Here is a 244,515-nt window from a genome sequence, read left to right as displayed (position 1 = left end):
AAATATACATCAACAGTAGAATGGATGAATTGTCATGTGATATAGACATACCAAGAAATGCTTTAAAGTAATAAATGAATAATAGCTACATGCAATATCATGGATAATTGAAGCAAGGGCCATTCCACCACTGAACCCCATCCCCAGGGTTTCTTTTATTTATTTATTTTTTAATTTTTAATTTTTTTTCCTTTTTGAGACAGGGTCTTGCTAAGTTGCTGAGACTGGCCTTGAATTTGCAATCCTTGTCCTTCAGCCTCCTGAGTCCATAGGAGCCCCATTTCTTGAAGAGGAGCAGCGCCATCTTGTTAAATGGCTGCTAGCTTTAATTAGAGCAGGAGAAGGTGCTTCTGGCATCCCGGGCTCTGGAGCTGGGTGGCGTTCTGTGCATGTGTCGTCACTTCCTGATGATTCATTAATCTACACTCTTGTGATTTGTGCACTTTCCTGAACATATATTTTACTTCAATAAAAGGAGTTCTTTTAAAAGAAAAGTTTAAAGAGAATGCAAAATCTCTTTGTGTCCTGATATAGAACCACCTCTAAGACATACTCCCATGGTGTCACAGTTCAGTGTGAGAGCTCTGGGGTTGGCCTGCCTGAGTTTCAACCTGGTTCTGCCAATTCCCAGCTTTGTGCTTCAGTCTGCTCATTTTAAAAATGGGGACGATAGCAGCTCTTATCCTTGGAGGCCGTGAGTGCAGCTCTTATCCTTGGAGGCTGTGAGTGAACACAGGCAAAGCCTTCACAGTCATAGCAGAATGGTAGCAAGTGTTCAGGGAATGATTGCTGTTTTCTTTCTATTAAGTGAACAGTGCATAACTGTGCCTAGAGTGGTGCTGTCATTTGTGGGAAATGAGGAGACGTTCCCATTCTTTATGGGTACACGCTATCTGTGAGACCCAGATAAACAAGAAACTAGGAGAAGGTTGCCTGTGGGAAAGCACCTGGGAGGCAGGGAAACGGGAGATGGAGGGAGACGTCCGGCAGCATAGACTGTGGGACCTTTGGATTTATGTACATTGCATCTGGAAGATGGGTGGGGCCGGGGAGCAGAGCACAGGACTATTGCTTTTTATTATTAGCATCCATATTTTTTTTCACCTTGTAAATGAGTTTCTCTGATTAAAATACTAAAAGAAAAGATAAGGTGGGTTGGGGCTGGGGATGTGGCTCAAGCGGTAGCGCGCTCGCCTGGCGTGCGTGCGACCCGGGTTCGATCCTCAGCACCACATACCAACAAAGATGTTGTGTCCGCCGATAACTAAAAAAAAAAATAAATATTAAAAATTCTCTCTCTCTCTCTCTCTCTCTCTCTCTCTCTCTCTCTCTCTCTCCCCCTCTCTCACTCTCTCTTTAAAAAAAAAAAAAAAAAAAGATAAGGTGGGTCAAATTTTAGAAGGCCTTATGAAAACCAGGCAGGGGAAATTCAGATTTAAGACCTGAAAGTGGTACTGAGAATGTTAAGAGATGGATTTTAACATTCAGTAGGAAAGATCTAGAAGATGGAATGTCTGGCTGGAAGATGGGAGAGGTAGAGCAGGAGGTCGTCTGTGGCCTGGGCAAATGTCAAAGACTAAACCGTGTTTCCCCAGGATTCACCTGTTGAAGGTGCACCCCCGGGGGCCTCCCAATGTGGCTGCATTTGCAGATAAGGCCTTTAAGGGTACTTAAGGCTAAGTGAAGTTATTAGGGTGGGTGCTCACCCAGTACAGCTGGTTCCTTACAAGAGGGAGAGACATCGGATGCACCCATAGAAAGACATCCTCGTGAGGACAGACCTCGGAGGCGGCCACCTACAAGCCCAGAAGAGAGGCCACGGGAGAAGCCAAAACCGTTCACACCTTGATGTTGGATATGTCCCTTCCAGAACTGTGAGGAAAGGAATTTCTTTGTTTTAGCTTGCCCCATCTGTGTGTTTCCTCATGGCAGCTGAGAAAACTAATATGAGGGACTCTGAGAAAATGACTTGCTGTGACCAGAGGCAGGGAGCCCGGAAGGGAGGGCTTGAGAGGGGAGACACATGCAAGCTGCAGTGCCAGCCCAACATCCCAAAGTAAGCAAGTTGTGACGAGGTAATAAGGAGTTGGTGGAGGGGGATTGCAGCTTGAGTGAGAAAATAGTAGTGGCCGTTTCTAGCTCAGAGGTACCGGCTGTGGGGGACGGTGTGACCTTGGAGTGAAAGGACAGAGAACCAGAGGGAGTCAGGGCCTATGTAGTAGAGGTGCAGCCAGAGGCATACAGGGCAGTGAAAAGAGAAGGATCTGTTAGCAAATGGGACAGGAGCCAAGGAAATGAGCATCTGAGGTAGAGAGAGAAAAAAAGTTTTTTTTTGTTGTTGTTGTTTTGTTTTTTTGTTTTTGTTTTTGTTTTTTTTTTTTTTTTAGTGCTGAAGAGAAGTTAAGAGAACAAGAAACCAGAAAAAGAATAAAGGGTTTAGCTAAAAAGAGGTTGCTGTTGACCTTTGGGAAAGCAGCTTCAGTGCACCAGGGGATGAAACCAGATTGCCAAGTATGCAGCACATGAGAGCTGGGCGCGGGTCCCTATTGAGAGGGAAACCGGAGGCTGGGGGCAGGGGTGGCCATCCACAAATGTGCTGCACAGCTGAACACAGCCTGGCAGCCCAAGAGGCGGGAAAGACAGATCTCGCAGATGTCCTCTGAGGGTTGGGCAGGAGGGGTGGGAGCCCACAGGTGAACTTAGTTTGGAAAGCAACCTGGGAGCTGGGGTGCAGCCCAGAGACGAGCACCTGCTTAGCATGCATGAGGCCCTGAGTTGATCTCCAGCACCCTAAAAGATGAAAAATAAATAGGCAGGGGAAAGGGTGGATAAGCTCCCAGGGAACTTGGCAGGTGAGAAGCTGGCTGGAAAATGCTGGGACCTAGAAATCAGAACATTCCTAGGAACTTGACATTTAGTCCTGGCATAGGAAAGAAAGTGAGTCCAGAGGGGCTGGAGGAGAGAAAAAAGTCCCCTAGAGGGGTTCACAAGGTCCACGAGAAACCAGGAGGCGCTGTCAAGCGATAGTGATACCCAGTCACCAAGAGAAGCCCGAGCGTCCATAGAACAAAGAATCAAGGACAGACTGGAGAATTTTACAGACTCCATCTTTGCGACCTTACGAAGCTCCTTCCTGAGTCATTTTCTATCATAATCTATTTCTATTTCCAGTGTTCTGGAATTCTAAGCCACAATCTGAAACCAGGAAGATTCTCTGCTCGTGAGATTTTTAGAACAAAATCAACTATTCTCTGCTCTTACTGAAATATTTAAACTGTCTACAAAGGCAAATGGTTAAAATCTTTGGTGAGGAGTATTTGGCTAAGCACCATCAACCATGGCCTCTTTGTAGGATAAGCCTGAAGAAAGAAAACGAAAGTTGGAAGTGAGGATGTGAGTCACTCTGCCACTGGTGAGATGGCTTTGGTCCCGCTGTTCCTCGGCCACTGGATCACAGGCTTCTTCCTTCCACTCCTTCCGCCTGGCTCTTCCTGTTTTACCTGCCTGTTAATGTGCTGCCTGCAGACTCCGACCTGCTGGACCTGCCTGGACCTGTGTGTGCCTCGAAGTTCCCAGTCCTCAGCTGCCTTCTGACACTGGGACTTCCTTCCCACTGACCCCGAGTGCCTGCCTGGCCTCTGGCTAAATATTGCTCTTCTGTCGCTTGACACCTTCCCTTCCCATCAACCTCCACCAGCCCCTGGTTAGCCCTGTTCTGTCCTCACCAGACCACCCCTGTCCTCCAACCATCAAAATCCCAGAATGGCAGTTAAGTGGAGAGCCAAGAGAGAGTACTACCCTGAGAGCCAAGAGGGAGGTGAGGGTGCGGGTTGGGGTGGGGCTGTCTGCAATAGGATTGGCAAACTGACTCTGTAAAGGGGAAGGCAGTAAACCTTCCAGACTTTGCTGGCCTAGCAGTCTCAGTCACAACCCCTGGGCTCTGCTGTCACAGCAGGGGAACACCCTAGATAACTCAAACTAGTGAGCCTAGTGGGATCCCAATAAAACTTTTATTTATGGGTGCTGAGATTTGAATTCCATTTCCCATATCCTGAAATATTATTGTTCTTTTGGTCTTTCTTTCTTCAATCATTTAAAAATGTTAAGACTATTCTTAACTCATGGGCTATAACAGAAAAGGAAATGGGTCAGACTGGACCTATAGGTTACTTACTAATAACTGATCTATGACACTAGGTCCGTGAGAACCACCTGAGCCAGGTTCTCTGGCCCAGTTTTGTTGGCTGGTTGGGCTTGTTTATGAAAAGGAATGCACTCTGCAAAAGCAGTCATTGGAAGCCCTCTCTTGTGGGTTTGGGGTTCTCCCCGGCTGCCCTAACTTTAAGAAGATGAGAATACCAAACAGTGGAGAATAAGAAATGCATGGTATATGATCGCCTGCAGTTTGTCACTTTTCTTTCCACATTAACAAGGAATGAAGAGTCTCCTTTTGGTCAGCTGCTCTCATTCAGCTTATTTCAGCCTCAAATCCGGCAGCATTTCCAGATATTTCACAAAGTAATAGAGAACTATTCTTGGTCTGATTATGCTTTAGGAGCCACTTGTTAGTTCAGAATTGATAACCTAAGATAAATTTTCAAACATGGATTTTTGATTAAGCTTTTCTTATATATAATTTTAATGATTATAGTTACCACTTCTGTAATATCAGGTGGGTTATTTTTAATAATTCTTTTTATTTTTAAAATACTTCTAAATATATTACAGACTTCTATGTAATCCTTACTCACTTTTCCCCAATGTTATCATTTTACATTACCATGGTCCAGCTGCCAAAATAAGAGTCAAGGCTGACACATCACTATGAATTAAAGTCCAGACTTCAGAATTTACCTGTTCTGGATTTTTTATAATAAAATCAGAGCAAGTCATTATAACTGAGCTGCCATTTTCTTTTTCTTTTATTGATTGAACTCAGGGGCACTTGACCACTGAGCCTCATACCCAGCCCTATTTTGTATTTTATTTAGAGACAGGGTCTCACTGAGTTGCTTAGCACCTCACCCTTGCGGAGACTGGCTTTGAACTCCTACCTCAGCCTCCCAAGCCACTGGGTTCATAGGTGTGTGCTACCGCATCTGGCTTAAACAGGTCTTTTCTTTTTTCTTTTGTGGTGCTAGTGATTGAACCCAGGGCCTTGTGCATGAGAGGCAAGCTCTCTATGACTGAACTATATCCCCAGCCCCTGAGCTGCCATTTACTGAAACAGGTATAAATGATTGTAATTACTTTAGTCTCTATATTAAAACAGATGGTAAAACCAGGACATATCTCTTTTAACTATTATTTCCTCCTTTAATTATTTTAATGAATTCATAAGAAAGAAGTTCCTTCAAGATGATTTTATCATTACAAATTTTTACAGAGGCTGAGGATATTGCTTAGTGGCTCAGTGGTAGAGCACTTGCCCAGCAGCCTAGCATGTATGAGGCAAGGCCCTGGGACTCTTTACTTAGATACCTGCAAGCTAATACATACTGTGGAATGGAAATAAAACGACAACTGCTTTATTTCATAAAGCCAACAAGGCCAAAAACAATACATTTATTACTTCTTAATAACATCAGTTTTTTTTCCCACTAAGGTTAAAACTGTAGCTGATACAATGTAACCATATTTGGAGGCTGGATGTGGCTCAAGCGGTAGCGCGCGCTCGCCTGGCATGCGTGCGGCCCGGGTTCGATCCTCAGCACCACATACCAACAAAGATGTTGTGTCCGCCGAGAACTAAAAAATAAATATTAAAAACTCTCTCACTCTCTCTTTAAAAAAAAAAGCAATGTAACCATATTTGGAAACGAAAAAAAAAAGAAAAAAAATTAGACAGGAAACTCTCACTTTAATTCCTTCTTGGGGGAAAAAAACACTTTCATTTTTCAATAAGAAATATTGCTTATTCATGCTCATCTTATAAGCTGCATTTAATGATTTAAATACCCAACTTTCTTGCTCCCAGGAGGCGGTACAAAGGCTTCTGCTTGCTCCCTCCGTTTTCCCTTCCCTTCACTGCATTCCTAAGCCTGCCAAAGTTGTGCCTCTGCATGGCCACTACAGGTTTGAAAAGTGTTCGGGACATTTCTTCAATGGCATACAACCCAAAATGTTGGTTTTTGGTATAGATTACAAATGCAGTTTAATTCTTTCTGCTATTCATCATAATTGTGGCTTAAAGAACCCAGTGCGTATTGTACAAGAAACACTGGGACATTTTTCTCTTAAACTCCAAGGGAACTAGAAGAAGAAGGTTAAGTAGAACAGTTTCTGTAGGCCCAGGCCTGGCATCAGCAGCAACGCCCTAGGTGTGGCTGCGAGCGCTCAATCACGGCTTCCCATTGTAACTGCAGGTTCACGTTATACTTAGAAATCTCCTAATGCTTTGAAAGAGGTTTTTCAAACATAGGTGGCCTGTTCACAGATTTCTCACATTCTTCTTATTTTGACATAATTCAGCACATATGAAGATGGATTCAACAAGCACCAACTTCTTGCCACATTTGTGTGTCTAATACATGTTTTTTTTTCTTCCTGAACCATTTGTAACTCAATGTGACTCTTTTGCTCCTCTGAACTCCTCCCCGCCTCCCAGTTTTAGTTGTGTCTTCTGTGTACTGGTCCCTTTTCCTAACAACTCCGTGTAGCCTTCTTAGGAAAAGAGACTTCCTGTCACTTACGTCTCTCTGGCTGCCACCACCGCCTCCCTGCCTTTCTCACAGCCTCTTTCCCAAAAGGGAAGCCCAGGCTGGCAAAGCCCACAGAACCTGGCTCCTCTTTTTGGCACTGCACACTGTTGCGCACCCTCTTGAAACCGGCTCCCCGGCCAGCGCATCGTGCGCCCTGAGACTCCTGCTTCTCCAGCAGCTCTGCCCAGAACCTCGGCCAGCTCCCCCTCTGCTTACCCTTGAGCCTGGGCATCAAAAGTCCATCTCCAGGGGCTGGGGATGTGGCTCAAGCGGTAGCGCGCTTGCCTGGCATGCGTGCGGCCCGGGTTCGATCCTCAGCACCATATACCAACAAAGATGTTGTGTCCGCCGAAAACTAAAAAATAAATATTAAAAAAAAAAAAAAAGTCCATCTCCATCCTTATCTCAAATCGAGAGCTGGAACATTCTGCACCTTGTGAAAGGAATTCCAGGCATGGGGAGGAGAGGGAGAGAGACTCTTTGATGTGACAGGACCTACTGGAATGTCTTGCTTATGAGGTAGTCCCTCAAGTCTCCACTACAGTTTGTATTTCCTGGTCTTTATGGGTAGCGATTCCAGAGGCTACTCAAAGAAAGGAATGTAGGTATGAAGCACAAATGATCTTGCCTGCAACTGGCTTAGGAAAAGAGGTGGTAGAGAGCAAAGCAGGCCATCTCTCTCCACTGGGAAGCTGTGTCATTTACATGTGAAGAATTCCTCTCAGTTCATGGACAACTCAAAGTTGTCTACACACAACTACTACACTGCCTGTGTGTGACTACTACACACCCATTCCTAGGTCAAATGTACAACATGCACATTGATTTCTGACCGTCATGCTTCATAGAGCAAATTGATCTGTGTTGCTTGCTTGAAACATCTAATCTTTTAAGTATCAAAGAAAAAAGCATGTTCAGCTCCCTGAACTACCTGAATGACAGGTTGAATGTTCCTTAGGAGTCTGTCACTGTGAAGGAGGAACGAAGCCTGAGCCGAGGGACAGTGAACCCTTGAGACACAGAGAAAGAACCAGTGAGCAGTGCTGACCATCAGAAAGAAACCAGGAAGGGAGCAAGCAGAGCCCTCTCAGGTGGTTTCCCTCAATGGAGGTGGACACTTAAGTCAACAAAATGCAGAAAATAAATAAGCTCATTGAGCATTGAGAAGAGATATGTTTCTTATTGGAAATATAAGCTTTAGAAAAGAAATCAGATAAGATTTTTTCCCCTTTTTAAAAAAGTATGATCACCATGTCATTGTCACACCCAAAAAATTTATAAAGAATCCCATTAAAGGTGGCATGTGACTTTAATTCCAGTGACCCAGAGGGCTGGGGCAGAAGATTGCAAATTCAAGGACAGCCTCAGCAACCTATTGAGACCCTCAGCAACTCAGTGAGACCCTGTCTCAAAGTAAAAAATAAAAAGGACAGGGGATGTAGCTCAGTGGTAAAGAGCCCTTGGATTCAATCCCCAGTACCAAAAAAATAAAAATAAAAAAATTATAAAGATTCCTTAACAGCATATAGTATTGCAGGATTTAAAAATCTCCTAATTTATTTTGCTCTGTTTTCTTTTTTCAGTGCCAGGTGCATGCTTGGCTACTGCCAACACCATGGAGCTGTCTCCACAGCAGGTTAAGCAGCTCTGTGAAGGCCAGCATCCTGGGTAGAGCAGGATTGGGCAGACAGCACGTTGATCTAGACTGCCAATATCCTGTCCAATGCAGAGATCAATTTAACTCCCCTGTTGGTGTTCTTCTTCTTCTTATTATTATTATTTTAGAGATGAGGGCCTTCCTATGCTGCCCAAGCTGGCCTCCAGCTCCTAGGCTCAAGCGACCCTCCAGCCTCAGCCTCTCCAGTAGTTAGGACGGTATGTCACAGCTTTGCCAATTTTCAACAAATTTGGGTGTAGCAAGTCCACTTCTAAGGATCCAGCCTGTGGGTGCACTCTGACAGATGGAGAACTGGGCAGGAAAAGGTGCTTACTTACCACGGTGAGCTCCTAGCACTGCACTTCACATCCAGTCCTCACAGAACCTGAGGGTGGCTCTAAACTCACCATTTTATACTTAAGGAAGCTGAGTTTGGTACAGCTAGTCATTTTCCCACAGTCAAAGGGTTAATAAGTGACAGTAGAGGTGACAGACTCAGTCAACCTGGCTCCAATGTCTCTGCTATACAGAAATCCACAGGGGCACTGTTTGTGACAGAGACAGGACAAACCTAAATCACCCCAATTTGGAGACTGGGAAAACAAAGCACAGCACGTCTACACCATGGAACTCAATGCAGCTTGCAAAGAAGGGAACAGAACTACGTATCCTGACATGGAAAGTTCTCCAGAAACCCAGGATGTGAGCAGGAAAAGCAAGGGCCCAGAAAATTGTGCATCCCGTGTCCACAACTGTGTGTGAAAATGGAAGGTACATTTTTATACTCTAATCAGAGAAGGACTGATAATGATGAGAGAATTTTTAAGCACATATCTTTTAGTACTGTTACTGTATTAATATGAATTCTTTTTCAAAAGGTACATGAAATTAAATAGACACACACACATACACAAACATGTATAAAGTGCTTGGAATACAACAATAGTGGCTAACATTTATTGAGCACAATTCTGGATATTTTACATGTGTCATCTCATTGGATATGCAAAAGAACCCTACTAAATAGTATTATTCAGAATGTGGTTGCAAAAAGGAATTGGTCCCACTGAAACAAAGCCCCTTTGAAACTAAAAGCTTCGAAGTGTTTTAGCTCCAAATTTCCTCATGCTGAGAATAGATATTAAGAACACCACCCCGCTTCCCGCCTGGCTGGGGTGGGAGCCAGGGAGACTGAACAGTGACAAGCCCTCTGGCCAACGCGGCTAAGTCTGCAGTCTGCATGTGTATTCCCTGGCTTGTTTCTATAAATCGGAACCATCTCTACAGGACTTAGAGAGAAGCAATCTAGCTGCTTTTCCCCAACTGGATCAAACTGCGTTAAATTCATTTTCCTTTTTATATCATTGGCTTATTTCTTATGCTGGCGGCCAGTCAAATCCAGCCAGCCAGGATCCAGGCAGGGTCCCCTGGCCTGCTGGTAAGAGGAGGTGGCCCAACCAGGAGGCAGAAGCTAAACACTGACTAGCTAGCTTCAGGGCCAGTGCTCCTAACTCCCATCACTATTCTTTTGGATAATTTGTCCAAGGCAGTATTTGTCAACCCACATTGTAGTTAGTTCCCAAGTTCCCTGTTTGTTTTATGAGTTGTTGCCTGCTTGTCCTTTCCTGTTTTTGCATATTTAAAAAAAAAATCTAAATGCATCTCTACGTTTATTCAGTCCACCTGCTGGTTTGAGACCAGGATGCCAACATGTGAAGTCAGAGCTTTAGTTAGGGCGCCGATTTCTCCCTCCCAGGTTGGAGTCATTTTCTAACTCCACCCGCACTTCTGTGCTAACGTGCAAATTACCAATGAAGGGCAGCGATGGGTAGAGCTTGGAGAGGTGCCACAGAGACTCCTGGATGGGTCGATTGGGACGCTTTTGCTCACGGCACTGAGGATGGTTCCAGCGCTGAGTCATCCCCCGTCCCTGTGTCTTCATCTTGTTCCCAAGGACATGAGAGTTCTGCTGCCATTTTGCGAGAGTCATTTCTGCTGCCTTCCACTGATTTACCGCCAGCGGGGCCTCCAGGCCCACCTCTTGTTGAGGGCTCTACAGATCAGACAGAAGGCCTCTCCCAGCGCCTCACTCTTACTCAGATCTCTGCAAACTTCTTGCAGCACGGTGCGGTTGGTTCCAATTGACCGACAGCCCATTTCCAGCTTCTAAGTCCTCAGAGCATATGCACAGACTCCTTCACTGTCCCAGAGAGTATCTCACCTGGTTCTAGGCAGATTGATTAGGACATCTGCCTTCTCACCGATGCCCTCACAAACTCTGGCTTCGATTTGTTTTCTTTGTTAGACTTTGAAGATTACTAAACCTTGCTGTACAGAGACAATAAAGAAAGCGACATTGGTTGTTTTCCTTTCTCTTGTTCTCTCTTAACATTTATGCGGATACCCTCAAAGCAGCAGGGAAGGCTGCTCTTCTGGAGTGGCCTTTTTCTCACCTCCATCCCAATCCCCTCCAGGAGGAGAAGACTAATCTGACTGGCTGGCTTCTGAGGTAGAGTGCGAGGGGTCACTGGAGTGCCAGGGTTGGTGTCCTCTGCGCAGACCGGCCATTTGCTCTTTGGCTCTATTTACATAAACCTCCAGCACACCCTCGCTCCCCCTTGGCCCTGAGCCTAAACTGTGCACTGCAGAGGTGTGCCAGCGAGCCCTGGGGAGGCACTTACAGGAAAGAGGAACTGAACAGCACCTGCTCTGCAGTGCTGTGCCCTTGGGACCTCCCTTCAGACCTCAGGGGAAGCAGGGCTGGGCCCCGCGGGAGGCGGGCTTCTAGACCTTCCAGCCTGTGGTCTGAGCAAGGAAGGACCCACGCTTGGTTTAATGCTGTGCTGTCACCATCTTGAAATTGAAGACTTTCTTAAACAAGGGAACTTGGACTTCCACTTAGATTCTGGGCCCCGCAGATCATGCAGCTGGTCCTCATCCAGCCCTAAAGGCAGTCGATCCCACCATTACTTCTAAATACCTTCAGCCTTTACTGGAAAGGCTCCAACCTGCAGTTCGTTCCTGGCATGAGCTTTCAAACACTGTTCTTGTGGACTGTCACCAACGCTTCCTGCATTCTAGGGAAAGTGTGCTCCCTCCCCCTTTTGTATCAATCCTTTAAAATTCTCGACTCCTAGGGAAACCATGCTCACCTAGGAATCTGAAGGTGCCTCTCTCCTCTCATTGAGATGACCCACAATTTAGGCTGGAGCTTGTTCTTCTAATTGACTGTAACACTTTTGGAATCTTAAATCATAGGATACATCCTGCTGCTTTTTTTTTTGGGGGGGGGGTACCAGAATTGAACTCAGGGGCACTGGACCACTGAGCCACATCCCTAACCCTATCTTGTATTTTATTTAGAGACAGAGTCTCACTGAGTTGCTTAGCACCTCACTAAATTGCCGAGGCTGGCTGTGAACTCCCAATCCTCCTGCCACTGGGATTACAGGCGTGTGCATCCGGCTTATCTTGCTACTTTTTATTGAATGTTTTCCAATCTATTTTTGGAAGAATTTCTTCATATCGAACCCATAAAATCTGAAAAGGGAAAAAAATGCAATGAACAAATGTGTAACACAAATAAGAAATCATGTAACTTCCCCTAATCTCCTTTCATCTGCGGCCCCTGCCTTATTCATTCATAAGTCTGTTTAGCTGTGCCTTGCCTGCCCTAGGGGAGCCCTCGTCATTCACATGGGAGGACATGATGCACACACCCATCTCAAAAGCATTGGGCAGTCTTTCCTGAAAAACAGCCTTTCTTGAAAGGGTAGAAAATGTCTGCACCATCTTTAACAGATTGAGTCCTTGTGATTTCAGCTTACAAATTTGTTAACCATTGAGAGTGAAGACAGCCCTCAGGTGAATCCCAACCAGAGGCTATTGTTATGCTGCCTGAAGGTGAAGAATGATTCTTATTTCTTTTTAAAGGTTGTGACAAAGAACAAACACAAAAGGGTGCCACAGAGGGAGTGAGGGTCAAGTTCATGGCAACTCAGACCCTGTCTCAGAAAAAAAATAAAGGATTGTGGGTGTGTAGCTCAGTGGCTCAGTGCCAGAGTACCCCTGGTTTCAGTCCCCACTACCACCAAAAAGAGAGAGCCTAAAATATTTACTAATAATACTTACAAAAGGAGATTTGCTGAATCCTGTTCTAGGGAACAGTAACACCTTGCCTTCCCTCTCCAATATGAAGTCATAATAGAAAAAGAAAAAAAAAAATACCCTGTGCTTCAGCAAAAGGAACTTGTGGTTTTAAAAATGATTCTATAGGAGAACCATTGATTTGGACTAAGTTCCTGCACAGGCCCCAAAAGATCAAATTAAAAGGGAAACACCAAAGCGAACGTTCCAAACCACCCAGGCCCAGGCAAGTCCAGAGAGAGGGGCAAGTCCCACCCAGGCAGGTTCTGGCTGGCAGGATAAGAAAGTCCCCTCCGCCTTCACCTTCACAAGGAAAGCCGCGGTCACATTCGCTCCTCATTCTGCTTCCTTCAGCTCTTTTCTCCGAGTGCTCCCTACCCGGCTGCAGCGGGGCGCGCTCTGAACCTCCGCTGACTGACTCCCAAGGCTGTCTGACTCCCAAGCTGTTCTCTGCTGAAATTCTATTACATCTATTTGGTCTGAGGTCTTTCTGTTGGCAAGGTCTCCACCTCCACTGCCCTCAGTTGTGTTCCTTCTCCCTCTCTACAGCAGCCATCTCTGCTCCCACCACCTGGAGAGCCTTCCCTGAGCTGTCTGGGAGCCCAGAGTCTGCTCTGAGGAGAGCGGTCCCAGCCATGCTGCTAGGCTGCCCTGCCGGGAAGTAAGGCCACCCAGCTTACAGGGAGGCTGACCCCTCCAAGAGGGTCCCCAGGAAAAGGGCCTGCGGAGATGCTCCCTAAAGCAAATGGTGGCCGACAGGACCACCCGTCAGCTTAGTGAGTAGAAACGCCTGGGTGAACTTGGAGCAGGAGAGCCCCCACCCCAACTTAGGTTGATCACTCAATTTTCAGAGGCCTGTTGGTAATCTTGATTTTAGAAGGCCTGGGGTAGAGAGGGACTGGTGAGCCTCAGGGTGTCTCCATGCTGCACCTGGAGGCCCTGCACATCCTTGCCTCTCACTGGTGTTTCTTGGATCTTCAGGAGACTCATTAAGTACAGGCCTGGCCAGCACCAGCTTTCCTCCCTGGCAGGTAACCTTGCTCCCATTACCTGCACCAGCCTCAAACTTGCCCTGACTAAGCATCCTTCAGGCCTTTGGCTACAGTATAAGCCTATCCTAGTGGTCCCTGAGGGACTGAGAAGACCCCCCTGGGAGCAGGGAATGAAGGTGTCTTGTCCATAGAGATATAAAATCAAAAGCCAGTAGGGCGCAGTGGTGCATACTGCAATCCCAGAGACTGGGGAGGCTGAAGCAGGAGGATGACAGGTTTTGAAAAACCAGCCCCTACCTCAGAGCAAAGCCTGTCCAAGGAACGGACATGACCTTTGTCCTAGGAAAGACCCACAGAGCACTCCTAGGCACATACCCACCCTGCTATAAGTTGTTTATCTACAAATAACAGGAGAGATCTGCTGCCCCAGGTGTCCCTGACTCAGTCAGGCTAGGTGGGGACCCATAGCAATCCCCTTGCAGCCACCAATCAGCATGAGACAGGGAAATACCTGGGATGCCAGATGACCCTCCCAGTAGTTTATGGTGTTGGGAAACCATGTAGTTCAGCAAGAACACCCCTCTTGGCTTAAACCAATCAGTTCAAATGAATCCCCCTCTTGTAGTAACCAATCACCCCTACCCAACTTTTTCCCACCAGTGAGTGTGCTAATCATGTTTTAGAGTTGTTTTATGATTTTCCCGCGGTATGTGATGATTTGCTAAGAGATGCTATGATGTATGTGAAGTCCCTGCCTTCCCCAAAGAGTGTATAAAATTGCTGCATACCCTGGGCTCAGGGCCTCTCAGCGTCACCAGTTGCTGTTTGTGCACGTGGAGGACTGAGCTAGCTCCCAATAAACACCTCTTGGCTGCTTACAACCATCTTGGTCTCTGGTGGTCTTTTGGAGGGTCCCGAATTCGAGCATAACAGTTTGAGGCCAGCCTCAGCAATTTAGTGAGACTCTGTCTCAATCTAAGAAAGGACTGAGGATATGTCTGAGTGGTAGAGTGCTTGCCTCGTATGTATGAGGCCCTGGGTTCAAAAAGTTTAACTCACATAATCATATCTACAAAGTCCAATAATAGAACATATTCACATTTTGTGTTTACTTTCTACAATTTTATTATTTGCTTTCTTTGATTATTTCTGAAAATAATTTTGCTACGTAATGGGAAGAGAGTGTGTGTGTGTTACAAAGTGATCCCCTTTGGGTGTTTTATAAACTAGGAGCTGGCTTCTGGGACCTCACGCCCACCCCAGCCCGCCTGCTTTTAGCTCCAGTGCTTGTCAGGCTCACCCCTCTCTCACCTACTGCCCTCTTCTCTCCCTACCTACTGACTTCTTCCCGCAACAGCCACGCCCTCAAGCCCACTCCCACGACCTGGTCTTCCCCTCAGTGCTGGATCTCCGTCCTGCACTCGCTAACGCCCCTGCACTGCGAGCCTTGTACCCACCGCACTGCCCATCTTCTCCGACCAGATCCCACAGCAACGTCTTACTGATGAAGTCATGGATTCCTTTCTGTGTGCATGAGATCACTTGACTCTTGACGGTGGATCCATGCGTAGTTCTTACAGGGCTTGCTTCCAAGATGCTGCCTCCTGGTTTCCCTGCCTCTCGGGCCCCTCCAACCTCAGGCCTCCGGTGCGGGTCCTTTTTCTTAGCCTGTCTCTTAGTACCATCAATCCTTAGGGTTGGGGTGGAGCCTTCTCATGCCTTCTGCACAATCTCCCAGAGGCAATCTCACTTTCAGGGCAAGGACATCAAGCCCAAAGAAGTGGAGAGTTCTGTCCAAGGTCACATGCTGTGATAGTGTCAGAATTCCTTCTGCTTAAGTCTGTCGGGTGCTTAGACATTGGGCTGGAAGCCAGGGACACAGATGCCAACAGACGCCTTTGTAGCCCGAATGGCCCTTCCCCTCCCTGCCACTCCACCTGGCCCCACCTGTAAGCTTCCACTTACCTTTGATCCTCCGGGAGACTTCCTGACCCTGGGAGGCCTGGCCTGCTCCTCCCCGCAGGGCTGGAGCGGCTCTTCCGGCTCCCTTCCATTCTCACATTGCTGAGATGCCCCTGTTCTGTTCTCCCACTGGGCCTCGCTTTCTTGTAGGTCACAGGATTTTCCTTCTGGTTGAGCTGAGAAGAGCAGAACAGCCACATCACCAGGTCACCAGGAGCCGCAGCAACCCTTTCGTTTCCCCAGGAAGCCCAACAGTCCATCCGCTGAGGGAGGGCAGCAGGACCCAGGCCAGTACCTGCATATGGTGATTACCCAGAAACTGTCCGTTTTAGGAACAGTGAATTCAGGAACTGCTTGACTTTACGTTAAATGTTGGAGAAATGTCATCTTTCCCAGGCAGAGAAAAATAATGCAGGAATGTTATTTTGTTTGGAGGTAGACAAAGGACTAGCTGACTTCTGACTGTCCCTACAATCCCACGACTCCATTTCATTTAACATGGTCCTCATGTGGGGAAACAGACTCCATCTTTCTTTGTCATTAAAATTCTAAAGAACATTATATAGACGTTAATGAAAGTCTAGTTTGCTCATCAGGTGAGAAAAATCTCTGTAGATTGGTAGATGAGTCTTGCAAATTCAAGGTCTGCTTTTTCATTAGATTAGACAGCACTGCCACCTCGTGGGTGCTGAGAGTTCCTCGTGGAGCCGCGTGCCACGGCTATTTCTTGGTAAATTACTGTGAATAAGGTCATTTGCATTCTGAAATTGAATCTAAACAGGGCACTTCAAGGAGAATTCTGTGGCCTGGTATTTACTGTCACTCAGGAATTCGGGCTCACTACTTATAAAGGCAGAGATTTCCCGTAAGAAAAGTTCAAGACTCCTTTGTATTTTTTTTTTTCTTTACAACACAGTCCCAGGAAGGGTGTACGGCAGTACTGTGTCCATGTCCAACACGTGCTTGAATAAATTATTTTCTCTATGTGGTCGCATTATCAAATTGGAACACAGGGTGGCTCTTTTTTCCTTCATTTCTTTCCTCCCTCCCCTCAACACTTTTTTTTTCTTTTTTCCTTTTTTTTTTTTTGTGTGTGTGGTGTTGGGGATTGCGTCCAGGACTGTGCGTGCCAAGCAAACGCTCTACAGCTGAGCTGTATCCCCAGCCCTTATTTACTTTTTTAATTTATAAATATTTCAAGCAGAGAGTGAAGCTGAGAAATGGGTAAACACCTAAATGCCCAGTACCAAGGTCCTACCATTAACATCTTACTGTTTACTTTAAACATCCTTCTCTCCTTCCATCCATCCATCTTGTGTTTAAGCATTTTTTAAAACGCTCCAGATGTGTCTTTCCCTAAGTATTTCAGCATCCCTATCAGTAACAGTTTTTCATTTTTTTGTTTTGCTCTATAAAACATATAATAGATCAAAAGTATAAAGAATATCCACTCAAAATCTCACTCCCATTTACACCTCCCATCCTATCCCCGCCTCTCTAAGCTACCATGTATTTGTTTTGAAGTTGTTTTATTGTTTTGGCACTGGGCTTTGAACGCATGGGTGCTCTACTACTGAGAAACATCTCCTGCCCTTTTTATTTTTTATTTTGAGACAGACTAAGTTGCTCAGGTTGGCCTTGAATTTGTGCTCCTCCTACATCAGCCTCCCAAGTTGCTAGGAGAGACAGGGTGTGCCACCATGCCCAGCAAATAACCATTTTTTATTTTCATTAGTTTTGGAATTAGCCTTTTGGTGTTGCTTTGTTTAAAAAACTAAGCAAATGCATGCACATACTTTTACTTCTTATACAAGGAAGCAAAATACTATCACTCTGCTCTTTTTCATTTGATGATATATCCTATAGGACTTTCTCCAACTCACAGATCTTCTTGATCCTGTTTTTGAGACTCCACAGCACTAGTGTGAAGATCTACTGTGATACATCCCATCCACATCTACTATGGACGTGCTACTAGGCTGTTTTTAATATTTAGATATCATAAATTACCGCACTGAAAAGCCCTGGACATGTTATTTTGGATTTGTGGTGCTATATCTTCAGAGTCAATTCCTGAAGTGGAGTGGCTAGGTCAACTGTCAACTGCATACAATTGTAGAAATGCATTGCCAGATAGTGCCCAATGCTGTTAACATTTTACATCCCATTAACCACATGAAAGTGCTTGTTTTCTTGCAGCCTCACCAGTAGAGTGTTTTATTAGTTTTCTGTTGCTACATAGTAATCGCCATGATCGTAGTGGCTTTAAATGAAGCACATTTCCGTCTCATAGTGTCTGTGCATCTGAGTACAGCTGAGCTGGACCCCGTGCTTAGGTCCTACAAGGCCATAAAGGAGTTGTTGGCCAGGCTTCGTTGTTATGTGAGGACTCTTGGAGATGGATCTGCTTCAGTTTCATGCCATACAAATCACTTCAGATCTTTCCCTAAGGCTTCCTTCTGGGCAGTATTGTGACCTGTGTGTCTAAAAGCAGTGAGCATCCTGCTGTCTTCTATTGAGGAATTTAAGCAAACCATGTGACACTTCTTCATGCAAGATCTTTGCGCAGATTATATTAATGCAGTCTATAATTTTAGCCAAGATAGACAAGAGGTGGGGGACTTTTGTGCTGGACCTCATTGTTTGTAGGTCTCATATCACAGATAAATGGTTCAAAGCAGACATTTGTATTAAAGGCAAAAAGCAGAAGATCTGAAATTTAAAAACTCCAGTTACCTAAGTCAACAGGCTCCAGCATTTAAATAAACCAGTGAACAGACTAAACTAAAACCCCTCTTCATTGGCTTCGAAGACAGAAACCAACTTAGTCATTATGCCATGTCACAATAAAAAAAAATCACACCATATTTTGTCTTCAGGAATAACCAATCAGTTTCATAAATTCTTATTTTGTTTATAAATAGTTTATTTTAAAAGCTTTCTGGTGAGGATGTAGGGAAAAAGGTTCATTCACACATTGCTGATGGGACTGTGAATTGGTGCAACCACCCTGGAAAGTAGTATTGGAGATTCCTCAGAAAACTGGGAATGGAACCATCATTTGACCCAGCTATCCCACTCTTTGGTTTATACCCAAAGTACTTAAAATCAGCATACTACAGTGACACAGCCACATCAATGTTTATAGCAGCTCAACTCACAATAGCCAAACTATGGAACCAACCTAGGTGCCCCTCAACAGATGAATGGATAAAGAAAATGTGGTACATATATATAAAAGAATATTAATCAGCCTTAAAGAAGAATAAAATTATAGTATTTGCAGGTAAATGGATGGAATTAGAGAATATCATGTTAAGTGAAATAAGCCAATTCCAAAAAACTCAAGGCCAAATATTTTCTCTGATAAGCAGATGCTGATCCATACTGGGGCAGTAGAGGAAGGATAGGGAAGAATGAAGGAACTTTGGTTTGTGTAGAGGAGAGTAAGGGGAGGGGCTGTGGGAATTGGAAGGATGGTAGAATGAGACAGACATTATCACCCTATATACATGAATGATTACTGGTGTGACTCTGCACCAGTACAGCCAGAGGAAGGAGAAATTGTGCTCCATTTGTGCACATTGTGTCAAAATGTATTCTGTCATGTATAACTAATTAGAACAAATTAAAAAGAAGCAAAAAAAAAAAAAACCTTTCTGTAAGTCAAGTGACCTTGACTATTTAAGACATAACTGAAAACTGGATAAACAAAAACTACCCAGATAGTTATTCTTGAGGAATTACCATCTTTATTATCATGTGTTTTTCAAGCTGGAGATCGGATGCACATGCAAAGCACATACTCAACCACCCTTACCCCTCTATGGAATTATTTTAAGAAGTGGCACTTAGGGAATGAATGTTTGCTAGAACTTGCTGAATCTTTTCCATCAAGGTTGCCCAAATGAAAAAGTAAAACATACAGAGGGTCACTAGGAGGACTCACAGGACTCAGCACACAATTATACTCATGGCTGGGACTGACTGTACGGACACAGTAAGAGCACATGGTTGGGTCCTAAGGACAAAAGAGGTAGAGGGAGTTGGGGGAACCCACATGCAGGCCCCCCCCCACTCCATGATGTATGGCCCATTGTGTATACATTTTGTAATTCATTGGCATTTTATTTTTGTTTAATATTTGTGTGTGTCTAAAAATAAAAAATGGGAGGCAGATGCAGGAAGGTGGAATGTTCAGGCCAGCCTGGGCAATTTAGTGATATCTTGTCTCAAAATTTAAAATGAAAGAAGGGCTGGGGATGTAGCTCAGTGGTAAAGAGCCCCTGGATTCCACCCCCAGTACTGAGAAAAAAAAACAAACAAAAACAGGGGCTGGGGATGTGGCTCAAGCGGTAGCGCGCTCGCCTGGCAATCGTGCGGCCCGGGTTCGATCCTCAGCACCACATACAAAGATGTTGTGTCCGCCCAAAACTGAAAAATAAATATTAAAAAAAATATTCTCTCAAAAAACAAACAAAAACAGCTGACAGCCAAACCTAAGATACAAAGCTACAAGGAGGTTTCAGATTCTGAAAGGCAGGGCATCTTGAGATTATTTCATGCTGACTTCAACCTGGGAAGTTCATCAGAATCATCTTGCAGTTACAGCTATGCAAACTGTCATCTCCTGTGTTTATAGTCACACAACTCTGGCCCAAATCTACTGGTTTGGGGACAATCTAGAGATGGGACCAGTTGAGAACTGTGGAAGGTCGGGGATTTTCCATATGAGCTAGAAAGCTATTCTGTTATGTTTCATTGATATGGCAGAAGACATGAGATTCCTGGGTCAGAGACAAAGACCTTTATACCCAGAGCAAAAGCAGCAGCCCATGCTTCCTGGTGCAGCCTGTTCCCACTGCAGACGTGATCAGCAGGCACGGGGGTCTGCACATGCCGCAGGGCGCTGAGCTTGAGGACTCATGATGTGACACTGAGGGAAGCTCTTTGCCTTTGCTGGAAGGTGAGACCCCCTTTCCTGAGGTTGCCTGCTACAATGTAGGATCTTACCAACTTAAAAGGTGAGAAATGATCTCTCAATATTGTTTTAACTTGAGCTTCTCTCTTTTAAATGAGATTAAACCCTCTCCCAGGTGTCTAAAGGACATTTGTATTTATTTTTATGAACTCTATTCATACTTTGTTTATTCTCATTTTAGACAGAACACTGAAATCAAAGTGAGTAACAAATTCATTCAAGAAGTAAGTAAAGTGGCCAAGTTGAGATTTTAACCTGGCTGGGCATGGTCATGTACACACACCTGCAATCCCAGTGACTTGGGAGGCTGAGGCAAGAGGATCATGGGTCCAAGGCAAGCTGGGCAACTTAGTGAGACCTTGTCTCAGAATAAAGCTTTAAAACAAGGGGTTGGAGATGTAGCTCAGTGGTAGAGTGCTTACTCAGCATGTGAGCGTGGGAGATTCCCTGGGTTCACTCCCCAGTACCACAGAGGAAAAAAGATTTGAACCTGGGTCTTAGTGACACCTGTGACAAGTTATCAACCTATTGCTTCTCAGCTCCAAATTCATCCTCTTTGCCTGCACTTTGAAGCAGGTCTAGACCTGTCCTCTTTGCTGCTGGCCTGCAGGAGGAGAGGGTTTGCCTGGGGGTTCTGGGGGGGTGATGGTGCTGCATTCCAGCACCAGGTTCTCACCTGCAGCGGCTGGAGGCGGCCTGCACTCTCCCGTCCAGCAGATTTGTCCTGGAATACCTCTAGGGAGACGTGGACTTCTGGCAAGTTCCATGGGTGAAGTATAGGGTTACTTTTATGTAAAAAAAAAAAAAAAAGAATATATATATATATATATATATGTATATATATACATATATATATATATATATACACACACACACACACACACAATTTATAGTTATAGATGGACAGAATGCCCTCACTTTATTTTTATTTGGTCCTAAGGATCGAACCCAGTGCCTCACACATGCCAGGCAAAGTGCTCTGCCACTGAGCCACAGCCCCGTCTCAGAGTACAGGGGTACTTTTGTGCCACTGCTATGCCCCTTCTCCAACAAGGTCTGGATCTCAACTGGTAGTGGGGTCTTCCCTGGATGCCCTACTCCAGGGGCAGGGGCACTGGCTGTTCTTTATGTTGTGTTCCTTAGGTTTTGTTTTTTACTTTCTTGGGTTCTGAGATAGGCCAAAGAGTTTCTTTCTCCCCCACACAAGATGCAGACATCACTGAGCAGGTGAGACAGTGGTGAAGTCCCTGTGGTCTGTATGTGCAGAGCGCCTGGGAAACCTCCCTCTGGACCTTGACAGCAAATCTGGAGCTGAGAGGCAGTAACTGGTAACTGGCACCAGGCTATCACCCAGGTTGTCTAGGGAAAACAGAGACTGTGATCACGGCTGGTTTAGCAGAGTTTATGTGCTGGTTAAAGTGAAACAGCGTACGTCAAACGATTCCCAGAAGACACAGATACTAACGTAGGGTTAACACGGGTTGGCTTTGAGGAGGCTGCTTTCAGCTCTCTGGTGCCCATGCTGTTGACTTTTCTCAAGCTCTAGGCCACTTGAGTTGTTCCTTAGCCCTGCCCTGTTCCCCTCTGGGACATACCTACTTGTTGGCTGAGGCTGGCTCTGGCCTCCAGAGGTAGGCAGCTCCACTTGTAGACCCTCCCAGGGCCTTACAGGAATCACCAGCTCCTTTATTTTCCAGCTTTACCGAGGAGAACTTCCACATGGTAAAATCTGTTTGAAGTGTACAGGTAAATGAACTTTGGCAATTGTGTAGTCTGTAACCACCAGTGCAGTCAAGATAGAGAACAATTTTCAAAAGTTTCCTTGGCCTTAATCTTGTTAATTTATTCTACTTTTGCAGTAGTGGGGACTGAACTCAGGGCTTCAGGCATGCTAGGTATGCATTCTATCACTGAGCTACATCCCCAGATCATTTTTTGAAATTTTATTTTGAGACAGGGCCCTGTTAAGTTATGAGGCTGGGCTCAATTCTGGGATCCTCCTGCCTCAGCCTCCCAAGTAGCTGGGATTACAGGCATGCATCACGATGTGTGGCTTTCATCATTTTTTTTTTCACCCAAAATGACAGCTATGGAGCTGAAATATGTCTTTGGTAAATAACAAACTTCACAGGGTTAATTGTCACTATTTCAAAACCTGAAAATGAAAACACCAATGTAAATAGAAATACAATGGAGGCTGGGATTCAGTGGGGCACAAGGCCTTGGATTTAGTCCCTAGCAGTAAACAAACAAAAAAACCCCAAAACAACAACAAAAATACAATGAGAAGAGGAACTAATGGCTTCAGTTAGAGGTTTATGTTCACAAAGGATTATACCCATCATGTATTTTATTTTTCATTTCCTTGGTACTTTATAATCCTGTTTACTCTTTTATTTTAGCTGACTTATCATCTTCAACATTACTCACTTATATTAACTACTATTAAAATGCTACTCTACAACTCTAAACCCCAATTTTGATAGGGTTGGAATTTAGACCTTTTTTCCTGCTATTATTTATTTTCCCAACCACAGCAGTATCATAGAACACTTACAACTAGGTTAAATGATTTGAATACAACTCAGAGCTGGGCAAGATGGATGGCTTTACAAATTATCCTGCTGAGCCTTTGAATAAGAAAATAATGAAATGTTATTTGTTCTCCACTTTTCAGAACAATAGAGATTATCATGTTAATAGTTAAGCAATTTCCAGCAATCTGGCTGAAAACCTTGGGAATTTAGTTTAGCTACAATAAATAACACATTTTTAAAAGATACATTTACTCTCTGTCACCTCAATTGGTTCTGTTGGTCTTCACCAACAATTCAATTTATCATTCTGCTTTATACTATGCTAAGTGATTTGAGTTTATTTTTCAGTTATACGTTATCCTGATTTTCTTTCTTCCCTCTTTTCACAAACTAATTATAAATGCTATTGAGCAAGATAAGAAGCAGCTCAAGATTATGGGAAAATATGCATGAATTTTTTAAAAAGTTGTATAGCATAAGACTGTATTAAATTTCAGGATTATATATGAGTTAATATCACTGGATAAAATTATGCCTATCAATATCTTTGGTTTCTCTACTAGAAATAAGACTGCAGTATATTTGGCAGTCTAGAGAAACATTCTGATCACATAACTACTTGGAACTTTTTTTCAGACCCCTACAAAATTACTTTCCTTTTAGATTTGTTCTTCAAAATCAACAGGAAACCAGGAGTTTTGAAATGTGGTTTGGAAGTTTGAGGCTAGGACAGTATGTCTCTTCAGAGAGGAATATTTTCGCATCACTTGTGGACTTTAAGCCTAAAGATGGAAAGTCTCAGTTGGCTATTTCCTAGTTGTTTTACTTCCTTTTTTACACATCTTTTAGCTGTGTAAAAAAGGAAGTAAAACATCTATCACACAAGCTGAGAGCATACAGTAGGCTGGTGCTCAGTATGATGGTTTAGAGCAGCTGTGTCCCCTAGGGAAAAATGTGAGACACATTTCTAATTAGAAAAAAAAAAAATCCTGGTAGTCATATTACAAAGAAGAAAAACAAATAAATGAAAATAATTTAATGACTTATATTTGACCTAATGTATAAAAATATCAAAGTTATGAGGCTTTGGGCATGCTGGGCAAGTGCTTTACTACCTAGCACTTTTAGTAAGTCTTTTGAAATCCAGCATGTATTTTACATTCCAACATATTACAATGAAGACTAGACACATTTCAAGTGTTCAACAGCCATATATAGCTAATGGCTTCCTAACTAGACAGCATTGGTATGGGTCTGTTAATTTGTCACATAAACTACTTGATCATTTAGAAGGGATCTAACCTAAACTTGAAATGGTTTTAACAGACTCTAGGGAAATCACAACTTTTTCTCCAAGCAGGTACTGTCTCCTTCAGTATGTCAATTAAAAAAAAAATTAAAATACTGAAACATATAAAGAAAAAAATCACCAGTCCAAAACTAACCAATATGACTAGCAACTACAGACAGCATTTGGATAGGTAGGCTCCCTAAGTCTGGGAAGGGACCAGTTCTCTTGGTGCCACTTTAAGCCTTTAACTACAGTAACTCTAGATCCTATATCTCTGGTTTGCTCACCACTTTCATATGAAGACATTTTTCTTTCTTAGTATTTTATTGTTGTTGTTGTTCTGGAAGAACCACAATGTACTCTGCTTTATGTTTTCCAGTCCAGGCAATCTGAAAATAACTTTTCATATATATTATAAAATGATGGGGCTATGGGAGGTCCCAGTGGTATATGCCTATAATTCAGGAGGCTGAGGCAGGAGGACCTCAAGTTGGAAGCCAGCCTTATCAATTTAGTGAGACGCTGTCTCAAAATAATAAAAAAAGGTTGGGACCACAGCTCAGTGGTAAAGTGCTCCTGGGTTCAATCCCTCCCTGCTGGGGGGGGGGGAGGGAAGGGATGGGCTATGCATGATCCATTTGGGTTCTACATCAGTCAATTCCTATTCCAATGTAGTCATTGCCTACATTCTTTGGCAATGATCCCTACATATGGATGAATGCACAGACTATAAGTCAGGTCACTATTCTGACTGTCTGGCTTACTTACACTCGCCACCGGTTATCAGAATTCTTATTCCAGAAAACTAGCCTTCTGAGTTTTCCAGTCGATGGATGGTTTGGATTTAGATTTTACATATTTCTCCCAAATAAAGCGAGAACCGTACAATTATACCTCGTTCATTTTAACACGTCGAAAAGCAGCCCAGCGCGAGCTGGGCAGGCCCCGCGGCAGGTGCACAGCGGAGGAAGCACTCCTTACAGGGCGGGGGTGCAGAGTGGCCACCTCCTTCCCCCCGAGGGTCCAGGCAGGGTCGGAGGAGAGAGTGGCACTGCAGCGTCCTAGAAGTCGGGGTCAGTGTTGGGATGGAGGACAGGGTCAGCAGGGAGGGTTGGAGGGCAGAATGGGGGGAGGTCGCAGGGAACAGACCGCAACCTGTAACCAGCCGCTGCGTCCCCGCCCAGCGCGGCGCAGGCGGCCGGCCCCCGCGCAGGCGCAGTAGGGACGGGCGGAGGCGAGGCGATTCGCCGGCCGAGGCCCCGCCCCGCCCCGCCCTGCGTCAGGATCACGTGTCGTCCGTGGCGGGTGAGCGAGAAGCCTGGCCTTTCCTTCCCGCGCCACTCGCTGCTGCCGGCGGAGGCCGGCGCCTCAGCCCGCACGCCTGGTGAGAGGCACCCCCGCCACGCCTGCCTGCGCTGGCCGCGAAAACAGCGTTTCCTTCGGGTGAGTGTAGGCAGGGGGGCAGGGTCTGGAGGACAGCCACTGCCGCTCGCGCCACCTGAGGCCCCTCCGACGGCGGAGGGCGGCGAACGTGAGGCTTGGGGCTGTGGGGCGCGCTCGGCAGCCTGGGGTGGGAGAGCGCCCTGCCATTGGCTGGGCCGGTTTTGGCGCGCTCGCATCTGCGCTCCCCATTGGCTGGCGGCGCCGTCCAGGCGCGGTGGGGCGGGGCGCGGCTGGAACCCGCTAGTACCGTGGTGGTGCTGGCGCTGGAGGGGACCGGCTGGGTCCGGGTTCCGGTGGGGCGGGTGCAGCTGGGGGCGGACACCGGGCGGGACGGGGTCACCTTGCTCTGAGCGGGTGGCAGACGGGGGCCCGCGGCGACGGCCTGGCAATCCCGTGCCGCGGTGACCCGGGGTCGCGCTGCCCGGGGACCCGGCCGGGTCCTGGGGTTTAATGACTTTACACACTGGCGAGTCTGAAGCAGAGGGTGGGTGCTGGCCACCCGCGGGGTGGCCGCGACGGACCGGCGGCTCAGCCTCGGGCGAAGGCACCCGAGGGCCTCGCTGGGGCGCGGCTGTCCGAATCCCAGGTCTCGCCGAGAAGCACCTAGGTGACTTGGGCTCCGTGGCCGTCACCCTCTCTCAGCCGCGGGGCCCGGCCCCCGGCCCCCGTCCTGATTTGAGCACCCGGGGCCGCGAGGCAGTAGACGGTAGCAGTGCACCGCTCGGTTAGCCGTCTTACTGCTGCGCCCCTCGTTCCCCAACGCCCCGGGGTAGTAAAGAAGTGTAGTCGAGACCACCGCCCCGAGCAAAGGGATGACCGCAAACGGCGGGAGGACTGCTGGAGGGGTACAGACATGGCGGGGGACTCCGAGTTAGGTACCTCTGCCTCCTGCTCCCTTGCTTTTAGTCCTTCAGGTCTGGGGGGTGGTTAAACATTGCCTGAAAACGTACGTGAATGACCTCATTTTGATATTGTCACCACTAAGTGATGGCCAGTGCCCAGCTTGTTACAGCTTAACTCTGCCTTTGCAACAGCAAAGTTGGGATGCTGTCCTTTAGGGTGGACTTGGACATACCCAAGTATCTGCTTTGCGTTTCCTGAGGTCCATTTCTCAGATGTTTGAGTTCTTTATTTAATCCAGGACACCATCAGTTCAAAATTTATGATTATGAATATTTTTAGCAACAACAACAAAAACAAAATCTGTACTCAATCTCAGGTGCAAACCATGCTCTGTTTCTTACTTACTAGACCCTTGCACATTGCCAGCTGTATAATGAATCCCAGTATGAAGCAGAAACCAGAGGGAGTCCAAGAGAATGTGAAGGTATGTGACAGAATCGCTGTAATGTGCTGTAGAAGGCATGTGGTGAAAAGGTTTGTATTTTGTTTTTGCAGTACTGGGGACTGAAAACAGGGCCTTGCATGTGCTGGGCACATGCCTGTACTGCCCCACTAAGCTGCCTCCCCAGCCCTTTTAAAATTTTTATTTATTTTTTGGTACCAGGGACTGAACCCAGGGACCCTTAACCACTGAGCAACATCCCCAGCCTTTTTTGTATTTTATTTAGAGACAGGGTCTCACTGAGTTGCTCAGGGCCTCACTAAATTGCTGAAGCCGACTTTGAACTCATGATCTTCCTGCCTCAGCCTCTCCCTGTGCTGGGATCACAGGCCTGTGCTACCACACCCAGCTATATTTTTACTTTTGAGTAGGGGCTCACTAGGTTGCCCAGATTGGTTCAGAAACTTCCCTGGGCTCAAATGACTGGCCTGCCTCCCAAGTAAGTAGAACTAGAGGTTCAAAAGGTATTTTTTACCTGATTTAGCCAAACTTAACTTGGCTATAATTTCTGTGAACCTTACTGAAGTTTTAGATAGGATCTCCTAAGTATTTCAATATTTTTGATGCTGCCATGATTAGAATCATTTTCTTAAATTTCATTCTTGGTTTTGTCATTGCTACCAAATAGGAATACAGTAATAAAATTTTTTTTTTGTTTGTTTGTTTTTGTTTTTTTATGTCTATAGTTTAACCTTGCTAACCTCGTTTGGTAGTTCTAATAGTTTTTAATTAGAATCGGTTAGGATTTTCTATATGCAAGATTATTTCTTAGATTTCATGAAATTATTGTATTAAAATCTTGTAAATATCATAAGAATTAGTTTGAGTAGGGGGACTCAAACACAGACTATATTGTATTATTTTGCACATTTTTCTAGAGTGCCTCATATTCATTACTATCTAACCTATTTTTGTAAGACTTTTTGAATCTCTGTATGATGCTCTCATTGTAAATCTTAAGTATTTATTCTTAGTACAATAGGACAGAGTTTGTTTAAAACTTTTTTAATATTTATTTTTAGTTTTAGTTTTATGTGCTGCTGAGGATTGAACTCAGTGCCTCATGCATGCTAGGCGAGCACTGTACCACTGAGCCACAACCCCAGCCCAAGTTTGTTTAATTTTTGAGTTTATAATTTTGACTGGGTCTATTTTGTGATTCTAAATGAATTTATAATTTAGTTAGGGACTGCCACACAGCTGAAACTATATGAGGATTCTGGGAAACATTATATTTTCAGGAAAAAGTATCAGTTTGCAGATTTAAATTAGAGTCAGTAAACTTACATTGATAAGTGAAAGCAAGTGTCTTTTGATAAACTGTTTTCGTTTATTGTGGTTTTCTCAGGAGCCTTATGTTATTTTTCTTGAATAGTATTTGACATTGATAAGCCATGAATTTAATTGTATTAGCTTCCATTTAGGGTGAGACATCTTCCTACTGTACTTTGGGTGTGTTTATTTAAATTTTTTCTTAGGAAGGTTTTCTTTTTTTTTTTTTTTTTAATTTATTTTTTAGTTCTCGGCGGACACAACATCTTTGTTGGTATGTGGTGCTGAGGATCAAACCCGGGCCGCACGCACGCCAGGCGAGCGCGCTACCGCTTGAGCCACATCCCCAGCCCAATTGGGAAGGTTTTCAAATATTCAGATTCAGGGTTCTTGGATTCCTTGCCAGCTGTATGCAAAAATCTGAGTGTGCTTTTGTGTACATTTTATGGGGAGAGAGTTCACAGAACATCAAGTTGCTTTCTAAAAAGGTTGAAACTCAAACATATGAATGAAACTTTCTGACTTTTTCAACTCTTATTCTAGTATATGCTTTGTACCCAGAAAATACTAATGTAGCATATTACCTTTCTTAGACCGGATTTTATAAAGCTTGTATATATCAAAGTTAAATCTTAGAAATGGTGGGGGGGGGGAGAAGGGGGAGAGAGAGAGAGAGAGAAAATAGAATGACTTCCTTTACCCTTTTTAACATGAATAATTTAAATAAATTAATATCTATTATTAAGATTCCAAAACTGTATTTTCTTTTATTTGTGTGGAGACTGTTTACTAATCTATAATCTAAATTATAACTGAAATGTTGGTGTAATATTTGTTTTCACAGTAGCTGGTATTTGTCCTTCAGTTAAATAGTGAGATAATAATCAACAGTAGAACCTTTACCGTGGGAAAGGTGGACTTGGTCTTGTGAAGTACAGTGTGGAGTCTGTAACTTTCTCACGCTGGTGTGGTGTCATGTTCTTTCTAACCTTGTTTGAGTATTCACCATTGTTTGCTATCCCATGGAGGCAATATAACTAATGATTTTTTGCAAAAGTAGAAAGAACTTTCAGATAAGGAAATATACAGAAAGGTATTTGCATATTATAAGGAAGGCCATATTTTTTCCAAAACAATAACATGGCATTTTAGGATATTTTAGCAGCCATAAGCACTCACATTTTAGCTGTCTTCCAAGGAATGGGTTAAGGTTAGGGGTGATGGTTGCAAATATGTTCAATATATTTCTGGGCTGCATGTTTAATATATTCTTTTGTGAACAGGTAAATTTTTTGGCATAGTCATGAGTTAAAGGAGGTCTGAGATGAATCTTTTCATTAGAGGAAAAAGTATTTTGCAGTATGAATAATGAACCTTTTCCTCCAGCTTACCTCTTTTGTGTGTTCATACCATAAATGTTATGCTGTTTAGTTTTATAAAAGTAGAGGACCTATAAGTTTCTAGTTTCTTTTTAGAAGACTTTTTACAAAGAATATAGATATTCCTATTATACTGGAATTTTTCATCTATAGTTTGAATTTCTAATCAGAGCTTAGAAATTTTGTTGTTTGTTTAAATAGATATAATTAGTTGCAAAATGATTATAATAGAATTATATGTTAAAATAAGAAGTTACTTGTTTGTACTTGATTTGGATGATATCCATTCTTGAGAATTTCTTCAAACTTTGTTTTAATCTTGAGAAATTAACTTTCCATTTGATTAAACCAGTGTCTTATATTAATTATATAGCAAGCCAAATATTAGTATGCTTAGTGATTTTTTTTCACATTATAGTAAGACTGACTATATAGAAACTTAATAACTGAATAACCATGTAGCAACTCAGTAACTAGATAATCAATTATCTCAACTTTTAGAATAGTCCTGTTCCAAGAAGAACTCTGAAGATGATTCAGCCTTCTGCAGCTGGATCTCTTGTTGGAAGAGAAAATGAGGTATGTAGTAGGGGTCTAGATAAAGGTGACACTACCTCTGCTTTAAAAACTTTCCCAAGATTTCTTTGTCTGAAACAAATACATTTTTGAAATTTGGAAATATAACAATTACATATTCCCCAGAGTGGTTTCTAATTGTTCAACTTGAGTGGAGAAGTTCAAAATTGCTATGAATACCTGTACTAGAATTAGAATGAAGTAATAAGTTATGAATTTTAGGAGTAATGTTTAATAACTTGGGAATAAGATGTCATGTTCTTTCATTCTTTGTGAGTAAAAGATTAAATCATGGATAAGTGTTTAGGCTTTTTGCAGATTGAGAATACTGCCTTTTCATGGTACTGAATTTAAAGTCAGCATTTTAGCATAATAATAGTACTTTTATCTAAGTCTTAGACCAAGTTGAGTCCAAAATAGCTGTTGCACAACCACAAATGGGATTCTAATTAGAATGAGTTGTACCCCAAGTATGTATAATATGTCAAAAATACACCCTGCTGTCATGTATATCTAAAAAGAACAACAAAATAGCTACTGCAAATAAAATTCCTAAAGTGGTGCTACACGTTTTGGTAAAGTTTTGAATTGTATAATTTTTAAAAAGATTCACAGATGTCAAAGATAAAGGTGTATGAGTGCCCCCCCCCCTTTTGGGGGGGATTGAACCCAGGACCTTGTGCATGTAAGGCAAGCACTTTCCAACTGAGCTATACCTGCAGCCCTTGTATGAATTCCCTTTTTAAAATATTTGGTAAGTGACAAAACCACTTATCTTTTCTGTCCATTGAATCAAAATAAATAAATGTTTCTATTATAGTTGCCTAAAGGCTTATCTAAAAGGAAACATTGGAATGACCAGTTAACATCCAAGACTTCCAGCTCTGGAGATGTTATTGACCCAGAACCAAGTGAAAATAAAAGTCTGGGAGGAGTCACCCAAGAAGCATTTGATCTTATGATTAAAGGTGTGTAAAACAAAGAAAAAACACGGCTTTCTCTTAAATTTATAACATAAGGTAAATAATATTTGTTAATCCTGTTATGGATTCTGCCTATAGCCTTTTAATAGGGATACTATTAGATATTTTACTTGTTTGTCTTTCTTGGGGGTACGTGGGGTACCGGGGATTGAACTCAGGGGCACTTGACCACTGAGCCACATCCCCAGCACTATTTTGTGTTTTATTTAGAGACAAAAGTTTCACTGAGTTGCTTAGCACCTCGCTTTTGCTGAGGCTGGCTTTGAACTCTCAATCCTCCTGTCTCAGCCTCCTGAGCCTCTGGGATTACAGGAATGTGGCAAGGCGCCTGGCCTAATACTTGTTTGTCTTTGACAATTTAAGATTTCTTATGATTGTAAATAATATTGGAAAGATGTATTTGGCAAGATCCAAATGTGGAAGAGATATTAAGGAAGGAGGCAGTAAATAATATGGCATGTCTTACAGTAGAATGCCACAGGCTTTGTGAGATTTGGAAATGGGTGTTTTAGAAGAAAAATATTTACAGAATGAATTTGACTGAAAGAAATTTGAATATTCCACAAGAATATTAAGTAACTGCCATTAGGAGTGTGGTTGAAGAAAAGGAAGAAAGTGAATGAGAAATGTTTTGTAATAAGCACTGTCTTTTAATAGAATGGTGGTCAAATCAGAGGAGGAAGTTAGTGATGTCTTTTTTTCCTTTCTTTTTCTTTTTTCTTTTTTTTTTTTTTGGCATGGGGTCTCACTATGTTGCCTAGGCTGGTCTCAGATGCCTGAGCTCAAGTGATTTTTCAGCCTCTGTAGGGGTAGGGTCACAGGAATGCACCATGCGCTGTGATGTTTGGTTCGCGTTGTGGGAGGTTTTTGTTTTTTCCTTTTTCCCCTATGACACTGGGGTTGAACCCCAGAGGTATTTCACTGCTGAGGTACGTCCCCAGTCCTTTTTTATTTCTTACTTTTGAATTAGTGTCTCTAAATTGCTGATGCCATCTTTAAACTTTTGATCCTCCTGCCTCAGCTTCCCGAGTTGTTGGGGTTACAGTGGTGTGGTGCAGTGCCCAACTGGGGTCTTTACTGCTAATCACAGGTGATTGGATTTCACCTTGATGAGAAGTTGAGGCCAAGAGGAGTAAATTGGCTTGCTCAAGGTCACAGTGACCAGGGGCTCATTCTGGGTTGCCTGGAAGACAGTAAGGAAAAATGTTGCAGATAGAATTTGACTCGGTAAAGTTAGGAAAGGTCAACTGAATGGAAATAAAGAAGCTCGTTAATAGTACTATAGAATAAACCACACAGATTCTCTCTGGGATGTATTATAAGAATTGAAAGAACTGCAAAGAAACCCTGAACTTGGCATAGTCATTTTGGAAAAATTTTTTATGTGTTTTAGGATGGAGGAAATGAGTGAGGTTAGGAGGCAGGATCATAATGTGGTGAATGGAAGGACAAGTGTGGAATGGAGAAGAAGAGGAAGAACTGTTGACTTGGAGTTGGGCCATTAGTGGCTCTGCCACCGAAAGAGCTTAGAAACAAATAACCCCCAGTAGCTTGGTGCATACCGGGCATCCAGTTGCTGGTTGTGGACATTATTCTCATTAAAGCTTCTCGGAGAAATGCTGATTCCAGGACAGTAGGAGGGCTATTACAGAGTGATTCTGGAATATCTTGTGTCAGAAAATAGGGAAGTACTCAAAAGCTGATGGGCATGTTAAAAGAACACAGGAATCAACTTCAGTGGACTAAATTGTAAAAATTTGAGCATCAAAATGGATAATGACAAGAATGGATTATAAAGCATTGAATATAAAAAGGACATTAAAAAAAAGGACATGATTCTGTACCAATAGATTTTCTTTTAAATTGTGGTAAGGAAGTTTGTTTTTTTTTTTTTAAACAGAATAATGGCATGTAGAAGGAATTATATAAATCACTTTTTGTCCACTGTGGAAATAATAGACATGAGCAAGAAATATCAGTGGACTTTGAAATTGGATGCAAAGTATTTGCAGAATAGAGTATTATTAACACAGACTCAAAAACATTCCTGTACAGATTTCTAAGGGGAAAAGGCATCTTTACAAGGGAGAAATCTGGGAGATGGCATCTTACTCACACGATCAGATTATTTTAAAAAATATTTTTGTAGTTGTAGATGAACAGAATGCCTTTATTTTATTTGTTTATTTTTATGTGGTGCTAAGGATGGAACCCAGTGCCTGACAACACATGAGGCAAGTGCTCTGCCACTGAGCTATAGCCCCAGCCCACACACGATCAAATTTAACATCTCGGAGCTGGGGGTATAGCTCAGTTTAGAGTGTTTGTCTAGCATATATAAGGCCCTGGGTTCAATCCCCAGCACCACAAATAATAATAAAAAAAATTAAAAAACTTCATTGTGTATATGGTACCACATTAAAAAAAAAAATTTTAACGTCTCCCATTTTGTAACAGATTGGTTGGTATGTGCTTCCTGATGGTTCTGGAGGTACAGCATACTAACGCAGTATTCCTGCCAAGAAAATGTTTAATGTGAATGAGATCATGGAAACAAATTTGAAATTTTAAAAAGTGTGCAAAATAACTGATGTGGACTTTTCAAAAATGTGGATGTCAGGGCTGGAGGTATATAGGTCAGTGGTAGGGCATGTGCTTAGCACGGGGAAGCTGCATGTTCAATCCCTGGTGCCAGTAACAACCACAAACCCAAATAAAAATTCCCAAACACAAATGTCGTAGACATGTAGAATAACCTAGGTGATATGTGTGTTCATTGATTTCTGTTGTAATTCCTCTGAATGGCTGAAATGAATCCTTGAAATGTTGGGGAAAATAAAACTTAAATTGTTAGATTGATTTTTATTTTGTAAGTTTTTAAGCAATGGTTTTTAAAGTTGCATATAAAACATTTGTTTCAGAAAACCCATCCTCTCAATATTGGAAAGAAGTGGCAGAAAAACGGAGAAAAGCTCTCTATGAAGCACTTAAGGAAAACGAGAAAGTATGTGCTGAGTATGATTTTTTTTTTTTTTTTTTTAAAGAGAGTGAGAGAGGGGAGAGAGAGAGAGAGAGAATTTTTAATATTTATTTCTTGGTTCTCGGCGGACACAACATCTTTGTTGGTATGTGGTGCTGAGGATCGAACCCGGGCCGCACGCATGCCAGACGAGCGCGCTACCGCTTGAGCCACATTCCCAGCCCTGAGTATGATTTTTTTTAATTTTCCAGGATTGTTTACCTTTTGCTGTGTAGCACAATTATCGGGACCAACATAAACTAGCTTTAATGTTGGCCTGAGAAAGTGTGACTAGAGAGGCAGCTGTGGTAACCAGAATTGTCACACAAAATGAATCCTCTTGAGAACCAACTTTATGCTACACGTGTCTGTCAGTTTTACTTCGAGGCATATAATTTGTTTCACAGTAAACCTACGAAATATTGAACTTTATTTGAATTCTCACACAAAATGAATCTCTTGAACCAACTTTATGCTACATGTGTCAGTTTTACTTGGAGGTATATAATTTGTTACACAGTAAATTTCTGAAATACTGAATTTTTATTTGTTATATAGCTTCATAAAGAAATCGAACAAAAGGACAATGAAATTGCCCAACTGAAAAAGGAGAATAAAGCATTGGCAGAAGTAGCAGAGCATGTACAGTATATGGCAGAGTTAATAGAGGTAGGTAATTTAAAGTTCACCTGATCGAGAATCGTCTGTTTTCTTGAAGAGTTAAAGCAATAGTGGGCTCAGGACGTCTTTGTCTCTCTTAACTGCCTTAAAGTATTCTTCCATGCTGGCTCCTGAGTACCAGTTTAAATTGTGCTTTCAAAGCAGTTCGGTCCACTTTGACACTGTTGGTGGTTTTGTAAATTAGTATAACCCCTATAGAAATCAGTATTGAGGTTCCTCAAAAGACTAGGCATGGAACCACAAGACCTAGCTGTCCCACTTGTTAGTATTTATCCCAGAGAACTAAGAGCGGCACACTATAGCAACACAGCCACTTCAGTGTTTATAGCAGCATAATTCACAATAGTCAAATTATGAAATCAGCCCAGATGCCCTCCAGTAGATGAATGGATAAAGAAAATGTGGGTCTGTATACACAATGGAGTTTTATTCAGTTGTAAAGAAAAATGAAATTATGTCATCTTCAGGAAAATGGATGGAACCATTATGTTAAGCAAAAGAAGACAAAATCAGAAAGTCAAAGGTTGGGTGAATATTTCCTGTCACATGGAAGCTAGAGAGGAAGAAGGAAAAGAAAGGTGGGGTGACCGCATGAAAAGCAAATAGAGATCAGTAGAGCAGAGGAAAGGGGTCAGAGAGGGAGGGAGAGGTGCTAGGAGGGATACTGGCCAAATTGTGGTACTATATTTTGTGCATGTACAAATATGGAACAATAAATATCCCACCATACGTACAACTGCATTGCACCAGTAAAAAAAAAAAAAAAAAAAGTGGAGAAAGAAAAATATAGAAAAGAATAAAAAAAATATAACATTGAGGGTCAGCTGTGTCAGCATACTGATAATGACTTGGATTCTAAAGTTTTTATAGCAAATTACTGGTTTATTCCTTAGAGACTGAGTAATGAACCTCTGGATAATTTTGAATCACCGGATAATCAGGAATTTGATTCAGAAGAGGAAACTGGTGAGATTTCTGAAGTAGAAGACTCAGAAACTTCTGGCGCATGTACTGAAGGAGCTGCACCTTCTTCTACAGATGCAGAACCGAGAGATGATATTCAGTAACATTTGATTGTTGAGAAATATGCTGCCAAAAGTTTACCTCACTATAGTTCTTTGTAGCAGAGTTACTACATAATTCAAAAGCTAGAATCAAACTTCCATGTTTGAATCCTGGGACACTATTATTGTATTAAATACAAATACTGTGTATTTTTAATCTATGATATTTTTTGTAATTAGCACATCATTTTCTCAGTTGTCAGATATGACCTGTGTATATATGATAAATAAACTTTGGTTTCCTATTGAACTTTGTATATGTCCGAAGATGATGTGTCTATAGAAAATGTCTCTTTCTATGTTTGCTTTCTTTTCTTTTTTTTTTTTTTTAAGAGAGAGAGAATTTATTAATATTTATTTTTTAGCCTTCGGTGGACACAACATCTTTGTTGGTATGTGGTGCTGAGGATCGAACCCGGGCCGCACGGATGCCAGGCGAGCGCGCTACCGCTTGAGCCACATCCCCAGCCCTCTATGTTTGCTTTCTTAGTGTAGTTTTGTGCTTGTGGTACTGGGGATCTAAGCCAGGGCTTTGCACATGCCAGGCACATGCTTTACACTGAGCTACATCCCAGCCCTTTATATTCTTTGAGACAGAGTTTCACGAAGTTGCTGAGGCTGGCCTCAAACTTGCTGTCCTCCTGCCTCGGCCTCCCATTTTGCTGGGATTATAAGAGTGCACCACCATGCCCAGCTTATTGTTTGCTTTCTATTCTTCTGCCATCTTGGGAGAAAACAAATTTATCCCTGTTTAAACAGATAACCGAGGTCTTAACTCCCAATCCTGATTGTACCTCAGGCTCATTGTAAGCACTGTTGATCTCCACATCCAGACTCAGATATTCTTTTTTTTTCCTCAATTAGCTATAAATGGACAAAATACCTTTATCTATTTATCTTTATGTGGTGCAGAGAATGGAACCCAGTGCCCCACCTCTGCTGGGCTAGTAATCTACCACTGAGCCACAACCTCAGTACCTCAGACATTAGTTTTGGAATGTAGCACAAGATATTTGTAGGGGAAAAAAATAGTGTTTTTGAAAAAAACAAATAGTATTTGTTTGCCAGGTGGATCTGACTAGCTGAGTAAAGGCTTGACTGGCTAGTATGGTCACATTGCTCTTGGAATCAAAGTGTGTGCAGGGGGATCAGGTGAAAGTCCAGTGGAGTGACGAGAGTTTCACGTACTAGTATAGTGTGAAGTCTATAAATATGAAGAGGCATGGGTTGATATTAATGATGAATTTTCCATGTATACCATTTTTTTGAATGAAGAAAAAATAAAGAACAGTATTAAATACACAGCATTGGAGCTGAAAGTAGTCTTGTATAAATTGACAATAAAGAGCGATGTCAAGCTTCAAATAATTGTTCTAGGTAAGTTTCCTTATAGGACTTATTTCCAATATTGAGTAAAGCATGCCTCATAGTGTTATTGTGAGGAGTAAGACCTCTATTATAGTGCTTGAACTAAGGGCTTAGACAATGGAAGCTACTAACAGAATTTCATCCAAGTAGAACTTTCTGGAATAGTAGGAGTATCTATGCTGTCCACTTTGGTAGCCAGTAGTTACTGACACTTGAAATGTGGTCAGTGAATAAGTGGAAGTTTTCATTTTATGTTTTAGCAGCCACATGGGGCCAGTGGTTGCTGGGTTAGGGTTACTGTGTGTTAGGTGTGGGCCACTAGCCAGAGAGCACTAAAGTATAGGAAAATTATTTTTTAAAATAAATTAGGATACTCTAGTTATGGTGAGGGTGAAAATGCTAAGATTGGTGTAGCCTGGCTTAGGATACGGCTCTTGGGTTGATGGACAGTTTTCTTAAGATTCTGCACCATGGACAAGATGAAATTGGAAATGTTAACAGGAAAAATGGAACCTAGTGAGCCCCAAAGCAATGTCTACTGCCTTAAGGCCCTTTCAGCTTTGTCTAGAAAACTCCTTTGAAGATGCCTGGGTTGAGTGTTGGGTTTTCCTAATAGATCAACAACAAATGGGTGTGTTTAAATACCTGTGCTGCAGTGTCCTCTGTGGGATGACTGAGGTGTGTGTGTGGCACATGGACCAGAATAGTTCCCCAGCAGGATCAAGCATTGCACTTCCCTGTAGTGGTAACTTTCTATTTTTTTTTTTTGGGGGGGGGTGGTTCTTTTTTTTTTTTTTTTGTCTTTTTTGGAACTGGGAGTTGCAAATGCAAGGCAGACGCTTTGCCACTGAGCTACATCCCAGCCGGGTAACTTTATTGGTAACATTTTCTATCGGCCTCTCCCTCTCAATGCTAGTTCCTGAGGTCACCTCCCAAGTAAAATTCCTTCTGGGAAAAGCCGAATGCTGGGGAGACATGAATTTTGAAAGGAAAGCAGAGAATTTGCAAAGGTTTTGGCCAATGGTTTTTAAATTCAAGGCTTAGCATAAAAATGCTTCAGGGCCCAACTCTGAATTATTCATCTTAAAGGAGTACCAGAGACCAAAAAAGGAATTTGAATAAAATATTATGGCTAGGCAGCCCTCTGAGTCACTCTACATAAGATGTTGGCCTGAGCTTCCCGGAGCTTTGTCAGAATACAGAACTTCAGCAGTCTGGTTAAACGTGTCAGTGGGGCACAGCTGTTGGTTTTCAACTTAAACCCATTAAAATGACTAGAAACCATAAAAGACAATCCCATATTGAAAACCTGGAGCCAACACATGAAAAAAAAAAAAAGTAACACTGCAGGGAACAGAATAAAACAAAACATAAGAATTGGTAGGCAATTTCATTTCTAGAAATGTATTCTGCAGATACACTAAGGTGAATGACATTTTAGGTTATTCATTACAATTTGGAACTACCAAAGACTAGAAAAAAACTCAATTTCCATCACTATTGGAGTGGTTATATACCCCAGTTGTATAGTGGGATACTCAGAAGCAGCAGGACAAATTGAATATCTGTATGGAAGGCTACTGTGTGTTAAAAAGGACTGAAAAGGGGTTATATGTAACCTTGTAGACTGACAATGTTTGGAAAGACAGCAGCTTTTTTTTCTCTCACTAGTTTTTGCATTTTTTGTTGAAGGCACATATGCTGTTCCATATCTAATGTTTTCTTTCAGGAGTAGGGAGCTCGGTAGCTGTGACACTCCTGGTTTCAGTAGCATGGAGAGACTCACCTGATTGGTGACTTGGGGAAGCATAAACTCGGTATCTTCACCTCAGTGTTCCCCTTCTTCCTGCAGAGTGTGAGGGCTGCATTGCTATTTTCTTCTGCTCCTCTTGATTCAGACACAGACTAAAGTGAAATTATCCATCAAGTGAAGATTGGGCAATAAGTTCCCAAAACTTCTACCTCCCATTCAACCTTAGGGAAGTACTGGAAAATCTGCAAATTCTAACATGAGAATGAGCCATGGGAAGACAAGAGAGTGTACAGGAAACAGGATCCAACATTGGAGGAGTGGTGGGGTTCCTGGAAGTAATATTTGTAGCTGTGTGGCCAACTAGATCTGTGGTAGAGGGTGCTGGACTCTGTAATGGGGGGCTGACTTCAAAAAGAAACCAGCAGGGGCTGGGGATGTGGCTCAAGCGGTAGCGCGCTCGCCTGGCATGCGTGCGGCCCGGGTTCAATCCTCAGCACCACATAAAAGCAAAGATGTGTCTGCCGAAAACTAAAAAATAAATATTAAAATTCTCTCTCTCTCTCTCTCTCTCTCTCTCTCTCTCTCTCTCTCTCTCTCTCTCTCTCTCATCTCTCTTTAAAAGAAAAAAGAAATCAGCAGTGCCGGGTTTCTGTTTTCGTGACTAAAAGACTCAGGTAAACTGGGCTAACTGTCAAAATAACCACACAAGAGAGACAAATACCTTTTCATTGGGGTCGCTGTGATGGCTCCTCTGACCTTAAGGGTCTGCGGAGAGAGAGGGAGAGCGTGTGCTGACCCCTTTTATTGAGGAGAAGCTATTCAAATGAGGCAAGGGTCAGGTTTCAGGGGGCTAAGTCTATCTTCATGATGTCCACTGTGAGCAGGTTGACTGACACCCAGGTAGGCCACACCCAAGGGCATATAGTAAGAGAAGGGGACACACACAAGGCACTTCCATGGAAGATTCTATCTTAACAGGGCGAGGGGTTATATTACATAGGAACAGGTGAGCATAGCTCCAGCCATGGGGCTGTAGGAAGACACAGTCCCTCGAACCCTAGAAGAACGGGACAGTCTAGCAGCATGGGTGGCTGACGCCACATCGCCCAGCAGGGGAGTTAACTTAGTCACATACAAGGTTGGTCTCCCAACACAGCAGGCCACACCTGTCACTCCAGTGACTTGGGAGGCTGAGACAGGAAGTCTGCAAGTTCCAGGGCAGCCTCAGCAACTGTCTCAGAACAACAACAACAAAAAAAAATAGACTGCGGATGTGGCTTAGAGGTGAAGTGTGCTCCTGGGTTCAACCCCCAGTACTGCAAAAAGGAAAAGAAAAGGACTGAGAATTCCCCGTGTGTTGTACAGGAGTGTGGAGGGGGATTAAACAGGCAAGTGGGAGCGACTCAGGGACAGGTGTCCAGAAACTGAAAGTGGGAAGCAGCTCCAGGGAACACGATTGTGCAAGGAATGAAATGTAGTCACACTACACCATGTGACAGCCAGGAAACAGTGAAGTAACCACCATTGTGTGGATTATACTGAGAGGAAGGGGAAAAGTGGAGGTAGGCGAGGGGAGTGTTACGTTCTCCTCTGTCCTCTGAAGTAAAAAGAATGCCTAAAATTGAAAAGCAAAGAATTAGCCATGTGTGTGGATTATTTAGAACTATGGAGGTAAATAGAGAAGAATCAAGTGAAGGAATTCAAACGGTTACCTTTGGACGTGTGCATGAGGAGGGGACTGTCTTACTCTAGAGGCCTTGCATTTGACTTCTTAAGCTGTGTATTACTTTGAGAAAATAAACATTTCAAAAGCGTTAAAAGTGACTCTTGACAGTGATCCAGTCTCTGAGTCGAACTTTTGATTTTCAACCCTTAGTCTACTTCTGTGATCTGAATTCAAGCTTGAGAAACATGCTGTACACAATTCACAAAATCCATAAAGGGCAAAAACACTCGCTGCATAGCAGAGGACAGCAGAAAGTTTCCTGGGACATCCTCCAAATGATGAGCTTCACCTCCCTCCCAGCCTTCCTCCTGTAAGTTCAAGTGAGGTTTTTTATAACCCATCAAAGATGGACGCCCAACACTGTAGCACAGCTCAGTCTGGCAGTACTTACTTCAACCCACGAGAGCTGCAAGTTAAACTACAGGCAGGTATTGTGGAAAAACAAGTAGGCACACTAAATGTGTATATATGCATGTGTGTATATATATATGTTTTTGGTTGTGCTAGATTAATCCAGGACCTTCCAAATTCTAAGTACGTATTCTACCACTGAACTATATTTCCAGCCATAATATTTTTTTGTGATAACATTTGATGAGGCTGGTGTTTTTTACATAGACTAGGGCGAGTGAACATCTTTCTAAGAAGCCTGGAGTCGCCCTAAGTTTGGTTGCCTGTGGGTGTCTGATATCGCTCTTGACAGAACCCAGCGGCCTGCCAAAGGAGTTGAAGGCCTCTCAGTTCTCCACACTTTCAGAGGCCTTCTGTGCAGCAAGATCCACTCTGGTAGCCAGAAAACCACCCCAGCCCAAAACACTGCATCTGAAAACCCTGTATTGCAACGGCCTGAAAGGACCCAGCAGGCCACAGTGCCCCCTACAGGGCACGGCGGGTGAGGATTTGGTAGTGTGGGTGCTTTTGCTTAGTGTCATCTTTCATTTGTAGGGCTGGAAATGGAACCCAGGGCCTTGTGCATGGGCTCACTGTGAAACCGCTCCCCCAGCCCTTAATGTCATCTAAGACCCTCCAATAAACCACTGTTCCTATTACATACATAACCAATGTTTCTCATTTAATTTTTAAGGGGTATTTTTTTACTTCCAATAAATTTATTACCACAGAACACCTAGTATTATGACAACCCAGCATCATTTTTTTCCCCTCAGAGAGAAATCAGTTATGAATTTATGCTCTTAATCAGCTTCAAATTGTTGTAGAAGAAGGTAAAGTTTCATGATTTAATGGTGGACATTGGCTACCACAGGCCTTTGCTTAATAGATGACAAAGATTGTATCCAGCTTTACACTTTTCTAACTGTATACTCCCCATCATATCCAACTTCGCATTTTAACATCTTTATTTCCTAATGAGAGAGGGGACACTCATGCACAAGCTCAAAGAGCCCGATCTACAAGGCTGATCATTTTTTTTTTAAAGAGAGAGTGAGAGAGGAGGGAGGGAGGGAGGGAGAGAGAGAGAGAGAGAGAGAGAGAGAGAGAGAGAGAGAGAGAGAGAGAATTTTTAATATTTATTTTTTAGTTCTCGGCGGACACAACATCTTTGTTGGTATGTGGTGCTGAGGATCGAACCCGGGCCGCATGCATGCGAGGTGGGCGCGCTACCGCTTGAGCCACATCCCCAGCCCAAGGCTGATCGTTTTAAGCAGTATTTCCTTTTCTGAAGTTTCATCAATATGTTTAACTAATAGTATAAAAATTTATGTAGAACTGGGTAACTACAAAAGACAATGCTGAAGAATAATGTATCGACTTTTATTAAGGTTTCCAGGGTAGTACAGTGGCACAGATACTGCACCATGGAACTGAGTTTAGAGAAATCAATTCCTGTGAAAACCTATTAGGAAATACAGCACTTCTGCAAAATTCTCAGGCCATCCAGACCAATTCTCTGTAGCCAACAGTTGCAAATTACATCTTAGACTATTGTAGTCTTTAAGCTCCTTCATGAATGCTAAGTTATTGCACGTCATGACAGACAGAGCATAACACGTCCAAAATTTAACAAGGAGGTCACTATTGATTTCACTTTTGACCGTAGACTGAAGATGGTGTTCCAAAAACTGAGTGAGAATGGGAATAAATTTCAGGTGTCTGGCTTTTCTCTGGCTGACAGGGTTTAAGTAGCACCAACATGCCACGCTCTGGAGCAGCAGAACCTTCACCTTTGGTGACACCTCCTCATTTTGCAACAAGTTAGCTATTTCTTTCATGTACTCAGCTGCAAATCTCCCAGCTGCTGGTCCACCTGTAAAACAAGTATTTGCATTTGCATAAGGGTTTTAGCTACTAACATGCTGGAGTCTTAGTTTCACATTGGAGCAAAGAGAAACCACCACAACGCAACAAAGCTGGGAGCTGACTGGGAGGAGAAGGGTTCTCACGAGTTTTGGGGGGTTTTTTCTTTCTTTCTTTTTTTTTTTTTTTTTGAGTTGCTGGGATTATAGGTGTGTGTGCCACCATGCCCCACTGAATCCACTGATAGAGATCACTAAGGAGAAAATAATTAGTTCTCACTATAGTGGTTCAAAGACAAAAAACAAAGCAAAACCAGAAAAACCCTAATAATTCTATCAAAGGAAATGTTACTTTTTTAAAAAATTTGTTTTAATTTTTTTTTTTTTTTTTTTGGTGCCAGGGATGGAACCCAGGACACTTAACCACTCAGCACATCCTCAGCCATTTTTGATTTTTTTTTTTTAATTTAAAGACAGGGTCTTGCTAATTGCTCAGCATCTCGATAAGTTGCTGAGACTGGCTTTGAACCTCCTGCGCCGCTGGGCTTACAGGTGTGCGCCACGATTCCTGGCTATTACTGAAGAAGTCACCAAATGACAGTGTTCTCACAAACAAGAAGACTGTAAGACGCCTCTTTCGCAGCCATTTAAATCATACCTGTGAAAGCCAGCAGCCCAATTTTCTGGGCAGCCTGGGCTCTCTCTTCAAAGGGTAGAAGCTGATTCTTCAAGATGTTGCCAAGTGCCAGCATTTTTTCTTTGTGAAAAATACTCTCAGCTGAAGACATGTGAACTTCTTCCTCCTCCTCAGCAAAATAACCCTTGATAGTGACCTTCCAGAATTTTCGGAGGCGCTGACACAGCCTCACAAAATAATGGTGCATCCGAACCCAAATTCGTGTGCAGAAAAACTGTTTCTTGGTCATCCTGCAGAAGGGCCAGCAGTGCCCAGTGCCCCACCAGCCTGAGGGGAGCTAATAGTCAAGAACTCCAGCCGTCACCGGGCAACGCCTTAGAATGGAACGTGCCGTCCGAGGAGGCAGCACACAGGATTTCCTCGGGGGCCTTGAGGGCCGACCCAGGGTAACGAGACCAGGTCTACTTCCCTTCTCTGAGGCCCCAAACCTGGCTTGACTTTGGTCCCCAGACGCAGGCTAGACCCCCTGCCCTTGCACCTTCAGGAGTGCAGAGCCCACCTGGAACACCCTGCTGAGGTCTGGCTATTCCACAGGTCTGCTCTCTCCCATTGTTGACTCACAGCATTGCACCCACTCTGCTCTTTGTCACTAACAGGGTCTTGTCTGCATCGTAGACTCATCCTATTTAAAAGAGTACTCCTGGAACTCCCGGCACATTCCCTGCCTGGCTGCACCTATGCCAAACATCCGACTCCTCCCAGTCCCATGGATGGATGCCCTCTCTGTTGTGCAGATTTCTACCAACCTCTGCCTCCCCACAGAGATTCTGAGTGATTTTTCCATCTCAACTGGTCCTTTGATTCATCAAAAACAGGCTGACCTTTTTTTTTCTCATTACAAAAATAAAGCTCTTGACCTCATACACAGCCTCCTGCAGTGACTGCATAGGGCTTGCTTGGCTCCTCTTTACAGCACATTCTTCAAAGAATTGCCCGCCTCACGCCATCTCAAGTTTTCCATTGTCTCTTGGATGGTCTGCAAACAGGATTTAGCTAGGACTCCCCTGATGTTGCCCAAAAAGGCTCTGACGAAGACCTTTACTCTGCTGAACCCAATTCTCTGTCCTCAGCATCAGCATTTGGTTATCCTGGGAACCCTTTTCACCCAGCTTCTGAGACATGCTGTCTTGTTTTTTTCTTTTACTGGCCACTTTCTGTTTCCTTTGCTGGTTCCCCTGGCTATTTTTATGACCTCTAAATATTGGAGTGTTCTAAGGCTCAGTCCTGGGATTCTTCTTCTTCTTTTTCTAACTACATTTCTTACGTGAGATATACCAGTGTATGCTGAAGACTCCCGAGTCTCCGTGTTTTTGTTATTGCTGTTTGTTTATTTATTTATTTTTTTGAGATGGGGTCTTGCTATTGTTGCCCAGACTGGCCTCAACTCCTGGACTCAAGCAATCCTCCTGCCTCAGCCTCCTGAGTAGTTGGGACTGCAGAAGCATACAACCCACCCTGTCTCCAATTTTGTTTTGAATAGAAATTTTCATCTGAGCTTCAGATTCATGTTCAGTCACCAACTTGATATTTCCATTTGGATGTCAAAAACTTTGCAAACTCGTCATGTCTGAAACAGAGTTCCCGGTTCTCTTAGCTTTCCTGGCTTCTCAGAGCCTCTTCCTGGAGGATGGCACTCCATCCCTCCTGTGGCTCAGTCGAACCTGGTGGACTCATTCTTGGCTCCCATCCGTCTCACGGTCATTTTCAACTTATCGTCAAATTCTTGGGCTCTATTTCAAAACATCCCAAACTTGAGACATTCTATCTACAAAATGGATCTTCCTGTTTACTTCAAATGTATTAATATGTGAAAGTTTTTAAAACGGCTTAGAGAACGTTGCTCTCTTCTAGGTTGAAAGAACCCGAGAGCGTGACCACTGATCAAATGTGTGCCCCCTGGGGTGGTATCCGTGTAACTCTTCGGGATAGTGTGCTGTGTGCGCACCATAGAGGATACCATGGGACACCTGGGGGCACGTGGACTTGTGTCGTCCAGGACGGTGGCCACAGCTACACGTGACCATTGAGCATCTGAACGTGACTAGTCTGAGTGGAGAAGTGCTCCAAGTGTAAAATGCACACTGGATTTCAATAATTAGTATAAAAAGATGAAAAATATCTCATTAGTAGTTTTTATGTTGGTTACATTTTGAAATATTTCAGATACATTAGATTAAATAAAATATCCTTCCCCTGGTCTCTGATGTTTTAAAAACGTTACTGGGAAACTCAGAACACCAACATGATCTGAGCACTTGTGCTTCTGTTGGGAATGTTCTCTCCAATTAAAATAACCAGCACGACTCACCCCATTACTCCTCCAGTCATTCCTCGCGGGCAACCCTGTGTGGTTGGGGTCTTTGACCTCATCTTCCCCTGCCTTTATTTTATTCGTGGTAGTGGGAATTGAATTTGTGGCATCCACTGAGCTACATCCCAGAGTGCCCCTGAGTTGCTGAGGCTGGCCTTGAACTTGAGATCCTCCTTCCTCAGGCTCCTGAGCCGTTGGTACTACAGGTGTGCTCTGACCACACCCAGCTAATCACCTTGGCCTGTTTGTTTTCTGTGACAAAAACTGAGATGAACAACTACCGAGGTTTTCGGTCCCGTCAGCTGGCTCCCTTGTTCCGGCTGTGGCCAGGCAGAGCCTCCTGCTAGCTCGCAAGGGCCTGGTGGAGCAGGGCTGCTCAACGAATGGCAGGGGGAGCAAAGCAGAGAGGAAGGCCCCCGGTGACCCACTTCCTTCCACCAGGCCACCTCCTGAAGGCCCCACCACCTCCCAATAGCATAAGCTGGAGGTGGGCCTTCAGTCCAGGAGCCTCAGTGGGGACTCAGAAAGGCTGCCCTTGTAGAAGCAGGGCCTACTTCAGCCCACAAATGCCCCACAGGGAGCTGAAAGCAGGATTAAGCTCAGCATCTCTGCCTTCATCTTGTCCCTGAATCTTTTATGACCTTAAACCTCGTGCCGGGGCCCTGCTCAGCTCTGCACGTAGCCATGTTGGTCATTTAAGGCACACTCATCTAGACACTAATAATGTAAGGTTACAGCCCTGAGCTCATCAGACCCATCTTATTCCCCTGGGATCCTGAGGTCTCCAGCCATCCCCACGTCCAGGATCACAGGCCTGATGGATGAACATCTTGACTGCCAAGTGGATACTGTCCCCTTCAAGTGATAAAGAACTCTGGAGCCACCTCTCGTCACACAACCAGCACTGAGAGGATCATCAACCAAGGCCAATTTGACCAAGACTGTGTAATGAGGCATGCTTCTCACCCTCGGCCCCAATTCTTCATCTGTTAAACCTAAAGCTCCCGTCAACACCCTGAAGACAGGGCTGGGACACTTGGTTTCACTTTGCCTTTCCAATGTGGCCAGTGTTTTAGTCAGTTTTGCATTGTTTGGACCAAAAGACCCAACTGTCCAGGACTGTCACCACGTCATGTGACCAGCATTTTCCTTTCCTGATTGGTGAGGCTCTGTCGGTCACTTCCCATGATCTGGCCACTTCAAAGTGGCTATAGCCGGTGGCCCCGATCTTGAAAGTTGTAGAGATGTTGCCAAATGTGTCTTCATGCATGGGTGTGCCATCCTACCCCACCCCTCTTGATCTTTACTGGTTGGAAATTTCTAAAGAATGAGAGTCCCCTGGATAAAATACCACTCTCTCCCAACAGCCTCTCGTGACATTCCTTGCTCTCCCGTTTGGGGGGCTTGAGGCCGAGGGCACAGGAGCCGTCCTGGGCCTTGAATTAAAGGTAAAGTGTGTGTCTGTGTTTTATTTGATACCTTTGGAAATCCACTCAAGCAACCCTTAGTTTAGCTGCTGGTCGGGGGTGGCACCCAACAAGAACAACTTAGAGGAGGAAAACTTTATTTTGGCTCGCAGTTTCAGAGGTTCAGTCCATTGACTCCATAGCTCTGGGCCCAAGGTGAGGCAGACCATCATGGCAGAAGGATGTGGCAGAAGAAAGCAGCTCAAGACATGGTGGCCAGGAAGCAGAGAGAGCTCCCCTCACCAGGGACAAAATGTATATCCCAAAGGCACACCCACCCCCAGTGACTTCTCTCCTCCAGCCAAACACTATCTGCCTACGGTTACCATTGATGTGGATTAACTGGGTGGTAACTGATGTGGATTGACCCACTGATTAAGTTTTATCTCATACTATAATCATTTCACCTCTGAAAATTCTTGCATTGTCCCACACATGAGCTTTGGGGGGATACCTCATCTCTAAGCCACACTAACCATATTGATTAAAGTTCTTTTCACTACCACCTTTTCTGTTTCGTTTTTGTGGCAAGTGGAAGGACCTGGTTTGTTGGGAACTCTGGTAATAAGCACTGGGGGGACATTTAAGATCCAAACTCTAACACTCTGCCTCTGACCCCCACTAGCTCATATTCATCCCACAATGCAGGATGAACCGCGTCCACCTCTAAGAGCCTCCACAGTCGTAACAGTTCAGCACTGCCAGAAAGTCCACGTTCAAAGTTTCCTTTGAGACTCAAGGCAAATCTTGCTGAGAAACCGTATAAAAATTGAAAGAGCAAGTTACATTACTCCAAGATACAATGGCACAAGATACACATTCCAAAAAGGAGGAAGAGGAGCAGAGAAAGGAGGGATTGGAGTCAAGCAAGACTGAATCCCAGCTGGGCAAACACTGAATGCTCTAGTCCTGCACTCAGTATCTGGGGAGCATGTTGGCATGAGGTTAGCTCCGTTGGGCTTGGGCAGCCCACCCAGTGGCCTTGCTGGCAGCAGCCTACATGGCCTCTCTGTTGAGCTGACTCTGCTTATCGCCTGCACCTTCCCGTGGCAGGCATTCCAGGCTCCTGACATCTCCAACTTCCCAGGGATTCCATTGCAGCTTGGCTGCACACACAGCTTCACGCATTGCCCTCTCACAGGCTATTTGCAGCCCTTGGATGCTGCCCTGTATTGCCTATCCTTTCTCTTAAATCTTGGTGGAAGACTCCATGACCCCACCCTTGCCTTCTGCATGTGTGAAGGACCAGTGTTATGTGGATGATGCCACAGTCCACCACTGGCTGGAGCAGGAGCGAGGCCCACTTTAACAGTGGCTACTGAGGACTTTGACAGCAGAACATGGAGAAATGAATCCCAGGAAAATGATTTTTAGGTGGCCTTGTGCAAGCAGGGCACCCTGGGGCTCTCTTCTCAAGGGAAAGTCTTTGAAAGAGATTACTTTTACAACATGCCACGGCCTTGCCACTTTCTGAGATGACCTCAAACCATCTTTCCTGGTCTCTCAGTGCAGATTACTTGGCCTCTTTTTAATGCCTCTGATCTTTTTAGAAACCATGCCCTCCCTGCAGTGGTTTTAAGTAAGTTCCTTTTCTTGACAAACTGCAAGTTTTTCAAATTTCTATGATATGCTTTTTGTTCCTAATTCTCACAGTAAATTTGGCTAAAATAACCAAATTGGTGCAACTACTATGGAAAACAGTATGGAGATTCTTCAGAAAACTTGGAATGGAAGCACCATTTGAGCCAGCTATCCCACTCCTCAGTCTATACCCAAAGGACTTAAAATCAGCATACTACAGTGACACAGCCACATCAATGTTTATAGCAGCTCAATTCACAATAGCTAGACTATGGAACCAACCTAGGTGTCCCTCAATAGATGAATGGATAAAGAAAATGTGGTGTGTGTGTGTGTATATATATATATATATATATATATATATATATAGTCAATGAAATATAATGTAGCAATATACACAGTATTCTCAAAGGGATAGAGTGTAGCAACAGAATACAGTGTAGCAATAAACCTCTAGGGGAACGCTTGACTCAGTAAAAGCAGTAAATGATATTTGGTGAACACTCCCAGAGTTGACCACTAAAGGACCACTCAGCCCTGAGAACACCACAATTTGGCAAAGAACTTTCACTTTAAAAGGAAATAAATTCTTTTTAAAAGTCTTGCTAACATATAAATACTTAAAATGACATCCAAGTGAGATTTCATACACACATGACTAGAATATTGGACATGTCCAGAATGGAATGATGGCATTGGCTGGTAAGTGGACAAAGTTGGACAATATCATGCTAAATGAAATGAGCCAATCTCCCAAACCAAAGGCCAAATGTTTTCTCTGATATGCGGATGCCAATTCACAATAAGAGAGGGGTGGGCACTAGGGAAGAATAGTTACCTTAGATTAGATAGAGGGGAGTGAAGAGAGGGGATGGGAGAGGATGTGGGGATAGGAAACATAGAGGATGAAACAGACATTATTATCTTCTGTATATATGTGACTGCATGACCAATATGATTCTGCAATATGTACGCTCAGAAAAATGAGAAATTATACCCCATCTATGTATGATATATCAAAGTGCATAAATGCATTCTACTGTCATGTATAGCTAATTAAAACAAATTTAAAAATAAAATAAAAAAGGAATCCAGCAACGCCCATGCCACTGCCTGAATGCTGTGCTGCCTTGAAATTTCCTCTGCCAGGGGGCTGGGGATGTGGCTCAAGCGGTAGCGCGCTCACCTGGCATGCGTGCGGCCCGGGTTTGATCCTCAGCACCACATACCAACAAAGATGTTGTGTCCGCCGAAAACTAAGAAAAATAAAATATTAAAGTTCTCTTTCTCCCTCTCTGTCTCTCTCTTAAAAAAAAAAAAAATTCCTCTGCCAGATTAATTAGTCCACACCTTTAAACGCAGCCTCCCACAAAGACTCAGGGAATGGACAATGTGGATAAGTCTTCTTGTCAGAACATAGCACAAATGGCCGCTAGTCCCGTTCCCAATAGAGCCCTTATTCCATCTGAAACTTCAAGAACACAGCATTTATCGTCTGCATTCCTATCAGTGTTGTGGTCTTCTGAGCCCATCGGAAGGGCTCACAGCATCCCAGACCTTCTCTAGCTCCCCTCTTCAAACGTTTCCAAATTCATCCCACAAACCAGTTCCAAAGGCTCTGAACCACACATTTAGGTATAGTCACAGCCATGACCCCACTTCTCGGTACCAATTTCCTGTGCTAGCTAAGTTTTCATTGCTATAACAAGATACCCTGAGGTGAACAATTTAAAAGGAGAGATTTAGTTTGACGTATAGTTGCAGAGGTATCAGTCCATGGTGAGTTGGCTCCTTTACTTTTGGAAAGAGCATCATCATGGGAAAAGTGTGGTAGAGCAAAGCTGGTCACCTCGTGGTGACCAGGAAGCAGAGACAGAGTAAGGTGCTTGGGTCCCAATATCTCCTTCAAGGGCAGCCCCTTCCCCAGTGACCTGGGCCCACCGGCTAATTGCTCTGCTACCTCTTGATGTGCCACAGACTGGGACCAGGCTGTTAGCACATGAACCTGTGGAGGACATCTAGGTCCAGACCAAAAAGCTGCCCAGGTGCACTTAGAACCTTCTCAAAATCAAAAGCTATGATTTGTTTAATAACCAGTACTCTCTCCAGGAAAACGTCAGAGGTAAAAAATGATCTTGTCTACTTAAGTTGTTTCTCTCATCTACTAAGAAGAGCTGCTACCTTTTGCTGCGTTCAGTTTTGCCATCTTACTTGATGACTTTGTCAAGTAACTGAGGCAATGCAGGTCAACAGTGTAGCAATAAACCTGACTCAGTGCAGCTGTGAATGGTATTTGGTGAACATTCCAGAGGTGAACGTCAGGCCCCTTGTGATGCTGCTGCAGGTGGTTTGTGATGGAGCAGTCATGAATGAAGGCTCCCTCTGCCCTCGAGTTGCTCGTCTGTGGTCAGAGACACTGTGACCCTGACACAGAGCGCCCACACCCCAACCAGCCTTATGACGAATCTGGGGCTACTTTGTAAGTCAAAGTTTTGAGGTACGGGTCTCTGAAAATAGGGTTTGTTGAGCTGTATCGATGGTAACCAAAGGGGCTGGACCAGTGGGACACATTCCTAAGCCTCTGCAACAGGTCAGACAGCAATTGCAAAATGCCCACCAGACCTCAGGGACCAGCGGAATTTATAACAACATTTTGGGAGAAGTAACATAAATCATTTACACGGGCTCTACTGTGACCATTCCGACAGGAGGGCAGGACCCCGGGAACTAGGCAGTCATGGATAGGAGGTTAGTCTATGGAGAGGAGTTGTTGCTGCTTCCTGGTTGGTTGGTTCCCAGAGCAGAATGCAACGTGGCCTTGGAGGTTGACCTTCAGCAAATAGAAAGGGATGTGGAGCACTTGACTGAGCTTGAAGTTCTGATTTAAAAGGGCCTTCTCCTCTCTCCCCTCCTTCCATTCGCCGAAACTCAATTTAGGACATCTCAGAATTCTTATCAAGTTACTTTCCCTATTTATATAGGTGAAGAAAAGCAAGATAAGAAGAGGGTTGAGAATGAGGTGCAGTGTGTAGTGGATACAGCTGAGGAAGGGCATGTGAGAAATCATCTCAGACTCTGTACTGACCAGAGACTAGTAATTACAAAATAACTTTTATTTTAACTTACATGATTGGGTGATGAATACAAATGCCACCAAACTAAAAGCACCCCCTAACCAAAAATAAAATGCAGACGTGAATACAAAAGATGTGGAATTGATCACTCATGCAATATCCAAAAAAATAAAAATGTAAAAACCCAAAACAAAGAAACCCTGTAACATGTGAGACTTGACTTCCTATAGAAAGAACCATTTCAACCATTTAAGGTGGACTATAGACTATGCACACTAACTACAGACTGTACAATGAGTCTTTAAAATGAAGGACATATGCATACATAATATTTATAAATATACAAATATGTACATTATAACTTCACAGTTAAAAGAGCGATTTTGCCCGAAGCCTGGCAAACAAGTTTCACTTTAAAAGGAAATAAATTCTTTTTTAAAAGTCTTGCTAACATGTGAATACTTAAAATGACATCCAAGTGAGATTTCGTACAAGCATGTCCAGAATACTGCTGACATCCAGTTTAAGTCGCACTCACAATGTTGTTCTGATACCTTGGCTACCCCTCCTGTCCCCCTTCACAGGGAGGAAAGTCATTCAGGAACAGCGGCTGAAAGGCCCTGACTCCCTGGGGGGCCTCCTGAAGCCTGATGCTACTGTAGCTGCTTGGCGGGGGTCCTACCTAGTGGTGAGGACTTTTCTAGGGGCACTTGCGATCCTTTAGGGAGTCCTTCTTCCTAATTTCACGTGATTTTTACAGAAGCAGGAATGACTTTTAGTGTCCCTATGGTCCTAACCCATTAAGGATTCCACATTCTTCCACCTTGAAAGAGCATCACAGCTTTTCAAATCCATGACTTTTGGTTTTGATTTGTCTTAGCAGCAAAATACCTATATGGTAAGAGTATTATTTAAAAAAAAAATGGCTCTTGTTAGGAAAAAAATCTGTTGGGCATGGTGGTGTATGCCTGTAGTCCCAGCAATTTAGGAGGCTGAGGCAGGAGGATCACAAGTTTGAGGCCAGCCTGGGCAACTCAGTGAGACCCTGTCTCAATATAAAAAAAAATTAAATGGCTGGGGATGTAGCTCTGGGATGAACCCCAAATGGCCCTGGGTTCAGTCCCACTAAAAAAAAATCCAAAAAACAAAAAACAAATAAAAAAGGCTTAATGAGTTTTTGGGTTTTGAGCATATGGGTATAATCTTACTAAGGTAGTTCTTAGTGATTTAGTTATCTTTTAATTATAATGAGAACACGATTTGGGAATTTTTAGGATGGACAAAAGAAACACAGAGCTTAAAAAAGTAAAATATAAAAATTAGACTCTTACAATGGGTCATTTTGCCACATTCTTCAGGCAAGCATTGTTTGGAGAAATTATTTTTTTGTGTGCTTGTATTTAAAGTAAAATTAGGTAGCTAAAGGACCACTCAACCCTGAGAACACCACAGAGAAAAACTGCAAAGCAGATGATATTTATAGAAATATCGCATGACAATTTCAAGCTTATTGAAATTCCAAAAAAGTACAAAGATGGCTGTTTTAAAATCCCCACTTATTAAGACAAGACGGACTCTTCCTGATATTGCCAGTCACGGTTGATGACGCGGTCAGAGTTCTGCACAGCCCTGTTTTTGTGGCCAAAGGAAAAGCCGAGGGGCTGTGAAACCAGACTGAGACTCCCCTCACATTGCAGGAGGTCTTCAGGTCCTGGACACCGGGTGGAAGGAGCCAGAAGTCGGGACCGTGGCCAGGCAGTGTGACCCGTGGCTAAAAGGCCGTGGCCACCTCAGCTCCATGACGACCTCCAACTTTCACACCGTCTCGCGGAAATTTGTCCAGCTGTTCATAGGCCAGCCGCCCGTCTTCTCCTGGGTGGGACAGTGAACATGAACACCACTGAGACTTTTTACTCATCATTCAAAGAAAATTAATATCACCGTTTAGGGACGGGTTGTTAGGGGTTTTTCTTGCCCCACCCCCCCCAATGCTGAGGATCAAACTCAGGTTTTTGGAAACCCCCATGCAAAATGCATGTTGGACCAAAGGAAGCAACTCTTTGGGGTGGACCCTGGCACGTGTGCATTAGGCTTCCCTGGGGTGTACAGCCAGTGTTGAGACCTGACCTGGGGTGGCCAGGGCCTAGGGCTGGTGTGGGCGGCACGTAAAGAGTGGAAGGAACCAGGAGTGATGGTCATTCTTGGAGATGCTGCTGTGTGTGCAGCTCAGGTGACAGGCTTCAGGGACCCTTGCTTAGCTCACAGTGGAGAGCATGTGGGTATGGTGGAGAGCATGGCTGGCCAGTTTACACTTCCACCTTTCACTTTTTACCTTCATGGTTATTTCAGAACAAAAGGGATAAACTAATAACTCCCTGGGTACATTTTAGAGCGTTAAATACTTTCTATACCTAAAACAGTCATTAGGAATAACTATTTTATTCTTGCTTTTTGTTTGGTACCAGGGCACTTGACCACTAAGCCACATCTACATCCCTATTTTGTATTTTATTTAGAGACAGGATCTCACTGGATTGCTTAGTGCCTCGTTTTTGCTGAGGCTGGCTTTGAACTTGCCATCCTGCCTCAGCTTCCTGAGCCGCTAGGATTACAGGTGTGCACTGCCGCACCCAGCAACTATTTTATTCTTTAAACAAACATGCTGGCTAAGCTTTCTGAGCAATAAATGATATATCCAATAGCGAAATGGTTTTTTGGTTATTTTTTTAACCCTGTAACTGTAAGAAAGAGGTCTAACAGTGAATGGGGTTTTCACGGTGGTTATGAATGACACGAGATTCTCCTTCCCATGATTAACATACTATAGTCAAACTAGGGCAATTTTTTTCTTTTTTTTTCCAGTTGTTTTTAGGGACTGGATTATGTTTGGAGAATTTCAGAGTATAGCTTTTAGATTTTTAGAGTGTTTTTATGGTAAAATTGTTTATAACTATTTTAAAAATATTTTTTAGTTGTCAATGGGCCTTTATTTTATTAATTTATATTCAGTTCTGAGAATCGAACTCAGTGCCTCACCTGTGTTAGGCAAACCTTCTGCCACTGAGCCATCACCCCAGTCCCTGATTCATACATTTTTATGCAGCATTAAGAAAGGCTTTCTCCCCCTCTCAGGACCACCCCAAAGAATAAAATCATGAAACATGTTCAACAGGAACCTCGTGGAGTAAAGGGAAGGGAACAGGGCTCTCTGGGTATCCCAGAATAAAGACATCAGCTCTTTTCTTTGGTGTCAGGGCCAGAGGGCAACTGAGGTGGACCTGGGAGCCAGCACCAGGCCACGATATGTAGGAGGCACCTCTGGTATCTTGGTCAATCACTGCCTTTTGGTGGTTGCCCATCCTGACCCTGCACTGCAACCCAACCTGGATTTCTATAGCCTCTGCTTTATGGTTCGGCATTTGTGTTCTTCATCCCAAATAGGATGTGGACTGACAGACCAAGACAGCCTGGCTCCTGAGAATGATCTTCACTCTGCATCCCGAGAAAGTGAGGGGTTGCCTGGGTGTGGGGTGGATACTGATTTTCCCATACTCCATGGGTCTCAGTAGACAGCAGGTGGGGGAAATTGCTAAAATAGGGCGAATGAAACTCTTCTTTTTAGCTTCCTTTGAGAAAATCAGAAGCAAGCAATTATGGAAAACAAAACAAAGACAAACAACAACTCACCAAGAGACAAGAGGGTTTCTGAGGCCACATTTCTGATTTCTTCCATGTCAGACTGACACAAGGTCACTAGCATTTTGATGCTTTCAGTTGCCTATGGGGGAAATAGTTTAGTGTTCTGGCACTTAATCGGGGGCTCCACGACACATCAGTTTATCACGGTGGGGAACTTGAAAACCTTACTTTGGGGTCCCCAAACTTAGTGGATGGCCAGGATCATTTAGTGAGCTCTCTCAGCTGCTGTGTGCGCAGCTCAAGTGACAGGGCCAGACTCCTCAGGGACCCTCAGGGACAGACTGTCACATGAGTACAATTCCTAGGTGCTACTCCAGACCCACTACACTGGGACTCCCTGGGAGGGAGCCTAGGACGTGTACTTGTGGAAAATCTGGTGACCAGCTAAACTTCTTATTGCCCAGAGCACTCCAGGTCTAGAGTGGAACACGAGTCTCCTGCTTTTCCAGAACAGAATCCATTTTTCCTAGTCATTTCTGCCGTATTCCATTGATTCCAAATGACACTAAGAATTCCTGTGCATATATTACTGAAACAGCCATTGTGCCCAATAAACATGCACAATTATTTTTTGTCAATTAAAAATAAAACTTAAAAAATTCTTATTCAGTTTATGCACTGAAATAAAGAAGGAGAATTAAAGTTTGTGATGGGATGTCTTCTATTTTTTTTTGGTACCAGGGATTGAACTCAGGGGTACTTGACCACTTGCCCACATCCCCAGCCCTATTTTGTATTTATTTAGAGACAGGGTCTCACTGAGTTGCTTAGCATCTTGCAGGTGCTGAGGCTGGCTTTGAACTTGTGATTCTGCTATCTCAGTCTCCCAAGCCACTGGGATTATAGGCGTGTGCCACCATACCCAGCTTCTACTTATTCTGTAAGCAGTTACTGAGTACTCTTGATTTTTAGATTGTCAGAGTGTTTTATGGTAAAAATTGCTTATAACTATTTTAAGAATATTTTTTAGTTGTCAATGGGCCTTTATTTTATTAATTTATATTCAGTTCTGAGAATCGAACCCAGTGCCTCACATGTCACAAAGACAGGTCACAAAGCATGGGAGATTCTACAATGAACTAGACATGGTACTGGTCCAAAGAGTCCGCAGTTGAGTGGACAGACAGACTGTCACACGAGTACTTGTGGTGAGTGACAGGCTGAGTGAGGGTGCTGGGGCAGAGCACCTCAGGCTGAAGAAGGCCAACCTCTTGGGGGAGGTGGCCTCTGAGACTAGGTAGCCAAGTGTGGGGGTGGGTGGGTATGTGTGCCTGGGGCTGGGGAGTGCCTGGGGTGTGGAGAAGGAACTGACTCCAGGCAAGGCTAATAGACTGTGGTAGGTCCAAGTCCAGAGGAGGCCATGGAGGTGTTTGGAGAAGGCCTGTATCTCTTCAAGGAGAATCTTCTGAGCCACATCAGGGGCTTCCGGTTGAATCGTAAATGCATGGCTTAATCTGGGTCTAAGTCTGAGATCTAAGATTGCAGAAGCCCCTGCGAAGCTTTGAGCAGAGCTGTGTTTTGTTGCAATGTTTCTAATGTCACGGCAAGGGTGCCTTGACGCAAGCTCAGGCTGCAGCAGGCAGGGTGGCTCCCATGTAGGTGACTAGTGCAGACAGGTGACTGCAGCAGGGATAGAGCAGAGTGCACAGGGCAGAGCTGGGGTCCACAGGACGGCAGATGAATGGATGGGAGAGGAGGCGGGGCAGGGTCACTGTTGACTCCTGGGCTTTGGGCACGGCTCCCAGGGGCCTGGTAGAGGGCCCACCAAGGCACTGAGACCAGCCGTGGTGGGGTGGATGCAGTTTGAGTGACTTCCTGCTAGAGCTATCTAACAGCCAGCTGGGTAAGAGTCAGGAGGGACCTGGAGGGAAGTACTGGGGGTCATCAGTGCAGATGGCGATGGAAACCCTGGGGTGACCTCCTGGAAGACAACACGCGGCTGAGTCTATGGAGGACTGGGCATGGACTGCAAGTCATGTTTGCCTTTCCTGGAGGAGGACGGGCTCACGAAGTAGTGGAGCTGGTGCAGGGCGCCAGGCTGGGGCAAGCCAGAGGGAGCAGCCGGGGGCCCCTGGGTTCCTGTAGCCCATGGTGACAGATGGGAGACCTGAATGGGGGCCACTTTTTTGAGGACCGTGATCCCCCTAGGTTGTTTCTAGGCTGATTAAAGAACAGAAAAATGAGAAATTTCTGTTTGTTTCCATTAATTTATAAAAACAAGACTCCCAGCAAGCTGGCCAGGGATCCCAGGTCTGTGTGAGCGACAGGTCTGCACCGTCTTGCACAGCGTGCTGCTCGGAGCCCCCTCAGGAGCTGGGGGGGCTGTGGAAAGGCATTTCATCTGGCAGAAAAGACCCTATCTTCTAGGAGAAAAGGGAAAAGGAGAAATCTGGTGCTCCCGGGCATGGGTTCTGCAGGAGCTAGAACAGTGGCCTCTGCTGTGACCTTGGAAACGTGTACGTCCATGACCCCGGCTGGACCTCGGGGTCCTGGTCTTTACCGAAGTGAAGTCTGAACCACAGACATCCAGCTGTGTGTGTCGCAGTGTGGCAGGAGGCTGCCCAAACAAATAGCAGTCCCTGCGGGCTTTGTTTTGGCCACCTGAAAGTCATTTTTTGACCAAGTAACAAGGAAGGCAAACTTTCCCACAGTTGTTTTTCTTCACAGGTCATTAACTTTTCTTTTGAGGAGTTAATCCCTTTCTTCATGTCCCATCAGGCCTGCTGGTCCCTGCCCCCTGCCCCGGTGCCCATCCAAGATTTTAGTAGAGTCTAAGGTGTGGCCTTCTCCTTCTTTTCTCAAGCCCCATTAGTCTTGTTTTGTGATAAAGGCGGGTCAGACACTGAATCCAGCCCACTGAAAGGTCAACTCTCTCCTACTGGGGATTTGGGCTCTTTCATTGTTCATCAACAGCTCAGCTCTCTCCCTCTCTACTAACTTCCTTCCCCTGACACAATTAAGGTTGATTAACTGCTTAATAAAAATAGTTCCTTGGGAAAGGATCTGGGTGGGAATTCAGTGACACATTGACTTTTGAGACTTCTTTGCAAATTTCATTATTCCTTGCTATTTGTACTGCACATTAAAAATTGGTGAAATCACCATATCATCTCTCTGTGGGATAAAATACTTTCCTAATACTGATCCAAAGGCAAACTGATTCTTACAGGTCACAGCAGAACATGATTATTTTTTTGCTACTTGTTCCCTTTAACAAAGTCACATATGAGGGGGAAATAACAACCCACAACTATCAAGCAGCTGCAAGGAGATGAGAGCCCCAGCTGGGGGTGCTGGGGGTGCTGGGGGTGCGGAGGGCTGCTGGTCTTACCTCCAGGCTCCGAAGGGCCAGGCAGGCTGCCTTCTGCAGCTGCAGGTTGGTCTTGGTCAGTGCTTCACAGTAATAGAGCAAGGCCTGGGGGAGAAGAGGGGACACTGTGAGGCATCCCAACCGCATCCCTTAGGAGGTGTGTGACACTCCACTCCCCGAGAGGAACCACAGCACCTACCCAGGTGTTCTGTGCTGCTTCCTAAGGGGAAAAAAAAATCCACTGAAATTCGTGTTGATTAAAAGATCTCTTTAGTCAATAAATTGATCCTCTATATTCTACCAGGTCATGGACTTAGGAACATGAAGTTGAATGATACAAAGTTAGGTTTTTTTTTTTTTTAAGGGAGCAATTCTTTCTCTTTATTCACCAGTTTTCAAAAAAAAATGAGCTGGTTCATTAGCAAACTCCACAGTGACTCTATTTTTAAAAATATATTATTATATTTAAGTTTTTAATTGACACATATTTGAATGGATTTATGGATTTATGGATTTATGGCATAGAGTCCATTAACTCAATGTGTAATGGTCCAATCATCTCCTTGAACATTTGTCATTGCTGTGTACTGGGAAGTTGAGGGCTCTTCCTTTCTAGTTATTTTGCAATAGATCATCGATTGTCATAGACCACAGTCACCCACTGTGCCACAGAACACCAGGACTAATTCTTTCCTGTTTTCTAACCTCTCTGATTCTGGCATTTAAGGGGCCTCAGATCTAGAAACCCCAAGGGTTTGAAGGAACTGTGGGGAAGAGAAGAGTCAGGTTCCAGCAGGGAGCAGAAGAGGCCAAGCCAGCCAGACGGGGAAGAGGGAAGGGACGTCCTATAGGCGCTAGGGTAGGTTTCACAAAGATGATGTCTGAACTGGACCAGAAGGGTTGGCTAGATTTCTGATGGGAAGCTAGGGAGAAAAGGGTGTTCGGGCATGGTGGGAGGACCAAAGAAGGCGGTAAACTCCAGAGACAGTTGGCCCGGATACGGGGCATGGGGGGGGTTGCACATTAGATTCTTTAAAGGGCTGGGGGTGTGGCTCATGGTAGAGTTTGCCTGGCACATGTGAGGCCCTGGGTTCCAGCCCCAGCACTCCCCACCACCCAAAAAATCTTCATGCAAAAATAAATTTTCTTAAATTTACTAAGCTAATTTCTTCCTAAATGGTTTATTAACATGTAGTACTTAATGTTAATTCAAATGGTAAGAAGCACTCTAAGTCAGTGGCCGTGATCTGGCCTCCTACCTTTTCCCTGAAATGCTCGTTCTTGGAGGCTGCTGCCAAGTAGAGTGTCACAGCCTTGCTGACGTCACTGTCGTCTCTGGTTAGGAGCAGAGCCAGAGTCCGGAGCACCTCTTGCTGAGCCAGGAGGCTGCTGGGAGCGAGGTTGCCCACAGCCTGCAGCAGCTTCTCGTCTCTTAGGGACTGCAGGGTGTGCACCATGGAGACTGGAAGGCAGGAAAGAAGGTTGGCTGTGACAGTGCAGTGACCTGTTAGCTAGAAATACACAGGTATCCTGTGCGTCTTTAGTGCAAGTAGAACTCAACAGACTGAACACATGTGGTCACTCTGCAAAGGAGGCGTTTCCAGTTACTGAGAAAAGCACCGATGGATCAAGCAACTGTAGTGAAGAGAGGGGCCACTCATAGGGGAGAAAAGTGACCTTGGAGCTCTTCCTTATAATGGAAGCAAAAATAATGTGTCGATGAATTAAATAGTCAAATGTAAAAATCGACAGTGAAGGAAATACAAGGAAACGTTGTGTACAGTCTTTCTGGAATAGGACAGCAAACCCAGCTGCCCTGCCTTTCACTCAGACCACCTGGCAAACCCTGTCCTAGGTGAACCCCAGTCCACGCTGAGGAAGCAGGACAGTGGAGAAACTCACTGTGTTGATTGGAATATGGGGATAATACCATAAAAAAGGGTTCTGAGTCCCATGTGGGCCGACTGGCCAGGCTCCGAGAGAGCACACCCTGATCCCTAAGGTGGTGCCCAGCAGGAGCCTCCATTAGCCACGGAGATGCCCGCAGGAGGCACCACTGCAGTGGCCCACGAGAGCCGCCTCACCTTGCCTGGCCAGCTGGCACAGGTGGCTCTCCAGGTCGCTCACGCCGTGGCTGGAGAAGTAACTGCAGTACTGGAAAACCGTGACGACTTCCGAGGAGAGGCTGCCGGACAGCAGAGGCTCCGTTCGGTCCAGGATTTGAGAGACCAGGGTTCGAAACACTATTTGAAAGGGAGAGACACAGAGCAGTGGGGGCAGTTTGCTGTCTTTCATTCATTCTCTGATGGTAACGTGTCCATGAGCGAAGTGAAGCATCTCTGATACACTGCGCACCGTCCCGGCACACGGCCAGGTGACCTGCATTCTCACACACCTCCGTGACTGCCGGGCACCGGAGACCTGGGCGGCGCTCAGCACTCTGTGCCTCTTCCCAGGCCGCCGCGACCCACCCCTCCCATCACGGGAACTAGTCACCTGCCTCTGTCTACACCAGTGCTTGAACTTCCTGCAACTGGAGTTATGTGGCACGTACTTGTCGTAACTGGTTTCTTCCACTCAACAAAGCATCTGTGAGATTCACTCAAGTCATTGCTTGTAGCAGCAATATATTCTTTAAAAAGCACTAGGTAATGCCCTGTGATATGGTTATATTATGATTTATCCAATCTCCTGTCCTGGGCACTTGGGTTGTTCCCAACTTTCAGCTCCTGTGAATAGAGCTGCCATGAACTTTCCTCCCAGGGCCTTCCTCTTGGAATGTTCAAGAGTAGAGCTTCTAGACGGTGGCAGAGGAGCACATCAAGTTTTAGTAGAGACTGCTAGTGTTTCCCCAAAGTGGTTGTACCACGTGACACCTTAATGAAAAAAGTGTCCATGGGTTCTACATCTTCAGACGTGAATCAAAAATATCCAGAAAAAAGTTGTAGTGGACATATTCAGACATTTTAATCTTGCCATCGTTCCCTAAGCGATACAGCATGGCAACTCTTCACACGGCAGCCACGTTGTCTGAGGTGTTATAAGGAACCCAGAGTACACGAGGGTGTTCGTGGGTGATAGACAGACACCACGACAGTGGTACCGGAGCAGTCAGTGGGCACCTGCGATTGGGCTGGGAGGGTGGGACAGTCCTGGGACAGTTCCCACAGACACCCTCCTGTTAAAACCTGTTCACCATCTTTTTTCCTTAACCCTGCGTGAGTGGATGAGTTTGCCCTGTGGCCTGTGTGCGCCCTTCTTCAGGCCCAGGCTGCAGGGCAGCTGCAGGGGTCCTTCCACGCCCACTCTCACTCCAAGGGGCAGACCACCTCCCACTGCCTTACCACCTCCCACTGCCCTACCACCTCTGCTGCCCTACCACCTCCCGCTGTCCTACCTGGGTCTGCGAGTCCTGGGTACTCCTTGTTGATAGTCCTGGCAAAGCTGGCCTCCAGCTGCTTGATCACCCTGTCGGCAGAGCTGTGGTACACCCCGGCCGGGCCGCAGCACTTGGTCCAGAAGGACAGCAGAGACAGCTTTTTGTGAAACTCTGGGATGGCTGGAAGAGAAGAGCGGCCCCATCCCAGGGCACACGTTAAATGAAGACAACGGAGTTGGGCCCCTGGGTGGGGCGGGCAGGCGCTGTCAGGGCTCTGTTTTGTTGAGGGGTTTGCAGTTGGGACAGGAGTCCTCTGCAGCTGGCTGGTGGACAAGGACAGGAGGAGGAAGCTTCCTGCCCGGGAGCGAGGACAACAGAAAAACAGGGCTGTTTGCCTTAGTGACAGAGGGCACAGCGGCTCTCCCCTGGGGTCACCCAGGCATCTCATGGCCCCTAGCTTACAGGATCAGGACCCTCACTCCCCAGGTTTCCTGAAAGGCATGGGATGCAGCCATGGTGGCCTCAGCCAGGAGAGTGGACAGCAGCGTGCAGCTGAGTGTGTCACTGCTGTACTGCTGTGTGGCTGAGACAGTGGGATGGAGAGGAGGGGACAGTTGCTTACAGCCTGAATATCTGTCCCTGCTCATGCCTCTCAGGGCCCGTCAAGTGCCCTGCTCCCAGGAGCTACACTTGAGGCAGACACAACAGGGAGAACCCCGCAGAGGCTCAGGCCCGAGGGAGGTTCCAGAAGACTCTGTTGCCTCCTTCTGATGTGAAAGTAGAAACTCTTCCCAGGGCCAGACCACAGGAGCGCGAGGCGCCTCCGCACCTCAGTTCAGCTGCCGAGACTCAGAGCCCGGGCCTGTCCTGCAGGCCTCAGCCCACCTCCGTCTACCTCTGCCCCTGGACAGCGCTATGGGGGACTTGGCCAGCTGCATGGCCAGAGTCCTGGTCATCTGTCTGAAGGGGCTCTCCTGGACCTGCCTGGGGTGATGCTGCTTCTGTTCACACTTGGGCCCACTCCCGAGGGAGGCCCTGCAGAAGACGCCAGTGTGTGGGGGCTGACCGGAGCCCGCAGCCCAGACGCCTCCCTGTTGTGAGGCATAGACCGCTTCCCTGTCTTCCTGACACAGCCGGGAGCAGTGGGCAGTGGGTGGGCAGGGGTGCCCGCGCCCCTGCCAGCAGCGGGGAGAGGCAGGACACAGTGCAGTGCCCCTGGGGACAGAGGCTCACCTTGCACGACAGAGCTCAGGCTCCCTGCCTCCTCGTCACTGACGGCCGCGAGTCTCTCCATCACTTGGGTCTGTCTCGAAAGCTTCTCTAAGAGGTTTCTTGCCACAAAGGGGGTTTTGCTGGAGAAGACAACTTGCTGATAAAATAAACAAAACAGCTGTTTCAGCTCCTGCTCCCAGCGCCTCCTTCCCAGATGCGCTGTGGATGCTGGAGGCACTCACGCAGGGCTGTTGGTCCATCCTGGTGATGTCTCCTCTCCCTGCCAGGCACAACAGCTGTCCAAGTCACACCTGGGTGTGCTACTTTAAACTTTTTTTTTTTATTTTTTATTTTGAGACAGGGTCTTGCTTAGTTGCTGGGGCTGGGTTTGAACTTGAGACCCAAGTCTCTGGGACGACAGGTGTGCCCCAGATGCCTGGCTCACTTTATCAGCAGTAGAGCTGCCAGCTACTGTGCAGCTGCGTTCCCTTCTCTGTATCATAAACCTCCTCCTCTTAGAAACTCAGCTCACTTAGGTGGTGTCTCGGTTTGCGAGCAGAAAAAGATCTGCTTGGCAAAATGCAGTCAATTTTCATAGTGTGGTTTTGTTTTTTTGTTTTCAAGATTGTCTAATAACTGTGATTGCAATCTGAGCTCTCTCACCACGCTTAGTGAGTGCTTCCTGTGGGCCTGGCACCAGCCTCCGCCCCATGTGTGCATGTGTTCACGTTATTTGTCACCACCACCCAATGTGGCAGTCCTATTGATGTCCCCATTTTACTTAAGTGATCTGCCCAGTGTCCTAAAAGTGGTGTTTTTACTCATGTGCCCTCACAAGCACAAGGAGGCATAAGAAGGGAGACATAAGTCACTTGGTGTTGATATCCCTTGCCCTTCTGTGCCTCTCAGGACCTGCTTGGCCACCTGCTAGGCACAGAGGAAGGCAGGACACAAGGACGTGCTCCCAGGCTGTGCCCTCTAGAGCAGTCCCACTCTAAACAAATAGCACTTCAAACCAAAAGTCTAGCAAGCATGTGCTAAAGTCTTTCTTGTTAAATGAGTAAAATAGAAGCATATTTATTTAAAAAAAAACATTTATAGTGAGTATGTTTCTTTGGGAAGGCCCATTTTTATCTCTCTATGATCATATACCAAACAAGTGGACTCACCAATTCAGGAGTGAGTGCAAGTGAGTCAGGTTTGCATTCGCCCCTCCTTCAGTGAGCATATTTATGCCCCCTCTTTGTTTTTCTAGCATGGCTCTTTCCCAAAGAAGACTTGGGTTGATCAGTCTTTGGGGGAAAACCTCTCCTGTGATGGAAGAGAATTCTTATGTCTCTGAAAGTAACTATTTTACCTCTAAGAGGTAAATAGGTGGTTTGCTCTGCATGGTATCAGCATCAGCAAGGACAAAGAGATATGAAAACCATCCCATTCAAAGGGTTGGTAAATAATGAATAGCCACAAGTAAATAAAAACGCTTGTCCATTTTGATCAGAGAAGAATATTACACTTTGTGCCAGGATGGTTTTTGGTATCGTGGTTTGTAACCTCGACACCTAACAGCAGAGATCAAATAGCAGGCTGGCCGAGCTGTAATTGCCAGCCAGCTTCCCAGAGTACGCAAGCTGCCTGTGGCCATGGAAAGTTCTTCATAGGTGTGGAAAACACCATCGTCTCCCTCTCATCCCAGCTGTGGCACTGAGGAGGCCATGCTGCCCCAGGGCCGGGGGCTCCCTGACTCTGACCCTGTTCTGCTGCCAGGCCAGCTCCTGCTCCCAAGACCTCAGCTCCTCTCCTGCCAGCACCCTCGTGGGTGGCCGAGCCCCCCGCCCCTGTCCTACCCTGTTCCACATACATCCAGCAAGCTGGGAGAAGAACAAGAGGGGAAAGAGAAGCCACCAGGCAAGGAAGAAGCGTTTAAGTAGAGGCCTTGGGGCAAAGGTTTGTTGGGGCAGCTGAAAGTCTCCTGGAAAGCATTTCAAAACCTCGGCTCCTCTGCTGCAAACCTGCAGGGGCAGAGTTTGAAATGAGAAGAAAAATCAGCTCTATGCTGCACCAGAATGAGGGCTCAGTGGTGATGAGAGGACCAGAGGAACGTGGCTGCCCACTGCTCGCAGGAGTTGCCAGCTCCAGACCTGGGGTAGGGCAGGTGCAGTCTTCAGCCTTTGCTCTTAGCTCTTGCGGGACATGCCTGTGACATTGGTGTCAATACATGTTCACTAATGCTGGCTTTCCCACTCCCTCTGGATGCAAATACCTTTTCCCTTAATCCCAGTCCCCTCATCTACTGCCAAGGGATTTAGAAGAGCCAACATATGGTATTCTACCTGCTACCTTTTAAGGCCTGGGGATCTGGGTTCTGAGATAGGAAACCTGGGGTGAGGAAGGCAGGGCACGCCATCAGAGTTTTTGAGGTGGTTTATATCAGAGCAGGGTTGTCCTCTTATTCCCAAATTCTCATTTCCCTGCAAAACCAAAGCCGGAGGCCTGCTTTCCTGCCACCTAAGCAGCCTGGCTTCCCACCTGAACGAGCTGGGTGCAGTACTGCAGGTGCCGCACGATGGCGATGTCCAGGCTCTCGTTCCCGGTGGTCAGCGGGAGGGGGCTGCCTGCCACGCTGGTCCCCACGCCTGTGTCTTCGGTCAGTGCCTCACTAAGATGCCCCCTGGCTTCTGGGTGAACCGACCTGTAACTGGTGAAGCAGGGGTGGGTGAGACGTGAGCTGTTTCCGTTTGTGTACAGACCACGAGCCATGTCGGCAGGCTGGCACCAGGCACCAGGCCCCCACTGACTCCTCCTTCCCTTGCCTCCTTTGAAAAGCAGAGGGCCTTTCAGAAGCAACCACTCAGCCTGCTGCTGACCGGCCCAGCGTTAGAGGACCTAGCAAATGCACTGCCCTAGGGTCTCCGTTGCGTCTCCAGCAGCGAGCCATGTGCGAGGTGTCTCCCGAGGTCTTTGAGTAGGGCCCTCACTGTGTGTGTGTCCCACTTTCCTGCTCTGTTGACAGGGCGGTTTGCCAGATTTTCTGGCATTAAGTTGTCCTGTGTATCAGTGGTTTCCCAAGAGTAATGGCATTAAGGAATAATCTGTCACGGCCTCTTCCTGGCCCCAGATCAATTGCTTCTTGAAGACAAGGCAAAAAGAGGGTGGCCAGGAGGAAAGAGGAGACGCTCTACTGGGGACAGAAGCTGGAGGGTGTCCAAGTGCTGGGAGCAAGCTGAGTCCTGCCTCCTGCTCTGTGCAAGCCCCACGTCCCCCGTCTGAGGTCTTAACATGATGGCACTGATGTTGTCCCATTTTATTCTTAAAGTGAATCTGTGCTTGGGAGGATGGAACAGGGAGCCTGCAGAGTGTCCTGGTCACCAACAGGCAGCTTCCGCTTCTCACCTCCTGCTCTTTTCTCAGTGCCCACCATGCAGAGACCCCCACCCAGCTCAGCAGCTTGGAGGGCTCTGCTCTGATTCACATTTGCCTCCAGGGGAAGATGCTCAGCTGTGTCCAGGTGGTTGACACATGGTTCACACACACACACACACACACACACACACACACACACACAGAGTTCTTTTGTAATAATTCTGATAATATCCAGTAAGACTGATTGAGTTAGATACATTTAACCTTAATGTTCTGTAAACTGTACAAAAGCAGTAATGTTTTTGTTATTAAATGCCTCCTTTAGCAAGAAGAAAAATAGTTTAGATGGATGCCTGGCTGTGATGTGTCACATAGCTAACGAGTTACAGAAAAGTTTAGTGAGGAAGTATTACGCCAATTCAGTCAAGCTAGACAATACGCAGAAGCAGAACTTAAATATTACATTCACTCATTAAATTTGCTTTCATTTTATTCCCAGTTTGCTCAAGGAATAAATTCTAGTTCTCACATTGTATTTTTCTTTGTTGTTGTTTTTATCTTAGAAAAAAGAAACCTTCTAGGAACAACAGAACCCCAAAACAATAACACCTCCCACAGAGAGAGCTGTAAAGGCTGAACAGAGAGCTTTGAAGATGTATTTATGTCACATTGTCCCAAAGGCACAATGCACCCCTTCCTGGGGGGAGTGTTTGTGTGTCTTTCTCGGTGACTGAGGGGCAGGTATGCCCATGGGGCTTGTCTGCCTTGGTCTGAAATCACAAGATGCCCCCAGGACCTGGCTCTGAGAACTTGGCTCAGCTGCTCCAGGACGTGCTCCCCCAGCCAGAGTGGATAATGGCAGTTATTGGTTGTGACAGGACCTGGAGGAGCTCAGCCACCTGAAGACTCCCTGGGCTGAAGGGGCAGGCAGAGCAAAGCCCAGCAAAGCCAAGGGCCGGGAAGGAAGAGGCTCCTGGTGGGACCGGTCCGCAGTTCTCAAGCAGTGTACCCAGCTGGCTGGCGAGAACTGCACGGCAGGCTGCAGACCACATGCATACGCAGGACACACACGGGACTCATCCAGCCATCCCCTCACTTCTGGGAGGGAAAGGATCTGTTCTCCCTTAAGCAACCCCGAGGAGGTGAAGCTGTGCTCGACTGGCAAAAGGAGCCAAGTGCCGCGTGGGAGCTGTGCACCGGCCCCCGCGGGTGCACACGGCTCCCTGTCCCACTCACCTGCTCCTCTCGGGCTCGGTGTCTGAGAACACCGAGTCAGCACCGCCGCCACGGCGCGCCTCCTCCCCGTCCTCCTCCTCATCAAGATCAGAGGTGTTGAGGAAGTCAAAGCTTTCTAAAGCGCTTTCCACCGTGAGGCTGAGGCTGGAGGACCGGCTGTGGCTCACCGAGGGCTTGCACTGCAAGGCAGAAGGCACCGGGGACATGAGCACACCTGCAGGGGGGAGCCGGCACCTGCCAGAGGCCACACTTCAGCTCTCCTTTGTCAAGCTTTTATTTTTTATTGGCATTTAAAATCTCCACATTCCAAAAAGAAGTACAACCACAGGTAAAAATGGCACAATATCTGGGGTTTGTTCCAAAATGATCCAGAGAGAAACACACAGGTAGAGGAACGGATAAAACAAGACTGGCCATGAGCTGACCGTTGAGGACCAGTGTGGCTGTGGGGATGGGCACATCCACTTCTGTTTGGAATTTTTATAATAAACATTTTTAGAAATGTCAACCAGAAATTTTTGGGAAACAGAAAGGCTATATTCCCCTCTACCTCGTGCTCATCCCCAAATCATACACAGCCAGCCAGCCCCGTGCAGGGTCACATGCTTCTAGTTCCAGCTGCTCGGGAGGCTGAGGCGGGAGGATCACGTGAGCTCACTAGTTCAAGAACAGCCTGGGGCAACACAGTGAGACCCAGTCTCCAAAAAACTAAACAAATCAAAATCCAGCAGATAAAATTTAAGGGACACCAAGTCAGTGCTGATTCCAATCTCTAATTTCAAGCGACCATGTCTTCAAAGTCCTGAGACCAGAGCTGTCTATCTAAAGTACCTGCTCTCCAGGTAGTCCTGGAGGCAAGTCCCGGAACACAAAGCCACTCTGAGCAGGGAGCCCACACTCAATGGAGAAGGCCTACAGCTGAGGTCACAGGCACAGCGTATGGCTTCTTGAGTACCTGGGGCTGAATGAGTGATATGGGCGCGACGGGAAGCAGCCTCGCTTCCCTGAGCTTGGCCTTGAAAGGAACAAGCCCCACAGCCTCCCCGGCCAGGCCCTGGGACGTGGGGCCTGAGACTGTGTGGCAGGACATGTGCAGAAACATGACCCGAAGATGACGCCAGGGTGACAGCCACAGAGAGAGGACAAGGACGCCCAAGGCTCAAGAGGACGCTGGGGAGAACGGAAGGGGTCAAGTCCTGCCAGGGAGGCACGCTGCGTGTCCTCCACGCTGCTCGCTGGCACTGCTCGATGAGTTCCCAGCACAAGGCAGGAGGGGCCTTGCAGGGCTCTGTCTCGGCACTTAGGAGTACAGGGGAAGCGTCTGTCGCTGCTTTAAATCACAGTTGCTCCACTGGCCCTCAGGGATCTCCGTCCAAGAGGCAGCTTCGTTTAGTTTCTGATCCTCAAGATGTTTTAGCACCCTAGGAATGTGGGGCGGGGGAGAGAGAGCTTTGTCCAGCTGATGCTTTAACTCTGGCTGGGTGCCAAGCCACTTGCCCCAAACCCTCTGGACACCTTCAATCTCAAGGGGAGACAGAGAGCTATTTGGACTCGACCCGCGTCTGGGCTCTTCTTTCCTAAGCTAGCTCTCTGTACAACCTGATCTTGTAGAGGATGGGTAGGTTTAGGTATCATCTATAAAGAAGAAAGGGGTGGTTGAGGATTTCACTAGCAAGTTTTAGAACAAATGGAAAGGAATCCATGAGCTCCCGCCTTTCGGCAGACTAATGGTTGCCGTGCGTACTGTTTCTGGATGGACGGAGCAGCGTCCTGGACTCCTGGAACAGAGCTGCGACCCCCACAGGCTGGCTAAAGGCATTTGCTTAGGTGGGGTCAATTCATGCCTGAGGTCTTTTCTTTCTGTGGGCTGGGCATTGAGCCCAGGACCTCCTAAATACTAGGCAAGTGCTCTTCCACTGAGCTACAGCCAGCCCTGTGTCTTAGCTCTTTGGCTCACAAGGCAGAGCCGGGTCAACTGTGCAGAAAAGATGCTCAGTGCGGGATTGGATCAGCAGCCTCCATGCCCAAGGCCTCAGATGGGGCTTTGAGCTATGAGTACTGAAAGCAGATTCCCATGCCCCTCCCTGTTTCTCAGAGCTATGTCCACAGTGGAGCTAACCTGTCACCAGCATTTGAGGACCTGCAGAGTCAGAGGCTAACTAATCACCTAGGAGAGCACAAGTCCTCTCCAGGGCTGGGTCAGTGGGACTCGACAGAGAGCGATGAGAGGGTCAGGAAAGCCATGGCAGGGCCACATCTGAAAACTGCTGCGGCCGCCTCTTGTGGCCGATTCTCAGCCTGCAGCCTCACTTTTAAGCCTGTCCAACAGGACAGGTCCCCATGGAGTTGCTCTTTCAAGACAAAGGATCCAAGTTCCCTTCTATATGCTCATAAAAATCAGAGTCAGAAAGCAAATAATACAAGCAGTGGCAGTGCGATTCAGGGCACAAATTCAAGCTCTGTCTTCATGTGCGGCATTTTAAAAAATGTTAATCCACATGCCGGGGAAGACGGATCCATTCTGATGTAGCAGAGATGAGGATCTTGTTCTCAGACCTCCCACCCAAGAGGAATCCGTCCCATTACTCTTGGCGGATCACCATGGATGGAGAAAAATCTCTCTGGTGAACTCTGGCCTTCCCTGGCTTCCAGAGTGTGATGGCTGACTAAGTGCTGGTCTGGGGTCCCAACTTGCAGAGGGGAGGTTTCTTCTATCAGGGAGCACCGCTGGGGGACAGGGTGCCGTGGCTCTCACGCTGGGGCTGACCAGCTGGGACCCCCACCAGGGGAGGGCTCCTCTATTTCCTGAGAGGGACCCTGTCCAGTAACATCTGTGAGGTTGTACTGGTCACTGTGCCAGCATTTCACGTTCAGGATTAGAATGATGAGCTCTGGGACTAGAAGGGTTTAGACAGTCTTATGAGTTTTTAAATGAGCTCCTAATCAGTTTAGTGAAATTGATCTGTTGTCAGGGAAATAAAAATGGATATGTCTAAGTGGCATCAATAATCACTGCCATTTACATGATGATTACCTCTTGATCTTGTGACTGGATAGGGCTTAGAAGAAGGAGAAGGAAGAGGTGGAGGGGAGGAGAAGAAGAAAGATATGCTATCTTAACAGACAGTTGGTTGAGGACAGCTCTCTGCAAACCTAATCCAATTTCTCAGAAAAGGCACTTACTTTTAGAATATCATCCAAATGCATGACCTCTTGGTTCAGATCCTGAAACTCCTTGTACTTCTCCTTATGTGGTTCTAGAGCAAGAAACAGCCCACTCAGGGCATCCTCCAAGCTGCCATCCAGGAAGGACTCCCCACTGGCTGAGTCCTCAGAAAGCAGACGCTCTGTGGCTACCGGCCCCTCGGCCGAGGTGAGCCTCTTGACTAGCTGCTTTGTGATATTCCCTTCAAAAGTGTCCAGCTCCACAGGCTTGAGCTCCGAGGCCTCATCCGACTCTTGCAGAAGGGCCTCGGCGACTGCATTCTCAAGGAACAGGTGCTCAGCCCCCAAAGCTGTGGGCGCGGAGGGTTTCCTGGGCTCCGCTGGGTCCTCCTGCAGGGGTGACTTGGGTTCCTGGCCTTCTCCCGAGGAGTTCCTGGAAGATGCCGAGCTGCCGTCATCCCCTCCCTCGTCCTGGGAAGGCGGGCTGGTGTGGCTGAGCTCTGCAGGGGTGATGGTGATTTCTGGATTCGCTGAGCACGAGCTGGAGGGAGACTCAGCAGAGCTGCAGGGGAGGGCACAGTCCCCGTTGGGCAGGTCACAGGAGCTGAGGGAGAGTGGCCTTTGCTCCTCAGCTGTCTTCCCAGTTTCAAAGATGTCATCGGGCAGATTCGCCTGAGGATAAAGACAGCCGTTATTTTCAATACAAATGATGCATCTGGTAGGGTTTGTTTTTAGACAAGATGTAAGGAGTCAACATGAAAGAGCTAGAACTTTCACATTATTGTTTTATTTGTGGTGTGTGTGTGTGTGTGTGTGTGTGTGTGTGTGGCAAAAGAAAACAAGCCTTGCAAACTGCCTAGTTGAATTTAGGTGAAAGTTCACAGTGCCTATTCTTAGGTCTGACATTTTCCACAAGAAGCAGTTAGGATTGGAGTGGGATGGTTGCTTGTGTTCTCAATCCCAGGATCTCACAGTATTTGGCAGCCATACTTTGAGTAAGACTATGAATTTTTTCTTTTCCTCTTGGCATCGACCTTAAAGGACTTCCCAACATTCTTGCTACTTTGCTTCAAGGACGCGATGCTTTGTTCTACTTTGGTTCTCAAAAATTATGTTTTGAAAATCTCTACCCACAAGCCCCAGCCTCTTGAAAATGTTTTATTAATTTAGTAAACATGCCATAAATACTTCAAGGTCAACCATACATTTGCATAGCTTCTCTAGAAATGATTGAACAAGACTAAGAAACAAACACCTATCTTCCATGAGGCACCCCCAGGTTCCCAACGTGTCTAGATGCAAGCAGATGCAGGTTGTGTCCCCGACAGGCTCTGCAGCGGGAAGTGGAAGTCACACTGGTGTTGCACTCGCTAAGCCAGCTTCCCCTAGGCTGCATCTGTGTAGAGCGCCCAAATGCCAAATGCCGCTCTGTGTTTTCTAATTATCTAACTCCTTTATCATGGCTGGTTTTTCTGCATTCCAGATTGGAGTTTTAAATCACCTTTGTGTCCATGAGTTCTGCACATGCAGAGACAACCAAACACTGAAAATACTTGAAAAAAAATATGTATTGAACACATACTTTTCTTCTTGTCTTATTCCCTAAACAGTACAGTGTAAGATCGAGCCTTTGCATAGCATCTGATGTTAGAAGTAACCCAGAGAGGGTTTACAGTGCATGGGGGATGTGTGAAGTTACATGCACATGCTACACTGTATCCTGCGAGGGGCTGGGCATCCCTGTATTTTGGTATCCAAGGGGCTGGGACCTGCTGCAGACACCAGGAATGACTGTAAATGGTCATCATCAGGCCAGTGTCCATTTTACTTATATATAAAATGACAATTCTCATAAAACATTCCAGCAAGCCAAACAGGAGTGGACCCAAGACAGGTCACATCTGCTCGCAGAGGTGTCCGTGCCCCTGCTGCTGCTGGACATGCCTCTGCACATGCACTCAGACCCTCAGCAGGCTCCATGTTCTGGCCTTCACAATTCTTGATGAAGGAGAGGTGTAGTTAATGCCCCCTCCCTGCCCTGGGAGTTCAAGCTGAGCATTTCCAAAGCTGCCTGAATTCTGTCTCCAAGTATCACAGTCCTCACAAGCCCCAAGTAAACGTCATTCTTCTGTTCTTGACTTGGTTGACTTTACCTTGGTTGACAGAATGCAACTGAAGCGTGTGTCATGAGGTAAGTGTCCCAGCAGGGGGAGAGGTGCTGCCCAAGAGAGGACCTGCATCCAGCCTTCAATACAGTGAAGGAGAGGATGGGAGAGGACAGGGACAATGTATGCAAAGATACCAGATCCCGGGACGTGGTAAGTTTGGAGGACAGTGGGTGCAGGGTAAGAGATGGGCCTGGAAGGTGGGCTGGGTGGGATGAGGATGGCTGTTTTGGGGACTTCAGGTGCATCCACAAGGCTACACGAGGCTACTGATCTTTAGTAACCTTGCTCCTGTTTAAACATGCTCTGAAACCCTACTGACCTCCCAAACCCTCCAACCCGTGGCGTCTGAGTGTGCATAAGCATGGCATGGACAGTTAGGTGGGCAGCTGAGTGAGCGCTATTGCTTCTTATGTATGACTCCGTGTACATTTCCCCATACAGTCTTGTGATTTTCCTCTGAAACTCCACCAGAGTTTACCCTCATCCTTTTCATCTGTGCTTTTTGGTTCAATGAATAAGATGCAATTATCACTATGATGACATTGCTATTAGCCTGAAGACTTCATCTTCTTCTCCCTGGACATTCAAAGATGACTTCATGTGTCTGAGAGGAACACAATATTCCATGTATGTACAAGTACACATGTATTCTCTTATGACACCATGTGTCACTCATATAAAGTAAGAAGCCTGCTGTATCCCTGTTTCTTCTACTACAGCATTGAAGAATTAACATGCTACGATAAACCAAGACCCACAACCTCTTTAGATAGACACAGTGCTAGTAAAATCAGTCTAAGTCCTTCAAAGACTTGAAGGCCAGTCTTTGAAAGGCTGATACTTTCTGAAATAAAACCTCCTTTGCTTTTAAGGATAGCTGTGCTTTTAAAAATAAAAATCTGGTTATCATGGATATCTTTGCCACAGTGGAGAAAAATCACAGCACAAAACAGGGCTTATCTAAGGAGAATTCACACAAGTTGCATGCACAGCCAGCCTGGAGAACAACAGGGAGGTGAGAGAAGACACGCAGGAAGGCTGGGGTGGCTCAGGGCCAGAGTCCTAGCTGCAGCCGAGGTCCTGGGTCCAACCCCGGTGACAGAAGAAAAAGAAGGGACATGCAGAAGCATCATGCAATGGGCCCCTGAAGTCACGAAGTCAGGCACATCACCCGGGCAGGCCACACTCACATAGAACTCTAGCACAGCCATGGGGCTCAGGCCGAGGGAGGGCAGGTCCCTGAGAGAGCGGCTGCGGTGCAGCTTGGCAAAGAGAGTGTCCCTGGAGGCGCTCAAGACAGACAGCCACCACGGCCTGTCTGCAGAGGGACGCAGCCGGCTCCTCTGAAGTCAGAGTAGGGTGTAGGGCGGGGTGAGTGGAGAGAATCAGGTTACTGCGTTACCCTAGCTTGCTAGCAGGTGGGCCGAGGCCGGTACCTACGTCCACTTCTCTCAATGACTAATGCTAGAGAACCTTTGGAACGGACTATCCAGTATCGTCCAGCAGTAGGTAAGGACAGGGAGGGAAGGAGAGGAAAGACCAGGGACCACTGTACATGGACCATAGGCAACGGGGGGGTGGCTTCCTCAGCCAGCCCTTGACTAGGAAGACCTTTAAGAATCGTGTGAGTAGGCATTCCTGAGAACCCCAACACCCGCCGCTGGGCATCTCAAGTGCTGGGCACAAGCACGATTCAGACACAACTTCTACTCCAGAGTCACATGGAACTTACAAAGAAGGAGTGGTCTTTGAATGTGGGCGTCTCCGGGGTGCCCTGGCTGTACATGGACATCCTCCTCTGCAGCGCTGCCGTCTTGTTCCCCGCACCACCCGAGGATGGGGTCGTGTCCTCCACGTCAAAGGGACTGCAAAACAACAGGCAGCTGCCCGTTAGTCACTTGTGACCGCAGGACTGCAGGCCAAGAGAGCACCTCTTTGAGGTCACCTCAAACCAGGGCACTGGGCTGGTTTTGGCCAAACTGTTTGTCAGAAAATAAGCCAAGAAGAAAGAAAGTGGAGCAGAGGACGGAATTCAGAGCTCCCTGAGGGACCACAGGTGGTCACAACTGTAAGCACCAGTTCCCTCCTGGCCTAGGTGTGTCTGTGTCCTCGTGACCTAGAAACGTGGACTCACTAAAGCTGGCTCCAGTGTAACCAGATGTTGGGGAAGTTGTGAAAATCCTCGAGCTCTGTCAGGCCAGACCCTGAACAGTTCGAGCCAGGAACAGACTGCTGTTTGATTCTGATGAAAAACTCCAAAACAGAATCCCACCACTTTCAGTCGCTAGAGCCCCCCACGACGGCAGCCTGCTCGCGGGGATGCTGCTGATCATCCTGAGGCCCTAATCATCCAGCAGGATGGCCTGCTCTGTGAGGTCAGTGGCCAGGAGGGCAGAGCTGGGCAAAGGCTGGCTCTGCTTCCTAGAGAGGCAGTGGGGTCTTGGCCATGTCCACCCTGACTCCAACGTGGAAGGGAGGCCCCGAATGTCACTGGGTGGGCCAGTGACATGACATCCAGTGTGGACGGCAGGAGGAGACCCTGGAAAGCCACCTGTGAATTTTACAAGAGCTGCCTCTTGCCTGTGGAAATGCTCTATTTCAGTAAAGGACGCCTAGAGGGCACTTGCAGTCCTCCAGGGCAGCGGGAAGTGAAGTCCGTGGGTAAGAAGGCTAAGCAGGGACCGCCTGAGGGCAAAGCCTCCCTCTCGGGACAGCTTACTGTAGCTCCCAGTGGTTTGCTTGGGAGCCATGATACTTGGTGTCTCTGTTTGCAGGTGGAGAGGGAGGGAAGAGGCAGAGTAAGAGGCTTAAGGTAGGGAGAAGGGGAGGGGAGCAGGCCACGGCCAGCTTATCCACAGGCCCTCACCCAGCAGGTCTGCTGCAGCCCCTCGGTCTGCTCCAACAGGCTCCCTGCCCTGCCGACGTCCACACTGGCCTCCCAGCACCTGCCAGCACACGCTGCCCCAGGACGACAGGAAAAGGGCAACTTACTACCAGGTGATTTCCAGGTTCAGCTTGATGGTTCCGAGGTCGTTGATGTCCACGGCCACCACTTGCGGTCGGGCTGCAAACAGCTCTTTGGTCTCACAGGTCACGCTGCCCACCAGGAGGTGAGTCGCCAGCCCTTTGAGCTCAGTGACCTGGCAGGAAGACAGACAGAGAGAACAGGGAATGGGCTCCCCCTTTTCCTTTTTCTGCACCAGCTGGTGGCTTCTTTCAGAAAGAGACGGTCTGCAACCCGAGGCAGGCATCTCAAAAGCCCATCTCAGGGCTGCTCTGCTCACTTTCTTACAAGGCAGTGTCCTTGTCACAGACTTGTGGGGACAGGAGCCTGTGAGATGGCAGAAGTCTTAGGGAAAGGTCGCCCCTGATGGATCGTCCAACTTGGCACCAGGAAGACCACAAGAGGCAGGGGCAGTACTGACCTTGATGGAAATGAACCCGACGATCAGGGGCAGGAAGACGGTCTCCTCCCCATCCCAGCTCTGTTTGCCGTTGACCTCTATCTTGCCCTTCAGCTTCCACCTCTGCCGGCCGCACTTCATGAAGACCTGGGGGCAGACATGCCAAGGCCTCAGGCTCCACTGCCCGGCTCGCTCCCCAACACCAGGACAGGGCGGGAAGGCCCGCCAGGGCGGCCCCCCATCACCCCAGCCGCCTGTCTTGACCATGACTGGGGAAGGGACATGTTAAAGGGGGCACCTCTGCTTCCCCAAGACGAGGCCTGGAGGGTCTTCAGTAAAGTCCTGGCCCTCGCCCTTGGGTCCCCCCTCATTTCTTCTATGTCAGTAGAACAGCCATGGGACTAGTCCTCCAGGACCCTGATCCTCCAAGAGACCAGAGCCCATCCCTAAAACCTGCCTAGAGACACCTGCCCCTGGGTGACGAAGCAAGCCGGCAAGGCTGTGACCCACACATGCTCTGGGGAGGCTGTGCAGGCTCTCCCTGGTCAGGCAGAGGGCACTGGAGGAGGTGGACAGATCATTACATGAGGTCTCGAGAAGGGGAACACGGGAAAGGACTTTGTACTCCGTGGAGTTGGTGTTTGTATGGACAGGCCTGCGTTTCTATCCTTCTTCAGTCATTACACTTAACAGGTCACGGTCCTGGATTAGGTCTTCAATTAGGGGGAAAAAAGACCTGCTACGAAGTACAATTCTGGGGCATGCGCAGAATCTGAACACAGACTGTATAAGAAGACAAGAGCCAGAGTGAGCCACACTGGGAGCTGTGCACTGCTGTGCGGACCATCCTCCCACTCCCCGGAGGACGCCAGGCGGGAGGGCCAGGCGGGAGGCTGGGCTAAAGGGCCAGGCTGGAGGGCCAGGCGGGAGGCATCCTACTCTAAAGCAACGCAGCTGAATCATAGGGGCTCGAGGGCAGCAGTGATAATTAAGCCACTGTGGCACAAGGTTAAAAGAGGGGAGTCCAGGGAAAGGGCAGGGGGCAGGTCTGGTCTTCGCCCATCTCCAGATCTTCTCATGGGCTTAGAATGTTTCTCCAAATAAAAATAAGAAACACTCCAGAAGCAAAACAATACCACTAGCCCTGGCCCCTCAGGTCTTCAGTCCCCACCTGTGGATCAGAGAATACTCACTTCGTACTGGTCTCCAGGGCAGAGGCGCGCAAAGCCGGCCAGACCTGCAGGCAAGCAGTTAGGACGTGAGGTGCTGAAAGCGTATCCCCGAGGCCCGTGCCGCACACGGAGAGATCCAGGTGCAGTGCCACACTTTGGCAAACCTCAGATAACATTTTGGGGGCCATCTGCAGGGAACAGCTTTTTTGGGAGTCCCATCTATGGTGGCTGGAGGGACATTCCTTGATGGGGGGGTGGGAGAGGGTTTCTGGGGCAGGGACACTGAGTTCTGGGCACCTCGGCAGGTTCCAGGGTCAGGGCATTAGGGCCCGAAAGACACCCTCACTTGTTTGTGTACATGTTCCCATGAAAATAAAGGGTGTCTAGTCTTCCTTCCTGTTGTGAGATGGAGGTTTCTTTGGGCTTCCCAGTTAAGGCTCCAGCCCACCCCTTCCTGTTCCCCCGTCCTTCCCACCCAGCACCCTGATGCCACCATCTACTGCATTATGAAATCGCTGCATTCACACAAACTAGTGATTAAGACCAATCAAACCAGCCCTCCACCTGGCAACAACCTGCACCCGCAGAGGGGAGAGGTGGCCTCCCGGCTTTGGCCATTTCTGAAAGGACCTGCTCCATCTGAGGCCTGGCACACTCTCTATCTGCAGCAGCAAAACCAAATGTCAGCAAGCTACACGGCCCCTCCTGGACGTCCGGGAACGCTGGCTCTGGCCAGTCTCTTTATTCTTCCTATCAATATGTACTGAGAGCTTGCTGTGGGTGAGGGTCTGCACCACGCATCAGGGTAACGATTTGGAAATCAGGAAAGATTTCCCAGATACCCACAGTATGGAACAAAACACGGTTAGAGCAGGCGAGGGCCTGCGAACTGGAAGACGGATTAAAGTGAGGCTCCTTTCTGTGTTACCTATCAGCTAGCCCACCGTAGATAATTCACCTAACCCTGTTTCTTCACCTTTAAAATAGAGATAACAATGTCCACCTTATAAAATTGTTGGTAAGGAAACAGATGGTATCTGGCACACAGTAGGTGCTTAGAATGTGGTAAGGGTTACATACCCATGTATTAAGCACACGATGTATACTATTCATTTAAAAGATGGGCTCTCCCCAGGCACAGTGGTGCATGCCTATAATCCCAGTGGCTTGGGAGGCTGAAGCTGGAGGATTACAAGTTTGAGGACAAGCCTTAGTAACTTAGTGAGACCTGGGCTCAAAATTTAAAAAAATAATAAAAATAAAAAGGGGATGTAGATCAGTGGTAGACCACACCTGGGTTCAATCTTGAGTACAAACAAATATGATCTGCAGCAAATTAATATCCATCAGGGAAGCACACAGCAAAGCAGAAATGACAAAAGATCTTTGCTTTTTTCCTTATTTTGTGTTTTTATGAGAATGCATTCCTTACATAATTAAAATAATAAAAAGAGACAGACTGCCTTTCATCTTCTGTAGGACAGTCCCACGAGGAGAGTGGCAGTGACAGCAAACTTTGTCACAGCAAGGTGGGCCTTGCTCTGCAGGCAGGTGAGGCTGGGCGAGGGGCCTGTGCGTTCTACCACCCTTTTTTCCTTTTTGGGAGGTGCTAGGAATTGGACCCTGGGTCTCAGACATTCTAGGCCAGTGTTCTACCACTGAGCTGTGCTCTCAGCCCCCAGAGTATTTCTGAAAGGCCTACTGTGTGTCAAGCCTGAGTATGGAGCGGGAGAAAGGCGCGTCCCAACCCAGGGCACGGAGCTCAGGGCAGAGGCTGATCAGTAATCCCAGCTCCATCTGATCAGCTGCTCTGGCTTCACTGGGCTGCTTCCTGCCAATCATAAAGCAAAGCCTTTATACTGACAGGGACCCAGAGTCTGAAAATTTTAATCAAGGAACTAAATAAATCCAATAGAAATGGGGAAAAAAATCTTTGTCACTTTTTAACTTTCTGGTTAAAAATATCTGTGATAAAACTTCCAATTAAGGGCTGAAGTTGTGGCTCAGTGGCAGAGTGCTTTGCCTAGCACATGAGAAGCACTGGGTTCAATCCTCAGCACCACATATAAATAAATAAATTAAATAAAGACATTGTGTCCATCTACAACTACAAATTTAAAAAATTCCAATTAAAAATTTAGTACAAATGTTTGCAGTGAAGTTTTAATAAAAGGCAATATTTGTAATTAAAAAATAAGGCAGAATGCAAAGTGTCATGAAGAGTCTTATCTCAACTACATATAAATGTATCCAAAGGAACAAATCTAGAAAAACTGACCAACACTTAGGAATAACTATCTCTGGCAGGTGGAATCAGGGAGAAAGTTAAATATTTGATGACAAATATTTGATTCCTTCCTATTAAATATGTAATTTCTATTTGATTTTCAAAAGATCATGTGATTGGGTTGGGGTTGTGGCCCAGTGGTAGAGCACTAGCCTACCATGTGTGAGGCCCTGGGTTCAATTCTCTGCACCACATATAAATAAATAAAATAAAGCTCTGATGACAACTAAAAAATTTAAAAAAAGAAAGAAAGAAATGATCAAGTGATTAATTATTTTGTAACAAAAGATATAAAAGAGCTACTAACATATTGGTAGTCAACATAACACATGGAAAAGGCTTGTTGGGTATTTATGATCATTTTAACAAAGTTTAGTACTGGGTAGAGCAATTATGTATATTTTTAATTTATGGGATATATTTCTCAATTTTTTTGGGGGGGTATGGGGATTAACTCAGGGGCACTCAACCACTGAGCCACATCCCCAGTCCTATTTTGTATTTTATTTAGAGACAGGGTCTCCCTGAGTTGCTTAGTGCCTGCTTTTACTGAAGCTGGCTTTGAACTCATGATCTTCCTGCCTCAGCCTCCTGAGCTGCTGGGATTACAGGCATGTGCCACCATGCCCCGCTTCTCAATGTTTTAAAAATTATAAGGCACAACTTTCAAGTCGCTGCAGAAATTCAAGAAGACACAAACATCCTGTTTCTGTTTATCCAGTGATTTCTCAGTTGCAGCCTGAGAGGAGATGATTTTGATGAGCTGGTAGAAAACAGCCCTGTGATTCTTAGATCCGTAACACAGAAAAGATGTCCAAATAACTAACGGGTCCCTGCTTCCTCTGCCTCCTCACCTCGACATTTATAGTCTTTGTATTCTGGGTTCTTTTTGCATTCAACATGAATTTAGCCATCTGAAGAACACAGGGATCATGTTACCAGGTGCCTCTCCTTTACCAAGAGCTGGGTAACAAAGTGAGACTCTACAGGACATGGCTCTTCCACCCCACTGATGGGCTGGGGTTAAGACAGCAAGGGCTAGAGAAGCGCTCAAAGAACCTGCTGTTGCCAGCAGCCGTCAGTAGGTGGCAGCAACTGACCAGCTTGTCCAGTGCACCGAGCCAGTGGTCCATTCAGAAGAGCTTTTATTAATAGTTAGAAGGTGGCAAGGCAGTTAGGACTTAACTGAATTAAGAGCAGAATTAAAGAAACCCATTTTCACTAATAATTTAGGGCCCTTAGTCTTTAAAAAACATACTTCTGAAGGAAAGCATAATTGGCTGCCTTTCACAAATCCAAAGCTTGACATGCTAATTCTAATAAAAATCCAAAGTGCTTTTAAAGAAAAGCCTGCAAATGAGTTTGGGACTAATTCATAGCCTGTTTATGTGTGCAACTACAATAAAAGCTTGGTTAAAAAGAAACTGGCCCGCTATGGTTGCTAGATAAAGGTGAGGAAAGGGGAAAATCCTTTGACTTTTTCCCCCTTTCAATATTGCCAGAAATTTCATATCTGAAGACCTTAACTGAGAGGGAGAAAGGTACACAGTGATGACTTCTCTTACGTAATCCAAGTTATTAAGCACTTTCCTGGAGCTGCTTGCAGAGGCGGCGCAGAGACTCGGATTACAGCAAGGACGCAACAGAAAGGAGGCCGTGGCCCTGGCCAGAGCTCCCTGCAGCTCTGCCTGTGGGTGCAGGTGCACTCGAGTGGCAGTGGCAGCACGTGGGCTGTCGGCTCCTGGCACACTCGGGCACGTGGGGCTCCCGTTCCCAGTCAGGAAAGCGGAATGTTTTGTTTCTCCTCCTGCAGTTTGGGGATCACTGTTGCACTCTGGGAAGTTTTCCTCAGGACCACCCTGAGGCCATCTGGCATGAGCCCCGAGGGGTGAGTGGAGGGAGGCCTCGGCCCAGGGGACTTGTGAGCACTGCACCCTCTCCAACCCTCTGCAGCTTCCCCTGCTCCTGACATACTAGCTCTTCACAGCCTCAGTGGAGGGTAGGAGCCACGGGGCGCCGCTGCCCATGGGTGGCCAGAGCTCAGACGTGGATGGGCCAGAACGCCTTCACGGCTTCTCCCGCTTGCACCAGGATCTTCCTCCTCAAGAGTCACCCTTCCTGCCCCTGGAACACTGCCCGTGACTGACGGCGGCTCCGCGTCAGCCTTACTGACTTGCTGACCAGCTCTCCGGAGGCCCACTGGGCCCCAAAGCTGAAGGAGTTAGCCCAGACTTCAGGACACGTGCTTGGAACTTAATTAGCCTGGGGTCATCGGGAAGGAAACCAGTTTTCCCCAAGGAACCTCCATCCTGGTCCCCCATCTCGGAGCTAGGGCTCTCTCCGCAGGGGCATTCCCGGCATTTCAGAATCTGGCCCCAAAGAACTGCCCACGCCTCCCAACAAGCACTCTGCTGCCCAGGTCTTTTTTAAGGCTCCTTCTTCTTCTGTTTTTATTTATTTATTTATTTATTTATTTTTTACTGGGGATTGAACCCCGGGGCATCCTACCAGGGAGCTACAAACTCAGTCTTTCTTATTTTTTATTTTGAGGCAGGTTCTTGCTAAGTTGCTGAGTCTGGCCTTGAGCTTGTGATCCTCCTGCCTCCGCCTCCTAAGTGGCTGGGGTTATAGGCGTGCACCACTATGTCTGTCCTGTCATCTTTTTTTTTTTTTTTTTAATCATTGGTCCCTTTTAGCTGCACATGACAGTAGAATTCATGTTGATAGAACCGTGTCCTGTCATTTTGGAAGCAGCTTCCCTACTTTGGTGAGTGCTACTCCAGTCCTGCTGATTCTAATTCACGGGTGACACTGTGAAGCCTCCTTCCGTCCTCCCCACTCCTCCTGCCTCCCCTCCGGCCTCCCCAGCCATCTGGTCCTGTTATTGGTCCAGCTGGTCCTTTACTCCATTGAATTAAGTGCCCTGGCTCACGTCTCCACTTCCCAGGAGCTCTTGTGGAGCTCAGGCCAGGGACCATCATGAGGTGCCCAGGAAGCACTCTCCACTGTGGGTGTCACGGGGGCCCTGCCCTGGTTGTTAGTGCCTGTTGGGGTGAGGCAGGAGGGGAAGTGGGAAGGGTGTGGTGGGAGGAAGTCAGGGTTGCCAGATCTGAGGGTATCGTGCAACAGCTTCAGTTGGTCGATGCCTGCGTTGGGGTGGTTATTTTTACCAGAACGAGTAACAGAAGAAATCCACCCTGGCAAAGAGCTAGGATTTCTTGGCAGCAGGCGGGGCTTCCCTTGCCCTTTCTGCAGGGAGGGGTGGGTATCTACAGGGCGTTACCCTCCAAAGGCTGCACAGATGTGGCCTCCGGCTTTTATGTTACATTAGGAAAGCAGAGGTGACAGAAGTCCATCCCTGGGAAAGCAGAGTCAGCCTCAGGTCTGAGAGCCTTGGGAGACACCCCTGGGCCGGGCGGGAGCCATGCCCACCTACCTAGCTCTGGTAGCAGCAGGGTGATTCTGGGGCCTCTGGGGTGGAAGGGCCCCAATGCCACCCAGGGCTGTCAACCAGCCCCGAGGACCATGTGGGTGGGTGGGCAGCCCCTCCCTCACTCTCAAGGTGTCTGTGTGGGGTGGGGAACCTCCCCTAGCAGAGACCACCCTTTGAGCAAGAACTACCTCACAGTGTGTGGCTGGGCCGGGGCAGCAGGAGCTAAGAGCCTGGAATTCAGTTTCAAGTTCAACACCGACTGTGTCACTTCTGGGACCAATCACTGAAGCTCCCTGAGCCCTCATTTCCCATGTATGAAATGAAGACATTTTCCCTCTCACCAAAAATGGAGGCTTCAGGTAACAGTGAGTATCGGAAACAGGAGCAGCAGGGCCCACCCTATGCTGGTGCGGCGGGTCCACAGGGATGGCGCTGGCTGCTGACATCAGCATCCCCAAAGTTAAGAACATCCTGTAGGACCCCACCCCAGCGCCACGTGCTCTGGCTTTCTGCAAGGGGCTTTGAACTACTGACTCAGGTGGAGAGCCTGGAAAGTCCCCAGGAAAAGAACAGAACTGAAAACCCGGACAGGTGCAGACGCCCGAGGCTGAACAGGATTCAGGGGTTCTGAAAACAAGTACGCAGCAGCACCACCGGGGAGCTGAGGGCCAGGGTGTACCCACTCAGAGGTCCTCACTCCACCCACAGGGCACAGTGCACCTCCAGAGGTAGGAGATTCCTTTGTAAATGAAGCTCTCCTGTTGAGCACTCTTTAAAGAAGTCTGCCTTCTTAACTTCCCTAATTGCAGAAAGTAGACAAGAGGGTGACTAAATCCCCATTAACAGCCCAGGGATCAAGCTACTTAAAAAGCCCAGGAGAAAACAGAAGGCTAAGCACCAGCCCTGGGCTGCAGTCAAACAGAAATGGGCCTCCTGCCTGGCCACTGAGCTGTGGATCTGCTGACCCCTGGGCCGGTTCCATCTGTAGCCAGACCTCCCTTTTGTTCTGAAGATGCTGTGGTATAAATCAATGATGCTTCTTCTAGAATGGAACTTTCTGGAATGAACGCCACAAAGGCGCGGTCCTCTGTGACTAAACGATGGGTGGTAGTTTACAGACACACGGGAGTAAAGGAGCGGTTCAAACCACACGGCAAGGAGGCCAGCCGGCAAGTCTGGAGTAAGACACTGGCCCAGCGGGGTCTTCTACCAGACCACGGAGGGGAAAGGGGGCATGGGTTCGTTTCAGATTAAAGGAAACCTAAAGGTATACCCACCAACTAATCATGATGCATGGTCCTGATCCTAACCCAAGCAAATTGGCTGTAAGACGACTGGGGAAATTCAATAATGAAATGGATTACCATCGGGCCTGTTGACTTTGTTAGATGTGGTAATGTGACAGGACTCAGCCCACAGCTATAATAAGATGGCCCTATTCTTCAAGACATGCACACTGGAGTACCAGGGCAGCCTGACAGAACTAGGTTTCATTTCATCAAAGGACTTCTGATTCATCAAAGGGAAAACAAACACAAGAAAACAGATCAGGCAAAAGTCTGCTAATTACTAAATCTAGGTGATGGGTGTATGTTTATGAAGGTTCATTGTGATGTTCTCTCCACCTTTGTGTATGTTTGAGGTTCTCGGATAATGAATGTACTTTTTTAAGTCTGAAGGTAAGACTCAGGACCAGAAGCACGGATATGCTAACACTGTGGGTAGGGCTGAGCATGGGCGGCCCTGTCTGTATAAGGAAACAGGAGCATGTGTCTCAGACCTCAAGGACCTCTGCAGAGTACTCTCCCTGATGGGAAAGGATTACCTTTCATCTTGATGGAGAACTCCCCCAGCAGATTCTCCAGCTCCGCTTCCAGGGCACACATATTCTGTGGGGCAGAAAACAGAGGGGCATTAGAGTGGCCTTCTTTCCCAGGCACTCAAAGCAGAAGTCATTTTAATACACAGCAGGCCCTGAATGAATGATGGGAGTGGCACAACACAGCCTTTGAAACATTCTTGCCAAATGTTTAATCTGAGGCTAAGCAGGACATCCAGGCATTGATGAACAAGTCCAATTATACCAAAGACAAATTCAGAATGTGGATATTCTATGAGAACTGGCTTGGACTCTCTCTCTCTCTCTCTCTCTCTCTCTCTCACACACACACACACACACACACACACACACACACACACACACAAAGTATCATGGGGAAACAAATTCTAAAGAGAGGGAAGAGACATAGTATCCAATTGTAATACCTTGACCTTGATTACAACCTGATTTGAAAATTAAGCAAATAAACTAAAGTAGCTATAAAAGGCATCAATGGGCTTAATAGGAGAAACCTGAAAGTGGACAAGATGTTAGATAATTTTACAGGAGGACTGTCAATTTTCTTAGTTGCAATGGAATGTGGTTATGCAGAAGATGCACTGTTACTGTTAAGAGATCCACGGCCCCTGGGTTCAATCCCTAGCACTGCAGAGATGCAGAGAGAGACAGAGAGAGAGAGAGAGAGAGAGAGAGAGAGAGAGAGAGAGAGAGAGAGAGAGACAGAGAGAGAGACAGAGAGACAGAGAGACAGAGAGAGAGAGATGCCATGTGTTAAGTGGCCTGAGTTACCTATTCTACAGCATACATATTTGAAAACATAATGCTGAATACCGTACATAAAGTTTTTACTTATCAATGAAAAAGATTTTTAAGAAGAGATCCATGCTAACATATTTATGAAATGAAATGTCACGATATCTTATTCTCAAGTGACTTGGAAGAAAAACTAATCCCATGAGAGGGAGAGAATACGACAAGACGTTACCCGCGGGAAAACCTAGGTACGGGGTCTGGTATTCAATACACTAATCTTTCAACTTTTCCATAGGTTTAAATTTTTTAAATAAAAACCGGGGGCAAAAAGAGCACAGGAACTCAACTCTGCTTAGGTGGGCGAGGCAGGCCTCCTGCTGCAGTGCCATACCCCCCCAAATGATTCCTGGGTCTGACGAGGGTCCGCTCCTCAGGCTGAGGTTGAGGGAAGCCTGGCAGCAGCATGGACACCAGACATGTGGGTGGGCACATCCCTCCCATCCTAACCCCAGTGTCTGAGGACCTCATCAGAGCAGCCAGGGTCGGATCCTCCACGGTCAAATCCTGGCGTTTGCGGTGGCAAGAGCATACGCCACAGAAATGTCAAGAGAGGCACGCAGCCACCAAGTCCTGGTCGACTCTCTCTAAGGCGGCCTTTCCTCTTGCCGAAACTGAGCCCCACACCTTTGACTCTGAGCAAAGTCACAACCCCATGCCCTGGCACTTGAGCCAGGCTGGGTGTTTCCGAAATGCCCTCTGCGGCTGCGGTAGGTTCTCTGCCTCTGTGCTATGAGCAGCCTCCATTTTGGAACTGCTCTTTTGATTTCAGGGATCTACAGAAACAAGGACTTACGGACCAGGAATGCTTCTGAGCTGGGGGTCTTTACCTCTGGGTCCGTGCACTTGGGTGGGGTGAGTAGGAGGAATCACATCCACTAAACTCGGCCTAAGACATCCATGTCATGCATGTACAAAGAAGCCACAGCAGTACCAGTGGCACCCATGTGTGACCTTGACCCCGAGACAGCAATCACGAGTTGGTGTCACATCATGTCTTACAGATAACTTTAAGAAACCATATATATTTTTTCCTGCCTTGAAATCTTACTAGCTCTTAGTATTAATAGAGAAATAGCACCACACTATACCACACATTTGACTTTTAAAATATTGTGACAACTGTATTGATATATGGAAATAATTATTTCAATGTATAATTTTATTCTTTGAATTCCTGTCCGATTTATGCATTAAAAACATTATTTTGAAAAGGAAAGTTTAGGTAAGAAGTGAACTGTTTTAGACTCTGTGGAGAGGGAAGCATGGTTCAGAAGAGGAGGCAGTGTGCACAAAGCCATCCCAAAGCAGATGCCCAGCCCTGGGGCTTGTCCAACACGCCCTGGTCAGGCCAGGCGATGACTTCATTCATGAAATCGGATCTCTGAATGAAGGCCCAAGGGATAGCGAGAAGTGCAGTTTAATAATTCAGCCACTTCATCAAGGACATTGGTATCAGGTGACCCCAGGAGGGCCTGGCCCCAGAGACTGTCAACCAGGACCTCACAACAGCACACTTCTGTTCACGGCTCTTTATCTTGTCTCCTTGGAGATAAAAGTCCCTCTCACACACAGAGTTTCAGGCAGGAGGACTACTGAGGCGCAGCCCTGACCCCCACAGTAGCCACCTTAGCCACAAGGGCTCTTCAACAGGGTAAAGCTAGGTTGGGCTCTACACTAGAATATTTGGAAGTGCATTTAAGTGACAAAATCAGAGCACGGTGGCCTGTTGATTTTAAACAACCCCACTATTGCCTCACTAGCACGTATCTTCTATTTTCAGGTTGACCATGACACTGACCATAACACTGATCATGGAATGAGTGTGGCTCCCTATTTGCCCAGGGTGGGGTCAGGCCAGGTGGGGCCGGCCAGCAAGCAGGTGAGCGGTACACATACCTCCGTGTACTCCTTGTAGCTCCGGCTGACCTCCGACAGACTCTCCCGGGCGGCTCTGCTGGCGGGGGACACTGCGAAGGCCTGCTTCATTTTGCTGGCGCCGTCCTGGAGACGTCGCTGGATGCAGTAGGCCTCGTAGAGCTCGTCCACCTGCAGAGTGCGAACAGGAAGGCAGACACGTGAATCGCTGTCCGGCCTGGGAGAAGTCACCTGGGTCATCAGGATGAGCCTAAGGTGCTCTGGGTCTCTGTTATTCCTTTCCACAGACACCAGTCACTTGTACTTCTACCACTGTGATCCGTTTTCACTCTGATCCTGCCATCAAGTTACACAACCCTGCCTTTTGGGGTGGGGCTCAGAGAGCTGGTCCGCTGGGACAGGCGCCTCCGTCAGTGCAGCGAAGGCTGGAAGAGGTTTCAGCTTCAATCTGGGGTGAAAACTCTTGTATACACACCTCCTAGCTTATCTGAAGGTGATCTTTACACATCCGCATTTTTTTGAAAAAAGAACTTCAGGCTGTTTATTGATAACAAATTTTTTTGTGATGTCTTAGCTCAATAATTAGAAAAAAAAAATTTATTAAGTGGTTTAAGATAAGAATTTAATTGCTAAAATTCATTAAACCCATGAGAACTGGGAACTCTTGTATACAAATCACACCATAATTTAAAAAATACAATGAAAAAATGAAAATGGACACCCCCTTCTACTCTTACCTCTTAAATTGACTCGTCACGTTCACCAGACACACCTGACAACATCTCATACTTCAAAGGCAGTGACTCTCCATCAGCCTAGGGAGGCTTGACCCCGAGCGTCTACTGGCACAGAGTGGGCGGAGGCCAGGGGTACAGCCACACAGCCCTTCTCACAGAGGACAGCCCTGGACAGATGTCGGAGTGCACCCTCTGGGCTGAGGCTGGAATGCGTCCTAGTTATTCCTGACAATGTCTATAGTCCTGCACTGACTTCAGTCACCAGCACCACCCAGCCACAGTCACCGGGAGTGGTCAGGCAGAGAACAGGACCACCAGGCCTGGGCAGAAACAAGGAAGCCCGCGCTCCCGGCAGGCATGGTCTACTTACGCCATTGGAATTTTCGTTCCGCTATGAACTTTGTTTCCTCTAAGAGGTGGCTGATGCCCTAGATGAGAAGCTGAAATGGGATGGCACCTGTGCTTTACCCTGAAAGGCCACTGTGGGAAGGACCGCGGGTCAGCTCAAGGTCACTCTCTGTTGTTACTGAGTCCAGGGACTCACTCATCTGTGTTGGAGAACTCCTAGACTCGGAATAGACTCCAGTTGGGCTGGGGATCTAGCTCAGCTGGTAAAGTGCTTGCCTCACGTGCACAAAGCCCTGGGTTCAATCTCCAGAACCACACGCCCAAAAGAAGAAATGGCAGCAGTCTTCAGTCGTCCAGGCCAGGGGACTCCTCTCCGACCAGAGGGAACTGGAAGATTCAAGGCTGCTCAGATCTCTTGGTGGGTGATGGACACAGAGCATGGTCACTGTGCTTTAAATCTAAGCTAGGGCTTTCCTGCCGAGACACCCCAGCCCCATTCTGGTTCAGGAGGTTGGGGCTGGGCCAGCAATCTGATAGGTTACATGAACACCAAGGATTGTTCTGATGCGGGAGATCCCCAGACAACTTCTAAAAATGGTGTGTCAGTACCTCTTCTGATATAGCCGGGCAGGTCCCTTCTCATGGATGCCATTGTTTTATTTATTGAGTTTGGCAGAAATAAAAGCAACTTCAGATTTGCCTAGGCAATAAGTATCTTTCAAAGTGGCAGTAGTACTTTATAAAGGCAGTAATACATACATATATATCATATTCAGGTTTCAAGACAAAAAGATCCTTAGGGTCAGCTAGACCGGATATGGGTCCTTCCCCAGCCCCATTTCACTGGGAGGAAAGGCAAGGTCCACACAGCAACAGAGTGAGTGGGAAGGGCCAGAGTCCCAGGCTCTGACTTCTAGTAGGGAGATGTGCTAAGATCCTCCAGGCCTTGCACTGGTAGGAGAGGCTGATGAGCATGGGTGGAAATGGAAATTGCTGGCGGCTTGATATGTCCCCAAAGGGGAAGCTCCTAACTGGCACTGATAATTCCTCAGAGCGTCCAGAACACAGGGTGATTGTCCTGTCCATCACACTAGACCCGGTGCACCACCAGAGAAGTATTTATGGGGTTCAAGGCCAGATGTCAGGGCATAGACAGCCGTCTTTACATAACTGAAAGGTCTTCAGGAAGGAGTTCATGGGATGCCAAGCTGTACGTGGGACCAGAGGGCAAAGTTTTTGCTGGGGCCAGTTTGGGCCACTCTTATCTCAAGGCACACCACATGGAGCCCACAAGTCCTCCACCAGCCGTGTTTGCCACACAGGAAACAGGCCTTCAGGAGAGACCAGGATAACAGCAGAGCCAAACTGTGCTGGGCTCTCAGGCTCTGGGCTTCTATTTCCCCTCCCTGTCTGCTGCTTGTTGTAGGCCTTAATTGCTAATCAGCTCAGGAGTCAATTGGGTAAGAAATTCTCCTTGGACTAGATGTTACACTCAGGCCAAAGGTGTATTGATCAGTAACCGAGAGCAAAGACAAGAGGAACTTCAATTACCTTACTAATGTGAAACTCCAGGCGTCTCATGTATCTCTCGATCGTTTTAATTTGCTGGAATTAAAAGAAGTTTGAAAAAGTCTAGTCAATCACAATTCAATTGATTTAGGTTTGTGTGAATATTTCTTTTTGTTATCTTATGAAGGAAAAAAAACCAGTTGATGCTAAACATTTCCCCTCTCCTATTTTAGTTACTATTTAGAGATGCTTTAATATCAATTTGAAAAATATTTTTCAAAATATCAAATATTGTAAGATGGAGTTGGGTTAATTATTGTGACCCTTGTGTTTAATGTCAGGGAGGGCAAACCATGGACAGTATTGGATTTCTGGCAGAACAGTGTCAAGTTGGACTATATTCAAATATTCTCATAATGCATTCTCTGTGTCCCACACTGGGATTTTCCCCTTCATAGTTTAGCATCTAGGAAGTTGGGAAGCACTTCATGATTTCCACTGGCCGATGGAGGCCACTGTCTGTGCGTGCTCACAGATAATCAGCGCTGCGTGTGTCACCTCTGAGTTGTAGATGTTATTGTTTTCCTACACATTGAATTTAATTGCCCTTAAATATCTTCAGAAAGAATTTGCTGTGATTCAGCATAGAAATAAAATTATTGTGTACGCAGAAAGGTGTGGCCAGAGAGCAATTCCATATATAGCTTAAAGGAAAGAAAGTAAGAAATTCATGTCTAAATAGCCATAAAAAAGAGTTCTGACAGTTAGGACAAGACACAGATTTTAAGTGAAAAGAAAGAACTGTCTAAGTTTAACTGGAGTCATTCATTTTTATTTTCTTAGTGGCACATAAATTAATGTTGCATTTTTTAATCAAAGAAGTCTGAGATATGATCAAGTATGATAGATAATATTTAAAGATGGTTCAGCTGAGGAGCTCCAAACACTTCAGAAGTCCTCAAACTTATCCAAACAGTGGGAGACCCTACCATCCAGCAGCATTTCTATGGAAATGACCTTGAACACTTCGTTGAATCTGCAGATCATGGTGTTTATTTATCACCCTCATTAGACAAAAGCATGAATTTTTCCAAGATTAGAAAAATCCTTGGTTCTGTAAGATTCTACAGCTCTTGGAGTCTCCCGCATGAATATCTAATCAAGGACTCAGTTTTATCTTTCAAAAACACTCCAACACAGAATAACTTACCTTGTCTAAGTCATACAGCACACCCTAAAAAACAAAAGAGTATGTGGATTAAAGTGTATCTTCCTCAAAAATGTTAAACACTAATACAATAGTTTCACCTGCATTTTCACATTATCTGTGAAATATAATGATCAGTCCTGCAAAATTTTACTGAAATTTTGACATTAGCTTTAAAAGAGATAAAAATCCAATTATTTTAAATGTTGGTACTTTAAAGAGTGAATATTTATGTGCCCTCTGTGTTCCCCAAACTGCACCCAGTTCTCTCTGCCCACTGTGGGATTTAAGGTTTTCTCTTGCCTTCAGCATTCCTCTCCCAAGCATTGAGGGTATGTGAATTCATGTCCCTTTTTATAGTTTTTAAAAATGAATGATGTTAGGCTGGGGTGCAGTTCAGCGGTACAGCACTTGCCTAACATGCGGGATCCCTGGGTTTCATCCCCAACACCACAAAAACATTAACAAGAATAAAAAGTGATGTTAACATGAAATGTAGCAGTGGTGTATAGGTTGGAAAGATGCTTGCCTTGCTGTTTGGACAAGTAAAATTGGTACTTAAGAAGCATTCCTGAGGGGGAAGATAATGCTTTTCATTAATTGTTTCTCATGAAAGCTCATTTCCTGTGAGCTCACAACATCACAGTATAATTGGTGCTCCATCCCTGGGTCCTCCAGCTGAAGGCTTTGTGTGGCACAAGAGGCCCTGGCAGGGGCCCCTCCTCCCATTCACCACTGTTCCCTAGGAGGATCATTGGCCGCCATCTTGGATACTCCAGGGCATCCACAAGGGGTGAAGGTCATCCTAGGGGGAGTCCCACATTTGAGGTGATTTACAACACTAGTAGAAAATAAAACCACTTAATCTTGGTAAAGCCTTTGACCTGGGAGCCTTTGAAAAGGACAATTCTCCTAAAAAGGTAAAGGACAAAAGCTTTTCCATGTATCAGCTGCACCTCTGAGGAACCCGTGGTCTTTTCTCAGGTTTTCTGATGCCTTCAAATATTAAGGTATAACAGCGTTTAGCAGTGGACAAAATCTTTTACAATAGTGCAGGCATTAGGAATACCTCTCCAACCAGACGAGCGCTCACAGATTCACTGGGATGCAGGAAGTTCCAGCTCGGGGTTCAGTGGACCAGCCTTCGGACTCCTCTGACTTCTCAACCCAGTCACCCCCTGGAGACTCACTCCTTCCCTGGCACCACTGAGCCATTTTTTCTTTTCAATTGGAGATAAAGTAAATGTTCGAGTTCTTGAATTGTGAATGTGCTAACACTATGCCAGGAAAACTCCAATTTTTCCTTTCCTTATGGTATTTGGGAGGTGGAGGGATTCTGGCGATTTCTCCAGTTCCCTGTTACCACCCTGCTAGGAAAATACTGAGAAGTGTTAAAAATAGACCATTGAAGAAGAAAGTCCTCTTCTTCCTTTCCAGACACACAGGACAATGCAGATGGCACTTTGCCCCTTGGATCTGGTGTTTTTCAACGCTCCTCCCTCCCTATCCAGGACGAAGATGCCAAACCAGAACCCCACGGTGGCAACTTCCACAGGACTGGGTGCACCTACCAGGCGCGAGTTTCTCTTCATGTCTCTGAGCTGAGTCGTTAGCTTGTCCAGCTCCGTCTGGTGAACATCCAGGTATTCACTGCAAAGACAAGACATCAACGTGAACTGTCACTGGTGGATGACTGCTGTGGCCGCTGACCTTTTCCTACTGCCTGAAGGTCAAGAACCTGAACTTTGGCTGGGCGTGGCTCAGTGGTGAGTGCTGGCCTAGCATGCATCAGGCCCTGGGTTCCATCTGCAGCACTGGGGGAAAAATACATCTGGACATGGTGGGTCAGGGGGCGCCGTACTTTCCTGGTCTTTATAAAGCTTTAGCAATTGTATCCCATACTGTCCAGATTATCAGAAAGGAAGGTCCCTGCGTGTCCAACAGTCCAGAAATGAAAAACCCCTAGGGAGGGAAGACTCGGGGAATGGGTCCGGATTCTCAGAATCTTTGTTAAACACAACGCGGACTTGGATGCCTCATCACAGGCCAGGAGGGTCTCACTCTGCGCCAACAGTCCCTGTAATGTGCTTCGGGACGTTGGAAAACCCTTCTGCCACAGTCTCTAGAGTGGATAAGCCTGAGCTCCATGGTTGAGTGGAAAACAACACTAACTGGGGCTATTGCTGATGGATGACCACTCCAGGTCTCCTTCGGCGTGGAGGAGGTGAGCTGCAACAGGCGTCACATCCTCGGGACGCATTCTAGCTTCCCTGATTAGAGTGAAGAATAAAACACCTATTACAGATAGAGCCCTCTGGAAGTGACCTCATAGGCTAGCCTTCCTCCCGATCATGTTAGAAGGGAGAGTGCCTGACCAGGACCGGTCTCTTACCTGAGTCCCTTTTTCAGGGCCCTGTAGACCTCTTCCACCCTTGTAGGCTGGGGCTCTTTGGGAGGGTTGTTGTTTTTGTGTCCTAAATTGTGCATTTTCTTCAATTTGGTCTGGGGTTTCTTGAGAGCTGAGGAATTTTCAATGAAGGAGTTACACCTAGGGAAAGAAAAGAAAACACATTGAGACCCTCGGCCGTCCAAAAGGCTTTGATAAGTTTTTCCATTCGCCTAGGCTTCAGGTGATTGTCATCTGGAGAAGGCAGCTGCCCTTGGTTAGGGACAGAGCTGAGCCTCCTGCATTTATTTCTTGGTATTCAATGGGTTGATTGCAGAAATCTGGAAGTTTGGGGCCAGGCCAAGCTTCCTTGAGGACACCTGCATTTGAGTGCGCTGCTTCAGCAGACCCTCAGGGAGCCTGGGAGAATGGGTGCAGTGGGAAGGATGAACAGGCAGAAGGTACAACAGCAGGTACACTCGTGCACCAGGTCAGACAGCCTCTGCTAAGTGTGGCTGGGACATAATGAAACCCTGTTGATGCACAGCTGTAAGCCTGACAAGCAGCTAATCCCATATGGCTTGAAAGAAAAGCACACACAGCCGTACTGATAGCCTTCTTTAAAGGGTTATTTGTTTTAAATTATATAGCTATAATTATAAAAAGTCAGCAGCTCTATTAACAGCAGACATGGAGTATACAGTGGCAAGACAGACTCCTGGTGACTTCGACCCAGGCTATGGGTGATCAGGGACCAATGACCTGCACTCACTAATCTGCTCCAGGGGGAGAGACAGGAGACTGGAGTCCCCTGCCCCTAGGCTATTACGCTCTTCTGCCACCACTGTCCCAGGCCACCCACATAGGCCCTCAGAGGGGGACTTTATGACATCAGAAGCACTGAGGTCGAACGTGACTACATGCTGCCTCTTTGCTACCTGGGCTTTCTGAATTTGTAGCTGAAAGCTCAGTCCTTCCTTGTCCTGGATGCGAATCCAAAAACAAAAACACGGTTTTGAGAAAAAGGAAAAAGACTGTTATTGCTTTTCTAGCAAAAGAGAAACACAGGAGACTCCTGTCCCAAAGGCCGTGACTCTGCCCATCAGCAGGAACAGGGGGCTTTTATAGAGATGAGTCAGAGAAAAAACGAAATTAGGGAGGAGAGATCAAGAAGAAGATCAGGGAGGAGAAGATCAAGAAGGAGAAGATCAGGGAGGAGAAGATCAGGGAGGAGAAGATCAGGGAGGAGAAAATCAGGGAGGAGAAGATCAGGGAGGAGAAGATCAGGGAGGAGAAGGTTGTGAAAAAGAAAAAAAACATGTACATTTAAAAGCCACAAGAGATATAGCCAAAGCATCAAGTGACCCCTGTTTCAGTTTCAGATGGTCCAGGGAGACCAGGAGACAATTTTCACAGCCTCTGACTGAGTGGCATCTGCTCCCTAGCATCGAGCTGCGAGTCTTCATCTTTATTCACTGCATAACTTCATTCCAAACCTAGTCTCTGAAATTTGAATGTAATGGAAAATGTGCTTCATAGGGGATGGGGAAGGGTGGGGTGTGGAGAGGTCCAGACACGGGCCACCAGCTTGTCCTACATCCTCGGTCCTCTGTGCAGGAGGAATTCCAAAGGATAGGAAAAAATTAGTGGCACTTCATTTGGGATACCTTATCTTTTCTATAGAAAAAAGATTAAACTAGTGTGTGTGTGTGTGTGTGTGTGTGTGTGTGTGTCTTGCAGAGGCTGCCTGCGCAGGCCCACGAGTCAACAAGCCACCTCCCCAGGGAAAACCAATCTGCACTTGCCTGGATCGTCTTTCTTGAAGGCCACTGAACCCCGCGAAGGACTGGCTTCTAATGATCCCATTGGGCCCTCCCGGTGAGAAGGACTGGGATCCTACCAACATGATTTCTGGGCGTCTGGTTGGCAGTCCTGTAAGAAAGACAGAGAACACACGAGGCTCATCAGTCAGGTGAAGTGAGTCCAGAGGGCCATGTCCCTAGGGTCCAAGACATTGGTGTGATTTTTGTCCTGTAGCTTTTTTTTTTTTTTTAAGCCAAAGTGTTTAGCAGTCAGGCTTAAAAAAAAAAAAAGTAGCTACCCACTTACTTAGACCAAAATAAATATAAATTACATGAAATTATCCATAACTTTAGGTTTCTTCAGCAGTTCTTCTCTTACAAGGGCCAATCACACCTTCCCAAATATAAGAACTTCAGCAACACTTAGCCTCCATCCAACAGAGAAAACACACAAATGAGCCGCATGGAAGCCTCCGCTAGGTCCTCCGAAGGTGTGCTCGGCCTGCAGGTGGAATTCCACACTCAGAGGTCACAAGGCTAAACACAAGGCTCCTCCGGAGAGGAACTACTGCAGCTGCTGTCCTGTGCACTCTGAGGATGCCTGAGAGGCAGGACTCTGACGCTGCGGTGGAGGTGCCAAATGAGAAGGTGGAAGGAGCTGCTCACAAAGGAAGCCACAATCCAGGTTAGCTCAGCGGCTCAATCCAGGTTAGGACAGAGAAGCCTGCAGCCCCGCCCCAGCCTCCAGCAGGGCTTCCCTGAGGACACCCACCGCCATAGACCAAGGTGTCCACCGCCCACAGCTGGACAGAGGCCCAAGGTGGTTCTCCCTAGACTGCCCTAGAACGTGAGGTGGTGCTCTCCTTTGCAGGTCAGCAGAGTCACGTACCATGGTCTCACCCTGTGACTTCAGTCCAGAGAGGCTTCAGCTAGCAGGGAAAAGGTGAGACTGTCCAGACTGAAGCCTTCCCCAGGGGACAGACACCAAATCATGTCTGAGTAGCACCAACAATTCCCCCTTAAAGACCCAATGAGAAAGGAAGAAAAGCTAAACAAAAAAAAAAAAAATTCATAAATCATAATAGTAACTGCCCCCCGCCCCGCCCGTGCTGCTGGTTTTAAATCCCTTTCCTCCCTCCTCCCTCCCTGGGAGAAAGCAGTGCTGGGATTTGTGCACATTCCTGCAGCAATGGGTCTGGAAGTGGCCAATTGGCTCCCTCTTTGACCCTGTGGGAGAACATCCTCAGGCCAGCTGAGCAGGGAGGCTGAGTTTGGGGCTTTCTTTTAGAATTTTAAAGGTAATGAAGTCGAAGTATGTAAGAGGTCAACAGCAACAGGTAATGCACGTGTGGTTTAGGCAAAAGCAGGTGCAGAAAGCTCCCTCAGTTATTCCCCGAGCTGGAGGGCACAAAAATAGCCGGAATTCCTTCAATTCCTCCAGGAGACAGGTAGCAGGTGCTGTCTGCTGGTGACAGGGGTCTGCATTTCATTAAGGAGCCTTCCTGGTACAGCTGAGCGTCAAGAAAGACTGTGGCTTGGGTTCCTTTTGGTATTCAATACTTTGTTTTGTTGTGCTGAGGATCAAACCCAGGGCCTTGGGTGTGCTAGGCAAGTTCTCTACCCCTGAGCTGCAACCTCGGCTGTGTCCTCAATAATTTGATATCTATACTGAAGTCTTGATTTGGTAAACTGTATCAGTATTGCACTTATTTTGTAAATTATTGTCCCAATATGTCTATGTATCATGAATATTCTATGATTATAGAAAAAAGATTATTTAAATATTTAACTGTGTCTTCTTATACTTCCTGAAATCACATTTCTTCTTCTTCTTCTTTTTTTTTTTTTTTTTTTGTGGTGCTGGGGATTGAACCCAGGGCCTTGTGCATGTGAGGCAAGCACTCTACCAACTGAGCTACATCCCCAGCCCCTGAAATTATATTTCTTAAGCCAAAATTATATATTTTCTTATCCATTGGATCATAGTGGTTTACTGTGAAACCCCTAGGCATTCTGCTTTAATTAAAACATGGTGTGAACTGGGGATAACTTTTAAAATGTCCCCAGGCGATTCTGATGTTTAGCAAAGTTGTGAAGCCACTGCTTTAGAAGGCTCAATTACACAAAAAGAAAAAAAATACAGAGAGCAAGAGGGAGAGGAAAAAGAAAAAGACACCAAGTTTGTTGAAACTTTAAAACTTCTGGAAATAACAATCTTGTACAATCTATCAAACCCAACTTTTAAAAAATGGCATTCAGTCTTAAACCCTTCTCTGCCAGCTTTGAGCCTCTCGTCAAATGAGAATAAAACACATGTCCAGATGCTTCTCTTCTTCTCTTTCCATCACAGTAAGAAGGGCTCCCAAAGAATAAAAGAAATCCTTGTCCAGACCCTAAGCTGTGAGATGCGCTGGGGAGGGTCACTTCCCAGAAACTCTTCAGCACGTTTACCTGTGGGCAGAGGGCCACAGGGGACGTGGCCATGGTGAGCAGTTTGGTTACTGTTCTGCTTTGTCTTCGTGGTCTTAGAAATGATCAGTATCTAGTGGGAAAGAATTTGGCCAAGAGCTGCTCAGGCTGGACCTCTGTCCCACCAACAGTGTCCCATGGACACAACTGCCTGGGGGGGTGTCAGGTGAGAGTCCACAAGATCCAGAGCCCTGGCTCCTGAGCAGCTGTTCTTTTCCACGTCCCTCCTTCCCCTGCCCTCCCCCAGCGGCAAGCTCTGCGTTCATTTTTCCTGTCTTCCAGACACCCCCCTCCTGGTGCCCTAAGTCCTCAGGCCATCTGACCTCCCAGGAACTCCCACAGCCTGTTCTCAAATCACCCTAGCTACGGTAAGGACTTGACTCGATCATCCACGGCTGGGGTCATCTGCATTTTAATACCAGGTGCACAACCTTCCCAAAACCTCAACCGAAAGACAGGACGAGCAGAAGGCAGTGTCTGCTGGGAGGGTGTAAAGGAGGAATGAAGTTCTGGAGGACAACATGGCATTATCTATTAAACAAGTAAAACACACTTCTTTCGTATCTCCTCTAAAGAAAAGTCCAACTGCACAAGAGGAATACGCAGGGATGCTCATTACAGGCAATGTTTGGAATACTAGGAAAATGGCGGGGGGGGGGGGGGAGGCTGGGGCTGTGGTGTACACCTGTAATCCCAGGGGTTCGGGAGGCTGAGGCAAGAAGATCACAAGTTCAAGGCCAGCCTCAGCAATTTAGCAAGGCCCTAAGTGACTGAGTGAGACTGTGTCTCAAAATAAAATAAAAAGTGCTGGGGATATGACTCAGTGGTTAAGTTCCCCTGTGTTCAATCCCTGGTGCAAAACAAAACAAAACCCAATAATTACAGGAATGGAAGGATGGGATAATACGCAGCATTTTAAAAAAAATATGTTCGCGTAGAAGACACCCAGGACAAACTGCGGAACACAACAGTATGATAGCTGGAGTGTAAACACAAAGCTATACCAAACAATGCATATTCATAGCAAAGTTCTGAAAGTACACAGGCAGATGATCTATGGAGAAGTAAGATTGAGTGGTAGTCAGCAACGTTTTAATATTTTATGCATTCTATTAATTCTGACAGAGCAAATGTATTCATGGGTTATTCATAGATGCAAAAATTCCTTTTGTAAAAAATTGCGGCCACTTGGAGCTGGGAGTGTAGAGGAGAGAGCTCACGTACAAGATCATTATGCTGCCAGCAATTATATTTATATATATGTTTATAAGTCTTGCAGGAGAGAAATATGATTTCCAAGAAATAATATATCAGGTTTTATAAAGTTTGATTACATTATAATAATTCAGGTTCCTCCAGGAAGTCCTTGGGTTTGAGTTATATAACAACTTCATTATTTTAATTTGTAAAATTTTAGCAACTACACCTAATACATATTGCTGAGATCACCAAATACTGCAGCCAATAACAAGAAACTGTATGTAAAACAGCTCATCTTGGGTGGCTGCTACTAAGAACTGTCAGGCTGTGAAACATATTTCCAGTCTATAGCTGTTGACTTCTTTCCTGGTCTTTCTGAAAGCTCCTGCAAAACATTCTATATTTTGTTTTGTTTTTTTTTTTCCAATCCCCATACTGGGGAGTGGACCCAGGAGTGCTCTAGCACTGGGTACATCCCAGCCCTTTTTATTTTTTTATTTTGAGACAGGGTCTCACTAAGTGGCTTTGAACTTGTAACTCAGACTGACTTTGGGATCCTCCTGCCTCAGCCTCCCGAGCAGCTGAGATCACAAGCGGGAGCTACTGCGCTTGACCAGAACATTCCCTTCTGTGTGTTAGAACCCAGCAAGTATTTCAACCTCAGGCAAATGATTTGCTCCTCGCTTGGCTCCTCTGTCACACCAGGCAGCTGCCCACCGCCTGCCATTTCCACACCCAAGAGTAACAACAGGATGTTTCTGCAAAGAACCCCTATCACCTTGGTTGGTGGTGCATCCTGTGATCCAGCAGCTGGAAAGCCTGGGTCGGGAGGATGGCAAGTTTGAGGGCAGACTGGGCAGCTGAGTGAGACCCTGTCTCTGAATAAAATAAAAAGGGGCTGAGGGCACAGCCTAGTGGTAGAGCAGCCCTGGTTTCAATCCCCGTAATGCAAATAAATAAGTAAATAAATAGTTGGGGGGAAAAATGCTACCATTCTGAGCTGAGCCTCAGAAACAGAAGCCTGAAAGCCACAGCTGTTTGTCCTCTTGATTCCGTGAAACCACAGCCTCTTTCCTAGCTACGCAGTGCTAAGTTCCAACCACACACGCGCTAGGGCCTTTGAAATTAAAATGAGAAGCAGGCTTTACATGTTATAAACAGTACTACTTGGGGATGCAGAGAGCCACAGGCTGACCTAAATACCTGTCTGTCCAAAAAGAAGGGGGCTCATCCACCCAGCAGGCAGCTTTGGGCAAGGGGCTTGGGCCTGGAGATGGCAGGCAGGAGAGATCAGGGATCAGGAGATCCCACCTCCTCCCACCAGGTCTCAAGCTGTGACTGGACCTGAAGTAACAGGTAGAATATGACTGTGATCCAGAGGGGGCCACTGCCAGCCACCTGGAGAACCCAGGCATAACCCGACTTTGAAGAATAATTGATAGGACTCCACCCAGGAGGGGGCTGCTCCAGACGGGCCAGGGTGGAATCCGGACGGCAGGCCCCCGAGGGAACAAAGTAGAGACGGGGTGGCAGAATGTCTGGAGAGCCCAGTCCAGGCGCCCCCGCCTCTGCCCCAGGTTTTGCAAGTTGGCACTGGGGTTTATGAGACGCCCCTGAGAGCCGGATTAGTTTGGGTGGCAAGGCTCTCTCTCTGGATTTCCACAGTTCCACTGTGGGATTCACAGGCTTGGTAGGCTAAGGTCAGGGTCCTGATGCCAGCACCTGGCTGGCCTTCAGCACCTCCAGGCTCGAAGCTCCTAACTGACTGGCTCAAAGCGGAAGAGCTGGAGGCAGCCATACCCACAGAGCGACTGGAGGCAGACCTGCCAGTTAGAAAGACGCTCACACTGATGGTAGAGTGAAGAGGCTCCAGGAGGGAAGCAGGGGTGCTGGACTGTTTTCAGCTGCTATAAGCATAAGCATAGAGTCATTCTCCTCTATCAGGAAAATAGAGACAGTAAAAGAAGGCAGGGTGGAGGGGCGAGAAGACCCAGGCCCTTTCAACCCCCCAAAGAACCTCCCCAGGACTATGGTGGGCTTGATGTCTTCAACTCTTCCCTTTCCATGAAAAGACACTCATGAGCTTTCTGCATGCTAGATTTTGTATCTTGCTTTGTCTATTAGGTTATTTTTTAGAGCTATGCAAAAGAGTCTATATATTAGATTTTTTTCTAAACCATTTTTAAAAGGATACTTAGGTCGAGTCCATATTCTGTGTTCCCTTTTGGTAGAAAGAAAGAAAGGAAGGAAGGAAGGAAGGAAGGGAGGGAGGGAGGGAGGGAAAGAAACAAAGAAAGACAACCAGTCTACAGTACATATGTTTTTTTTTTTTTATTTCTGATGTCAAGATATAGTAGATTTGGGGAATTAATCTAATGAAGGATGTGAAGGACCTCTGCAATGAAAGCTAAAGAACACTAAAGAAAGAAATCGAAGATCTTAGAAGAGGGAAAGGCCGTCCATGTTCTAGGTCAGGCAGAGTTAATATTGTCAAAATGGCCATGCTAGTAAACGTGCCATACAGACTCAAGGCAATTCCCATCAAAATTCCAAAGACATGCTCCACAGAACTAGAAAATCACTTCTAAAATTCATTAGGAAAAACAGAGACCCAGAATAGCCCCAGCAATCCTGAGCAAGAAGAGCAAAGCTGGAGGCAACTCAATTCCTCAAATCATATTAGAGAGTCACAGCAACCAAACAGCATGGTATTGACATCCAAGCAGACAAAAAGACCAAGGGAACAGAGCAGAAGACACAGAGACAAACCCATATAAACACAGAGGTGCCAAAAACATGCTGGAGAAAAGACAGTCTTTTCAACAAGTGGTGCTGAGAAAACTGGGAATCCAATGTGGAAGGCTGGACCTCTGTCTCTCACCCTGCACAGAAGTCAACTAAAAGCAGATCAAAGACCTTCGAGTTAGACCAGAGACTCTGCACCCACTAGAAGAAAACATAGTCCCAATACCCCAGCATATCATCACAGGGACCAACTTCCTTAACAAGACTCCTGAAGTGCAAGAAATAAAACTGAAAAATCAATAAGTGGAAGACCATTAAACTGAAAAGCTTCTGTACATCAAATGAAACAATTAAGAGTGTGAAGAGAGGGGCTGGGGCTGGGGGCTCAGCAGTAGAGCGCTCGCCCAGCATGTGAGAGACCCTGGGTTCCATCCTCAGCACCACATCAAAATAAATAACTAAAATAAAGATATTGTGTTCAACTATAACTAAAAAATAAAAAATAAATTAAAAAAAAAAAAAGAGTGTGAAGAGAGAGCCCTGAGAATGGTAGAAGATCTTTGCCCCTGCTCCTCAGGTAGGGCATTAATATCCAGAATATATAGAGAACTCAAAAAACTGAACACCAGAAAAAAAAAAAAAAACACCAACCAAAAGATTTAAAATCAGCATACTTACAGTGATGCAGCCACATCAATGTACATAGCAGCACGATTTATAATAGCCAAGGTATGGAACCAACCCAGGTGCCCTTCAAGAGATGTATAGATAAAGAAAACGTAGTATATATACACAATGGCATATTACTCAGCCATAAAGAATAATGAAATGGTCTCATTTCCTGGTAAGTGGATGGAAGTGGATAAGATCATGCTAAGTGAAATAAGCCAGACCCAGAAAGTCAAAGATTGAATGTTTTCTCTAATATGTGGAAGCTGGTCTAAAATAAGGGGCAAGGGGTGGGGGTGGAGAGAGAGAAAAGAAACAGGGAGGAGGGAATTCCATCAAAATAAAAGATTGGGGCAGTAGAGGAAGGGGATGGTGCAGGGAGAGGGATGGGATAAGGGAAGCTGGACTGAATGTGAACTGACTTTCCAGTGTCATGTAGGAATAGACCACAGCACATGCACACGAAGCACCCAAGGACACCGACTTTCACAAATGTAAATAAGTAGACAGTAGAGGAAAGGGAACAGGAGGAGGGAGGAAGGGAGGGGAGGAGGAGGAATGAGGAAAGAAGAAAAATAAAAAAGATAAAGCAGGTTTGGCCCAGGGCAAGCCTGCAAGGATAAGACCAGGGCTTCTCTCTGGGAAATAAGAGCATTTGTACCTACTGAGCCATAGGACATCAAATGCCATGAAATCAAAAACAAAACAAGAAACACTGAGCTATGACTGCTTTTATCTTCAGGTGTGTTTTTCGGGGCCTGTGCATGTGAGGCAAGCACTCTGTCAGCTGGGCCCTTTATGCTGTTTTACTTTTTTTTTTTTTTTAAGAGAGAGAGAGAGAGAGGGAATTTTAATATTTATTTTTAGTTATCGGCGGACACAGCATCTTTGTTGGTATGTGGTGCTGAGGATGGAACCCGGGCCGCACGCATGCCAGGCGAGCGCGCTACCGCTTGAGCCACATCCCAGCCCCTGTTTTACCTTTTGACTTGACCAAGTCCTCTGATTAAGAACCTAAACAGGGACTGGGAAGGGGCCTTGTGACGATGGAAAGGTCAGTGACATCTGATCTGAGGGACCTTAGTAAGGGTCTTCAGTTTTGGCCAAAGCATTTCCCATGGGAGCAGAATGTCCATTAGAAACCAAGCATTACCAGCGTGACCAAGGTGTTCCACCCCCCGAGCCAGGCCCCACAGATGGTTTTCTGGGGTGGGGTGCTGTGCTGTAGAGAGTAAACAGCTTCAGCCGCGTCCCCATCCTAACCACCCCGGAGGCTGAGGCAGGAGGATGGCAAGCACCTGGCAGCCTGGGTAACTTGGCAAGACCTTATCTCAAGCAAAATAAAAAGGGCTGGGTTTGTAGCTCAGTGGTAAGTGTCCCTGGGTTCAACCCCCAGTATATATATATGTGTGTGTGTGTGTGTGTGTGTGTGTGTGTGTGTGTAAAAGGGCCAACCTGACCATCAGTCCAAGTGCCTGCTGTGGACAGGAGAGAGCAGGCAAAGGGGAGAGAGGACTCTTGGGGGGTGACGAAGTGCCTAAGATTGCATGTGGGGACATTTGCACAACTGTATGACTTTCTTAACTTTATTAAACTGCTATTTTATTAAATGGATACTTGAGTGGATTTATGGCCTATGGGTTTTACATCCATAAGGCTATTTTTTTTTTTAATCACTATGGATTTCTAGAAAAGCCACGACTTCCTCTAAGAGGAAGTGCAGGAAATCAGGAGTTGGAAGGAAAAGCTGAGGCAATCTGGATCCACCAGAGCGGGCCCTTTGTCCCAGCCAGGCCACCTCAGCTGCGGCAGGCAGGCCACTGGGCTCTGAGTCATTTCTCCTGCCGACTTGGGGTCTTTCTCCTCCCTGACAATACCACCTGGTTATGCTCCCCCACATCTTGGTCAAGAGCAGGAGTATAATTCAGTTGTCTGCAGAAAGCATGTGGGCCAGATGCAAATAGCCTGCTCTCTAAATGATGACTTGAGATGAGTCCTAAAAATAGGTGTCCGCTTATTATACGGTCACAAGGTACCTATTACAGAACACTTGACTAATCTTTTGAAAAAAAGAGTAGATGTATTTAAGTCATTGCCTGTTTTTTATGTATGGCTGCTTTAAAATGCATCAAGGCAATGGCAATATTTGCTTCTCAGTTGTCAGTACTGTTTGCTAACCCAACGATAAATGAGACCTTGTGCTGATTGACGGAGATGAGTGTGGTGAATGGATGAGACGATTTACAGAACAGCTAGACACAGCCTGGGTCCTCAGCAAGGGGAAGGAAGAATGAGGCCAGGTTTTCCATCTGGCCTGTTAGGCAAGTACCACGCTCCTGGGCAGATTCTGTACCTGAACGATAAAGGTGGTGATCTCTCCCCATGTAATGGGCGAGCACCGTAGGTTTCAACTGAGATCACAGTGTCATCCGATCTCAGGAGAGAAGCTAACTTGCAGCTTCTCTGGAAAAGGATATTGATGATTTTCCTCCTTTTTTTTTTTTTTAAAGCAGGGATTGAACCTGGGGGTGCTCAACCACTGACCCACATCCCCAGCCCTTTTTATTTATTTATTTTTATTTTGACACAGGGCCTTGCTAAGTTGCTGAGGGCCTTTCTAAGCTACTGAGGCTGGCTTTGAACTTGAGATCCTCCTGCCTCAGCCTCCAGAGCTGCTGGGATTACAGGCATGTGCCAACACACCTGGCTTTTTCTGTGTTTTCTAAGAGCCATCCATGAACCTGTGATTCTTTAGCACATCTTATAAGTGTAAGGCTGCCAGGGTGCTCTGTGTTGGCCAACGTCCAGGAGCACTGAGGCTGAGCTCTGCTTTAGAACGTTAATAAACCAATTGGAGAAGGCAATACAACGGCACATCATGCTGGCAAGGGACAATTTTGGATATAAGAAATAGCAAGAGGTGAAGTTCTAGTAGCATCTGTCTCCACGTGGCCCGTGGAGGGCAGGGTGGCAACAAGGTGGGCTCTGGGGAAGGACAGATCTGGGCCTGGTTCATTTCTGCAGTTCACGGCTGTTTTCTGCATGCTGTTCGATGTCTCTGAATTCTGTTTCCCTCGTTTGGACAAGAAGACTATTCAGAAGATTTTATGAGGTCCCAGGGAGATAATATACACAGACCTGGTATGTAGTAGGTGCTTAACAAAACTATTTGTTAACAGTAATTTAGACTAACAAGAAGTCCTCTCAAAAATGAGAAATGTGGACAGGAATGGCCAGGATGTCTCCCAGGGAAGACAGAACTCCAGCCACCTGAGCGGAGTGGAGGGCCTGTGGGAGCCAGGGGGCTCACAGCCGCATGCTGAAGGTGGCAGTTTTTAGGTAACTACACAACACCGACTGATAAGAAGCAAAAACATGGGTACTTTGGAAGCCCAAATCAAAAGTCAATAAAAAAAATCTTGACTTTGAAATAGTTTAAAGCCTACAGGAAAATTGCAAGAAATGCACCCAAAGCCGTCATCTCTTTGCCCAGCCCATTGTTGGTTGACACCTGCCACGTCTCAGGGTCGTCCCCCTCCACAGACCCATGATTCCTGGGTGCTCTGGGAGTTTGCACAGGCAGCATTCTGCACCCCTCCACTGACAAATCTGAGAATGTGACGCAAACTTCCTCTTAACTAGCTCAACGTGCTTCCTAAGAACGTGGACGTTCACTGACACAGGCACAGTCCAGTGACTGATATCAGGACATGTAACATGAAATGATTCTACTATTCAATGTACAGACCTTATCCAAATCCCAGCAATCACCCCAGTAATATTCTGCATAGGGTCTCCCCGACCCTGATGCCAGGAGCCAATCCAGGACTACAGACTTCCTCCCTCCTCCTGTCTTTAGTCTCTAATCAGCGGTAGTTCCGTGGCCACTCTTGGTCTTGGACATTGACATTGTAATAGAACGCAGGCCAGCTGTTTGTGGGGTGTTCCTTACTTCAGTCTGCCTGATGTTTTCTTGTGATAACATTCACGTTAGGCCTGCTCAGCAGGGACACAAGCATCCTCCAGTGTGTAGGGCCCTGGCTCAGGGTGGCAGTTGTCCCAGACTGGAGATGTCAACTTTGATCCCTTGGTTAAGGGACTGTTGGCTGGTTTCTTTTCTGGTAAATTACTATTGTATTGATTTAGCCTTTGTCATTGATAAGTAGTTGGTAAGGAGGTACTTTGAGGCTTGAACCCAGGAGTTTCAGCATCCATTCATGATTCTTGTCTGAATCAATTATTATGGTGATGGTGGCAGAATGGTGCTCTTTAAATGGTACTCCAGCATCCTTCTTAGGCTAGGAGCTTCCCCTGGGATTTTATCCATTCCTTTGCTTATTTGCTCACTGTCAGTCTGGGCTCCTGGATTCTTGTTTAATCCGCGGGTTATGACCGGTTACTGTCTTGGTAGGAAACAGCTCCCTGTCTCTGGACGCACTCTCTGAGCCGCACAGTGAGACCTCATTTTGTGAACTCCAGCACTTGAGATTACCAGTGGGCAGCACGTGTTCAGGACTCTCTCGTATCATAATCACCCTCCTGAGTGTCTCAGGAAGCTACACCCTTCTTCCACTTTGCTGCTCGGTACAGGGTAAGAGGAAAACAACCCTGGCTCTGGGTCCGGGAGACCCAGGTCCCCCTCCAGCCACCTGTCCTCTCTAAGCCTCTAGTTTTCTTTTCAATAAAATGAGTAATAATTTCCCAAGTCACCACAGTTATTTTGAGGATAAAATAAGACAATGAGTAAAGATTTTGGTGTGGAGTAAATGGTCTTTTCTGGAACTGGAACTTGCATTCTCAGAGCTGTATGACTTTTAACAGTTGAATGGGATGCGCTTATTATAGACCCTACACACGTCCCGGGTGAGAAAACACACAGAGATTCGGTGCAGCGACATTACTGCTCTCCCTTTTCTCAAAGAAATGACAGCAGAGTCCGTGGAAGCTATTTTAAGGGCCTGATGCAGTCATTTGAAGAGTAAAGAGGAAATGTTAATAGCGAATCTATTCATTGGGCCAGTCAATTGTAGGAACTTCGAGATAATTGACACTGTTCCAGCCCTGGGGAAAATGAAAATTCTGTTTCTTCTTCCGTTCTGGTGGATTAAATAAATGCAGGGAGCAGCAGCTGGCCTCGGGATAATTAGAAGAGAAATGATTCAGGACATAAAACTCGCCGACATCTCTCAAGGGGCTGGGTTGATTTTGACTAATGTTGTCATTGCTCATGTTAAAATGCAAAGCCTGGAGAACCGGGTAGACCTCCGTGTGGTGCCCACTGCCCGTCAGAGTGGGCCAGGAGGAGGGCACAGTGCACCAGCGTGAAGGCTGCGGCCGTCTGCCACAGTCAGAGAATTTACCTATTTTTTCCTAAACAAGCAAAACCCATGGATATCAAAAAGGAACGTCTCTTGGGAACACGGTCTTCAGAGACAGCTTGGCTGATCCTGCCGAGGGAAAAATACACCCACCACAAACCCTCATTTTTTTTTTGCTCATCAGACTCAAAACAACACTGATATGCAGGGGAAAATCAGCAACGCAGGTGTGCTTGCACGCAGCGTGTCTGTGCCTGAGCATGGCAGCTCGCTCTCAGCCTATCAGGACGGTGGCTTCTTTATAACAGCACCAAGCGGATACTGAACTTTCTTCTTCTATTGCTCTTTGACTTTACTAAATGGACCATCTTGATTACTTTGCTTTTAAAAAAAATCGTTTGCACCAGACCTGAGCTGCACTTTTGGAAGCCTTAAACAGAGAAGCCACTAGGTTCTGGGAGAACGTCCCCGACACTTGCTGGGAGGTGTGGTCGTGGGCCCGTGGCTGCTCCTCTGCCCACGTGGGTGACTAATGGCAGTTGAGAATGGGGGCCAGGGCGGTAGGGATCAGAACCAAGCCTTGTCAGTGGAGAGGCATGCTGATTTCAAGCCACAGGAAGTAATCTAGAAAGAGCTTTCCAGACAAGGCCTACATGGGCAAACTCATAGATCTTTCAAGGGGCTGACCAACTTCTCTGTCCATCTTAGCAAGTAAACTGACTGATGGAGGGTTGACGGGCAATCCCATGAGGGCGTATGCAGCTAAACACTGATTCGACTGTGGCAGTGCCCCGCACTCCTGGCCTTCCTTTGAGCAGCACCAAGGTATGGCAAGGGATTTGAAGGGAGGCAGGCCTTTCCAACTTGGGTTACACTCATCCTTTCATTCCCGTTGTTATGACAACACTGTTGAAAAGCAGCACTTCAAATGTTTAGCACTTAGCACCTTATTATAGACTTGAAGGTAATATACCAGGATGTATGGCGCTGCCGAGGGACCTCGTGACCCTGGTGGCCACCAGGAGAGGCCAACCGAGACACCCCCGCCCCTTTCTTGGCTTTGGGCCTAGAGCTCTTGAACTTCGTGGCTTTTCCCTCCCCTCAAGAAGGTGAGGGTTCACCCAGGGAAGGGAAGCTTTAAGAACGTATGTGGGAAGATACTTATTATTATTCACAGTCTCTATTCTCTGGCTGCATTCGTAAAAATGAAGTTCTTTCATGGCCTTATGTGTTTCATTTTCTTGATTATAGCCTACGTCACGCAGCTTTTAGGAGCCAGTAAATGATGGTGCGCTCTGATTGATTTCAGGCACTCATTGCAAGCTATTGGAATGATTCACTATGTAAATGCAACTTCTAAGAAAGAAAAACTTCTCAAAACACACAATGATTATGAAAAGGAACAATCGGTAAAAAGCTATTGTAGTTAGCGTGAACCTGAGATGGAGTCGGTAACCAGCTGTGCGGGCGCTATACTGATAAAAACAGAGATGTTTGTTAAGTTTCATGTTGAAATTTCTTTTGGTGTTATACAAATAGGAAGATGTTTCTATTAACTAGTACGCTAGTTGGACATTAGCCCTTTTCAGTCACTATGATTGAATGGGGAGAAAAATTTATCTGTTATATTTAATTCTCTGTCTTGAAAGAAATATGATAGTTTTATCTTGGTCTACTTAAATCTGTGTGTTTTGTTTGCAATCATGTAAATTATTAATGAATAAGGTTGACCAAAAAAAAAAAAAAAAGGAGGGAGGAGGGGAAGAAAACTATAACAGATGATTAACTGGGGACAACCTGGTGAAAGCTATTCTAGCAGAAGTGTGGGGTGGCACTATGTATGCATGTGCCGTCACACGCCGGCAGTTTCAGAGTCGAGTGGCTTCCAGGGGCCTGCACACATGTTCTCTGCCTGGTAATTTTAGAAAATTAAAGGGCTATAACAGGGACAGTGGCTTCATTACTGGTCCTTGCTGCTGCATACCAAGAGGGGCCACACGCATAACATCTGCTCAGTTATTTTTGGTTGCCAAAACCAAATAATTTACCAGCAGAATGCAAAGCAGTTAGGTACAGCTATGTGCAAGCATCTAGATTATCAACAAAGCAGAGTTACATTCTTTTAACACTGTATACCAAAGGTTTTTTAATAGTTTCTTGCTATCCTCTGCTTTGCAAAACAGTAACCAGGCAAAAAAGCCCTTCTAATCCTTAGCTGCAAGCACAATGCAGCCTCAAGAGAGTGAATGTTCGAGCACCCAGCTCTGGGTTCGTCAAGGCATGGCAGACTCCCAGCACCAGGGACAAAAGAATACATTAAAGACTGATTTGTACACCGTGGAAAGCCTGGTGCTTGCATTCCCAGCCCCAAGGCAGGTTGCACTGTGCCCCCAAGGTGCCCACATGGCTCCTCTGATCACACCCCTCTCTCGAAGGCTTGTGGTCAGCTGCCACTCTCCACGCCCACAATCCTCTGCCTGTTCATTGTCCTTAGCCCATCTGCCTGGATGGATCCATTTCTATCGAGCAGGAAATTGAGGGTTTGAGGGACTTTTCCCAGGACTCCTGTGGGGACAGGCTTGCTCCTGGACTACCTTGCTGCCTCGGGGCTGCCCGGGGAAGTACCGTCCTGTACTCCACCCTTCCCTGTGGCCTCACGGACACACTCCATCCTCCAGACCACACCAGAATTGTTTGAAGGACCCTTTCTGATTTCTGGGCTCGCATGTCACTGCACAACACCTGGCCTTCTCTTTAACCCCCCGCCTGGTTCACTGCGGAGAAAGTGGTTTTCACTCACGTTCTTGGGTGAAGCTATAAAGAGCAGAGGAGCTGATCCCTTGGGGAACCTGGGCTGGGACTCCTGATCCAACAAACGCCTCACGTGGGCCTGGGAAGGACAGGAGAAGGCCGGCCAGAGGCAGCACGGGGACCCTGTTTTGATCACGACAAACCAACTGCAAAGTCACACTTGAGCTGCTGGGGATTTTGATATGGATGAGACATTAGGTGACAGGAAGGAAGTCTGACTCTTGGGCTAGGCATGCAGTCGTGTTGGGGTTGTGAAAGAAAACCTCTGCGCCCCCAAGAAGAGCACAGCCGGGAGACGGCAGGAGCTCGGACTGGCTTTCGCTTGCTTCAGGGCCCCAATAACCAAGGGAGAGGCCATCAAGGGAGCTCTTGACAAGTGTTGCCGCTAGACGGCGGCTCCCCGGGGATGGCTGTCCGGTCCACCCTCCTTGGTACCTGTTTGATGTTGTGATAATGTATGGACCGACTGGTCCAGTGCCCGGGCACACAGGCAATCCCCAGTGCCCTGGGAATCAGACTGTCACGCAGCGTAGAGCAGGCCAGTGCCGTCCCAGGGACAGCCTTCGTCTTCATGAGCACATCAGGACACAGTGAGCGAGAGCAGGACGGAATGGAGGACGGAGGCCATCCAAAAGGAGGCCCTGTCGTCCTGAGCATTAGTGCAGGTAAAAGACGGTCAGAGAAGGGAGGTTTGTCCGTGTTCTCTCCAAGGAGAAGCAGACGTGATCTGGCCTGTTAGCTGGATGGGTCTATCTGTCCAGCTACAAGAAGCCACACTGGTGGTCATGTGAGCCAGCTGTGATGACTTCCAGAACCAGCCATCATCCCCTCTGCTCAGGCCAGCATCTATGTAAACACGCGTCCCTCGCCAGGGACCATCTCCCTCAGACATGGACGGGCTGACGGGGGCAGGGAATTATGTTGAGAGGAAGCCTCCAGTTTTGCCTGAATCTTCTGGGAGAAGCTTGTGGGAGTATTCTGGGACTTAGGGGACACAGAGGCCTCAGACTGTCAGGGCCTGAAGAAACAGGCATACTCTGAACACATAGGGAGCACCCGGCCGGGCTCAGGAGCCTGGAGAAAACAGAACAAAGCAAGGATCTCTGTGTAGGGAAGTGGGGTGTGCAGGCCAACAGAGAGGGGCCTTTCTACCACGTGGGGTTCGCTGAGAATTTAGCCCCAGCGAATACTAGGAGCAGGTGACTCATAGAGAGCAAAATCAGCAAAAAGAAAGGCTTGCCTTTTGGTGGCTCCCAGCCATATGCATCTCCACAAGAGTTAGGGGACTCGAATGCCTTCTGCCAGAGGCCACTCCTAACAGAGCGTGCTTACAAGTGGCACTTTTTCAAATGCTTTGACATGGGCTGTGTGTGCATCCTGAAAGTGACCTTGTGCACTAGGTGGCTGAGTCGTCATGAGTCCTGTCTTACAGGTAAGGACACTGGCCTTTTGGCCACCGTTCCAATGACATGGGGGCAGCACTGATCCCGAACCAGGATCTCTATTTCCCAGCGGAGGGCTTGTTCCTCTCCACATTCACTGCCCCTTAGCTGAGGAAGCAGAGCTCCCCAGGTTTTGGTGAGACTCTCCATCCACCTGGAGTGGAGAGTCTTAGTACCCAGAATGCCTTGAGGCCCCCCAGACAACTCAGTCTGTGTAAACCCAGTGCTCACGAGGTCGGCTGGCTGCCCGAGCCGTTACCTCCATGCCCTCCAACCGTCCCCACCGTGACGTGCTGGTGAAGTGTTGACAGACAGTGTAATTATAATGATGTGTCCAGCAGGGCTAGATGGGCAGTCTCTGCTGCTTGGGGAGCAACGTCCTGCACCACATTCTCTTGTGGTTAAATCCACAAAGTCCTGTGCATCCCAGGAACTGGATTATGGGGTTTATTTGAATACAGCTGCTACACTGAAATAAATATTAAACTTGAATCCCGCATCTGCTTCTGGATGAACCTATCAAGAACCCCAGAAAGAGTCTGATGAGACGTACTATCTAATTGAGGGGTCCTCAAACCCACTGCATGTTAAAATTACCTGGGAGCTTTTTTAAAAAGTTGTTTTCTGAGCCCAGAGATGCTTGCTTAGCTGATCTGGAGAGGGACCTGGGCACGGGTACATTTTGTTTATGTTTCTCAGGTTGAATTTTTGTGCATACACACAGGATGCAGCCATCACTGGCACTTCTTGCCTCTCTTTCACATGATATGCAAAAGCCCTGAGTCATTAATGTTTTTTTGTTTGACTTCAAAAGATATCTGAAAAAAGGCTTTGCAAGTCTCTACCAGAGAAAAAAGGCTAAAATCATCTCTCTTGGAACATAAGGATGTCTATGAAAATATTAAGACTTAAAAGAACTTTCCAAGGGTTGCAAAGATTGAAGGAGCCATGTGTGAGGACTGGAATTGTGGTCACCTGTCCTTTCTTCCCGATGCTGCCTGGCAGAACGAGTGCCTGTCACCCCAGACACAGACACCATAGGGTCCAGCTGCTGGGTTCCTGGCCTCTCGGCTCTGTTCCTATTGTGTAGTCTCTCTCCCCTGCGGCTCCGCAACCTCCCCAGACCTCCCTGTCATCTATGAAATGGGGCAAGAAGAGGACCAAACTCAGGTTGCTGTGGAGTCAGGCACATTAATGACACAGGAGCCCAGGACAGTGAGTAAGCCCGCTTATCTCCTTGTTGCAGAGGAGGACAGAGCGTCAGGGCCAGTTTAAGAAGGTCTAGATAGAAACTGCAGCACACCCTTCAGCAGAGAGGAATCAGAGGAGGTTGACTTCACCAGTTCAAAGACATACCCAGGCCCTTGCTTATAAGCATGGGGCTTTCCCGGCGGTCCTGAAAGTTGACTTAGTAAAGCCCATGAGGCTTCTGTTATAGAGACAGGTGATACAGATCTGCAGAGAAAGAGCAGCAGTTGGCTCTTCCAGCTCACACAATGCCGTTGGTATTAAAAATGACAGGCTTCCTGGGGTATTTCCAAGAGCTGGTTTTCCCTGGTGTGATCCCTCAGATGTTAAGCGAATCCCCTCCAGACACTCAGTCACTCTGAGACTTTTCTCTTTTGAAGGATGCCATTCATGCGGCGTGTTTCTCAAACTTCGTGGCAAGACTTTGGAATTTGAAAGCCCAGGGAACATTGACTGTGGGTGTTGAGGATAATCAGATGGGATGAGGAGAATTCCGACTGTGAACTAGGCGATGTCTTTCAAAAATGACACGCATTCGAAGAAGAATGTATCTTGATTCCTAGGAGGGATGGGATTTTTCTCTGCACCAAAAATACTTCCTGCGGCAGGGCGGGCCCATCGTTTCTGAGTCAGCAGTGCGGGTGTTCCGGCCCCGGGAGCAGATGCCCTCCAACTGTTCAGACGGCGTATTCAGGATGAAGAGGGAAGGGACCGCAGCGTGGACAGGTGGCCAGCACAGTCAGCCACTACACCCTGCCCTCCAGAGTGGAATTCCGGATTCCACCGTGTGCCACAATTAATATTCCCAGCAGGAAAGGGCAAGAATCAGACTTACCAGCTCTCTTCGTTGGAACTTTCAGGGTCAAGGCAAACTGTGTAAGAGCACTTGTGTCGGCAGCTGGCTCGCATATATGGTACCTACTTCCTGAGGAAGAGACAATTCCACACCATCACAGCTCAAGTAGGTGACACAGAATCTCAGGGAGGGTCACATCCAGTATCTTTCATCAGGGGTACAGAGAAGTGAGCCTCAGCTGTTGTTTGGGAATTTTATTTAAATCTAGTCCATCCATATCTGAGAGCTCTGATTGTGATGCAAATTAAGGGGAATGATACTTGTGCCCCATAAAGCAAGGGAGGCACACGTCGTGCAAATGGGCTGCCGCTCCAGGTCTCTTCCATGGAGACAGGAGGGTAAATCGCGCGTGTACTAACCACACTTGACACCAGTCATTTTTCTTCAACGGCAGGTGATTATCCTGTGTAGCTCTTCTGCATAAATTAAACCTGCATGAGTTCACAGGGATGGTGTTTTCCTGCATTTGGTAATTAAGGTGAAAATGATCAAGGGATGCTTTACATCTGGGCAGGGATCAGACGACAGTCCTCACAGAACAGAAGCTCTCAGGTTTGTGTCTTCTGCGTCCCCTCCCCTCTGTGGGGTCCTTGGGTCCCTGCCTCCGAGAGAGGCAGAGGCTTGTCTCTGACATGACATGGTTTATCAGACGCCTCGCTCACTCAGAGGAAAGGGCGTCTCATTTCCCAGTGACAGGGCACCTCGGTGGACGCTCTGGTGGCTGACTTGGCTGGAATAACGAACCTTCCTCCTGGATGATGTGGGAGCTTCCCATGGACAACGAGGGTCCAGAAGAACCTCGTTATTGTCTGGGTATCCATGATAATCTCAGCTTGCGTGGGTGGGCAGCCAGGTGAGTTGCTGGACCTCAGGAGCCGGCAGCCACCACCCCGTGAGGTTGGAGAGAGAGCGCGGCCTAGAGGACCAGCTCCTCTTCAGCTGTTGCTGGGGGAACTGATGCTCTGCCTTCAGAGCCCTGTGTGTGGACAGCCTGGACTCTGACGTCACACAGCCTGGGGTTGAAACTCAGCCCTGCGTCCTACTAATGCAGTGAGGCTTCCGCTCTCCCATCTACAAAGTGGAGATGATAGAGGTCATTACCTCGTGTTGCTGGGAGGACTCTGTGGGTCGTCACATGTGCCTGGCGTGTAAGAAGTTCTCCTGAATGCTGGCTCTCATTAGCATGACCAGGGAGCCTTCTTTAGGTTTCACCATGGGAGAGGCTCTGTGTCGACAGGCAATGTGACACGTGTCCATGGCATCTATCTTTAAAAATCGTACTGGCTTCAGACTCCACTGTGTCCAGGAAGCCCCGGTCTCTACCTGCATCAGGACCCCAAGACGTACCTAAAGGGAGATGCCAGGGAAGGCCGTCTTCCTGTTGCTGGACTCCTCTGGGCGGGATTGGGCCGGGTTTATCTTTCCCCCCCGCTGAACTGCAGAGGCGTGAGACCAGCCCCAGAGTGAGGCAATCTGTGACCTTCGACACGTTTTTCCTGCAACCCCTCGGCCTTGATCACTGTCTTCACCTTTACGAAAGCTTCTTGAGTCCAGTCACCCTCGCCGCCTGATGCTTTGGCTATTTTCTTCCCTCAGTGGGGAAAGAGCCATCTTGCAGCAGAGAGCCAAAAAGTCTAAAAACTACATCTGGAAAATATCTTAATGCGAAGAAGCACACATCGAAGTTCTTGAAAAAGAAAATGACCCTCGGAAAAGAAATACCACGTGTCCTTGATGTCCTATTTTAGGCCAAAGATCACTGTGACAAGATTCAAAGGGCAGACTTTTCTGTTTTTGGCCTGAAAAGGGGGCACTTCTTGACCTTTCTTATATCACCAAGGGGCGGGTTTCCATTTGTAAAACCAAGGGTCCACGGAGGGCGTCAGTCAGGTAATAAGAGCACGGCCACATTTCAGGCCTCCTGACAATTTTGGCTTCAAAGAGGCCACTTTAAGATAGAAGGAGGAGGAGGCAGAACAGAGCACCCTGCCTCTCCAGCAGGACCGCGACCGCTGGGGAAGTGGCGAGGGGCACCCACTGGGTGGGAGACGCTGGCGAGGAGCCAGGCACCCCAGTGCCCCTGATTCTGTGCGGTGGTCCTGGGCAGACCAGGTAACTGTCCACTGTGTCGCCTGTGAGGTAGGAACACTGAGTCCCATCCCAGGGTTGCTCTCAGGTTCAAATGGGATGAGGGAGGAGAAAGCTGCTGGGCTCTGCGAGAGCCCACCCAGAGGTGGGGTCCTGTCACCTTCAGGGAAGTGGGTTACACAGCTCTCAACAGACCTCGAATGCAGGCTGAGGAACAGCAGCTGCCAGGCCGTCAGGCAGGCAGCAGGTGCAGGCCGAAGAGGCAGATAGAGAAGGAAGCAGCGTGGGCCTTTAGGAGTGGGCGCTCCCCTCCTCTGTGCCCTGGGCCTCAGGTGCGGTCACTGCGGTCAGTCCAGCTGCTCTTCCTTCTCTCTCTCCATCTCCTCAGTGGGCCCTGACTTGAGGACACTCCCAAAGTAAAGATCTGCAGCACCTGGGCTTACTAACTGAGAGAGCTCTGCTTTCAAAAGGAGTTTGGATTTCTGCCTAGTCAAATGTGGGATCAGCCACTCCTTCTCAATGCTATCAACTCCGCTTTCCTCAAGCCTCCCCCGACAAATCAACCAAGTATGTTTGCTTCTGATACAAAACTTCAGAATGTACTCCTTAGGCCAATATGGGCTTCAGGTTTGGTGACTGTGCAGTGTTATTGGCCTCACAGCGAGGAATTTGACAGGGAGGATACAAGACTGTGGTCTGAATGTTTCTCACATCTGACTGTATGGACCAACCCATACAGGGAGACAAATCATTGTCAAATGCAGAGGCCTGAGGCCAGCTGTGAGTCGGACACTGGAGAGGTCTGGGACAGTTCTGTCTTAGGTCTTTCATCAGCTGGGAGACGTGGAGGAGCAGGGCTGGAGCTGCTGAGGGCCACCTCCTCTCTCTCTTCTCAGGTCCCTGTGGTTGGCTAGCTTGGGCTTCCTCACAGCATGGTGGTCTCAGAACAGTCAGAGCTAACATGGTGAAGCAGCTTCAAGCTTCCAGAGTTACCGCTCCCACGACAGGTAGAAGGTGGGTTGTCTGCTGCCATCTGCCTTCATTACACACTCTGTCTATCAAGACTGTCACTGTTCTGAAGGGGAGGGACATGAACCTCCTTCCCTTCTTGGGTGGAGTGGGAGGGTCGTCTTGTGGGAGGGTTGTGTGGGGTAGCCGATTGCTGAGGTCACCTGTGAAACACACAGTCTGCCCCATGGATGGGCTGTGGCTAAGGGCCCAGCTGCAGACAGTGTGTCTATTCCTGATACTGACATTCATGAATAATCTCTCCTTCATCTCCAGACGGTGGCTTCTAACATGCTAGGTCTGCACCATTCTGACGCCCCCTTCCTCCTACAACCCCTTGGGCCTCAGTGTCTGAACAACACTTGCTGAACTTCCTAAGCGCCTCAGGCATTCACCTCTGCTCTGCCACGTGCCACCATCCCTCAGAGAGGGACAGGTAAGAGTGCTGGGCCTATCCTCCTGAGCTCCCCAAGCTCCTCATCTTCCCGTGGCAGCTGTAAGGGGCGTCGAGAGCACTCAGTGTCATTCTGACCCCACCCAGAAGCCTGCTTCCCAGAATCCCCTGCAGCTAGGATTCCACCTGTGAAGCGGGGCCCATCAGACACAGCTGCACAAGATCAGAGGTGGCACGAGAGGGAGGAGGTACGCATCCGTTTTCTATGGCGGCTGCGGTAAAGGCCCACGAATGCACTGGCTTAAAACACAACAGGCTCACAGTTCTGGAGGAGGGAGGGCGAACCAAGTTTCACTGACCAATTCAGAGGTGTGCTTCCTTCTGGAATCTCCACAGGAAAACCCTCACCTTTGCGGCTTCTGGAGGCCTCCTGCATTCCTTCCCCTGTGGCGCTTCCTCCACCTCCAGGGCCACAGCGTTGCCCCTCCCTGGCTCCTCCTCCTTGGTCCTATGGCTTCTCAGAGTCAGGCTGGGCCCAGGGGGGAACCTAGGGTGCTGTCAAGTCCTGCACTGACCCTCCTGCCAAGCCCTCCGCTCACACAGGGAAGTGTCTTTGTGGGTCCAGGGATTAAGACACGGGCATCCTGGGGGCATTACTTTTCTGCCCCCTGCTTCTCCCATCATCGCTGTCTCCAGCCACCTGCATGGGGCACCTGTGTTTTTCTTTTCTCCCCCTGGCTGGCTGTTTCCCTACCATGGTGGCCGCCCCTCACTCTGGAGCCAGGAGTGTCTTGAATCACAGGCAGCTTCTGGACTGTAGATTGGGTGGTGGGTCCATTGGTAGCCCAGTTCCACCCTGGCCTTCTAAGTCCACCCTCGTGCCTTCAGCCTACAGCGTTTCCTAGGCCTCCCTGACCCAACCATTCTACAGCCATTTCCACTGATCCCTCCTCTGCTGTGTGGATTCTGCTCTGAAGAATCTACGCTGAGGATGAGGCGGTACCCGACAACACTGAGTCTGACTGGACCTTGTAGGGATAGGGATTGTACCAAAGCAAATGCTGCCCGTAGCCTTGTAAGCCAGACACATGGTGTGGCCCCCACCCAGGGGTTGCCACTGGTGGTCATTCTGAAGTCTTCTTGCAGAACTGACCGACCCAGACCTCTGTACTATCAGGGCATCTCAAGGTGGGGATGTACTAACTGGAAGGTAGATGGTCCCAGCAAAGGCCAAGGTCACGTCATCCCAGAACATCACACACAGCAACAGACAGGGAAGTGAAATGCCACACTGGAACTGGCCTCCTGAGGTGGCTCTCACTCCAGGGAACTGTCATTCTCAATCATCCCTCCTCCTAGTAGCAGGAAGTACGGCTGCTCTTTATCTGTGCTGCTTTTGTGTTTCTAGGGTTCTCTTCTCCCTCCTGCCCTCGCTCCCTTCCAAGAGTCCCGGAAGACAAGGACAGAAGGACACAAGCCCAGAGAATGGTGACATTCTTCTAATGTCCCTTGAGAAGGAACAGCTCACTTCCAGAGCTGGCGGTGAGGGCCAGTGGCACCCAAACCCAGAGGTAAGGGACAAGCCCAAGAGGGAGCTGGAGGACCTTCTCCACACCAGGCCGTTTTGGGGTGGCCCTGTTCTGCCCTCACCACCAGCACTCCTGGCTCACAGCCTTCCCCAGGGCCTTCCCTGCCAGGCACGCCTCCGCCCCGTCCTGACCTTTCCCACCTGCAATCTCGCTCCCACCAACCTCTGAAGTCTGCCCAGGAGGGCGGCCTGCAAGCTCTGCGGGTGCAGGACAAGCTAAACAGAGCTTGGCACCCTCAGGGAGCGCCCTTTCCTCCTGGCCCTCCTGCCTGCCCCGGCCCCTTCCCTTCCACTCATCCACAACGTCAGGCACATGAGAGGAAGTCACCACTGGTCCACCCACAGCAGTCGCTTCCCCTGACCTTCCTCAGCTGTTTTTTTCTAGGGTCATTGTGTGTCCTCTTACCCAAACCTTCTGAGTGAAGGAGTCGCCAGGAATGATCACGCCGCAACAACAGGTGCATGGTGGGCTTGGGTGTGGCATGAGTGACTCCCAGGGCCCCTGGGGATCCTAGGTTTGGTCTCCAGGGTGGCACTATTGGGAGATAGTGGGCCCTCTGGGAGGCAGGGCCAAAAGGGCCTTGGTCAGTTGGTGGCCTGGTCTCTGAGGGGATTGTGGGACACCTGTCTCTCCCTGTACTTGGTCCAAGAGGTAATCACTTGTTAGCTTCTGCAGGAGTTCCAACTATTTGCGGTGATGGTGTTAAGAGGTGGCCCTCACCAAGCCGGCAAAATGCCACTTAGACTTTCAGCCTCCAAAACAGTGAGCTAAATAAACCTTTATTTCCTAAGTAGCCTGTGTCAGGTATTTTGTTATAGTGACAAAAAGCACACATGGGATAAACCAGGCTTGTGGTCACCCATAACATATTGTCCTGCATTGGTCCCTTATTCTCCCCTGTCAGACTGCACTCCCTGGAAGGCATAATCAATATCTTACACATTAATATTGAATGAGAATCTACTTAGACCAGATCCCAAAATAGTTGCTCAGTGCACACATGCTTAAACTGAAAATAAAAAAGAGTGATATTCGCTTAAATTACATAACACTGCAGGCTTAGACTCAAAATGCGCCCCAGGATTTAAAATGATTGTTAAGTGGTTCATTATATTTTAGAATGCAAAACAATCTGAAAAACGCTCCCTTTGTTTAAGACACCTCCCTCCCTGGTCCGGCTGCGACTTCATTTTGATCTTATAGAAAACAACACAGAAATATTGCACCTTATTTGCTTTCACTGTTGAAACAAATCTAATTTCCTGTTTCATTAGCGTAATGAAGGTGTGAAAGCATTCCTCTCCCCCACGCAGTGCTCCTTGGTGTCACGTAAACAATACACAATAAAGTAAACCAAAGCAACTTCTCCAAGTCTATAGGGTTCTGGATTTCCTTTGAGGGAGGGCAGTGCAGCAGAGAGCCACGTGTCAAATGGCCTTTCCTAGGTGGCCTGCCACACTCAGGAGAACATGTGTTACTTTCAGGGAATATTTCCAGCCCAAGTGGGATCAGTGTACGGTGACAAACCCAAACCCAAACCGGGCCCATTAACCGAGAGGGAAGAGGACACGCGGGCTTCCAGAGTGGTTCATTCAAGGTACAGGAGGCGGGGAGGGACTTGGTTCCATCGAACCCACACGGAGGCTTCCCTGTGCTTAAGTGACGAATGCGTTGCTTCCGGAGACTGCCTGTGGGAATATGATTTGGAAGTAGGCAGAAAGGGGGCCAGAGGAAGGGCTGCTCGGGTGGAAATACTCCTAATCATCTCCTTTTCCAGACAGATCTATTAGTCGCCTCTTGGGGCGTCTGCATGACAACTGCTTTGTGACACCGCTGCACACCTAGGTTTGCCTTTGGGAACCAATTAAGTGCGGAGGGGCCATCCCTCCTGCTCCCCACCCCCGCCCAGTCCTCTCCCCCATTGTCTGTTTGGCTGGTATTCTTTTCTGGTTGAATGGCCACAAACACAAGCTGTCTATCTCCCCCAGCTCTGGGAGCTCTGCTTGGCAGAAGAAAACAACCCTGGTAAAGGAGCTGTGCACGAGCACCAGCCGCTCTTGGCCACCGGGGCACAGGAAGCCCCTTGGAAAGTCAGCTCTGCCTTGCCCTGAGGAGCACCCACTGTGCAGATGAAAGGACTTTCGCTTCCACCACCACTTCCTCCCAAGAAAGCAAGAACCGGGCTTCAGACTTCTGACTTCTTTTCAGAATAACAACAAGACAGCTTTTGATTTTTTCCAACACGTTGAATGCAGTGACCTATAAAGTAAAACACCGGCTGGCAAACTCTCCAACCCAAGAGCCTATTGTCTTCCCGATCACACCATTTACGACGAAATCGGAAAGCGATACTGTTCACTGTCCACAGCTGTCCCTGGCTGTGTTTGGGTCCCTTGACAGAGGGAAGTTCCCTGAATTCACCCAAAGTGTAACAGAAGTGGCTTGGTTGCAAGTGGAAAGGGCATGTGGCTGCTATGGCAGCTGCACTTTGGGGGTTTATTATAGTAACAATGTTTCCATTGCAGTGACCTCAGGTTTAGTGTGGGGCATCTGGCTGTCATCAGCAGGGCCCCACTCCATGAACTTCCATACCTAAGCATGGAATTTGTATGTAAGTTTAGCGACCAAGATCTGTAGACATAAGTATTTCCTCCATAGTCCCCTAGACTTCTCCAGGCCACTCTTGAAATGGGACAGGTCCCTTCTCTGCTGGAAATAACCTCGTCAATAACAAAGAAAGGGAGCCATTTCTGGAGTTTGTGTTTGGGTAATCAGAATTCCATGCGAGTCCCCGGTGGGCACTTTCAGTTTTCTTCTCTGGCTTTGTGTATCTTTATATGCATACCGAGGATAAAATATTCAGAGCAAAAGCGCACATTAGCGTGTCAGGGGAAGAGGGAAGCAACACCAATTGGGAGTCTTTTGGAAAACCACATTTGCAGGATGATTTTTATTAACAGATTCTCCAATGCTTGTTTTTAGGCTTTTAGATGCAGCACATTTTGGGACAAATGCATTACCTCCCAGGGGAAAAGCCATTATTGGAAGGATCTCTACTGAATGGCAGCTGAGCACAGGAGGCTGATCCTCAGGGATGGCTAGAGGGGCAGAGAGAAGAGGGCAGGCCTTATTCTCTAGCGACTGTCACCCTAAGTAGACACATCTCTGCCATTCGTCCCTACAGGAGGAGGGCAGCTACTGGCTGCTTCCTGATTGACCACCACAGACTAGCTGTGCCGATCCTGGTTCTGGGGAGTCCTTGGTTGACATTCCTGTGTGACAGTAGGTAAAACAGTGTGGTGGACCTAGAAGACATGTGTGGACAGACCCAGAGCCTGGTCCAAAAAGACTGAAAGAGCAAGAGGAAGAGGAAAATTAAGCCAATAGGAATACTGGGGGGGGGGACAGGTGGGGGGTGGGATTGCAATATCTTCAGACCACACAAACCTGAGATAAAACTAAAAGGAAGAAATGACTGTGTCAGGTAATCATGGGATGGACAGCTGACCATAGGTTATGCACAGTCCCCTAGAGAGGGCCAGGCAGTTTCTGTGGGAATGGGGGCAATGATTAGTCACAATCCTAGACCTGCAGCCAAGGCGCAGACTCAAGGCAGACGGTGGGGAGCAGGGAGGACCAGCCCCACGTTTCCCCAGATAAGAAGCTTGCACTCTCTCTTCTGTCACTCACACCACACACGGGCACCTCTGCTGCCAGGTACTGGGCACCACCGGGCTGCACAGAGCCAGCCAGCTTCTCTTGGCACCCCACTTGCTGTCTTGCTCCTGAGCTGTCACTTTGCACAGCTCTTCTGCCACCTTAACACCTGCACAGCTTCAGCTTATTGAATTTCAAACAGCACCCACTTCCTTCTCAAGTGAAGGGTCCTACTATGGCCACTGCCCTGTGGGAGGAGACAGGAGGTGACAGTCTTGGGCTACAGATGCCTTGCTTCTGGGCCCCTCCTGCCAAGAGGCCTGCCCATGCTCCTGTCCTCAGGAGCATCCCACTCCCCCATCCTTCCAGACACAGGTCCACATCCAGGCAACCCACTTCTCCTTTCCAGTCCCTCTCCCCGGTTCTCATCATCCCACCCACCCCACCTGTCAGATCTGGGATTCAGACGCGGGGAGGAAGGGGCTGGTTCATAGTCAAGCTCAACTGGTCAGCCTGAGGACAAGTGAGGACCCTGGGGACCGCGATCCTACCCAGAGCTGGATTCTCCATTGGCACAGAGTGCCAGAAGTCGTTCCCTAAACCAGGGGCCACCCAGACCCCCATCCGCCGGCGCTCAAGCACCCCTCCCCACCTCCCAGCCACGGCCAGTCTAGCGTTTCCCGACCCCAGAAATGCTCCCGCCCGGGCGCTGCCGCTGGCTCCTCTGACCTTCTTGGCCGTTCCTCCTCTCTCCAGGGCACCCTTCTGTTCTGCCTGCAAAAGTGCGTGTGCCCCTTTCGCTCAGCAACTTCCCTTCTCTCCCCGGAGGGCATCAGATGCCCGAACCCACCGGGGTGGCGGAGACCTAGGACGCCCGTGTCCACACGGCTTCTTAACATGCCACGATCGTTCCTGTCGAGGACGCCCCTCCCCACCAAATCGCAAGCAAAAAGAACAAACGAAACCGTGCGCCTACCTAACGACGAACGCTCCCTGTCATGACAGGCCGACCCTCGGGCTCCGGGCGCGTCACCCGCGGCACCCACACAATGCCGGCTGCCGGCGCGCTGCGGTGCGGGCAGCCGGAGCTGCTCACGCGGGTGGAAGGGAAGGGCCGCGGTGACAGCCTGGTCCCCGAGCTGCCGTCCCGGCGTCGCTGCCCGGGGCGAAGTTGCGGGGCGGAGCGGGGGCGCGGCGGGCGGAGCGCGGGGCGGGGCGCGGGCGGGGCCGCGGCGTCACTGGTGGGGGCGGAGACGCGGCGGGGACAGCGGCCTGACAGCTACTCCCGGACTGTGCCTCGGCCCGCTCCAGCCGGTCGCCGCGCTCCGGCTCCGTGTGCGCTCGCAGGTGGAGCGATCCTGGAGCGGCCTGCAGGACGGGGCGCACGGGAGCGGCGGGAGGGAAACCAGCCCAGGCGGCGACGGGATCAAGGGAGGCCCAGGGCAGCGACGGGATCTAAGGAGGCCGCGCGGCGAAAACATGGGGGAGGGCGGGCCGCGAAGTCGGCGGGGGCTCCGGCTCCGGCTCCTGCGAGGTTGCTCCGGAAAGCCCCCGGGAGAGGGCTGGGGTTACCGTACCGGGACTCCACCGGGGCCTGTGTGGACAGGTATCTAATTATCATGGGGGTGAAAATTGTTTTTTAAATTTTGTTTCGGTGGATATGAAGCATACATAAAGATTTCCCTTAGGAAACTGGGTCTGCTAGGCAAAAGCAGCTCATAAACACAGCTCAGAGACCGGGTCTGAACTCCACCTCCATCCTGCAATAGGAACTCCCTGGCAGGCCTCGGTTTCCTCGACTGCAAAAACACCCTGTTGAATAAACTGTGCATTTACAACATATTAACTAGAGCTGTACCCACAAATGCACCACCCCTCCCCACCCCAGGGAGGCACTTTGGGACGGCATTAGTAAAAAATCAGTGAGCTTAGCAGCTGTTCCTAAGAGAGTGTCAAGTTCCACTCAGTGGTAAAGGAGAACTGGAAGGAAGAAGCCAAACCTCAGCCTAGTCATTGCATGTGCCCTCCTCAGCCTTTCAGGGCACAAGAGGAGCAGGGTGTGCCTAAGACCTGCACCAACAACCACAAGCCCCCACTGGTCACCACACCTGTGCCTTAGACGGCAATGGTGACAGTCCAGCCCTTCATTACAGCTGCATTTTCCAATGACCCCCTCACTGGGTCAACAGCACTGAATGTTCCTGTGTAGACCTTCCCTTAGAGGAGAAAATGGATGGAGCACACGACACGAACCCATGTGCCTGGTAAGTGGTTCTTCATAAGTGCTCAATGTTGGTCTTCTGATCAATACACGAGAGTCAAGTCTCCAGTGAGTTTGGTTGACTTCAACTGAACACTACAGAGTTCTGACCATCTCATTCTATCCTTGGGCTGCAAAGCAGTTACTTTACAGCACTGTGCCATTGACTTCTGAGTATAATCCTGCAGTAGGTATTGTTATCCCCATTTATAGATGGGAAAACCAAGGTTCAAGAGACTTGTCCAAGTTGAAATCTAAAGTTTAATCAACTTTAGATGCACATTAAAAAAAAAGAACAGGTTTGGGAACCTGTAGTACCCAGGCTGTGGTGGCCCTACCATCATGTCCCCCATTCTTCAGAAGTCACAGTTAAGCCATGCTTGTATTCCTGGGATAATAAACGTGTGTTGTTTTAGATGTTAACTTTGTGGCAATTTATTATGCAGCAGTAAAAGAGTGACCTTTAAAAATAGAAACTGTTTTGTGGTCACTCTCCGCTTAAAGCCCCGCCTTCATTGCCTACTTGGACTGCAGAAGAAATCCCACCCTGCATCCCATTGCCCGCCAGGCCCGGGGCCTCTCCAGCCTCTGGCCCCACATAGGCCCTCTCCTCCCCAGCTCCAGCCACCAGGGCTCTGGTTCCTTTCTTCCCACCTTGCATGGTGTACAGTCTGACGGCGCCACATGTCACTGCAATCACACAGCCACAGTGGGGTCTGGGGAGAGCGTGAAGAGCTACCGCTCACAGGCTCCAGGACACCTGGGGGGTGCGGGGTGCGGAGCTGATCCCCACCCTGGCGGGAGGCCCACTTTCCCTCTGCTCACTTCCCCTCACCGCCTTCCTCAGGCAGTGTCTGCTGGGCATGAGAGGGTGACGGGGCAGGCTGAGATGCACCCTACTGAGTGACCCCCTCAAGCTTGCCCCATCTCCCTTCCATTTCTGTCCCGTTGGAAAGGTAACGCTGATGCTCTGAGAAGCTGAGCAAATAACTTGCTCACAATCACAAAAGTGAAGCTAAAATTTAAGGTCAGGTGTGAATCCAAATTTAGTGCTCTTTTAACTTAGAATGTTCCACCACAACTCCCTCCCAACTTCCCCTTTTGGGCTGGGGGTAGCTTGCTGAGGGCTGCCTGTGAATGTTGTGTGTGTGTGTGGGGGGGTACTGGGGATTGAACCCAGTGGTGCTCTACCTATTAGCTACATCCCTAGCACCCCCTTTTCTTTTCTTTTCTTTTTTTTATCTTCCTTTTTCTTTTCTTTTTTTTTTTTTGTTTGTTTTTGAGACAGGATCTCAAACTAGTCTCCAACTTGAGATCCTCCTGCCTCAGCCTCCCAAGTCCCTGGGATTAAAGGCATGCACCCCCATGTTGGCACCCCTCTATATATCAGTCTTAATTGGAATCACTCCTGAGTACAGGTGATAGGTGTTATTTCAATAATTACCCAGGGTAATTGAGAACAGCTCATGCACCAGGCACTCTCCTCAGGCAGTGGGTGCAGAGGGAAGCCCAGTAGTCTCACCACGTGCCTGTGAGCCTGGCGCTGGAGGTGGTTATAAATAAGTGAGGTGTGTTATGAAAGAAGAAGTGCCACGGTGCTATGGGAACCACAGTTATTTTTGGCCTCACAAGCCAGTGTATGAACTTGGGCTACACTGGAAAGCATCTCTTCCCATAACTGAACCTATTCTGACCTCCCCTCACAGACCCTTTGTAAACTAGTGTGGGACTGGGGAGCCGACTCGGCCAGGCCAGCCTGACCATTCTTTCTGCTATCAGTGGTCACCAGGAGACAGCGGGAAAGGCCCCAAGGTGCAGCCACTTTGCATTCCTGGTTGAGAACTTCAGATGAGGAGAGCAGAGCTCAGAGCCTGCCCAGGACCACACTGTAAAGGAGTGGAGTTGCCACTTAATCAGGAGGTCTTGAGATGTGTTCCTGTCCACCACCCTCTCCACTTACATTCCTGAATGTTCCTTGTGCCTGTTGTGCTGGTGGGTTCTCACCTCATTGACTAGTCCTGGAGGGAGGTGAGAGGTCGCCCGAGACCCAGTCTCCTCCCAACTGAGGCTCAACGCCCATGTGGGCAGCAGATCCAACACCCTGCTCTGAAGTCCCTCCTCTGCTGTATGACCTTTCTTTAGAGGGTGGCCACCCAAGTGCAGGGCCCAGTTCCAGCTTGGAATGCCGCCAGTTTACGACTCTCCAACTCCTTTCTCACGCTCTGATACCGTGCTGCCTGCCCTCCACCTCGACCCCATCTGTTGATTCTTCCTTTGTTGCTCTGACCAGTTTTTCTTCCTCTCTGTTTTCAGTTTTCTGACTCATGAAGTGCATGAGCATCACCTGGGGAAGAGTCTCAAATGCAGGTTTTCAGGTCACCTTGCATCCTTCCATCAATATCACGATGGTGCTGGACAGTCATCTCCGAATGTGCTTTGGAACAGTGGTCTACATAAAGCCCCGAGAGGCGTCCATCCCCACCGGCTCTACAGTGAGGTTCTGGAAACCTTCTGGCTGTGTGCCACCCTGCTGCCAGCCACCCACGCAGGGGACAGCCCTAGAAAGGGTCCTGGACTCAGGGCGGAGATGCTTCAGTTCTATTTTAGTTGTCAATGGAGAACTTGGCAAATCTCAGCTTTTGTGGGCCTCTGTATCCTCACGTGTCATAGGAAGATCCAGACAGCGATGGCCCAGCGGCCTGTTGCTCCAGCGTTTGACATTTCCTGCTTTTTGTTTTTGCTCAGGCCTTCCTACATCCTGGAGTCTTCCTCCTCTGCTGAGTCTTTTCCAGTCACCTTCTCTGCTGCCTCTAGGTTCTTCTCCAAGGATCCTACCTGGCCTAGAAAGCCTGGCTCAGCTGACCTCCCTCATGACATGACACGATCACCCTCTGAGCCCTCCGTCTGCAGAGCACACCCCTAAGCACACACCTGCCTTCTGTGGAGACGGGTGCACTCCTCACGAGGTCACAGAGTCCTCCATACAGGAGCCACGTGCCACGCGGAGCATAGAGGTGGCCAATGAACAGCACTAAATGAGGAATGAGAGCTCCCGCTGCCCCTGCTGGCCCCCTGCTGGCCATCTCCCCTGGAAAATGGCATCACAAGCCTGCATTTATTGGCATCCAAGCAGCACCCACAGAAGCGTGTTTCCCCCTGGGGGGCAACAGCTGGGGCTTGCTCATGCTGAGCGTGAGACTCACCTGGTCCTGCCCCTGTGTGCATCCTGGGGCAGAGACCCCTCGGGCCGCTGCCTCACCATCACCTTACACATCTGCTTGCACGGTGGAAGCTCGCTTGCCACCATTGGCATGTTAGCGTGTCCCAGGAATGATTTTGACTCAGGGTGCTGACGTCAGGCCCGGGTGCTCTGACCAATCACCCCAATCCTGAACCCCACCTCCACCCAACTTCTCACTTCCACACCTGGTGCCCGGCAGGCTGCACAGACAGAAGTAAGCTGATGGCAAATCAAATCTGCTCTGAGTGTAGCACAGCCTCCTTGCCTCCAAGCCCTGCCCTCCAGGTTTCATACACTATTGTTATATCACACACAGAGGCCATTTTCTGCAGTAACGTAACCTAGACCAGTGGTTCCAGTTGTTTTGGCCCCAACACCTGTCCATACAATAACATAGTCTAGAGCAGTCATTTTCAAACTTTTTGGTTCCAAGACCATTTTAGACTTTAAAAAATTTTGAGGAGGTTGGGGACTCCTGAAAGGGTCTTGGGAAACCTCAGGGGTCCTCAGACCACATTTTTTTAAGAACCAGTGATTCAGACTGACAAAAATGTTGGCAAAATGTTAATTTAAGAATCCTTATCGTTCTGAATGCCGAAGGCTGAAAGTACACAGCTTGCATTTAACCAATAAGCATTGTTGGTTAAACAATACTTACTATTAAGTATTAATAAGATATTCGTATGAGCATAAAGCGATTCATAGGGAAGTAGAAACGGCAGAAACTCAGGGTTCTCTGTATGTGAATGCCAGATCCTTAATGCCTTAAGGTTGGACCTTAACTTTCACTATGCAACGTCCCTTCCTTGTCTCATCATTGGGGAGATAGTAAAGTGACAGACAGACAGTCAGGTTCCCCACGTGACTGCTTGGCGTCCCAGCTGGCTCAAGGCAGCCTCTGGCTTGCAGGTTGTCCGCTGCCTCCTGTCTGTTCTCCAGCCTTCTCCGGCTTGCTCTCTGCCTGAGCCCACCCAGGGACCACGTCAGAGGCTGCCCTGCCCTGATGTGTGGCCTGGGCCTAGCCAACGGGGCCCTAACAGTGGACAGAAGCTTGCCAGGGTATGAACCTACCGGCTTCTCCCTGTGGAGTCCCCTCGGGCTACGTCCTTCACCAAGGGTGTCTGTTCCCCTCCGGTGGCCCCCTCTGCACAGCTGTCTCTCCTCACAGGTTCCGGCAGCTTCTTCCTATCCTTCCTTTGGTCCAGCAGTGGCTCTGAGTGCTGAGGCTGAGCCAGCCCTGTCCTGCGTCCTCCTCTCCCCTTGGTAAGCAAAACATTCCAGACTCATTCTAAGTTGAGGGAGTCATCAGTTTCTCAATAATGCCCTGATTCATACTTATTAAAAATCACCTATCAGGGCTGGGGATGTGGCTCAAGCGGTAACGCGCTCGCCTGGCATGTGCGGGGCGCCGGGTTCGATCCTCAGCATCACGTAAAAATAAAAAATAAAGTTGTTGTGTCCACCAAAAACTGAAAAATTAATATTAAAAAATTCTCTCTCTCTCTCTTAAAAAAAAATCTCCCATTGATCATTGAAAACATTTCAAACCTGGCCAGCCCACTCTTATGCTATCCTTCTGGCTCCTGTCTTCCTCCCTGGACTCCCAGGAATCCCGTCACCCAACAGCTGGTCTCAGGCTGGGTGTGAGAAAGCCTCGGAGGACGGCAAGCCCCTCTAGACCAGCCAGAGGACCATGCCTCACTGCGAACCCACCACTACTGCGAACCCACCACACTGGGGGGCACAGCGCACAACGGCCCAGGATGGACCCCAAGGCAGGCCAAGCGGGTTGCTAGAGTCAGCTGGAAGGGACTGTGAGGAAAAGGCTCAGAGCAAGCTCAGGGCTGGGCTGGAGTGTGGCGTGTGGTGGGCGCTGAGGGACACACACACACACACACACACACACACACACACAGACACCACGATTCGACCCTGGATATGTCTCCAGCCAGGCAGTCAGCTGAAAGTATGAGACGCCCTGTTCCTTCTAATTCTGTGGCTGGCCTGAGAGGGTGACCACAACCAGCCCACCCAGCTCCTCACTGCTCTCCAGGATGGGGCTCTGAGAGATGAGGAATGACCCCTGCACTGGCCGTCCCCCAGGAGGCCTTATCCGAGAGCAGCTAAAATGCATTTGTTACTTAAAATTTTAAAAAAGGATGATGATTTTTTTAAAAAGTCTGCTTTTATCCACTCATATTTTAAAAATATTTTGTTATTCATGGATCTCCTATAATTTGATATTCATTCCTCCTTCCATTTTAGGCCAAAATGAAGGGGAAGGAACTGGCTTCTACACCATCTACACCATCTCCCTCTCCCGGCCTCTGAATTGGCAAAGATAGTTCCAAAGGCCAGTTCCTTCCCCTTCATGAGCTGAGGAGGGGGCTTCAGGAGGTGTCTTAAGGAGGAATTAGAGGCCTAGCACTGTATCTTAGAGCTTTGTCACTGGTGTTTAATCTTCACCATCAGTGGGACTTTATTTGGAGTGTGATTCGCATCGGGAACTGAGGTCTCAGGGGGGTTAAGTGAGCTGTTACAGAAGCAAGGCCAGAGAGCTACCGAGAGTCTGGAGGCACAGGACACGCAGGGAGCCCACTCGGGAGCCGGAAGGAGGTCCTCCTGCTGTGCGTTGACCTTCCCCCAGCAGCTCTCTCCCTGCTCTGGGTTCTGAGTCCAGCAGGCTCTTGGTGGCTCGGAGCCCACTGGACATCCTAGATAGCCCCAGCATCTGAGGCCTCTTCCCTCCCAAGTCCCTTTCGCAGCTGGCATACATTTTATGCAGAATCTGGATCCTGGATCCAAGATCCACCCCCAGGCCCCACAGAGTTTCCCTTGGAGAGAGGGAAGTAGGAGCCTGACTCTGGCCCACAGCTTGCTGGGCCCACACAGCCTTTTTGGTGGGAGCCGGAGCCAGATGCTGTGGCCTTTCCCCTCTTCCGCCCTCTGTCCTCACACACTCCACATCCCTGGCAGCTGAGGACAGGAGCTGTGGCCACAGGACAGAGCGCTGTCATCCTCCATGATTAGCCAGGCGAGTGAGGCTGCTGTACTATCTCGGCATCCACAGCGCTCTGGCACCTAATGAATCATTCACGCCACTGAAGTGTAATCGGCTGTCACGTTCAAAATAGGTCATTCGCGCGAAGGCTGCTGGAGGTGAGAGTCTCACAGCGATGGAAACAAATCCAGGTGCTTTGGTTTAAGCAAATCCCGTGGTCAGTGGCTTCTCCAAGCAATCCTGTATTAAATGTCTTAGTGGACCCCCAGCCAGGTTTTCATTAGCAGCCGCAGGGACAGCTGGACAGCTGGATGTGGGCTGGGGCGAGACCAGGGATGATGTCTCTGCTTTAACCTTTTCCCCTGTTGACACCACCCAAGGAGCCTCAAGGGGCTTCTTGAGAAAGATAAACGTGAACACCTCACCTGCCACAGCCCTGAGCACACGATGCTCAGTCAGCATTAGCACACCCCAGGGACAGGGTCCAGAAGAGCAAGCCGACGTGGGTCTGTCTCTGGGCGCCACATCCACAGAGAAATCCAAGTTCAACAGCTGCGGGCCGGGCGCTCCTGAGCTCAGTGCTCACTCACAGACAGCTGGCCTCTTCACCACCGGGGACACACTTGCCTCTTGTTGGTGGTCGTACGTCATTCGGCTCAAGTGCCCAGTGCAATGCAAACATTGGGCTGGCTCCTTCAGTGGTATGTTAGTTTGTGTTTTGAGGATAAAAGGACAGTCTTACAGGAAGAAGAGCAGCTTTCTCTAAGATTAGAATAAAGAAGTGATTGAACTTGAAAGATTGGAGTTAAACTCCAGTGAATGAGCTGCACTGCTGTTGGCTGCTCTGGACGTGTGGCCAGGGAGGCTGCGAACGCTCCTTGGGGAAGGGGAAGGAGGCGGAGGAGTAGTTCTCCTGAGTCTATGAGCCACAGCCTGGAGGCAGAGGGCCAGGCTTTGACCCCGAGAGCACAGCACCCGGTGCAGGAGAACCGTGGAGAGCTCACCTGCCACAGGCCTGCTGGGAGGACGTCCCGCTCTCACCCTCAGCCGCTCACCCAGGAGCCTGCCCAGGAGCCTGCCCAGGCCGCCCAGCCCTCCCCGTGGCCCAGTGGTTGACCCGGAGCAGTTGCATTGCAGGGTCTGTGACTAGCCCATGTAGGTCCTGCTGCCCCGTCCCCCTGACTAGAGAAGGGTCTGTGGGGGATCTTCACCCGTCTGTGCTGCTTCACCGGCAGCATTTCAGTGGATGTGAGCACTTAGAGGGGTCTTCACAAAGTCACCCACTGTACACTTGACTGTCCCCAGCTGGACTCCTGCTTCCCCACCGCAGCAGCCCTGCTCAGCCCCGCCTGCTCCTCCCATCTAATGGCTCTCTTCCCCTCATGTGCCATGTGCCCCTGGACTCCGCCAGCCCCAGGCCCGGCAGGCTCCCACCAGCCTCTCCCCTGGATTATTCCAAGTCCTTTAACCAGCCTCTGCTCCTGCTTCCTTTATCCTGTCTCCATTTTAAAAAACAACTATTTTTTTTTAAAGCGAGGAGATACATACATTTGTGTGTGTGTGTGTGTGTGTGTGTGTGTGTGGTGTTGTGGTAAAATACACATAAAATTTAGCATTTTGGCCATTTGTAAGCGTACCATTTAGTAGTGAAAAGCATATTCCCATTCCCACGGGCGGAAGGATCCTTTTGTAAGTCAAGCCAGAGGACGCCTCTTTGGTAGGCATTGGCCAGTAGTGGCTCCCTGAGATATGCAGAGAAGAAAAACTCTTACAGGGCTTTGCAGGAGCTGGAACCCCCAAACCTCCTGGGGTCTCATCTCCTTCCCCCGGCTCTGTTCCCCCTGTCCTTGGCTACTGGTCTCCTTGCTATTCCTGAAACAGCCTCCTGCTCATGCCCACAGGTTGGCCTCCACTGCCCCCCAGCCTCCGGGCACTCAGCACAGCCTTCCTGCACCACCACTGCACGCGTCACCTGTCACATGTCATGTTTCTGCAGGGGTGCCTATCCACCTCCCTTCAGTACAATACAGTGTCACTACACAGGGGCTGGGCCTTTCCTGAAGTCACCGCTGAGAGCCAGAACAGGACTGAACCTAGCTCATGGCAGACTTTTATCAGTACTCTTTCAATGACCAAAGAAATCAATCTTATACCCTGGTGTAGCTCATAAACTCCCAAGTGAGCCACCTCTTTCACCCGAGCCACCCCCCAGAGGAGCTTGGTTGGTGCTGATCTTGACGTACTCAAGCAGAGACCCTGCAGAGGATTCCCAAGGAGACAGAGTGCTAGAAGGTATCCCATGTCAGTCTCACACGCTGTGAGGAAGAAAGGTCTTTCTAAGATTGAGTTAGACAAACCCAGCCTTGGCTTGGTCTAGATCAGCTCCTAAGAATCTCTTCTATCTTCTGTGGCAATTTGGTTCACCCCGTTAAGTATACGTGGTTTAAAGAAAAGCAATGGCTCTGCAGACTTTTAGAAATTGCCTTGTATTTTGGTATACCCATCCTGAACTATTTTTTTTTTAAGTGAAGAGATACATACATGTGTGTGTGTGTGTGTTGTGGTAAAATACACATTAACATAAAATTTAGCATCTTAGCCATTTGCAAGTGTACCCTAAATTAATAGTGAAAAGTATATTCCCCTTGTTCTGCAATCTCTTTCATTTTGTAAAACGAAACTCTATGCTTATTAAATTAAAATCATCCATCTTCCCCTCTTCTCTGCCCCAGGCAACTGCCATCCACTTATTGTCTCAATGATGACTCTAGGTACCTCATATAAGTGACATCATACAGTATTTGTCTTTTTTGAGACTGAATTTGCTTAGCATAATGTCCTTAAGATTCACCCATGTTGTAGCATGTGTCAGAGTTTCTCTCCTTAGAGCTGAATCGTTCTCCGTGTGTGTATGAGCCACAGTTCACATGTGCCTTCTCCTTCAAGGGATACTTAACTGCTTGCACCACTTGGCCATTGTCAATAACACTCAAATACAGTGTACACATACCTTTTCAAGACCCTCTTTCAATTACTTTGGGTATATTCCCAGACTGGAATCTAGATCTTTGGGTGATGCTATTTTTAATATTTTGAAGAATTGCCTTACTATTTCCCATAGCAATGGCACCCAATTTTACATCACCACCTGTTACAGTTTGGATCCAGAACCTCCCCCACAGTCTCCTGTGTTGAATGCGTGTTCCCAGTGCAGCCATGCTCAGAGGTAGGATTTTTAGGTGATGACTGGATCAGGGCTCTGACCTCATCAGTGGATTGATCCATTTGATGAATTAATCATTTGAATGAACTCACTGTAGGCAGGTGAGGCCTGATTGGAGGAAGTAAGACCCAGGGAGTGTGTCCTTGGGACTAGATCTTGTCCCTGCACCCTTCCGCTCTCTTTCAGTCTCTGCTTCCTGGCTGCCCTGAGCCGAGTAGCTCTGCTCTGCCGCACCCTCTGCCATGATGTTCTGCTTTGCCTCAGGCCCAAAGCCATGGAGCCAGCCAACCGCGGACTGAACCTCGGAGACCAGGAGCCAACATAAACTTGCCTCTTTCAGTTGTTTATGTCAGGTGTTTTGATCACAGTGATAGAAGGCTGACTAACTCACCATGATTTACATTCCCACCAACAGTGCACAAGAGTTTCCTAAGTCTTTTTAGTAGAAAGATTGACTTCCCCCTCCAGCCAGCCAGAGCTGCTCAAAGATGCCTAATAGAGCTAAACATTCCTACTTCTTCTAATGCTTAGCAACCAGGAGCCGAGCGGCCCCTGCTAAATGTGCATGGGTGTGTGTGGCAGTGCTTTTAGCTCTCTCCTGTCGCGTCTCTTTCGAAAAGGCTTCCTTGTTCTCAAATTAACATGCAGGCTGAGCACGCTCATGCTGGTCTGCCTTACAGACCTGGGGCAGTGGGCAAGAGCCAGCACTGGTTTGGGAAGATCAAAACCCCACTAATCCCATGTAATCTTCTAACATCAAGGTAACGCACTTCCCATCTGTGGTTTTTTGGGAGATGCCCTCGGAGGAGGCCTGCAGCGCTGCTCCTTGTGAACTAGGGACTTGCGTGTGTGGGAAAGCCCAAAAGACCGTCTTGGGTCCTGCTTGCGGATCAGTCATTGACTATGAGTAGGTCAAAGGGCTTTTGATCTCACAGACCTGGGAGTCCTAGTCTCCTGGGGAGAGAGGTCCCTTACAGTGGTGCAGGGTACTAAGTGGGAGGACCCTGGGCACTTGCTGTGAGCTATCTTCTTTAGCCTTATTTACTGTTGAGCTTGGAGACAGATATTTGGCCATTTACCTCGTCCTCCTTCACCCTGTGCATGATATCACCCCCTCTGCAGCCAGAGCATGCTGTGTAGCACCCCTTATTTTTGTCACCCTTCCAACTTCCATTACATTATTATATAATAGGATGATATGAATTGTCTTTAAGAGTTTCAACATAACCATGAGGGGGTAAGTCCCTTCCCAGCTAGAGACTTAATAAGGAGAAGATGCTCCTAGCCCACACAAAGGCCTTCTGTCTAAATAGCCAGGTAAGAGATATTTTAGGATTTGTGGGCCAAGAGGTAAAAATGAGGAAATTACGTAGATACTCATAACAAGGGGGAAAAAGCAAAATTTCACATTTTTTATTGACGAAGTTTAGAGTACAATAATTGAGTACTTTTTTTTGGTAATAATGGTGTACTAAAGAGAAGAATGGAATTATTTATCTTTGAGAGACTTCTCCAATTAATTTTCAATTAATTTTCCTTAACTGAGAGTCAAAGTTTGTACCTTACATGGAATCAATTGCAGATGTTCATCTGTGAAGACCACTCTCTTGCTGTGGGCTGGACTTGGCCTTTAGGTGGTGGCTTGTCAGCCCCTGCCTGGAACAAGAGCAGGTAGAGAGCCTCTGGCTTGCTTTGGCAGTCCAACCCACGAACGCGGGTTCTGAAGGCATTAGCCGTGGTCTTTAGGGGCTTATCATCAATGTTAGGAAGATGCAGGGGTTCTCTGTCCTCTGCATTGTGATGCTTTTGTAAATGACAAGATGTGCTGTGTCTTCACAAATGGAAGAGGAAGCTTCTGACCCACCACCCACAGTCTTCCTTGCCGTAGGAAGGTCCGGTGGTCCATTCCTGGTTGGCCCTGCTACGGCTGGGGTCATTGCTAACCTCACTGGCCAGTGGTGAGCCCTGGTCAGAACAGAACTCAGTGAATGGTCAGTTCCCCCAGGGCTGATTCTACGCACCTGCTATCTTGCCTCTGTAGTCGTGGACTGAGCACCGGAGGCTAGTGTCTGTCCTCCTGTACATTCATGTGCCATGAGCATCTTCACATGCAAATGCACGTAATGCACATAAGCAGATGGTCATCGTCATTTACCATTGGAAATATTTAAGGAGCAAAGGAAGTAAAAATGAACACAGAGTGCCTCCAAAGGGGAAATTATAGAGGTTTCATTTAAAATCTTAGTTACTGTCCCAAGATGATGCAGTAATATGAATGTGTATGCCTGTGCCTGTGGATATGTACGTGTATACATATATAATCAAAGTTTAGAGTGGTGATGACTACAAATTAGAAATGGTTAACACATGTGGAAAGGTCAGCCTTCTTCAGATTACATTCCTAAAAGAGCTCTGGAAAGCGGAGAAGAGGTTGGCAGTAACGGGGATGAGTTCACCACAGTAAATGCTTACCAGGAAACAGGTCCCGACTATGGCTCGAGATACTGTTAGGAAGGGCCTCCACCTCCAGCACTTACGGACCAAGCAACAGGCCCCTCTCCACCAAAAACTGCCATTGTGTCTTTTGCTCTGCAATACCCAAAGGGAGAGCAGATTGGTGACAGCGAGAGAAAGTGGGGAAGACATTGTGTCCTGCGTCTGTGCCAAGCAGGGAGGTTATTCTGAGCCCTGCCTTGGTCACATGGTGAGGATCGGGGGCAGCCAGGCTCGCTGTCTATGAGCCAGAGGCATCTCTACAGCCCTGGGAAAGGGGCAGTCTCAACAGCCCTGCTCTAATCTGCCGTGTCTTTGATTAAGCCAACTTGTCCCTGTTTGTGACAAAAACCAGGAGTAGAAGAGGGAAACTGTATAGACTTGGGAAGCTGGGACAACTGAGAAAATCACAGTGGAATAATAGTTGACATCTACCTAGTGAGCCCTGAATGACTTTCATTTGTCTCATGCATTATCCCCCTTAACCTCAGTTATTTTTTGAAGGGACAAACACCATCATTATTATTATCGTCACCACCTTCACCATCACCATCATCACCATCACCATCACCAGCACTACCACCATCACCAATATTACCACTATCATCATCACCAACACCATCACCATTATCCCCGTCCCCATCATCATCATTTCAACCATCATCAGTATCAATACCTCTATCATCAAAACCATCACCAACACTACCAACACCACCACCATCATCATCACCACCACCATCACCATTACTACCATCATCACCATCACAACACCATCACCGTCACCACCATCAGCACCATAACCATCATCATCCCCTCCCCATCACCACTACCACCATCACCATCACCACCATCACATCTTCACCCAATATCATTATTACCACCATCACCACCATCACCACCATCAGTATTGTAATCCCCATGTGGAAGGAGGAATTGAAATTTCTGAAGGGTTAGATAATTTGACTAAAATCAAACAACTAGTAAGTCGAACTTGATAGTTTGAATTCAAATACTTTATTTATTCTGTAGCATATTGCTACTTTCCCACAGTTTGAACTCTGAATAGTAAAAGTCAAAGACTGAAGAGTTTCTGTATGTAAATACTTGCTATAGCAGCAGGTTGGAGAAGGCGCCTGGCCCTGCTCTGGAAGCCCCTGGCAGAGGGCGCACACGATACAAGCCCCAGTGGCAGTGTGTCTGTCACTCAGAGCAGCGGTGCTCTCTAGAGGGGCTTTTATCAGGCTTCATGGTGGGATTTTAAGTTTTGATGGTTTTGGGTTTTGAGAGGTGTTAATGGAGACCCACGGCATGTGGGCCAGGACTTGAGGAGAAGAGCCCGTTTCCAGGGTTTCAGTCACATAAGCTAGCTTAAGGGAGTACAAGCACCTTCCACAAAGCACCTGCATACTGCATCTCTGGCATATTTTCCTAAATGCCACTCTACCAGTACCCCATGCTGTTATCAACAGAAGGGAAAGACCGCACCATAGGAAATGTCTCCGTACTTATTCCCTCTCAGCGCTTTCTGGAGGCGAAATTCCAGAGAATAAAAAGCTGAGTCCAACAGCTCAGCCAGCTGACAGCTTGCGATCTGAAAGACAGATCCTTCTCTCCTTGTGTCTAGCTCATGACTTCTAGCTCTGATAAAGGATGTACAACAGAGTCTTGCAGAAGAAGAGTCCTCCCCGTGGGAGCCGAGTCCCAGGGTGCAATCATAGCCGCGCTCAGCTCCCAACAGTCCAGACGGGAGGGAAGCCGTGCAGAACATGAAGACCTGCAGGATTTTTCTCTGCTCACTAGGTTCTCTATGACTGCAAATCTTCACAAAGTTGATATGTTTTCCCTTCTGTCAGTTGGAGAAACAGACACACTGCCCTCCCTAGGAGTCCACAGTCGCCTCGATTTTGTAGTCCCCTTGAGCTGCTATGTCCCATCATCCCCTACCTGGGACACCCACAAACATACTATTCATAGTAACTTTGAAACCAACGTTTATGCTTTTAGAGTTCTATTCTTTTGATAAAAGTCACAGATAAGTGATTAGCAATAATATCCATTGTTATTATTAATGATGTTACATAATAAGGTTTACAGTGTGGTTTCCAACCTACTTCTGTGCACTCATGTCAATTTCATTGAAATATCTGCAGAACTAAACACATGGGACTTAATGGGTTAATTGTCCTCTGTCTGAAGCATTCTTTAAGCTGAGGCATGAAAAGTTCCAGACATAGAGTGCAGGAGTGAGGATAACAAATACACACATACAACTGGTGCCATAAACTGGACATCATCACTACTAGTTTTACTTCTTCATGAGACTGGGGATGGAATCGGGTGCTTAACCCCCCCACCCCAGGCTCTTCTATTTTTTTTTTATTTTTTATTTTGAGACACTGTTTCCTTAAGTTGCTGAGGCTGGCCTTGCTCTTGTGACCCTCCTGCCTCAGCCTCCCGAGTCACTGGGATTACAGGCAGGCGCCACCACACCTGGCTCCTTATCTTTGCCTTCCAATTGTTATCCCAGCATGGGTCAAACCTTTCTATTAAAAACAGAGAAACATGAAGGAGTAGCTTGTTGTTTTCATGACAAGAGGCCCCAGATGATTGGTGGGATGTGCTCTGTCTACACCACACAGCGAGAGGTGCTCAGCTGTGTGAACTCGGGCGCATTGGCTTGGATGGAGCTTAGGTTCTCCACTCAGCCTTCTTTTCTCTCAGGTGCACAGCTGCCTTGGGGCCCCCAGGGAACAGCACAGGTGAGCCTGGACCCCACTGCACGTGGGGAAGCCTGCGAGTGTTCAGGTCCCTCCTGCGCCCCGGTTTGGGGTCCATTTTCTCTTTCGTTTTGACTTGATAGGACTGCCCTAATCTGATTTGTTTTTTTCTTCCTGTCCAATTGTCCTGCTTTCTTTTTGGTTCTTGAAACAGTCATTTTAATTTGGCTCAACTCAGACCTTTTCCTCCTTTAGAATCACTCTGGAGTCAAACTTAATATGAAGCATCTTAATTAACCATCACAGCTTTTGGCAAACAGTCCATGGGCAAAATTTAGCCTTTTAAAAATAAACGAGAAGCTGAACAAGCTGGCACCTGCTAAGCTCAAGGAGACACCGTGGCCTGGTTGACGGGATACGTGGCCTCTCGTCAGCGGATGTGTTGGCTTGAGTAAGTGACATGGCTCTATTGAGGAAAGGAGGATAGTCTTCCCCATTTATGCAACGCTGTTACAACACTTTCACATTTCTTTCCCCATCTTTCTTTTTAAGAGATGATCACATGTACAATGAGTTTGCACAGACTGTGAGTTTTCAGGTCGAATCCTATAGAAGACACACCTGAGCACACCTTCACTATGCCTAAACAGCTAAGACTTTGCTGGCTGCTCATGGAGATACTAAAATAAACATTTAAGGTGCGTTGCCCGTGCTGTGGGGCCCCTTTCAGCACTGGACTCATCTGCATAGATGGCTCTGAGGTCACTGAGACCATCAATCAGAGGGTGGCTCGATGGCGAGGCCGACAGCCTGCCTAGCTGTTGGGCCATGTGCTATTTTAGCATGTGTCCCTGAAGTGACACCAGTACTTTGGCACCAGCCAAAGGAAGCTTCTTAGACATCTATGGGAAGAGGCTGTTTTTTATTAATCCAAAGCTGCAGTCAGGCAGGCAAGAATTACTGTGGGGAGGTCTGTGTGCTATGGATCCCGGGACACAGCCAGAAAGGCTTGCGCCAGAGGGTATCCAGGAGCCCCAGGGTGGAGATGCATCCATCAATCTTGGCCAGTCGTGAAAGCAAAGAGTAATCAATTGTTTTCAGCCCAAGAAACTAGGACAACCTCGCCCCATCTTTTCTCCAGTGCCATTACTTGAGTCCACTTGGGACCCCAGATATTCCTTGAGAAATATTCGACATAGTTAAATAACCACGATGGTATCTGTTCACGTGACATGAAATGTAGCATGATCAAACAGACAGCTCCAACATTTTCTACCCAAGGCTCCTACACTTTCATGTTCTATTTCTCTTACTTTTTCCATGAAGGTGTTGACAACCAATCTACACTTGCACAATTTACTGATTTTATACCTATATTTTAATTTTTCTTCCGTTATGGCTTGGATATGTGGTGTTCCCCAAAAACTCACGAGTGAGACAATGCAAGAAGGTTCAGGAGAAATGGTTGACTGCCTTAACGCAGCCAGTGAAGTAACCCCTGACGTGAGTCACTGAGTGGTGGCTGGCGGCAGGGGGGTGTGGCTGGAGGAGGTGATTCACTGGGGGCGTGGCTTGGGTGTGCACATCTGTACCTGGAGCTGGCGTCTGTCTGCTTCCTGGTGATGTCAGCTGCCTCCCTCTGCCACACTCCTCCCCATGGTGTTCAGCCTCACCTCGAACCCAAAGGAATGGAGTCGGCCTTCTCTGGACTAAGACCTCTGAAACTCTGAGCCCTCAAATAAACTCTTCCTCCTCTCCAGTTGCTCTGGTCAGATCCTTTAGCCACAGCAGTGAAATAACCGACTAAAGCTCCTTCCTTCCTTCATTGCCTCCTACTTTTTTGGGGGGGATTGAGCCCAGGTGCACTTAACCACGGAGCCACATCCCCAGCCCTTTTTTATTCTTTATTTTGAGACAGGGTCTCACTCAGTTGCTCAGGGCCTCTCTAACGTGCTAAGGCTGGCCTTGAACTTGTAATCCTCCTGCCTCAGCCGCCTGAATTGCTGAGATTACAGGCATGCGCTATCACGCCTGAATCTCTTTTTTCTCTCTCTCTTTCTTCCAATTTTGGAAGGGGCAAATGTAATTCAGTATGCAGTATCAAAATATATCAGATTTCAACAGATTGTGTAGTTGTTTATCTATTTATAAAAACACAAATAAAGACAATAGAACTACCTTGGTTTCCTAAACAGTCCATAAAAAGCGGGCAGGTATCCTAACTGCAAGAAATGATTTTCTTGACACTCATTTTGCAATCCTATTGCTCACTCTTAGTTCCCTTTGAAAGAGGAAGAGTCGGACGGGCAGCCTGGGGAAACATGAGGGACTGGTTCCAGTGAGTGGCCTTGTCCCAGCCCCTCTGCGGGTCTCTTCAAGAGCTGCCAGCAGCCCTTGGTCCAGTGGACTTCCCCTTGCCACTCATGTCTGCCTTCGCTGGGGAGAGGAACTGACTTTCCCGGACACTGTTACCCAGCATGCAGGGAGCATTCTGCTCTGCTGTGGTGTGCTGAGCCAGCCCTAGGCACATTAGAAGACGCAGTTCCACGTGGCCATGAAGGAGATCCTAACAGGCAGGGAACAAGTGCCAGAGAAGACTTTGTACCTCTGCTGTGAGCTTTGCACATGTGTCTTGTGCTCTGATCATGGCCCCCCGGGACAGCAGGCCCCAGAGCAGGCTGCAGGTGGAGGCAGAGAGGTCTGGCCTTCTCAAGAGGCCACTGCAGCTCTAACTTGCGCTCAGGAGTAAATTCAGCAGGGAGATGCTGACCGACCAGAGCCTGGAGAGGTTTCCTCCCCCACATGAATTCTGCTAGCTCTGAGCTGGCTCAGGGCTCCCCTGTGTGTGGCCCTGTGTTCGCTCTTCGGTCTCCACCCTCTCCATGGCCGTCACTGTCACCATCACCACGATCACTCGTCCGGCTACTTCTAAGTTCACCAGGCTGGCTGTCAGGACCACACAGTGCCGAAACAGACAAAGCCCTTGAATCTGGTAAGTTTGAGGCAGCCAAGGGGAAAGAGCCCCTCGATCTAATCTCCGTTCTTTGAAAACCCTGATCATCAAATCAATCAGCTCCCAAGAAAGATCACATCTACCCAAGAGTGACTATTTCTAAATGACATAATGACATTGGTGGTGTTTAGAAAGCAAACTGAGGGCTGTGTGTGTGTGTGTGTGTGTGTGTGTGTGTGAGAGAGAGAGAGAGAGAGAGAGAGAGAGAGAAATAAATACTGGGGTTGTGGTGTGGTGTGTGGGTGGAGACTGTTTTTCTTTCTCTCTCTCTTCCTATGCAACCTGCTGTGGAAAAAGAGCAGAGTTGCACACCAGTGCTTCCCCGATCTGTAAACCTTAACATTTTCTTTAACCACAGAAAATAATAGCTGAAGCAAACAGGATCAGAAAGGCAGCTTAGAAAACATCATGAGTATGACTCATCACCACCTCTCCCACCCCTGAACCCCCTGTGGTTATGGGGTCTGTATATCTAAATGAGTGTGTGTGTGTGTGTGTGTGTGTGTGTGTGTGTGTGTGTTCGACTAAATGGATGTAAATTCTAAACTTATGTTCCTTTAGGGGACAGGGTTTCCTTTGAAAATGTGTTAGTGGCAAGGGCATATCCTTGTCCTGGTAACAAGCACCTGGATGGGTCCCTTTCTTTACTTAGAGGAAACTCAGCCTGTGGAAAGCCTTCTGCTTCCATAGGACGGAAAGTGAGCCAGTCCCCTAGGTGAGACCGAGAACAAGGCACGAGGTCTAGGTAGACACGTCACCATGCAGAGAAGATTAAGTAGAATTCTGAGGTTTTTAGATCTCAGAGAATGCAATCGACCCTCTGATTTGAGATGAACAAGGCTTGAGAGAATGAAGACCTGCCCAAGACCCTACAGCTATGTTGTAACAGGAGCCTGGCTGCCGTGCAGAATGGAGATGACTGCTCCAAGAACGTTTCCTCCCCATTAAACTCTGAAACGTTGCCTACAAACTGATGTAAATGAATCCTGCTTTGAATCTACTAACCAGACATGTAAAAAAAATCTGATGTTCTTCCTTGAAATGTAGGGAATTAGCATCTATTGAGTACTTCCATGTGTAGGTACTGTTCCAAATGCTTTCCCTATAATAGCATTTAATCTGCACACAGCCCCATGACATGTGTGATCTGCTTTATGAGAAAGAAATTAAGGCACAGAGAGATTAAGCAACCTGCTTAAGGTCACGGAGTGAGGTAATGGGCAAAGCCCAGACATGGCAACTGCAGTGCTCATGATATTTCCTGGCACAGATCTTGGTTAGAGGGAGGCACCAGCTGGCCAAGCTTCCAGACACCAGCCCTGACTCTGGAAACTGAAGATCAATGCACTGAACTTGCAAGGATTCTCTCTCTAATCTACGAGGATTAAGGCAAATGAGATGATCTGTTTGGACAGGGCCAACCACACCATCCTCAAGAGCAATGCAAACATCCGGAATCTGCTAAAAAGAGAAGCCGGGCAACCTGATAGCTTTCTCTGTCCCAGCTCCCCGTGGAGAAAGCCAGGCAGGCACAGGCAACACCAGGCAGAAACAGAACTCAGGCTGGATCTCCTCTGGCCCCCGACTTGACCCTCAGCAGGGCTGCCGAGGTTACACTCACCTGGCACTCACGCAGGCTGTGGAGAGGGGTCCTGCAGTTCATCAAGCCCTGCTCCCTTCAGGAAGTACCCCCACCACCCCATCCAGAGTGGAACCCCCAGTCTAGAGATGGCGCTCTTCAACACTTTTTCCAAAAGGAAAATTCTTTGGGAAAGAAATGGGCTGGGCATTCTGGAAAACCCTTCCTGGTGTGAAAAGTGGACAAACAATTACCAAATCATCCAGCCCAGGCTTATCTTCCTGTTGGTGCACATTTGTAAAATTGTAAAGAGCGTGAGCATCTATGCAGAAATAACCAGAGAAGACACCCTCAGGGAGAAGTGAAAGCCAAGGAAGGGGCCTAGGATTCAACCTCGCGGGTGGCTCGCAATGCCAGTCATCAGGGTAACGCCACAGCAGTGAAGCTCAGGTAGCCAGTCCCCAAATGGGTGTAAGTTGTGATGAAAACCCAAATTACCATCTTAATTATTTCTGTGGTTGGAAAAAAATAAGAAAGACAGAAACCAACACTGACAGCTGTCAACCCAGATGACTAGATGATGGGGGTATTCTTACTGGGCAATGCTCTCTGATTTTTCCTCCGTGAACTTGTATTACTTGGCTAATCATCAAAAAAGTCTCACTTTGAAAAACTTACTTGATAGAAATCTTTAAAAAAAAAATCACTGAACATGTTTTTTTTTTTTTTTTTAAATGGGAAATAATCAAAATCTCAAGATCCCTGGGTCCAGATTCCTATTTATTTAGGCAGGTCCAAATTCTAGAAAAGCTCTTGCCTACGGCCCATCTCCTAGAAAGTGCTGGCATAAAACCTCTGTAGATCACTAGATGAGCCACTTAGACTAAGAGCAAACTTCCCACTGCACAGATGATTTATGGAAGAGCTGTCAAATGAGAGTGTAAAAATAGGCGCTGCCCGTGGGTGTCCAGTGCTGCCCGAGGAGGAGAGCCAGGTCCAAACTACACAGCACCCGGGAGAACCAATCCTGGCACAGACGCGGACTTCAGCCCACAGACTGCAGCCACCGGCAGCCTGGCTGTGAAAGCAAGCTGGGGACAGCTTCCCCCAAGGTGTCAGACACCACAGTGCAGAGGAGAGACCAGCGGAAAGATTCAATACTGTTTTCTGACCCAAAGCAAACCTGTATCCATCAAGATTTTATAAAAAACATTTGGAGGAACCGCTTGGCAACCCTGCCCAACCTTGCCTAGGTGCCTCGGTGCCCAAGTTGATATCTGCCACAACTATCTCCCTCCGAAAGCTTCGCTTCATCATTTCAAAGTACCGCAGAAGTTTTCCTTGGTGTTGAAACAAAGCAAAGCAGATCAGAACGGCTCCTGCCAGAAAGATCCTTTACCTTCACCAAAAACGTCATCCTCTTCATCAGCCAGAGGCTCCTCCACATCAAGAAACTGCATCTTGGGGAGATGGTGGGCGGCAGGTCTGTGCTCCCCAGCTGTCAGGCCACAGTGCTGGGGTGATTTCCTTCTCAGCTGCTGCCAGGGAGGGGAGGGCCCTTCCGCATCTGCTCCGGGGCTGCAGCTTCATTCATAGGTGAATGGGCTTCAGCGCCTTTTGAAGAGGTAATTCTCACCGCTGAGAAGAAAGAACTGTTTGGAAGGAGCTGCAGATCCAGCTGGATGTGAATGCAGATATCACTCAAAGTCCCAGAGCCATGAATTCTATTTCAAAGCACTAACTTTCATATTTTCTTAGAAAGGAAAGTGGGCTCTTAACTCTCTTGCTTATGACTTTGAACACAATGGACTGTGTTGAAAGAGGGGGTTCACGTTTCTCCTATCTTGGTTTTTCTTCAATGACAATTTATCTGAAAGTTAAGCCAGCTGCTCCACTACACCCCAGAGCAGGCCTGGGAGGACGGGAGCTTTACTTTTTCTCAGTAATCCTTGCTTTTTCTGTTTTGCAATCCTTTTGCAATTGAGAACTGGAAACTTTGCATTGTCGAAGCCAAATTCAGTACAGATCCAGGCTCTCATTGTCCCGATCACATCTACGGCCGGTGGCAGATAAAGTGGTTTTGGTGAGACAACTGCCATTTCACAATATTCACTTGGCAGGATAGTTCAGACTTTATCAATAGAAGAGAAAGAGAAAATATAACTGAAACAGCAGTTCCTCCCCAAGGGAGGGGTGGCCACGGCCCCTTCCTGTGGCGCTGGGGCCTCTGCACCGTACCCAGCTGCCCCAAGTCCGGCCCTGTGCGCTGGGTCCAGATCTCTGAGAGATATGGGGACTTCAGCTGGGATTTCCCAGGGTCTCTCAGGGGGCGCAGAAGCTCAGAGATGCAAATAGAGGTGACAGAGAGGGCTGTTGACCCCGGGGGTTATTTCTGGAGCGTTATTTATTGCATGGTTTTGAAAAGACTGCCAGTGCCACCCCCAGTCCCAAGCCAAGAACCTGTCCCCTCCTCCCCCAGCTGTGCCCTCTTCTGCTGGAAGAGAGTGGATAATGGGGCTGGAGAAGCCCATCAGTGAGAACCGTCATCTCAGAGGACAGAACTGGCCACTGAGGACGAACTGAGCACCGGGTCCCTCCTGAGCAGGTGGCTGGGAGTTCCCAAAGACGCTGCACCACAGTGACTCTCCACCAGGCTGGAGCCATCCTCAGGAGAGCTAGACAGCGTGGGTGTCAGAGTTGCACAAAGGCTTGTCACTGGCACCCAATGCCTTGCTGCCCAGGGACCAGGAAGGACCAGCTCCCTGCAGTGCACAGGGGAGGATGGACTGTCTGGCCCCAGTAATACTCAGGGACCGTTGAGAGATTCTGAGGCAGACAGCCAGAGCTGCCCCTGTCTCTGCATCTCCCCTGCTTTTCTCTGACCACTCCCTGCCCTGACTTGCACCCAAATGGTGTGTCTGGTCAAGGGCTGCAGTTAATTACATAGACATCAAAAATGGGCCCCAATGTAGGGAACCAGGAGATGGCGGAGAGCTCAGGTGGTGTAGTTGAGGTGAGAGGCGTGAGTGGGTTCTATCATCTGTAGTTACACTGTCACAGAGTGGACGTCACCATCCCGTTTTACAGATGAGACCCTGGAGTCTCTGGATCTGGACCAACTCTCTTGGGATCCCACAGCAGATGTGGCTAACTAGAGCGCACTTTGTGGCCTGTGGCCTGGCAGGTGTGTGGAGGGTACCTCTCCCCTCAGGGGGATGGACACTGATCAGTCACCAGGCTCCAGGCAAAATCTCAACAGCCTCCAGTCCCCTCTTCTCCGGTTTAGACCTCTTAAACCGTAGCTAAGAACCTCAGAGCAAATACAAATGCCACCAAGAACTCCGTGACAGCGGGGAATAGACACCACGGTCCTTTCTCTTCAAAGTTCACCATGACCTTAGGGAGACAAGGGAAACATGCAGTGTGTTGACCTAGAAACCAGCAAGCTGTGGATAAGTGCATCCAGATGAGTGGATTTCCAAGACATAGCGATTATAGCCATACAAATGTCCCAAAGTGGGCAAAATGTAAAAAATACACTAATGATAGGAACCACTTCTACAGTGCTGATACAGCTGTCCACGCCAGGATTCGCTAGTCTCACACCAAGGCTGGGTATTGGAGTCAATGTCTGCATGTTCGTAAAAGCCCTAGGAGGTGACAGGAGCCACCCAAGGGCCTGACCCAGGCCCGTGCTACACTGAAGGAATAAAGGGACCTGGAGCTATCTGCAGGTCCCCAGATTCGGGCACTTCAAGCTGTTGCTCACGTGACTCCCTCTGCCTGGAAGGCTCCCCTCCCCCATCTCTATCAACCTGAGAACTGTCTACTCGGGTCAGGCTCAGTCTAGGACCCCCCCCCCCCCCCGACTCCTGGGAGTAGACCTGCTGCCCTCCCCTGAGTCACATATTTGTCACTTCTCCCTCTGGTCCTCAAGGGCAGGGGCCATTTCTCCTTCAATTCTGCATCTCCAGTTCCTCAACCCAGTGAGAGGCAGAGAGCCACTGAGGCATACGAGTCGATGGTGGCCAACTGAGACCAGGGTCACTTGATGCTTTGACTGTATCCCTTGTGGCTTTGAAACTTACATATTTTTCCTTTTCCCCAACCTTCTTTGACCTTCTCCTGCATGATCTTTTCCCTAGCCTCCTTCCCGATCCTCTTTGCCCTAATCACCTTCTCCTGCCTTCTCCTCCCTGACCTTCTTTCCCTAACCATTTTCCTGACCCTCTCTTCTCTGATCTTTCTCCTCCCTGACCTTCTCCTCCCCAGATCTCCTCCCTGACCTTCTCCTCCCTGATCTCTCCTCCCTGATCTCCTTTTCTCTGAATCACTTTCTATAAAATCCCCTGTTCCTGATGATGGCAGAATCACAGCCTTTCGGACAGGAGTCCCCTGTCCTTGGCTACCAAAGCAATAAACCTCTTTTCCTTTTTCTCAAAACCATGTCCTCATTATTGGATGGGCATTGGGACAGGGCTTTTGGCAACAAAACGAACAAGGTAGAAAGGTCTGGTGTGGAAAGAGAGTGAGAATTCTCACTTCGGAGTTAGTCCCAGAATCTGCAGATAAGGAAGAAAATCTTCCTCCTTCCTCTTATGTTTATAACTGGGGCCTTCAAATCAAACTGAAAATAGATTAATAGGAAAAAAGGCATGCAAATTTTATTAATAGTTCTTTGTGCAGAGGGTCTTCAGAGAAAAAAAGTGCAAACCCCAAAGAAGTGGTTAAATGCGGTGGCGTACGTACCATTTTAACAAAGGGCAATAAATTTGTGAAGAAGTGGCCATACAGAGACAGCAGGGCAGGAGGGTGGGCTCCCAGGGGGGCGTGTTGCTAGGAGATATGAGGTAGATAAGGGTGTTGTACACAGTTATGTCAGAGCCACCTCCGGGGACCAAGTTCCTGGCATGTGGGAGAGGGACACCTCCACACAGGAAGGCCTGTGTCACCTCCACACAGGGAGGTTTGTACCTTGTTTTAGGCAGAGAATTCTTCCAGCATCTGCTCTTTCGCAATTGCCTTCAGCCGTAAATAGTCCTCATGCTAAAGTGGCATGTTCTGCAGGGCACATTCTGGTCCCCTTCAAATCCAAACTAGAAAAGACACTAAGGCCGGGGAAGGCAGTGATTAGATTAGGGCTGTAGGCTACAGAGGGTATTTTGTTTCTGCTGTTTTGGCACAAAGTAAGCACCATAGAGTGCGAGTTATTTTTTATTTTATTTTTGAATATGTTTTTAGTTTAATAAAATAGTACAATTGTACCTATTTTCAGGGGCTCAGTGTCACATCTCTACATCTGCACAGTGAGTAGTGACCAGAAGGGGCAGTTGACATCTCTGTGTCCTCAGAGGGCAGCTGTGGCTTAGAAGTAAGGAGTGAGTCTGAAACAACACAAAAGACCTGGCTTCTCAGTGGCGGAGGCCAGCAGCCCAGCGACTGGGGTTAAGAAAGAGAACAAAAGCGAGGATGAACCAGGATGAGTCAACTATTTTGATCAAAGCTTGGCATGTGACAACCCAGGCTGAGTTTAATAGTAGAACATCAACGTCAGAAACACAGGAGCCTGGCACCATTTTATACCCTCATGGTCGGCGGCCACTGGTGCCACAGTAGGTCTGAACTGGAGAGATGAGCAAGGCCTGGCCCTTGCTTTGAGAAACTTTGCTTACTGATTCCTGTGTTCCTTTGTCCATTCAAACAATGTCCAATGAGGTTTCAGGTGCGGCAAGAGACATTCAAGTGACTGAGCCACTAGTTCATGGCGGGATGACGTAGTTGTGATGATCCTGGTTTACTTATTAATTTAAAACATCTCTGTCTGGCTCGCTTTTTTGAAAATTTCAAATACCATCTGTGAATCGCTCAGAGGAGGAAGCTGTCCCGATGGGAAAATGATGGCCCAGTGTGGGCCCTCGTTCCCACAGACGGTGTGCATCTGGAGAACTTCCCACTCCTTCCGGAAGGCGAGGCAAGATACCCAACTTTCAGGTACTAACTTCAGAACAGGGTCTGGGCAAGGCAGGTGGAATGTCCAGCAACAGAAAGGAGACGGGAGGAGGAAGGGGAACGAGGCTTCGAGGAGCGGCCGGGACCAGGGAAGGAGAACCGGGGAAATGCGCACAGGCCAGACCCAGTCCTGTCTCTGGGTGAGTGGCCAGTAAGGATGTGCACGAAAGGTGTCCAGCTGCAGAATGCTGGGTGCGGAGAGCTGGGACCAGAGGCTCATGGCTGTCCACGGTGCTCCTGTCTCCATGTGGCAGCCCTCCAGGGCCTGTGGAAGTGTCCCCTCCACTCTCCACCCCATCCCTGCAGCTTCAGGGCACCACAGGTTGCAGGAGCCACACCAAGGGTCACTTAGTGCAGGTGCTAGGGAAGCCTGCAGGACAAGCTGACCAAAGCCCCGGGTCGGCTTCTTCATTAGGACTAAAGATAATGGGGCGATGGCCCTCTGGGTGATTCCCATTCCCTCTGCTCAGAAGGAGGGAGAAGGGCCTAGTAAGAATGATCCCACAGCAAGACGCACACTGGCCATGGTCGGCACTGCCTGAGCCTTGGGCTGAGGGTTTAATTACTGGGAGTGTTTAGTTTGCAATCAGTGGCTTTAAAAAAATTTCATTAAAATGAGCTGGTTCTAAGGTTTGGCAGGACTGAGTTTCATCCTGGCTTTGCTACTGCCCAGCTCTTTGAAGTTACTGAATCTTCACTAAATTGTAAATGGAATATTGAATCAGTGGCTAAGGGAAAACTCAGTCCTCCGTCCCCAAGTTGTTTCAAATTATAATACAGCCTGTATCAGTACATTGTGTTTGCTATACCAACAGAACTTGAGCTTCTCCTTGGCCTGAACCTTCTGTCTCAACCAGAATGTAAGCCCAAAGCCTTTTCAGTGAGTATTGTGACTGCCACTGGCCACTAAAATTGACCTCTCGGGGTTTTGGGTACATTAATTGAGCTGTGAATCCTTCCCTGTGGCCCTACATCAGCTTTAGAATAGGTACAGGTTAGTCTGTCCCTCCTCCCCTTTTTTGGTATAGAAGCTATCTGTGTAAAGTGTCAGAAGCAGTGAAGAGAAGACACAGAGGGATTAAACCTTGACCAGGTATAAGAAGCCTATCTCCACAGCTGTAAGAGACATGGGGAGAGTTTAAGAGAATCACCCCTGGGGTCTGTGCCCCCAAGGGGACATCTCCATGAACAGGAAGAAGTACTTCCACTCTCAAAGAAAAGCATAAATCTCAGCCATCATGACGACTACAATTAGAGCTTGCTCTGTGGCATATTGAATCACTGGGTGCGAAACCAGGGACATTAGAAAACATCATTGAAGAATGTAATGCTACTGAATGTCTGCTAGTTAATCCTTTCACAAATCACAGGCTTTCTAATTTTTTCCAAAGTATTGAAGGAAGACTTTGTTGAGTTGTTAGTAATAAATCAGTAAAAATCTTCTTTATGACAATTCATCATGGGAATTCTTTATGACTATATATCATGGTATATAATAGAGAAAAAAGTTCAGTTAATCAGGTTGTATATCAGAGAAAATGATGTTGTAAAGACTTTTTGAAAATCCTCTTTTCCATAAAAGCAATAATAAATGCTTGGGGAAATGGTCAGTATCAACTTTTTGGAAAGGCATCCAGAAATTCAAGAAAAATGGCTGAAAAATGAGTTTTGTGAATTAATACTAATTTTTTTCTATAATGAGACAGGGATTAGTTATATATATTCTGATATTTTATTTTACTTTGCTAAGCAGCCAAGTTTACATATATAAGTAAATAAAAATGGAGGGAATTTTGTTATGGTAGTGTCATTCAATTATTTGTGTTGAATATTTTCTAGTGTACAATTTTAATTTCCTTATCCTTTCTTTTGCTATATTCTAAAATTGATTTTCTTGGTGATTGCCCTGGGGATTATAACAACCTGATTTGGATTTTTACCACCTGCATTTCAATAGTAAATAGAATCCTGGGTCAGGGCTCCCCTGTCCTCTGAGCTGTTCCCATCCCACAAGCTACACCCTTACCTATTGTATGTCTGTCCACACAGACACACATGCTTTACAAAGTAGTCTTTTAAGTAAGATGGAGGGAAAGAGTTTTCAGCAAAAATGCATCTGTATGTCCCTTATGTTTACCAATGGCAGTTATTTCTAGTGTTCCTTACTTTTTCTTATAATAACTGTTTAAAAATTTTAATACTTAAAACCATTTAGTCACAAGAAAAATACACACACACATCTTTTTCTTTCACAGAATATGATAGACTATTTTTAAAAAAAAGCTTCTAAGTATAGAACTACCTTCAATTGAGAGGGGAAACACTGTCCCAAATTTGGGCTGTAGGAGAATTTTTTGATGGGATGCATTAGTGGGCCTCTGGACATGCATCTAGGGTTCCTGGTAAAATGTATTGAATATCCCTAAAATATTCCTATCTGTTTTCTAATGGGTTTATTCTTTTAAAAAATTTGTTCTTACTAGTTATACATGATAGTAGAATGTATTTTTTAAAATGTATTTATTCTAAATTGTTATACATGACAGCAGAATGCATTTCAATTCACAGTACACACATAGAGCACAATTTTTCATGTCTCTGGTTGTTCACAAAGTAGAGTCACACCATTCACGTCTTTATACATGTACTTAGGGTAATGATACCCATCTCGTTCCACCATCTTTCCTACCCCCTTACCCCATCCCATCCCCTTTCTCCCCTTTGCCCTATCTAAAGTTCTCCATTCCTCCCATGCTCCCCCACCCCCATTATGGATCAGCATCAACACATCAGAGAAAACATTTGGTCTTTGGTTTTTTGGATTGGCTAACTTCATTTGGCATGGTAATCTTCAACTCCATCCATTTACCTGCAAATGCCATGATTTTATTATCTCTTAATGCTGATTAATATTCTATTCTTTATGCATTCATCTACTGAAGGGCATCTAGATTGATTCCACTATTTAGCTATTGTGAATTGCGCTGCTATAAACATTGATGTGGCTGTGTCCCTGTAGTATGCTGTTTTTAAGTCCTTTGGGTATGAACTGAGGAGTGGGATAGCTGGGTCAAATGGTATTTCCATTTCAAGTTTTCCAAGGAATCTCCATACTGCTTTCCAGATTGGCTGCACCAGTTTGCAGTCCCACCAGCAATGATATGAGTGTGCTTTTTCCCCCCACATCATCGCCAGCACTTGTTGTTTGCTTCATAATGGCTGCCACTCAGTAAGAGTGAGATGGTATCTTAGAGTAGTTTTAATCTGCATTTCTCTGATTGCTAGAGATGATGAGTACTTTTTTGTATATTTGTTGATTGATTGTATATCCTCTTCTGAGAAGTGTATGTTCAGGTCACTGGCCCATTTATTGATTATCTGTTTTGTGTGTGTGTGTGTGTGTGTGTGTGTGTGTGTGTGTGTGTGAGATTATCTTGTTGAACTCTTTATATGCCTTAGAGATCAGAACTCTATCTGATGTGTGAGGGGTAAAAATTTGTTCCCAGGATGTAGGCTCCCTGTTCACCTCACATATTATTTCTCTTGCTGAGAAAAAAACTTTTTTAGTTTGAATCCATCTCATTTGTTGATTCTTGGTTCTAATTCTTGTGCTTAGGCTATTATTAAGGAAGTTGGGGCCTAGCCCTACGTGATGGAGATTAGGGCCTACTTTTTCTTCTATTAGACACAGAGTCTCTGGTTTAATCTCTAGATCGTTGATCCATTTTGAGTTAACTTTTGTGCATGGTGAGAGATAAGGATTCAACTTCATTTTGTTGCATATGGATTTCCAGTTTTCCCAGCACCATTTGTTGAAGATTCTATCCTTTCTCCAGTGCATGCTTTTGGCACCTTTGTCTAATATAAGATAGTTTTAATTTTTTGGGTTAGTCTCTGGGTCCTCTATTCTGTACCCTGGGTCTATTTCTAATGGGTTTTAACGATGTTAAAGCCTTTCTGGAGTACTGATTTATCCCCACCTGCCTGATTTTCAGTCTTAGACTGAATCTAATGATCTAAAACTGGAATTCTTTAAAACAAAACAAAACAAAACTTGTCTTTTAGTGTTGATCTTTTATTTCTTGTAAATGCCTCTATCAACAGAAAAATATTTTTGCCGGCTGCCTCGGAATCATTCTCTTATGGTAAGTTTGGACAAAACTTGGTTAATTTGGCTGAGAAGTTGTCTTAACAATTAGGATAAAATTCTATGTGGGAGACAAGTAGGAATAGAATCAACAAGAGAAAGGAATAATGTAAATTTCATGGACCATTGTTGATGTCTACATACCACTCTATACATCACGCCCTTCCTAACTTAGAACTTATGATTACCTCATCTAGATATGTGACAGGAACCTAGATTTTGACTCAGCAGGTAAAGATCACTGGTACAGGCCTCACACTGAGCCAAATGAGACCCTCATAGGACTCCTAAGACACTGAGTAAAGTCAGGGGCAGGGGAGCCTAAGGACACTGGGACCAAGAGGCCGGGCACTGCAGAAGGGAGCCTGCTAGCTCTGTCCCTTTGTGTACAGGTCGGACATCCCTTGTCTGAAAACCTGAAATCTGAAATCCTCCAAAACTCTTTGACATGATGCCACAAGTGGACAATTCTACCCCTGCATCTATGATTGGTTATAGTCAGGATGCATGGCACGCAAAGCATTCCATAAAGTCACCCCGGCATATGTATAAAGCATAAATGAAACATGAATGAATCCGTGTGTAATTTGTGTCCTATCCCCAAGTGATGTGTATGTAAGTATTCCCAAATGTGAAAAATTCCCAAATCTGAAACACTTGTGACCCTTGGCATTTTGAATCAGCGATACTCCACCTGCCTTGCTTTGGGAATGGGGACCCAGTCACCTGATGGCCCCTCTCTTGGCTTCAGAAGGTTTTTCCACCGGGAAGTGATAAGAATTTGGACTCCGAAACTTGTTATGTTCTGATTTTGTTTTTTGTGTTTGAAAACCCTTCCCCATGTGGCTTCTCTTCAACATCCTTGTCTCATGACTTCTGACATGTGGGGACAAAAACAGAATTTGGAGGAAGAGGTCTTCAAAAATCACAGGGAGCAGTGGAGTGGAGGGCAGGTTCTCCTTTGGGAAGAAAACACTCCGGATGGCATCTGCTACCTTAGAGGGTCCCTGACAAGACCCTTTGAAATTTTGGCTCTCCTGGAAGTTTGGGTTCTGGGTGCGTGTCACTGATGCTGGGCAGAAGGGTCCCGGTGACTCATGACGATATGCCAAGTCTCACTCCTGGGGCGTGGCTCCCCTCGGTGAGCTCCAACCTGCCTGTCAGGCATCCAGAAAGACCCAAGTGCTCAGGCTCTATTTGGATGGAGGAGATGACGATGACAGAGGACAACCGACCCTCCACCCTGGTGCACTGGCAGCCGCCACCCAGGCTCTGCGCTAACGTTTCACTTTGGAATGTGAATCGCAATCTGGAGTGGACAGGAGAAGACAAAACCCCGTGAAAAAGAGACCGCGTGCCCTAGAACTAGGAGATGGAAGGTCCTGCTCAAGAAGCCCTGCGGCCCTGATTGGCTTCTCCATGTCCCGGCCTCTGCTTAGCTTCTCACCTTGAACCAGGGCAGGAAACCTGCCTCCCCCCCAAAGCCAAGGTGGCACAGCAGGGCCACAGTGGGGAAAGGTGTCCCACCTGCCGGCTCCTTCCTCGCCTCCCTGCGCTGCAAGGGTTCGCTTCTGCTGAGCTACACCCCAGCCTGCTTGTGTTTTCCCTCAAGTTGCCCAGGCTGGCCTTGAACTTGCGATCCTCTTGCCCCAGCCTCCTGGGTCAATGGGATTTCAGGCCTGGGCCACTACATTCAGCTTCCTCTTCCTTCTAACCTGAAGAGGCCAGCTGAAGAATAGGAGGAGGAGGAGGAGGAGGAAGGAAGGGAGAAGGAGAGAGGGAGGGGAGGAAGAATGGGAAGGTGGAAGGAAGGAGGAAGGCTGGGGATGCAGGGGGGTGGGGCGGAAAGGAAGGGAGGAGGGAAGGGAGAAAAGGGGGGAGGGGGAGGGCAGGAGGAGGGAAGAGAAGCCTGAGGCCTGCCTGCTCTAAATGCTGGACGTGCTGAGCTCCTGACCTCCTCTTCCCTCTGTCCCCCACGGTGGTCTCAATGGGCATCACAGCTATCAACCACTCTGCATATTTCAAAAACCTTTCTCCCTTTTCAATGTGAGCTCAGGCTGCCCCAGAGAGACTTTGCCAGGGCCCAGGGCTCTCTCCTCCCAGGCCCAGATGGCCCCTCCCCTGGTCTGGGCGCCCTGCTCCTCTGTGGCTATTCTCTGATTTCAGTTGAGAGGCATGAAAACAACCTACGGTGCCTTTTATCTGCACCTCCATGTCAGTGTCTCCCACTCACCTCTTCAAAACAAGACCTTATTTTTTCTCTTCCCAGAACTGTATCTGCCGCGATAACAGGCTGAGGAGTGCCACCCATCCTCTGTGAGACCACAAACAGCTGAAGGCAGTGAAGCAGGCTCATAAACAAGGGTGTAGACCAGAGAACACGTGGGGGCCGGCAGGGAGCAAGAACAGACCCTGCAGCTCCCAGTGCGAAGGGAGCAGAAGGTAAACTCCAGAGACCAGGAAGCCCAACCATCGGGAGGTGGAAGGGTTCAAAGCCGTTTTCACTGTAGATGGACTTGAGACATTTCCCACAACCAGGGTCCCTGAGGGTTGAGAACCCAAATCCTTGCAGTTCAGCGGTGGGGCCTGGAGAGTCACAAGACTCCCCTATCAGTTCTGCATGGGAAGGGACTCCTGGCTTTTCAGGACACTCTTAGGGTCAGGTTGGGGGACGGTTGGTTGGGCCAGCTTTCTGGGGGCTTGGCGATAAGCAGGCAAACTTGGAGAAAACGAGGCAGAGTGGACTGTCTCTGCAGACTTGGCAGATGACGACTGCTCATCCTCCGATGTCACGGAGACTGTGGAGTGAGGGCAGGGGGCCGACTGCTCATCCTCCGATGTCACGGAGACTGTGGAGTGAGGGCAGGGGGCCGACTGCTCATCCTCCGATGTCACGGAGACTGTGGAGTGAGGGCAGGGGGCCGACTGCTCATCCTCCGATGTCACGGAGACTGTGGAGTGAGGGCAGGGGGCTTGCCAGCCACCCTGAGGTGGAGGAAAACACCCTGCAGATTGGAAACTGCTTAGTAGGTGTTGAGGAGGGTCCAGCTCCTTTTCCCTCAGGGAGAGCCCTGGGAGCAGCCAGTTCCTGGAGAAGTGACCGCTGGAGAAGTGGTAGAGCGCTGGCTGAACTGTTTTATGCAGTCATCAGCATCTTCACAAAGGGCTTCTGAGGGGCGAGCCAGGGGCAGCCCTGCGGGCAGGTGCACCGCTCTGCAGGCACTGCTCAACCCAGATATGACTACTGTCAGATGCAGGCAGCTTCCTGTGGCGGTGGGTGTGGTGCTTGTTATTTATGGAGTAGTAAGTGCCCCAGGGCCAGCTTGAACTGGGTGCCAGATGCTCCGAACAGCTCCCAGTAGTTTCTTTCATTGGACTGTATCTTAAAAAATCTTTATTCAAAAGTCACCTGCTGGAATTGATTGTGGATGTTCTCTGATGATGATAATCCTGATAGGTTCTTTTTTTTTTTTTTTTTTTTGGTTCAGATAACTCTGTAAGGGGAGAGAGTGAGTAATGCCTGTGCCATAAGCAAAATTCTTTCCCGTTTCTCCCTCCCTCCCTCTTCTCCAACAACCCTGTCTTTGCTCTTAGGAAAACATGGGTCTTGCTTTCCCTGGTACTCCGGAGACTCCCCGTTCTTTGTGATGGCAGTGTTAATGCCAATAAAGGCAGGTGTGTTCCTTAAGAAACCTGGAGAGTGAGAGGAGATGCCCGGGCCAGCCCTAGCCCTCCTGCTGCATGGCAGGATTCGGGTTCTCAGGCTTTGTGGGTACCTCAGTTGTGGGAGAAGCCTCTCAAATCTGCAGTGAAACGAACTTGACTTTCGACCTCCTAAAGGCTTCATGAGGTTTAGTTTTGGTGTTTGCTTCTTGGTTTTGGGGTGGTGCTTCCGGCCCCTCCCACAGTTAGAGCACATCTACCAGGCGGAGAGAGGGACTGGGTGAGATGGGTCTGCTCTCTGGTGCTGACTTCCCAGACGGCTCCTGTGCTGGCCCCTGTACTCCCACGGGGGGGACACAGTCCAGGCATTAGCTAGGGAGCCAGGACGCCCTGCTACCTCTGAGATCTTCCAAGACAAAGGTCAGGCAAGACATGGGCTTGAGGCCTGATGCCAATCAGTGCTCCATGCACACTTTTCAAATAAATGAATACTGACTTCTCTAGGTGTCAGTCCCAGAGGCTCCAGGAGGCCCGCTGGTGAAGGGGTGGGGTGACTCTGGCAGGGCAGTGAGGACACTAGGCCACAGGTGTCTTACACTGAAATCTGTCCCACTGCACAAAAGGGCCAGAAGAACCCCCCTTCGCTGGGCCCAATCAGGGCAAGTGGGAGGACTTGTGTTTTCCTCCATGTGGTCAGTCACCCTCAGTGTCCACGTGAAACTGGTTCCAAGATCCCCACCGAGACCCAGATCCATGGATACTCCAGTCTCTTTCATACAATGGCAAGTTAGCTGTCTGTAACCCTCCCGTCTTCCTGCATGATTCCCATCATGTCCACTCACAATGCCCAGCACCATGTAAATGCCCCACACGGAACACAGGATATAGTTACCTGCCGTATTGTTTAGGGAATAGTGACAAGAACAATTCTGTGCCTGTACAGTATAGTGGCAATCTTTAAAAAACATTTTGCATCCTCAGCTGATTGACTCTATGGATGCGGAAGCCATGCAGATTTTCTCATGTCCATTCATCAGCTAATCCAAGAGTGTCTCTGCACAGGGTCATCTGCAGACCTGTGGATCAGGAGTCTTCAAATTGAATTGACAAAGATAAGGCTTCATGAAAGGTCCCCTTGAAAGTAGCTTAATGACGACTCCTACGCGTGTCTCTCGTGGTAACAGGGTTTCTCCCCCACTTTCTCTCCACTTCCTTGGCCTTGCCATCGGAGTCTCTGTTCTTTCTTTCTCTGGTCCCATCCCATTTTTATGGACTAAAAGAAAACTGTATCAGAGACACTTCATGGGCATATCAAACACTGGAGTCTGCAGAGAGCCTACGAGGGAGCATCAGGACCCCTCTGTAAGAGGAGGGAGGTCGGTTGTGGCGTCCAGCATTTTCTGGGCAGTATTTTCACTGCTTCCTAACACAAGCCTGGTCAGCTGTGGGCGTCACCCTTAGTTCCCTTTTCTTTAGATGCCCTGGAATCAGAACATGTGAGAACGGAACTTGTGGTGAAGACTACCTTGCCACAGAAGGTCCCCACCCCTCTCACCTTCCGCTGGACCCAGTTGTAACTAGGTGGTGTGTGGTAAATATGTACAGCACACTGGGCATTGCCACACCAGTATCTTCAGTGGAATGAACCAGAATTTACAATTCACACCTCTTTTGAAATGTGATGAAGCAATGCAGAATTCAGCAATGGGATGAGTACATTTTCTGTACTGTATTGCACTCTCTTGCACAATGTGTAAGAACGCAGCACAAGAAACCCACAAGAGAAGGAAACTGAACATCGGAGACTGCAGGCTCAAGATAAAGGGCAGACCTGAGCGCCCCACCTGGCAATGTCCACTTTTTTTCTGTTGTTCTCATCTCCAAGCCTCTGCTGCTTTCTCTTTCCTGTATCATTCCTTTCTATTATCCATCCACATGTCTGCTCACCCAGCCAACCATCCACCCATCCATCCACTCATCCATCCATCCATCCATCCATCCATCCTTCACCCATCCATATATCCACCCACCTGCCTAGGCCCCCAACACACTAGCTGCTGCTGATACAAATTCAGAGTGAGGTGCTAGTTCCTGGGTGGGGGTGCTGACTTGCAGTCTGTACTGATTGCATAGTGCAAATACTCTCAAGTTACTAACATGACATTATTGAACACAAAGCTGTGCAGTAGCACACCACCATACAGATGTGACAGAAATAATCTCCAATGCACAAATTATAGTAAAATACATTAATTAGGAACTGATGGGTTTTAATCATTTATTAACATTTTTTAAAAAATATATTTTTTAAATTGTATAATTACTGGATTTAAATTTTTAATATGTATTTTTTAATTGTAGGTGGACCTTTATTTTATTTTTTGTGGTGCTGAGGATCGAACCCAGTGCCTCACACATGCCAGGCGAGCGCTCTACCACTGAGCTACACCCCCTGGATTTAACTTTTAATCATGGTTCTTTTAACAAATAGCTCACAACATTTCTGAAATTATAATAAAGTCTCTTTTTTTGGTACTGGGCATTGAACTCAGGGGAAATGAACCACTGAACCACATCCCTGGCCCTTTTTTGTGTTTTATTTAGAGTCAGGGTCTCACTGAGTTGCCTAGCTCCTCCCTAAATTGCTGAGGCTGGCTTTGAACTTGCAGTCTTCCTGCCTCAGCCTCCCCAGCCATTGGGATTACAGGCGTGTGCCACTGGGCCTGGCCTAACAATGTCTCTTGTAAGTAGGCAGGCACTGGCTGTAACACACTGCTGGATAGAAGTAAGTAATGTATGTTGTCTGCTTTATGAAAGTATTTTTCTTTTTAATTTAGAAGATATATATTACATATATAGATAAGAAGTAGCCATACAGTTGATGTGATAGTACAGTAGGAGAAAGAGTTGGGTATAAAATTAGTGGGGAAGGAATGTCCCATCCCAAAGGCATATGTGGAAGCCCTAATCCACAGTGTGGCTGTATCTGGAGTAAGAAAGTTAATTAAAGTTAAATGTAATTGTAAGGGTGAAGCCCTGATCTTATAGGATTAGTGTCCTCATAAGAAGAGACATCGGAGAACTCACGCTCTCTCCAAGAACATGCACCAGGAAAGACTGCCAACGCCAGTCAGGAAGAGAGCTCTTGATGGACTCAGGGCAGCAGAATATAGTACCATGGCACTTCAGAGCACAAAATCAAGGAGCTCACACCTCCCCTCACCCTCACCCTCCCTGAAGCAGGTTAGAAGACCCTCACTGGAGAAGCACCTTCCCTATACCTGATCAAAGGAAAGTCCTTATTCTAAAGACACAACAATAAAAAAAATCTGAATAAATTGGCCTTGCTCGGGGGCCCGATTTATTACCCTCCGCTCGCACCCCCACTGTCCAATCACTCATGTGCATGGCTGTCTCTGTTTTGGGGGTTTCCGTGTCTGAAGGCTCCTGTGTCATGGGAAACATGTTAAGTCATTCTGAATGTTTCTATCTTGTTGATCTGTCTTGTGTTAGAGGGGCCTCAGCCATAAACCCACTAGGGGAAGACACTTCTCCCATAGCAGGAAACTTATGTTTTGGTTTGGGCCTGGAAGTTCCCCCAGATCTCCTGTGCTGGAAGCAGGGTGCCCCACGCAGCAAGGTCCAGAGGTGGGCCTTTAGGCACCGATGGAATCCTGGGGCTCTGACCTCATCAGTGCGAGCTGGAGGGCTGCTGGGAGGTGGAACTTACTGGAGGTGGTAAGTCACGGTGGGGCTGGGGGGTATACCCCCAGAGGGTTTAGATTCTCCACAGCCTCTTTTGCTCTCACCTCTGTTTCTTGGATGCCAAGAGCTGGGCAGCTTTCCTGCGCCCTTCCCTTCCACCATGATGTTTCTGCAATGGAGCGGGCCAGCCCTAGACTGAAACTCCCAAACCATGAGTCAAATTAAGTCTTTCCTTCTCTAAGTTGTTCTCAGGTATTTTGGTCACAGTGGTGAAAAGCTGACTAACACACGTGGTCTTGGACTTGTAGCCCCAAACCCTGAAAGAAGATAAGCCTCTGTTGTTTGAACCACCCAATTGATGCTGTCTTTTCAGGACAGCCTGATCACACTATGCAGGTAAATATAATTACCTTGGGAAGATGTTGGTAACTTGAGCTCAGCCGAAGCCCCTGATAGAGCACAGAGGACTGATCTGAACTTGACAGGTGGCCCCTCCCTGTTCAGATGCAAGCACCCAGCACAGTCGCCATCCTTGGCCAAGTGTGGGCCTGGCCAGAGAGGACTCCAACACTGGAGCCCAAGCTGAGAACTGCAGCAGGGCAGGCAGGGCTGGGAGAACAGAGGCCGGGAGCTGCTTGATACAATCATGTCACACTGCTGAGCCAGGAAGGCCGGGTCCCTGACAGTGACTTCCCCCCACAACAAAACAAATAGCATAAATTGGATTACTAACATTTTCCAGTTCCCAGGATTTCTGACATTGAGAACAAAATGTATGCCCTTAAGATGTCTTAGGGCATACATGACATATAAGAGGTTGTGAGGGGAATGGGCAAAAAGGAGAGAAATGAATTACAGTAGATGGGGTAGAGAGAGAAGATGTGAGGGAAGGGGAGGGGGGATAGTAGGGGATAGGAAAGGTAGCAGAATACAACAATTACTAATAGGGCATTATGTAAAATTGTGGATGTGTAACCGACGTGATTCTGCAATCTGCATTTGGGGTAAAATTGGGGGTTCATAACCCACTTCAATCTAATGTATGAAATATGATATGTCAAGAGCTTTGTAATGTTGTGAACAACCAATAAAAAAAAAAGATGTCTTTGAGATTCTTAGACAATTTGGTGACTGTGGAGAACTTAAGAGAGCTCTTCCTAATGTAAATGTGAGCAAATTGCAAAAAACCATTAAGAGTCAGGACTATTCATACTCTGATCTATAGAAGAAGTAATGCCATACCTGCCAACTGTTGTGTGTGTCCAGAGAAAAAATGCAGGCCGTAATGCCAGCAGGTGTTTATCTCTGGGGGATACGTTTTGGGAGGAGAATTTACTTTCATACATTTGCTTGAGTTGTTTGTATTCTTATTAATTTCATCTTCAATAAACAATACCACTGTTAGTCAGCTTTCCATTATTCTAACCAATACGCCAAATAACAAACTTATAAAGAGAAAAGGTCTATTTTGACTCATAGTTTTTAGAAGCTTCAGTTGATGGTCAGTTTGCTGTTGCTTTGGGGACAGCAGCTCCATGTGTTGGGAGCTTTTGGTGGTAAAACAAAACTGCTCACCTTAAGGCTGGGAAATGAAAGAGACAAAGGAGAAGGGGCAGGGTCCCACAATTCCTCCAAGGGCACCCCTCCCCAAAGACCTAGGCCTCCTGCCAGACCCTACCTCAAAAGTTCCACTACCTCCCAAAAGCATGGCAGCGGGGACAAACAGGGCCCAGGCTCTGTAAGGCCTGTCAGTTCTTAAAAAGCCAAGGAAACAGAGATGACCACTGTGGATGTTCAGTGTACAGCCCTCCAGCTCTGCCATCGGGGGACGTCCTTGCCACCCGCTCAGCAGTCTCAGTAAACAGTTCACTTCCAGGGCGGTGCTGCTGAGCTCTGGGGCCAGGCTCCCAGCTCACACTCTGAAATTAGCTCTTCCACACAGGCAGCTTCAGCCTGCGCCTCACGTGTTCTTTTTAACCTTTCTTTCTCAGTCTCCACAATCACTTCAAAGCTTAAGCCCCTGTCCACCTTTCATCCTGTAGTGCAGAGAAGATACAGACCATCAGATGCGCCTCAGGTTCTCGTCCACCTTTTAACCTGTAACCCACCCTTTCCTCCCCCTGGGTCAGATTGAAATCTATCTTTTACCTATTAAGGTCCATGCTATTTCTCAAAAAACAAAACAAAAACACACTTTTACCCCTGGCATTATAGGTAATTATAATCAATTAAAATTTTAGGAAATATGAGAGGAAATAAAAATTAGATGTAACTCAAACACGGAGACAATTGATGCTGATATTGTAAATTCTTTGTTTTTTCTATTTGTGGTTGTGTGTATCTGTACATTAAATCTGTATTTTTTTGTGGTTTAAATCTGTATTTTTTATAGAATTAAAATTATTCTGCATGTTATTTCATAAATCGTTTTTTCTCTTACAATAGATCATGAATATTTTTGCATGACCACAAATACTCAACAATGAGATTTTAAAACATTTTCTCCTCTTCCTTCTTTTTTTCTTTCATTGTTGCTGGAGATGGAACCCAGGGCTTTGTACATGGCAGGCTAGCACTTCACCACTGAGTTACACTCTAGCTGCAAAAATAATATTTCAAAATTGAAAATGATTTTGTTACTTTAAAAAACCAGGGCATTTGGGCTGGGGATGTGGCTCAAGCGGTAGCGCGCTCGCCTGGCATGCGTGCGGCCCGGGTTCGATCCTCAGCACCACATACCAACAAAGATGTTGTGTCCGCCGAGAACTAAAAAATAAATATTAAAAAATTCTCTTTCTCTCTCTCTCTCTCTCCCCCCTCTCTCTCTTTAAAAAAAAATAAAAAAAAATAAATAAAAACCAGGGCATTGTTGGGCTGCCATAAATAGGGGCTGAGCACAAGGAGATGAGCATGACCCTTAGCCTTGAGCAATGGAGGTGCTGGGCGCAGGTGAATCCCATCTTCTCTCTGCAGGGGAATTGTAACTCTGGGAGTGGGCTTCACCCCCCTGAAACCCAATCCCTTGCCTCCTTGGGTGGAACTTCCCTTCAATAAATAGGGCGGCAGGCATGCTCTCTCTCTCTCTTTTTTCTGCCTCTTTTGCTTCCCTTGTGGGAGCCGGGACTGGGGATCCATTGCTGAACCCCAAGAAAAAGGTATATTCTCTGACTCTGTGATTATTTGGTGCCAACTCAATTCACGTGGAGTGATCCTGACTGATTTAGTCATGGGCATGCTTATTGTAGAACAGACTCCACAGTTAAGAGGAAGAAAAACACAAATACTATAATCTCCTCTCTGAGGTATTCTCAGCCAACATAATTTTTATATACTTCTATTCTATAAAGTCACTTGTGATACACAAATATTGTTCCGTCACCCTCATAACACCCCATGTAGTTCCTACTACGATGATGGTCTCTGTTTTCTAGATGGGAAACGGAGGCCTAACAAAGCTAAGTGATGTGTTCAAAATCTTGCTTGCATAAAGGTGGGATGGATGTAGGTGGCATGTCCCCTAGGTGGATTCCTGACCCACCTGTGCAGCTCTGAGCTCACAGAGAACCTGTCCACACCAACAGACATCTCCCCGTGCAAGGTTGCAGAGATCTGCACACCCCAGCAGCAGGTGACTGCTTGCGTGTGTGTGTGTGTGTGTGTGTGTGTGTGTGTGTGTGTGTTGCTGGGGATAGAACTCAGGGCTTCAGGCAAGGCAAGGGCCCCACCATAGAGCTGCCCCAGCTCTCCTGTGCTTTTAAATAATTTTTTCTTCTCAATTACTAGTTGCCTGTGGAACTACTTCCTTTTACGCTGAGTGGATTCTCACTTCAGCTTTTCCCCATAAGCCTGATGATCTGAGTTTTTCATTTGTTGAATAGCCTATGATACCTCCACCAGTATTAAGTGCTACCTTTGTTTTGGCTTCTATTTTCTCTTGCCTTCTTTGGAAACATGCCTCATTTATTCTCCGCTCTCCCCACCAGGTCTTGAAAATCAGAGCTAGTTCTGAGTTACCTGAGCATGTGCCTTCCCTTAGGCACTCATTTGTTCAACCCATCAACAGGAGATGCAACAGGGAATAAAATAAAACATCTCTTGGGACTTACAATCCAGAGGTGTGTGCAACGCTCTTACACACACACACACACACACACACACACACACGCTGCTGCACTTAAAACATTCCAGGCACTGTCCTCTGTGACTCACAGACACTGTCTCATCTGAGCCTCACAGCACCGCTATGCTATGGGGACTATTTTTATCCCCATTTCTTATAGGAAATACAAAAACTTGCCCAACCTTTAACTTTGAGGAAAGTTAATAGGTAATTCCAATTTTATGCAATAAATGTTTATCGGAGGGGAAGTGAGGGTTCTGTGAGAACTCTTAGCAAGGGCCTACGCCGGGCTGCAGAGTCAGGAAAGACTGTTGGTCAGGGTAATGCTGCTGGGTTCCCAAAGCAAGAGAGGGAGCCGACTCTGTGCAGGGAGGTCTGTGTGGTCCAGGACTGGAGGAGAGAGATGAAGGCTGTGCCCAGGGCCTGGGAGGAGCCATGAGTGTGGGGCAGAGTGGAGTGGGCGGAAGGGAGCTGTGGGAAGGGGCCCCCAAGGTCCTGCCTCTGGCCTCCTGAGATGCCTGAAGGCATGTTCACTGTACTCTGAAGGAGAGGCGCCATTGAAGGGCATTAAGCCAGAGAGACACTGACCTGGCTGCTGGGGAGCGCAGTATCACTGGGACAGGAACGTGGGTATGATAGGGGTCCCTGCAGCAATCCAGGTAGGAATGATGCTGGCGGTGGCCAGAGCAGTAGGAAGGGAGGGGAAAAGGCAGGTGCAGGAGCGGCTTCGGAGCTCGGCTGGACAGCAGGTGTAGACAGGGAGGCAGAGACCATGACCTGGCTCTTCTCTCGACCAAGGAGCTGCCCACAGTAACATCCTGGTCTCTGATAAGTGTGGGAGTTCACAGCTAGACTGCGATTCCGGGAATACACCGAGGGGAGAGGTTACTTGAGGGCAGTTCGATCGTGGGGTGCCTGTACCTCCGCTCACCTGGCTCCACTCTGCGGGGAAGGTCTGCGGAGTCCACAGACAGGGTCCTCTGCGGGGTCCCGGTGTCTCCGAAATGGGTGTTTTATTAGGGCTTGATGAGAGAGGCTTAACCTATCCACCTGACGTGCATGGTCAGTGGCTTCAGGATGTTCATGGACTTGACCCACCATCGCAGCCATCTAATTCTAGGACACTCTCAACACCCTGAAGAGACCCGGAGCCCATTAGCAGCCACTCCCCAGTCGGAGTTAGCCACTCCCCAGTCTGGCGCCCGCTGGCCACTCGCCTGCTCTCTGCTGGGTTTGTCTGTCCTGCACATTGTCACACCTCGCTGCTGCCTTTGGCTTCCCCCGCTCTGCATGCGTCCGCAGGGCCCTGGCGACTGCACCTGCAGCACCTGGCGTCCTCCCACGGCTGCGCTTCCTCCGCGGTCCGCGGGTGTCCGGCTGTCTTCAAGGACTTGAGCTTCTGTTGGCCACTATGAATAACGCTGCCGTGGACCGTCGCTTAGGAACGCTCACGACAAATCTTTCTGAAGGGGCCGTGCGAGGTCTTGCATTGCTCGGGCATGCGCCAGGCTCGGTGCACCGAGGTCTAGTGTTCCTTCCAGCATGCGCCAGGCTCCGTGCACTTGTCCTCTCCCCACACTTACACCAGTGGGTGCCGAGTGGCATCTCGCTGTAGCTGCGACTTGCATTTCCCTGGGGACTGATGGTGTTGAATGAGTCCACATGTGTCTGTTAGACATTTCCATATCTTCTTTGGGTAAATCTCTATATAAATTATTTGCCCATTTTTAAATTGTGCAGCGCTGGGAAGCACTTTTCATATATAAGCCCCTTGTGAATAGAAGCACCTTATAAATCATGTGATTTACAAATATTTTCTCCCACTCTGTGGGTTGTTTTCTTGATCGGGTCCTTGATGTATAAATGAAATCCTGTACCTACGTACGGGTGACTTGCGCTTTCGGACTCACATGTGAGAAATCGGTGCTTAACCAAATGTCAGGAACATTCACTCCTGTTTTCTTCTAGGAATGCCTATACTTTACGCTTGACCCATTTGGAACTAATTTTTGTGAACGGTGTGCATAGAGGTCCAAATTCTTTCGTTTGTGTGTGGCTACTGCTGGTGACACTGCCATTTGCTGAAAATCCTGCTCTTTCCCCATTGAATTGTCCTGATAAGTACAAGTTAATTTTGTTCTTTATATTTTTCTTTCCCAAACTAGTTATGAATTATCTGCACATATGCTTAATTGGTGCTCTTATTTACTTATTCAAATAAGTGTATTCAAAACTACCCTCCCCCTCCCCCCCCAGAAAAAAAGAAAAGAAAATCTGTCCTCTTTTCTTTTTTGATGAAAGAAGCAGTAGATCATGCCAATTGCTTCAGCTGAGTTGGATTTAACTGGGTTTCTCTTCTGACACCAACTCAAACTATCCCTCTTCTTCATTGTGTTGCCAAAATAGCCAACCCTCTCCCAAATCCCACTACCTGAGGGTTTGTGACAACAGAGTTATTTGGTCAGTTTAATTGTTCAAGCAAAGTGAAAATCCATACAAATAATAAATATTGTCCCTGTGGACCTTATAGGTCATACGTGATTGAGAATGTATGTCATCTAACTGTAAACGTGATTTGATCACAATGACAATTTACAATGCTGTCAAGCCTTGTGGAGAAGTATGTCACATTTAGGAGTATAATTTGTCAAGTGCGACTTTAAAACAGCTGAATCTTTCAGACAGCAATGGGAGTGACGTAAAGGGAATAGTCACATGTATCCGTGTGGTGCTGGAGATTGAACCAGAGCCTCATGATGATTTAGAGCCCAGCTCTTCAAAATCTGATGTGCAGGTGAACCAGCAAGGATCTGAGTCAACAGTGGGGTCTGCTCTCACCAGTGGCTGGGCAGGATGCCCAAGAGTGTGCATTTCTCACACTCTCCCTGGAGATCAGCTGCTGTTGGTCTTTGGGCCCCGGAACATCCAGGCCTGTGCAGGTGTTCTGACCTGGACTCGAGTATCAGCTTCTGGGGAGCACATGCAAAGTGCAAACACCAGGCCCTGCCCCACACTGTGGACTAGAAACCCCAGGGCAGGGCCAGAGAGCTGTGGCCTGAGGTGTGGTGTGAGAACCAGGCCTGGAGCTCCTTGGTGTCCTCTCGTAGTGCTCTGTACGACTGTCTACAGCAGGGAGGTGGTCGAGATGCTGTGGGAGGGGAAGGGAAGGTGCTGGGGCAGTATAAAAGGCACCATCTCTGAGATCTCGGAGAGCTGCAGCCCCTTCCATTCAGTTCAGGAAGGGGTGCAGGTAGGGTTTCTCCTTACAGCTTGGGCTGCAGAGTCCCCTGTGGCTGGAGTTCATCCCGATCATTTGGATGTTAGGGGTGAAGCCAGGAAGCAGGTGGGGCTCACTGATCCAACAGCCCTCACTCCATGCCCTGCAGGTACAGTGTGGCATTCATAGTCTCTGAGTCCTACAGCACCTTCCCAGGATGTCCAGACTGTGTCTTGATTCTGTTTAGCCAGGTATCATCCAAGAGGTGCCACTGGCAATCCTTCATTCCCTACCCTTCCTAATTTTTGACCATAGAAAATACCTCCAGACATTGCCAAATGTCCCCTGAGGAGCAAAACTGTCCCAGCTGAAAGCCACTGGTATAGTAGAGGCACAGGATTTGTAACAGTTTCTCCTTTAGAGGCGGGGTCCCCAAGCAGGGACATTAGCAGGAGGAGACACCGGAGTAGGACAGGATGCTGCCCAAGCCTGAGAGGCCCTGTTCTCCCTCTCCATGGCAACAGTAGCTCAAGTCCTTGTCAAGGATGGTGCAACTGAAGGCTGCACTTGAAGACAACCTAGAAGGGTGGAGGGGGAAGGGGCCACACCTAACCCACACAGGCTTGGCTTCCTACAGCCAAGACAAGACAGAGGTAAAGGGAATCAGTCACATGTATCCCTGTGGTGCTGGAGACTGAACCCAGAGTCTCTGCTGATTTAGAGCCATAGCTCTCTGGCCCTGCCCTGGTCTCCAGGTCGAGTGCATGCCCTGGCCACACAGTCTCTAAGTCACATGACTTCTCTTGAGCCACAGTCTCCTCATTCACAAAAGAAAATCACTGAAACTCTCTCCCTTACAGGAGCAGCTTGAGGATTAAATCAGATCACATTTATCTCACATGGAAGTGACCCATATGTTCCTTACGTTATCCTGTAACTTCTCCGGCACAGTGCGTCACATGGGAAGTGGGACCAGGACATATGAGGAGGCTGGGTGGCAGGGACCCCCTGGCCGCTCACAATCTGTGTGGTCTTGTGCACCCTGGCCAGTCTTGACTTCCTCATCAGCAAAATGAGGGGTTGGGGCAGCGGGTCCCCAAGGCCCTGCTTCCTTCCAAAAGCTGTGACTGAGTGTGACCTGTCAACACACCTTCACACTTCAGCTGCTCCTGGACGACAGCTTAGGGCAAACTTCCTGATCTTCCTTGGTCCCCACCCACACTCGGCCACAAACAGCCTCCCGCGGGTGCACACCCAGGGCTCTGTGACATGGGCTTGTCCACTTTCCCAGGCCACAGCACACGTCCTCCACGATGAGGCCTGAAATTCCACAACGATAGTGATGGTTGTTCAGACTCTGCTGGCTTTCTTCCAAGCCTTCTCCAAAGACTGACCAGCTGCCCTGACTGGTATCAACTCCTGGGAGATGGGCTCACTGTCCCCACTGGACACTCCTTTGCTTGGCCAGTCACTCCAGCCAATCTCTAGAGCCAAGAGGGAAGAAGCCACTCCTGTCCCCATCCTCCCAGGACTGAGGGTCATAGGTAGCCACAGGGGGCACCCCACCCTCCTGCACCCTCCAAGGGTTGTCATGGAGAAAGAGACCACCATCTGTGGAGCTCTGGCCATGTACCAGACCCTGCCTTTTAACCCTCTTGGAGGATGTACGTTCAGTTAGATCAAGTTCTTTTCATGGCCCTTCCCCAAAGAGCCAATAGGGCAGGTGACTTCATGCAGCTCCGGGCCTGACTCATCTCACCTGGCCCCGTCGTGTGGGCTCACCTAGCAGTGCCCTACCCTGATCACACCTCGCTCTCCACCCTCCTTCCCATCGGGATGAGGCTTGCAGCTAGCTGACTTCACCATGCACGGTCGCTGGATGAGAACCTCCGGCTGCATAGCTACACAATGGCGCTGATCACAGTGATTAAATCAATCAAGCCTGATTTCATAATCATCCAACGTATAATTCCCCAACTCGGCAGGGCCCCACACGTGGATCCCAGCTGCCTGATACAGGAATCAAAGACGGCAAGAAAGGAAACTCTTGCGGGAGGGTTAGGGAATTGTGAAATCTTAATACCATATTAATCAGGATGGTGAGGCTCAGGGCTCTGAACATCTTCATTGTAACAGTGAAATATCTGGTCCACGGTCTCCCAGGGGTGACTGACTTCAGCATCTCAAGTATGAAAACACATCTTACTGCCTGTCCCCCCAGCCGGGGTTTATTATCAGAAAGGCTTGTGCACTCAACAGTATGTAAGGGAAGATTGTTATCAGCCAGGGAAGTTACTCCTAAAATCCGTCTGTCCTTTAAAGCACAGATACTATAAAAATGCGGCATATATAGTTATATAGTTATATTAGGAGCCCTGCAGAGAGCTTGATCCGATTCCGTCTCTAACTTATGATCCGGGTGAACTGAGATCTGTGAGCGTCGTGTTTGAAGTGAGGAGGCTCACACAGGAAACGTGGTCTCATAGCTTCTGTTCCTCCTTCAGAGTTGGAAAGAACTTGCACCTGACCAAGGGAGAGGAAGAGAGAGAGAGATCCTCCTTTTATGTTTTGTGCCCAGTCCCACTGGGTTTCTCCATAAGGCCTTTATTGTCCTGCGGCAGGTGATTCCGTACGTGTTCCGAGAGCTCAGTTCCTTCCCTGGTACTCATGTGAGAGGCTCCAGACTTGGCAATCTGAAGCCCTTGTGAGGCAGGAAAAGAATCTGTCCACAGTGCCTGGTGTGTGGCGAGCAACTCTGAAAGTTGCTGGTTGGGACTGAGAAGCCCAAGGAGGGGCATCTGCAGGGCCCGTCAGAGTTCACTCTCTGAGAGCTCAGTCCCTAAACAATTTGTGAAAGAGACTAGAGATGGCAGAGAGAGGCTCATGAAAACTACACAAAATAAAATGATCAGACAGACTACAAAAGGGTCATGTTTAACTTATTTTAAAAAACACAAGTTTGAAAATACTTGCAGGAGACTAGAAACTATAGTGAATAATCTTGTGTGAATATTCTTATTCAGACAAGTTTGAAAGACAATAAAATTGTACTGGGGAAATAAAAATATAATAACAGAATAAAACTCACTGCTGAGAAAAGAACTCATGAAATACAAAGATCTGAAGACAGCGCTGGGTACGCAGCTGGGCAGCCAAAGAAATAGAGAATGTGAAAGAAAAGACAAAGTTAAAAACAAGACAGAGCAAAGGCAAGGTCTTTCAAAATTTAAGAAAATAAGAACCTGATTAAAAAATGAGCAGAAATCTGAATGCACTTCACCAAAGAAGACATACAGATGGCAAAAGACACATGAAAAAATATTACTCCGGTAGCGGAGTAATTATTAGGAAAACTCAAGTTAAGACGGAGATGAGCTATTACTGTGCACCTGTTAGAACAGCTCAGATAAAAAATACTGGTAACACCAAGTGCTGGTGAAGACAAGAAGAAACTAGATGTTTCTCACATTACTGGTGGGATGCAAAATGGTGGCCACTCTGGAAATTTGTTTGACATTTTCTCAAAAAACTAAAGAATCACTTACCATATAGTCAATCAATCACACTCTTCAGCATTTATGTCACAGAAAGTAAAATCTGTATCCACGCAAAAACCTGCACACAAATGTCTGTGGGTTTTCCTTATAATAGTCAAATACTGAAAAAGACCAACTTGTCACTCTGTGGGTGACTGGCTGAATGGCCTGGGAATCCAACCTCAGATCAAGGCTCTGCAGAGCAGGGAAGGGGCCCTTGGCACACGGTGACCTGCTGGGAGAAGCGGCGTTTCCACAGCCCACCTGCCACTGTCCATCCCTATAGCATTCCAATTAGTAGCTACCAGGGATTGAGGATGGTGGGGACTGTGAAGGGGGAGCAGGAGAGACCTTGATGGAGAGGCATGGTTCTAGGGTCCCAAGTGGCACCTAGCATGTCTGATAAAGTGGCACAGAGCCACACTCACATACTGCACTCATGTCATCTGCCTGATTTTGATACTGTGCCACAGTTCTGCAAAATGTAATCTCTAGGGAGATGGAATGAGGGTAAAATGGGACTTTCCACTGTTTTTTTTTTTTTTGCGACTTTGTATAAACCTGTAATCATTTCAAAATAAAAGTGAGAAAAAGAAAATAAAAGGTAGACCTAAAGGCGGCGTAGTATTCTATCTAACTCCTGTCTTACATATTAGCTGGAAACACGTGACTGCACCGGAACTTTCTGAGAAAGTCGTGAGCAACTCCCTGCTCTACTGCTGGGTGTGAGGAGCCCCTAAGTCTGCTCCCGTGTGGGAGGGTGGAGAGGCCGAGGGAGGACTCGGGCCTTCTCTGCAGTAGCCTTCTGGCCATCAAAGGAAGGGTTACATGCAGGAGGACACACAATCCTGCCCAGTGGGGTTTGGGGCTGCAATTCTGCTGACCTGCCTCCACCAGAAGAGGCACCTTTGAAGCAGTCTTCCATTTCCAGACCCCTGGGCCCCTAGCAGAGATCCCAGCAAATGGGATCTTTCCAAAAGCCATGTCCAAAAGCAACTCTTTCCAAAGCCCCCATTTGAAGATTTAAAGATATGCATCTCTAAAATGCACATCTCACTCCTGAGATTTTCACCAGACCAACCTGTCCAGGAAGGTTCAATCACCTTTTCACATGCACCTATTGATGATCTCCTGCTTTAGCTTTTCAAATGCATTTTGCATGTGCAGGAGCCAAATCCAGGGCCTCCTTCACACTAGGCAAATGCTCTACTGCTGAACTCCATATGCTATCTTTTTTTCCCTTGGATATTTTTTAATTTTTATTTTTTTTGGTACCAGCAATTGAACCAGGGTTGCTTAACCACAGACCCACATCCCAAACCCTTTTTAAATTTTTATTAGAGGCAGGGTCTTGCTGAGTTGCATAGGGCTTCGCTAAGTTGCTGAGGCTGGGTTTGAACTCACGATACTCCTGCCTCAACCTCCTGAGTCACTGGGATTACAGGCATGTGACCCCGTGCCCGAATACTATATTATTTTATTTTTTAGTTATACACGGTAGTAGAATGAATTTTGACATATCATACATACATGGAGTATATCCATGTGTTATTCTTGAAATGACCAAAAGCTCAAAACCTACCACAGTGAACATGTATGAAGTCTTCTTTATCCCACCTCCCCCAGGCAATACGTATTACCATAAAAACCAAACAAAAAGATCGTATAGCCTCTGGCACTAAATGCCAGGACAGACTAGTATAATAAGTTTTTTTTTTTTTTTTTTTAAAGAGAGAGTGATAGAGGGAGGGAGAGAGAGAGAGAGAATTTTTAATATTTATTTTTTAGTTCTCGGCGGACACAACATCTTTGTTGGTATGTGGTGCTGAGGATTGAACCCGGGTCGCACGCATGCCAGGCGAGCGTGCTACCGCTTGAGCCACATCCCCAGCCCAAATAAGTTTTTTTTTTTAATGGACCTAATATTCTTCCCTTAGTTCTATCTTTCAAATTTGTATTCTTTTTTTCACCCCCACCTCCCCTTCCCTAGACACAGCTCTCTCATCCCTCTTTAATTGGCCTCTCATATCCCCACACTCTCTCTTCTTCAGACCATAATTTGTGTCACGGGGAGAACAATCTTGAAATGGTTTCGCTCATCTCTACTGCAAGGCCTTCCATGGCCACACAAAACGTATGATTTTAAGTCTCCATAACTTGTTCAAGCAGCAAAGCAGAAAACCGAGAAGAGTTCCAGTTGCAAGACACTCTGTCTTCCTGAGTCTGGTGTTCAAGTTCGTCCTGCCCCAGACAAGCCCACCTGGCCCTGCCCTGGGCCCCTGGGAACTCTCCACCTCGAGCCCGCCCTCCCAAGGTTAGGAGGGCCTTCTTTGCACAGGGCTGCCAGAGGGAGGTGCTCAGCCTTGCTGGACCCCACGTTCCACAGCATACCCACTGCACCGGGCTCCCTGTGGATTAAACAAGTTAACATTTATGTGCGTAGAATGGCTCCTGTCCCACAGCAAGCACTAAGTAGTCAGGTGTCTTCTCGCTCACTCTGTGTCCCTGCCCCCCGCCCCCCGGCCGGTGAAGGCCCTCACCTCACAGGATTGGAGAGGGCAAGCCACTCTCCCCAGAGCATGCCACAGTAAGCAGTGAGCTGGAAAGCCAGCCCAGGATTCCGGCTTGGAGCCCACCTCCTGACCAGCCCGCCACTCTGTGTCCGCCAGCCCCCTGGCTTTGCATACAGCAGGGACCCCTTCAAAACTGCTCAGGTTGCTTACTAAAGTATTGAACATCCTCCCACGCCCCTTCCCACACTCCTGGCCGGGACACCGCCCACCTCCCAGCCTCCATTTCCTGACATTCTGGCTTTTCTTCTTCCTCTGGGTCTTTAGGGCACTGTGAGGGCCTGCGAAGCTCTGGCAGGCCACGCCTCTCTTGTGTCACGACTTGTCTTTTTCACGTGCCTTGTTCTGCCACCAAACCCATCTTCTGTGAGACTTTGCTCTGAGAAAATTCTGGAACGAATCAGAATAGCCTGATCATGAAAGGAGCTCTCGTATCACCGGTGATTTCTGCTCCCTTGAGAAGGAACCGCAGGGTGGGACTTGGTTTGGAAATAGGATGATTGAGAGCAGTTATAAGGACGTTACGGTACAGACACGGAAACTGGATTTTCTGCTGTCAGGCTGACGCGCCCTGCCTGTTCATGGGACAGCTCCTCTGTCTCCATGGCCGGCCAGCGGCTTCCTTATCTCTCGAAGTAGAAGAATGAAATCCAGGGACCACACCTCCACTGTGCAATAAGCCCATCGTTTCACACTTATTCCAACCTAAGAAATCGGGGCCACATGTCATAAGCACCCTCTGATTTTGAAGACAACCTTGATGGGGGAGGAGTGGGTGTGGCCTGGCACCTCCTGGGTGGGAGGAGCTGTCACTCCGGTAGAGAGGCTGCCCTGCGGTTCTGTGGGTTTTATAAATATTTTGCTCTTGAAAGCCTAATTATTCAGCATGTGACTAAAGTCATCAGCATTTCAAAGGAAAGTAGAAGTGCTTTCTCAAGTGCAGAAGCTTCCTCCACCCCTCTATTGATCCAAAGCCCTGCAATCAGCGGGAATTCAGCAAGGGGAACGTCAGGACTCCCTCACCGTGTGGACACCACCAGCAGCAGGAGGGCTGTTGATTCTGAAATGATCCCGGGAAGGAGAAGCAGATCTCAGCCTGTGAAGTCCTGAGAACTCAAGCATCCCTGGATCCAACCGCCTGAAGTCTCTGTGTCTCAGGATAAGTGAGAATGGGTTCAAGTGGAAAATCCCTTAAACACAACCGTAGAGCCACTAGGAATCTGTGTCTCCCTCCTGGGCTGAGTGTTTGGGGTCAGCTTATTTCAGTGACAGAAACGTTTTTTGTGAAGCTGAGAGCTACCGCCTGGGTGTCCTGGCACCGCCCTTGACTTCTCTGAGCTTTAGTTTCCTCATTTTCATTATCAGGGTGTTGTCAAGGTTTAAAATTCTAGAATTCACTTGTGTGTATACACCCCCTACCCTGGACTCCTCACATGACCACATAGCTGGGAATCAGGGTCTCCTTTATACCAAAGAGCTTCTCCAAATATGAAAGCCAATTGGCTCCACCAAACAGCCCTGAGACACATGTCCCCTGCCCTCCACAGCATCCCTGTGTCTTCTTCCTCCAGGAGGCACAGGCTCTGAAGCTCTAGCTCCGGGTCTGGTATTGAGGGTTGCGTGTGCCCTGAGCTTCTTCACTGACACTACAGGGTGAATGACAGGGCTGTCCTGGGGCGGGACCACCTGGCTTGGCATCCCAAGCTCCCCTTGACTGAGCGGCCTGGGGCAGGGCCCTTGTTGCGCCCTCTGGTGTTCTCAGCCATCAAGGGCTCACATCTGGCCTCTCTCACAGGGTGCCATGAGGGTTGGGCATGCCTCCCAGCCAGCAGTGGTGAGGCTGCTTCTGTGGGAGGGTTTTGGAACAAGGTGGGCACTCTGGGCAGAGATGTGGCAGTCCCCCAGGAGCAGTGACAGGATGAGGCTGACGGGAACCTCCCCACGGGGCGAGGGGCATGCTGTCGAGATTGGGGCTGAAGGCTTCATTTGGTTTTCCCCATTGGTGAGCTGATCCCTGGCCATTCCCCGCTCCCCTGTGGAATCGACTTCTCAACCTTCTCCATCCCTCCAGGGTAACTATGCTAAATGACTTCAGATTGGCCTAAGGTGGCCTCCATACATATGTAAGTTTGGCCTAAGGTTTCCTCTGTGCCTGGTGAACTCTGACCTGGCCTGGTGTGGGGACAGAGTGCAGCCTCGTGTAACAAGGAGCTGAGACTCAACCAGTCACAAGTGACCACCTGCTCCAGCCACGTTCAGATGAGACAGGAGGAGCCGTAACCCACCAGGCCATCTCTGGACCTCACTGCCATCTTCCATGTCACTTCCTGTGGCTTCCTGTCCTCTTGCTACCAATAAAACCCGCTTAGATGGTCCACAGTATTCTGGACTATTTTTGGTCCAGACTGCTGCCTGATTCTGGAATCCCAAGTAAAGCCAATTGAGATCGGCCCAGCTAGATTTGTTTTAATTTTGTCTTTTTTTTTTTAAATCCAGTCCTGGGGATTGAACCCAGGACTTCATGCCCACTGGAAGGTACTCTACCACTGGGCTATAACCCAGCCCTAATTTGGTCTTTTAATAACTAGGGTTTTTAATTGGTTCTTTTTTGTTATATTAGAATTCCTTTTGACATAATTAAAAGCATAGAATATGATCTGCTCTGATTCAGGCCCTAGTATTCTCCTTCTCTTCTCCCTCCTCCCTCCCCTGTTCCCTTCACTCTGCTCCACTGATTTTTCTGCTACTTACTTTTAGTTTTATTTTTCATTAGTGTCTTATGGATATGCACGATGGTGAGATTCACTGTGGTATATTCATGCATGTATTTGGAAAAGTTAGGTCATTGCACTCTTCCCTTCTCCCGTCCCTTCTCCTCCCCCTCAATCCCCTTCACTGAGTCCACTGACCTCTCTTCTATTTTGATGGAATTCCCCCTCCCATTTTTCCTTTCTCTCTTTCTCTCTCCTTTTCCCTCCTTATTTTGGAATAGCTTCCACATATCAGAGAAAATATTCAATTGTTGACTTTCTGGGTCTGGCTTATTGCAGTTAGCATTATAGTCTCTAGTTTATCCATTTACCAGTAAATGCCATAATTTCATTCTTCTTTATGGCTGAGTAATATTACATTTTGTATATTTCCCACAGTTTATTTGTCTATTCATCTGTGGAAGGGCACCTGGGTTGGTTCCGTAGCTTGGCTGTTTTGAATTGTGCTACTGTTAACATTGATGTGACAGCATCCTTATAGCATGCTGATTTTAGGACTTTTGGATCTATACCAAGGAGTGGGAGAGCTGGGTCATATGGTGGTTCCATTCTTAGTTTTCTGAGGAATCGCCGTACTGAACTGGATCTTATTTTTCTTTCTGTAACCAACCATCAGGTGTTATTAAAAAAAGACTTCCAGGACTGGGGGTATAGTTCAGTTGGTAGAGTGCCTGCCTCGCATGCACAAGGCCCTGGGTTCAATCCCCAGCACCACAAGCCAAAAAAAGAAAAAGGAAAAACGAAAAACTTCCACAAAACTCTAGGCAGGAATGATCGATGCCACTGATGGAAACCCTCCATTTCTACCTTCCGCCTTGTTGTGGAGGGGAGGCCAGCTCTCATGACTTCCTCCACACTGGATTTATGACCCAGAGCCGAAGCAGTGGCTGATCTGTCATCCAGATGATGAGCTTCAATTTGGAAAATTACAATGAACTCAAGTATTGGAAGCAAGCTGGTGGTGGAGCATGATGTCAGATTTCCACTCCGATTTCCAGTCAGCCTGGTACTGATTCAGTACATGACCAGCCCCTTAGCTAAACTTCTTCCCGTGCACCATGGGACTAGAAATGCGTTCCTCGTGGAAATTACATGGAGTTGTACAAGTGAAAAACCTGGTACACAGGAGGAACTTGCAAATAAAACACTGCTGTGGCTGAGAACAGCCCGCATTTAGACGAGGAACTTTGGCCCTAGGTCCCCTCTGCTGGGACCCGTTGGACAGTCCTATTCCAGAGAGGTCCCTTGGCCTTGATAGTTAATGCAAAGAGATCACTTTCCATAGATTCAGCACGGTTGATCCTAGTGTCACCAAGAAGCTGCTAAGAATCTCAAACAACACCATAAATTACTTGAATTACTCTCCGATTAGCTCTGCCCAATTAAAACATCTACAAGGCAAGTAAGTTGCTCCCTAATGTACCTGGGTGCAGCCTGGACCGCAGGGGACCTTCCTTGGACCATGTCGACAACTTTTGCTGTCACCAATACTGAGCCAAACCTGGACACCTGGTCATTTTAAGTGTGACCCAACAGCATGCTATTTACCAATGTATGCATTTTTGTGTAAATATTATTAAAAGAATAATATTGTAAAAAAAAGCTAGGTCCCAGTCTCCAATGCCAATCAATGCCAATTTAATAATGAGGACACGGTTTTGAGAAAAAGGAAAAAGGTTTATTGCTTTGCTAGCAAAGGAGAAACAGGGGACTCCTGTCCCAAAGGCTGTGACTCTCCCCATCAGGAGGGACAGGAGGGATTTAAAAGAACTTTTCAAGGTTTACATTCCAGGTGTGCCCTGACAGGGGGGTCCCAGGGTGCCCTGACAGGGGGTCTCAGGGTGCCCTGACAGGGGGGTCCTAGGGTGCCCTGACAGGGGGTCCCTGATGGCGTGTCAGGATTCACTTGTTAATTTGGGAGACATTCACCTCCCAGGTCCTTAGCAGGCATCTCCTTCCTGTAGTGGGTTAGAGTTCCTCAAGGGCAGTTAACTAGGGCAAGAAAAGTCCCCCTAATCTTATTGGGGAGGGGGAGAGGGGAGAAGAGAGAAACAAACATTAAAGAACAGAATAATGCTTAGAGCAAGGAGGGCTGCATTCAGAAGGCAAAGAGACACTGGTACAAAGTGCGCATTTCCCCGATGGGAAAGTAAGGCCTGGCTAGTGCCTGGTTCCCAGGCCTGCTGTTGTGGCCTGTGTGCGAGTGGACTGGGGACCTAGAGGCAGAGCACCATGGGGGTGCTGGGTACAGGGCAGGAACTCTCCTGACACCCAGAGCTCCTGCCTGTGAGTGGACGAGCCACACCAGAGGCAGGGGGTGCGGTGTGGCTCTGTGGGGGCTAATACTCTCCTGAGCCCTCTCCAGCCTGCCAGACCGGCCCTTGGCTGGAGGCCGCTGGGCTGGGGTGGGGTAAGCCAGCTTGGCCAGGGTCCAAGCAGAGGAGAGGGGACGGGCAGGAGAAGGCCGGGCGACAGCCTTTTCCTGGCCCTCTGAATGGACACATTTGTCTGTTCCCCAGTCTTCTGTCTCAAATTCCTCTCTGCAGTTCTCTGCGGCCACTTTCCCCACCTGGTGGAGGTGGGAGAGTGGGTGGGTCTCGGATAGCTGGCTTCCCTCTCCATCAGCTCTGCCCGCTCTCCTGCTTGAACACGGGTGTGGAGGTTGGAGGGCACCACGGCTCTCAGTGCTGCTCTCTGTGGCCCCGGAGCCGGGAGTTTCCTGAGAGTGAAGGAGAGCACGGGTCACCCAGGCATTTCCCAGGCTCCACCCCCAAGGTGACCTGGGGCTCTGGGACAGCTGTCAGCGGAGACTCTAGCCGAGCCTGTGCACAGTGGCATGTTTCTCCTTCTGAGCTGCAGGCCTTCTGCTCAGGAAGGAAACAGGTGAGGTAGGGGACAGTATGAGCCAGTGGGGGGGAGGGCTTCCTCTTCTCCCCTCTAGGTGTGGGGGGGCAGCTGGGTCCTTAGAGCTTAGCAAGAGTACAGATCTGTACCACGTGGGCCCTGGGTCTCCTGGCCAGCTCCCCTACCCAGTTCACCCTGCTTCTGGAACATCATAGACCCTGGAACCATCCTGCTGGGTCTCACCCCTGCCTCCATCACTTGCTAACTGTGCAACCCTAGCAAAGTCACTTAACCTCTCTGAGCGACAGTTCCGTCATCTGTGAAGCAGAGGTTACGGTAGTGGGTAGTGCACACAGAGACAAAGGGGCGCACCTTGACCCAGGCCTTAGTAAAGCAGAGAGCGGGTGGGCTCTAGACACACACTGACGGGGCTTGGAGCTGTGACTTGGAGGAAGTCATGAATGAAAAATGACCGGGCTATGTGCCTCAGTCTGACCTTCCCAAGAGTCATAGTGTGTTAGCAAGTTCTAAGTGCTGAAAGTCTGGTTTTTGGTTTGGGGTTTTTTTTGTTTGTTTGTTTGTTTTAGTAATAAAAGAGAAACATGTTTATGATAAAAGTCACATACTTCTGAAGCTGAGAAAATGAAGATAAAATACTTTCCTTTGGAAATCTCGTTTTCTAAAGATCAGTCACAATTATTGGCTTTGTACCAAGAGAAACACAGAAAGGAATAATAGTTTTGTTTGGTTGTTGCCACTCCAGGACCCAAATTCTTCTCGCCCTGCTGTCTGTTCACAGAATGAGTCACTGGGCAGCTGCTGTGGCTGACATTACGAGTGCCTCAGCTCCTTCTGGAGTGTCTCTGGGGCTCCACCTCTGTGACTCAGCGTGGCTTGTTGCTGCTGTCCTAGAAAGACTCTTTCTGCTGCGAGTGGCCGTGAGCTTATCGCTTAATCAGGAACTAAGCGTTTACGAAGCTCCCACTTTTCTTTCTTTTTCTTTTTAATTTTTTTTTTTTACTTGAACACATGGCTGGCTTGCTCCGTGACTTCCTGTGCATCAGACACAGCTGGTGTTCCCGTGGCTGTGGTGGGTCCTCATGTGGCCCCTGTGTGTGGGAACCTAGGGGAGGTGTGTGTGTGTGGCTCATTCCTGAAGCCTGATTTCCCGGACTCTGTCTGCCTTTGGAACAACTTTATTGATGCCTAACTGACTACTCAGTTGGGCATATCTACCTCTCAAGGAAGCTATGAGCTTGGGGCCCGACTGACCGGGTTCTAACCATGGCAAAGACAGCCCGCGGCTCCCATCCCATTCTCCCCTCCCCTGGTGGGGAACCTCCGAGGCTCAGCGGAGCACGTGGCTGTCTGGCATAAGGAACCTGCTTTCCTGACGCTCTCTGCAGCGAGGTGTGGCCGTGGCCGAGCTCTCCCCATGCGATACAGCAGAAATACTACACGTGGCTTCTAAAAGTTCCTTGAAAGGATCGAGTGCAAGCTTCTGTGGTCTTACCCCTCTCTGCTGCCTGGAGCAGGATGCTGGCTGGAACTGGGTGGCCCTGGGCACAAGTGGGAGTAATGGGTCAGGTGCACAGAGCCGGGGCCTTCGGAGCTGGTGCCTCATCTCTGCCCTGCCCTATTTATTCCCAGCCTTTTTGTACATGCAAGAGAAAAACAAACGGGCTTCTACATTTTTTTTTTCTGTCTCCCTCTACACTAAGTTGCACGGTGGAGCCCAATCCTAACCACATGGGGCAAGTGACTCACTGTCTCCTGATCTATAAAATGAAATAGCAATTCCTGTCTTCACGAGCTGAATGAGAGGACACCAGAGAAGCACCCTGGCCCCACAGAAAATGCTCAATAAAAACGTGCGCTTCAGTTGTCATTATCAACATGAACGTGTCCAAGGTTTAGGAAAAAAATCATCAGCCCAAGAGCCCAGAGGCTGTTCTGTCATAATGGAGGAAAAGGAGGCACCGTGGTCCTCCCTGTTGGTAGCCTGGTCCCTCCAAAGCTGCCCTGTTGGGTTCCTCTTTGCTGTCTGTCCATCCTTGGTGCTGAGCTTAGCAGGGGGCCCTGGGCACCCTTCACCACGCTGCTACCTGCCAGACCAGTGAAGTGGGTGCAGTTCTTGAAGGGAAGGGAGGCGCTCTGGCCTCCTCAGGAAACGCATCCCCTGCCACCCCTGTGGCCGCACAGCTGTGTGGTCAGGGTTCCAAACCAGAGCGCTCCTAGATCTCCCAGCTGGGCGTGGAGAAGTCACCAACAGCCACAAGGAAACACCACGGTTTGAGCTGCCCTCAACCTGGTAGGACTCTTAGCAGGACCCTGACTCTATGGTTGTATAAGAGATCCACTGGGCTGGGCTCCTTTTAAAGGACAGAAGTGGTCTTGCTGGGAGAGGGTGGGCTCTGTTACTTCTGAGAATTCCAGGGGTTCCTCTCTTCTAACACTACTGGGAGGTGGCCAGGAAAAGCAGCTCAGCCCAACTGGACACTGGGCAGGAGGCGGGCCCAGGCTGCACAGTCCAAGTGATTAGAAAACATAAAACAACCCGAAATGAAAGAGAACAGACCCTAGACAAGAGCAAGCTGCCGACTGGCCCTGAAGGCCCCTCAGAGCACTGTCCCTGGAGTCTCACCCCGTCACCTGTGAGCCAGAGGAGAGGGCAGTACCTCAGGGCCACCTCTTCCCCATCACAGGCTGGGTAGCTGGCCGGACACCGTGGCTTTGCACTGCCCCTCACACCTCCATGGGTGCTGGGGAAGAGGCGCCCGGCTGGTCAGTGCAGGTGGCGGAGTCTCACGGACAGCCGCTGTGGGAGCTGTGGCTCTGGAGGTTCTGAGCGATAGCTGAGAGACCGATGGCAGAACCCAATTCAAGAGCTGAGGAGGCAGGGAAGCTCCTGGCAGCCGGGGAGACAGAGCAGCTTCTACATCCTGCATGGGGCACAGCAGCTTCGGGGCCAGGGCCACAGCTCAGGGTGGTGAAGGCCTGGGGCTGCGTGCAGACCTCCTTCAGGAGATGCCCGAGCATTACATGGTGCTGACCAGCGCTTGCCCAGCACCACTGGGCACTGTGAGGAGGCCTTTGTGTGTATTCACTCACGCAGTCTCCATGACAGCCCCGTGACAGGTACTGCGATTGCGGCCACGTGCCCGAGGTCGCATAGGCAGACAGGGACCTACACCGCCACTGTCCATGTTCTTAACCTCTCTGTCCTGTGCCTCTCGGGGGACTCAGTGGAGAAAAGGTTTGACGTTGGACTCGAAATCCACACGTTTGTTCGGGCACTGAACGAACACCTTAAAAATAAATACGGCTTCCAAGTTACGTGTGGTAGACAAGCATTTCTTGAAGGAGCGATTTGGAAACGAGCGCTAACTAGGCAGTTGCCTCCAGGGAAGATCAATGCCACGGTTGCCAGGAAACACCTGAAGTAGTGTTGCTCGGCGGCAGGACCCACAGGTGTTCTGTTCAGGGGACACAGTGGTCTTACTGTGCTCTCCACGTCGCCTGGTCTCCCTGCAGCAGTCTGCTCAGGGCTGGGGGTCGAGCCTCGTGCAAACCCAGGCTGACTAAGGTCTCGACATGGCTCTCAGGTGCAGAGCTGCTGGGCGCTGGAGGTGGCTGTCTGGACAGGGGACAGAGAGCCAGATCGATCCTCTCCATGCCTTCGAAGGGCTTCCTCAGGACCCTTCAAGGGACAGAAGTGATCGTGAACTTCGGCCCAGGTTTTACCCTGAGCTGACAATACAATGGAACAGGCTGGTGGGAGGCCTGGAGTGGCCGCTCTGAGGTGGCCGCCGCAGGAGGCTGCAGGGTACTGAGGAAAGCCCCTTTCTGGTCCCGGCCCTGCTCCTCACCAGCTGGGTGACCTGTGTGCCACCGGTTTAACTTTCCTCGGCAGTCAAGCAGCACACATGCCTTAGGGTCTGGGGTTGGGTGCAGGTTGAGAGTCGGGTGCAGCGACTGACGGGTGCTTGTGTGTGGGGTGATCTCCTGGCAGAGGAGGCCTCCGAGAACAGCCGTCCCTGGTGTGGCAGGGAACTGGCCCAGGACCCCTAGGATACCCAAAGCTGGGACACTCGAGTCCCTTGTGCAGAATGGCATCATGCTTGTCCGTGCCTAGGCATAGCTCCTGTATGCTTTAGGTGGCCTCTGGATGGCTCAGGACACCCAATGCAGTGTAAGTGCGAGGCCACAGTCGGTTCTGCTCTGCGGAAGGAATCTTGACGAGGAATCAAAGCCTGCACCTGTTCAGGACGCACACAACCATGATTTTCAACCCAAGATTGGTGGGATCCTGGGGAAGGAACCGATGGCCAGCTGTAAGACCAGGCCAGGACCCCCAGGGACCATGGAGCAGAGAGGCCGGGGAACCAAGTTAAAGGCTCACCTCACCTATGGGATTAAGTCCCTTCAGACACATGAAGAGGGCTGGGCTCCTAGCTCGGTGCTAGAGCACATGCCCAGCAGGTGATCCCCTGTACTGCCAAGAAAACCAAAGACCAAACAAAACCCAGAGTGGGGTGAAGCCAATAAGACAGAGTTGTCCACATCAGGCCCCAAGGTCGCAGGTCACAGCACACACTCCTGGCGTGGGCAATGCTCGAAAGGCCGGCAGACACCGAGGGCCACGCTGACTCTGCCCCTGTGTGTAGACGCCCTTGCAGTTTAGTGGGAGTGGAGCAGAGTGAAGCCAAGTTGGCCAAGGTCTTCACTCCTCCAGGATCTGTCTAAACAGAAGGCTCCTCACTCTGTACCCGTAAGTTAATGAATGAAAACGGGTCTTGTCACCAACAGATGGCTCCTGATTTCCTCTGACAATGTCGAAGGGCCCTTGCTACAAACAACAGCTCTGAATCACAGAATCTTGGTAGCAGGTGGGACCCCACACCTGACATGCTCTGCTCAGCACTGAGCTGGGTCCTCAGGACTGTTGCAGCCGGGATATGGATGTCCTGCGCACAGCCTGACCCAGGGACTAGACCCAGGGAATGCGCCACCGTAGTTCATGTTCATGTTGATTGGCCCCTTCATCTGTCTTCATGTCTCTATTTAACACACTTTCAGTTGATAACTTCAGTTGATATTTCACTGGAAACCTGAGAAAGATTTGACGGACTGAACTTTTCTGAGACCCTGGGAGGGGGGGTGGTAAGTGAGGGTGCTAGGGAGGGTGGGTGCAATCAGAGCACATTCTACGCATGCATGAAAGGGTCACAATGGAACTCATTAGTTTTATAATCAGTGCACTATAGTTAAATAAAAAAAGAGAGATTTGAAAAATTGTCAAGGAAACTCAAAGAATAATGATTATTTAGAAAAGATGTCATCCTTTGATTGATTTCAGCACTCAGAACAATAAACAGGAGTTAAGTACACAGTGCGTTTACTACGTCCCTCACTGTTTATGGCGGCAGTGTACACAGGCTCCTACTCAGCACCTCTTGTTGTATCGATGCCAATGAGACAGGCCAAGTACAACAAAACACGACACCACAAATACAACCTCAGTCTAGGTTTCAGGATATTTTCTCACGATGAAAGTGTTGGCTTATGGAAAAGTTAATGATGTTTGTGGACTTGTTGCATTTTGGGGATGATTGTCTGGGTGTTGGGCAGCAAGCCCAGGGCCTGATGCAAGCTAGACAAGTGCTTTACCACGGAGCATGGTGACAAGAGCTCACCAGGCTGAAAAGATAATGGTTTTGACTTCTGGTCCTATCAGAAAGCCAGACCACATCAACTTCAGTAGGCGGCTATTTTAAAAAAAGACATCATAGTCAGCACTTCTGATGCAGAAGCAGGAAAGATAAACCAACAAGCTAGGAGCAGCCAGACACTTGCCTGTAAGCCCAGCAACTCGGGAGGCTGAGGTAGGAGGATCACAAGTTTGAGGCCAACTTCAGTAGATCCTCTCCCAGAGTAAACTAAAAGGGGTGCAGACGCGGGGAAACTTTGTTGTGTAGACAGCAGAGCTGATAGCAGGCAGGCAGGTGAAGCTCAGTGCTTCCATTATGCCACAGAAGCAGCAAATGGGGTGAAGGAAACTGAGAACATGTGTTAAGAGGAGTCCTGGCGAGAGAGGAGAGCATGGTAGGTTGAATATGGAGAGAAAAGAATGGGCACACCAGGAGGACCCTAATATCCAGGAGAAAATAACCGTAATGAGACAGGCGAAGCTCTAAGCACCCAAGAGAATACACTCAGGATGTACCAGGTAAGAGGAGCCCCGGACCCCACACCCACATCAGGGCCTCTGAGTTCTCTCCTAAGACACACAAACAGAACCCGCGGCTGATGCATAGTGTAATCCAGGACCTGAGGCTGTGCACAGCCCAGGGTGTCCCTGTGTCTCACTAGCTCTGGCACCCTCTGCCGAGGACTTCTCACTCACACCTCAGTTCTGGCCTTTGTCACTGTAGTGTCACTGGTGATGGTGGATGGGGGGCCAGTCTGCACACCCTGGGCTCCCAACAGCTGGGTCTGTCCATCCCTCGGGCAGGGCCTCGTGTTCCCTCTGGTACCCCTCCCCTCGGCCTTGCTGTGCATTTTCAGTTATTTAATGACCTGTGACTTGGGCTTTGGGGTTTGTGATGAGTCTCTCCACAGTGGACTCCTGGGACTGCTTGTGGGGCGAGCCATCCAGGTAATTGTCCCCAGGACCGGCGGGATTCTGGACCAGCTGACTGCTATGATCATGACTCCTCCTGGGTTCCCAAGGGACATCTGTGCCCAGGGCCAGGAACAAATCCCACCTGGGAGTTCAGCTCCTGCATCTCACAACCACACCTCACTGTGTGCGGGGCCTCTGGGAACCACAGAAGTCCTTCTGCTTCGACTAGGAGGCCACCCAGACTGGCTCAGCGCTCCGCATCCCCAGGCCCACAGTGGCAGCCTGAAGGGTTGAGGACGCAGCCCCCCAGGGACGGCAGCGGGGGCGAGCGGGGGGAGCTGGTCTACCCGCTGGCTGCAGCCCTTCCAGGGCAGGGCTCCCACCCGGGCAGGGGCAGCCCCACGCCCTTCCCGCACCCGAGAGGGAGAGAGGGTTCCGCAGGAGGAATCCGGGTGGGACCCCGAGGCGCCTTTCCTCGTGCGCTCCCGGAGGCGCGGTGAGCCTCGGGCTGGGGAGGCCCGGGCAGGACGGGAGCCTGGCGCTCCCCCTGGCGGCCAGCGAGTGGGCACGGGGCTCTCGCTAAGCGCCCAGCATGCGAAAAGCGCCTGGTGCCCGCCTCACCACGGAACCATCGCACCGGCTTTTAGTTTCAGATTTGGTGTGTGATCTTGCACCGCGGGGAACAGCTCTGTGTCACACGCCACCCCACAGGTAAAGGGAGCTGCGGAGTGTTCGCCCGGGCGAGGACGCGCATTGCCTCCCACGCAGCCCGGCCCCAGGGCTGGGGTCCCCCCGCGCAGCGCGCTGTCGGGACCCTCCGAGGGCCTCCGTGCTGGTGGGTTTACAGGCTGCAGCACTGACCTGAGTAGCGCCCCCGACCACAGCAGGGCAGTCTCCAGACGCACCTTACATTTTTCTTTTTTAAAGCCCAAATTTCACAATATCGTAATAAAATTTCTTAGGTACAATATTTCAACTGTATGCAAAAGTCAGCAGCAACTAACGTGATGTTTTTTACAGTCAGCAAAAATGTTTACTCAACTATTGTGAAAAAATAATATGCTTTTATATGGACTAATTTTAACATACTCATGAGCATTCCATGCATCCTAATCTTGCACCCAAGATGGTTTAGTAATAAATGATTTTCAAGGGCTGGGGATGTAGCTCAAGCGGTAGCGCGCTCGCCTGGCATGCATGCGGCCCGGGTTCGATCCTCAGCACCACATACCAACAAAGATGTTGTGACCGCCAATAACTAAAAAATAAATATTAAAATTCTCTCTCTCTCTCTCTCTCTCTCTCTTTCTCTCTTAAAAAAAATGGAAAAAAAATAAAAAAAAATAAATGATTTTCAAGTAATACCAGCACTTTTTAAAAAAGTTTCACCGCACCCCACTTTCTCACACAGAAAAAAATTTGACATAAAACCTGAGAATCATGCAGTGGGATGCAATCATCATGGCTTTCTCAAGCGTCCTGAAAACGGTCCCCCCGCAGGATGCCTGTGGGCAGACCCTTTTGAGACTCTGGGCCTGGTGATCTCTGTGGTCCATGCTGAATTCTCTCAGGTCTCAGGAAGCTTTCATCATCTGCCCCACAAAAGGCACACTAGCTAGGCCCTCGACGTCAGCTGCACACCTAGGTGACCCCAACCCCTGACTACACAGCTCTGGTTTGGGTTGCCAGACACTAAGCCAAGAGGGGCTGTGTGAAGTACATGTCACCGCTAGCTCTTCAGTGTTCCAGTCACTTACAGAGATGGCAGATGTGCCGAGACCAGGGACTAACATGCCACTTTCAAGGTCTGGTGGTGACTGGCCCCTGTGAATCCCTAATCAGTTTGAGCACCTTGGAAAAGCGTGTGGTTGGCTGTCTTACTTTCCAATGATAAATCCATGTGACATCTCAAAAAATGATACTCGAGGGCAGGAACTGCCCACAGAGATGAAAATGTAAAAAAAGGACACAGGGAATCCTGCTGGTGATCACCTAGTGGAACTTCAGTGTGTCAGATGGGCCATAGTTGACCACAGGAATGTGGACCCTACCCTGTTGGCTCTGAGTGTGAAGTCAGAGAAACTTCCTGAGCCAAACTTATCTACATAATGAGGAAATGGACAGAGATTCTCCTGCCTCAGTCTTCTGAGCTATTGGGATTACAGGTGTGCCCAGCACTGGGTATAACTTTTAAAGCAGCACTGTAAAATTCACGCCCACAGGAGCTAGGAGGGCCAGACACAGAGGAATGATTATATATATATATATATATATATATATATATATATATATATATATATATATATAATAAAACCCCCCTCAGCTGTATTTCATGGTATCGAGAGCACAAAAGATAAAGTGTTGGAAGCTGATTTTTTTTTTAAGTAGCACTATAAAACTCATGATTTGTGCTTAGAAATAAGGGCAGTTTGAAGGGTGTAGAAAAAATGGTAGCCCCGCTGTGTAAATGATACAGAGGGCATGTATAGGATAAACAGATTTTGATCAATTTTTTACAAATAAATACTTCAATTCTTAATATTTCTAATATTTTAAGCCACGGTTACTAAATAAACATTGGTTTTACTATTTTTTTTTCATTTTCCTGTATATTTATAACTGAGAACAAGACAGTTTTAAAAGTTTTGACATTTTTAAGGTTCATAGACTAATGCTCATTTTTCTGTTGATGTCTAAGATGCTTCACATGATTTACACACACTCATTTGTACGATCCTACACAGCCCTGGGAAGTGAGCACTGTGTGTAATTGAACCCAGGGGTGCTTAATCACTGAGCCACATCCCTGGACCTATTTTATTATTTTATTTTGAGACAGGGCTTCAGTGTTGCTTAGGGCCTCACTAAGTTGCTGAGGCTGGCTTTGAACTTGTGATCCTCCTGCATCAGTCTTCTGAGCTATGGGGATCACAGGTGTGCCCAGCACTGTGTGTAATTTTTAAAGCAGCACTATAAAACTCATACCCACAGGAGCTACGGGGGCCAGGCAGTGAGAGACGTGGGAAAGATGTGCTGTAAGATGTCTCTGCCTTCATGGGGAATGGTAGAAACTGGGCCCAGGAAGCTGTGTCCTGTGTGAAGAGGACAGTCTCTACTGGACTCTACTGGAGGCACTGAGAGACATCCCCCCCCGCCCCCCCCCCCCCGCCACATCTCCTGATTTTCCAAGAGCTGCTTCAAATCTGGATTTACTGCAAAACTATGCAATTTTATACCATGACAATGACTCAGCTTTCAATATCCAAAGAGCCAAACTGCCACCAGTGATTTTTTTTTTTTTTCTTTTAAAACATCTGCAGTAAGAGCATCTTGGATGGAAGAGACAGCTGTCAGAGGCTCAGTGCTAGATGCAGGAGGAGTCAGGTGACGGAAGGTGGTGGGGCTTCCTTGCACTCCCTTGTCTCACCTGTGGGCAAATTCCCACCTTTGCACCTGGACAGAATGGGCTCTGGAGGACAGGAGGGTCCTGGGAGTGGGGGACACCCAGGCACAGGTTATTATCTCCTTAGCTGGATGTCATGAGAAGGAGAGAGGATTATTAAAGGCCAGGAAAGAGGGAAGTTTTTGGGGGATTATGAAACAGGGGCCTGTGAATAAATGATTGCCGCTGGGGGTGCAGTGGGGGCTGGGGGCCCTGAGGCTGCTGCTGCTCAGAGGTGGAACAGAGGGAGGAGGAGCGAGGGCAGAGGTGAAAGCAAGCTTCATCTACTTCATGCCTTTGGGCTGTAAAGTTCTGTTTTATATTTATTAGGTCACATGCTGAGCCCCGGGCTTCTGCTTGCCCATGGAATGAGCAACCTAAGGCTCCATTTTAAAAAGAAGGGTACGAGCTGTCAAATCGACTTTTAGAACCGTCCTTCAACATTGGAGGGAGATACACCATCTGGGATTTCCATTTAAATAAACAACAGCAACCTCAACTCATGCAAAGGAGACCTCAGAGTTGGAAGAGATCCTAGAGGCCACTTAGCCAGTTCCGCAACCAAAGCAGGAATTTCCTCCTCGGAACTCTCGGCCAGAGACCAGCTGGCTTCTGCCCGCCGCACTCTCAGGGCTGTGTCTCACCTGGGGGTAAATCTGCATTTTCACAAGCACCTTCTGACCTGCAAGAGCGGGACAGAGCTAAGGCAAGGCCTGGCCAGCATCCTACTCACTGAGAGCAGAGCCCGGCGAATGGAAGGTCTGAGGCTGACAGCCCTCAACTGGGAAAAGGCTGGCTTTGAACTCCGGATCCTCCTGCCTCAGCCTCCTGAGCCACTGGGATTACAGGTGTGAGCCATGGCACCCCACATATTTTCACTTTGGAAAGGATATCCACCTAGTGAGGAAACCATTGCCAGCTTTGAGAGTAGAAGCCATTTTTCGGGGGGCAGTGAGCAGGTGCAAAGAGGACCACTGCTTTGGGGGAGCAATTTTCCTGTGTGTGTGACCTAAATCAAAGCATTGCTTTCCTCTTAGAGGTCATATTGATGGTGTCATAGAAGATGTAGGAGAAACAGGCATGATCCTATACCTGGTCTTTTCCGTGTCTTTCTCTGCCCAACCTTCATTCCAAGACACCGCAGTTTTACACAGTTGTGATAATAGAGGAGTCTGTGTTGGTCAGCTTTGTGTCTCTTCGACAAAAAATACCTAAGAAAACAACCTCAAGGAGGAAGGTTGACGTGGCTCCTGGTTTCAGGCCCTGGTTGGCTGCTGCACTGCGCTGTGCTTGAGGCAGAATGTCACATGGGCTGGAGGGGCAGCGGGAAAGGGCCTGTCCCCAGTGACCTAAGGTCCCCACAGACCCGCCTTCTGCAGGCTCCGCCCTCTGGGCCACAGACGCAGGGAGTTCAGCACCTGAGATCCGAGGACACTCGAGATCCAAAAGTATGCAAGTCCTACAGCTGGGTTTGGAGAGACACTTTCTTAGGATCCACTGCACCCTCTCTTGCCGATAGAACCCTGATTTTGTCCATGTGCCCATCCCCACGTGGTGGACCAGATCTCCACAGCAGGGCCATCCTGCTGCTCACCTTCCCTCTCCTGGGGCTCTGGGAACCAGCGCCGGCAGAGAGACATGGGTGTTTGCCAAGTACCCCTGGGAGAAAAGGGGCTCCCCTTGCTCTTCTGCTTTCATTGATCACAGACATGATGGTGGGAGCATTCACAGCCACTTTGTGACCGCGAGAGACTTGGTCCTTGACCAACATTAGAAACTGAATTTCTTATTAATGGAAACAAACAACAAACAACAACAACAAAACACCTCTTTTTGTTGAGCTACTGCTGGTCGGATTGTCTGTGACTTGCAGCTGGATACAGTTCTAGTTAATTAAAGCATTTTATTTCTACTTAATTCTTAATTATTTTCTGCCCTAGCTCATAACATGTAATTCTGTTGATATCCATAATTTATCTAAGCTCTCCTATTGTGGAGGCCCAGGTTTCTGCCATCATTGCACATTACAGATAATGCTTCAACAAGCATCTTTCTGCACTTGGCTTTTTGCTTTGTTCAGTAAGATATTAAAGATCATGAGTATCTATGGTCCTTAATTGATCTGCTGAATTTCTTTTTAAAATGATAATACAAATGTACAAGCCTCAAATAGTTCATGAGTAAGTTGATTTCACCATCAGGGTATTGCCACTATTTTCTCTTCAAATTTGCTTCATGTAAGAGTTTGGTTTTCAAAGAAAAGTGATTGGTGTATGTGGGGAGCACTTTCTGAAATTCATTTAAAAATCAAATTTGATTGTTTCTCTGTTCTACCACTGAGCCACACCCCCAGCACTTTGTATATTTTGAGACAGGGTCTGAGTTGCCAAGGCTGGCCTTGAACTTGAGATCCTCCTGCCTCGGTCTCTGGAGTTGCTGGGATTATAGGCATTTTTCCCAGTGCCCAGCCTCATTTTATCAGTTCTGACTACTTCATCAGTTCTGCGCCGTGACAAGAGCTGATTCCCCAGGGAGCTGTACCCACCGCTCCGGGCTGCATTGCTGCAGCTCTGTTCTCTGTTGGAATGCACACTGGAGAGCCAGGCCTGACGGGTGGGTCAGCTCTTCCTCTCTTGGGGTCAGTGGGAGCCAGAGTAGGCTTTGGGGGTGATGAGAAGAAGCGTGTGAGTGAGGAGCTGGACACTTCTGACAGAGGAGGTTGTACAAGCAGGTTGGTTAGGGAAGCAAAGTGGAGGTCAAGAAGACTGCGCTTCTCCTGTGCAGAGCAGTGGGGTCCGGCCCCGCCCAGGGCAAACGTGTCCTGATGAAACAGGTCAGGTGCCCTGGGCAAAGTCTGAGATGCTGGAGCTCATGGTGCGCATCACAACACAGCGCCTTGTGTCCATCAGAAACAGAACATGCCACATTAGGGGCCAGGGAGAAATGGAGAGGCTGAGAGCCTCCAGAGGCACTGAGGTCCTAAGACCCTCACCATGGCACCGCTCACCATGGCTGCTCCCCAGCCCACTCTTGCAGGGTCCTCAAGGCAGAGACTGGGCATGGCTTGGGGTGCTCTGTGGCCACTGTCCAGCCATGCTTTGAGTTCTGGAAGCTGGGGTGGAGCAATGCTCTCTGGATCCTGGCCAACGGTAACACCAATGGCCGCCGATGTCCTGTGCACCACAAGCACACCACCAGGCTCCAGACCTTGTCCACTTGCCTGGTATCCATTGGAGCTGAAATCCCTATTTCAGAGTGAGGCTCCACCCTCCCCTCTCTTTGGACGTATTGATTCACGGTGCACCTCAACAGCCAGCTGATCTCCTGTTTCACTTAGACAAGGTCCCGTAAGAATGGCCAATCCTGCCTTAGAGCCTGTGGACACCAAGTCCCTCTGCCACACAGAAGTTCGTCCTTGAGGCCAACAGAGGAGCTCTCGTCCAGGAGGCAGCCGGCTCCTAGAACGAGGTGCTCTAGCCTGAGCTCTCCATGTGGGATTTCAGGAGGCTTTTGGCTGAAGGGCAGAACCCAGCCTAAAGGGGTCACCTGGATGCAGAGCCCTTCCTGGGGTGCACCGTGGCTGCAGAGGGAGAGACCCAGCATAGGGCTGCCATGGGGACAATAAATATCTGCAAGGGTCCCCCGGGGTGAAGGAGAAATGGGCACCGAGAGAAGGCATGTGGGGGGCATATGCCTGCCATTTTTGACAAGGTCTTTCGTACTGGGCTCTCACTTATCTTTCTGGTCTCATTTATAGACAAAAGTATGGACAAAAATATCCACGATACACACTAGGAGAGCCAGTGAAGGGTGGCCAGGGGAACCTGGGGAGGTGGGAAGAGACGCCGAGCAGGCAGCCCGAGACCTAACCACACTGCCCGCCCCTTGCCAACGCGGCGCCCAGAACCACCTGCAGGTGGCACGGTCCCCTCAGCTCTAATCCTTGGCACAGTGGTTCTCAGTCCAGAAGGCCCTCTTCGCCTGGTCAGCTCTGACGTTCACTTTACTCTCATTTAGAGGCTGCTTCTTCTGGGAGCCCTTGCCTGACCGCATCACGGTCGGGACCAGGTGGGCTTCCTTCCTGCTCCCGCACAGCCTCTGGCTGATGGCTGGAGTCATTCAGCCTCCCTCCAATGTGGGCACATGTTCTCTCTCTTCCCGACCGGACCCCAGGGTCCCTCAGGGCAGGGATTATGGCCTGTGTGCTGCTGTATCCCTGGGGCCCGCCTGCTTGGCACCAGCGGGTGCTCCGTCAGGAATAAAGGCCAATGAGGACACAAACCTGGCAAGGGGCCCCATGTTTTCATTTTAGTTCACAAGAAATGCTACATGTCCTCCCCATACTCGAGTAGGTCAACAGTGCTGGGCTGTGTCATTGTGGTCGAGTGCTCTGCTTCTGTGCTGGTTTTTCTCCTCTGCTCTTGGTGGGCCCTGGAATACCCAGGGGAGCTGCGGGTCCTCCCCAGGACCAGTGCAGAGCCAGTCACTCGTAAGACCTCAGCCTCCTTCCCCAGCCTCCTGTACCGGCAGCAAAGAAATCCCGACTCCAGTTCTGGTCAGTTAACACCCTTGTAAAATATGCTATTGACGGAGGCAGACTGTAAGTGAAGGAGGCGGGCATGGGCACCACTGCCTGGTGGCAGCCAGCGGGCCGCCCTCAGGAGAGGGACTCTGACCTTGCCTTGCTCCAGTGTAATCAGGGACACTCATGCAGCAGTGCCTCCTAGGGAATTCAATTATCCTGGAGCATGTGTGGACCGCATGCATCTATACCACACAGGCACATGTAAACACCCACACCCACGTTAGAGAGCCATGTATGTTTTCATGTATGTGTTTACACATGTAGGTACTCACACAGGCATGAGTGCACATGCATAGCCAGCCCACGAGATGTTCCTATTTGTATGAATGCACTATACCATTCAAAGGCTACCATCATACTTCAGTACTAAGGTATTGTTGTGCAGTGCTGGGGATCAGTATTATAGTAACCTAGGTCAGGGGTCAGCAATCATCATTATAAATGGACCACACAGTCAATATTTTTGGCTCTGTGGGCTGCACTCTCTCTGGTACAAGTATTCAACTCTGCCATTGTCCTGAAGCAGCTGTGACCATCAGTAAGCAAATAGGTTTGGCTATGTTCTGACAAAACTGTGTTTGTAAAACAGGAGTGGAACTGAGCTGAGCCTGCCAGCCGCAGTTTGCCACATCTAATTAAATATGTGGTTGGAACATTCAGTAAATGGCATTAGCAAAAAACTACCTGAAGTTAGGGTAACCACACAATGTAGGTGTTTCGGGGTAGTTTCTTATTGACTACTATGACAAAGTACAAACTCTGCAGACAAGAACATAAAGTATGTCCTCTAACTATTAGAATTTAAATCCATAAAATTTAGAGCAACCTCCTATTACAGAGGATTTATCCAAATTGCATTTATTTCTTAATTTTCATCTTTAATAATTATAACACTGTTTAAAATGTTCTAGAAAATCAGGTCCCCTGTGTACCAAGAGTTCTCAGGAAATGAACACTTTTTTACTTCCCTCCCTTTCCTGTAGAAAATTAAGTCTCTATTTCACGTATTGCCCTTAAAAATGCAAAACAAAACAAAACAAAACAAACCCCCCCCCAAACCTGAAGAAGCAACTGTGCTCTTTTTTTTTTTATTTTTTAGAGTGAGAGAGAGAGAGAGAGAGAGAGAGAGAGAGAGAGAGAGAGAGAGAGAGAGAGAGAGAGAATTTTTAACATTTTATTTCCTAGTTTTTGGCAGACACAACATCTTTGTCTGTATGTGGTGCTGAGGATCGAACCCAGGCTGCACCATGCCAGATGGGCGCGCTACCGCTTGAGCCACATCCCCAGCCCCGCAACTGTGCTCTTTTAGACATAGATACATCACTCCTTTCTGTATTAAATTTAGCTTTTTGCCACAAAACCCCTTGACAAAAATGAAAGCAGGCACCCAGCCCACCTGATGGGCAGTGCACAAGGGTGACCTGTGCACAGAACCTCCCTGCTGGGAATGTCACAGAAGACCCCAGAACAGCTGTTCCCTGTGCTTTGTCTGCAGGCACAGCCAACAGCCCCCATTGCAATGTGCAGACGATTCTAGTACCAAGTGGCTGAGGGCAAGCCCCGTGGTTGCAGCTCCTGTGAAATTCCCTGTGGCCCTGGCATTTCTTTGTCTAATATGCCATGGAGCATTTCATGATGAAAACATGGAATATGCTAACTTTGGTTTATTATTATTTTCAGAAAGCAGATTAGACTGAAGAAAGGAAAGATTGGTGAGCCAGTGCTGGGCCTTTTACCTAGGGTTCAGTCCTTAAAACTTTTGAAATCCTCTTCCCTAGAGCACACATTTCTGGAATACAATGGCAATCATTTAGCAATTGAGGGAAAAAAATTCAGGGAATAAATTTTGTGTTCCAGCTGTGAAGTAGCATTGGTTAGGAGGGAACTCAAGATTTATTCTGTTTAACTCTTCCTTCCACTTTGGTCTACACAAATTATCAGCTTTTCAGAATTAATATATTGTCATCATTATTATTATCTCTAAGCCTAACTCTTAAAATAACTCCTAACTTTCAAAATATCTCCAGTAGAATGCATTCCTCTCTACTAATAGGTAGTCCAAAAGGTGAGTGCAAACTTCAGATACATGCTCTTCAACCAGTGACTCTGAATCCACACGCTACAAATATTCTCATGAATGGGAGCTCAGTACAGGGTGGACATTTGCTACTGTTTTTTTGCTATGTCACTGGGAGAGGAGAGTTCAAGGAGGAGCCACTGCAGTGCAATTTTACAAGTCACAAGCTTGCATAGGTGCACTTGTGTGGTGACAAGGAGTAACCAACCCAACAGAAACAAACCAAGGGGGTTAGGAAGAGTGACTCATTGTCTCAACCTCCAGAACTTATAGTTTCTGAACACTGAAAAAGTAATCAATCTGCAAACAGCTAAAACCATAGCAATGCCCTGACCCAATGAAGGAAGTGAAAAATGGGACCACCGGTAGCATCTGTCCCCTAAATGATGGGAACAAAAGTAGAGAACCAGCTAGTGGGGGAGTGCAGACAGGTTTATACCAATCATGTAACTAATACCACATATGCAGATGCAAGCAAAAAACCAAACCTCCTCGTACCTCTTAGCCCCTGAGCAGCACCTCCAGGACAGTCCCAGTTGGCCTGAACGGGCCATAGCTTCCCCTTTACGACCAACCACTCCTGGTTCCTGCTGTCTCTCCACCCCACCCTGCCCCTCCAGGTTTTCACCTACAGGAGGATAGTGGCCTGCCTGTAAGCAGTGCTGATTCCACAGTAGCCACTCTGCTCAGCCAGCCAATCAGGGAGGTCCCGGTGTGCAAGGGGCCACAGAGGACTCTTCCCTAGAGAGAGGCAGAAAGCCAAGGGCTGCCCTTGTGGAGTCTGCAGGGTTCTTTTGGAGAGAAGTGATCCTTGAAGAGGTGGGCCTAAAGGAAGGTAACTAGGTCAAATGCCATGAAGGCATTAATGTTGGTTTCATTGGGCTAGTGAGTTCTCTGAGAGTGGGTTGCTTTAAAGGGAAACCACTCCACACAGTTGATCTCTTTCCACCATGTTGTGATGCAGGCAGGAGGCCCTTGCTGGGAACCAGTGCCATGCTCTTGAACTTCCAGGCTGTGAGCTAAACAAACCTCTTTATAAAGTCTCCAACGCAAGTACTTTGTATAGCACACAGGATGGACTAATATAAACTATCGCTCAAATCTCTTATGTCCCAGCTCATAAACTGAGTCTCTGCATATATTCAAACGCCCCTCTCTCCTTCTGAACATTCTGTCCACTAACTTCAGCACAAGGTGTTGGTTAATGAACTCTTCTACCTGTAAACCTCTGTACGGACAACATGCCACTGTCTGTTGGAGCTGATGGGCCTTGCAGTGCCTGCTCCTTTTCTGGTCACCACAGGCTGAAGGAGGCCCTGGGATCTTCGTCTCCAAAAGCGGAGTCTGACTGGGTTGCCCTCGGCACAGGCCAGGTTCCACCTTAATCAAACCAGATAGAACACAGAGCACTTTCCCACCAGCAACAGATCAGCTGGGACAAAGCTCCCCATTCATCCACAAGTGGCATCGAGCCACCCGCACAGGTCTTCATAAAATTTATGCAACAATCATATCTTGTGCTCTGATTTCCCTCCCTTTACAATGGTAAAATATCCCCCCAAAGCTGGTGTTTATAGTTCTTCATTTGAAAGAAGCACAAGAAATTTATGTCTCATCTCCATCATTGAAAGAACAATCATCCTTAGCCACTAACAGAGCCAGCTGTACCTGGAGAGTCTGGGGAGAGGGGCCAGTTTAGCTTCTGGAGAACATGATAGGGATTTCCAGAAGGGATCTAAAAATCAGCAGAGTCTCTGTGGACATGCTTTCCACCAGGTAAAAAGCGTGCATAGTGGGGCCCTCACCTTTTCCTATCTTGACCTTGTCTTCAACACTTATTAAGTCGTGGGGCTCTCCTACAAGGGCCCCAACTAACACCTCCATTTCAAACATGTTTTCAGATGGTGAGAGCCACAGAGAACAGAAAGCCACTCAGAAAAGAAAGAAAACAGAACTTCTTCACGGCCTGTAGACACAAAAACTGCTACAGAGTTTCTTTATTCCCTGGCAGGCTTTGAAAATGTTGAGTCCTTACATAAAAATATTTCTGTTAAACAAGAGAATTAAGTACAGAAAAATGATACTATAACAGAACATTGTAAAAGGGAAACGATGAGAATGATGTCTCATTCCTGCGCTCAGAGATAACCACTGTTCCCAGGGCAAGCCCAGCCTTCCTGTCTCTCCTAAGCCAGTGCGTGCTTTTATAAGAATTCCTTCTCCTAAGCGATGGGAGGGGGGGACCTCAGACTCGCCAGGGACTTCTAGATCCACACCCACACCCGGGCTTTCTGCATGGCCCCAGAATATTCTTCCAACTGTCCTGTAGACCTGAAGTAGTGACAAGTCCCCTCTTGAGAGGAGATGTGGGGATAGGGACCGAGGTTGGGGTGATGGGGCATTAGCAGCTGGAGAAGGCAGGCTCCCTGGAGCCTTCAGAGGAATGCAGCCTTTGCTCTTCGCGCTGATGCCCATTTTGGACTTCTGACCTATGGCACTATAGCATGATAAAATGACGCTGTGGTAAGCACAGTGTCTGTGGCTTGTGGGAGCAGTGACAGGACCCTAGCACACGATTTCAAGCACAGAAATGAGTGGAGACAGGTCTCCAGAGGAAGCCGCCCCCCTGAGGTCCTTCCAGGGTCAGTCTGCAGAGGGGAGGGGAGGGCACAGTGCTGCTCTGGGGAAGCTGCTGACATTTGGGCGTTTCCTCCCCGCTCTGCGTTGAGTGTAATGTCTTAATTCTGGCCCAGTGAAAGAGGCTTCTAGGGTGCCCACAGGGGAGTTCTGGAATGTTCCCTGCTGCTGGACTTGGACGTTTAGTGTTTGACCCACCCTGGAGAAGGCTGGGGAGCCGAGGCTGGGTCTGAGCTACCAGTGCAGCTGAGGGGCACGGGGTCTGGAAATCCAGGGGCGAGAGCAGGCTGTGGGGCCCTTCCGCAGAAGGAGTGGGGTGACGGAGGTTCTCGGGTTTCCCTGGACCAGTGCGGGTCACCCGGGACGAGAGGATGTGGGTCGTTCGTCTGAGGAGGCCGCCTGGAGGACGAGGTAGGCAGTGGAGAGTGGCCACAGAGGTCCTACCAGTGCCCAGGTTCCAAAAGGGGCCACAGGTGCTGCGGCGAGTACCCTGGGGCGATCCCTGAAGTGAGAGTGGGGAGACTCAGACGCCAGAGTGAGGACCGTCCACCTCTCGGCTCTCCCAAGATGTGACCATTCCATGGGCCTGGACATTTAAATGTCCTAAATTGACTAAGATTTGCCTCAGGGTTACCAGAAAAGTCCTGAGCTTCCACATCTTTCTCAAGGGGTAAAGAGCCCCCTTTCCTACTCCCAGGAGCGTTTGGGTGACATGGGGAGGGAAAACACACTTGTGTTGGGATCCCCGCCACACTCCTGTCCCACCTTGGGTCTTTGCTCTCGGTCCAGCCTCTGTCCTCGTCCTGCCTGGAGCCGGCTCTGTCTCCTGCCTTCTCTCCACCTTCGTGCACTCCCCTCCCAGCCCACCCTCTGTGTTTGAGTTGCTCAAAGCCTCCTGGTGTGGCTGGCCCTGCAGTCAGAGGGTAGGTTCCAGCACTCTGGGTGGCATCCAAGGCCTTCACAGCCCAGTGGCACTCATGCCGAGCCCTGTCCCCAGGGCACTGTGATGCTGCCTGAATACACCACCCGACTGGACCTTGCTCCTTCTCTCCCCACAGCTGTCCCCTCCCCTCTCCCAGCATAGCCTGCTCCTGTGAAAGTCCTGTATGACCCCTTGAAGGCCCAGGGGGAAATGCCAGCCCTCTTCAATGGCCTGGCCCATCTTCCTGGCAGACTGGACCTCCCTCTCCTTCTCTGTTGGTCCACTGGCTTTGCCACCCTGGTGCAGGGCACTGTGCCGGCTGCTGGATAGGATGGCTTTGTCCAGAGGCTCCAGGGGATGCTCGGTCTACACAGACAGGCAGAGAGACACTCACATTCCACAGTGGTCTTTTACAGCACCCAGTGACCAGGGCAGCCATACAGGTGGACACCAGGACAGGGCTTACCCTCTCCCAATGCATACCTACAGGATAGCAGTGCCCACTTCTCGACCACACTGTGAGCTGTTGGCCTGGAAAACTCGCAAGCATGAAGATGGATTCCAGTCCCATTGCCTCCTCTAAGACAGTTCCTCACATGGTGGGCAGGCAGCCGGGGTCGGTCTAACAGAAATGGCTTGAGTGGTGATCTGTAGGCGGTGAAGCACTTTCCACACGCCCATCAACTTTCCCTCCAGCACAGCAGCCCTCAAACTTGGCTGCTTTGAAAATGCGGCTGCTGCCCAAGCCACACCCCAGGAGGGCTGAGGTCATCAGTGTGGGCTCTGCTCAGGTGTTGAAGGAGAGCCACCTTCTTGGTGCTCAATCAGGCAGTGGGGTGGAGAAGTGCTGTTCTTGGTGGTATTGCGGCTCTAACCCCTTGGTGTGTGGGACCCAGCAGGGGCCAGTAAGCATCTTGCTGAGTGGCTGCTGCTGGGAAAGGATGGGGTCAGCACCTGACTCGAGGGCTGGGGTCCATGCCACTGCTTCTCCTCAGGGAACCAACATGAGCAGCCACTGGAGCCAGTTCATGTGCAAGGCCTGGCTGGGGCATCCTGGGTCTTGGCTTTGAAAGCACCAGCAACGTGGGTCTCATGGGGAAAGGCATGGGGAAAGGCATGCTGTGAGCAGGAGGGAGCCCAGAGGGGGGAGGAGCTCACTGGTACCTGAGTCGAAAGCAAGAAGTGGCGCTTCCAGGAGCAGGTTACGCAGAACGTGGCCTTCTGCCCCCCCAGGCCTCTCAGAGAATGGTCTCTGTGACTTCACTCACCCCCTCCCAGTGACTCAACCCTGGGTACTCCAACCTGACACGTCACTTTGGCTGATTAGACAGAAGTAACCTCCCAGAAGTCATTTTATGACTCCGTGGAAATATTCACTTCTGCCAGATTCCCAGGTTCACAAAAATACCAACGAATTAATAGGGAATGTTCCCTCCATTTTAACTTTGAACTCTGTTCAAAACCATGAAACCAAAAGAAGAGTGAACAACCACAGAGCTGCTTATACACAGCAGCTCCCAGCCTGTGGGTAAGTTGTACTCCAAGAGTTTGTTTGTAAGTCAGCTGTTCAGAATGCATGCAGAGTTTCCCACAGACACCATGTCATAAGTAGCAGTCAAGTTCTTAAACTCTTCCATGAAGACCCTCTAACTCACGAGATAACAAGGAACAGGGTGGAGAATTCCAGAAATTGTCCAGGTTTATGTTCTGGGAGAGAAAGCAGAGTAAAGAAAGCATATGCTTCCCGGGGTGGGCAGGAGAAGTCAGGGACATGGGCCGTGGACTGGGCAGTCCTGGGCCAGGCCCCGGGGGGCCAGGGCAGCTGTGCAGAGAGCTGGACCAGGCTGGCCAGGCAGAGGAGTGCGGGAGAGCTGTCAGAACAGAGCCAGGAGCAGGTAGTGCAGAAAGAGAACCGTGAGCAGGTTCAAGATCAAACGGGAGAGGAAGCAAGGGAAGAGTTTTACAGGTGCTGGGGTAGATTATGTTTCATGTTCTTCAAAAGACTCAAGTAGTGGTGGGAATTTTAATCAAGCAAAGGCTAGAGTTAATTTTTTATTGCTAGATTTGGATGTTTGTTTTTGGTTTCGTGTGCAGTTTTTTTCCCCTTTTATTTTATATTTTTACTAGAACATTATAGAGGAAGTGGGCCAAGCAAGCTCCAACACAGAAAAACCTGTGTTCTAGATCCAGGAAGTGAGCAGTGGTACTCAGGAAAATTGCAAAAAAAGAAGGGAAAAGAGGGTTTCCTTCTGCTTTTGATCAATAGTTGTTTATAGAACCAGCATTTTATGGATGTTTCCAGGTCTCTGTGACGGACAGTAGAGGGATGAGATGCAAAAATAGGTGGAGTGCTTGCCCAAGGGGCCTGCAGGTCAGAGGGAGACACCTGCAGGTGCTCACAGGGCTTCCCTCCACCTGGGCTGCAATGGACGTGTGCAGAGTGGTACAGGACACAGATGAGAATGGCCACCTCTCCTGCCTGGCAGGGCAGCTCCTAGGGATGGGTGCTGTCTCCAGCTGGGACCCCACTCAAACCTGTCCCTGCACCATCTGCCTTCAGACACCCTTGCAGGTGAGCCTTGGTTCATTCCATTCCTCACTTTATCATTTCTGAAAATTCCCTTTTCTTTCTTTCGTTCTCTTCTGTCTTTCCTCCCTTCCTTCTTTACTTAGGAAGAATTTGGCAATGGAATACACCAAAAGAAATGGTGTTTATGTAATGTGACATCTTATCATCTAGGAATCGAGCACACTCACAAACACCTCTGGGTGCCCATGTGGGCGCACACACAGGTGAATGTGCTGTGGTTTGAATGTGACCCAGAGGCAGAAGTGCCCAGAGGTGAAATGTGGGGAGGTGAGAGCACTGTCCTCATAAATGGACAAATCCAGCCCTGGATTGTAATCACTGGGTCATGCTTCATGCTTCATAAATTAGAAAAAAAAAAGAAGAAAAAGTACATTCTCAACTATTAACAACAGATTGCATGCCCCTATCTCACACCATATATAAAAATGGGCTCAAAATGAGTAAAAAGTGGATGTAAACCTACTTGCCAAAACTAAAACTATGAAACCCTAGAAGAAAATAAGAGTGATTCTTTGTAACCTGGGATTAGGCAATAGTTTCTTAGATATGACATCTAAAGCATAAATGACAATGGAAAAATAAATGTCTGACTTCAACAAATCCACACCTTCTGTGTTTCAAAGGACACTATTAAGAAAATGGGCAGAGAACTCACAAAATGAAAGAAAATATTTGCAAACCGTGTGTCTGACAAGAACTTATGTCCAGAATATAGACACCACTCTTACAACTAACCCTGGAGAGACAACCCAGTTTTTAAAATGAACCTGGAGTTTCAATATATATTTCTTCAAAGAAGGTAAGAAGTGGCTAACACCTACATGAGAAGGTGCACCGAGTCCTATGTCATCAGGAAATGCAAATCAAAACACTGAGATACAAGCTTATACCCCAGGAGGATGAATGAACCAAAACCAACAGCCAACAGTAAGTGTTAGCAGGCTTGTCGATAGATTGGAACCTTCGGATATTGCTGCTAGGGAATATATGAAATGCTGCAATCATTTGGGTCATTACTCAAAATGTTAAATATAGAATTACCATATTATCAAGTAATTCTGCTTCTAGGTATACAACCAAGAAAAGCAGAAACATACGTTAACACTAATGTTCATAGTGGCAATTTTCGTAATAGCCAGACAGCAGAAAAAATTCAAATATCTGTCAACAAAAAATGTACAAATATAGTATAGTGTATGCATACAGTGGAATGTTATTTGGCCAAGAAACAGAAGTATAGACAGATGCTCCAGCATTGATGGACTTTGAAAAAAAATCATGCTAAGTGAAAGAAGTCAATCACGAAAGGCCACTTATTATATAATCCCATATATGTGAAACGTCCTGCATATGCAGATCCACAGAAACAGATGGTTGTCTGCAGCTGGGGGGAGGGAACGTGAATGAGCTGGCTACTGACCAAGTGATTACTAATGGAAATATGGTTCCTTTGGGGGTGATGGAAATATTTTGCAAATGCACAGTAGTGACGGCTTCACAACTTTGTGAATATTGCTTCCACCATTGAATTGTGCATTTTTAAAGGCAAATTTTGTGGAATGTGAATTATACCTTAATAAAGCTATTTTTAAAAATTGCATATGTCTGTATCCAAAGAGGGGGAGTTCCAGGTCTACCAGTTGTTCTCTTATCAGAGGGTGATCCAGTTAAGGAGTACTCCACTGTCACTCTCTGGAGACCTTTGATTTATTTCTCTTCTGTTCTTCCCCAGAGGTGAGCAGCTGCAGAATGCTCTCTGGCACAGGGTGAGGTGTTCATTAGAATAAGCAAAAATAGCATCCCGCCTACTGAATAGCTGTCATCCTTGCTCAAATTGCTTTTTTCTTTTCTCTTAAAAAAATCATTTAATAAGCACAGAGCCTCAGAAGGAAGCCCTCACTTTTGAGTGGATGGCACTCAGGTCACATCCTGTGAAAGGCCAGGGGATTTTTCTTAGGGAAGTGGTTCTTTGATGGTGGTCTGAAGACAGTGGGTGGCCTCGAGTGGCCAGGAGGTCATGTGTGCAGCTCCCTGTCCACAGGGTGGAGAGCAGGGATGGGGCTGCAGTGACCTGCCCTGACTGAGGGGCAACCCTAGGGCACTGGGGACCAGGGCCACATGGGGCATGGAGCCCACCCTCATCAGTGTGTCCCAGTTTTATACATAGAAGGTCGACATCTGAATTTTTATGCAAATTCTTCATTTTTTTTTAAAGCTGGTAACTTAATTTTTAAAAAATTGTGTATGTGGGCCAAACAAAGTCTCGAGTGGGCTAGTTCCACTCGAGACCTCTGCTACAGGTGGTCTCTGCCCTGGTTCTTTGTACAATTAAACTCAAAATCAGAGCAGAAAGTTAGTGTTGGAGTGGTGCTTGGAGTTTGTCTAATTTAATCTCCCATAACATGTTAAATTCCCCTTTACAGCCAATAGGCACTCTGGATTGAAAGAAATTAACAATTCAAGCCAGAAATGGGCAGTTTCTCTGTTGGTATCTTATGAAAATATGGCTGGGTGGGGAGCCAGGTAAGGAGATGAGGGGAACAGGCCTGAGAAGAGAAGCTGAGAGCAGCATCCATGCTGAGCTGTTTGTTTTGGGATGAGCCCCTCTTAAAATTAATCCTAGTTCTTAGTCTTATTGGTAAAATATATATATATATTTCAGCAAGTTTGTCACCAAGGTGTTTCAGAGTTCCTGGAGGGAAACAGAATCTTAGGTGTGGAGCCGAGCAGAGAATCAACATCTCCAAAGCCTCCTGAGAGTGTGTGGGGACTAGGATCCACAGGCTTTGCACTGCTCACGTGAAGACGTGTGGAGGCTTGTGGCAGGATCTTAACAGACTTCGTTTCCCTCTGGATAGATCAAGAGTCTCCTCTACTCTCTAAGGAGCACTCGTTTCTTAAGAGAGATGATGATCAAGAAAACATAAAAGGAAGTGTTCCAGTCACCTTCATCGCTGTGACCAAAAGACCGGACAAGAGCGATTTCTGAAGAGGAGAAGTTTACTTGGCTCCCAGTTTCCGAGGCCTCGGTCCATAGACAGCCGACTCCACTGCTGCGGGCCCAGGATGAGGCAGAACATCATGGCAGAAGGGTGTGGAGGCGCACAGCAGCTCAGGACTTGACAGCCAGGAAGCAAAGAGAGAGCTCTGCTCACCAGGGACAACATATAAACCCAGAGGCACACTCCCAGGGACCCCCCTCCTCCAGCCACAGCCCACCTGCCTTCAGTTACCTCCCAGGTACCCCCATCAGAGAATCAATGCCCTCATCAGGTCAAGGCTCTCCTGACCCAGTCATTGCACCTCTAAGCTTCCTCACGTTGTGTCACCCGTCAGCTTTGGAAGCTACCTCACATCCAGACCTCAACAGGAAGCTTGTCGGGCTTTCTGAACAGCGTTAATGGGATAATGAGATAAGAACAGAAGCGATCTCTGAATGGAGCCCATTAGAAATTACTCATGATTCTGGAAACAGGGCTGGTGTGAACTGCTGCTCATTTTGGTAGCTCCTGTCTTCCTAATAAAACCCCTTTGAAGGCTGCTAAGAAGTGCTAAATTACCAATGTGTACCTCACTTCCTTTATGCCCCTCTAAGGAGATGCGGGCAAAATGGCGGCCAGTGGGAAGGACAAGGAGAAGTGAAGGAAGTGTAGGAGTCCCCACGTTCAGATAGCCCATTCCTAGATGATTGAAAGTTGCATGTCACTTGGCAGCAAGTGCCGTTAGATGAATCCTTTGGTCCCTGGGACAAGGACAAAGCAGAACCCAGTATGTGGGTGGAGAGGAGCCTGAGGGTCATGCGCTTGGCTTGCTCAGTGATGTTCTTGTTTTTCCTCTTGGTGCGGCACCTACACACACATTCAGTGAGCCAAAAGAGGCATCAGAACCTGGCAGTGACAAGGACCCCTTATTAAATGCAGAGAGAGTTATGAGTCACATGACAAGTCAACAAAAGCCCCAGTTCCGGTAATCAAGATTTCTTTTTTTTTTTTTTCTGCATTTCCACTTGGTCCTCTTTAATTATACAGCGTGGCCCCCGCAGTATGGAAATGACAGGCCGGGACACGAGCCTGCGCAGGGGATCAGGGCTTTGAGCTTTGTCACTCCTGAGACCAAGTGCTAAATTTCAGCCTGTCTCTCCTTCAGCACAGTTAGGAACCTTCTAAACCTTTTGTGTGAATCCAGGAGGGAAAATAGTCTGGCGGATTCTGACAAGCATCCATCAAGAGCACGTGGTGCTCCAGTAGGAAGCCCAGGCCAACTGCCGCCCAGTTGTCATGGCAACAGACATCCCCCACCTCATCACACATTCTGAAATGAGCACAGAATGATAGAACCTTTCCAACAGGATGGGATGTGAGGGGAAGAGCTGGTTTGTCCACGTGGCCAAACAAAGCTGTGTTTTGGGTCTTCTCCGGGGCTCTAGCTGACATATTGCACCCTTGGATTGTGTCCTATGAATTTTCCAGGGGGAAATTCATAGGACCCTCCCTCTTCTGTAAAAATTTCAGGACAATTCAGCCAGTCACTTCCACCAATTTCTCATTTCCTTTTCAAACCCTGCTGACTAATTGATGCCAAATGGTATTATGGTCATTGGGAAATAATTCCTCTCCTGCTTATTCCTCTCAAATTTCCAAGTATTCCAAGGGGGTCCTGTGGGGGTGCTCCCACATGCTTCAGAGGAAAGCAGAGGAGGAGGGGGGCTTTCACAGCTTACAGAAAGTGAGGTTCATCAGGGCTGGAAAGCCAGTCTTTGAAAATGCCTTTCTAAAAATAAGTCCTAAGTGGCCATTCTCTCCAGCGGTTCCTGAGGCAGGGGCAGGGACAATGGAATGGAACTGGCCTATGGAGGAAGCCCGCAGAGTTAAAAAGTCCTGAAGCAAATCCCGGCAATTTGCAGTGGGGAACAGGGCGGAACGCACCCCTCCATTATTCTCCGCGCAGAGCCCCAGGACCGCCCTTCACCAGGAGTGTGTTCCATTTTCATGACATTTGCTTTGCAGTGAGCATTCCGCAGCACGACTTAATTGCCACTAAAACACCTGAGAGGAGAGGGAAGCAAGGAAGTCAAGCCCTCGACGGTTAAGTGACAAAATGCTCAGGGATCTGGGAACACTGTGTAACTAGAGATGGGGCTGGGATCGCAAGCAACAACAGTCCAAGTCCTCTGTCTGAGGGCAGCCGCGTCCCTTGACTTGTCACCTTCTCCTTCCTGTCAAATAAGCTCTGACATGAAAGCTCCAAACCTTTAATTCTGCTTTTCTATCCTGTAATTAGAAACATCCACCAATTCCAGTTTTAATTCTAGATACCTGAAAACAGTCCACACCCCCACCCCAAAAGGAGGGCTCTCATGGCATCTTTTTGAGGATTCACCCTCTGGAGTTATGCTTAGCCAAGGTAGAGACAGGATTGGGGGAAAGCTGGAGAAAAGAGCCCGCCTCTCCTGGAGGCTGAGGGCAGCCAGCAGGAGCGCCTTCAGGGGGGCAGGAGCTCTGAGGTTCTCCAGTCTCCTGCTCTCTTAGGCGAGGGTTGGTGCATGCTGCCTGGTGCCCAGGTGGAAGGCAGGACCACAGAGGCTGCTGGCCAGAGCCCTGCACCCAGCTGCACCCCCAGTTCTTAGACCAGGCTGTCTGCTTGCTATGTCGCCGGCTTCACCCTCGACGTCCAATCAAGTTCTTCCTCCAAGACTGAACTGGGGTGTCCCCTTTCACAAAGCCCTCCTGGTCCACACTCTCCTGGCCATGCCCACCGCAACAACCCAGGTCCTCTAACGTGGCCATGATGCTGAGCAGTAACCACAGAGGAAACCCTGGGAGAGTTGGGATGTGACTTGCTGTTGTGACCCTGGATGTGGGGATGGCCGTGCGGGAGCTCAGGAAACTCTGTCAGTTCAGCAGCAGGAGGGATACATGAACCTGAGGCGGAGGGTGGACCCCAGAAAGCCGTGGGTGTGCACTGGTCTCAGTGGAAAACCTAGGCGTTGTGTGAAGTCTTTAGAACCCCTTATGACAGAAATCGTTCTCCTGGGGGCTTGGAATGGATATTTTGGATCTTAGTCCATTGTTTAAAATTTACATTTCTGCTTAAAACCTGTAGGTAGTGAGGGTTGTCGACAGGCGGAAAAGCCTGCAGATACAATGATGTCACAACATGGGGAGGGAGGCCACGGACTGTTTAAGCACCTGGGGACTGCACTGGTTTCCTATGATGTCCTTTCTTATGTCAACAAGTTTTAAAAGTTTTAAGTTGGATTTAACAAAACAAAACTCTAGCGTGGCGCCCCCTAGTGGCTATTGCCCTTAGTGCTCAGTTTATTCTTGCAATTTCGGTCGCCATGACCTTGGCTCTCTGGGAAGACTCCTTACCACTGTTTTCATTGTCAAGGAACAAACTGAAATATGCTCTTCTTGGAAAATCACAAGCATAGAGGAAACATTTAAAATTTTGACTGAAGCAAATCTGGTAAGATCCAACATAACCTACCACCAAAAATCAGTTTGCTTATGATATTCCTTGGGTATTAGATTTCCATTATATAATAAACAAGGCTTTCTTATTTTGCTTCTTTAATCCATTCTTTGAAGAGAAGGATGATTCTATATGAACCTTTCCTTTGCGGTGACCACTCGTCCTGTAGAATTTCCCACATTCCAGTTGGGCCTATCTGCTTCCCCTCCAGTCCCATGTCTCTTGTAAATTAGGAGGAAGATCTGGAACAGATTAGGTCGAGGTTAGACTCCAGGTCAGGTGCTGGGGGTGTCCACCTCCCTAGCAGGCTGCAACTCTTGTCACGTGAGCCCTGAGGCCCACGCCGCACTGTGCCTGAGTGTGATGGTTTGACTGATTGGCGGGTCTGTGGGGTGAAGGATGGAGGCATCCATTCGAAGCTCCCCAAACAACCTTTCATCAGAAGCTTGGACATCCATCAACACTCAGTTTCCTTCCATTGTTCCATAAGGAATGCAAAATGGTGATTCTACCAATTTTATTATTCTACAAAATTATTATTGATTGATTATGGGAATCTGTCATCATCTGTTTACACGCTCAGGATAAACTCACCATTTTCAAGTGGGATGATTTGGAAATATGTATCAGAAGCCTTAAAATACCAAGCCCTTCCTTCGGTTTATACTCTAGTGTCATACAAAGAAGTCCCTTCTATGAAGATGGTCAAAGAGACAGACAATGGTACAAAGAGTTAATTCTGCTGAAAAGTGAGAATGAGATGTCCAGAGGTTCAGTACGTCTGCATGAGATAGGGTAGCTGCCATATTAAGAAGCCAGTTTGTGAATAACTTTTATTATCATGGAGACTTTTATTCTTTAAAGGCAGTTTCTTCCTGTGTTGACCAGACTGGCCTCAAAAACCTCTGCTCAAGTGATCCTCCTGCCTCTGCCTTCTGAGTAGCTGGGACTATGGGTGCACACCCCTGCACTCAGCTCACATTTTTATAATATAGTCATTGAAAAAAAGCAGGTTGCAGAATTGTACATGTACTATTATCTTAGTTTTATTGTGTATAAATAAGTCTTTAAACACAAGACTGGGACTATGAACTTCAAAGTGATAATAGTTATATCCAGACAGTGGAATTACAGGGTATTTTAATGTCTCCTTTGTGGTTTTCATTATTTTATAAATTATCTTTAGTACTGGGTATCAACATAGGCCTTATTAAAAATCAGATGGTATTGAACTCCATTTTGGGTAATGTTGATTTATAAAATGTCGCTTTTGTGTTAGTGAAGACTGGGCAAGAAGGAACTCTTTCTTTCAACCAAAGATCCTCTGACTTAAAAGCATCAAAGTAGGGTGGAGTGGGATTTGAAACAAAGCACATGGAAGTCTCACTGAGAGGCATCATATTCTCCCTCCTGGAATCCGCTCATTGCAGTGGGTTAGTCTTCTCCAGGGGCAGATTCCCTGCTGCTCTCGAGGGAGGACCCTGACATTTTGGCTCAGTCCCTCTGAAGGACAGCGCCAGGCAGGGATGAAGACAGCGGCCGCCATCTGCAGTGGGATTCCACAGGCCTCCCTGGGTCCGCCAGCTGCTGTCTGATACTGACAGTTCCTAGTTCCTGACATCCTAACATCCGGGTGTCACCACAAAGTCTGACAACCTCTGGTTCAAACCTCGTATGAATCCCTTATTGTATTTAATGTCCCAAACTTAGCCCTGATGAGTGAACATAAAATTCACCAATAATCCTACCAAATCCACTTTGACCGCATCAACATGACCCTCACTTCTGGGATCTGGTGACAAGCCTGTTAGCCCTGAGGGACGAGATGCGTCTCCAGTGGATCCTTGTTCCCTTTCACGTAGGAGTCGGCTCAGTCCATGGTGCTTGCAGGAGAGGGGCTTGAGGTGAGCGAGAGAAGAAGGAAGGGGAAAGGGCTGCACTGCTGGACAGGGTGACCACACCAAGGGAGCTCTGCGTGTGACAGGCCTGAGGGGACCCGCCGAGCCTGAGGAAGGGGCCGGACAAGGGAATGAGAAACATGGCCCATGAGGTGGCTGAGGAGGGTCCCACACTGGGCTGCGTCATGAGTACGAGGGGACCACACCCAAACCCACCCCGTTACCTGAAATTGTCCTAAACTTCTTAATTCTTTGAGTCAAATAATTGGATGGTTGGTGGCCTAGAGAAGCCAAATATTAGACTGTTTAAAAAATCCTCTATAACTAGGTAGAAAGAAGCCCGGAAATCGGGTGGGATAAGGTGTATTTCCTTTTAGGTATCATTTACACAGATTAAAATCCATCAGTTTTAGGGCACGGTTGTGTAACTTCTGGCAAATGCAGACAGTATTGTAACCATCACAAACTGAGACACAACATTCCCCGGGGCCTCTCTGTGACCCCTGCCAGCCCCGCCCGGGCACAGATGATCTGTGTGTCCTCCTAGGTCTGCCTTTCCGGGGGTTCAGAGGAGGAATCCCAGTCTGTAGCTGGGGCACTCACTATTTCTGAGCCTCAGGGACCTGTGTCCTGGTTTTCAAAGACGGCTGAAGGCAGGAGGGGGACAAAACACAGGTGTGGTGTGCCTAGCCTCAGACAGGGGAGTGGGCCTATCCAGAGACGCCCCCTCAGGGCAGCTGGAGAGAACGGTCAAGGCCTGCACTTCTGCATCCTTCTGGAAGCAGCCTAGCTGCAGACGACTGGCCCCAGAGGGTCCTGGGAGCTGCCTCACGCTGCTCCACGGCCCTGTTCCTGACCCCCACAGGGCCCTGTGCAGGTGGGGCTCGGCCAGGCTGACCTGGTGCCCGTTCCCTTGATGCTGGTTCCGTTTCTTTTTGCTGCCTCCTTTAACTCATTGGCACCTTCCCGGGGCAGTGGCGTTGATGGCATGGAAAGCTGTTCTGGTGACTTATTTGAGCACCGGAGTCTATTTTTCCGCCCAATGTCTCCAAAGCCAAATTTGTGACTAGGTTGAACACCCTTGGGTGAGTCATCAGACATGTGTGGTCATGTCCAGTTAACCTCCAATGGAGGGAGGGAGAGCCCAGGCAGGCGTGGGGAGAGGAATGTGGAGGCTGGGAGGCCCGAGGGTCTGTGCGGAGGGTCTGGCTCGCTGTGCTGCTCTGGGCCTTTGTGCTTCCCGCCCACAGGTCCTGGGGTTCGTGTGGCTGTGGGATTCTGAGTCTCATTAAGCTATAGTTAAGGCAGGGCAGGTGACTTAAGAGCTTCCACTTATTTAGCTTTAGGTCTTTCTAGACAAAGAAATAGAAAGAAATGCCTGTGATGTTTGAATTTTCTGCTGCTCAGAGATAACAGTTTGAGTTTATATAGCAACTCTCTATTAAGCAAGAGTGCTCTGGAATCTGGGCTGGGGGTCACTGATTATCATCCTGATGAGGCTTTTCTAGGGTTAGAAAGTAAGAGCAAGACAGCTTTGAAAATGACAAGAAGAGATAAGGAAGTTCCTCTCCCCCACTCCTCACATCCCCTCTACTCCTCCACAATATTTGTGCCTTAAAAGGACAAAGCAAATGATTTAGAATTTAAACTGAATTTTTGAGAAGAAAAAAAATCATTTTACTCTTTTTAGAATATAAGAGATTCAAGTACATGCAGGATGCTGGAATTAATACAAGGAAATGCACACAGGCGCTTTCAAAGCTTCTCCCCGCGACATTCCAAGTGGCCTTGGAAACTGTGGACCCCGAGGGCTGTCATTCCCTTCACCTCCCTCCGGGAGCTATTGCTTAGGAAGAGAGAGTTGAGTTTTCCCAGTGGTGGAGGACCCGGCTGCCCTGGGAGGCCCTGAGAGTGCTTGAGAGGCCGGGCGTGATTGGCTGATGACCTCCAGGGACTCCAAGAGACTTCTTGACTGTGCCTTAAGCACAGTGTTCTGCAGCCCAACTGTGAACATATTCTCCTTCTAATTGCATGGATTTAAAAGTTACGAAGACTACTTGTTTTCTGAATCATAAGTGAGTCACTTTTTAAAGCTTTGTGCTCAGCAAGATGATTTTTAAATGAATGCTACTCACAGGGGAAGCTAAAGAATGAACATTAAGAACCCCATAAAAGGAGTCTCATTTTCCAGGGCTGTGTGCGGAGGGGGAAACTGCTGCCCTTTGTCCCGGGTGGTGATGAGGATGCTCCATCAGATCTGCATACAGGTATACACTCTGTGGCCTATGGAAGGGCCTGTTCCCCAGGAGCTGGGGGGCTGGATGAGGGGAGCGGATCTCTATGTGCCCATCCCTCGGTACCGCGGCCGCCTGGTGGCTGCACAGTGAGTCAGGGCCTGTTGCACTGCTGGCCCCACACATCCCAACACAGAAAGATCAGAAGGGACCCACTCAGGCAAGTGTCTTGTTGTGGGCTCACAGCCTGAATCCCTCTCCGATGGTGCAGAGATGGAGGGTGCTGCAGAGCCAAAGGGAAGGAAAGCTACGTGGTCTCCTCTAGCGGAGTCTGTTTCTCATCTTAGGGATCAGAAAGCTTCTTGCTCACTGCTGGGAGAAGTTCTTTAGGGGGATTGTAACCAGGGCTCGGCCATGAAGTTAAAAGCTAGATCAGAAACTCGGAGCTCAGCGACACAATTTCCTGAAGAAATTGAGATGTTATTTCACTGTTTTCCTTTTGAGGGCAGGGTGTTATTGTTTTAGATGCAAAACACAGAATTTTAACAAGAGCTCAGGGATGACTTGGGAGTGGGTGAACTGGGCAGCAGAGAGCTCTTCTCCCCAGGGCCTCCTGGATCTTCTTGTCTTAGGTCAGGACTGGGACAGCCTCCACCTCAGGCTGACCCTTCCCTCCTTCCATCCTGTGCTGCTGCACCCCCTCCCCAGCCCGTGGTTGTCAGCCTGGCTCCAGGTCGCACCCCGCCTTGTGTAGAGGTTGTGCATTGCATAAAAGTGCCCAAGTGGGGGCGGAATGTAGGGCAGACATCAGGCTGAATGCATTCTGAACCATAATTGTTTGCAGCTGATTGAATGAACTATCCCTGCGTCATTGTCATTGATACTGCCATGGCACAGATGAACCACGGGGGACTCCAAGGTGTGCAGAGACTTAGAGTTCCTGCAGCTGCCCCTGAGAGAGACCAGAGCCATAACAGAACTTCACATCTGCAGTTAATTCTAAAATTGTCTAGAAAAACATGGTGTGTGTGTGTGTGTGTGTGTGTGTGTGTGTGTGTAGAGAGAGAGAGAGAGAGAGAAAAAGAGAGAAAGAGTGAGAGAGAATAACAAGGCAAATATGATAGAGTGCTAACAATTGGACAATCTAGAAGATATATGGAAGTTTTTTGTATGTTAAGATACCCAGACCTCAGGGGTGCCCACTGTGATGGTCGCTGGTTAGAGATCTTTCCAATTGCAAATTATCATCTTATAAAATCACTTCCAATAATGAACTACACTCAGCAATGCGGAGGGAGGAGCTCACATGGAACATCAGTGGTGAAACGGAAATCCCTAAGCTAAGTGCGAGAAGCCAGACTCAAAGGCACGCTGTACCTGATCCCAGTGGTAGGTTTTCTGGAAAAGGCAAAACTGTAAGGATAGAAAACAGATCATTGATTGACAGGGCTGGGGAGGGAGTGACGACAGAGGGGTCTGGTGGGTGTTTGGGCTGCAACTCTTAGATCCTGATGGCTGCCCGACTGTGAGTGTTCACCAGGACTCACGGACTACACACTCACAACTGAGTTTTACTGTGCAATCAACCTCAATAAACCTGGCTAAAGATTCTTAAAGAACCATTAACAAAGATTGAATGATACATGTTGAGGGCCACAGCCGAGTCGGGATGACGCATGGCATTTTTGCCAGAAGTAGTGGTTGAGAGGTGACGCCAGCAAGCCATGAAGATGGTGACTTTTGAGTTCTCCTGGAGTTCCCGTTGAGTTCCGGTTGAGCTCTCACGGGGATTCCTGAAGAGTTCTCATTGGTTGGGGAAGTGCTGGAGGAGGGATTTCCAGTTGGTGGTTCCTGGAGGAGCTGCGTGGCATTTGGGAGAGTTCCCAGGGAGCGTGTGTGGAGTGTGCTGGTGGAGTTCAGAAATAAAGTTTGTTCCTCTTGAGTGGCTCGTGATTTGTGCCCAGCCAGACTGCGGCCGATATACATGTTGAAGTGTTTACAACAAAGTGTACAGATGCCTACAGCTTCTGAAGCACTTAAAATAAGATTGGCCAGTGCACCAAAGACACCTGTAACCCTGGGCTTATTGCATCCCTGTTCACAGTTGCTAAGGTGTGAAATCAGCCCGGGTGCCCACCAGCAGATGAGCCAGTAAAGGAAATGTGGCGCATATACACACTGAGCGTTATTCAGCCACAGGAAGGAGAGCCTGTCATTGGCAGCAATGTGGATGGAACGGGAGGACGTCATGCTGAGTGAAATAGGCCAGGCACAGAAAGTTAGGGACCACCTGTTGTGTCTCATGTGAGGATGATGACAAGAAGCCAATCTGAACGTAGAAGAGCAATTACCAGACAGGCAAAGGAGCGGGAGTCGGGGGAGGGGAAGGGGTGGTTTGATTTGATCAGTGCACACTGTCTGCAAGTGTAGAAATTTCACTTACTCCAAAAATATGCAATTAATATGTGCTAATAAGATTTTTTTAAAAAATATGAGATTTACCAATAGATTAGGGATAGATATGTGGATAAAGCAAGTATGTGATAAAGCAAGTATAGTAAAATTACTGGCAGAATCATTAATAGTAAAATGTTAGAAAAGATTTTTAAAAGACATTTCTTTCACCACCTACCCCATTTAGAAGGCTGCTTGCAGGACCCCATGTTGCTTTCACACCCTCTGATAAGGTGGAAGCCCACCCTTTCCCTTCACTCTGACCAGGAGGGCAAAGCTCGGGGCCTTGGCTGCCTTCTAGACCTGCACTCCCTGTTCCCCTCTGGTGTGGCCTCCGCAAGCACGTGCTTGATGGCTTTTTCACCTGCTTAAAAACTGAAGGTTTACTGAGTCTACTGTATTTGCACCAAATCCTCAGGAGGCCAGTTTTGGGCGGCAGCAATTCATCGGCAGACACACCTCGGGCTGTTTCCTGGTCTTGCCTGGCCCCTCCTCCCGCAAGCTCAGGCCCTGGATGCTGCTAGAGTTAGGATCTTGAATCCCTCAGAGGCCCATGCATTCAAAACGGGTCCTGGGGATGGTGGAATTGGGAGGCGGAGCCTGCTGGGAAGTCCTTAGGTCCCTGGAGTGGCCTTTGGGGGGCACTGTGGGGCCCTGCCTTCCTTCTTTCCGTCTTCACCTCTGGCCTTGAGGTGAGCCCTGGTGCTGCGCTGCGCCCTCTCTCCAGTGCAGCCAGCGGCCACGGCTGAAGCCTCCATAACTGAGCCAAAGCCCACGGTCCTCTTCTGCAGGTTGGTTAGCTCAGGTGTTTTTCATGGCAGTGGAAAGCTGGTGGACGCAGTGCCTCTGCCCACGCCATCCTGGATGGGGAAGGTGCCAAGCCACCTGCTCCCAAGCAGGGATGCCTCTGGAGCCTCAGAAACCGCGTCAGTGGGACCAGTGCTCCCGGGAATCATCACTGTCCTGCGTCCAAGTCACCCTCTGTCTGCAGAGCGGTGAAAAGATCTCCCCTCAGAGTGCATGAGGGGCAGTGTTCTGAAACCCATGTCCCCCCATTACCCCGAGCGTCCCACTACGGCTGCGCACGCGGAGGTAGCTGAGCAAGGCCAGAGAGTCGCGGACACTGGCCCACGAGGAGAATCGTGGGTACGTTTCAGTTCCTGCCCAACACGGTCCACCTCACAGTTACGATCCCGTCCTGCAGCGAATCAGATTAGAAGCTGGTGACCTTTCCCAGGCTCTGTGAGCCTTGGCTGGGACTTGGCTGTACAGGTACGGTCTGAAGATATTTGTTGCTATTTACTAAGATGAAATAACATTCAAGTTTTGTTGCCAAATGGAACAGCACACTGTAGAAGACAATACTACCCTGATCCTAACAAAGGAACATATCAGGAATATTTTATGAAAAGAAACGGGAGATCTATGCTCTACAGGGTGAGGGCTGGGAATGCTAGATGATGCCTTCCCTCCTCCTGCCTCCCTCCCTCCCTCCCTCCCTCCCTCTCTCCCTCCCTCCCTCCATCTATCCTTCCTTCCTTCCTTCCTTCCTTCCTTCCTTCCTTCCTTCCTTCCTTCCTTCCTTCCTTCCAGGATGGGGCCCAGGGCCTTACTCATGCTAAGCACACGCTCTACCACTGAGCTACAGTCCCCACTGTTACATTTCTATATTGTTTGATTTTTAGACATCAACAAAGACACATCAGCTTTGTAGAGATCAAAACAAAATCAAGGCTTATTTTGCGGAGCTCCTGCCTCAGCCTGCAGCTTTGGTGACTGGTGTCCGTGTGTGCAGTTCACCCACTCCTGTGCGCTGGAACAGTCCCTGGGATCCCGATAGTTCAGAGGAAACGCAGGAACTCGCAATGTGGCCTGAACAGTGGCTAACGTTCGGTGGTAACGGTGTTTCAGGAAGTTTCTGTCCCTAAGATCCTCCTCACCCTCAACTTAACATACCAGCTTAAGGCTTCCAAGAAAATGTACTGTTCAGGTAACTTTCTGCTTCCAACCAGCGACCATGTTGTCCCTTCAGTGGCTAAGCCTGGGGTTCTTCCTCTTCCGCCCGCTCCCTCCACACCCTCCCCTTTGTCTGTCCCTGGCTGGAGACAGCTAAAATATCTGTGCAGATCAGTGTTCGTACAAAGAGAGCACTTTCCCCACAGAAGCCCCTTGAATTATTCAAACTCTCCCTCTCTGGTTTCCTGTTTTGTGTTGTCTCCTTCCCTTGACAGCAGAAGCGGAGGGACATCTGGCCCCAGGGTTCGGCCCTCAGTGAGAGGGGAAGGCAGGCCCTGCACAGCCACTGTCCTGCCTGGGGAGGAGCCAGGCAGCGCTAGGTCGGAAGGTGTATAGCAGCTCTTATGCCAGTGTAAGTCACTGGTCCCTAAACAAGACTCACGCACAGTCCCTGCACCCAACCAAGCTGCAGACCGGAGGAGAAAGCAGGCCCGGGCCTGGCTGAGGCTATTAGTGGGTACGTTGGGCAGGTGGCTGAACCGGAACCCGCGGAGCTCTACCTGTGATCCCAGAGGGTGCACTAAAGAGCTTCTTTCTTCATCTCTTATACTCGGGGAACCCCCTTGCTCACCTTCTCCAAATCTTCAAGCTAGGGCTCTGGGGGCAACCGAGAGCAGAGAGCAAGCCCCTGGCCCCTGGGGTGCTGGGGCTGGGGCTGCCGCTCCCGCTCAGGAATGTGGCTCCAACCATGCAGTCCTGACTATGTCACAGTTCAGCAGGACCCCGGTCAGCCGCAGGGGGTGAGGGGGCGTGGGGGATGTGCACACAGCTTCCGCAACCCTCCCAGATCCTTGAGTCTCTGTCCATGCTAAAAAGCTAAAAATCAACTCAAAGTGGAACAAAGACTTAGGCCTGGAACAGAGACCCTGTGCCTACTCGAAGAAAAAGCAGGCCCAAATCGTCATCACATTGCTGAGGATCTGACTTCCTTAACGAGACTTCTAAAACAGAAGGAATAAAATCAAGAATCAATTAATGGGATGGACTCAAACTAAAAAGCTTTCTCTCAGCAAAGGAAACAATAATGTGAGGAGAGAGCCTACAGAATGGGAGAAAGTCTTTACCACACGCACCTCAGAGCACTAATCTCCAGGATATATAAAGAACTCAAAAAACGTAACACCAAGAAACAAATAACCCAATCAATAAATGGGCCAAAGAACTGAACAGTCACTTCACAGAAGAAGAAATACAATTGATCAACAAATACATGAAAAAATGTTCAACATCTCTAGCGATCAGAGAAATGCAAATCAAAATTACTCTAAGATATCATCTCACTCCAGTCAGAGTGGCAGTCATCAAGAATACGAGCAACAGTAAGTGTGGGCAAGGATGTGGGGAAAAGGCACACTCATACATGGCTGGTTGGACTGCAAATTAGTGCAACTAATCTGGAAAGCAGTATGGAGATTCCGCAGAAAACTTGGAATGGAACCACTACTTGACGCAGTTATCCCTCTCCTTGGTTTATACCCAAAGGACTTAAAATCAGCTTACTACAGTGACACAGCCACATCAATGTTTATAGCAGCTCAATTCCCAATAGCTAAATTATGGAGCCAACCTAGGTGCCCTTCAGCAGATGAACGGATAAATAAAGTGTGGTCTACATACAGAATGGAATATTTTTCAGGCTTAAAGAAGAAGGAAATCATGGCATATGCAGGTAAATGGATGGAGTGGAGAATATCCTGCTAAGAGAAATAAGCTGAACCTAAAAAACCCAAAGGATCCAATGTTTTCTCCGAGAAGCAGACCTGATCCATAATGGAGTGGGCTGGGGGTGCGGGGAGAATGAAGGCCCTTTGGATCGTGCAGCGGGGAGTGATGCAGGGATGGAAGGCCAGTGGAATGGGGCAGACATTGTCACCCTACATACTGTATGATCACACTCCTGGTGTGTGAGTCTGCACCATGTTCAGCCAGAGGAAGGAGAAATTGGGCTCCGTTTCTGTGCGGTGTGTAAAATGCAGCCTACTGTCATGTATAACTGATTAGCACAAATTGTAAACAGGAAGAAAGAAAAGCTGGATGTGCCACCAGGGGCTTCCTGCACCACTCGACAGGCAGGCGCCGGGGAGAAAAAGGAGTGCTGTTGAGGCCACACCTGTGAGTCAAGCCCTGCAGCCCAGCAGGTCAGCTGATGGAAACCACCCTCTTCCCTATCGGGCTGCTATGGAAGTGGCTGAGGGTGTCCCCACAGCAGGGGCTTCTGCAAGGGGCGGCCTACCCAGAGGAGGTTGCTATGCGATGCCAGGCATACTCCCACCCTCCTCGCCTCACCCTACGGGGCCTGCCTGCCCTGTCCCTGGCCTCGCTCTCTCACCTGGAGACAGGTATTTAAAAGAGACTCTAAGACCCTTCCCACGCCTCCCAGAGCCCAGCACAGGCTACAGAAGGAGCAGCAGGCTTCTTACTCCTCATTAGAATTGCCATCCCAGGACCCCTCACAGTCACATCAGCACCGCTGTGCAGGGCACAGGCCTCGAACCAGGCTCCACCCAGACTGCTGCTCCGGCAGGCCCCCTTCTTGACTGGTCACAGGGAAGAACAGCACCCTGCCAGATGGGAGAATGGCCAGTGATGTCCTCTGATCGGAGTCCACGGAGTGTGCCCAACCTCTGCCCAGATGTGGAGAAGCCTGATGCTCCAAGTGGGCTCCATCATCTGCTGCGTTTACGTGACTGGAAACAGCCTGGAGTCCAGAGCCGGATGGACACTGCTACTTCCCTTCCCCAGAACAGTCGTGCTGAGAGGCCCCCAGCGACTTCCAACTGCACGTCTCTGCTGCCTCCTGCCGGATGCGCAAGCCAGCTGGACATGGGGTGGCTGCCAGGCTGAGGAGGAGGGGACTCTTCTGGCATGGACTTCCCGGGGAGCCTGCTCATGTTGTCCCAGATCCACCCCATCAGCAGGATACGGGTGCCACTAGCTACCGCCATGAGCCAGCCGCTGTGGCTCCTACGGGTCCTTCAGCCCTAGTGACTCTGTGGGGTCGGCCTCATCGTAACCACCCTCTGGGGCTGACGTGGACCTTAGGGGGCAGGACAACTTCCCAAGGCCACCCTACGATGCAGAAGCAGGATTTGAAGCCAAATCTCCCTGACGTCAAACCTCAGGCTTTCTTTCCTGTAACCTCCACTAAGTGTCAGGCTGAAGAAAGAAAGAAGGTCTAGGCCCGCCCCAGGGTCACCCCTCACTCCTGAGCCGGCCTGACACAGCGGTCATCATCTAGGAAGTCCAGGCAGGGAGCTGCTGCTGCCTGGACCCTCACACCTGGGCGGGTCCAGTCAGTGGTGAGCAGTGGTTCGGGCCAGATGAGCCTCTCCCTGACTGTCCAACCGTCTGTCACATTTGTGTCTTCGCAGCAACCCGGGTTCCCTTTCTCTGATGGCCCCTTTTAAGAGGCCAGCACTGCTAGAAGGCTGACGCACCGGGGCTCTCCCACCTCGATCGGCTGTGCTCCACGCCACACTCCGGTGGGCTGGGAGACAACCCAGGCATCTCATAACAGACTCTGGCTGTGAAGGAAACCGTGGGGCGCAGGGGAGATGAACTCCAGGAGCCGGGGCTTCAGTCCAAATACGGGGTTTTGCCTTTTGGTTGGCAGTGCTGGGGGTGGAACCTGGGGTCCAGCTCATGCTAAGCCTGCACTCTACCACTGAGCTGCACCCAGCACGGGGAGAGTTTTGACAGAACTCAGACCTTTGATGTGCACACTAGGTGCAGTGATGTCACCTGGAGACAGGTATTTAAAAGAGACTCTAAGACTCTTCAGAGTGTTTTTTTCCCTGGGAAGATCTGGATGTGCATTATGAATTAAATCACATTAGGGGACATTAGTAATATTCAGCGGTTATGTAGAAAATGTCATTGTTAGGTGCTCTTACCAAAATACTGAGGGTTGAAATGTCATCATACATGTCATTTATTTAAAAATATTTTAGCAGGAAACTAGATGAAGCAAATATGAGGAAACATTGACGTTAAACTCGAGTGATAGGTGCGTGGAACTCATCCTCCTGTTTTCCCAGCTTATCTGTGTGCTTACAAATTTGCATAATAAAAAGTGCAAAGAAAACAAAGCTTTCAGTAGCTCAGGGGCCCAGGCTCCATTGCAACCGTGACATTGGGTTTTGTGGTAAACAGGGTTCTAAGGCCTTAGGATCCTCACCCCCCCAGTCTACACCCCCAGAATAATTCTCTCACCTGGAGCGTGGGCGAGACCTGGGGGTGAGGGCCATGAGATTGTCCTTCATGACGTGATTGTGTTACATGGTGAGGATAAGGGGTTTTGCAGATGCACTTGAGGTCCCTGATCAGTTGATTTTGAGCTAGTCCCAGGGAGGTTGTCCAGTCAGGCGAGCTCTGTCAAGGACAGATTGCAAGCAACTAAAGGCCCTCTCTTGCTGGCCTTCAAGAAGCAAACTGCCAGAGTGGACAGGGCTACCAGGTGGGCAATGGCAGCTGTCAGCAGGGAGGGCCTCAGTCTGCAACCACAAGGGGCTGTAATCACAGAGCTTAGAGAAAGACCCTGCATGAGCCTGCAGCCCCAGGTCCCACCTCCATCTCAGCACTGGGAGAGCGGCCCACCACCAGGCAGCTGAGAACCTGCTAACTCACACTCCCAGGGCGTGGAGACTGGGGCAGCACCTGCACACGGTTCCACACAAGCCAGTGATTTGTCCTGGAGCTGCAGCACATAAGCGCAAGTTCCAGCTAAGGAGCCATCCCAATCGGTTAGAGATGGCAGCCTAGGGCTCTGTATCACCAGGGACTCTTGGCTGGCCAGCCCTTTGCAGGGGGGAGCTGTGGCCGCTCAGCAAGGTCTGCGGGCATGGGGGCCACGGCCTGCCACTCCCGTTGCCAGGCACCGCTCCTGTGTGCTTGAGGAAGCTGGAGTTCACTGACTTTCAAAATGACAAAGTAACACTGAGGATAATACGGCTTGGGTCCCCAGGCTGGACGGGGAAAACCTCAGAGACGAGACGGAGGAAGTTATTGAAGCAGATTTTAGACGTTGTCTGAAGCTGCGGCCTTGCCGGTTGCCGTTGGCTGGTCTGGGCCTTCACCTGTTCTCTCTCTCCGCTGCCTTTAAACCCGCACAGGTCCTCCCTGAGCTGGGAAAATCTCCCCCTCGGGACATCACCTGACCTTGCCCGATTCCTGGGACTCTAACACAGCTGGGCTCTTGACCCTTCCTCCCATGCTCAAGCCCAAGAGGTCACGACCTCGTTGCTCAGCCTTGACCTTGGACACATGCCTGTCATCAGGCCACCGTTTCATCTGAAAACCGCGCAGAGATAACAGCACAGTAGCAGCACCCTGGCTGATAACTGAAGCCACGTCTCCCCATGAAGCAGGTGTCCCCCGTGACTGTGTGTTGTGGAGTGCTGGCCACCTTCATGTCCACGCAGTTCCCAGCCACGCAGATCCCCCTCCCCACTCCCAGCAGCGCCCCACCTCTGACGCACCCTTCCTACAGCCACAGGGCAACCTCCAAAAAAGCTGAAGGAAGATGCTGAGGAGTCACTCCCAGCGTCTTCCATGATAATAAATAAAAACAAATGTGTTTCTGGGAGCAAAATATTTCCTTGTACAAGGGGCGCCGCCTGGAATCCAACCAGCCCTCTGCTCCTAAACCAGGGGACCATGACCAAGCTGCGCTGGCATTCCTGACCCACTCGGTCATCTTTATTTACTTCTGCACCAGGGGCTTCTAACTCACAAGAAGGACTTCCGACACTACTAGGCATACAAAGAGCGCGGCTGCTTGCTAACGGGTGGTCCACGCACACCATTGCTTATTATGGCATTTACAACTGCAGGAATTCAGCGCCAACATTTAGGCAAGAGGCTTTTCACTTTGAAAACTTGGCAACCTGGACCTGCTGCTCTTGGAAACACTGGGATGGTGCTGAACGGCGGCCACGCTTTTCCCTTTACCACACTCCCCACCGCTCCCTGCCGCCTCCTCCTGGTCATCATGGTCTCATTGCTGTTTTCTCATGTGATGGAAGAAAACTACTCTCACCCCATGCAAGCAGCCCCTCTTATTCTTTGCCATAAAGCAAGTCCCTCCAGAGGCTGAATCTGCTGACCCCTGAGATAAACAAAACTCTTTAGCCTCAGGGACTGAGGCAGTGGGTAATGGCCTTGCATATATTTGGAGAGCTTTTATTTTTTTCCTCAGATTGCTTCTATGCCACAATCTCTTGTTTGGTTAAAGCTCCTGTCAACAGGAACTGTCGAGAGAGCTTGGTCTTTTAAGAAACATAGCATTGGGTCCTTTAAAGAAGGCAGGACCTGCAGATCTTGACCTCCACCCTGTCCAGCAGGCACAGCTGGACTCAGACCTCAAGGTGCCTCCTCACTGTAGCCCGCAAAGGTTCCAACTCAAAGTCCCCTCGACAGATGTGATATTTATTGGTATTTTTCTTCTAGATGGAGAAACAAAGAGAAAGGGGCTCCCTGCCTGCCCCTCCAAACAAAGCGTCTCTGGTTACCCCTGATTAAGATAGGGCTGTGGGCAGGAAACAGGAGGCCAGGGAAGAGGATGGAGAGCAAGGAGGGCCTTGGAGGCCCAAGGGGAGGGTGCTGGGGCCGTCGCCAGCGAGGCTGGGAAACAGGGAGGCGAGGCCTGGGGACTCACGGTTGAGCTGGCGCCTGCGGATCCTGTCCCTCCATGGCCTGTTTCGGATCCAGTGTAACCTCGAGGGCAGCACCATGGTCCCCAGGAGAGCAGGCCTAGGGCCTTCTCATGACATGGCAGCCCAGGGCCTCTCAGCAATCCCGGAAGTCAGGTCCAGACGCATAAAAATTAAAAAGAGAAGAAAACCACCTCTTCCTTTTTTTTATATCTGAGGTTTCCGTTGACCTCTTTTATCTGCAACCTGCCTCCCCTTTCTCTCCCTGCTGACCCAGAGGCCGTTGCCACGCCAAGCCGCCCAGGGCCGGCCTCTCCCGGCCTCCTGTGCCATGTTTTATGCATGAAGATGATGGGGCGGTAATTTATTCAGCAGAGAGGAGCTGGGCTCCTGTGTCGGCCCCAGCGTCAGCAGAGCCGGGCACGGTGGCTGGCAGGGTGGCCTGAAATGGGAATCCCTCTCTGCAGGCGGGAGTAGGGGCAGGGCTGCTGAGCCGCAAGGCAACACAGGTCCTGGGGTTTACGTGCCTGGGTCCCTGGTGCCGACAGGAGTGCCTGGCCACTTGCTGGTGGGCAGTAAGAATTCGTCAAACAAGTGAATGACTCACTGAAGCCAGCTCAGCGATGTCCTTCACACCGTGGGCTCTCTCCATTCTCTGTCTTCAAATATGTGCATTCAAACGTCTCTGCCAGCCTTTTCTCCCACCCCAAAGCACTCTGCACCTCACTTGCCCAGGCACCCTTCAGAGTGTGATTTTTCATGAAGTCAGAGAAGACGCTGCCTGAGCCTGTGTGGTCCTCCTGCACACCCAGCTTTGTCAAGCCTTTTGCTTTTTCTCTGGTTTGTTTCAACAGGGAGCAAGCTTCTGAGGGCAAGAATTATGCATTCCTGTCACATACAGCAAGTGACATCGAGGTGTGACTTGGGGCAGCCCCAGATCTCCATCACCTTTCCACAAGCCTTCCCAAGTAAGTGTACACTCTAACTAAATACACCATGTTGCAGACTGGTGTCTGGAGGCTGAAGGAGGCTCTGCTCCCTGCTTTCTCGGCCTCCGGTTTACCTGATCGATTTCTAGGTGGTCTCCAATAGCCTGAGGGACGACCATATTGGCTGTGAAAACAGCTTCCATTCATGACGGCTCCCCGCTCCCTGGTGGAAGATGCTGGGCAGAGGTCCCTCTTAATACACGGAGTACGGATGAGCTATGCAGCTCAAGTCTTCCCCCACACGATGTCAGCTTCATCCAGAGGGCAAACAGCAATGGGTCAAGGCCTCAGGAGTAGCCTTGCCCTGAGGCTAGAATTGCAAAGGGTGCCACCAAGGGTGTCACCAAGTTTAGCCCCAGCTACTCTGTAAGCATGCTGAAGGCAGAAGTTCTGCCCTCTGACTTGGGTTTCTCTTATGGTGTCTCAAGCAGAGAGACTCGGAGAGCCCTGCTGAGTCACGGGAGTCAGAGGCTTGGGCTTGCAGTTGGCTGGACGTGTACTTTTGACAGGTCTCAGGGAGTCTACATAGTGTTTTCTTTATTTACAAGAGGAGTGACCTGCAGACCTCGGAGTTATCATGTTGCAATGAGATCAAAAGCTTCTGAGGCTTTAGTAGAGTTTATGATTGGCCCAGACTCCTCTGCTAACTAGTACTGTGTCTGGTGACCGTGAGCTGAAATGCCAGGTGCAAACTCAGCAGCTTATCTTCATCTGTGAAAAACGCTAAGCATGACAGCTGCTGTCGGGAGCTCATGCTGGTGATTTCATGAGTTAATAAAACCAAGGGCTGAGAAAGGTTTTTAGTGGGGAGGAGGTGCTGGGTTGCCAGCTCCGTCATTAACTAGCCCAGGGATTCCATGAAAGTTGGCAAATTCTCTGGGCCTGTTTTCTTATCTGCAGAACAAGGGGGTCTGGGATATATTGTACCAAGAGTCTTACACATGAATGTCCTTTGGCCTCCATAGTAAGTCACCACAATTCAGCAGCCTGAAACAACAGACTCATGACCTCACAGTTCTGAAGGTTGAAGTCTGAAATGGGTCTCTTGGCGCTAAAGCCGTGATGTTGCAGACTGCTTTCTGGAGGCTGGAGGAGGCCCTGCTCCCTGCTTTCTCGGCCTCCGGTGGCTGCCGGTTTACCTGCATCGATTTCTAGGAGGTCTCCAATAGCTTGAGGGACGACCATCCCGAGCCTTGGCACCAAGGGCAGTGGTAGCCAAGACCACTGCCCCCAGACTCGGGTCCCTCGTGATGCACCTGCTCCCTGAGCCTCCTTTTCTGAACCAGGGCAACGGTAGAGACTGAGATCATAACACAACTCTGTCAGGCGCCAGTGAGGTCTCTTGACTGCAGCAACCGGACGACGTCCCTGACTGGCCAGAGCCGTTCAAGAAAACCAGGAGTGGACCTGTGTTCTTGAGACCCAGGAAGCGGCCTGTGTTCTTCATTTCTTTTCTACATGGCACTTAACAGACCTCAAATCTGGTAGGTACAACTAGGCAAAGGGGCCACGGAGGAGGTCACATGACCATGACGGTGTCCCTGTGACCATGTTCCCTCTGCCACATTTTCCCACTCCTGGGCTCCTGAATATCTGTGAACTTGAATGTGAAGAATGTGATAGAAAATAAGGCTTTTTTTAAAAATCAGAGCCAGACCTTCTTTCCTTCTGGCTAAGCCACACATTTCCTAGAGCTTCTGCTATGTGCGTCTCCCACGTTCTGACGTGCAGGATTCACAACAGCACATCACCTCCACAGCAGGCCAGGGGCAGCACGTGCACTCGGGGAAATGAGAGACCACAGAAGAGCTGGCGCTTCCTTCTGCAGATTTAAATCTCAACAGTTCCCTTCTTATATCATGGAGGGGGCGGCGTGGGGCATGGAGTGGGGAGCCTACCACTTGCCTCCCTCTGCTGCTCTTTTCCACGGGGTTGGCAGTGCTGCAGGCCTGGGCTGCAAAGGGCTGTTTCCTGTTGTGAATTGCTGCACTCCATCTTCTCTTTCATCATCTGCACACACATAAATGCCTGGAGTCAATTGCTTTGTGGAGTGTTATTCTCCTAAGGAAAATTTCCATCTGTGTTAAGTGCAGAGTTTCAATGTTTACTCTTCTTGAAGCCTGCGTTGCTATTAAATTTTCATAAGTCACAGAATTTCATGGTGGAAATGCATAGAATCTGCTAGGAATGACGTGACGTGTTAGAAGAGTCTGGGGGAGAAGTACAATTACGTGGTCCTTTCCTCTCTTCCCCTCCAGTCATTTTCAATAAGTGGAGCTGGACGTTAGACCTGGGAGCCAGAGCCCGGCATGGCTGCTTCTGCCCGAAAACTGTCCTGGGAGGTCAGAACTCCCTCCCACCCCTCGGCAGAGGGTGGAAACTGTGGGGTGGAGGCACCCAGACTTAGGAATGCCACACGGGAAGCGTGGTGTCACTGTGAGATAAATGCTCATGGAGCGCAGGAAGCAGACAGCAGCACAGAGCTGACTTGCCTCTCCGCCCCGTTGCACAAGAGGGCTTGCCCGTGTTCTGGAACCCGCAGAGGCCTGGAAGCTAAGCACCGTGTGCTGCCTGTATGCATTACTGAACATTGACAAAGAGATCAGCTGTGTCACAAGCTTTACCTGGATAGGTGGCTTTATTTCATTTCCCCCACATGGTTCTGATCATTTTACTAATAAAAAAGTGAAGTTGACGTTCTCTAAGTGATATTTTCTAACACATGTTGTGGATTACCTATGCTTTACATAACTGTCATTTCACATTCCCAGGCCCATTTTGCAGCTAGAGAATCTGAGGTTCATAGAAGTTCAGTAACTAGCCATGGGGACACACTTAGCAAGACGCTGAGATGGGATTTGAGCTGGATAACCTGGCTCTAGAGTGCCCATGTTTAATCACGGCCTATACCATCTCTTCTGGAAGGGGAAACCTTCCAGATGGCTGTGTAACTATTCTGTACCCTGCATATTCATGCTTCTCAAGTTTAGCTGCAATGGTCTATGTTAAAAGTATGTTCCATTAGCTTCAAAAAAGACAATAATTAAAAAACCAAAAATGAGAAGTTGGACAGCCGTTAGAGAGTCGCCTTGACAACATCATGTCCAATGCTTCATTTTATGGACATGAAGTTGACCCTCGGGGAGAGGGGGGCTCACATCGGAGCTCCCCTGTAGGTTGGGGGAGGAGGGCCAAGTCCTCCCCATCTGCTGCTGAACCTCGGTATCAAGGCTTCACGGGACTTCCAGGCCTACAATAGTTTTGGAAGGGGATTTTGGTGGAGCAGAAAGAGGCGGTCAGGAGGCTGGAGAAGGAGGACAGGGTCTGCCCTCTTCCAGTCGGGTGCAGCCCGATCCTGCCCTCTCTTCCCTCTCTTGATTCTTCCCAAACGGACTTTTTCAGCCTTTCTACCAGGTGCTCAGGGCAGAGACGAGGCCTCCCTGCTCCCCAGCCCAGCTCCTAGCCCAGCTCCCACATTCAAACCAACCGCGGGTCCCCTCCGAGCACTCCTCCCCCTGGCCCGGGCGGCCCACCTGTTATTGGAACTACTTCCACCCGCTCCTAATCGGTGTCCTCGATCCCCAGGAGCCTGACGTTAGATCCGACCACTCCTGCAAGTGAAGAGGAGACGGGAAGTGGGGTGTCGGGGTGATTGACTTGCTGGGAGAGAGTTAAAGGGAACCATCTGGGAGATGAGCCTGAGTGACTCACGATGACAAGGCACAGAAGAAAGTGCCCAGGCGTAGGGGTCGGGCTTCAGAAGCTGGAGACCCAGAAGATGCCCAGAGAAGCAGGTGTAGGAATCGACATGGTGGCAGCTGGTGCAGACTTGTGGGCTTGGCCGTCCAATGTCTGTCCAAGAGCCCTCTAAACATAGTCACTGGGAGGTGTCACCAAAGGGCTGCACTCTCCTCTGGGACTAAGGACCCAGACACTTTAAGTTTTAGAATAATTTGTCAGGCAAATAGCCACCACTGACCTCAGTGGAGCAGGGTTGTCTCTGGAGGTCACGGTGGAGACGGACCAAGCCCGTTTTCTCTGTCGACTCCATCGCCCATGGAGCAGCCTGGATGGAGACAGCAGGGAAATGTCAAGCAGTGGTCTGTTTCACCTCTGTGTGGGCTTCCTCTGGAGATCCATTGACATTCAGAAAAGAACATTTTCTTTCAGGACATTCAAGTTTTCTTTGATCTTAACACCTTGGCACATGTCGAGGGTGTGGGAGACCCTCGGTAGCTCATCCCTGATGCCCTTCATCCTGCAGGGCCAGGTCTGTGCCGTCCCCATCAGCTCCTCTGTGCACTTCTGCACCTGACCACCCTAGATCTCCTGGAGTGACTGCTCACCAGGCCAGAAGGGCCTGGGGGTGCATGTCCTACCTTCCTCCAGGGCAGCCCTTACCCCTGGACTGCCAGAGAACCAGCTCCTCCTTGCCTGGGGATGCACTGGAGGCAGAATTTGCCCTCTAGGGCTCCCCTGTGGGACTGGCACCCCATCCCCACCTTACTGCCCCCCCCCCAGTATTCTCTTAATAAATCACAAGTCTCAGCATCTGTTTCTGGAGCTCCACTGAAAACAACCCCCAGATCCAAAGGCAGGCTGCACTCTTGTGAGCTGTGAATGGAGCTAACTGAAGTGCGTGTCAAAGGGCTCTTTGGGTCCTCTGAGGTTTGCTTTCACTTCTCCTCCTTGGATTCCCAGGGGGTCTCCCCTAGCAGAGAGGCTACTGGGGATCTTGAGCTCTCCGCCTTCAGAAAATGATCTTCTTTCAAAAAGAACAAGGAAGACAGCCGCCGTTATTTAAAAAAAAAAAATTTAAAAGTCTACCCAGGTGTGAGGTGATCTTTGCTGCTCTTGGCACCCCCTTCATTCCCTGACGGCTGAGAGAGAAATCTCTTTGCACAGCTATGTTTATTCCCAGACTGTCTATTTGTATAAATAAATAAATACAGGTACAAGTGTTTGCAAAATGTCAACATTCTGCAATTATTTCTCTGCAAATTTATCTTTTATTTAATCATTTATCATGGATAATGTAGCTATTTCTTTTTTCCCTTTTGCTTTACTGAGGTGTAATTAATAACTTGCAAGTGAAATTGTACACATTTAAGGCACACATGCAATGATTTGGGTGTACGTATACATTGTGAAAAGATTTTCAATCAGGGCTGTTAACACACCCATCATCCCATGTGATTACTTTTTTTGTTTGTGATGGAAACACTTAAGATCGACTCTCTTGGCAAATTTCAAGCAGATGACGCAGTACTGTCAACTGTATGTTAGACCCCAGAACTCATTCGTCTTATAGCTGAAGAGCCATTTTAGCTTTCAGAAAAAGGGTCTTCCTGCCAGGTCCAGTGGCCTGACATCCAAGCACAGGGAGGGCAGTAAGGGAGGGCAGATAAGAGATGGCATTTCCAGGTCACGCTGCCTCCGCGGCTGTCTCATGAGTGACATTCTGGGTTCTGACAGCAGGGGCTGCACTGCTGGCTGGGCGGATGGGCACATCCAGCAGGCTCAGCGAGACCCTTCTCACAGGGGGGATCACGCAGGCTGGCTGCCTCTTCAGACTTGGAGTCGACCTTCAGACTTGGGCAAACCAGGACAGTCCTTTGAGTCCCGCCTGTCTCAGGCACAGAGAGATGGGTTGAGTGTCCACAGATCCTATCTCCACTTCAAAAGTATGCTGGCCACCTGGGCGAGACGTTGAGGACTGAAATCCTACCCCACAAATCCATCTCTTTGGGCTGAAGATGTCAAGATGTAGACCTTTCCAGAGGGACAACACCTTTCCTTGTTGCACTAACCAGAACCCTTCGGGTCCTAAGTGACAGAAACATAGAACAGCAAAGCATACAATAGGACTCATCCTAAGGCTTGGTGACGGCGGGGGCGGGCGTCAGGCGCAGCTGGGTGAGAAGTCTGCCTTCTCCTCTCCTCAGCTCTCCTTCGCTTGCATTCATTGGCTTCATCTCCAGGGACAAAGATGACCTCCACAGGAGGGCGGCAGCTCTTCCCTGTGGCCCAGCCTGAATCTCAGAACTTCTGCTGTCAAGCTCAAATCGAGGCCGGTGGCCTCCAAGAGCCAGGCGAGGTGCAGCTTCAGTCATGTGCCCATGGCTGGAGGGAGGAGAGGGCCAGGCGCACCCCGTCCATGGGTACTGAGAGGGAGAGAGTGTTTCAGCAAAGAGGACCTCAGGCACCCTTAGCAAGAGAGGAGAGAGTGGCGGTGACAAGGCAAGACACCTGCTCACCACTCAAAACAGTCTTCTCACTGCCCAGGTGGCGGCCAGCAGAAAGGAGCTCCCTGCCTGGGCAGGCTGAGCCCGGCACGGTGATGTGCGCTGAAATCCCAGCAGCTCAGGAGGCTGAGACAGGAGGCTGGCAAGTTCAAAGCCAGTGTCAGCACAAGGGGAGGCTGAGCAGAGACTAAGACATGCTGAGTACTAGAGGCACCCCACTAGCAAGGCCAGCAGGGGGGCTTCTGCACAAGGACGCTTTGATCCACTAATTCCCAAGGTTCAGCTCTGTGAATTGCTCAAGAGAATTGATGCAGCTGCACTGGAGTAGGTTGAAGATCCCAATCTAGAGCTTAGATGTCGTAAAAATGACAGTCACACAATCATCCCCATACATTAACAATTCCATTACTTATTATATACTCTAAGTTTTATATGTGTTCTACCTCTGGATGCTGGGACAAAATGGGTGAAACTGAGAGGGAAACTCAGGGGCTTTGAGATTTAATTAGCACAGTCTTAGAGCCCAAGAAAAACGCAGGACCATGAGAAAAGAGGGAGTGGCGCCCTGGTGGCTGATGTGGCACAAAGGGGTGGGGCTACTCCCAGCCCCGCCCCCACGCTTCCCCTGGCTGTAGGGCACCTTGGCCTTCAGCCTCCTTTTCTTACATTATTACACAGGGATCCCTGTCCTGCTTCCCGTGGAGCCCTGGTGCCTCACTGGGAGGGCCGAGACACACCTGGGAAAGGCACTGGCTTCTTTGCAGGATCTCGTTGGTTCCCACAGAGGGACAGTAAGTGACTAGCAGCAGCTAACTCCATCCAAGCACTGCATTGTTTCAGCCCCTGAGGTCCAGCCTCTTCTTCCAATCCACAGACAGATGCTGTGGCCTGGGGAGCCCTGCAGGGACCTGCCACAGAATGGGAGGGGGAGCCAGGCCACAGAATCGGGACACCTCATGCCACAGCTGACTGTCTGAAACCAGAAGAGCTGGGAAGGAGGGAGGGAGACGTTCAAGGAGGGAAGACTGGCCTGTAAAGCAGTCAGCCCAGAGGGGTAGGGAGGGAAATCCAGGTGTGCAGGACACGGCTGTTACACGGGCAAGGGACCAATAGATTAAAACATGGTGCCTCTTTGTACTGAAGATAATACCTCCATGGTATCATTTACCCAGGGGTGGCCAAGGGTAAATCAACAATACCATTGTCCCAAACATACGGTGGGAGGCGCTGTTGATAATTACACCAGGAGGACAGCTGTAAGCTGACTGGCTTGTTGAGCGTGGCAGGATAGGGCCACCTACCTAGGGCCACTGCTGTAGAGCTGGGTTTATTCTGATGGATACGCAGTGCTCATCCACAGCCCGTCCATCCATTGGCCTTTGCTTAGTATCTGGGTGGCCAGGAGGGACATATTAACTGGCCTTGATCTTTGCAGCTCCGTGCTCCAACCAACTGAGTATATGGTATAGCCAGGAGGAAACACATAATTTAATTAATCAATTAACTGAGCCAGGCAGTTTAGCAGTGTGGTTAATGGACTTCATTTGAGGTTCTGAGCTCAGCTATGTGACCTTGTGTGAGAGGCTTAATTACTCTGGGCCTCAGATTCCTGACATGTAAAACAGGGAGGAGATCCAAGCCCTTGTGGGCTTTACCTTGTTTTGGATGCCCGGCTAAACACAGTATGTGGATAATGTGATTCATCATCCTAACATCTTTACGAGGTAAGGTTCACTGCTCTCTCTCCACTATCTCCATTGTGCACCCCTGCAAACTGAAGCTCAGCGGGCTAAATAACTCATCGGAGGTTGCACCATTAATAAATGCCCACTTTATGGGGATTGTTTTTTGGTGATTAAATGATGCAATGCTTATTAAAAGCTTAGCATTTTGCTGGGCTTAGTGACACACACCTATAATCCCAGCAACTCAGAAGGCTGAGGCAGGAAGATAGCAAGTTTGGGGCCAGCCTCAGCAATTTAGCAAAGCTCTAAGCAACTTAGCAAAAGCCTGTCTCAAAATAAAAAAAATAAAATAAAATAAAAAGGGCTGGGGAGGTGACTCAGTGGTAAAGGGTTCAATCCCTGGAGGCAAAACAAACCAACCAACCAAATAGTATTTTGACTGAAATTGAAAGTCAATTTGACTTTTCAAGTCAATAGAAAGCCCTGGATAAAAACAGTCCTTAATAATGACATTTTAATAGTTAGTATCATTGTTGACTTACATTTGCAATCTGGAAGGTACTAATTTGCATTTTAACTTTCTGCATGTCAGGAAGATGTTCTGAACGAAATCCCGGAAACCCACTAATACTCTTTGATGTCCTAAGAGGACAGCATTGTTGACATGACCCATCTTTGAAATCCCCAAGAATCTGAAACATCCTGACTGGTCTGCCTGCAGCTGGTAAAATAAAAGCCCCATGTGTGTCCTCAGACCCAGACAGCTATCCCACAGAGGCGGGCGGGGACCTCTCAGTGGAGAGGAGGCAGCAGGCACCCGGTGAGGAAGGACAGAGGGAGAGACTGCTTGTTTAATCCTCTGCCCTGGTTCCCCCAAACCCAGGCCTGTTGCAGACTCATTCTTGAGCACCAGGGAGCCTCCACCTCACCTAGCTGCACAGCTGCATGGCCCAGGTCTTCTGGGAACCCAGGAGCACTCTACAAGCTTGCAATATACGGTTATGCAGAGTACTGGTATGCATAGGGTTTAATAAGTGTTAGGGTTACACTAATTAGCTTTGGTTGAAAAGGCCACTGTGTTAGACAACGTGACCACAGAAGACAAGAGCAGTTTCTGACCTCCAGGTCTACAGAGGTCACCTTGAATGACAGGCTATTGAGTAAGAGCTAAGGTGTGTGGAGTGGTGGGGTTTGGAGAAGGAAAGACAGGTGCAGCTGGGTGAAGGCTGGGGTCCCCCGTGGGCCAATGTTGAGGATGGTTGGGGTCTCGACAAAAGCAAAGGAAGAAAATCTCAATGTGAGTTAGATCAGTGGAGAGGAGCACCCAGGAAATGGGCATGCAGCATCCAGAAGGAAGAGAAGCCCCTGCTCACCTCCCCAATCCACCCCAGCCAGGCCCAGATCCCCTCAAAGGAGCCGTCTCACCTTCCACCATGCAAGGGTTCTCCAAATCCTGAGCCAATACGGAAGTTGAGAATGACCGAACCCTCACTCTGGGGTGAGAGTCCGTGAAAGAGTCCTTACAAGGACCTCACACATTCCACACAGCTGCTCCTTGACTTAGGGTGGGGTTGCATCCCAATCAACCCATTGCAATTTAAAAATACATTTTCAAAACTGCATTTACCATATCTTACCTAACGAACATCATAGCTCAGGTCAGCCTACCTGAAGCATGCTCCACACACTCCTGTAGCCTGCAGTAAAGCGAACTCATCTAACGCAAACCAATTTTATAGCAAAATGTGGGGTGTATCAATATATCACATACTATAATGAAGGTGAAAAAAAATGCTTATCTGAGTATGGTTTTGTACCATTTTAAAGTAAAAAAATCGTGAGCTGAATCATCTTAAGTCTGGGACAGTCTGCAGATGACAAACTGTAAATGACACCATGAATTTCTAGTGTGAATCGCTCATTCATTTCCAAAATAAACTGATGGAAATTCTGGGCTGGATATGGCATGGAGAATGGGCTCTGCTCTGCTCTGATACGAGTGTCTGTTTTCCTTGGCTACCCAGTTTATACTTCCTCTGTCTCCAAAGATTATTCCACAGAGGCTAAGCTTCAAGCAGTGCTAAAACTACCTAATTATGCATCAAAGAACATTTTCATTTTGGTGTGGCACTCTAAGTTTTGCAATTATATTCCTACAGAGTTTTTTCTTTTCCAATAACCTCTGCAAATATCAGCCTAGAATTTTTTTTTTTTTTTAAATCCTGGGAAGGATCTCTCCTTTCTTTGCCCAGTTGTCCAGCATTGTGCTTTCTCCTGAATCTGAACACCCTTTTTCTCCCAGTTGTGCCTTTTCTGCCCCAAGTCACAGTGAGAATAAAGTTTGGAGTTTGGTTCTTTTGATAGGGAGAATAAATTCCAGATGGGACTCAAGTCAGAATGGTAGTTTGGGGGCAGAAACAGAAATGCCACATTTTCTGGGTAATTTGTTGAAGCGTGTCTGGCTTTGTCAATACTTTGTAAACAGTAGCCGCGATGACGTGATAACAGTAATTATTACTAGACATGTGCCACTTACAGAATGCACTGACATTCTGTGGAGATGCAGCCGGGCTGTGGGACTTGAGTGGGTGGGTTTGGACAGTGGGGACTCACAGTTGCTGTTGTCACAAATGTCCTGGTCACTGTGGCCCAAACGTCTCATTGAATTCAATGCTTAATAACATCTGTCTGCTGAATGGAATGTTCAATTTGGCTTGTGAGGAGACTGATATTTTCTTTTTTTTCCCTGAGGAAATACTGGCCCAAGGCCCCTGGAAACACAGCTTCATTTCTTGGCCTTATAAAAATTCTACCTATTTTGTGGCCCTAGATTTTCTTCGTCAAGGGATACAGGAGGGTTTTTACTGTGGACCGGGCCCTGTCTCCGGGAGTCCATGGCACCCACTGAAGTGATCGGCTCTGCAAATGCTATTTTCATGGAGACAAGATGTTTGTAGGGTCATATTGGTTGGGCTTCACACAGAAAAATTCTGGCCTTTGCTCCTGTTTTGACTGAGATATTGTGTCGCCAGAAAGCTCACATGTGAGACAATGCAACACTTAAGGTGACATGATTGGGTTAGAAGGGTCTTAACCTAGTAGAGCGTTAATTGGGTGGTGAGTAGGCAGGTGGGGTATGGCTGCAGGGGGTGGGTCATTGGGGGTGTGCCTTGGGGGTGTATATTTTGTCCCTGGTGAGGGGAATCTCTCTCTGCTTCCTGGTGCCATGTCCTGTGCTGCTTTCCTCCACCTCAATGTTATGCCTTGATGTTCTGCCTCCCCTCAAACTCAGAGCAAGAGAGTCGCCATCTGTGGACTGAAACCACGGCTCCTAAATAAGCTTTTCCTCCTCTAATGGTCCTTGTCAGGTCTTTTGGTCACAGCAGAGAAAAATCTGCCTAGAACAGCTCCTGTGGCCACCTGAGTGTCATGTCCTTATTCACAGATGTGCTCTCTCAGGGGCCTACGCCCTTCAGGGTGTGATCTTTGTGGTCACACAAATAGGTGCAACACACCCAGCTTGGTTTTTAAAGTCTGTAAGTAGAAAACCAAAGCGGCCCAACTCCCACTCACCCCAGGACTGAGGCCGAGGCCGGCACTAAGAACCCACCCTTTCACCCTTTACAAGGTGGGATTTCAAAGTTCAGGGAGTCTAGTTTTGTATGGGTCAGGCGGTGGCGAGGTGTTGAGCGTCTGAGACAGGCCCCTTCTTCATTCTGGTTGGCCCAAAGATGCAGAGTCTGGAAAGAAACGGGGAGGGACCGACAAGAAATGAACTGCCTTATCCAGTAAAGCGAGTTCAAACTCTCTGGCAAGTTAGGAAAGCCCCCCTTTTGAGAACTTCCTGGGATGGTAAACCCGTGTCGCGGGCAGATCTGTGGGTGTGGGGCAACTTCTCCGCTTGTCTTCCGTGGGGGGCAGGGGGTCTCTGCGGAGGCCGTGCTGAGGGCCACAGCCGCCCTGGGCCGCGGGGGGCTTTAGAATCCGGGCCGAGGGCTCCTCGCCAGGCCACGCGGCGCGGCGCTGGGGTGGGAGAGGCCTGGGGAGCTGCAGATGGAGACGCCTGGGGGCGGGACGCGCTGCTGCGGAAGGGTCTCCACGTGTTGGGTGAGGGATGGGAGCGAGGAAGGGGAGTTTTAAAACTCTTTGTCCCCCTACAGGGAACCCGAAGTTGGGATCAGGAAGGAAGGACCAGGCATGGTGCGCGCCCAGGTCCTCCTGGAAAGGGCGGCACGCCTCGCTTAGGTGTTCTTCACCCCACAGGTGAAGCCATCTGTCGCACGGGCGTCAGGGCAGGGCCCACCACCCTCGCCGCCCGGAGCTGCAGGGCGCCAGCGAGAGGGCAGGTGCTGTGCGGAGGCTCCGTCCGTGCAGCCGCCCTCTGCAGTCGCCTGCTGGAGGCAGCGCCAGACCCGGCCTCCGCGGACCGCAGCGCGGAAGGCTGGGGAGCGGCGGGCTGCGCTGCGGTGCTGCTCCGCCCCCTGCCGGCCGCGCGCCTCGCCGCAGGGTGCGGGACCGAATGGCCCCGGCTCAGGGCGCATCTGCAGGAGAAGGCCAGGTCCCTACACAGCTGGACTGCCTGTCTCATTGGGCTAAGGAGCCTAGACTTTGCTAAAATAATAATGTACGGGCATAACAGGGAGGCGGAGTTCTGACATTTTTTCATATTTTTGGCTATACTAAGAAAAATATCTTGTTTTCTTTCATATGGCGGCCAGGAGGCATGAACAGAGGTGGCACTAAAGTAGAAGGAGGCCATTAGAGGATTAGGGAAGAGTGGGGAGCGAAACTGATAAATTACATTTTTATGTGTGTAAAAATATGTCCCCAGTGAAACCCACCATTCTGTATAAATAGTATGTGCCAATTAAAAAAAAAAAAGCTTCCTTAAAGACTTTGCTGTTGCTGTTTTTACAGAAAACACGACCAACCTAAAGATATTGGGGGCATTTAAAAAGAGAAATATGTATGAGTGATATTTGCAGACAGCACAGGGGGATTCTGCAGTAGCTCCTTGGAGCTCTGGGGAACAACAGAGAAAGTACAGGCATATAATACCCGGAAACCTCGGGGCTCGGGAGGGGTCCGGGTATTATATGCCTGTACTTTCTCTGGAAGACTGGAGGTGCTACCCAAAGCTGCAGTTGTTCATACAGCCTCATCCAGCAACCCAGCTTCAAGTATTCTACTGCAAGAAAACAACCCAAAATATGAAAAATGTAACACATACTGGTATATGGACAAGAAGCTTCAAAAGATTGTTCAATGTTCAACAATAGAAGAAAAGTTGAAGTTAAGGCTCATTTAGAATGTGAAATATTAATGCAGGTGTGGTGGCCCAGGCCTGTAATCCCAGCACCTCAGGAGGCTGAGGCAAGACCCAGGCTCAAGAAAAAAAAAAAAAAAAAGACTGGAGATGAAGCTCAATAAGTAGTTAAGTGCCCCTTGGCTCAATTCCAGTATCAATCAATAAATAATCATAACAATAATATCACAAAGGCCTGATTTTTTAAAAATAGTAATAATAGGAGAAAAATTATGTCCAAGAAAATATAGAATATCTACAATGCAATGTTGAATAAAGCTGGGAATGAATGCTGAAATCTAGCTGAACTAAAGGGCTGCAGTTAGAACCTAAAATCCTATATTACTATTTTTTTACGCATTACACAGTGAATACAAGAATGCTTTTTTAAAATCCATTTAAACAGCACGGAAGTATATAAAGCAAGTGGCGGATCCCATTCCCTTCTTGCCCCATCTGACTGCTCCCTGTTGATAGACTGATGTGAACACTCCAGATGTTCTTCCTTGGACACACACACATTATTATATATAGTGTCATTTTAACATAAAAGTGATATTTCTTGTAACTTTTAATTTTTTAAAACCATGTACTATACTTTTCTGGATCCAAAAAATACAGAGTTACCTCACTGTTTATAACTATATAATGTGTTCTACTCTATTTCTTAGTTGATAGACATCTGTGTCTCCTAAACTTTATAAATATAATTCTAGCTGGGCACAGTGGCACACATTTATAATCCCAGCAAGTTTGGAGGCTGAGGCAGGAGGATCACAAGTTTGAGGTCAACCTCAACAATTTAGAGAGACCCTGTCTGGGGATGTGTCTCAGTGGTAAAGTAACCCTGGTTTCAATACCCAGTTTAAAAAAAAGTTAAAAATGATAATTTTGTAAATCACCTGTTGTATACTTTTGTTGGTGCACCTATTATTAAATTTAAGTTTCTTTTCATTTATTGATTGGCCAATTGTATTCCTTAGAAAATTTTCTCTTCATCTCCTTTGCCATTTTTTTTCCTATTTCATTGCTTACATTTTACTATTTATTTGTAGGAGTGCTTTTTATTGAGATTTCATTAAGTTTCGGAATCAATACAGCACAGACTATTTCTATCCCGGAAAGTATGTCTTCCCAGTTCTTCAGATCTTTTATATTCCTTGGTAAACTTTCATTATTAGTTTCTTTCCATCTTGTACACTTCTTGTAATAATTTATATATGTCTTCCCTGGGGAAGACGTTTCTAATGTTTATTTACATAACTGAAAAGTTTTTCAATTGGAATAATTACCAGCTGCAGTTGAAACCATCGAAGTTTCTTAAGCTGATTATGATCTGTCAAATAATAACACTTAAGCTCTGTAAACATTACCTGCTCACTTGCTTGTATACACGAGAAATTAATGGATTGATTTAATTGCTTCTAACATGTCAAAAGCAGGATTTAGATATCGTGTTAGTCAGAGTTTTGTGGCTGTGACCAAAATACCTGACAAGAAGAACTTAGAGGGAGAGGGTTTATTTTGTCTTATTTGGTTTCAGAGGTCTCAGGCCATGGCCAGGGCTCCAAGGCAGCACGTCATGCCAGAAGGACAGCTGCTCAGCTCAGATGCCAGGAAGCTGCGAGAAACGGAGGCGGGCACACCCCACCATTGTGTTACACCTCCCAGCAAGTCAGTCAATTATCAGTCTTCACTGGAGCAGTGCCCCAGGGAGGCCAGAGCCCCTGTAAGCCAGTCCTTTCAATTCTGAACATTGCTGCCCTGACTCTCGAGCTTTTGGTGGACAGTGAAGATCCAAACCACAACAGATAAATAAAAGGAAGGAAAAAAAAGAAAGAAAGAAAAAAGAGGTAGAAATGCCACAGTTTGGAGGAAGTAAACTTTGCTTTCCTCTCTGTGGGCTGGCAGTGAGCAGAGGCCAGTTGGGGTCTTAGACCTGGGTCATCAAAGAAAATATCAGTCAGGTCGGGGTCTGCACACCCCCTTGAGCAGGCTGCACATCTGCATGTGTCCACGGGGGGGTCTCTCCTTCCTTGTTTAGCACCTCCACTGCCGTTAGGCCAGGCCTCACCACGTCCCGTCCCGTCCCCCCCCCCCCCCCCCGCATCTCACCATCCTTCCTCCCAGTTCATCTAGACAGGGAAGGGAAGCTGCTAATAGTAATTTTTCTGGTACCATTTTTACAAACAATTTGGAGTGTGACAAACTGGTCTTAAAGTTCTAGACAGATGTGCAAGTGGTGCCTTGAAAATTTGGATCAAGAAGAGCAACAAGAGAGGAGTGCTTATGTGCTTTCACAGCACACTATAAAACTAAATAAGATGATGCCATCAGCGGACACTGGTGCAGGGGTAGATGAGCTGATCTGTGGGACCAACGACCAGCCCTTCCCCGGCACCTCCATGACAAGGCCTTTCATCTCAAAGAAAATGTCTGCCAGCTCCCTAGGTCTGGCTGATGCCCTGTCCCTCAGCCCACGTGGACACCAATGTGCCCGCCCTCTTTTTTAACCACCGTTTGCCCGCGCTGTCTTTAAGAAGGTGCCACAGATGCCTGGGTTAGTTTCTGTATTTCCCATTCTGCTATCTTGGTCTATTTGTCTCTCTTTGCAGGAGAGATTTGCTTCTTTTCTTCTTATTTATCTTTTATTCTCTTTTGGAGAAAGTTCCCTTATATTGTTACCAGAAAGCAGTTTTCCCTCTTAAATCATGGATGGATATGAAAACATTTGCCAGGTGCTTTCTGCACATGCACTGAGGTGGTCCTATAACTTCCTCCTCTCTTCAGTGAATGTGGTGGGATGAATGGATCTTCACGTGTTGAACGAATACTGCATCCTCCTGCTTTATAAAGGACAAAGGTTTCCTTAGCTCCTGGTCCTGGAAGTCTGGGAGCACGGTGCTGGCATCTGGGTGGCATCTGGTGAGGGCCCTCCTGCTGGGCCATGGGATGGCAGAGGGTGTCACGGGGAGAAAGCAAGCATGCCAGAGAGCCACTGCTGTGCCAACCTAGTCCTGAACAGGTGGCCTCTCAGTGGGCCCCCTCACTACCTCCCTGTGGGCCTTCAACAGGAGTTTGGGTGGGACCACTCGAACCTCAACCATCAGAAATTCTTGTTTCCCAAAACACCCCGTCATGGGTGATCTTTCTCTTTTGTTGGCATCTTTCAGATGAATATTTTAAAATTATCCCATTTGTGGTCACCCCTTCCTTACTGTTCCTCTAGTGGTGACCCTAGAACACCACGTGTCTCATCATGTCCGTGTCAGTTCCCAGTTCCTGTTTCTCGCTCTGGACTGACTTTTCGTTGCCTGTTTGAAAACCTCATGCTGCTTCTCTGCTGGCTGTGGGACGAAGGGAAGCTCTGTGTGCCGAGGGCTGCAGGGGCACCAGTAAGGACAGTCTCCTCCTCCTGGCCAGCAGCAGCTGCTTGCCACGCTCCAGAAGCCCAGGGTTCTCCAGAGCACGGCTCCTGAATA

At 48.2% G+C, this 244,515-nt stretch overlaps 3 protein-coding genes and 1 long non-coding RNA gene across 9 annotated transcripts; 1 reads left to right on the top strand and 3 right to left on the bottom strand.

Annotated features, from left to right (window-relative positions):
* Positions 1 to 21,331: 21,331 nt before the first annotated feature.
* LOC308649929 lies at positions 21,332 to 25,470 on the bottom strand. The gene is made up of 3 exons (XR_014022194.1): positions 25,162 to 25,470; positions 22,035 to 22,168; positions 21,332 to 21,798 (listed from the first exon to the last, which is right to left on the bottom strand). It is a non-coding gene; the product is annotated as an uncharacterized lncRNA (long non-coding RNA).
* Positions 25,471 to 25,556: 86 nt separating this feature from the next.
* Positions 25,557 to 36,279, top strand: GMNN (geminin DNA replication inhibitor). The gene is made up of 7 exons (XM_081295840.1): positions 25,557 to 25,710; positions 26,962 to 27,037; positions 30,208 to 30,285; positions 31,103 to 31,250; positions 34,187 to 34,269; positions 34,843 to 34,953; positions 35,859 to 36,279. Exons 2-7 carry the CDS (start codon positions 26,987 to 26,989, stop codon positions 36,030 to 36,032), a joined length of 645 nt encoding a protein of 214 aa, XP_081151966.1. The 5' UTR covers positions 25,557 to 25,710; positions 26,962 to 26,986; the 3' UTR covers positions 36,033 to 36,279.
* A 6,435-nt stretch (positions 36,280 to 42,714) lies between these two features.
* Positions 42,715 to 44,057, bottom strand: ARMH2 (armadillo like helical domain containing 2; the record flags this gene model as incomplete). Its single annotated transcript, XM_081296459.1, has 2 exons — positions 42,715 to 43,142; positions 43,790 to 44,057. 2 exons carry the CDS (start codon positions 44,055 to 44,057, stop codon positions 42,715 to 42,717), a joined length of 696 nt encoding a protein of 231 aa, XP_081152585.1.
* An 8,227-nt stretch (positions 44,058 to 52,284) lies between these two features.
* RIPOR2 (RHO family interacting cell polarization regulator 2) lies at positions 52,285 to 147,113 on the bottom strand. Of its 6 annotated transcripts, none has more exons than XM_081295127.1 (23): positions 147,023 to 147,113; positions 96,606 to 96,732; positions 94,807 to 94,962; positions 93,986 to 94,064; positions 92,418 to 92,441; positions 91,250 to 91,303; positions 88,635 to 88,784; positions 85,911 to 85,974; positions 78,387 to 78,430; positions 77,215 to 77,340; positions 76,781 to 76,929; positions 75,522 to 75,654; positions 74,980 to 75,132; positions 71,640 to 72,293; positions 68,457 to 68,635; positions 66,387 to 66,555; positions 63,882 to 64,017; positions 62,667 to 62,828; positions 61,354 to 61,512; positions 60,529 to 60,731; positions 59,291 to 59,374; positions 55,948 to 56,038; positions 52,285 to 54,132 (listed from the first exon to the last, which is right to left on the bottom strand). In XM_081295127.1, exons 1-23 carry the CDS (start codon positions 147,081 to 147,083, stop codon positions 54,032 to 54,034), a joined length of 3,258 nt encoding a protein of 1,085 aa, XP_081151253.1. In that variant the 5' UTR covers positions 147,084 to 147,113; the 3' UTR covers positions 52,285 to 54,031. The 6 variants fall into 6 exon arrangements, with proteins under 6 accessions (XP_081151253.1, XP_081151254.1, XP_081151256.1 ...); XM_081295128.1 differs by having other exon boundaries at positions 66,387 to 66,549; XM_081295130.1 differs by lacking the exon at positions 147,023 to 147,113 and adding an exon at positions 125,073 to 125,278.
* Between the last annotated feature and the right edge of the window lie 97,402 nt (positions 147,114 to 244,515).

Source organism: Spermophilus citellus (assembly GCF_964194105.1).
Source record: "Spermophilus citellus genome assembly, chromosome: 5".
In the NCBI taxonomy this organism is placed as follows: Eukaryota; Metazoa; Chordata; class Mammalia; order Rodentia; family Sciuridae; genus Spermophilus; species Spermophilus citellus.
Note: the sequence above shows the minus strand (reverse complement) of the source record. Positions and strands in the feature narration are given on the sequence as shown.

Coding starts and splice junctions, on each gene's coding strand:
- RIPOR2 (XM_081295127.1), bottom strand. CDS start 147,083: ATGCAGTTTCTTGATGTGGAGGAGCCTCTGGCTGATGAAGAGGATGAC. Junction 75,133..75,521: donor TCAAAGACCACTCCTTCTTT/GTAAGTTCCATG, acceptor CTCTGACTTCAG/AGGAGCCGGCTGCGTCCCTC. Junction 61,513..62,666: donor CCCAGGACTCGCAGACCCAG/GTAGGACAGCGG, acceptor CCTTTCAAATAG/TGTTTCGAACCCTGGTCTCT.
- GMNN (XM_081295840.1), top strand. CDS start 26,987: ATGAATCCCAGTATGAAGCAGAAACCAGAGGGAGTCCAAGAGAATGTG. Junction 31,251..34,186: donor ATTTGATCTTATGATTAAAG/GTGTGTAAAACA, acceptor CATTTGTTTCAG/AAAACCCATCCTCTCAATAT. Junction 34,954..35,858: donor ATATGGCAGAGTTAATAGAG/GTAGGTAATTTA, acceptor TTTATTCCTTAG/AGACTGAGTAATGAACCTCT.